The sequence below is a fragment of the Mercenaria mercenaria genome, chromosome 18 (assembly GCF_021730395.1).
Source record: "Mercenaria mercenaria strain notata chromosome 18, MADL_Memer_1, whole genome shotgun sequence".
Lineage (NCBI taxonomy): Eukaryota > Metazoa > Mollusca > Bivalvia > Venerida > Veneridae > Mercenaria > Mercenaria mercenaria.
This window is the reverse complement of record NC_069378.1, coordinates 45,897,651-46,115,216: the sequence shown is the minus strand read 5'-3', so window position 1 is coordinate 46,115,216 and position 217,566 is coordinate 45,897,651. Positions and strand designations below refer to the sequence as shown.

General features: G+C 33.8%; 7 protein-coding genes across 11 annotated transcripts; all 7 read left to right on the top strand.

Moving 5' to 3' along the window:
* The first annotated feature begins 5,465 nt into the window (after positions 1 to 5,465).
* On the top strand, positions 5,466 to 9,083 carry LOC128550566 (acetylcholine receptor subunit beta-like). The gene is made up of 3 exons (XM_053529818.1): positions 5,466 to 5,492; positions 7,489 to 7,624; positions 8,641 to 9,083. Exons 1-3 carry the CDS (start codon positions 5,466 to 5,468, stop codon positions 9,081 to 9,083), a joined length of 606 nt encoding a protein of 201 aa, XP_053385793.1.
* A 479-nt stretch (positions 9,084 to 9,562) lies between these two features.
* On the top strand, positions 9,563 to 10,063 carry LOC123538175 (protein GVQW3-like). The gene has a single exon (XM_045322142.2). It carries the CDS (start codon positions 9,563 to 9,565, stop codon positions 10,061 to 10,063), a length of 501 nt encoding a protein of 166 aa, XP_045178077.2.
* A 7,107-nt stretch (positions 10,064 to 17,170) lies between these two features.
* On the top strand, positions 17,171 to 29,177 carry LOC123539195 (neuronal acetylcholine receptor subunit alpha-3-like). Its single transcript, XM_045323710.2, has 9 exons — positions 17,171 to 17,399; positions 18,510 to 18,685; positions 19,288 to 19,332; positions 20,430 to 20,542; positions 23,998 to 24,077; positions 26,027 to 26,179; positions 26,529 to 26,692; positions 27,301 to 27,436; positions 27,943 to 29,177. The coding sequence occupies exons 1-9, from the start codon at positions 17,360 to 17,362 to the stop codon at positions 28,362 to 28,364; spliced, it is 1,329 nt and encodes a 442-aa protein (XP_045179645.2). The 5' UTR covers positions 17,171 to 17,359; the 3' UTR covers positions 28,365 to 29,177.
* A 2,196-nt stretch (positions 29,178 to 31,373) lies between these two features.
* On the top strand, positions 31,374 to 43,570 carry LOC123538174 (neuronal acetylcholine receptor subunit alpha-3-like). The gene is made up of 9 exons (XM_053529817.1): positions 31,374 to 31,416; positions 33,586 to 33,791; positions 35,740 to 35,852; positions 37,146 to 37,225; positions 37,751 to 37,909; positions 39,261 to 39,424; positions 41,899 to 42,034; positions 42,844 to 43,131; positions 43,557 to 43,570. Exons 1-9 carry the CDS (start codon positions 31,374 to 31,376, stop codon positions 43,568 to 43,570), a joined length of 1,203 nt encoding a protein of 400 aa, XP_053385792.1.
* Positions 43,571 to 47,159: 3,589 nt separating this feature from the next.
* LOC128550862 (uncharacterized) lies at positions 47,160 to 84,954 on the top strand. 2 transcript variants are annotated; one of them, XM_053530796.1, is made up of 12 exons: positions 47,160 to 47,369; positions 63,256 to 63,351; positions 63,702 to 63,873; positions 64,067 to 64,227; positions 68,310 to 68,344; positions 69,394 to 69,436; positions 69,984 to 70,053; positions 71,883 to 71,931; positions 72,189 to 72,233; positions 72,972 to 73,080; positions 77,646 to 78,692; positions 82,633 to 84,954. In XM_053530796.1, the coding sequence occupies exons 1-12, from the start codon at positions 47,357 to 47,359 to the stop codon at positions 83,112 to 83,114; spliced, it is 2,322 nt and encodes a 773-aa protein (XP_053386771.1). In that variant the 5' UTR covers positions 47,160 to 47,356; the 3' UTR covers positions 83,115 to 84,954. The 2 variants fall into 2 exon arrangements, with proteins under 2 accessions (XP_053386771.1, XP_053386770.1); XM_053530795.1 differs by lacking the exon at positions 47,160 to 47,369 and adding an exon at positions 59,259 to 59,496.
* Positions 84,955 to 91,358: 6,404 nt separating this feature from the next.
* On the top strand, positions 91,359 to 160,518 carry LOC123538533 (neuronal acetylcholine receptor subunit alpha-3-like). 2 transcript variants are annotated; one of them, XM_053529445.1, is made up of 10 exons: positions 143,828 to 145,584; positions 146,247 to 146,443; positions 146,839 to 147,008; positions 149,174 to 149,218; positions 149,947 to 150,059; positions 151,161 to 151,240; positions 151,571 to 151,723; positions 152,773 to 152,936; positions 153,657 to 153,792; positions 156,870 to 160,517. In XM_053529445.1, the coding sequence occupies exons 2-10, from the start codon at positions 146,410 to 146,412 to the stop codon at positions 157,298 to 157,300; spliced, it is 1,326 nt and encodes a 441-aa protein (XP_053385420.1). In that variant the 5' UTR covers positions 143,828 to 145,584; positions 146,247 to 146,409; the 3' UTR covers positions 157,301 to 160,517. The 2 variants fall into 2 exon arrangements, with proteins under 2 accessions (XP_045178628.2, XP_053385420.1); XM_045322693.2 differs by lacking the exons at positions 143,828 to 145,584; positions 146,247 to 146,443; positions 146,839 to 147,008 and adding exons at positions 91,359 to 91,474; positions 91,878 to 92,047 and having other exon boundaries at positions 156,870 to 160,518.
* Positions 160,519 to 164,736: 4,218 nt separating this feature from the next.
* Positions 164,737 to 202,203, top strand: LOC123538338 (acetylcholine receptor subunit beta-like). 3 transcript variants are annotated; one of them, XM_045322361.2, is made up of 12 exons: positions 164,737 to 165,174; positions 168,903 to 168,983; positions 182,774 to 182,937; positions 183,705 to 183,749; positions 186,670 to 186,782; positions 195,358 to 195,504; positions 196,030 to 196,114; positions 196,528 to 196,613; positions 197,004 to 197,149; positions 197,472 to 197,549; positions 198,621 to 198,779; positions 199,629 to 202,203. In XM_045322361.2, exons 2-12 carry the CDS (start codon positions 168,938 to 168,940, stop codon positions 199,931 to 199,933), a joined length of 1,374 nt encoding a protein of 457 aa, XP_045178296.2. In that variant the 5' UTR covers positions 164,737 to 165,174; positions 168,903 to 168,937; the 3' UTR covers positions 199,934 to 202,203. The 3 variants fall into 3 exon arrangements, with proteins under 3 accessions (XP_045178296.2, XP_045178295.2, XP_045178294.2); XM_045322360.2 differs by lacking the exon at positions 186,670 to 186,782 and adding an exon at positions 193,298 to 193,410 and having other exon boundaries at positions 164,740 to 165,174; XM_045322359.2 differs by lacking the exon at positions 186,670 to 186,782 and adding an exon at positions 185,489 to 185,601 and having other exon boundaries at positions 164,742 to 165,174.
* The last annotated feature ends 15,363 nt before the right edge of the window (positions 202,204 to 217,566 follow it).

Here is a 217,566-nt window from a genome sequence, read left to right as displayed (position 1 = left end):
TGAACTTCTTTAGCCAACAGGTTAGAAACCTGACATGTACAAATTTAACACCATGAGCGAGACTCGAACCTAAAACAGCGAGGCGCAAGTGACCTGAACTCATCTTGTTGGATCTGTTGCTGGAGAGTCTGTCTTAGAGCAATTATTTAATGGAAGACGCACACCATTAATATACTAGTTAGTATAATGAAAGTTTATAGTAATTCCCGGTTATTAATTAAATTTGGATGTATTTTGTGTATGTATTTTGTTTCAACCGCCTCGATAGCCTAGTGGTAGAGCGTTCGCTTCGAGTGTGGGAGGCCGTGGGTTCGATCCCAGGCCGCGTAATACAAAAGAAGTGAAAATTGTACCAGTAGCTTCCTTGCTTGGCGCTCAGCATTAAAAGGGAAATTGGCCTTTTCTCTCATACCCTAGTGTAGGGAATGAGGTGTCGAGAGTGATTAATATAAGTTGTAGAACTTCCTTCACAATCGACCTAAAATGAATTATATCCTAATCCCCAACGATAACGTGGTTCCCGCCGAAACGCGAGGACGAGTCTAATTCATGATAACGGATGAAATAACCATTCATAATGCTTGCACATTACTTGACAAGTAAATATTAGTATTTCTTTCATTTCAAATACCCACTAAGTATATGGCAACATAGCTCAATTGGGCGAAAGGCAGATAATAACTGGATACAAGCAGATCGTTTTGTGGGTTCGAATCCTCACGAGTGTTTTTTTTTTTTTTAGATTTTTTTTCCTTTTTGTTTTCCGTATTTTTGTTTCTTTCTTTGATGGACTCCACTTTCGGTGTATGTGCGTGCGTCCGTACGATTTTGCCCGGACCATAACTTTGACATCTTGTTTATATTTCGCATTAATATTCAATGAGAAGGGTGTCATGCGCAAACCCCATGTTCCTATCTCAAAGGTCAAATTAAAGTTTGTCCGGAGCATTTTTTCTTCGCGCATGGTAGGATTTTGATGTAACTTGGCATCAATGTTCACCATTATAAGACGGAGTGTCATGCGTAAGAAGCAGGTCCCAAGGTCAAGGTCACACTTAGAGGTCAAAAGTGCTGGTGGGCTCGACATTCTGCCCGTGGGCATACTTGTATTTGTATATATGTCTTTATATAAGACACTGGTATGTTCATTATTTGCATGGCTTAGTGCATTTAATAATATCATTTTTGTTATGTAATACACCTTCCGATCTGTCATCTCGCCTTTAGATACCTCTGTCGTGTTGTCACAGAGCTCATGAAGGAATCTTAATTTTTATTCAAAAGTGAAAAAAAAAAATAAATGTTGATGCTGAGTTTCGAACCCACACGGCAAAACATCTGTTGAACATGGACTGTATGCTTTACCACTGAGCTTATTCTTAACTGGTACAAAACCTCCAAATATTTAGATTGTAACATGTTAGTAAAATGTTGAATTCTCTATGTTCCATTTTAATCTATTTATAGTCATGTTTGTAAATATCAAGTTATCGTTGGGGCATAGTATAAAAGTAATATTTTGTTTGTCATTCCATGAATATGTATTGTCAGTTTATGCACTACATACATGTCGATAACCTATTATATGCTTAAGTCTAATAAATATATATTCTGTTCTGTTGTATTCTGATGAAAGCTTTTTGTAACTGTCCGTGAGTTATGCATTTTTACCTGTATTACTTATTATACCTAATTATTATAACGATGTGGAAAAAAAGATGCTAAGGTTTGTAAATATATTAAATTATGTCGTACGCTTTTCTTAAAAGTTTAATTTGTAATTGACAGACTGAAATGTTAAACTGTATGCATAGAACACCTCTCTTAAATTCGAAATAACAAAAATAATTAGTTTCATTGTTAATGTATAGTGCTTTTATTTGAATAGGTATTTCTGTCGATGAGGTTTAAAAAGATAAATTGCCTTTGAAAAGATTTACCTTACTCCGCGGGATTTTTATGATGAAAATCATATCATAAAAAATTCAAAATCGTGACTTTATTTTGTGCACAGAACCCACAAAGCATGTTAAAAAGGGTTTAATATAAATGCAAATAAATCTTTGTCGAATATTTTTGTCCTCTTAACGACTTGACATTCTACATTCAGATATACACGTATGAAATGCACAAGAGTTTAATCACATACATGTAGATCTACTAGTAATAACTCCCATTTAATAACTTTACAAAAATTAGAAATCAAACGTTGTGGTACACGAACGGTTGTCTGAACATACTGAAACAGGGTCTTAGTAGTCGGAAATAGAAACCATAAATCCGTACATACTATTTATCAAATAATTCTTTTTTCTTGAATTCATTTCATCTGGGGAGAAATCAGTTGTTAATTTTGTACGAAAGTTCATAATAATTGGGTTTGAAATTTTGCCTGAATGCTGCATAGTTTATGTTGTACACGAAGTTGATACTGGTCAACTGCATATTTTAAATAACATACTTTGAAAACATATTCACGAATTTAAAAATATGTTTGGTTAATGAATACTTTCGTATATAAATTCTATAGAGACGAAAACTTAGATTCCTTCCGTTATCAAAACATTTCTTTCGTATTTTTATATAAAACATTGTTCAATATCTAATGCCTTTTCAGCTGACGTAATTTTCCTGATGTTTGGTATAAACGTGATTTATAATTTATATATTTACATTTAATCTAATATTAAGTAAATCTATACGTTATAATTAATTTCTTATTATTTTAGCGTTAGTATTGATGCTGATGGTTCTCTATATATGTGTATTTAACTGAGATCTTATAGGCCTGTGACCTTGCCCAAGCCCGTCCAAATAGTGCGTTTGATTGCATTTAGGGGTCGCAAGAGTTAAAATAGAAAAACAAGACATTTAAATAACTTTATTTATGAAACGTTAGATAGATGTTCACTGAACTTGGCCTGTAGCATATTTGGATTGGCCCTGCCCAAGGTTGTTTATATATTTCTACTTGACAGCATTAAGGTTTTTCCAAAGCGAAATTGATTAAATAGAAGCAACTTCTTCTGGTGAACCATTTGATGAATCTTCATCAATTAGATGTGTAACATAATTGGTTGGACTTTCCTCAAGCATGTCCGAATTGTTTCACTTTATTGCATCTAGGGTCCACCAGAGCTAAAAATGGGGAAAAAAGCAATAACATTTAAACGACTTCTCATGAACGGTTTGACAGGTCTTCACCAAACTTCGTCTGTAGCATCTTTGGATGAAATTTCTCAAGTTTGTTCAAATAGCTCTGCTTGGCTTGTAAGGGGTCATCAGAGCTAAAAATAGAAATGGTTTTAAACAACATCTGCTGATGTACCACTTAATAGAGCATTACCTAACTTGGTATGTTTCATTCTCGTATGGACCTTTCTTTATTCAGTTAAAATAGACCCATTTGTCAACATTACCGGGCCGGCAGAGCAAACACAGAACAGTTTCTTGTCAAGATCCGCCAGCATCATTAAGTACACTGTTCCCAAGCGTAATTAGATAGTGTTGCTTGACTGCGCTTGTGGGTTAAAAGTTACAAATAGAAGACAAAAAGCTTTTAAACAACTTGTAATGAAATGCCTGACGAATCCTCAACTTTGTATGTACCATTCTTGGTTGGAGCTTTCATAAGAGAAACATGGTTAATAAAATCATAAATAATTTTGAAAGTGGGACATCTGCAATCAAAATCTAGGATACTAGACAAATCATGATATAACTTTGTTCACATTCTAAAGGCTGAAGCTACTTACACAATCTACATGATACCTTGTCAAATCGTTTGTCTTCATAAAACCTAGGTCAGTTTTGAAACCAGGTTGTCTGGAGTAAAAAAAAAAACAACAACAAACTAGTATATAAGGTAAATCATAGAAAATACTTGTTAACGCTTCAAAGTCCTCACTTTCCACGCAAGCGTCATGAAAATTATTATCTTTACGATTCCAGTGCAATTTTTATTATTTTGTTTATGGAATTTGGAAGACAGGAATACGCTTTCAAAACAAACAAACAAAAACATATTTGTTATTTTGAGTACAAACAGTCATTCTGAATACGGATGAGCACGAACGTATTGACTTGCATTCAAGATTTATATGAATTTTGTGAGAAATTAAAATAAAAACATACCGACTGATACTTTACAAAATCGTAAATCGAGGTTTGTACATCTAAAAACCAACCTATGAAATATAAACTTTTATAGTAATCTTCATGTATATTGAATGATAATTTCGGATAACGGGAAATAAATCAAACAAGAGAAGCAGTCAGTTTTGTAAGAGTTTTGTTTCTGTCCATTACTAAAACGCAAGTTATTTACCACAACATTTTATTTTAAATGTGACACTCACCATACCTAGGTCTTGAATATTGAGATATCATTCATACAATAAGAATGGAATTCAGATTTATTGTTAATATATTTTAACGAAGTGGCAAAAAGTGGCTATGTTATAACATGTATTAAATCTAATTTTAGCTAGATTTTAGCTTAGACCTACTACAAAGCTGAGCCAAAATTTAACAAAAATAGGTCTGTTGGAATTGGCTCTGTGACATCTATCAAAATGCCGCCAATGTACCTTGTTGTTTTCCATTCGCTTCATCACCAAACAGACCAAAAAATACGTGTATGTGGAAAAGAGGGAAGTATATTAGCAATGTTTGTGTCCGTTTCGATACATCATTTTGTAATATTTTGCTTCTGTGGTTAATGGCCGGCGTTAACTATCATTCTATCAGCCGCATTGTCGAATTCTTGACGATTCCTGTTGGCAGTTGCGGAATTTGTGATTCAAATGGTGCCTCGGCACAGCATAAGTGATGGACACGAATTCAACGAGCAACATCAGAGTAACCTTCATCTCGATGATTTGCACCTAAACCTAAATGGAAATATAAAGTAACATTAAGATGTTTATGAAGAACAAACCCAATTTAGTTCAAATTAAGTTTTGCTTGGGTCGACTTGATTTGAGTGATCAAAACATGTTTATATTCTATTGAATAGAATAGCAATTGTGTATCAAGCGAATGCTGACAGAATCTGATTTTAAATTAATTTTCATAGCGAAAAAAGAAAAAAAAAAAAGATTAAAGAGAATCAACTTCTTCTGGTGAACCGCTTGATGAATCTTCACAAATTAGGTGTGTTGCATAATTGGTGGACTCTTCTCAAGTTTGTTCGAATCGTTTCGCTAAATTGCATCTAAACTTGGTATGTTTCATTCTTTTATGAACCTTTCTTCATTCAGTTCAAATAGACCCATTTGTCAGCATTACCGGGCCGGCAGAGAAAACACAGAACAATTCCTTGTCATGAACCGCCAGACGGATCTTCAACAAACATGGTCTGCTGTAGCATAAATGAGTACACTGTTCCCAGTGTTGCTTGACTGCGCTTGTAGGTTAAAAGTTACAAATAAAAGATAAAAAGCTTTAAAACAACTTCTAATGAAATGCCTGACGAATCCTCAACAATCTTGGTATGTAGCATTCTTGGTTGGAGCTTTCATGAGGGAAACGTGGTAAACAGAGGGAGAAGCGAGTAAGTACACTAAAGAAGAGACGGCAATGTGTTTTTGGTTTGGTACCATACTATGGGTTAATCTGCAACTTTTATGCTACAAAAAGAAGTAATTATGTAAGAAACAAGACAAAGATACCAGATGTCTACCAGCGCAAGAATAAATATTCGGCCTTGACATAACATATAGAAAAACGTGTAATGCATGTGGAGACTGCTGGAGACAGCACAAAGAAACGCAGAGAAAACACCAAAGGAAATACAAGGGATATAATGCTTGAATCTCCAAATCTTTTGTTATAACATTCAATATACAGAATAAAACAGTATTCCTCTACGCTTAAATAGTATACATCTAAAAATATAATATGAATATTCAATGATAATTTCTGATAACGGGAAATAACTCAGACAAGAGAAACAGTAAGTTTTGTAAGAGTTTTGTTTCTGTCTATCACTAAAACGTAGGTTATTTACCACAACATTATATCTTAAATGTGACACTTACCATACCTAGGTCTTGAATATTGGGATATCATTCATACAGTAAGAATGGAATTCAGATTTATTGTTAATATACTTTAACAACGTTGTGCAGTTTACTTGTCGTATAGCAAGATACAAGTTACAAGTGTACATGTTAACTATATGCATTGTCTTTGATTTAGTATATGACCGTGGAAATTGATATGCAATTGTTGTGATATATGACTGGCTGACTGTTACATGATACTGATTTTGTTTTGTTTTTATGCCCCAAATGTGGGCATATTAAAATCGAACTTTCCGTTCGTTCGTCCGTGTGTTCGTGCGTATTTTGTCCGGACTGTAACTGCCATCCATAAAGGGATTTTGAAACTTGGCATAAGTATTCACCATAATGAGACGACGTGTCATGCGCAAGACCCAGACCCCTAGCTCCAAGGTCAAGGTCACACTTAAATGTTAACAGAGTCTGTTTCGTGTCCGGTCCGTAAATCTGCCATCCATGAAGGGATTTTAAAATAACATGGCATAAATATTTATCATAATGAGACAATGTGTCATGTTCAAGACCAAGACCTATAGCTCCAAGGTCAAGGTCACACTTAGAATTCAAAGGTTGACAGGCGTCTGGTTCATAACTATGCCATTCATCAAGGGAGTTTGAAATTACTTGATAAAAATGTTCCCTATACTATGACAATGTGTCATGCGCAAGAGCCAGACCCCTAGCTCTAAGGTCAATGTCACACTTAGAGGTTAAAGGTTAACATGGTCTATTTCTTGTCCGGTTTATGACTCTGCCATCGATGAAGGGATTTTAAATTACTTGATAAAAATGTTCCCTATATGTGCAATTTGTAATGAAATATGACCCTTGTTATTCACAGAACATGGGGAATGGGAACTAATCGGAAAAAGCAACAAGTCTGAAACTACAACAAGGGAAAACCAGCCTTTCGACCGTCTTATATTCACGCTAAAATTTCGACGAAGACCCCTGTTCCATATCTTAAACACTCTCTTTCCTGTCGTCCTTATGGGGTTCCTTACGGTAGGAAAGTTTACATTTTTCTCGGTCGGATTAAATTCTGGTCCATACCTAGAAATATGCATATGTACTTTGACCTTTCATTAAAGATTCATCTGCATGTCTTTAATGAAGAAAATCGAAGGTTACTGTGAATCATGTATAGTAGTTTTCATCGTTTTTATTGCAAAGCAATGTTTAAATGTGGTTCAGTTTGTTGGAATATATACGTCGGTCCCAAGTTAACACATTTTAAAGAAAAGGTATATAAGATATATAATCGCTTTATTTTCTTGTAACTCCACACGTCCTTAAAACGTTTAAATCTGTTTATTTAAAAAAGAGTTGAAGTCGAAAAGTAAGGGTTTAACGTGTGTTCATTGCCAGGCGGCTAAGCAGTACTAAAATAGAACTTTTGAATGTATAATTTATTTTGGTGTAGGTGACTATATTCAAGCTTAGTCCCGAGTCTGGCGAGAGGGTTGGACTTGCGCTAACCATACTACTAGCATATGCTGTGTACCTCAGCCTGATATCTGACAGCATACCACAAACATCACTGTCTGCAAGTTTATTGTGTAAGTATTCTGAGACTATTTTTGTTGAAATCGAAATGAAAGTGTTGTCAAAAACCTATATCTTTAAAATAAACATATAACGCCGAAACGTCGATAAAATTGTACAATATCATACAACTATTAAGAATTGTATTAAGAAAAGTATTTTGATAAGGAAAACAGTGTGACCTAGCACACGTATATGTATTTTGGGCAATATATGACCAAACAGGATATTACCATCTTAAGATCTTTTTACTTACATTTACTACCATTATATTGATAATCATGTACTGTTACCAGCTGTGTGGTTCTTACGATTTATTTATACTTAGTGCAACTGCTTACCTCATACGGCTCAAGTGTGGTTATTAACTCTAGACTTGATAAAACGTAAGATGTCCATGTCTGTGCTGTTTGTTCTTTACATTTTCTATATATATATTCGTATGTTAAAAGTGCCGTTAAAACAGATGAATATGGTTAAATAATATAGTTCTTATTTTTTTAACAATTTTTTTAGTATGAAAAACATTTTGAAAAAGTCTCCTATCACAACACCGATGCAAGGTTCGAAAAACAAAACGAAAGTAATCTACCTATAAGTAAGTATACGAGACTATATTCTGGTTGACCTTCGAGTGCTAGTAGTACATCTTTGATTTTTCGCTCTTGATTACAGCCTGTATTTCACGAATGAATAAAAAACCATCGGATACGGAAAAATCTAGATGTAGATGCCACGTTCCTTGCCTCAACGTTTCAAACGAGGGTTCATTATCAGACTAAAATAATAGTCCGTTCTGCCTAATATAGTGTAAAATAAGTATATATATATATATATATATATATAAGAAAGGGTCATAAATGCAGTACATTGACCTGCAATGATGCATTCGGCTCTCGTGGATTGTTCCGGACCGGATCACACTCGGCACAAGTGCCTCGTCGGATCCAGGCTTCGCAAAACCCGCTCGAATCAAATACAATATTGCTGACCCAGGTAATGTTATAATAACACTTTTGTACATTTGCAGCAACATACCTTGCTACCATCCTACTGCTGCAGACCATCGCCGTTCTGCTGACTGTTATCTACCTGGACATTTATTTCACCGCTGATGACAAACCGGTTCCAAACTACCTATTAACCATGTCGTCATTCCTTGAGAAAATAACCAGTTTGAATCGCTGCAAGAAACGGAACAAAGTAGCGGATAATTCTGAAGGAAAGAATGACCCTCTTACCGAAGACCTTGACGATAAAACAGATGCGAACGAAAAACGTTTAGAGAAGATGAAAGAGTGGGAAGACGAGGAAGACGACGCTACTAGAAAAGAATTCACGTGGAAAGAAGTGGCGTTACTATTGGACAAAATAACTTTGTATATCTACCTCATTGTAGTCACTGTGTTGACCGTTGCTTTTGTCTCTGTGATGGTAGACCACTACAATAGCTCCTATACAAGTGATAAGTGAGGACTTGATCTAGAAATTTATATCAAGCTGTATTGAATAATGTACGTTTTATTAGACATTTAATTTTATCAATGCCGTTTTTTTCGGGTACAAAACCTTATATCTAGTACATACTATTTTTTATTCAGACAACAATAACGGATGAGCTACTTACAGGCTATGTACAGTCTGGTCTGTTACATTCTTTATATAAGTTAAAAAATTATAGTTTTCAAAGATACTTCAACAGAAATCCAGTTATTACGGTGAGCGCTTAATCATTTCGCAGTCAGAAACATGACTGTAGTACGAGGGGTGATTGAAAAGTTTTGCAACTGCCGTAAAATCTCGAAATCCACGTGAATAGATGCACCAACCTTGCGTGTATTTGAAATCCAAACATTTATCTATTGATGTGTAAAATTTTACTCATGTGTATTATACATGTTAGTACGAGAACGAGCGAATTGAAAATCCCTACTCGGTGACACTGTGTTAAAATGGCTGGATTTAGAAGTAGTAAATGGCTAGAAATTCGGACCTGCATTAAAGCAAGGAGTCATTTGGGTTTAAGTGCACGGGATCTTTTTGCTGAAATTTGTGACATATATGGACACCATGAAGTGTCTTACAGCACTGTTACCAGGTGGATATCCCATTTTAAATCGGGTCGGGAGCAGTTGCAAGATTTACCAAGGAGTGGGCGGCCAAAGTCTGTGACCACCGACAAATACGTCAAAAAAATAAAACAACTATTAGAGAAAGATGCTAGATTAACTTTGCGAGAACTAGCTCGTCTTACGGGGATATCATCGGAACGAGTTTATTCTGTTCTAAAGGAAAAGCTGAAAGTTACAAAGATTTCTGCTCGTTGGATCCGTCATTTGCTGACGCCACAGCAGAAACGGGAGCGTGTAAAGAAGGCCAAGTCACTACTGAAGTTGTACTCAGAATGTAAAGGTAACGCGTTCACTGAATTGGTAACGGGTGACGAAACATAGGTACATTATTTTGAACCTCGACGAAAGTTTTCAAATCATGTATGGGCAACAAAACATTCAAAGAGACCCGTAATTGCCAAGAAAATTGCAACAGTGCGCAAGGTTTTATAATGCGTTTTCTTTAACCATAAAGGACCTGTCATCCAAGTTCCTGTGCCTAAAGGAAGAACTGTCAATGCTAAATTCTATAGAAAAGTGGTTTTGACAATACTTGATCGTTACTTTCAAAAACGCCGACCACGAAAGGGTATGCGGAACATTTCACTGCTACATGACAATGCTTCCAGCCACAAAGCCCAACTTGTGAAGGATTTCCTAGCAGAAAGGAAGGTGCGAGTGTTGGACTATCCTGCTCATTCCCCGGACCTGGCCCCGTGTGATTATTTTTTGTTCTCCAGACTGAAATCTGTACTTGCTGGTAGACGCTATGACTCTCGAAACGGCCTAGGGGCTGCAATTTATCAGTGCCTTAAGGGTATACCTATTGAGGACTACCAAAAATGTTTTCAGAATTAGATTAAACGCTTGAAACTTTGTGTGACGGTAAAAGGGGATTACTTTGAGGGAATGAAATACTAAAGTTGTTGATTTGACTGGTAATTAAAGAAATAGAAGGTGGGTTGCAAAACTTTTCAATCACCCCTCGTAATTCGTACATACCATTATCATGGTCATCGTATGTGCTAATTCTTGTTCAGCAGACACAACTCTTTCAAATGATAAAAAAGAGTAAAAATTATCATCAGGTAGATCGAAATGGTATCTATTTGTGGATCGGATACCTTAAATTAAAGTAGTACTATAAGAAAAAAAAAACATAATTGAAATTGGCCTTTGCAATAAATCAAACGCATAAACGCTTACGAAGTAAAGTGCAGAAACATCTTTATTTATTAATGATACCTCATTCGGTTATCATAAGATTTAGGGAGATGTCAGTCCTTATTCTTGAGAGGGTTTAACGACAGTTTGATTTAACATTTACCCTGCTAAATTTCTAAAAATGTTTTTCTGTCATTCAATTTTAGCAGTACCATCAATAACTAAAGAATTTACTGACTAAATAGCGAACAGTGCAGTGCATGGGTGCTCAGGCTGACCTTGGTCTGCACTGGTCGCAAGGATCTTTTGCCTTGAGCAGGTTACCAGCTCTTTCAATAAGGCAAAACATTCATATAAACAATTTGAACATACGACGCCGACCAATTTACGTTTGAATACTCCACCTGGAAGCAGGTTCATGCGCGCGAGCCGGTACAACACTCTAAACATTTTAGTTATAGCGTACTGACAAGGCTACAGAAGATCGCGCGAACGACAACGCGGTATAACGGAATGACCTAAATCAGCCCGCATATGGTTCCGCAATTACATGTACCATAAAATAATTTTTGGTAGTATAACAATCAACTTGTCTGCTTATAATTATTTTCTGAAGGTAAGGTGAATATCTAGAACAAGCGCGTGTGTGAAAGCGTGCGCGCTGGCGCGCGCGCGTGTATTTTAGTAATTATATTCAATTTATTTTGATGAAATACAAGTATTGTATTCTTTGTGTTGTGGTTTGTTAAATCATCATTTTAATTTGTTTAAAAATTAAGTTTTATTTATATTATAAAATAATTTATTATATAGTTTATTATATAAGATGTTTTTCGTTTTACGCCGTATTTTAGTTCTGTAACGGCGGGCAGTTCACCTAACAAGTGTTCATGGATTCTGTACCAGTACAAAACTATTCTCTGGAAGTAGCTGTCAACTTCCCCGCATGAATCAGAGGTGAAGGACGAATGATTTCAGACACAATGTCTTTGATCAAATCGTGAAAGAGAACATACGCCTCGCCCATGGATAGAACTCATGACCCCGGGATCCGTATATCTGCGTTTTCCCTATTGAGCTAAGCAAGCGGGTCCAACAAACGCTTGACGGAGCTCAGAAACATTATCTAGCGGGTTAATATGTCCATCGTTGTGCCTTGTAGGGCCTTCTTGACTTTTAACTGCTCAGCTCTTAGCCGTTTTTAACTGTCTTGTGAGCCTAAAAGGTAGCTGAGAGTATAAAACGTACCAACGGATACACAAAGTGTATCTGGCGAATATTGTTGCTGGAATCGGTGACGAAGAAGCGAGATCTACTAATGCACATCCTATCTCGGCGTTGCTACAGATGCCCTGCCAGGTCGAGGTCGTTACAGCGCAGTTCCAGTGTGCTGGTACCGAGCCACAAGCCGAGACATTTTTGAATGGTGACATTAAAGCTGTCTGGTTATAGCATTCATTTATCTAAATTTCTGGCTACATACATTTAATCAGATTGATCTATGTCATTATCACTTATACATGACATGATGATGAATGGACAAAATCAAGTTTCCTTGTGTTTTAACAGTATATCGGTCCACTGCCTTTCAATATAGTGCGACACTATATCCGATTAACCCAATCACGAAGTTACCACGCGCACACATTTGTGAAAGGTCAAATGTTGTAAGCTTTATTTCACTGTATTGTCAAAAAAATTATCTCGAAATCTTGAGGATTTTGGCCATAAATGACACGGCGTTAGCTAGTTTAAGGGAGACAATCCAATCAGAGGTAATTGCTTTTCCAAAAGTCGGCATTGATTTTACCACATTGAACGTATACACGCATTGAATAGTACACTATAAACATAGGTTTAGCCTAGCCTTAACCTTTAAGCAATATATTGTACACAAAATGCTTTCAAATTAATAATCCAAACATCGTTCGTTCAACTTTAGGTCGTTCTTTATGTAGAAATTATACACTTAACAACTTTCTAACGCTTCCAGTACCTTTTCGCTATAATTATAAAACGTCCGCAGATAATTTCTTGAAAATTACAGGACAATTCAAGGAATATCAGACAATGTTAAATTAAAATTTTACAACAAACATTTCCGTAAATTTGAAGTCCTTGTAATTTGTTTGGTGTAGCCCTAATGATTTGCAAAGCCGCAAAATTTATCCAATAAATACAATTAGTAATGACATGAAAGTCAACTTTTCGAATCTTGGTAAACTCCATTTATTTCTAACAATATAATTCCAGTCAATTTAATAGACATGTAAAATGATATCATCAACTTTGTACAATGTAACTGTAAAATTTTCAACCAAATGAAGGATGATATTCTGACGCATGAGATGAAACAACACACCGCCTATCATGTAGTACACAATAAACTAAATTTAGTACGTATATTAAAATTATGTTTCAAATTCTTGACACATACAAAGCCATGCACAAAGAATATCCCAAGTACCTTGTCGATTTGCTTGACATGTACAAGCCTCGTAGAGACTTAAGGTCGGCAAATGGCCCAATGTCTTTGGTTGTACCGAAGAGTCGAACAGTTAAGTTTGGTGAAAGAAGTTTCAAGACTTGGAATGCCCTCCCAGCAAGCATCAGAGATTCAAGCTCACTGCCCACATTTAAAAAGCCTTTGAAAACGCATCTCTTTCACACATGTTATACAAAATCTGAAATACTGTTGAAAATGGCGTTAAATCCAAAACAAACAAACAAAAACAGGTTTGTTTCGTGTTGAGAATGGGATTGCTCTCCTTTAATAGTGTATGTAATGTAATTTAACGTTGACCATAATTTATGGATGATCTTGTTTTAATTACTATTCCTTTTAATCTTTTACCAATTTGTTTACATTTATATATATGTATGTATGTATGTATGTGTTCTTTATGTCTTTGTAAAGCACTTTTGAACGCACATATTTTGTATGAAAAGAGTGCTATATAAATATGGTATAATAATGTTTTAAGCTCTACTCTGCATCATTGAATACTTAAATATATCCAGTGTTTCAGTCACGTACTATCAGGATAAATTCAACTTTAATACTTGGTATGGCACCATATACTTGTATGGCCGCCCTGTATCTGCTGTGCACGGACAGTGAAAAGTTTCGACACATGACCTGAGAAACAAGGTTCCACTCATCCAAGACAAACAGTTGCAGTTTCCTCAGATTCTGTTGAGATCTTCTTCTGTCAGCCTTACCGACTACATCACAGATATGCTAAATCGGATTTAGGTCCGGTGAGCGGGATGGCTCTAGCACAGGTTTGACATGCACCGCGCCTCATCTAAAAACGATTTTTCGGAAAGAATAAAACAATGTTTATTGAGCACATAAACAGTTATCTATCGTTTATTTTTGAAGCATGCATATTAACTCATATTAAGATATAATAATGACAGCAATTATAAATAAAAATACGAAATTCAAATTAATATATTGTAAATTTGCAAGAATATTTCTAATAAAAACAGGTAACTTTCGCGTTAGTTACTTCTGTAGCATAATTATTGCCTAAATTTGAGTCTATGAAAAACAGGGGTTTTGTCGGATTAGTAATAAAATGTTATTTTTAGACTTATTTCATCGTTCATTTTATATCAAACAATGTCTTCTATAAAGGATATTACATGAGTGTCTTTTCATATTGAATTTATTAAACGAGTTGAATAAAATGCGAGGCTCTGCCGAGCATTTTATCAATTTTTTCAACTTGTTTAATAAATTCAAGGCGGAAAAGCACAAAATGTAATATTTTATTTATATCACATGTCAGCCTTTTTTGTCGAAACATCAACAAATTCTACTTTCTTTTACTATATAAACAAGTCAATTTGACCAACGTCTCCTACACTATAAACGACGTCGACGTCAAAGCTTTATTACACTAGTGTATTATCATTTTTATTCAATGGCTTTATTACATTCCCGCGACGCCAAACATGGGATAAATAGTGTTCTAAATTTCCTGAAAAAAAAATCAGTTCTCTTTGGTAGTTTTAAAGTTATTGCGTAAAGGCTGCTGGTAGAGTTAGAAAAGTTGTGAAGTGTATATTATTAAACTCTTGATAGGCTATTGCCAAAGTGGAATTATAACCTTAAAACTGTAAACAGTAGATAAAGTGCGCCAAACCAATATCTCAATCCAATGAAAATAAGAATGGCTCTAGCTTTGCCTTACATCGGATATGTAATCCATATACCTTTAAATTTGCAATTATATTAAAACATTTTGAGTGTTTTGATTAAAAAGAAAACAAGTGTCTTTCAATACATAGTTCAAATAAATACCTGTATTTGTTCTCGTTCTCATTCGGTTTAGTTTTTCATACAGATAAAAACTACGCTCGGTACTAACATTTGTATTTTCAAGTTTTGGTTAGATCTTTATAACTTATAAAAATATTGTTCATTTGAAATTTGAAAAGTAACTTAACTTTTCTGCTCAAGTGGTTGTTGAAACAAACTTTATACTGTTTGTACAACCCGCTTAGATTGTTTAGAGTGTGGCTTAAACTGCACAGTGTTTACTGTTAATAAAGGCAGACGTCTTCGTTAATAGTGTACATCAACGTATATACGGCAATCTGTGTATTTTAATGACGTCATTTTTTGGTCAATCACATTGAGTTAAATTATATAGCTACATTTTGTGTATAACTCTTTGCATACTACGTGATATTCGTTACAGAACTAAAAACAATACGGTCTTAATCTGAATTATTTCGACCTCATCACACAGATATTTAGTTATGAGAATAATGTGAGCATAATTTAAATAAAATGACCAAAGAAATAATAGTCTAATAAAGACAGCAAACAGTTACGAAAGAAATTCTATCTTGTAATCGTGGTAAATGATACTTCTAATATCTAAAATGGATGAACGTACCGTCCCATATGATTGCATTGTACACTGTCCCCAAGCCGACAAAAAAACCCCTTTATAAATATTTATCGCTAGGCAAACCGTCATTCCTTTTACGTAAAAGGAGGAAGTAAATGCCGGAACGATAATAATTTGCAATCGCATTCAGGTCCGCTACATTTACATTAACAACTTCTTTGGATCACAACAGTGACATCAGTTTTATATGTGATACCTTTCGTTATTAGAATCTACCTTATATTATGTCATATCTATAACCGAACCAAACAAAAACAAAAACAAAAGTTAAGACATCAAACTACAAGGTATCTCACTACTAACCACTACAAGTGTTTGGATAATACTTTTGATAAATAACCAGACAGTTACTTGGTTCATTAACACACTAATAATGTTTCATTTTAGGTTCTGTCAACATGAGCGTTTATCGAAACAAAAAAATGATATAACATTAGGCTATACATTGGACTAGAATAATTTAGTCCAATTAATTGTCAAATTAACAGAGCTTAGAAGGCAGTACTAGTAATTGTTTAAGACTTAAAGGTTACTTGAGGAAAAAAGAGATATCACGTCCAAACATTTTAAGATTTTTATTTCTTAAATTGTGTATGGCGTCACATAACCATGACGTCAAAACAGTATGATGTCATTCTTTAGGTCAGTATACAGTTACTATCATCAGTCGTCTGACTTTGTTTAGACAAATAGTTATGTTAATGAATTAGATTACGCTATGACTGTGACTAAAAAAAGGACCTAGAGATCCTGTGATAAATTACAGACTCCTGAATATACCGGGTTCATGCGATTTGACTGATAAGTAACTTTAATGTATATAGATCTACCTTGTAACAATGGCGATCCTTACCCTACCCTTTAGTAAGTATTTATATACACTAAATGCGTACGGACATGCAATATTTTGCGTATTTTCTGCCGTGCGCTCCGATTGATAATCACTTCCGGATAGAAGACAGCTGAGCAACATCGCACGATGATTTTCATAAACTAACATTTTGTTAAAAATCATGTTAATGAATTGTGCTCCTTGCTGTTTATGACGTTATAGTTCTGTTCCAAGTTTTGACTACCATATCTGTTTTGCAATGCAGGATATTTACCTTATAAATACAATTCATGCTGAGAAAATCGAAAACCGTTTTGAAGTTTCTGAAGCATTGTTAAAATGAATTGAATCAATAATATTTCACAATTATTAAAACTAATTAATCGTTCTTTCGGGAGCAAATCGTTCAGATGTATTTGTTTTTTTTTCCAGCAATTTTTAAAGGCTATCTGTAATTAGAGGCGTTATTGAACTGGCGGTGCATTGCGATAATTAATTGTTCGATAGTTTCTATGTTTGTGTCAATATTTGGTTTGGTGATTATTTGTGTAAAGTTTCATATAATAACAATTATTTTTTTTGTTATCGTATTAGTTTCTTAACCTTACTGAATTAAAAAGAAACATCAATATATTAGAATTTAAATATTTGGCATGTGCCATTCGTTATCTATCGTATCATTCAGAAAAGCTTTCAGTATTTAGGTTCATCAAGATGGGAATTCGCATATATGGACTACAAGTATATATTATGCGTAAGTTACTTTTTCCAACTTTACGTAACTTCAGTTTTAGAGCATTTCTTTCTAATAAACGTAATAGAGGAGCATGGTCGGATTTAAGGATTATGGTTTGGTGCAAGTAAACCAATTGCAGCTCCCTAGTGGCGGATTTGCCGCTAATGATTCAAAAGCGGTGCCCTACATGCACGTTTTCGTGTGTTTGTACTCCTGTATTTTAATTAGTGCAATTCTCTGTATTTATATATGCATTTGCTCAGCCAGTGACCTGGTAAATATATATTTTTTTTTCATTCTTACTTTTTTTACTGCTCATAAAATTGATGTTGATTACACAATAATTTTCAAAGAAATTGATTTTCCCATAAAATGTATTAATATGTTTGTCTCCTTAACCTAATTACACAGAAAACAGGTGAATTATATGAAAAGGTCAAAGTTTTAAGGTAGTACATTCCGCATGTTTGACAAAATGGAAATAATGGCGTAACCTTATTTATCTGGAAAACGTAGAATAACGCCTGAATTCGGTACAGTTTTATGAACTAATACAATGTAGCAACTGGTGAGTCAATTTATTACAACGCTACTGTCTTTCCAAAGTCAGAATATGATATCAATACATATGACACGCTAAGTAATTCCAAAAACATGTCCTATAGATATAGTCTGGAACGCGCGGATTTCTTTGAACATGGGCAAATATCTAAAAAAGAAGCACACGGACCTATTCATTTTATGACAATACCTTTTTATTTACCGAATTTTCTAAGTATCTTCTACAGTTTTTAAAATTCAACGTTTAATCAGATTCTACATTTTCAAAAAGGTTTTGATCCGAACGTTCAGAACTACCTAAAAGAAAGTAAACAACCTCCGGTATTCTTTAATGCAAATACGCCTTTTAATACACATGTTTTGATATATAGAAATTTAATTATGTTCATTATTTTTTTTGGTCTCAAAATGAAAATAAAGAAAAGGTTTTGATAAAAACAATCATGGAAAATTGAAAGGTTCTTCCATCGTGAACGTGCAGTCTTCTCTAAATCTTATAGATTCTTTCGATCGTAAAGTACTTTATCTGCAATGCCTTGAAATTAATGTTAAATAAAATTATTTCAGTTTTCAGTATCGGTGTTGTTGTTAGTCCACCACCGAATAAAGTACCCCCAGCATACTCTAAAGAACTGGAGACAGACCTGAGACAATGGTTGTTTGGCTCCTATGAGGTGTTGCAGAGACCACAAAAGCGGAATGACGTCAAGATATCTTTGAACCTACTTTCGCTGAATTATTTGGTAAGTTTATTAACAACTGTTTTACATTTCTAAATTAGAAAACAACTTATATTTTTGGTATTCCGTTTTGACTGGCGGCATCCTCAAAAAGAAGGTTTCAGTCAAAAACTCTAGTTAAGATTGACATATTGTCGCCAATTTTTGTGTAGAGACCTAGCTAATGATCGTATGGAAGGCTACTTTTATCAAAAACATCTGTGCTTCTAAAATAGTCTATCCAATTTTCAGTGAAATATTTGAGTTAAGAATAAGATATCGGGAAAAATTGGGGAAACAGAAACGCAAAATGCTTATATTGCAAGTAGCGACACTTGGACTGTGGGCATCGCCCTTTAGGTCAAGTAGAAGATAGTGAGTTGGGTTCTACGGCAAATACATATATCTTTTTGTTTAATCTTATATATGTATGGCGTATTTTGGCCCGCCTTGCTGTGAAAGAAAATCATGCCTCCATGGATTAATGCTATTTCAAATCGTAAATTTATCTTTCCACTAAATTACGAAGATCTTCGATATTTTAAAACGTTTAATCGCATGGGAAGAGGTATAACATTAGTGAGAAATTTATCTATGAATTTTGCAAAAACAATTTATGCTTACAGGATATAAAAGAACAGAAACTGTCTATAACGGCATATTTTACCTTTGTAAGTATCCAACACTTTCAATATAATGCGAAGACTGACCGTATATATTTCAGTTATTACATAGATTTTGTTTGGGTTTAACGTCGTTTTTCAACAGTATTTCAGTTATGTAACGGCGTGAACATTTTAATAGTATCGTTTGACGTGCAGCCTTAACATTTATACCAGAACTTGTAGAAATTGGATTACATAGTCATCAGTTCTTATTAGATAATAATTTTAATGTTATTTATATGTTTATGCCCCCGAATATTAAATTCACACTATCCGTGCGTGCGTACGTGCGTGCGTGTGTCCGTGCGTCCGTGTAAATTCTTGTCCGGGCTGTATGTGGTCGATAAAACAAATCAATCATAGGGTTTGTTAGTGACCCTCCACGGAAATATGTGGGGTCAGTACGATAAATAGAGGACTCGGTTACGCATTGCCCCCTTTAATCATACTAACAGTCGGGTCACTAACAAACCCAATAATTATTATTGTCATTACTATGGTATGTAAATAGCTAAGTAAGAACCGAAACGTGAATGATTTTTATAACGTAAAAACGATTCTTTATATCAATACATGTTTTGTGTTTTATAATGCATAAAATATGTAGCGACACGACATTTGAAGTGTTCTGTTTATTATAAAACGCAAGAACAACAATTTTCCTATTCATTTGACTTATTGATTAGATAATAGCCTTGATGTTTGTAGAGAAATTGAAGCCAAAGTTCATCTGATAATCTTTTTAAATGTCCTTATGACATTTTTAGGAATAATTGCAATAGGAATCAAAGTCATATGTAAACGTTATTGTAAAATATCTTTATAGTTTATGATTTATAGCTGGACACATTGTTAATTGAACAATTTTAACAGACCAGATAAGCGATTATCTTATGCAGAAGGTAGTAAACCATTGCAACGCTTTTGAGAAAAAATGCAGCAAAATTATATTCTTCTTGTTTTTTTTACCAGTATCTAACATTTATTTTCACACACATTATTATTTTGTCAGTGTCAAATATACATTTGATGCCATTTTATGTTTGTTTACATATATTTGCCATTATAATGAGTTTACATCTAACCTTGTTTTCTTTCCTCAGGTCTGGTTTGATTCGAGATTGACATGGTTTATGAACAGCACATACAGCAACATAAAATTCATGTTCAGTAACGAGATTCAAGTCTGGAAGCCTCCGATCATTATTGAAAACTCGTGGGTTGGAACGGCACTTTGTGATATTTTGAAATAACTTTTTAAACGCTTCTAAATTTCATAATCTTTTTTCTTCAATTAGTAAATGTTTGTGGTAAAATTGTAATTTATATTTAAATTGTAACCCATTAAAAAAGTCAAAATCCCTGATAATTTTTATTCCCTTTTTTGAATATTGAAATTAGGCTCGATGGTGTGTGTGTCGCAAAAATAACTAAACTAATCAATAGAAACCCATGTAAAAAGCTGGATTAGAGTTAATAGAGAGTTTGAGATTTCAACCTTCGCCTTCCCCTTCAACGTCTCTTGCGAAGTTAACGTATAAAGTTGAAGTTCGATTAAAATTCCTTGAGATTTCAAACATTAGAATGAACCTTACTTCTTTTAATCCGCCCATTCAATTTATCCGTAATTATGATCGTTTTTTTCGTGCATTTTGATACAAATTGTCCGAAAGGGCAGGAATTTTACATGCGGCTTTAGAATTGAAAAAAATGAAAATTAAATAAAAAAAAAACATTTTAATTAATATAATCATCGCATGGATATTAGAGCGATTACCAAAAAGAAAAAGAAATCAGACGATAAAACAATGTGAACAATGTAAAAAATCGTTAGTGTTGCTCCAAACATTTAGGTTTTATATAAAATTATGTCAGTATAGTCCGTATACAATGCACGATTGTAAATCATACATGAGAGGAAATAAAAATGATTATTACATACCTAAAATTATTTTCCATTGGGTTTCAATGGACCGCGATCGTGCAATATTTTTCCATATCATGACGTTGAACGCTTTCATATCGGACTAGTCCCAATCCGTGACTCTAGTTACCTCCCCTGACGGTGCGTCCATTGCGGATCTCGTTTCTTTAGATTTTTTGTTGCTATTGTGTGTTTGTTTAATTTGTAATTTATGCAACATTTTGTTTACTTTTACACTTTGATTAATCTGACCTATTAGATACTGGCATGCAGTAATTTATCAGACTGAAATGAAATGAAAGTTATAATTACGTCATGAGTTGGACTAATAAATATGGAATTGTTTCTTAACGTTGTAATGGAAAGAATCGCGTGACGTCCATGGCGTCCACGCGCACGTTGCGACAAAAAGTTGACGTCATTTTCGCGGAAAATATTAATGCGCGTCAGTTTGATTTGTTAATTGCGTTTTCGGAGAATTTTTTTCCGTATTTTTTCCTGTCTTTCGTGACAGAACGATAATTTAGATATAAATGAATCATTTGATAGTGGATATGTAATAAAAAGGTTATCAACTTTGTATGTGGATATATGCACTCGTTCTTTCGCAGACAATATTGCGCTCCTAAGTCGCGCAATATTACCGCTGCAGAACTCGTGCATATATCCACATACAAAGTTGATAACCTATTATGATCATATCAAAGTGATAATGACACTCTGTATGACTCTGTATAATGCCAAACTCTCAGACAGCACAATATGATTTTAATATACAATATATAATTTAATATACTATATACTAAGTAAAGCATCTGCGGATCCAGGAATTTTGGTTATTTGGTTAGAGGGACACCAACATTAAAGAGGGGGTCACCCATTTCAGTGGGGTGAGGGGGGAGGGGTAGGGTAGGGTCACCCCGAGTTTCAAGACCTACTTTCTTTGTAAAATGTAAGAAACAAAGGGGGAATTAACCCACAATGTCCCTCTGCCAGGCTCTGGTTTCGTGCATTTAAAGAATGGAGTTATCCCATACGGCTAACAGGAAACGTCTCTCATCATGATATCATTTATTTGAAATTGTCTGATACTTCAAAAGAATTTCCGTCTTACTAGTACCATTTTATGTTTATGATTAAAACGCAATTGTCGTATTAAGTGTCCGACAGAAACAGATTGATTTTATTTGGATGTGAAAATAAAATGTTCCACCAAATGATAATCGCGCGTAATTATTTATTTTTCAAGTAAAATGACTGTCATGCCATGTGCCTCCATCCAGATTTCAGTCTTTGGTGCCGATTATGTGGACAGAGTAGATGTAAAAAGAATGAAGTTTCGACTTTCGTGATATCACATCTTCGGACGTTCAAAACTTCACTTCATACGACAAAAAGGCCCATCTGGTATAATCGATACCGCCTGGGGACACAAATATGCCGTAGAAGTTAAAGTTTGAACAAAATCTCAAAGTTGCTCAAAATCAGTTGATAACTTCATACTTCCAGGTTTAATTCAATGTATTTAGTTAAAATCATTAGCCATACAAAACTTCATTATTCTTATACCTATTGATAGTGTTTCGCATCAAATTTAGTCTAATTATATATATGGATAACCAAATAACTTAATAAGCAGAAATCCTGAAACTAAGCTTTTTATTTCGCATAGTAATAAAGGGAAGTCTTAGGCTTACGTGATATTACATGGAAAACTTTAGTAGCAACGTGTGATATAAATGAAATACACGCATATCGGTGACGTTTTACCGAAAATATATATGAGAGACGTTGAAGGGGAAGGCGAAGTTTGAAATCTCAAACTCTCTAATATTTGTTTGAAATTTGACACGGCTAAATTGATCCATATGCAAAGAAACATCCTTTTGCCAAAGTAACTTTTTTTTTCTAAACAAAATGTTTCTTAACATTAGAAGTAAAACCATCACATTTGCTTTTTTTGGATAATCATATCCAAAGTGAATGTCACAAACCCTAATTTGAATAATACTAATTACTTGATTGTCATTTGTTAATACTGCGCACAGCTGTGACACTTTATAGGCTTTTATATGAGACTGAGCGATAGACTTGGTCGTGTAAACTTTGTGCGAGTTAATGTTACAGAACTTGACATTAAATAGCTTGGTTATTGGCGAACACAGCCAGCTAACGAAAACTAACCTTTATCATGTTTATCGATTATAGTAACATCGAAATACAACTAAAAGTAACACCATAGAAGATACAACGATGCATTTGACCAGACGAACAAGACTTAAAAATCATAATTAGGTGTCTGATATGACTGGCCCATGTTCAAGACGTCTGTTTGGCTAAAGTCATAATTGGAAACAAAAGATGTGAACATTATTTCTTGTGTCATATAATTAATACTAAGTCTTATTGCACGGTTTGTCAGTCAATAGTCCAACATATTTGCAGGAAGTCCGAAGCCAACCACGAATCTTGAAGACAGTTATAATATTTATAAGGACTTTTTAAATAGCTTACCAGTCAAAAGTCAAAGCTATTTACCAAAGATCCTTATTGGATGCTGTTACATACATTGCAAAACATTATGCAAATCGTTGTAATAGACTATTTCAGCGTACACGCTTAGCCTATATTTAATATCAGGTGTTTCCAACTTATTTAATACTTTTATTGTGTTACGTTCTTGTTTTAAGCGATTACAGATTGTTATGTTAAACGCTGTATTTCAATATGTTACCTTTTTGTTTCAGAGTTGACGATATCGATGTTATAACAAGGCCCAGTGTGCCTATGAGAATCATTAGTAACGGAAGAATAATTTGGTTACCGGGTAAAGTAACCATTTTGATAGTTACTCCACTCTCAACTAATTCATTTTAGGTTTTTAACCAATACCCTGCTAAATTTCTAAAATTGACTTGTTCATCTTTCACATATCATTTAAAGGGATGTTCACTGAAATTGTACTGACGGAAGTGCAGGCTGATCTTATTCTGCACTGGTCGCAAAGGCAAAATCACTTTCCGCCAGCACGCTAAGTGTTAAACAAAGAAAACATTTATAATGATTCTTGTTTCCCCTTACTTGTTTCAGAGAATGTATTTGCATCCTTACTTCCGTGTCAAGTTCACATTATTATCGAACTTCTGGCTTTAAAATAGAGCTGAAAGTTTCCTGTCCCTTTTGGGCCTCGTAATATTTTATGGAAAAAAATGCCTTAAACCATTTATTAAGAGTCTTTGTCTAGAAATCAGATAGAGAAAACCCTGTTTTGTCTCATAAATGTTCACATAAAAACATGAAAACGAAAAGAATTTAATATGAATTTACGTACCATTTAATTGATGTGTTGCTTAAATGATTTAGTTATCTCATGCGAGGACTAAAACATGCTTCCCTGTGAGAGTAATGAGATATCAGAACCCGAGAAAAGCCATATTTTCGATTATACCGGCTTTAGACTTTCAAATTGTAGAGCCAGTACCTAAAAGTTCAAATTACAAAATACATTCAAAGGCTTGACTTGACTGCTTATGTATAACATAACTGAATTTTCTTAATTAAATTCCCATGTCTTTCCTCGTGCAAGTAGTTTTACCTATTATGCAATTGCTAAATATATAAACCCCAATTATAATTGGATTACTGTGGAAAGACCTTAGCTGACTCAAATACGTGCATAGTATATGACATCAGAAATTGTTTTACGTCTAGTTAAATAAATCCAGATCTACTATTTAAGCTGAAATTTAGATATACAGTGAAACACCGCTCGCTCGAGCATCGATGACTCGAGCACCTGGGCTCGCTCGAGCAACTCATGTGGTCCCGGTCGATTTCCTTCTATTTTCTATGTGATATTACCATGGCTGGGTCGAACATCGATAACTCGATCGCTCGAGCATGACATCTGGTCCCAGTGTATTAATTTACTCTTTGTTGCTTCTGGCTAACTCGAGCACAGGTGTCAAAATTTTTCACACCTTCGGCGGTCAGAATGTATCGGTTAATTAAACATTTTCACACACCGTGAGAATTGTGTAGTCTATTCCCATCTTAAATGTTTGTTTGTCGGTATATTCGATATTATGATGAGATTAATTATTGATAAAAGCTTAAAGAAAAGTTTTATTGATCAAATATCGATCAATTACTGATAACTTAAAGCATCTTTTCTGCGGGATCGAGATCTTAGTAATTTAATCAGCGGTTATTTGCATGCAAATGAAGGAAATAATATAGCCGTTTCATAAAATTGAGACGACATTATAATATGCACTTGTTGATGAATAAAAATTAAATGTTTCTTCGCATGTACAAATTACATATTGAAACGTCTATCAATAGATAACGTTTGTAATACGTTTGTTTTCGAAAATGTCACAAGTATGTTATTATTACGCATGACCGTTTACGGTCCCGATGACCGTAAACTTAAGTTTTCTTCGTATGTTGGTCAATGTTTGGGTCGCTCGAAACCATGGATAACTCGAGCATTTTGCTCATCCCCTTACGACCTCGAGCGAGCGGTGTTTTACTGTAATGTTATATGTACCATATCACACATAATATGTTAGCACAAGAAAGAAAAAACTCTTCAGTATTTCCTTGACATTTGACATTTAAATGGATAAAATATCTCCGAAGGTAGTTCAATGTTCCTTTGAAGTAGTGTCACATATGTGCATAGATAAAAACCAGATACGATTATCACTTGTTTAATTGGTTTATCTCGAATACTATACTATATCTACACTCTGCATCCAAAAAATATTGTAGCTGGAATATTCACAACCCACTGCGAAAGCTCTGTCACCTACTGGCCGTTGGACACTCAGACATGTGAAATCATTCTAAGTTCCTGGTCGTATACAGCCAAGGAAGTATTACTGAAATTTGACGACAGACAAATTGTGACGTCATTTTATCAAGGTATTGAAAACAATCAAAAATATATATCTACATACTATCTGTTTAACGTTGAATTAGTTCCTTTGTTCTCATTCTGATCTATACTTTAACTAGTCTGAACATTCAGTCAACAATCAGATATTTTCAAATTATTTACTCACTTTTCTGTACATTATACAACATATTAATATACAGACACTTAGAAAACAAGCATTTGAAAATAGTTTGTCTCGGCTTGACACAATTTCCTTAAGTTGAAGCTATTACTGCCCAGCTCAACACAATAAATGCTTATGTTATATTACCAGCAGACCATTAGAGAAGTGTAATCATTTGTTTTTAACAAATGTACTTTATATAAAAATTTCAGATAACGGCGAATGGGAATTAATAAGCACAGAATATTCTTCCATCGTGACTAAGCGAGAGTTTGAGAGTTTCAGTCGTCTGATTTTCTCATTGACATTTCGTCGACGACCACTGTTTCACATGCTAAACACACTCTTTCCAGTTGTCCTGATGGGTTTTCTTACTGTAAGAAATTTGTTACTGTTTAACATTTTCATTGCAATATCTGTGAGACTATTTGCATCGGTATGCAAATAAAAGAATGTTTTGAAAATTTTAATAAGCTATATTTTTGCTTTTTCTTTAATTTTGACATTTGCATTTAAGCTATCTAATAAATGTGTGTTTGGTAAGTAGTCCCCTGCCAGTGACTTTTATTGCTTGGAAATAGTCTTCTTTTTTTGGTCTTATGTTAATATATCGATACTGCTCTGGTCATTTGGCGATTATATATACCCTAAGCTATAAGTGTATGAGGAATACCTTACTGTTGCTCCGGTGATTATTTAAAGCGAAACAAGGCCTTTCTGTCAGCCAGTGTAGTAGCTTCCTCGCATGATGGCAAGATACAGGATCGAACCAAGAAAAATGAGGGCAAGTGATTAGAAGTCAGCAATCCTAGCCGTTCACATATGCCATATTCATTCAGATTGTTAATGAAAACAAAAGCAATAGATCATTTAAAATGAAACCTGACTTTTATTTTGTTGTATAATTTTAAGGTCTTAATCACTGGAAAAAAGTAAGGAATACACAAAAGAAACAAGTTGTACTACACAATATTGTAATTACAGGTTGCTATTTTCAAACTGAGTCCAGAGTCAGGAGAGAGGGTCGGTTTGGCTCTTACTATTCTACTAGCGTATGCTGTGTACCTCAGTCTTATTTCTGAGAGTATCCCGCAAACGTCATTATCTGCAAGCTTGCTTTGTAAGTGCACACGATATCTCTTATCAGTTATTACCCTATACCAATTATAGTATCTTACAATTGTGAAAATTACTTCATATTTCAATAACAGTGAAGTCTGTGATAAAGACCACCTCAAAATAAAGACTACTACATATAAGTCACCTTTTCCGTAAAACTACATCGTATAAATAGTGAACATTTACATGTTTTGAGAAACCACTTGTTTTTTTATTTCAATTCAATTCAATGTGGTCTTTAGTCAGGCTCGACTGTACTTTGGTGAAATTTAAAGAAAATAATATGTCTAGGCAAGACGTTCATATTGAATTAATTGCCAATTTGAGGCTTAAGTTGGTTACCTCCCTTCAGGTAATATTTTATTCTTCATGGAGCATTGCTGTTGTACAAAATAAGCATGAAGGATTTTAATACCAACATGAAATTTCCCAGATAATTATACCAAACATAGATTATGTTTGTTGATAGATATAATAATGAAATGTTTTTTTTTTAATGCATTACAGCTACCTATTTAGCATCTATTCTCTTTCTACAAACGTTGTCAGTACTGCTCACCGTCATATATATTGATGTCTACTTCACACCGGATACAACACCTGTTCCTAAGTGGGTGCAGTCGGTGACATCATCATGTTTGTCAAAGCTTGCATGTGTCGATTGCGGCCGGACAACTACAAAAGTTTTTCCGAAAAACATGGACATGAACAAGGAAAAGAAAATTGCTTCCGTGGAAGACTACGATACAGAAATAAATGAGGCATGGGCTTACGATGAAGATGAGGAGGAATTTGGCAAACAGTATTCGTGGAAAGAGATAGCGTTATTGTTAGACAGAGTTACAATGTACATTTACCTGGTCCTTGTAACTGGGTTTACTGTGGCATCAATGGGTGTTATGCTGCACCACTACCACACAGCTTATTGATGTCTTATTTGCTTCACTTTAGTTTTGATACATTAGTCTCTTACCATCGTCAAATTTGTGTTTAGTCTCGAATGCATGTGATGTCCCGTTGCATTTTCATCTTGAGACGGTCTCTTGCTCGCACTAAGCATGTTCAGAATTTATCTGTTTTACGAATCCAACGAAAACACTTAAGTCGCGTGTCGCGATCTATGCTTATCCACTGTTTCTCTTGAACATGTCCCCTACCATGATTTGATTGTTTTACATCGTGTTTATGTTTGAGCATGTGTTGTCAAAGCTATATAATATCTCTGAAATTTTTCTCTACGGCAGTGTTTGGGGTGCTCTGTGCTTCCGGTAAATCTATCTTTACCTTTTAACTTTTGCTGATAAGTATTTGAATAAAACATCTGCTAAATATAAATAATGTACACGGAACTGAATGAGTACCCAACTAAATGAATGCAAAACTAAATGAATACGAAATTTAATGACTACGAAACTGAGTGAATACGAAACTAAATTAAGCTTAAGGGTATGGATTTGGATATGTAGCGGTGGTTCATATGTGTATCATATTTCTCTATACATTCAATGCTGTAGAGATTTGCTTTGGTGGGACTGTTAGGACGTGGTTGTTTCATTTGTTTTGCGCTATGAATAGTTGATAGGGTTCTTATTAAACACCATTTAGTGTTCGGTCTATACTATGTATTATAAGGGTACCAAATATAAAAGCAGAGAGGAAGTTATTTGGTTTATTTGGTTGGATCGTTAAAGATCAACTTTATGCATCGAGGCGTGTCTGTACTTTTAGCTCATAACAATACTGCAGTAAACGCTAAGGATATCGAATAAATCACACCTTACTAATTGTCGTTGAATTATACTTATATCAGATTATGATATATTGTACATACTGTGTAACACTATGTTTTTTAATTTAAAAGTTTCAATATGAAATAAACTGAATCCCTATTGTTATCTCTTTTTCGTTTTCTCATTTCAAATGTTATTATGGAATGGAAATTTGGTTTTGATTAAGCGATGATATATTTTCTAGTCCTTTGGGATCATGGAGTCAATTCATCATAATGTGTAATAGAGTACGAAATACAATGACTGTGTAAAATATCATGTGCGATTTAAAGAAATTGTCTGTGGTTTTAATTTCTGTTTTATATCGGCACAAAAGCTATTCTTCGCAATGCTACTTAAGCCTTTTATTTGCTAATTGTACAATGAAATCAATTAAATTCCCCAGGATACGAGTTTTAATAGTCTCAAACGATTTATTCAAGCTTTGTTGACGTTTGACTTACTTCAGAGCACTTGTCTGGTCTGCACAGATTTATTGAGACAGTTCACATGGAAGTCTTGAAATTGTTAAAATTATAAACATGATAAATATAAATATAAAATCAATTTCATTTTATGCAGAATGTATTTTATACCCGTTATATATAAAATGCACAAACTGCTGTTTTTACTTTGGAAATCTTTCGACTACACTCACACAGGCATAAGCTTATAACGAATTACTGACCATATCTGTATTGTCAATAACTTGTTATTAATTCTCTTTAAGGTCAACGATCGACTTGATATGGTTTGAAATGAATTAAATTTTTTTAATGATTTCACAATAACAAGTAAAATATGATTCAGTTTAAATCAAGATTAATATTTATTCTGTCAAGATTAATTTCAATTCTGATATGAAAAATAAATGAATTTATTTACATTATAACACGGCGACATATAATTTGACGCCATAGGGTCAGAGAAAGATTGCTACCATATTTGGTCAATTATATAATATAAAGCCCAACGATATAATTAAAAAGTGTAACACTTACTTCACATACCACATTGATTTATTATGCAAGCAATATAATTCGCTAGCTAGATGTCTACATACTCCTTTATAATAACATACTCTTTTCTATTCCCCGTTGTGTAAAAGTGGTACCAGAAACGTCAACATGTTTCCATACACGTACGCCTGGATTTCATAATGGTTGCGTGAATTGAACGTGTGTTGTCGGATCAATTCTTTTCTTTAGTTCAGCATTGTCAAATTTATTCGGGTTATTGAACAAATTCATAATACAGTTATACGTTTATATACGTATGTAATAAAATTTTTTAATTATCTTTGCATCAGGAAATATGCACTCGTTCTTTAGCGGATGAATACTGCGAGCCTAAGCTCGCAAAATATTTCCGCTGCAGAATTCGCGCATATTTCCCGATCAAAATAAATAAGCTATATTTATTCCGCGGATCGCGTAAAACCCTGTCACATTGACGTCATGTCGACCTACTGTCTGATCCTTTACAAGCACCAAGAAATGGCGGAACCGAGTTTTAACACTTGTTTACCCTCAGAATCGGTTAAAGCTGTGTAGAATAATTAAGACTGGCTACGCGAAGGAAAAGAATCAGTTCATTTTCATTTAAAGAAATTCTAGACATTGATTACTTACATCTGACTGAAGCAAACTGGTTACTGCTTAGAACACGGCAGTTATGCGACATTTTAAAGTTTGATAAGTAGTCACCAGGTCTGAGTAATTCGTATACTTAACAAGATCAGATGAAAGTAAGCGATCAAATCTCCCTAGTTCGTCTTTCCACGGCTGTATGTCTTTATAATTTCGTTTGTCTCTTTATCTTTTGTTTTGCATAGCTTTTTTTCCCACTTCATGTGTACATGGCATATCTTTTTCCTTTACTAACTTAGGTAAAGACCAACTGTAGTAGGGACATTGAACATTATAACATTAAGTATATGACAAGCATTTTCTAATCCGTATGCATTGGGATTAAAAGATATTTTTCACCTGTTACAATTGATTACACTATGATGTAATGAAAATGACGTTTAAGAAGTTATTACTCGTAACTTAATACGCTTATTTACAAGTAGTTTTAAAAACTACTACATTTTTAATAAGCTTACAAGCTAGACAGTGCACATATTTCGCGTTTGCCCTCTGCTAGATTATTTAGCAAGGCGCCATCATGTGTGGTATTTATAGAGAATCAGTGAGAACGCTCTGTTTACGTAAGTTTCTTTTCTTTATTATTTTGCGTTACATCTTCTATTCAACCTCCCTAGCTCATGGAGTCAAGAGTCAGTTTTAGATTGTCAGAAATTGACGTTATTTAATTTCGGGGGTATAAATTTCGATGTTTTGCCCCAAAACTTGTATTTCGTTGGGTTGTGATTCGTGGATTTATTCTGATGAAAATAATAGAACATGATTGGATTGTTCGTTTGAAACATAAAAGGAGAATACGTTTCCTTTGTGAAGAGCTATTGTTTTATCACATTATCACAGCAAAAGAAAAACACTTGTAGTGATACGAGTATTGGAAACCTTCTGTTTTCATCAGTTTAAGCACTTGGGATATACCTTTCGGCCATAACCAAAAAGACCAAACCCTCCATGAAAGGAGTTTGACATATGGTCAATATTGTGTGTGTTTTTGTTATGTCACTACTTAATTTCATATGACAAATACGGTAGATGCATACAATTCAGAAATATTCGTAGCATTTTGGAGCAAAGAAAAAATTTCAAATAGATAACTTTTCAGTCATTAAGGCTTAAGATAATTGACCATAATAATTTTATTTTATCTTAATTACTTGAGATGTGCGTTTGAAAAAAAAACTCAGCGTGGAACAGTACGTCGAACGACATAGTTCAACGTTGGGGTTAGAAACGCACCAACATATAATTCCGTTTGATTTTAATTTCTTGCTGCATTAGTTATGAATTCTCAAAACAATTATTAAATCGAGATATAGATAAAAAAAGTGCAACACAATTTTCAATCCTGTTTTAAGCAAATAACTTAAAATTATACATATGCACAGCAGATCGCATACTTTCATTACATGATGATTCAGTGAATGAATGAATTAATTCACTGAAAAACAAGTATTTTATCACTAGATAAAATAATTAGGATATTGTTGTTTAGAGTAATATGATATATATCACACGAGTGAGAAAATGTCAAATATTTAACGAATGGAAATTGAACATTTTCTCACTTTGAGTGAAATATATTTTATATTCACGAAAAAAACAAATTTCTTATTTATGCTGAAATTACGTTGAGAATGCATTGCAACAAATTTTATCCAGCCGGAACATCTCGGCGTGTACAACATGACAGATTTTTCTCAAACGCATACGACATAAGTTCTATTTTATTTTATTTTTGCTGCAAACTTTATGAATTGTCATTATGTAAAATAATTTGAATCGAGAAATATACTATAAAGAACAAAGTGCGACTACAATTTTCATCTTGCTTTAAGGGAAAGAAAATGAAATTTATACACAAAGTCCAAGTAGATTGGCAAAGTTATAGCATTTACAGTGAGTGATATGCAGTGAGTATGGTGTGTATCTTACTGATCGAATAAAATAAAAGTATTTCCAAGCCGTTATGATTTTTTTTTTATTTTCGTCCGAAGGTTTCCGGAATAGCAGACATGAAAAATATTTACCTACGGGAATAGCCGACAGTCATTACTGGTTTTTAAAACAAATATAGACGATCGTTGTTTTACAAATGAACAACCTTATTAAAAAGTGTTTTATAGTACGTATCTAGAGACAAAGAGTACTCTATATCTTTATTAATCCAGCTAATGTAGTATTAGAGATTTAAAAGTTTAAACGCATTAAGTAAACATCTACGCCAGGCTTAGGCCACTGCGACAGATTTCGATATTTACGTATTTTGTGAACACTCTACTATATAGTATTAAATTTTGTTATTTACTTATGCAAATATTGAATCTATTTTAAAGCCATGCTCCGCTGCTATTCAAATTCTTTTGTGTGTATGCAACCCATGATTACAATAGGAAACAGTTAAAAGCCATGTGCCAAATTTTAGCACGCATAACCACAGGTATTTCATATAGAATTTTATATAAGATAGACTCTATTTTGACTGGCGTTACTGTTCATAGTCAGGATTTTCATGCTTTTTCAGTGACAATTCAAGGTTAAAAGGTAGGACGGGAGCAGGGCTTTAAATCAATTTGGCTCTCTGCAAGTAGTTAACCTAAACCCACGGTTCATTTGTAAGCAGTTTAAGTATGAATGATATCTAAACATTAAGGAATGTACGTTTCCTTTTCTTCAAAATACGTTAGGAAATAAACCTCCTTATCTATTGTCATTGTGTATTTGTTTTTGAATTTCAGTGATAGGAATAAGTGCTGTTGTAAGATCTCAGATAAGTATCACCCCTGGTGTAACACTACCTAATTTTGGTTCACCACCAACATATTCAAACGAACTAGAAACTGATTTGAGAGATTGGTTGTTTAAATCGTACCATGTAAGGCAAAGACCAAAAGAGTTCAGCATCGTGAGGATAGCGCTGAATCTCCTCTCACTGAATTATTTAGTAAGTAGTGTCCAGAGTTGTTCATGTTTCAATTAGGTTTGCTTGTGAGTTTGCTATTATGTTGTTTGGTTGTCTTCTATGCTTTCAAATGATCTTGTGGCGGCAAAAAGGCTCCCCGTACTATGATTTATTGTTGTCATATTTCTGTTTCTTTGGGGAAATGGGATACATTCATTTGTACTGTAATAGAACTATACTAGAGGGGTGTGGCTGCTGTAGCACATTTATTACCAGCCAGCAATAGACTAAGTCAAACCGAGTCTGCTATTATGTTGTTTGGTTGTCATGTATGCTTCCAAGGGATCTCCTTCACAGATTTTATTATGTTTTTTTTTAAATTTTTATATGAATAATGATGCCGTTTGCTTATACATACAAGTGTCTGTCGAATGAATAAACTGAACGCATTTTAATACACTGATTCTGTTTCGTTTAAAAATGATTCTCTAAATAGTTAATGTTTAATACATGTAGTTTGTTGTTGTTAACTGAATACCATACTAGTCTAAGAAAAAACTGTGTTTCATTTCTATGCTGCGTAATCTTTGTACATATGAGCCGTGCCATGAGAAAAACAACATAGTGGGTTTGCGACCAGCATGGATCCAGACCAGCCTGCGCATCCGCGCAGTCTGGTCAGGATCCATGCTGTTCGCTTTCAAAGCCTATTGGAATTGGAGAAACTGTTAACGAAAAGCATGGATTCTGACCAGACTGCGCGGATGCGCAGGCTGGTCTGGATCCATGCTGGTCGAAAAGCCCACTATGTTGGTTTTCCCATGGCACGGCTCATATGTTATCTTCATTGAGTAAACATGTTATTATTATTATTATTATTGTAATCATTATCATTTTATAATACATGTACATTGAAACGTTAAGAAATTGCACAGTTTTTGAGGTTCTGCCAAAAACATACTGACAATATTTCTCAAAAAGATACTATTTCTAATGTTTAAATTTGAAATCATTAGGCACGAAACTCATGATTTTCGATCTACGATCAATTCTGTGCGATATTTGAAGTAAAAACAATAAAAATAATAAAAAAAAATATCTTCGTATACATCTACATGTCGGAAAAAAAAAAACACAACTTATTTATATACAGATATACACTCTGATTTTCGTATAGTGGCTTTTAAGAGACCTTTAAAATACTTTTACAGAGCCCTTAAAATCAAAGTAGTTTATTCGAAATTGTTGATTTTTAGACATTTACCGGTACTAAAACGATACGGTATAGTATTTTCTCGTAGCATGTCATTCAAGTCCCATTCTCAAAAAGGATACCATAACATGCCAGCTCTTCATCGATAATGTGCACAAATATAGGCTGTCTACTTTTAATCAACATGCACAGGAAAAGTTATCTTGACTATATGATCTTGTTAATCTGTCCCGCGTATCAGATGAAACCTATGGCAGCATACATTTTGTCATAATGAGCCTTCTATCTTCGACATAATTCTCTCCTGAGTCCGCAGTCATTAATATATTCAATTCGAAACTGAGTCTTTGAAATGCTAGACTAATCTACGTAGGAATACACAGATTGTCACCGCCTTCTCCTTCATCATCTTCTTCTACTGCTTCTTTTTCTTCTTTTATAATGACTGCATGGAATGTTTAAAAAGTGAAAGACTGCCAGGGTTGCTATGGCGGACTAATATTAAGAATAAAGTTTTGCAATATGTACATGGCAGAACACGTGCAATAACCTTTCACTGTCAAAATGAACACAAAGTAATTATTTTTACTTTAATTTCAGGACATAAAAGAACAGAAGCTTTCTATAACAGCGTACTTTACTTTTGTAAGTATAATTCTGTATATATTGAGTATTGAGAGAGATGTCCATTTTGCATTTTAAACATTCTTTGTTACCAAAAATTTCAATTTAGATTTGATTTCATTTGTTATACATGCGTTTTATTTCATATTTCAGACCTGGTTCGACACTAGATTGGTGTGGATAAATAACAGCACATATGACAACATAAACTTTCTGTTTAGCGATGAAAAGAGTGTTTGGAAGCCACCTATTATCGTTGAAAATTCGTACGTGAATAAAATTGAGCCGCATCATGAGAAAACCAACATCGTACATTTGCGACTATCATGGATCCAGACCAGTCTGCGCATCCGCGCAGTCTAATTAGGACCCATGCTGTTCGCTTACGGCTTCTTTAATTGCAATAGGTTTTGAAAGCGAACAGCATGGATCCTGACCAGACTGCACGGATGCGTAGGCTCGTCTGGATCCATGCTGGTCGCAAATGCACCATGTTGGTTTTCTCATGGAACGGCTCATATAATAATTTGGTGCTGCAGCTTTTATCATTTAAAAGTTACAATTAAGGTGGTTGACTGAAATGACAATCGGGAATTTACATATTCTCCGTATGCAAATTCGGCATTCTCCGGCCTTTACGGAAAGCAGTGTGCGTGTTGAGTAATGTATACATCCAAAGATTACCAAATGGCTTAACAAAAATACGTAAATACGTTTATCATCATACAAAACAGACCAATACACTATCATATAGGCAATAAATTTGCCCTTACTTAGAAAATTCATTTTACTAGCCGTTCAAGATTAAATTCTATTTGAGACTGACCATCAATTATCAATAGTCATTGTAAAAATAATAGTGATTGATATTAAAAATGTTATTCATATATAAATGACATTCATTTTCAAATTCATCTGAGACAAATTGTTTCGGAAACATCAGGCAAGATTTGCAAAACGATGTGATATGGATGAAAAAGCAATACTGACCGAAGCTACAGTCAAGCTCAATATTTCTAGTTATATGGTGTAGATGGCATCTTATTGTCGAATTAATTTATCTATACATGTTTTTACATATTGAAGAACATGTAAATAAATGAATTTGAGCTTGCCAGGCTATCGATAGTAACTGTGCCGAGTATTTCAATAACGCTTAATGTCATGTATGCACCCACAATCAATGGTTTAATGAATTTTATTTATGCAATATTTTAATTAAATTTTATGCTCCGGAGAACAAACGTTCATTAAATTTGAAACATTTGATAAATGCTGAGTCATTTTTGGTCAGTCAGAGATCATTTATTTAAAGTTAAGTGATATATTGTTTTAATTGTTTAATAAATCAAAATTATTATCTTTGAAGACGTGTAGGATAATAATACATTTTACATTATTTTTCTTTTAAATAGGTTTTGCCAAGTATCCCAAGTCTCTTATTGTATTTTAAAACGCTTAAGCAATTAACACCCTTAACTGTGTTTTGTTTTAGTAATTAAGAACTTCTAGGTGAACCTTTTTAGAAGACCAGGACAACATGACGTTTTTTTTTTCAGTGTGGATGACATTGACGTCATATCAAGACCTAATGTTCCGATGAGGATTAGTGCCAATGGGAAAATACTCTGGGTACCAGGTATGAATTTAAATGTCATATAGCATTATATTGATCCGTTCATGATTGGAACCAGCGCAAAGAGTATGTCACTATATACGAAAATATGGTTAATGATTTAGCAGCTTCTATTTATATATGTCACAAGTACATGTTACCATGGTGCATATGAGCTGGAATGGTGTGCATTATTAAAACTATACCAATACATGTGTAAGAACCACTATATGTATATTTTGCAAAGCACAATATAGACGCAACATGCCTCGAGTTAACTACATGTAACTGGAAATTTTGAGTCCACCGCTGCTGTAGTAAACTTGAGCAAAGACAATTTCATAGTCTTTTACAAATCGTGACATTATGAACTAGTTCAATACTCATTCATTAATGATCATACAATTATGAACTGTACATCAATTTGTTTAAATAGTTCTTGTAATCCAAATGGTTATACTTGAAACCTAAGTTTTGAACGTGTGAACTTATACATGTATAACCTAAAAATGCAATAAAAAGTTAAAAAAAAACGTTTTGTCGTTTTAGCTGGAATATTTACAACTCATTGTGAAAGTCATGTGACGTACTGGCCTCTTGATACGCAGACATGTGACGTAATTCTTAGCTCATGGTCCTACACAGTCAATGAAGTTGCACTTGACTTTGAACTCCTGCATTCAAAAATTCTGACGTCATTTTATCAAGGTAATTATTAGCATTGTTAGTAGTATATAAAACTGACATATACAACCAGGTCGCGGCCATCTCGGGTTAGCTGTTAAAGAAGGTTTATATAGAATTGCCGACTGCAGAATGAATTGTTTTGATAACTGAATCAAATCGTAGATAAGAAAAGCGGATAGAAACAATTGAGGCAGTGGACCCATGGTGTCAATCAGCAGTTTCCGTTTGTTTGTGTATTTTCTGAATTGATATCACCATTTCCTGACACGTACGGAAATTTTTGTGCTTGTGATTGCCGGAAAATGCCGAAGTGGTATATGAAGAATATGTAATCGCATGGAAATTGCCGTTTGTCAAGACCGGTCCACTACCTTAATTGAAAACATTTGACCTAAATTAACTACTCATATAGAATTTTCAAAATATATAATAATATTTATATTCGTTCTATTCTTTTCTGTTGAAAATTATGACGTTCATTTCGTATGAACAGCAAAAGGAAAGGCGCGAACGTTACGTCATTGCTGCCTAGTGATAACCGACCGTTGTTTTGACGACGTCCGCGTATAGTCAGGGAGAACGTTCCTTAGATGACATCGCAGTTGTTCCGTCTGGTGAAAAGAATGACCGAGAAGCTGATTTTAATGTTAAATGCCACAAAATATGTGCACTTTATAATATTATTTTGTTTACAAATGGAAAGGGAATAAAATGTAAATATAAGAAATGAAAATATTTTTTTTCGGTGTTCATGCTAAATAAACGACAGAAAAGGAACGACAAATTAAACATGACTCACTAGCGCGAGTCATGGATTTTCCGATCCTATTCTGTCGTTCATTTCGCACCAACACCGAAAAAAATCATTTCATTTCTAAAATCTATGTACGTTTAAACAGCTTGTATTTTTTTTATCTTTATACATGTACATTCTTAAGCTGCCTTGAAAAGCTCTTTCGTTATTAATGTAACATTCACCGCATTTGCACGTTTGACTTAATAGAAATATATTTAGACTTTGTTTCAAACGAATCTTGCTAAATCGGTGTTAAAATGTTCATATATACCACATGCAATTGATACTCATCTGTCTAAAGTATATTAAGTGGAGAGTATCAAAATAATAGTTTCAATAATTCAAGTAAATAATTGTATACGGTTCATCGTAAATGCAAATTATGAAAGCTTAGAATTAAAACAATTATCATTATAAATGAAAATAAAAGTGTTTGTAAACTTACTTTGCCTTTATCCATTACTACTTCGTTGAATCAGATCGCATTTACTGGCATCAATATCTATGTTCATGTTGAAATAATTCTTAGTCTTCTTTTCTTACAATACACCATTTGGCTATCATTGCTTATTTCAGAAAATGGAGAGTGGGAACTAATAAGCAAGGAACACACTTCTCGCGAGACTCGAAGAGAATCCGAGAGTTTCAGTCGACTGATCTTCACATTGACATTTCGTCGCCGACCTCTTTTTCATATGTTGAACACACTTTTCCCCGTAGTGCTTATGGGCTTTCTGACAGTGAGTTCTTTTATACGACTTGTCTAACTTGGTAGTATTGTCTCTAATCGTATCCCCGTGAAGAACTTTAAGGTTTAGGAGTATACCACCAAAACACAGAAATGTTTGATAAACGAACAACATCGTTACCAATATTTTAACTGACCATTACATGTTCTGCCGTACTGTCCCGTACTTAAAATATTCTGAAAAAGTTGTCCCCCTTTGAAAATGAATGCCATTTGTAAAGAAATAAAAATAAACAATTACTGAAAACTGTGTTCCACCTAGTTATGAGAAAACATTGAATTCCGGAAAATGACTGCCTAAAGGGGCCCCACTTCCGGACAGGTAAACGCCTTTAAAAACTCACCATTTTCAAGGAACTGTTACACATGTTCGTTTTGATGCATTTGAAATAGCGTGCGAGTGTTGAAATTTCACATAACTAGGTGGAACACAGTTTTCAGTAATTGTTTATTTTTATACTTTTACAAATGGCATTCATTTTCAAAGGGGGACAACTTTTTCAGAATATTTTAAGTACGGGACAGTACGGCAGAACATGTAATGGTCGGTAAAAAGATTGGTAACGATGTTGTTCGTTTATAGAATATTTCTGTGTTTTGGCGATATACTCCTAAACCTTAACAGAACTGAGGTCTATTCTTGCATACCATGCGGGGATTGTCGGTATTTTTAGCGGTGCTGGAAAAATCCATCTTACACCCCGGGGTGTAAGATGACTCTCGTAATGTAACGGACTACATACATGTATATTATGTAGAAGATTTTTGTAGTAATTTATATTTCATTAAAAAAAAACGGAATAAAAAGCCAATACCTTGACAATTTCCCTTGTTCTTGATAGTATATTTCTCGATTCAAAAAACGTTATTCAATAAAAAATTCATAACATTACGCTGCAACTGATAAAACAAAACCGGAATTAAACATTGTTATTTGTCTTTGAAACGTCATGACGTCTTTCCTGTTTATGGACGTTGGTTTCCCGCGCTTTGTTTAAATACGTTGCTATAAGAAATAGTTCTAAAAAGAAAGCCGTTCGATTGATTTTATTTTTAATATTATTTCTTGAAATCGGTAAGCGAGAAAAAGTTTGTGTCACTGGTTATAGGTGCAGTTGAGAATATCCGGCTCTCGGGTAACTGTTTAGGCGGTAACTCGGCAGGAGCATCGTGACCGCCTAAACAGTTACCCTCGAGCGGCCGGAAATTCCCATCTGCACCTACAACCAGTGAAAGAATCTTATAGTGTTATGATACTTATTTGGGAGACACATGACTACCAGACTGAATTATACACTTTTCTTAAGAATATCTTAACTCGTTGGAATTTGTTTTGAGAATATACATGAAACGGCGATTAAAATGACACTAGTTTTTAAATTGTTTAAAAAAATCAGATATCTACTTTATTAATAAAAAGTTGTGTTTGCTATTTTAATATAAATTTGATAATTCCTTTATACTAAACATTCAAGTTCATAAAGACCAAATGATATATCCTTTCCGCAGCCTTAACGTATTTAAACGTGTTAGCGTCTGACGGCCCTTTCACGCTTCCGTAGAAACAACATTTATAACACGAAATTTATTTTGAAAATATTTCTGAAATGCCTAGGTCTGCAGCTCTCAAATACGGTTATATCTTACATCTGACGCATATACTGACACTGTCAGACAACATAAAAAATGACATTTTGATCGATTTGATGAAGTTCCAAAATTATCAATGTAGCCTTGGTCCGATACGGACCCCTGTCGGATTTGTGTTTATTCCGAGCTCAAATATCTTTTCGTAGATGCAAAGCTGACATGCCATGCTAAAGCCCAGGTAATTTCAATTCGTGAAAGTGCTGAAAATTGACTTCCCAATAGAAAAAAAAATAAAATAAAAAGAAGTCCACGCACATACATTTAGACGGGATGACCCCTGCGCGTGACCACTGACTGTCTACGAATCAAAATATGGCTTTCGTTTTCAAGTTTAGCATTTCTACTTTCATTTCTTTACTTCCGGAAATAGCTGAAGGTCGTGTGACGTCATTTTCTGTGTTGTCAAAAACATACATATGCCTGGCGAGATTGCATAAATATGTGCTGGCCGTCCTAAGGTTATAGACAAGGGTAATATTTTGTCGGACTCTTTGTTATACAGTTCAAAATAGTATTTTCACTTCTTTTGTCACTTATCTTTGTCAACAGATTCATTTCAAGGCACTTGTTTTTTTATATATACTATACGTATTAAGGTTGTAGAGCCATAATGACACTCGGCAATTATCGCGTGATGACGTTCCGTTATTTTCGTTAGGCATTTCGGCATTATTCTGACGTTAAAGCAGCTCAACGTGCTGACGGCCTTCCATAAAACGAGAAAAATATCGAATATATATATCGATATCGTTTAAGGCGAATACGTTAATTGCTTATAGTCATTACGGATGCACTACCTTAAATCTTCCATTACAGGTGGCTGTATTCAAATTAAGTCCGGAGTCCGGAGAGAGGGTTGGTCTGGCACTTACTATATTACTAGCATACGCCGTGTATCTTAGCGTAATGGCTGAGAGCATCCCACAAACCTCTTTGTCTGCAAGCTTGCTTTGTGAGTTATTACCAGTCATTTAATATTATGTTCTCATGTCTATTCACTGATAATCAGATGATATATTTTATCCATTGTTAAACATATTTGTAGAAACAAAATTCAAATTCTACTATTTTTAACATGATTTAAAAGTTTAGATACATGTACAATTATATTTTGTTTTAATTGTATTTTAAACATGTTAAACAGATTTTAAGAGTTTTACAATATAGACAGTCTTTGTGGTATCAAAATCTAACATTTTAATACATTCAAACCTTTGTCGTATTTACAAACATGAACAATTGGTGCATAGGGATAAGTGTTGAAAAAACGCTATATGAATTTCTACCTCGAAATTTCTACACAACAGTCTGATAAATTTGACAATTATTCGGTATTCGGAACAGATTATTGTTACAAATCACGCGTAATATTTATGAAAGCCAATGTGAACCAATCTATTATCGCCAGAATTTTCCAAAATTCAAACTCTACAGTTAGAGTCTTTATAATGTTTCAATTCAAATAAATGGTTTCGTTTATAAACCGCTGTCAGGTCTACTTTCGTTACACAAAGCGGCCACAACAGTTAAACATGACAAACCAATATACCTTTGCAACAAAAATGACGGTATCCTTAAACTGTGTATGTATTACTTTTAACACGGAACATAATAATTTTTTAGTCTTAAAAATACCTTCGTCAGCACACACAAGAACAATTAAGCTTTTCAAATCCAAGCTTCATTAATTTTTCAAATATGACTATCGCTATAGTATTTTTACTTTGAAAATAAATCTATTTGATCTTATCTATGTTGCAGCTTCTTACATAGCGTCTATCCTATTCCTGCAAACGTTGGCGGTACTCCTAACAGTGTTTTATCTTGATACATATTTCACACCAGAAGATAAACCTGTTCCAAAATGGCTGCAGTCAGTTACGTCATCATTTTTGTCGAAGCTCGCGTGTGTGGATTGTCATACGACAACGATGAAAGTTTCTCCGGATATGACGGAAGTCAGTGGAGATAAGAGAGATGTTTCAATTGAAGATTACAAAGAAGACAAGAAAGAAGTGTGGGTAAACGAAGTTGATGAAGAAAATTCTTGTAGACAATATTCATGGAAGGAAATAGCCTTGCTCCTGGACAAAGTTACAATGTATATATATTTATTTCTTGTTACAGGCCTTACTGTTGGGGTCATGAGTGTAATGTTTTACCACTTCCATACTGCTTATTCTTTTATTTAGTTATAGTTTTTGTTTTCCCTTCAAATGTTCTAATATGCAGTGTGTATGTCCATTCATTAAGGATTATAACTCTTTGTGAAATTCTATCTTTACCTTTACAAAAAGGCTTACAACTAGGAGTAACACCATATACTCAAATGGCTTACTGTTCTTATACAGGACTCCCTGCTTAAGGGAAGATTTTCATGGTTTAAGGATATAACTCTCTGTCAATGCACATATAAAGCAAAAAAGTGTATTAAAGAAAGTTGTTAAACTATATGACACTGTACTCTCATGCAGGGAATATTGCATAATATGCAATAAAGCTATATGGTAAAGTGGTTTAAACCCACCTGTTAGGTTTGTTAAACTTATATTCTTTCTACATACGCCGTTAAAACTGTTTCATCCGGAACGTATATGAGTGACTGGTCGTTTAAAGGAAGTTGCTGGTTAAGGCAGGTTTACTATTACACATGGTATTGTGTACTGTGTGCTTTAAGTAAAGTATAGGTATAATGTTTAAGGCTTTAGATTTTACCTATGTCCCATATTTAGCTCACCTGAACTTCAGGTGGTCAGGATAAGCGATTAGTATAGGTGGATAAACTAGCGTTTGTCGTCAGTCGTACATTGTACTGCGTCAATATTTCAACATAAACATCTTAATGGTCAGTATTTGGCTGATAGCATCCTGGCATGTCCCGCTTTCAAGTGGGTACAAATCGGTTAGCTTGGTCCCTTTAAGGGGCACCTAGAGCAAAACATGAAAATCTTTTAAACGACTTCTTCTAATGAGCCTCACCAAACTTGAGCTTTAGCATCCTTGTATATTCCTTCTCATTTTCTTTTAAATTGTTCAGCGTGGCCCCTTTCAGGGGTCACTAGATCCAAAAATAGAATACTTTTAAACGACTTCCCACGTGAAGGATCTTCACCAAAATTGGTCTGTAGCATCCTTGTAAGATTCTGTCTGAAATTTGTAAAAACGCTTTCGATTAGCACTATTTAGGGGCTGTCATAGCAAAAAAGAATAACCTTTAAACATCTTCCACATGGTCTTAGTCTACATAACAAAACGTCTGATACAGCCTTGTAAGATCATCTATTAGATTTTTTTTTCAAATATTCCTACTAGGCACGTTTCAGGAGCCAGAAGATCTAAAAATAGAAGAACCTTTAAAATGACTTATTCTCAAGAACGGGCGGGGTATTTGATCTTCACCAAACTTGGCTTGGCTTGATCTGTAGCGTCGTTGTATAATTCTTTCTCAGTTTCCTTTTCAAACGGTTCAGCTTTACCCCTTTTAGGGGCCGATGTTGCTAAAATAGCAAACCGTTTAACGACTTCTTCTCATGAACCATTTGATAAATACATACCAAAATGGCGCACATAGCAAAAAAGTGAAAATCTTAAATAGCTTCCACATGAACCAGTAATGGATCTTCATCTAACTCGATCTATAGCATCCTTGTAAGGTCCTATCTCAGTCTTGTTCAAATGTATTTACCTGGCCCCGTTTTGGGACTTGAATTGCAAAAAATAGAAAAAATCTTGAAACAACTCTTCATGAAACACTAGATGGAATTTCACTAAACTTCGCCTGAAGCGTCCTTATAAGGTATTCTCTCAAATTTATTCCAAAGGGTCCACCTGACATCTTCTAGAGACCTGCAGAGCGAAAATTAGAAACAAACCTTTAAATGATTTTTTTTTTAGAACCAGATGATGGATCTTTATCAAACCTAATCTGTGGCATTCTCAGTCTTTACCTGCACCGAAGTTGATCATGGTAAGCTTTTAGTATAGATGGATGGTCCGGATTCCGTCGTCTATCATACATCGTCCGATGTCCTGCCTCAAAACCTTTACTTAAATATCTTCTACTCTGAACCAACTCATTATAAGGTACCCCAGCAGCTTGTTTCAGTTTGAGGACCACTGGTATCTTTCAGGGTCTGCCCCAGCTAAAAAAACACACAACATTTAAACGACTTCTACTCATGAACCACTGAATGGTTCTTCTTCAAACTTGGTCTATAGCCTCATTGTAATGTTTCTCTCAATGTTTTGCAAATAAGGGCTGTCGGGCCCTTTAAGGAGCCGTTATGGCTAAAAATATATATAAAAAGATCTTTGAATCGACTTCTTCTCATGAACCAACTGATAGATTTTCATCAAACACAGTTCTTAGCATGTTTATAAGTTCCTCTCATTTTTATCGATTCCGCTTGCGAAGATATAGTCGTCCAAATAACTGTTAGCTACAGTTAAAATTAGAAATGCCTTTAAATGACTTCTTTTCATGGACCACTTGATAGATCTTCATCAAACTTGACTTGTAGCATCATTACAAGGTCCTTTACCAACTTATTCTATTTGGGGAACTTGGTTCAGTTTAGACACACTTGTCTGTAGCATCTGATGAGGTACTCTCCCAAATTCGTTCAAAAAGAGTAGCTTTGCCTCTTTAAGGGGCCGCTAGAACCGAATATAGAAATAACTTTAAAGGAATTTTCTCATGAACTGCTTAATGAAACTTGTCTTCTTCAAACTTTTTTTGTAGAATCATCTTAAGGTCTCTAACTAACTCAGTTCAATCGGTGGCACTTGGCTTTTTCTAGGGGCTGCTACAGCTAAAAATAGAAATATCTTTAAACGATTTTTTCACATGAACTTCTGGATGCATTTTCAACAAACAGAGTCTTGCGCATCACTTTAAGGTCCTCAGCGGGGACACTTGGCACCTTTTAGGGACTACTATAGTTAAACTAGAAATACCTTTGAATCAGTTGATGGATTTTCATAAAACATGATGAGTATCATAAGGTCTCCTGTTAAATTAGATTTTGTTAAATGTTTACGCTTTGCCCCAGGTAGGGGCAACTTTAGCTCAACTCACTTCACCAGTCTTGATCTGTATCCTCCTTGTAAGGTCTTCTCTAAGTTGTGTTCAAGCGGTTCCATTTTGGGGCCACAAAAGCTAAAATTAGAAAGAATTTTTAACAACCCTCATGCAATACTAAATGGATCTTTACTAAATTTGGTCTGAAACATCCTTGTAAGGTCGTCTCTTAAATTTATTTAAACCCTTTTAGGGGCCTCCAGAGTCAAAAATAGAAAACAATTTAAATGATTATTTTCAAGAACCAGATGATGGATCTTAACCAGACTTGATCTGAAGCATTCTTGTATAGTCATTTCTATTAGGTTAAGCTATTAGTAAAAGATAATGACCGGAAGTCCGTCTCCTGTCGTCTATTGCACACCATCTATCGTCTTGCGTCAATATCTTTACTTAAACATCTTCTTGCCAATGGTCAGTACTTAACATTCTGGTATTGCCTTCCTTCAAGTTTGTTCGAGCGGTTGACTTAGGCCCATTTTAGCCTCTTGTTTAATTCAACTTAGGTAGATTATATACACACTTTTAGGTGGATATTTGTTGTAATTAATTTTGTAAGGACTCTTGCATGTTTAATGACGGTCGACATTCGAAAAGAACGAGACGGTCATCAGTTCTGCATTTTGCTAACATTTTCGAAACATTCCGATTTATGAGACACTAGTCTCATAGCATTGAGATATTCTTTTACGAGGTTAGTCATTTGCAATAAATATCTTATAGATGTCCATAGGTTTGGCCATTTATTTCATGACGCTTGGTGTCCTGATGTTTATGACAATATTAATACTACTTAGGCATGTGTTGCATAAGCATTGCCATAAAATTAAACATGGCTTATTTCATCAAAATGTCTAAAAACTCATTCTTCAGTTTTGAAAATGGATTTTACAGTATAAACCATAGTTAACTTATGTCACGTGAGTTTTATTTATAGAAACACGTAAATTGAGTGCACATCAGAAACTTTCGTAATAAAGTAAGATAAAACGTTAAACTGGATATATGTCACTCGACTAGCAGACAATAAAAAATAATCTAATATATATAGCATTTAAGTTTAAAAGTTTATACATAAAACATTAGATGTGTCGTTTATTAACATATAGAATCTAACTGCCAAAAGAAATAACAAGGTGTTATAAATAGGATTCATGGAGATAGCTTAATATCGCAAAACGATTACATTATAAAATGGAAGTTAAAGGTAAGTTTATATTCATTTTATATGAAACGAGATGATGCACAAAGAGTGAACACTAAATTTTATAGATTCAATGTACATTTGCTGGGACTGTATCTTTTTTTGAATAATGTGAATCGGATTTCCTTTAATTTCTTTTGATCTTGAGTTATCGGACAAAATTATTTTGAAAGCACTTTTTGCTTTATCTAACATGATTTGGTAAAACTAGGTTATAAATGTAATCAAAAATGCTCAGCAAGTGTTATGAGTAAACATTTAACTGAAATGTATAAATGTTTCACAAATAAGAATTTGACACGAATGATTAGAATTTGGAAGTTAAAAAGCAACTAAGAGAATCATTCATTAATTATATGACTCTCTCCGTACTTTTTAATTCAATACGTGTGATTCAAATACAATGGTCCTTGAACATTTTGTCATGGTGTGCTACCCGTTGTAAAGCGGTCACTGTTTTCCTTGAAGTATTTGTACATTTGTTTTACTTGTAGTAGTGTTTCTGGATTCTGTAGTCAATATTATCATGTTCTCCACAAATAACTGCTATCTTCTCCACATGAATCTGTTGTGGAGGACAAATGATTTCTGGTCAAATCATCATTGAGAACATATGCCTCCCATAGGGATGGACCTCTCACCCCCGTGATCCGTAAATCTGCGTTCACCCTATTAAATTCTGCGGACGGACACTGTAATGATTAATGAGATATGATGACAATTATTATTGTGAATTTCGTTACACGTATATTTTTACACATTGATAACTTCAATTTTAAATTTACAGGCACAACATGTTGAAAATATATGGATAAATTCTGAATTTTGAAACATACGATATTGATTGTTATGAGAAATAAAATCCTACCTAAAATGTCTAATTATCATCATTTTAAAGACCAAGCTGGGGTAATAGTGGCAGACGGGTGTTTTCCCCTGTTTAATGAAAGCCATTCAAGTCAAAGAGGCATTTTGTCAAATTCAACGCACCAAATCAGTACGTTTTTCTTCCAAAAAATTATGAATGAAGGCTTTTAGGTAAACTATCAGTCCTTGGTATGATTTTACATTTTTATATGAAATAATGATTTAAGCTAATAGTTTATATATTTATAGTTTTTATAAACAGATGAATTTTCTAGGAAGAGCTTGCATACTGGTTTTATCTATTCATTTATCTATAATATTGTACAATGAAAATCGCTAAAAGGTCCGCTGAACTGATCTGAACTAATTAAATAGGTGATGATGAGTGAAAAACTGAAGATAAAGTTGCGAATAATTATAGTTGTAATTGTCGTAATAAAGGCTCATTTGTTAACATGGTGAATGTCCAATAACCTTTTAACAAAAACAATTGAACGCGATAGCCATTCATTTTATTTATCTAAAGACGACTCACCTTTATCTCAAATAAACCTCTGATTTATTTGTTTCATTATTTTTTATTAATCAAGGATGATTTTTTTTAATGAATTATGGTTTATTATAGTTTAATATGCCGTATCTAAAATACCCGCCCCCCCCCCCACCCCCCTTATTTCTTCAGTTGCAGTTGAAGTGCACATAAATCTTAAAAATAAGGCAACTGAAAATATACCAAACAAACGGGATGAACAACTAACAATACTTTTTCTAGTCCTAAAGATGTACACATGTTCATCATTATGTTATGTAAACCACTATGGCCCGTTGTTTCTGTTTACATTTGTGATCTCTTGGTCTGATAAGCACCGCTACCTGTAAGGTAATTTACACCAGGAAGTTGGGTGTTTATGTAAATACAATTGTATACATTTTACGATACGTTAGAATATTTTACAGACTAAATATGAAATTTAACTCTACATACATGAATATGGGTAGACCAAAAATTATATATGAGCCGTGCCATGATAAAACCATCATACTTCTTAAACACGACTGAGAATAAAAAGTATTTTGTGAACATGTGTCCAGGATCCTGAAGTATCTGTTGAATGACTAAGGTAACAAAGCCAAAAATATATCCCTCCACTTTTCAAAAAAACGGTTGCCAAATATTATCCGTATCTATAGATAAAACCACGTTATAGTCTTTAGTAAGGTAAAAAAATATATGAGCTAAGTCAGGATCCATGCTGTTCGCTAACGGTTTCTCTAATCGCAATAGACTTTGACAGCGAACAGCATGGATCCTGACCAGACTGCGCGGATGCGCAGCCTGGTGCGGATCCATGCTGGTTTCAAACGCACTATGTTGGTTTTCTCATGGCACAGCTCATATATTTTTTTACCGTACTATAGACTATAACGTGGTTTTATCTATAGATACGGATAATATTTGGCAACCGTTTTTTTGAAAAGTGGAGGGATATATTTTTGGCTTTGTTACCTTAGTCATTCAACAGATACTTCAGGATCCTGGACACATGTTCACAAAATACTTTTTATTCTCAGTCGTGTTTAAGAAGTAAATTCAACTAGAAGTTCAAGATTAAATTCCAGTGATACTGATCATCAGCACTGAATAGTCATTTGAAATATTCATTAACGGAAGCTTTCATTTTAAACACGCAATCAAGATATAATTCAAAAATCAATTTTCGTTATCAAACTCAGTTGACACGGAAATTGTTTTGTGAACATGGGGCCTGTTTACTTTCATATGTTTCTTTCATAAAACAATCAGTAATGTTGATTCAAAATTAATAGTAATTCAACTTCATGCAGACAAGATCTCTTCACGGAATCATTTTTTGCTCTATATCCTTTCCGCAGCCTTAACGTATTAAAACGTATTAGCGTCTGATGGCCCTTTCACGCTTCCGTAGAATCAACATTTTTACACGAAATTTTTTTTTGAAAATATTTCTGAAATGTCTAGTCTATGTCAAATACGGGTTATATCGTACATCCCGAGGGATTAGACACTCTCAAACAATAAAAAAACGACTTTGAGCGATTTGATGAGTTCCAAAATTATCAATGTACACTTTCCGTTACGAAACCCCTGTGGGATTTGGTTTAATTCCATGCATGCTCAAATTTTTTTGTAGGTGAAAATTTTTGAAACATGCAGTACTAATGCCAGGTAATTTCAATTCGTTTGAAAGTGCTGAAAATTGACTCCCCAATAGCAAAAAAAAAAAAAAAAAAAAAAAAAAAAAAAAAAAAAAAAAAGAAAAAGAAGTCCACGCGCATACATTTAGACGGGGTGACCCCTGCGCGTGACCCCTGACTATCTACGAATCAAAATACGGTTTTCGGTTTCAAGTTAAGCATTTCTACTTTCATTTTGCTTTCAGTGTGCTATGTGCTATATATTCGTATCTTATCAGCAAGATCTTGCATAAGAGTCTCTATCTCCAGATACATTAGTCATTTATGTAGTCATCTAAAGATATGGGAAAAATCAGTTATGAGACATGTGCATATCCTTTATATGTGTTCCCCTTAATCCCAAATTCTTGGAACGTGTGTTTTGTGTTGTCTGTCAGGCAATCCACCTGTAACAATTTCTGTCCGCTACACAGCCTTTCTTTACCCGCCCGATTAGCTCAATATGGGGAGCGTTGGTCTACGGATCACGGGGTCGTGAGTTCGATCCTCGGGCGGGGTGTATGTTCTCATTGACGATTTGATAAAAGGCATTGTGTCTGAAATCATTCGTCCTCCACCTCTGATTCATGTGCGGAGAACAGTTTTGTACTGGACCAATAAATCAACAAACGTACACGCTGTCTAATGAATGAACACTGCTTAGCTCAGTAGGTAGAGCGTCGGTCTACGGATCGCGGGGTCGTGAGTTCGATCCACGGGCTGGGCGTATGTTCTCCTTGACTATTTGATAAACGACATTGTGTCTGAAATCATTAGTCCTCCACCTCTGATTCATGTGGGGAAGTTAGCAGTTACTTGCGGAGAACAGGTCTGTACTGGTACAGAATCCAGGAACACTGGTTAGGTTAACTGCCCGCCGTTACATGACTGAAATACTGTTAAAAAACGGCATTAAACCCAAACAAACAAAAATGACTCTGTTTTTCTATATTAACCATCGTGAGACAGCTTGAAAAAGAAATAAAACTTTTCGGAAATTTAAAAAGTAATACATTTGCTAAATGTTTATTTGCCTGATAATATATTTGATGGAAGTCACAGTAAATAGTTAAACATTTGGATTATTACAGGAGTTTATTTTCTGTTAATGAATATATTAAATCACTCAGCCGAAGCCTCGTTACCGCCTAAACAGTTACCTGAGAGCTGGATATTCCCATCTGCACCTATAACCAGTGACAGAATCTTTTTCTTGCATACCGATGAAAAGATATACCGATTTAAAAAAAGAAAACAAATCAATCGGACGGCTTTCTATTTAGAACTTTTTTCTTATAGCAGCTTATTTAAACAAAGCGCGGGAAACCAACGTCCATAAACAGGAAAGACGCCATGACGTTTCAATGACAAATAACAATGTTTAGTTCCGGTTTTATTTATCAGTTGCAGCGTAACGTTATGAATTTTTAATAAAATAACGTGTTTTGAATCGAGAAATATACTATCAGGAACAAAGGGGAACTGTCAAGGTATTGGACTTTTATCCTGTTTTTTTTTAAAGAAAATATAAATAACTAAATAATCTTCTACATGTATGTAGTTCGTAATACGTCATTTACAGCACGAGGGACATCTTAGGGGTGTAAGATGGATTTTTCCAGCACCGGTAAGAATACCGAAAATCCCCCGTCTGGTATGCAAGAAAATTTACTTTATTCTTATGGGAGAAAATAATAACAGTTTGAAGGGTATCTGGCTGTAAGTTCAAACCATATTGTTTGCTAGACAAATCTGTTTAAGTATATTTGAAAGCAGAAATGTTGCTTCAGAGAAAATTACCATTTTTCATTAAAATCAGAGTGAAATGTTATGAAATGGATTATTTTATTTGATAGATGCAATTGTGGTGACACACACACACACACACACACACACACACACACACACGCACACACACACACACATACACAACTAACCATAGATTTTAGTATAATATCACAGCATCACCTAGTTTTTCTGCATAGAGTCCAAATAGTGACCTGATGTTGATTTTATTTTGTCTCTTTCATACCTGTAGCTGTCTTCTGATGTTTTCTTTGACTGCAAAGTTGCTATTGTGGATTTTAAGTACGGTAACACACAGAACCCACAGAATGTATGACCATGAGTAAACCTAGGAAACCTGTCACTAGATTCATATGTACTCATTTCCTTCAAAACCTGTAGAACACAAGGTCCTAAGTCTTCTGTGTCAGTGTTTGTACAGACTTCATGATGATGTATCATAAGTATTTTAATACGATATGAGGAAAAATAACAAAACACTTGTGTAATTCAAGTTTCTTCATAACCTCTTAGAACACTAGTGTCTTTTAATGCATTTTGCGACAGAGTTGGCCCACTTTGGGGATGTTTCTCCTTCATACTCCTTCAATTCGTTATTGTGGATGACTTTTGTGGATCCCTCCTTATCCTTCTGGACTTTGACATTCAGTTCTAAGATCCTCCACTTGACAAATGGCCTGTCGTATCTTTTTTTTTGCGCTTCGGGCACACTCCTACACTTATCGTCTCATGAGGACACTTCGATCGAGAAGTACTCTGCGCAAGCTTGTCCGAAGAGAGTTCTGAAGTAGCTCTAATGGGGAAAGTTCCACCGACTATCGGCATTGGTGCACCTGGCTCCTCCTCAACAGGATTGGCGGTTTCTTCACCAGGTGCTTGTTGTTGTATGGTCATGGTCTGAGCTCGCCTTGTGCCTCTTTCACATGGTCCGCACTCAAGTGGCTCATTCATGTCCATCGCACAGCATGCGCGATCCATAGGAGCTGGGCACTAGAATAAAGCTTCACGATGGGCCATCTTACAGCCTGGACGGTACTTTGTTTCGAAGCCGAAATGAGCTTCATCGCTGGCTTTGTCTTTAGCATGCTTGCGGTAGAAACTTGCTGAATTTGGCATGCCGTCCTCTGTAGCGGTTTTCCCCTGTAACCCAGCAATGCCATCATTTGCAGCCTTTACTGTATGGAGCCTCCTGGCGCTCTGGAAATTGTATGATTTTTCAGCATTCTCAGTTTCTGCTAAGTGCTCACAATTTCATCTATCTTTTCAGCTCTTCCAATTTCCGCTTTCTGTCGTATTGCCACTTCACAGGGGAATGGGTTTAAAATACAAACCTTACACGTCGGATCCTGATTTAATTTTACCGATGTACTTGCCATTCGCAGTGGGTAGCTTTCCTTAAAACTTTCGGTCGGCTCAACAAAGTAATCTGCATTGTAATGGTCGTCTCCTTTAACACGCTCTATCAGGACGTCCACAACAGCTTCAGTTTACCTGGTAAACTCACGTCATCTGCCACAACAACACGTCTAGCTTCTTTCTCATTTCGAATTTGGATCAATGCAATCTCTATTCCATCTAAGACCATCTTATTAATTGATAGTAATATGTCGGCTGACTTGCCGTTACTGCCTCTAAGGATGTCGTACCCTAGCAGAGCATCATCCTCAATCTCTGCAACTAACACACTCTGCCGTAACTCAAGTGGACCGAGAGCAAGTTCAAATTCAGCTTTACCAAGGCCTTTAATAGATGCACCCCTGCACCCATAACCCGAGTAGAGTGATCTAATTTTGGACTTATTACTTCAGGAATTCCCTTATCTGTTCTTGCGGAGATAATAGTGCAGGAAGCTCCAGTATCCACCGTGTATATCACCGGCTCACCATTTACAGTACCCCGCAAATAAACCCCATCTGTAAGACCCTTTCTTTCAGGGTTTACTTTGTTCGTTTGTTGTGGCTGCTCTGTGGACATGACGTATCCTATCTCAGGTGACCAGCCGATTTCGCTTACTGGGACCTCCCTTTGGCCGCAAGGGCAGGTCCTGTAAAGTTTAAAGCTTGTGTCCCATTACTGGCTTCTACCTTATTGGCAACACTGCTGTTCCCTTCTCTCCTACTTTTCTGTGGACACTCTCTCGCAAAATGTCCAAGAATGTGACAGTTGTAGCATTCAACTTCCTTCTTGCTGTTGGTGCTCTTGTTGCTTTGTTGTCTACTTTCCAGCTTGTCCAGTCTCGTGATAATTTCTTGCAGAAGTTTGTTTTCGGATCCTTCTTTGGGTTGCCACTGTCTGTCTCTGTAAGTCAGGTCATCTGTATTAACTTCTGGCTTGTTTCTATGATATGTGCTAGACTCTACTGTCCTACGCGTTTGGAATCTGCCTCTGCGTTCTCCTCTACTTTGCCATGAGTCATCTTCAGTACCCTGTCTCATACCCCTAAGGTTTCGTCTATCCCCACTAAGCCATTCTTAGTCTGAATGAAATCTACTGTATAAAACACCGCTTCGTCAATAGTCTCAGGTTCTTTATGGAAGGTTCTTTATGGAACTCGATTTCAAACCTTGCTTTTTCATCCCTCAACCCGTCGAGAAACCTCCTAACAAGATCTTCCTCTCTGGTCTTCCTGTCTCTATAAATATGGGCTTTATCATATAACATCTTTAGATCTGCCGCATACTCTTCCACAGTTTCGCCAGCCCTTTGACCTCTTCTACTGAACTTTACAGGAAATGAACGGCCTGTCTCTATGATCCTAAACCTGCTATTCATTTCTCGTATCAGCTCCCTACAGTTAAACAGCATCTCGGGCAGTAATTGGCCAAAGACGAACTGGGCTGCCTGTCTTTCGATACGCGGAAGTAAGTGGTCAAGCATTTCCTCTTCAGACCAGGCAAACCGCTTTGCTAAGGCTTCAAAGCGAGCAATCCACACCTGCCACTCCTCTCTGCCTGTAAATACAGGAATCTTAACATGATCGGCTGTTGGGACACGCCACGGCCTTGTTGGCGGACTAGTCACATGTTGGTAGGGCCTTATATCTTGCTGGAAAACTCTGCTGAGATTTGAAGTAACATATCGTTCTTGCTTAAATGAGTGCTGCCTATTACTGGAATTGTAGTTTTCATCATGTATTATTGTTCGCCTAGGGTATGTAGGATGTCCAAGTTCAGGGTCAATACCCTGTTCATATACTTCAGTTGTCCTGCAGTTTAATGTTCTTGGGTCAGAACCTGGTATCCTACCACAGTTTCTGTTTCCTACATCAGCAATATTTGTCTGAGAGGGCAAAGTTTGTTTTAGAGTCTAAGTTCTGTAACGACATCTTTCAGCACCTTTGTGATATCTGAGAGTACATTATGAGGTCCACTAGCATCTCTGTTCATACCTGGGTCTTGGCGATCTGAAGCATTGACGCCATTTAAGGATCTGAATGAAGACTCGGAGAGAGCATCAACATCTTGTTCATGTTGGAGCCTCTCTGCCGCTGCATTAACTAGAAGGGAGTCTCTTTCATTTTTCCTGTTGGGAACGTCTCTGGTCTTCAGCAGAATCGTGTGTGTTTTGCGTCTCGATAAATGGTAGCGTCTCTTAAATGCCTATTCAAACCTCACAAATGCATATGGTCCGTATCACGAGATCCTCCCTGCAATAGATGAAGGATCCCGCCGCTGCCACCAAAAATTGTGTTACGGTCCAATGGGTAGGGGGTCACTAACTTATGAGTTAAACAGCCCTTCGTTAGAAACTACCTTACTCGAACTGCTCTCCTTTCACACATTGCCCTGTATTTTAGAGTAAGTACGGTAATTGCTTACTAGATAAGATACCGTAACGCTGTTCTACATGTAAGGGTAAGTACGGTAGTTTTATACCAGTGGAAGTTTAAAACACTGCTCTGTATGTAAGGTAAGTATGGTAGTTGTATGCCAGACGAGACGAAACTGTATATTTGGATAAGTACGGTAGTTGTATACCAATCGAAGTAAAACACTGCTCTGTATATAAGGTAAGTATGGTAGTTGTATACCAGACAAGACAAAACCGTATATTTGGATAAGTACGGTAGTTGTATACCAATCGAAGTAAAACACTACTCTGTATGTAAGGTAAGTATGGTAGTTGTATATCAGACAAGACAAAACTGTATATTTGGATAAGTACGGTAGTTGTATATACCAGAAAAGATTAAGCTCTTCGTATTAGGATATGTACGGTAGTTGTATACCAGATAAGATGAAACACTGCTTCTTATGTTAGGATAAATACGGTAGTTGTATGCACCAGATGTATTAGGATATGTACTGTAGTTACATACCAGATTAGATGAAGCTCTGCATATTAGGATAAATTCGGTAGTTGTCTTAATCAATACAATTATAGGCTTGCTGTATTAATATACTTGTAGATGGTATGGAAACACAGATAAATAAATACACTAAATATTAAGTCTCCAATTCAATTAATTGGTGCTTCTATTAAATATCGCGTTCAAGGTCTCGGTATACTGACAAAATATAAAATATACACGGTACAATGCGCGTAAATTACTCTCACAGTGACAAGAGGTGTTATTGATGTTTCTGTGTGAAATATATTTAACAAATATTTTTAAGCACGTTATTTGTATTTTTCACCAAAGGAAGGACAATAGTTCTGGTCTACCTGAGTGAAATTACAAAGGGAACACCAAGTGCACGACTGCACATGATATGTTGACTTTGTAACGTTTTACGGCTCTAGGCTTAGTACATTGTAAATTTAGATATACATGGGACACAAACATTTTGAGTAAGTCAAGAGCCGTAACGTTGGTCTTGCAAAGTCTTATTAAAAGTAAAACTCAGGTACACATATTGATATGCTTGATAATATTCTTACATGGTTTCATAATCCTAGGTGATAAACTTCTTGTTGTGCCCGCTTGCGGTGAGCTCGATATAGTCGCCACCTTTGGCGATTCGGCGTATGTGCATGCGTCCTTCCGATTTTCTCCGGACCATAACTTTGACATGCAAGGACCAATTTTGTGATTATTTGGCATGAATGTTTACCTCATTGAGAATGCGTCATGCGCAAACCCCATGTTCCTATTTCAAATTTAAAGGTCAAAGTTGGAGGTCAAATGTCAAATTGAAGTTTGTCCGGAGCATTTCTTCTTCATGCGTGGTGGGATTTTGATTTAACTTGGCATGAATTGGTGAAATGACCATTTAGAAATCATCAAGGAATACGAAATGACCAAAATGGGGACAAGTTGACTTTGGGACAAGTAGATCACTCCATATCAGAATGGCAGATTCAAGTTTATGTCTTTTTACAAGCTATTTCCAAGAAGCTTTGCAACGTGTTATACTTCTAACAATACATCTGATAGTACCTGTATATCCTTTGCGCACCTGGACAATCTTTACAGCGATTGCCTGTAGCATATTGAAACGGGTACAAATTTGGTTGCCTCAAAAACGGACAATCTTTACAACGATTGCCTGTTATAAGACGGGTGCCTTTTATTGAGGTTTTAAAACCAGACCGTGGATTTGGCGTATTTTAAATGAAGATACGTTTAATAAGGCTAAAATGAACCTGAATCCGTTTTTTCTCGGTTGTAGCTGTTTCTTCAGCTAAAGCGGAGAATTTCATTATAACGACTTCATTTACCGTTTAAATCATATAAAATAGCCAAATATACGTTCTTCAACGATACAGTGCTCTTTCGGGTAAGAACCAAATATACGTTCTTCAACGATACAGTGCTCATTTGGGTAAGAACCAAATATACGTTCTTCAACGATACAGTGTTCTTTCTGGTAACAACAAAATATACGTTATTCAACGATAGTGCTCTTTCGGGTATGCAAAACGAGTCCTCACTTTTGCCAACATGCCCACAACGTTCGAATACGTATTTTATAAATAACCAATAATGATCGATATTACCAGTCAGACCGATTTTATTGGTCGCTTTTATAATTCTATCGAGATAACCCATAATTATATTGTTTTCAAATTTACATAAGTCTTATGTTTGTCTTATAAGGCTTTGTTATGCGTGATTTGAATTTAAGTAAGTCAGGATTTTCTCAAGAATGCTTAAATTACGCAAATTTAACAATTTATTGATATTTATCGATAAAAATAGGTATTTCAAATAAAGATATTCCTAACAAAATTTATTTATCATGAATTTTACAGGTGAAATATTCAAAAACAATTTAAGTCCGCCTTTCAGAACCATTAGTAATAAACGTTTCAATTTAAGGAATTAAAAGTGAAAAAGTAAAAGTTTCAGGGTTCCTACGCTAAAATATAGCGTCAGGTTTAGATAAAGTTACTCCGTATAAAAACGTTATAGGTTTTCACTGTAAAGACTGGTAGGTTTTTGAGGATTTGAATCGTTTCACCACATTACCGGTGCGTAAAGGATATGCCGAATCAAACGTTGCTAAATAATGTATGTTATTAGTATCCCTTGTTTGTTAATGTTTTTCAATGTCTTGTCACTTATATGCAAAAATTTGCTATTGTTACTGTATATGTTGTTATTCTCATTTACAAGTTCGATATTCTTATGGTGAAAGTCATTTTTTGTTACTCTATATATCGATATTGTTATTGCATCTCTGATACTTTTATTCAATGTCTTGTCATTTATTTTAATTATCACCTACTACGAATATCGAACATACAATAAGAATTATGACATAAAATACCAAATTACCAAATTTTAGAATGACACGACATTGAATAACAATAGCAGATCATACAATGATAATAACATACATATAGAATTTAGCAACTTTTGACATGCCAAACTGTTTATCCCTTAAACATTTTTTTTATTAAATTATTTTTTCCATTCGGAAACCTGTGGAAGTTTTCAGTCACCAGTCTAAATGTACAGTTTTAATCCGATGTCAAGGCAGATACAAACAGGAAGTATAGTTGAAATCAATACCGGCCTGAAATATACCGTATAAGTGTATTATTTATAGAAACAAGTAATAAATATTTAGGAGAATGCGTTTAGTTTACAGCGGGTTACATTTTAACCATTTAAGGTTAACGTACGAAACGGTTGATAAATATATTTTGTAGTGTAAACATTTCAGTTGGGAGCATTTTGTCTACAGTTTTTAATATGTACGGTAAAGATCAATCGATATGATACAACCAAGCATTATGAAGATAATCTCTCGCCTTTAATACCAAGAACGAGTGAAGTTTAACATGGATGACAAAGGTAAGTGTATTTGTTCCTTGATTAACCCATTATGCGTTCTACAGTAAGTGTCTTAAAATATGTCTGCCAAGATTCAACATATAGATTGTTTATATGTAGTTGAATGAAGTTAATCTTCTTTTGACGAGATCAGTGAAACTGCAGTTGTCAGTCAGAACAATTTTGCACGCGTATTGCATATAAATATGAATCATGTACTTTTTTCATAAGGTGAGAAAGGTTATATAAAATACTCAGTGCTAATTTGGTTGGATTATTTTCATCACACATTCAATGAAGCATGAATATATTGCTTTGCTTCTTAATTGTTTAAAAAGTTACCCCGTACTATATCTAAGTATATGTACGTATTTACTAATTCCTTGAACTCATTGAGCATGTTTGTACGTAGATGGTTATGTTTGTTTGTTTGGTTTGGGTTTACCGCCGTTTTTTAACAGTATTTAAGTCATGTACGGCGGGCAGTTAACCTAACCAGTGTTCTGGATTCTGTGCCAGTACAAACCTGTTCTCCGCAAGTAACTGCCAACTTCCCCACATGAATGATCAGAGGTAGAAGACAAATGATTTCAGACACAATGTCTTTTATCAAATGGGCTGATAGTCGCAAACAAAGGATTGTGCATGTTTTGTGGTTTTACTTCTGATGATGTGGAGACTACTCAAGAGTGAGCATTATTTCGTGAATTCCGACCACTACTGAATACGGACAGGTGCATTTCGACAACTTCTGCATACACACACGAGCATTTCAGATACTTTCATTTCAACAACTACTCGAAGCAAACGTAACACCAAAGTAGCAATCATATAGCCAAAAATTTAGAGGGTACACAGGTTACGCCAAGTACCATAACTATGCGATCGAAATCTCTAGCCCCTAAATTGCGTTTTCATGAATTTGAATTTTGAAAAGCACCAGTTATAATTTCTTTCTTTTTGTAAAGGATAATGTTACAGACTATTTGGTAATCTAATTGCAACTAATGTATGCACGTATGCATTCGATATTAAGAGAATAAGGCAGATTCTGTGTATATAACTTAACGATCCCTTACCTAGGTCTCCAGTAACTCAGGACTTTCTTAATGAGAGGAGCAATTAGTGGAAGGACCGAACTCCCAGACCGGTAGAATTTCCGCCACAATAAATTCACATGCATGAAATTCATCCGCCAAATTCTAGCCCATGTAATTAATAAAGCCGCCCCGTAGAGAATCTCAAACATTTCCAACCCGACTTCTGATAAATGTACCCCGTCTCTCCGCAAAAAAACCCGCTGTAGCAAAATCAATTTGTTTGTCTAATGTTCTACCAAGGGATCTTGCCGTTACGACTACACGGCCAAAATAATTAACCCGCCGGCACTTCTTTTCCATGTCAACATTCTTCCAATTATGACGCTGTAATATGTCATACCAGATAACTATTGTAACGGGGAAACAGTCATACAAGTACTTTATTTCCTTTTTTTAAGTTAATACCTCTTCTAATTTTATATCAACTTGAAGTGCGTAAGTCGTTCCCACCTAGATTGAGTACACTTGCTTTCGGTGGAGTACAGAATAGTCTTTCTGTGTATTACATGTTGGAAATCCTGCCACTTCATTCTCCGAATAGTGAGCCACCTAACCGTCCTGTCACCAGGAAGCCGCTAGTTCTCCCGGCCTCTCTGCTTGCCCCATTCACCTGCCCAGTGTATGATGGAACTCCAATCATCCATACGTCTGCCGAGAATACAGACGGCACGCATTCGATCTCCATCTACCGAAACGTTTTATAGTATCCATTGATATTCCGTCTAAAGCAAGTTGGTGACAATTTTCAAAACCAAACATGCGGACTGCCTTAGACAATATAATTATATGAAAATTGTGATCGCGTAATAGGCTTACCATTTGTATGAATAAATAGAAAACTTCGAATCTTATGACGAACTATAAGATAACTTTTAAGAGCACACAATGGACACAAGTCCGACTCAATCTCGCATGGCAATCGTAACACAACCGATGGGCCAGTTCGGCTAGTTTTTGAGTGCCTTATAGTTATCCTTACTATTGAATTAATATTTAAGAACGACACATCTGCATCTTGTAATGGCCTCAATGGCTGCGTCACAGTTGTTAAAACTAACTCTCTTACTCGAAAAAGTCCGAGATAAGCTAAACTAAAGGCTGCGCTGAAAAGAGAAGCCTCACACAAAGCGTGCTATATACCAAGCTGGTTGCATATGGGGACAGGCACTATTTTGTTAAATGGATGTCGAGAACCCTGCTGAATAGGGATGGGAGAAACAAAGTGACCTTTGGCAGATACACTGAACAACGATTCCACCAATTGAAGGTAGCTGATAAGAACTAACCAAATGTTCATGTAAAACAGAATGTTGTTGCGGGTATAAATGCTATCATTTTGGACTCCCGTGTACATATCTATACAGCTGCAAATGTGACAACTAAAATACTAAGACATGCCTTCCAGAGGAAACAGTACAGTGGCTCTGCATTCGTTTACCTATGACACAAGCAGGCCTTTTGTTTATCAAAACTGATGTGCCTGCGTTATTGTTAAAAATTTCCGTGTTAAGTTTGACCACAAGTTCCAATCAAGCAGTGATGGCCATGAAGGGACATAATTAATAATATTCCATGTGGAGACATGAAAACCTTAAGTTGTAATTTCTGATTTAAAAAGGGGGATAATTTTGTTACAACTCATGTCAGAGTTATGTAACTTGGCTTCGTACAGTGCCTAATGACCGTAAAGGCATGTGTAAAGTTTCAACCAAATAAACCTTGTAATTAGTTTTGGAGAAAAAAGAACTTAAAACAAAGACTTCAGTTAAAAAGTGGGATAAATTTATTAAAATGTATCTCAGATTAATTGAACTTGACCTGGTACGGCGACAAATGACCTCAAAGGCATATGTAAAGTTTCAACCCAATAAACATAGTAGTTTCTGAGAAAAACACTTAACAAATAAACTTAACTTTGACGCCACCGGTGTCGTCATTGCCGTCAACGCCGAAAAAGCTAAGTCTTAATCCACCGTCAGTTCCTAATGTCGCAGGCGAGACAAAAACTGTCCTTCAACACTTTAAATATGTTTTTAACAATAACAGTAATTTTAATTTAACTAGAAAATCAGTGTTTACAGCAAATTAGTACTTTTTTTCATAAAACAGCGTCCATCTTGAAAAAATTACGCCATATTAGATTTTGAAACCAATCTTTTGTATACTAAGAATAGGTTTTTTACGCTCAAAACATCTCAAAAGATATCCTTTCCTCCAATTTACAAAAAGAACTTGGTATAGGTCTGTTCAAGTCAAATATCAACTTCCTATGGCAGCCATCTTGAAAAAAAATGGCCGCCAGTTTGAATTTTGAGCGGCTAACGGATTTTGTGAAAAAGAAAGAAGGCTCAGACAAGTACTCATGCAAAATTTCATGCTTGCATCACCAAATGCAGTATTTTCCCGAATAAATGACTTAATCTGCCCAGCTATAAATTTGTGGTATGGTAAATCTGTTGGCATGCTTCGCTGCCCACTAAAAATGCGATCTTACACTGACAATAAATAAATATCATTGATTAATAACATTTTTATAAATTGTACACCAAGGAGATTGCTTCTGTGCCGTTATAAATGTGTTTACAGAATAGGTCTATGGTTCATTAGGACAAATACGTTCTTTAGATTTTTCACAAGATACTAAACGAACGAGTAGAATAGTTTCGTTGTTCTTTTACAGGCATGTGTCTCTTCTTCCATGTTAGCCTGTTGGCAATGTGTAGTTGTGGTTTTGGTGCGACAGAAAGGACACATGAGACTAACTACCAAAGAGATAGTACGTGCTGTGTTCATTTAATCATGTTTTCACAGATTACTCCCATGATAATAACTTTGTATTTTGCATACATACAAATACAGTCATTCGCTTGATGTTATTGAAGCATCTGTAAAACGCCAATTAGAAATTTATACAATTACTGTAAAAAGTTGAGAATCTATTAAAAGGGGAAAAGGATTCTATAAAGTATAAAATTCAAACAACTGAAAAAATCACTTTCATAGAAATATCCAATTGTTATGATATGCAAATGATAACGTCAAAAAGGAATATACCTTGGACAAAAAACCGGACTGCAAAAGAAAATAATACTTAAACAGTTTTCACGTTATATATCGTTATTGCAGATGACGCACTGAAGCCAACCGCTATAACTTGCTTGCTTTTCGACCGTGTGGTGACTTGTACCTGGCTATTAGGAATTCAGCACAACAAGAGCATTGCTGTAGATACCTCATGCGATAACATAAGAAGTGATGTATCTGTGCAGATGTATTTCGCCACATATATCGCGTCGGGGTAAGAAAAAATAAAACATTGAGAATTTTCAAAAGTTCAATCCGGCCCTTTAATCTAATTTGCGAATTTTTAAACTTGAATAATTAGACACAGCACATGGTGAATCTAAGTAATGTCTTATATCCAAAATTCCAGGCTTGCATACTCTCCATTACAACGATATATCTAATAGATTTGTAAACTTACATTTCAGGAGCAACGATTATGAATCCTGGAAGCCATGTCCAAATCAAAGACCTACATCGTGTACTTGGACTTATACGCACGATTCAGAATTTTACGTTATGGTGATAGTTAATAACAATAGATTAAAAACATGTACAGGATTCAGCATTGAAAAGATAAAATTAATAGGTAAGTAACTGTTAATGGAAAGCGCCTGTATAACTACGATGAGTAAAACACGATTAATGGTTAGTGTTTATACTTCTTTAGGATTTAAGTAACTCTGGTAGCAGACAAGATCAAAAGCCGACACTTCAGATTTAATGTTATAGCGGTAGTATTGTAGGAATGATATCTTAGTAGAGCTACTAACTAAAGATGAAATGCATTTGGTTCTAATAAAGCTTAACCCATACATAATCACTTTGAACTCCCAACATAGGTATCCTTGTACAGTTAGATTAACTGCGTCGTCAGTATATTAACGTACATATTATTCGGTCGACCTATATAGACCAGATAAAACTATTTATAACACATAAAACGTATACTGATTTCAAGAAGTGTTCGCTTTTTTGAAGATGTCTATAAATACTATAATTAAGGATATAAGTATATTATTTTGAACAACAGTATGTAATCAAGCAAAATAAAAGCAGACTCGGTTTAGCTGAGTCTGTTTATGAGTTTAAAGATGAAGTTGTAAAAGCACAGTAATTTAGGGAGGATCTAAATTGACCATCTGTCATATTGTATATAGCTGTTGTTACGTTTGAGGATAACAATGTCTTGTTATCTTTAAAATGCCAAAGAGCCATAAAATCAAATCTTATATGTAAAAATAGCACAAATCCTGTCCAGGACAATTAAAATTCAATCAGAATAAATTCCACAATGTTTCAAACAGTTCAAAAGAAACTTTAGAATATCCAAAAATTATAATTCCTCTCTTAAATCCACAAATTTCAGTAAATCCTTCAAATAATCCTTCAAAATATTAAATATCCAAACTTGAAATAATTACTTATGAAGAAATACAGGACAGTTTCATCAATTATCTGTTATCTTAGTTTTAAACTGTAGGTTCTGTTTTAATTCAAGACATCTGGATATATCGTATCATGGAAGGTTCCTGAATTTTAATGTTACAGTAAAAATAAAAAGAACATTCTGGGAAAATCAAGGACAATCTTTTCTAAAAGTAACTGCCATACACTGTTTATCAATTTTTTTAAAGAATACAATTAGAAAATATGCTGGATTAGAATTTACATGATGTCTTAAAACTAGGTCAGGGGCAAATGTCATACATGTGTATATATTGCACTGTAATAAACCAGTAATATCAGAATGATAATCAAGTGGGCGGAAAAAGTTGGTCAGTAAGTTTTGCTAGTTTTTTAATCCGGTATAAGAGGGTTAAAGGCCGAGACTGGTAGCCCTGAGGAACTTTCTTTGAGTGACATCTACCATCAACTCCTGTAAGTTCGCGTCATAAAATTCTCATCCTGCAGCATTTCAATCCTTATAATTTGCTCTGACGTGCTGAACTGTGTAATAGCACCTGTACAGATTCTCTATTGAATTCACAGATTTATCTTTTTGAAAATCAGTATACTTTCTAGGAACCTAACTGGGTAACCATGCATATACTGTATAGTATTGAATACATATATGATTAAAACATTAATAATCCTAGTGCATTTCTACATTGGATCCAATATTACATAATGTTACATGTGATTTATGCATATTGTCTACATGTATGCATCTTCAAAGGATATTTTTTGACTCAGTGTTTTGTCTCAAACATTTTAAACCAAGACTAGCTCCTAGACTATAATACATTTTGAGTACAAAGTAACCATCACACTATTTCTTTGAGATAATAGCCAAGATAGACTGACATTTGTCTATAGTGAAAAGGATTCGTTTTTTAAAATATTATTTTATTATCCATTTAGTAGCAAGTCTACTTCTTGCATACCAGACGGGGATTTCTGGTATTTCTACCAGTGCTATAAAACTCCGCTCTCGTGCTTTAAATGGCGTATCACAAACTACATATATGTACAAGATTTAGATTTTATTTCGAAAAGCGGAATAAAAATCCAATACCTTGACAGTTCCTCTTTGTTCCTGATAGTATTTTTTTCTCGACTAAAAACACGTTTACTTACATTATCAAAAATTCATAACGTTACGCTGGAACTGATAAAACAAAACCGAAACTAAACATTTATTATTTGTCTTTGAAACGTTATGACGTGTTTCCTGCTTCCCGCGCTTTGTTTAAATACGCTGCTTTAAGACATAGTTCTAAAAAGAAAGCCGTTCAACTGATTTTATTTTTATTATTATATCTTGATATTGGTATGCAGGAAAAAGATTCTGTCACTGGTAGGAACCTTGTTACCGCCTAAACAGTTACCATCGAGGCCGGAAATTCCCATCTGCACCTATAAACAGTGAAAGAATCTTATATTTTTAGCCATCTGGCGAAGATAAGAATTCACAATATGTAAAAAGACAGTTACCAGTTTAATCTAATTATTAAAGTCCATGTAAACTCTGCATAAGCCACTTATAAAAGAAGAAGAACAAATTGTCATGGATCGTTCACCTAAGGGGTTGAGGAAAGGGTAAAATATATGTCATTTCCGGAGCCATAGTTCTAGCGGTCACGGTCCGATATAACTGCTTCAAGGACCTAAACAGATCTTGGTCAATGGCAATGAAGAAAAGACTGACTAAAAGCTTCACCTTTGGTCTGGGGAGCTATAAACATCTTCCAATCACTGACAAGATAGTGGTTCAAAACTGTACTATTAATCTCTTGGATTGACCTTCATTTGATAAACATCAACTTAATATCCATGATAATATCAACACTGCAAATTATGTGTGAAACGTAAATTCATGTACAAATGTACGTGACAGTATAAAACATTCTGAAATTTGTTTATTTTGTACTTTTTATCCAGTTTAACTTTCTGTACCTGGAAACATAGATTCAAGAAACATCTTTGAGGTAATAAAACCATTAAAACTGTTTTACAGCATGATGTCATGCTGTGGCCAGTTGAGGTCAGCAGATAATTTCATTACAAATAATGTCAATCACAGAAAAGTTCTCCAGGGCTACCAATCTCGGCCTTTAAGGTATTGCACATTCAGTTTGCGGCCATTAAAACATAAATGAAGAATAATCGTACCCTATAGAAGCGAAGTGTTGTATAAACTCAATTTAATGTCTAAGATACTGTGTATACTGCTTCATTCATTTAATAAAATGTTTAGACATTAAAACATTGTGCTTGGCCTAATATATGTCATAGTGAATTTATTGCTAGAGGCATTTTTGCGCAAATCATGAATTATTACCATCATGGAAATACAAAAGAATTCAATTATTTTTTGGCGCGTGGTTAAGTAGCATTTGATAAAACAAATATTGAATGGACTCACAGAGAAGAAATATAACAACATTGAGGCCACACTACTTAATATACAATAAGGTAAAAAAGCTGATATGAATGTGTCAAAAAAAAACGTTTAACAAGGCAATTGAATTAATTCTGGTTTATTCGTATATCATAAATATTTAGCTGAAAATGAACCGCATAGGCTTCTTGCAATATATTTAGAGACTTACCTTAAGCTCTCTTTACACAAGGAAAACAGTTTGTTAATAGAGTGAAATTGTTGAAATTCAGTCCATGTTATATCAATGCAATGAAAAAGTAAACTGTCCAACCGGGTCATGCGTCTAACAGTCTTGAAAATGTTTTTTTTTTTTTTAATTTTCTCATATTTCTAAATATTTCCCCATACTTTGACGCATATATATTGGTATCAGAGATTGTTGTCTTTCAACCCATAGCTTTCTCAATATATTTTACTTTGTGAAATTCCGTTGGTTTTCACTTAAAAAACGCGTTTGTTGACAAATTTCATTATAGAAATATCATACCTTCAATATGGCATCAAATTATTTGATTTCTATAATTATGTTCTAAACAATGATCGTTACAGTAATTATGCATGATCTTTTTTTGTGCCAGAAGGTAAAAAAGACGTGGTTTGCATGAGATACAATGTACACGGTTACCGAATTGTCTTCAACTTTTCCAAATATTTTAACCAGGATCATTTTTATCATCTCAAATAACTTACAATTTTCAGACTGTGTGCTTAGATGTAGTTAGCTACACACGTTTCTAAATTCTAAAATAAAAGTGCTTACTTGAAGTTTTTATTTCTTGTTCCAGTGCCTAAATATATGGACCATGGATTCGCCGTTCAGGTAAATTTTCAAATTATAACAAACAATAAAATATTTAACAGACTATATGTTGGATTAAGAATTTTAATGTAATTGTTACCTAGATGGTAGCCTAGATGTTAAAATTTATAATCACTATATATTGGATTTTGCAGAGGATACCAAATAAATTACAATATAAAATTATTTTCCTTCTATTGTCGATAGATAAGCAACACGTCATTTTGTTGAAAGTTAATCTCGTTAATAAGTGACAAAACTGCATTTTTTATATTGAATTTCGACAGAATTATGCTTTAAGTTATCGAAACAGTTTGGATAGTACATAGGTGCAGCCTGTCCGTCCTTCTGGCCGACCTGAACTCCTCACACAGTTTGCAACTATACAGAATTGTATTACTAGAAGATCATAACGTAAATTTACCATTTTAGGTCTAAGAGTTATGACCCTTTGAATTCTTCAAATTTACAATGTTGTGTATTGCTCAGTTTCATTTTGCTTATTCGATATAATTTTTACAACTTTTCAAACGTTACCAGTAGCCTTTCCGTAATGACTTTAAACTACCACAAAGAGCCACGTAAATTTTTCAGGAATTTTAGAGCTATATATGAGACAATGTTTAGTATAAAATGAACAATGAAATAAATCTACAAATAACATATTTTATTACTTATCCGACGGAAACCCTGATATTTTTTTTTATTTCAAATCAACAGTTATGCTAAAGTAATACTAACACAAAAGTTAACGGTTTTCTTTAGAAATATTTTTGCAAATTAATAATGAATTCAATTTCTTTTATTTAAATCTCTATCAGTATTATACTTGAATGTGAGTTTACATATATGCTTCAAAATATCGATAAACAACTGTGTATTTGTAACCACTGCTTTATTTTTCCGAGAAATTGTTTTTGGATGAGGCGCGGTGCACGTTTAACTTGTGCTGATTGGTAATGCCTTGGCCACACGTCCGTTCGGTTTATAAAAATCGTACGAGCCCACCAGTTTTAGAACCCTTAAAAACCATACTGCTAAACATGTATATCGTTTTCAAATGTTTTCAGACACTCGTGTATATAGAAAATTCACTTCTATTAGTCTGCACAGGTTTGTATTTTGTATTTTATAAAAAAAAGATCACTAATGAGAATCTTATACAATATGTCAGTTTATTACAGAGCTTAAAGAGTGAGGGTATTCATGTCGGCGTTCCGCCTTGAAATAACCATGTAACATTCTTTTAAATAATCTAAGCCCTTATGGTTTGTTTACTTTTATATTGATAGTGGTAGAGAAGTATACTCCATTAACCAAATGGAAATATCAGGAAGTGGTCTTATATGTATGACATAGCTTTCTCCGTAACGAATAGTGCCTGAAATAAATAAAACTTTTGGTATCCGGATAATACTATAGTTACACAGAATACGAAATTCAATGTTAGTAGTTTTAATTCGAACAGCGGTGAGTGAAAGCAACGTTAAATGTTGAATAGACACATAGATTTTAGAGAACTGCTGATTTGTAAAAGTTTTCACACGCACACACACACGCGCACACACACACACACACAAAACAGCAACAAATAAATTAATGCTCTATGATAAGTTGCCATTACTTGTTTGATATTATCTTTTTGTGCAAATATTTACAGCATTCCTTCTTGTTACATTGGCGGTAACAGTAGTTCTTGTGCTCGAACCGACAATTAGACGTAGACGCAGGTAGGTTTAAAAACTAGCCTTGAGTATCTATTAATATACCAAGATAATATGCCAATAATCATTGTAAGTTTGCAGAACTTCGGGTAAGACGTTATTAATCGGACAAAGACTGGAAAGTCATTTCTGACACTGATTGCCAGTTCTTCAAATAATTCTTTGGCTGGTCAATATCAAACTCCTTCTATTACGTAAATGGCAACCTGCGGGCGAGGCTAAATTTCTTTATATGGATATCCTATTAGCATTTACAAGACTTTTCTCCTCGCGGACACAACTTTAAAATAGGATAACTGAAGTTAGAGACAGAAGATAATATTTTCAAAGACAGAAACACTTTGAATAAAGTGTAGAAAGTGATTCCTAAGACTTTCAAATAACAAAGATCATCTTACAAACGTAAGTTTCCCTAAAGTATTCTCTATATCATTGACTGAAGTGATATTTAATTTAGTGATTGTAAAGAACGATAACTCTTGCAGTAAAACAAAGATGTCTATCAAAAACACGATAGAGTGAAAAGCGGAAAAGGCTGCACACACTTAGGGGATATTTGTTTGTTTCAGTGTATTCGCCGAGTGAATACTATAATGCAATAGTTATACATTTATGAAAATATGAAATATAATTTATTGTGTTCACGAGTGAAAATTATTTTAATTTCACGCTTGAACGAACGAATTTTATGTACTTTTAACGGTTTTAACCAGATTATATCCAGTTTGTCCACGCAACGTCATGTACATGACTACATGTCGTCAGGACATCTTTGTAGAAAAACTGTTAATAGTTATATTATGTTTCTTGATTTTTTACTGTATTATTTTGTTATGATAAAATGTATATTTTTATAATCCTGTTTGTATTTTATACCTCTATATCTTTCACTGTTTGGAACAGAGAAAATATCAATTTTTATCGCTGATAAATTTTAGTATTTCACTGAATAACACAAAATGAAATGTCATAAATGCCCCAACAAAGATAATCTGACATAATCGTTTTTCCAAGGTTTACCAGCTGTATCTTCCTTTTTTCTCATTAGGCTACCGGAGTGGCCTGTGCTCGTGTAGTGTTACGGCTAATTGTCAGTGTTCATGAGGCCTGCATTGTTTTTAAAATATCCGCCTTGTGTAGTCGTTGTGTTCTGTTTTGCCGTCGTTTGTAACCGCCTTCACTGGTTTTCCGTCGTTGAAGCTACCGTAGTCGGTTTATCCTTTTTACTACGGACTTGCGCCTAATGAAAACAAAACTGTTATCGCGAAAACAGTTATTTTTATAACTGTTGTTTCTTTCATTTAACAGTATTTCAATAGTAGTGTACACGGGTTGTTTACAAATGAAAGTTTCATGGCAAATCATAAAGGTATTATATGGTAACGTTACGTAATTGAAAAGGAAATAATGTCGGCTTGATCATCCTATCTGTCATTCCCGATAATTCTATTAATATAGTTCCATTTGGTGCTATAACATCTTCAAAATCACTGGTCTGAAAGCATCCTTATATCATTAAGTATATATGCGGTCAGGTGCGCGTCTTTTGGGCCATCGTAGTCCTGTCTATTTCATTGGAAGATTTTTTCAGGGGTCTCAAATAATGTTGTTTAAAGGTTATAATTCTTGACCAAACCCAAATTGCTTTTGTATATATATTATATATATATATATATATATATATATATATATATATATATATATTCTTTATACATATATATATATATGTGTGTATGTACGTGTGTGCGTGTGTGTGTGTGTGTGTGAATATAAACGGCATTAATGAATCTTGATGAGTCAATTCGCTTTTAAACTAAAACAATATTAAATTGCAGTATCAGTCTAGATCGATCAATGGAAAGAATATACGAAAGGGATATTACGGTTTGTTGATTTTGTATGTATTCAGTAAAGGAACAGAAAGGTCGGCATTGAATTTTATAGCTGAGATTAAAAGTAAATTAATAAGCAGTTTTAATTAATTACTGTATTGTACTGCATTTTTGTGTGTGAAATATTACGGTTTTATTGTTGTATTTGTAATTAGAAGATACTCAGCAGGCTAAATTTTTGTTTGATCTTGATACTATGTGATTAAAATTGCATTTTTAATATCATTTATTATGCTATTTTTCATATAGATGCCTTCAAGTAGGATACTGGTTGGGAACACTTTTTCGGACAGGGTAAGTTTCCGGGTACATGTAATATCCGCTTTATTTCGTTGTTATTCATGTTATTTTTCATCTAGATCATTTATATGTTTGTTCTTCATGTCTACAACAAACCACTATTTTATAAGGCTATATTATGTTTGGGTTTTTGATGATAAATTAACTCACCTGTGTTTACAAAACAACTTTCTGTCTTAACGGGGCATGAAGATAGCATTGCGCATGCGCAGTAGTTAACACATGCCGAGGTATAAAGTGGGGAAGAAATAATCAAACTACATAATGATTGTCTGTTGATAACATGTTCTACCGTTAATTTCATGCTAAAGGTTACGTAAGATGCAGGGCTGTCGATGTTTTCACTAATTTTATTCTATATCTATTGGAATTATCAAGAATTCTTATAAGACGAAATTCGAGTTGTTTTTTTATAATAGTCAACCTCGGTTTGCTTTCGTAGCTGCTATTGAACGTCGGGTTATGTTACATGTGCAATTTTGAAGAGATGAATGATAAAGAAATGTGTAGAAATAGTTTAATTACTTACTTTGATATCAAATTAATCAGAAAACACTGTCAATATATTTGTCCGAATACTGGTTTACCTGACGGGAAAAATAACTTATTTTAGTGACCCCATTTGTGGCCCCAAGGAACCAATATTTTACGTCACAACGCGATGCTGATTACAACATCGGATGTGGAAAGTTTGTTCAGTGTGGGCTTCATTTATGTCATATATTCATTTAGGGAAAAATAGAGCCGAAATATAAAAATGTGTCCGAAAAATGGTTCCTAACAGTACGTGCTTTCCGACAAGTTGAACACGAATACTTACTTCCAAGGAGTAATTACACAGGTAAATCAATTTGTTGCTTATGTTTGTATAATCTGGCCACAAAACAATTTCAATGTCTTAGAGATAGATAATGACATTTGTTATTTATTTCCAATCCTTTAATACATTTATTGCCTTTCCCGTTTTGTGAATATTGGGTTGTTTTTGCTGCCGTTATTACGTTTTGTGTCACACTTGCATAGTTTAGGTTATTTTAAACTGAAGTGTCAAGGTAGACCCTCAGGGTACATCAGTGGGTATTATTTTAGTCAAGGCTTTGATCCTTGGTATACACGAATACTTTACTTAAGCTTGATTACGTAAAAACAGTTTAATATCCTTTGCGTGATTCAAACAAAAATCGTTGACTTATAACGATCCCAAATCAATATTCTAAACACTCTGCAATGGAGGCTCCCAGTACATTTTGAAAGACCACAATTATTCAGCAGATTGCTGCAGAGAACTTGTTGCGCTTATTTTATGTGCTTCACGGTTGAAAGGTTTTTACTGAGTTCTGGCCATCATATTCAGATACATAAATCTAACGATCAATTCATAGTTTCCGGTGTATATTTATAATGGTAACCGGTGACTAACAATATAATTCTCTGAAGACTCCTTTTTTTACGTTTCCAGTTAAACTTTAGACTTTAGTGTGAACATGATAAAAAAGAAAACAGTATAAAAACCATTGCTTCATTTGGAAACGATGGTGAAAAGAAGCAGAAACTGAATTTAATTAGGCAATCCTTTATTTTGAATTCATCAATAGAAATATTACCTACACAGTTAAATACTAAGTATATTAAAATACAAAAGAAAACATTATTTTTTTCACGTCAAGTCAGTTACAAAATAAAGCTTATAACAATATCAGCAAAGTTTGAGAAACTAGGTGAGTGAACATTTGAAAATTACAAATTTCTCGTACATAAGCAATAAACACAGGTTTACATATTGTCAATATGGTATAGGCTATGAATATTTAAATAAACTGGAAAAAAATACTATTACTTTGCACGGCATAGACTACTGACACAAAGCTTAATATCACACTTTAGGTTTTAAATTTTACGTCTCCTTGTTGGTAAAATCATGTATTGTCAAGATATCTGTCGTGTATGGTGAAAAAGCATACTTATACAAGATGTCGTGACGCGTGCCAGAAGCATATTACCAGCTGAATTATAAATACGGCCTTGATATTTCAGCATGTTTTAGTTTGCTAAATAGTAAATTTAGTGTTTTAGTATCACTTTGCTTTCTTTACATATAGACACACAAGAATATTTCTGTGTTCAATATTTCTCTATTTCAGATTTATAAGGCTAATAAGTAATAACCTGTATATGATATATTGCCTGTTACGAATCGTGATGAGACTAGGGTTTCGATCAGATAGTTCATAGTTTTACTGCCCTACACGAGAGTAGTCGAATGTTTCTACACGAGAGTAGTCGAATGTTTCTAATCTTTATTCGATCCAAGTGTGTACGATTTCAACTGAAAATACACTTAAAAAGATCTTGTAATACAATAGTCAAGTATTGAGAAAACATGACGTTTTCACAAGAATAAGGTCTACTGTTTTGCAGTACGGCAATATTCTAAAATACTATGAAGTGAGATATTTATATAATACGAGCTTTTATAAGCTATTAATGCGAGCTAATAATCGTATAAGCTATTACGAGCTCGAAAACTTGAATACGAACTTTTTGGGTACGAAACCATATAAAATGTTTGATAAGGATTTCTACTCCAAAATTACAATAAATGTTACTAGAGAATAACAGGCCAGGTATGTTGGGAATAAATACATGTACTGTTGTGGTGTACAACAGCCTGAAAGGACTGAAACACGTGAACGTTGAAAAACGTGACTCGGACTGGAAGAATAACCGGTAACATACCGCTAAAACTGAACGGTCATAAACACCTAAATTAGATATTCCGCACAATAGTCATTGAAAACATCGTCTCTAAAAATAATATAATTAAAGTAAATATATATAAAACTGTACACCGATTTTACGTTAATTCGTTTAATTCAGAATTAAAAGTAGTTGAAAAATACCAATCTTCAAATGATCTACTCTAGAAAAGTTTATCAACCTACATTTTATAAATGTGAAATTATAGATTACATGTATAAAAAATGTGCTAATCTTTTATGATATACGTTATAAAGTATAAGATACATTACATAACAGACAATATTTTTCAGTTTCCTGACCGACCGCCTTTTGCTAAATAAACCGTGAAATTTAATTCCACAGTGAAACTAATGTATAGCCTGTAATAATATTGCCAAAAATAATGTCCAATACAACACATACTTAATAAATAATCACTTGTTCGAATACTATACTGTATTCATTTTTCTAACGCGACCACTCTGTAAGAATTATGTGTAAACAAACATGTTCGCGATGTACTTTGCTTCCACTAGATCTTGTTAAAGTACCTAATTGCGCATTCTTCGAATAACGTGATCTGTCGTTGAGGATTAATAAATTAAATTACCAGCATAACTGGCTTATTGATAATACGGTTTGTGGTCACCATTTCCTAAAGTTATTTTCATTTTTTTGCAAACTCTGTATAACGTGTCTTATGTTTCTATTTAAGAATTCCAGTCGCAGTTGATCAACTTGCTTGGGTCTTAAAAGTGTGTATGATACTATGAAAATACTTGCAAATTTTATACAGCTAAGCAGTGTGTTCCGTTTAAAACTAGTATGAATTTCATAAAACTTAAATCATTGGATATTTTGATAGTTAAATTCGCATAACCTATATCTTACTTGAAAATGGTCAAAACTTGGCTATATATGGAGCAGTTGTTGATAAATGACTGTATTATTTAAATATTAGCACCAATACCAATGACTCACATTTTAATATATAAGCTTAGGACAGGTAAAAAACGTAATGTGTTGAGTTAACGTAGAATCAATGAGTGGTCTCTGCTGAAATCGTTCAAGCCGAATCTCTAGGACTACATACAGAGCTATCACAGATGTCCACGATTTGCATAAGGTCACTCAAGTATAAGGAAAACTACCATTCTATGGTCACATTTTTAAGGTTGAGGTCCTGATATTTTGAACTAAGCCACATTTTATTTAGTTCTGGTGACTTTTTTATAGTTAGCAGTGTTCATTTATTAGACAGCATGTACGTTTGTTGGTTTATTCTATTTGCAATGAATTAAAAGCCGTTCATCTAATTAGTTCTTTCAATTGTTTCATATACAATGTACATTGAATTCTAGCTTTGTTAAATCTTTACATGCTAAAAAAAGGCAATGCATTTACAGAAAAGCCGATTTATTATTGTTTAGGCTTTTTAGTTTCATATTTTGTTTGCATGTATCATTATATATTATTTACACACTATACCAGTAAAGTATGTAAGAAGTAGGGAATTTTTTCATTGAAATGCTAAAGCACTGATATTTAAATTGAATACTTTTCTTCTGTCATTTAAAACAACATGCACTGCTAAACTGATTTTTTTTATACAAACTGCTATTTTGAAGACGAATAAATGTCAATTAATTGATAAAATGATAATTCCTAATGATATCGGGAATATGACGTGTATAGAGCTGGTGACGAGATTTAAATTTCAATTTGTAAGACTTTATTTACAAGTTCATTTGAAAGGAATTGACAAAAAAGTGGTAAGCAATCGAAAGAGATGAGTTAAGCTAGTGATCAATTCCTTCTTAATTACTGTTCAGTTTCGTTCTGTCAAATGCAATTCTAGTTAAGCTTTAGTTTATCTCCTTCCTCGCGAATTATCAGTTTCTTTTTTGCGAACGTTAAGTTTCTTTTAAGCGAATGTTTAGCTACTTTTCAGCAAATCTTTGGCTGCTTTGTAACAAATAATAAGCTGCTTTCTGGAGAATGTACAACTCCTTTCTGAATAATGCTTATTTTCTATCAGGCGAATGTTCAGCTTCTTTTTAGCGAATGTTTATCTTGCTCTCTGACGAATACTCAGCTGCTTACGGACGAATGTCAAGCTGCTTCATGTTGAATGTAAAGCTCCCTTTTAAATGAACGTTTAACTTTTTAGCAAATGATCTGCTGCTTACTGACCAATGATCAGTTCCATTTTAACGAATGTTCAACTCCTTTCCAGCGTATGCTCAGCTGCTTTCTGACGAATGTTCAACTTCTTCCTGACGAATGTTTAGCACTTTCCTAGTCAATGATAAGCTCTTTCTAATCAGTGTTCAACTACCTTCTAACAGTCACTTTCTGTCGAAAATTAAATTCGTTTTTTTGCAAAGGAACTGGTGTTTCTTGCAGATGTTTAGCTCCTGTCTGGTTATGTCTTTTTCAGGATATGTCGTGTGATTTTTTCAGTTGCTTTCTGACTAATGGTTAGTTCCTTTCTTGAGAATACATTTCCCAATTCTGGTGAATCTGACAAATTGCTCATCCCTCATAAATAAAATGCTAGGAAAACACACTTGAATATGTACTTAATTAAGAATATAGAATTTATGTCTGTAGTTTTTCTTAAGTGATACGTTTTAAATATATCTTCTTATTCTTAAATTCTATTAGTTAAAGACTCTTGGACAGAAAACATTTATCGGAGGAGTGTTGGTTTACCTTGGAAGTATGTATTCGACGATGCACTTCCGACAGATAGTGAATTACAATCTGTTTGCAGCCTCTTTGGTAAACGTTCTAAACGATTAAGGAATGTTTGTGCAAAAATTTGTGACACTATTCAAGTGAAATTGACAAACGGTAGCAAAGTGTGGCCAGCATACACGCTTTCAAGTGACAAAATTGTTTTTGTCGTAGAGAGCGATATGATATCGTCTGATATCAGAGTCAATGACTTCAGAATTCATTTGATTAATTCTCATATCACATTGCAAAAAGAAAGTCAGATAGTAATGTTAAGAGAAAAGGAAATACTAGCTCTATGTTACGATAAGTATGGAATTGAGACATTCGAAAAACTCAAACAAATCATATCGAAGAACGCAGAACAGTTAATGGATAAACACAAATTTATCAATGCAATAACTCCAGGTATTGCTAAATCCATTGGTTATTTAACACCTAGACAGCACAAGCTTATTGAAACACCATGCATTTCAATATACGTTAAAAGAAAAGTAAGGAACTTAATTCCACTAGGTGAGGAGCCTATACCAGGTACAATTGATAATTTCCCAACCGATGTTATAGAAGGGAAATTCGATTTCTTTTGCAACGGACCAAATGACTATCATAAAGTTATAAAAATAGGATGCGGGATCCATGCTGGTGTGAGGACCGATAACGGTGATATATTAGGAGGAACACTAGGAGCGTTTGTTAAACACAAAACCTTTGACCTATGTTGCATTACAAGTGCCCATGTCGTTTTGTCACATGAAGAACTGCAGTGGACAAAGAGGTACAGTTATTCAGACTTCGGGAATAATGAAACAAAAATGGTTTTCCAGCCGGCATGTCAACAGTCGGAATCCTTTGGTAGAGTTGTTGCTGCGTCATATAAAGAAGGAGGACACCGCTCTCCAGGTGTTGAAGTGGCTTTAATACAAGTTCAGCGTAGGAAACCGATCTCCGGGTCCTTCCCCCATGCCAACACAGGTACATTTATCTAATGTCATTTCTACTTTTAAAAAATTAACAAAAGCTGTCCGTAAGACAGCGCGCTCGACTTCCTCAGAGTTTGACTCTGAATTAAAACTTTGCCAGTAGAAAAAGTTATAAAACTCTAACCAAACAAATCTAAGTTAAAAAAGGGCATATATCTGTCAAAATTCAAAACAGAGTTATGGGATTTAATTCTCCTTGTGTAGACGTTGATAGTAAATACATATTTTAAGTTTCAAGTCAAAAGCCTTGATAGTAACAGAGATATTTCAAAAACTTTTACCAAACATTTTAGTTAAAAAGGGATATAAGACTGCCAATATTCAATAAGAGTTTTTGGGATTGTTTCTCCCGGTGAAGACTTTGATAGTAAATAACTATTTTAAGTTTTAAATCAATAGCTTTGACAATAACGAAAGATATTTGATGTTATAAAAAAGATTAACAGAAAGTTCTAGGTTAAAAGGGGCATAGCTCTGTCAAAAACCAATGAGAGTTATTGGGATAATTTTCTCCTGGTGTAGACTTCAAAAGTAAATAAATATTTTAAGTTTCAAGTCCATAGCCTTGATAGTAGCGGAGATATGTGACTTTATCAAAACTTTACCAAAAAAACAAAAAAAACAAAAAAAGATCTAAGTAAAAAAGGGGCACCACTACATCAAAGTTCAACTAAGAGATAAGGGGATTGTATCTCCTGGTGTAGACTTGATAGTTTATGAATATTTTAAGTTTCAAGTTAATAACTTTGATAGTAACAGAGATATTTGACTTAATCAAAAACTTTAACCAACGGCGACGCCGACGCCGGGCTTGTGCAATAACTCTTCTTCTTCTTCGTCGAGCTAAAAGATTTCTTCCATTGTTCCATACAATCACGCAGGTTTTTTACGGTCAAAATATTTGGTTTCAATATAATATACATGTACAACACTAAGAAATGGAGACATCACAGAAATGTCAAACAACGCTTATGGATATTCCAGGTCTGTTGTATTAGTTATTTAGTTTAATATTTTATTTTTACCAAGATATTAATATACCAGTATGATACTCGGCGCGAATTAAGACATGTGATATGTTAATGTATTTTGCCAATTTCCTTACGTTAATATCAAATTCATAAAAATGATCTATCGGGGATGAAGAAATTTGGATTTAAATTACTTTTTATGAAACTATTGAATACTTTTCAACAAAATGAGGCTGGACAAAGGGTCAATGTTTTATTTAACCGTGTTTTTGTTAGCAATCACTGCTTTATAATCTTTTAAAGTGAATACGTTTCAGCACGTTCGGTAACCCTTACTTCTATGGACCATCGTCATGCTGGCGTTATTTGTTTTCAAGAGACGATATCTTATCAATCGCGGGATGAACTTGCTTGTAGCTTCTCTGTTGTGTTCCACTCCGATGAACAAATACTGCATTTACTAGACTTAGTAAAAGACATTTGCGAACTAGGACGAAGTGGAGTGTGAACACCAAAGACGATCGATTTTTTACGGGATCAGCTCAACATAATTTGATAACGTTATGTTTGGTATAAACAAGAGCTATCCGTAAGACAGCCAATGCTCGACTATTCGCTATAGTCTATTAACTATTTGTTCCAGAAGCAGGAGTATTACCCCGAATGTCAAAAGAGTTTCTATCCAGTATCTGCATTAGTTTTTGAGATAGTCACCTGCATGTAAAACTTTAACCAGGATTATCTAAGTCAAACCGAGGGCATAATTTGGCCAATATGTATGTTTTTGGACTTGATGCTATTACATAGTTCTTCATCCAAAAGGACACATAATGAAGTTTCAATTCAATTTCTGCATTAGTTTCGGAATTAGTTACTTGCATGCACAGCTTTAATCAGAATTTTCTTAGACCAAAAGGGGCCTTAATGTGTTCAAAATCCAAGTAAAAATTATGGATCTTGACCCAGTGAGGTTGGAAATCGACCTAGAAAGGGAAAAACAAGTTTCAGACCTATATGTCTTTAAGTAACGGCTCTATGTACTTGCGCGCAAAACTTTAACCAGGTTTTTGAGTCCAAAATAGGGCAACTTTGGCCAAAATGCACGTCAGAGTTATTTGACTTAATGCTATCACCTAGTTTTATAACCCCGAAGACACATGTGAAGTTTCAATTCATCATCTGCATTAGTGTTTGAGATTGTTACTTGCACGCTAAACTTTTACCAAGATCTTTTAAGTTCAAAAAGGGGAATAATTTGACCAAAATCCACGTTCCACGTCAAAGTTAAGGGACTTGATGCTATCACACAGTGTTACAAGCGAGAATACAATTGTGGAGTTTTCAACCCAATATCTACATTCGTTATTGAGGTTGTAACTTGCATGTTAATCTTTAACCAGAATTTTCTAAAACCTTGCTTTAGTCTTAATCATGATATAAACTTGAGCAACTTTTTTTTTGTCTGGCTCCGCCCCCTATTTTCTGAGTTATGACTCCTTAAATAGTCAAAAATACACATTTTCACCTTGTGACACGCCTAACTCACAAAGTATTTGATTAGATTCATGAAACCTTGCAAGAATCTTAATCATGATATGAACTTGTGCACTACCTAATTTTCGTCTGGCTCCGCCTATTTTGTCAGAGTTATTGCCCCTGAAATAGTCAAAAATGCACATTTTTCACCTTGTGACGCGCCTAGCTCAAAACGTTTTTGATATAAATTGATAAAACCTTGCACGAGTCTTAATCATGATATGAACTTGAGCACCGCCTTCTTTTCGACTGGCTCCGCCCCCTTTTGTCAGAGTTATGGCCCCTGAAATAGTAAAACATGCACATTTTCACCTTGTGAAACGCCTAGCTTAAAAATTGTTTGATATAGATTCATGAAACCTTGCATGAATCTTAATCATGATATGAACTTGCGCGCCTCTTATTTTGCATTTTGGTCAGCACCCTATTTTCAGAGTTATGTCCCCTGAAATGGTAAAAATATGCACATTTTCACCTTGTGATGCACATAGTTAAAAAGTATTTAATATGAATGATTCTAAACTTGCATAAGTATTTATTATGATATAATCTTGCACACGTTTTATTTTGGCTTGTCCACCATCTATTTTCAAAGTTATGGCCCCTGAAATAATACAAATATGCACATTTTCACCTTTTTATGTGCTTAGCTCAAAAAGTATTTGATATAATTGATGAAACTTGCTTGTGTCTTTATCATGATGAGTCCTTGCACACTTGGCATTCATTCTTCCTTAGACTCTTGGCATTTATTACAATATAATCACCCTTGAAATAGCCAAAGTAATGACATTTTTGTTTGTGATGCTCATAGCTCAAAAAGTATATGGCCTAGAATAATGAATCCTTTTCATAAAATGTTTGATGATACCCCATTATGACTGCAAACATTTGAATTATTTCCCCTTATTTGTGCCAAATGTACCGGTGGGGGTACACCCTGTATCTTACAGACACATTCTAGTTAAACAATACATTTTTAAGGCGCTTGATGCTTTTGCACAAAGTTTAGCAAATTCTACCCCATTACCAACCAAATACAGCTTCAGATTAAGCTAATAATATAACACATTACCTTTTGTTTGTACGCTAAACGTAGATCTAAAATTTGCACTGTTCCTATGTATTGATTAAATGTATGGATCGTAAACGGAAATAGTGTAAGTTAAGCGGTTGATTAAACTGTTAATCAAACAGTGTTTTTATGTCAGTTCGTAAATGAAAACAAAGTTCATAACGTCGCATGTAAATCTGATATAAGGAGTAGTTTTAGATGTTCATTCTACTCCATGTGCGTTATGCAGTGCAAAGTAATCGGTAAAATGTAATATGTTGCCACACAGACCCGGGGATCTATGTCATTATTGACATTTCTTACAATTCTACACAATATGCCACTGATTAGTTCTTGTTTACATTCAACAGGTTCTGGACCAGACGTATCATTTGTCTTCGATTCCGGTAATGTAATTGACGCAACTCTATTACGGCCTATGACGGAAGTTTACAAATTTGGTATGGCCACTGGACCAACTACAGGTTACCTTGGACTACAAGGTGCTGCAGTTCGCGTGGGATCCAATCATTTGGATGATTCGAACTTTGGAGTTCGGTTGTATAACCAATTAGAAATATTACCGAAACATAATTCATCCTTTGCAAAGATTGGTGATTCTGGAGCACTTGTTTTCATCGGACACCCGCACTGTCCAGCTGCTATAGGGATCTTAGAGGGTGGTTTGCCCAATGGTAAAATATTAGTTACTCCTATAATTGATGTTTTAGAAGCCTTGAAGTGCCCAAATTACTTACATAGATTTGAGCAGGACTCGGACTCTGGTATAAATTTAAAATTCCCAGGGAGCGCAGAGGGTGAAAATATCGAGGAAGATATGGATTATAATTAAACATTAGTCGTTTTAGGAATGAATGCTATCATGTGACAAGGGCTGAAATATACAACTAAAACTGGCATTTATTGCAATGGTGTACTTTATTTGCTTTATTGAAAAAGTAACACAAGAATTCAATCAGAACTGATTTTAATGCCTGGTCAAAATATTTAAAAATAACTTATTTTGTGTGTAGTTGAAATTACATTTGTACCTTTATATCATATATCAAGTCTAATATCAAAATTTGCTTCTGTATCCGTTGTTTTACACTCATGTAAAACATTCTTGTACCATTTCGTATAACGCGAGAGTATGCATTACACCAACCTACAGTATCAATTGTAACGCCAAATTGATTATAAGTCATTCCGTTAGTATGAGAAAATTACATGTAATGTGGGAAAGACTCGGGAATGTTTACAGTGCGTTAACCTGTATACATCACGTCTACCATTTCAGATTCCTTTGTTTGAATGAATAAAATGTTCTTATGTATGAACGTGATTAACGGATGATAACAGAGGTTATGTATGTGTATAATGCTTAAATAAAACACATCTCTCATTGTGTCAGTTTTAGTTTTAGCTAAACTGTATTGATAAATGTGTTGTTTATGATATATATTTATAGGTTATTGGCTTTGTATTGTCCAATTTATTTGACCTGTCAAAAATGGACCCGGTTTTCTCTATATTCTTTTCGAGCCTATATGAAGATTAACATGAAAGCCGGGAACATGTTTTGACAGGTCAATTAAATTGGACAATACCGGGACAAATGCATGAGTTCTGCAGCGGAAATATTGCGCGACTTTAGGAGCGCAGAATTATTCCGCCGAAGAAAGAGTATTCCTCGATGCAAAGATAGTAAACTTTCTTATTACAAACATATCTATCTATACTTATAAATGTAATGTAAAAAGATTGAATTAGTTCAATAGCCTGGATTTTACTGACGAAACTAAAATTCAAAACATAATAAATGCAATGATGCAAATTAAGTTACGTCACTCGCCCGATGTTGATTCAGGCGTCAGCTTATGAATAAATATTGAAGTTTCTGGTTCCATTGTAACTTAACGGGGAATAGGAAACATTATGTAATAAGAATGTATACACTTTATGTGCAATGGTAACAATCGTTGATGCATTTTAGATCAAATAACTACTATTTTGCTCATATTTTCATTGGTTCAAGTGATTTCATAATATGTTTTGGAACAATAATTATTAGTTTGTAATTAGACCTTTTAATTTTTTATATTGAGTGCATAATCTAAAATATAACAACTTCTTCCTTGCTTCCCGTATCTGCTTCTTAATATAACTGTTCAGCGAAATAACAATGTCACTTTTTTGTTAAGGGCGGCGGCATTAATTTTTAAGGCATGTTTATTTTTCAGAATATTCTTACATTTCCCTAGCAAAAACATACAACAAACATAATTTTGTATCGTATATAATAACAGTTTTGGTCTGTCGTAAACGTTTAAGGATTTAGCCGGTGTACTGAAGTTAAGTTTGGTGAATAAATATACAAACAGAAAGAAGACGTAAGAAAAAGAGACTACCTTGGCATAAGATATAGAGTATATTATTGCATCAAAGAAGAATTCGGCTAAATCACGATTTATTAAGACATAAAGATATACTTTTAATATACGACCAGTAAAGATTCCAAGGTCATGTTATTTTGTGCTTATCTCATATGAAAAACTTATACCTCAATCAAATTTTAATAATGGCAATGTTGATGAATTGTTTTCGTACAAATTTGTTAGTTGAATAAAATGTAAAGGGTTCTATTCTTATTTGTTTGCGATATGTACGCATGATTAAAGAGATCAAACATATTTAAGGGCCAAATTTGGACTTTCTCACGTGTCAGATGTTTTGTTGATATATCAATCTCAAGTAATGTTATCGGTTTTAATATAACTAAATACTTTAGTCATCATTTGATTGTCTTTTTTGTATGCAGACACGGTCTATATATTCTTTGTTTAACTGAGAGATGACTTTAATATGCAATTTCTACTGGAATTTCAAACGTACGGAAGTGCCTTAAAGTATTGGGTGGAAACACTTCGAAATGCCATTCATTTTAACTCATCATAGCACAAAGTGCTCAAGGTAAGCTATTATGATCGTACTGTGTCCGTCGTCAGTCGTCGAATGTCGATCATCGTCAACACGTCAACAATGTTTCTGTTAACACTCTAGAAGTCACGGTTTTAGTTCATTCAGAATAAAAATGTAATATCTCAGATGAGTTCGACACTGTCTGTGGGTCAATTACTGGCTGCGTTTTGCCGAGTCAATCCCCACGGACCCGACCTGGTGAACGTTGGAGAATGTTCGATCTCTCGTTGAATGAAGTCGTTCCCTCGGGGATACTCCGGTAAGGCGACGGCGGATGTCCGACATTGGAACTGGACAATATAAGGTGACAACAATCAGCCGGAACTGGGCGAACGTATAGGTGACATTTCAGGCCTCTTATTTCCATCATACCAATGTATTCCCGACGAAACGACTCATACCAACTGACTGGGGGCCCATCCCACTCCAACTCACATTAGGTCTTATGCGGGTAGATTAACAACAAAGGCGACACAAACCAGCCGGCGATTGGCCTACATGCAGTGTCAGGGGTATATGGGGCCTCTACCGTCGGCATACCCAAACAAGCCCTTATACGGCAACATACCAACTGACTTGGGGTCCAACCCCACCAGGTCAAGTTCGGGGAAATTGAATCTGAAGCCGACAAAACCCAGCCGGATATTGGCCGACATACAGTGTCACTGGCATACAGAAAGGGCTTCTACCACTCAATAGGTAGTCCAACACACTGGAGCTAATGCGGACTGACTCAGAAAGCGAAACTTAGCAGCAATATCTGTGACCAAAGACAGTGTGCAAGTTTGTTCTTCGGTCGTCCATGATGATGACAGGTATAATAAATATAACAAATAATTTGATTGGCTATCTAACTCGTTGGAACGAGACAGCTATATCGTTAACGAGTTAGCTATGTCGTTCCCACGACTTAGTAACTTGTTACCATAACATACTAAGTCGTTCCCTCGGGTTATTATCTCGTGGGAACGACATATAAAAAAGAGAAGAGCAATTGAAAAAAAGAATAGTGTATGTCACCTCTGTGCCACCGTAAGTAACTGATGAGTATAAATACGACAAGTGAAGCTTGACAAAATCGAGGAGTGTTACTAGGACTAGGGATTTGTTAATATAGCAAGGTTTTCTAATATTTTCAACTTCAGCTTATCACTGCAGAGCCCTACAATATTTTATTCTACATGCCCGGAACACAATGTAAGCTGACAGTTTAAACTATTATGCGGAATCTTGATATTTCTTAATGTGAATGAGTGTCATTCCAGTGTTTCAGACGGCGGTTTAGAGTCAGACGGATTTGGCCTTAGACGAGGGCTAAAGTTTGCAGAAAGGTTAATTCTGGATAGGAGAGTATCTCATGGCTAGCATATGACTATTGTTTAAGACAGCCTTGATATATGAACTTTTGACTGAACGTAATGTTTAAAAGGCTCGTAAGATGTATAAAATGCATCGCATGGTGTGGAACTGTGACAAAACATGTCAAGTTCTACTATTATAATTTCATTTCTTGAGTCGGGAAAGAGCTGTATTAAGAACATTATCTAAGTATTCAATCATAGAAAATCTGATATTCTGATAAATAATTCATATATAAACAAGAAACGCTATAGACTAGCCACTAGACTGATAATAATATATTTCTACATTTTTCCTTTTTTGACGAATTTAATTTCATAGAGACAACAGCCAGTCTATTTTAGAGATTTTCACAGAGGACTGATGTTGAAATTATCATGATATTGGACATAGAATATAGACTGGCTCAGTTCACTACATTTAATCATAAAAATGTAAAAAAGATATATCATAGTCTAGGAGCTAGTCTAGAAACGCTATTACAGAGAACAAAAAACTTATAGAATCAAATACTTAAGCAATTCGTCTTTAATGGAAATCACACCACAGCCATAAAATACAAAGACTCCGATGCTTATACCAATCTATATTACGTGTCTATTAAAGTGATACATTTTTTTTATCATTCCACATAAATCATATTAAATCATACCGATTTGTAACAGTTATCTAAACAACGGACTGTTCCGTTATCAAAATTATAAAAACACCGCTGATCTCAAAAACGAACTATACTTTGCTATATCTAGTATAAAACAATGTTTCCTTGTTTCAAAGGACAATTTACCTACTACACGTATATAATAAGATACAGTTATGAACAGTTTCTTAGGCCTGCATATGAATATTTTTTGGCCGCAATTAGCAATTGTAAGTTAGAAAAAATTGTTTCACTATCAATGTGAAATAAATATTCATTAATCTTAATTGAAATGTAGTTACTGCTTAATATCGGACGGATATTGCAATGTATGTTGTCACTGATTTATTGCAAAAGAATGCAGAGATATGCAGATACAGAAAAACATACTCAGCACGTAATAATCTATCAATCAAGGCCTCAAAAGTGTACGATGTGTATACCCAATGTTAATCAGTGTACACGTCGGTGTTGTTTCCAATTGAAATGTGTTTCCAGTTCTGCTTCTCGATGAATTTTTTGTTATTAACAAGAGTACAATTTAAATAGGCTGCAGTGGGTAGATCTCTTTTTGTGTATTAGTTTACTACAATGATGACCGTTAAGACACACAACGATTACTGTAACCATTTAGTATCATAAAAACAACATTAAAATACAATAAAGTAATCAACCTATTTAAAATACCAGAATATCAGAATGAAGTGATAGCCTTTGTTAACATAAACCTTTGTACAGGATAGATGTTCTTACAAAATTACACAAAAATATTAGATAATGTCATTATGTATGAGCACAACACCGGTTTGACAACTTGATTTTCAGTTAATGCTTTAGCAACTGGCTATGGCTCTAAATCAACTATCAAGTTTCAACCTTACTTCGTTTGAGTTTTCTTTCTATTTCTGTGCGACCGCATCATACAAATATTCTGGACGTTTAAAAATAAAACCATATCTACATTTTTGATAATTTTTATATTGTGTGACTGTGTGAGAAACGGAGGACAATTGTGTAAAAGAATAAAATCAACAGTAACGGATTCTAGAATGATTATGAACTTTATGTTCACATTTGAAATATTCGGAATCACTCCGCTCTAGGGTTAGGGTAGGCTTGAAATTGGCCCCACGCTGGGGCAAACTTAGTTTTACATAGAGTTGTATAGGGAAAACTTTTAAAAATATTATTGTCTTGAACCACAATGCACAGTGCGTAGATATTTGGCGTGTAGCATTGTCTAGTGGACCTCTACCAACATTGTTCAAATCATGACCGGTCTATGCACAATGAAATGTTGATTCTCCAGGTGTATCGGGTGAAAAAACTCCTTTCAGGGCTTTGTTTTATATAGTAGAACTTTAACTTGTAATCATCCTTACAGAGTAGAGTGTCACCGAAGATATATCTATGAAAATTAAAAAGAAAACTAGCCAGTAGTTAGCTATTTGCAATATTTTCAGTGATTCTGTTTTTTTTTGTTGTTTAATGGGTGCACGTGTTTACATGTACGAGAGATATTGACATTTTGCCAAATGAATAAAATTCTACAAATGAATGCAGACTTATAGGTTCATATGATAATTTTAAGATTTTAACATACGGTTAAAGAGAAAACGAAATTCCAAAATGAATTTTGGAATTGTGGAATTGTGTGTATTTTAATTTTTTAATTGCAAAAAATTGTTACTATAAAATACTCCCCCTGGAAATTTTTGAAATAAAGGTGTGGAATGGTGGCTTATGGTGCGTTTCTTGATCTAAATTTTGAGAAAATATTATTCCTTTTCCCTTTGCCAAAATAGTAGGATGCATCTTTGATGAGTATAGGTCACCTCTCAGCCAAATGTGTGTTTTGTGGGGGTGGGTGGGGGGGGGGGGGGGGGGAGGGGATGCGGGCCTTGTTTTATTGTTTGAAACGTGTAAACAGTTATCTAAGGATTCTAGTATTATGTATTTATGTCATTATTCCCTTAGTTTATTCGTTTATGCGTTAAAACGTGCAGAACAACCTTACGTTTTATTGTTATCATTATTAAACTACTGCTTGTTAGTCCACATATTTTATCGTCTGTAACGTGTAAACGGTTATCTAAGCTTATTTGTATCTTCACTCGTTTAAACTTGATTCCCCTTCTAGTTGTTTGATTTTGACCCTACATAATACCAAAGCAAATCTTCCTTGTACATCAAACGAACTTCAGAAATGTCATTGTCATTACCTTTAATTACGTTTCAAATTGTAATCAGATATTTAATCAGCGGCATGAATTAAATGAAGTGTTAAAATAATAGCCTGTTAAAGCATATGTTTCACAGTGCTGATAATACACTGAAAAGGGATATTTGGATTAAAAAAAGTAAGTGAATACTGAACTCGATACCATCAAACTGTCAGTAAAGCCCAGCCTTTGGAAATGAGGAGAACGTTGTTTTATTGAGAGCGGATGTCTCAACTGAAGTAGATATAAACTATATGGTTAAACGTGGTGTGACAGTTCTGGCCTTTATAAGCAGGTATTGTAGTAGTAGTAGTTTTTTTACAGTTTTGACTGTTTTTGTGAACAATTGTACAAGAACCATCATTACAACAGCGTTTCAAACGTTTTAGTCAATTTCTAAGAAATGGGTTAACTTTTTAGACTGCAGTATATTTTTAAGAAAAGTTTTGTTGGGGCGATTGTGGCCAAAATAAGCCTTCAAAATGCTGACAAATTCTTTTTGTTACCATATAAATGGTACAAAAAAGCAGCGAACAAATAGCTTTTGTATTGTATTTTTGGGCGAAAAATAACAAAAAGGCGACGACACGTACAAATAATATTTTCAATCCATCTTACAGAAAGTTTTCTTCAAAACTCCAATATCTGGAAAGTTAAATTACCTCTTTTTATGTATTTTCAAAGGGGATTATTTGTTAAAAGTTCAAATATCTTGTTTCACTGTTGTTTTGTTGTTGTTGATTTTTCTATAAAGGAGAATAATAGTGGAGACGTTGCTTAATTTTGTTTTGTATGCAATTTAATATTGTTTCGCCTTGTTATATACTTTTTATTTACTTGGTTTTTAAAATAAAGGCCGATTTCGGCCAAAGACGCACATATTCACTTGTTCCTTTTAAAACAACTTCGTTTTAACCAAACTTCGAACAACCCGCTTTAATCATAAACGAACACCTGATTAATCAAAAGAATAATGATAATAATCAGTAACACTACTACCCTGACTAAGTTTATTAAAAAAGGTAGTTAATCTGACTTCGGTCATATTTTGGTTTTGTTTCATTTTTTTCACGACTGATCATGGTGGCGCGGCGGTTGCAGGTAAGCCTACAGAACTAGCGAAAGTGTTCCATTTGAGATGGTGGATGGGTGCCGGTGATGACTTAATTACAGGTAAAGTTTTCATGTAAGTACAGGTAAAGTTTCCATCAATTTTGTCCTAGACCAGATGCTGGCAAGATATTTATGACACCTGCAGTGTGCTCTACTGGAAATAACGAGTTCCTTGTGCTTCAGATGAGTACAATTGCTGAATGAGTGTTAAATATAAGACGTTTACTTTCACACTTGCACTTATTCATATTCACTCAGCATTTGGTATTGTCTATTTTGTGAAGTATTCACGTGAAGTATTTTCAAAATTCATTATTTTTCAAGTTCGAGGATATTAGCATAAGGATGATATGTTGTGTGAAAATAAACGAGAAAAGGAATATTAGGAATGTAACAGCACTTTTACTGCATTAGTATACATCATGCTTCGAAAATGATATGTTACAATAGCAATTCGGTTAAAATACAAAATTTGAGATTATGGAATATCTCCTTTGTCCGCGGAAGCTACGACAGATTGAATATAAATTAAATTTTTACGCTGTGTGAAATCTGGCATATTGATTGTTCAAATATGTAGCTTTCATTGTAATTGGAGGTAACTGAAAAAATGTTTTGAAAAAAGTAAAACCATCATTTTTGTCAGGCACTTTGTGCTTTATGATATAGTAGTGTACTGTTTTATTTATTGTATTTCAGTATACAAGTGAACCAAAACTAGAAAATATCATTAAAGGTTTACGAACATGCGACTGAGCACCTTTATAATGCTATATGTGAATCACAATTCACCAGCCAGTTGTCACATATTGTTTGAACTGTGAAATCAAATAAAGTTTTAAATTTTCAGACATAAAAAGGAAATGTATGAGAATACTTTATATTTTCTCTCGACTCGTAAGTGTTTAATTACATTTGTTTCACTAAACTTGAAATTTTAAATCTTTATTGAGAGCTTTACGTAGTAACATACAAAGTTAAACGTTTCACTTTTCCTGTTTATTCTTAAATCACAGAAAGTTTATTGGCATAGTTTGTCTCTTTTTACTTTTCTGCATAAACAGATATTGAAACAGTTATTTTTTTTTTAATTTATATAAAAATCTAATCATTTGGTTATTTTTAATCTTTGAACTGTTCAGCGTAATCATGGTAAGAAAGAAATATTAATTTATAAATGTACATTTTCATTTTAATCAACATAACTGTCGAGTGTGCTGGTGGTTATATTATAAATCATACATACCAGTGTAATCTTGCAAAATGTATGCCGTGTATACTTTAACCCTCGATTTTTCAGTGCTAGTTATTTTAGTGGGATATGGTCAATGCAGATTTATTCCGAGTTATTCTAAAGAACTAGAGATTGAACTAAAACGCATGGTTTTCGAGGACTACGAGGTATGGCAGAGACCGAAGGAGCTGAATACAGTAAGAACATCAATGAACCTTCTCGCACTGAACTATCTGGTGAGGACATACATGCTTTTAATTATAAATTGGTGTTACATGTTTGCATTTGACCACTTAGTACTCGATGTTAGACACATAATTGACTTAATGTTTCCCAGTGTGTTTATCAAAGTACTTATAACACAGAGGTCACGATATATAGAGATAGACCCTAAAATGTTGCATTAAATAAAGTCTAGAATAGTTCAACACTAAAGGGGCTGGGGGGGGGGGGGGGGGGGGTCCCAGTTAGGTGTCTGCGCAAAATGTTTAAAATAAAAAATCATTTTGCGCAGACACCTAACTGGGACCCCCCTTTGCAGTCAAAACTTAAAGAAACAAAACTAATTTTGATCTCATGTAATAAAACACTCATGGAATGGGCTTGCCAGTTAATAGTTAAAAGTATTATTCCTCGGTCCTCGGGCAATTATTTAGATTACTGACCGGCAAGCCAGTCAATACATGAATACTGTTATATTCTGATCAAAACTATTGGGATGTACACATTTACTATAGAAATATTCTACCCTTAAATAAATTGTAAATGCAAATTAAATCTATTAATGTTTTGTAACTGTTGTGTGTCTCTTTCTCCAATTTTATATAACATTGTGGCGTGATAATGGTATGTTTGACCTTCCGTGAGCGCAGTTAAATAGTCCAGACTGCATGTTGTTCTGCGTGCTATTTAATTCTATTTTTATTTCACAGTTATAATATAGTATTAAAATATAAATGTTGAGTCTTAGGAAAAAGAAAGATCATTCTTTGGCATAATGGCGTATTTTGTGGTCTATAAAAATGGCGCTTAATTACAAATTATTCATGGAAGACCGATGTACAGAAAGGAGGATGGGGGCGTGGGGGTAGGGGTGGAGGTGGGGGGAGTGCAGCCTAACTCTGTATTAGAGTTATAAGTAAACTGTTGAAAATCATGGAATCCTTATAACAGTCTTAAACAAACAAAAGTGTAAGCTCATGGAAGTGAATCCGAAATGATTATCGAAAAACAACTTAATCTATTCTCTGTATGCATTTTTCGTATTTTTCGATTAGGACGAAAAGTCACGTGCGCGTTCAGTTACATTTACGTCCGAGGCATGCCGAATTGCTTGAAAAGTACGTAATTATATAGAAAGTGTCATTACCATTGAAGGCTGTGTTACCTTTTTTTCCATTTCATAAAATGTTATATTTCACTCGTACTTGGACTCAGTGCTATTTTTTCTAGACCTTTCAATTCATGGAGTAAAATTCAATTAACCATGAAAGAATTCCTCTTAATTTTGACCGTTTCATTACCTTTTATGAACAGACTCAATCAAACCGAGTCTGCTATTACATTATTTAGTTGCTATGCTTCTAAAGGATCTTTTCACAGATTATATTCACATTCTGTTGAGCCTCTTCTACGAAATAATGGGTAACGGCAAACTTAATAAAACATATTAATAATTGGATACATATATCATTGTACTCATTTATGTAAAATAACGGTATCTCTTATTAAAATTCTTACTTGTAATACATGCGAACGACTGTAAAGTGTAACTGTTGTTTAAGTTACCGACACGATTCAAGCTAGGTCCATCAGCATTCAATTTGATAGATTTCAATCAACCTAAGTAATGTTATTTTCCTTTACTATATATGCTGGCCTGTTTGAAATCTTCAACATACAGTTAAGGTTATTTATTCCTTAACTGTTAGTTAGCATACATGATGTTTCTTTATCATGATATAGCTGAAATCACGATGCTATAGTTAAAGGAAATTGCTGTTTTTACAGAATCAGTGAAAGTTTGGTACAAATTACTGTTACAAATCACACGTAATATTTATGAAAGTGAGTCCTTCTATTATCGCCAGAATTTTCCAAAATTCAAAACATACATTTTAAAGTCTTTATAAGGTTTCAATACGAACAATTGGTGTCGTTTATTGATTGCTGTCAGGTCTACTTTCGTTACACATAGCGGTCACAACAGCTAAACATGACATAACAGTACAGATACCTTGCAACAAAAATGACGGTATCCTTTAACGGTGTAAGTGTTACTTTTAACACAAAACATAATACTTGTTTAGTCTTCAAAATACCTGCTTCATCACTCAAAAGGAAGGTTAAGCTTTTCAAATAAAATCTTTATTATTTTTTTAAATATGTCTATCGCTATAATATTTTAACTTTAAAAATAAATTTATTTCATTTTATCTATGTTGCAGCTTCTTACATAGCGTCTATCCTGTTTCTGCAAACGTTGGCAGTACTCATAACAGTATTTTATCTTGATACCTATTTTACACCAGAAGATAAACCAGTTCCAAAATGGCTGCAGTCAGTGACGTCATCATTTTTGTCGAAGCTCGCGTGTGTGGATTGTCATACGACAACTTTGAAAGTTTCTCCAAATTTGACGGAAGTCAGCGGAGATAAGAGTGATGTTTCAATTGAAGATTACAAAGAGGACAACAAAGAAGTTTGGGTAGACGGAGTCAGAAGAAGGGTCATGTAGACAATATTCATGGAAGGAAATAGCCTTACTCCTGGACAAAGTTACAATGTATATTTATTTGTTTCTTGTTACAGGCCTTACTGTTGTTTCATGAGTGTAATGTTTTACCACTTTCATACTGCTTATTCATTTATATAGCTGTAGCAGTTACATTGTCATATTATGTTTTAAACTTTCTTACATTAGTCTATGATTAGACAAATTTATTATGTGTTGTTGTATAACGTTTGTTGCCATCTATTGTCTTTCATAGAGACAAATAAGATTATTTTTAACGAAACTGTACTAAAAAGGTCACTAAAGAATCATCTTTCATGATTTATACTATGAGCACTATAGCTGGTGCTAAGAACACATTAAATACAGTCTACAAATACTTTTACATATCATATTCATAATATTGCGTTTAGTAGATGGCAAAGGTAGCATAAATCCTGTTCTTTTCCTTTTGAACAAGCGCAGTGTCATTTATGGCATTATTTAGCTAAACAAACATAATAGCTAAATATTTTATTTAATTGTGATATCTTAATTATTTCGACAGTGATGTCATCCATCATAGGGCAAAGTTGTAACGAATTTGTGTACCCCGAAAAAATAACAGAAGGAAGATTTAGTAAATTGTCTGTAGCTTGTGTGTTTTAATTCAATTATCATTATTAACTATCATTATTTTTATTAGAGTGAAATAGGTCTGTTTTCTCTCAAGAGAAAATTGTGAAACAAACACTTTATTTTGAAAATAAAAAAATAAAACAAATTGTAAAATTAACTCACAATTTCTGAGCAAATGTGTTTGGTTTACATGTAAGATTAATAAAATGTCTTCTATTTTCACTCGTGGCTAAAGACTCATTGTGGAAATATTGCATATCTATTTGGGTGGTGAGATTTATTTTAGTCTTACACTAAAAGTTTAAATATCCTTTATGCTTTGTTAGATTATTATTTTCCAATTTCATACTCGAATACAATAATTTCACATTGAGTTTATTTAGGTAGGTTCTTGCAATTTGGTGGCACCCATATATATCAATATTGAAATAGCTCTTTAATACGATGCATAAAATATGACACCTATCTGTAAATGCATAAATAGATAGGAAAGATGTTTCTTTAAATCTGTTTTGATTAAACATTCGGAATAATGACGTAATTTTTTTTATCTTATAAGGACATTTATAAGTGCCCTCCCCTTCTTTCTACACCCCACATCACCGAAAAGAATGGCACAAAAACGAACAATAGCTTTTTTATATTTTAACTAAAGTATCAAATTACTTAAGACTATTGCAAATGATATACCGTGAAAGTTTTATCTATAGAAATAAACAATATATATTCTTATAGATTTAAGTCAATGCGTTTAGTTTAGTGTATTATATTTTGATATATAAGCTATTTAAGGCTAACGGAAGAAACGTTCAAAAATATATTTTGTACTGAAAACATTTCAACTGGAAAAAGTTTCTCTACAGTTTTTAATATTTACGGTACAGTTCAATGGATATTACCACTTATCATGCGTAATTTATAAAGATCATTTCTCAACTTAAATACGAGGGAAATTTAACATGAATGTCAAAGGTAGGTGTTAATCTTCCTTGATTATACAGTAAATGTCTAAAAACATAACTATCAAAATTATAACATATAGATTCCATAAATGAGTGAAGTTATTCTTCATTTGACCTGATTAGTTGGTATTAATGTGTTATTCAAAAGAGTATAGGTAAGGGTAGATTTGGCAGATTATCTGCAAAACTATCTGCAAGCAATTCGCAGATTAAAAATGCATCACGTATAAGTTTTCTGTAGGCGGTAAAATATATGTACACATGTCTATTTGGTTGTCTTTTTTCAACATCCAATCGAAGAAACGTTGGTACGTATATTGATTTGCTCATTAAACATTTGTGTTTGTGGTGGCAGTCATTAGTAATAATCTGTTAGAAAACGTATTAAAAGAGACCAAAAAAAGACAAATGTTTTGTCATTTAGCCATCTAAAGTGAGCCGCTACGCTTTCCTATTTGATGGTGCCATAATTACTTAAGTTTGAAACTCCATGATTATTTCTTCTAGATCGGAGTTATTGGTATTTTTCTTAGTCGTGGCCAAAAATATTAGTCTCTTTGTGCTCGGACTTCATACACTGTGTCAAGTTGTTGAGTACATTTGTGTATACCATATTGTTATGTTTAAATCTATACAGTTTGCTTTTTTGCCACTTGGTAGGTTAAAGGTTCGGGTCACCCGACCTTTAGAACAAAGACAATTTGCTCGTAGAAACAAAGGAACACTTGTGTCTAATTTTATAGAATAACTGGTCGACATATCACTTCTAATGTTTAACGGTTTGAATGCCGACAGGGTCACAACATGCAAAATTACATACCAAGCTGCCACTGGCAGACCATCATTTGGGACATATGTGTTATAAAGACAGCTCTTGTTTTAATAAATTGTGTTTCTCAAAAGTTCAGTATCACACAAAATTCTGCACTCTGGTTCGTATTTAAGATAACCGAGCATCTGATTAATAAAGGGCTCTTAGGTTTTAAGGATTTCACACAAAATGTCACAGAATTATTGTTAATGTATAAAAGCAGACACAAGGCTAAGTAACTTTATAAGAGTTTAGAGAATGCATTTTTAAAAGATGCGGAATTAAGCCAAAAAGAGTAAATTAGTAATTTCCCAACCAATTTAAAATGTACCATACTGGTAGTATTCAGTTACATTATGTACATATTTACCGATAAGCACGATTGTCTAAATGCAATTGTTGAATGAATACAAAATAATCTTTAAAACTCATTTCAAAACTACACTATCTTTATAATCATTCGATCAGTGAAAACTATTGCGGAAGCTACATATGCTTTTATTGTAATGTTTATGGTAAACTGTAAAGTAACTGACACCATAAAACCAATGTTGCGTGTTAAGGTGGAATAGCACTTTGTAATTTTTTTACAACCCGCATATGATTTCGATATCATATTAAAGTAGAAGTTATCCCCGGCATGAATGTGTAACTGTTTTCTTAGTTATTAGTGAAACTTTTTAGCTATGACGTCGCAAACATTACCATGAACGTCTGTTTTGGCGCCACGTTAAAAAGCGATAAAAAATCGGTTTATTTTCTCTCATTTGTTTATTTTTCAATTTACGGCAATGAAATTTATATCTTTATGTGTGTTATACAAAGGTCTACGGCGCTGGATAGTATTTGTCACTTTTGTTTTCAAAACGATGGATAAAATAAAGAAAAACGACATTCTCAAAATTTTAGTTTTATTGAAAAAATCGCACACTCGTTTAATTAACGGGAAAACGGCTCGAAATATTTTTGCCAATATTTTATATATTCAAGATAAAATTAGGTTTAATAAAATGTCAAAAAATGAGAACTTTTACCGTCTAGTATTCTTTTTAATCACTGATTTTGTTCCCTATCCGACGAACAAAAAGTGACGTCAAAGTGCGTTCTGTCATACAAAGCGGATATGGTTTCATAAGAATATTCTATATACTTAAAAAGGCATGTATGCACTGAATATTCCCCTATAAAATTTAATTAATGTACTTTTTTTTTCTCAATTCTTAATTGTTTTATAATAAAACAATTCTGTTTCCAGATCTTGTTTAATCTTGCAAAAATGTGCCGTCATGTAGGCAATCAAAGTCATTCAAAAATATACCATTTTTTTTCATTTTTTTATGAAAGAAAAATTGTTTGAAAATTTTAATAGCTGAAGAATGTAAAAGCTGAAGAACGTAAAAGAAGGATCTCGAGCCCACCCGCTTCACTCAGTAGTGAGAGCGCAGATCTGCGGATCGCGGGTTCGTGAGTTCGAGCCCTGAGCGAGGCGTACGTTCTCCGTGACGATATGATAAAAAACAGTGTCTGAAATCATTCGTCCTCCACCTTTGATCCATGAGGGGGAAGTTGAAAAACTCAAGACAAACAAACAAAAGAAGAACCTCATGACTACAGTGAGGTCACACGAACATGTGACATAACAGATTCAATCAAGTGTAGTGATAAAGACAATGTCTTACAGGAAGACTTTTCCGCAGGTAACATATCTTTTTTTCCTCAGTCTCATTACTATACTACTATAAACGAAACCCGCTTCCAAAATGATAAAAATGGAATTACTTAATAATAAATTACAATATATAAAAAATTAGCCGCTGTGCCATTCAGTTATTTCGCCTATCTGAACATTACCACCACTCCTACCCCTCCACCAACAAAAACATATCTAAAGCAAAAGAAACGTCGTATCAAGTTTGGTCTTCCGGAATAACGAAATACGATTGTATTAATCAAATATGCGATAAAAAGTGATGAAAGTAACGAATAGTTTGTGATAATTATATTTGTCTGTCACCAACGAAAATATTGCTACTCTATCCCTACTTACCTGACCCCCATCCACCCCACATCCTGAACAGTCCGTCGGTGAGTCCAACAGTGACACGATGTGACTGTTAAATAAGACAATGTTTCATGTCATATAGATACAGGAAAATATTCATGCGTGAGTGCATGCAAGCGTGCGTTCGTGCGTGCGTCCGTCCATCTGTCCGGTTAATTTTTGTCCAGATCATTACTTCGTCGTATATTTTGAAAATACTTTATGCTTTACTCAGTGAGATCGATTCTCGCGAGCAAACATAAGACCTCTATCTGTAAGGTAAATGTCACACTTGACTGAGGGGGTTAGATAAAGGTTGTGCTCACAAAAGTCATCAAACTGAATGTAGCATTTTTCCAATGTGGAGCAACAAAGATTAAACAGACGGATGTTGGGAATGAAGTCGTACTGACACAATTTTAATCATATAGCGGTTTTCCAGCTTTTGATGATGGCGGAGACCCTATGTTCCCGTCTGTGCATTATTCAAGTGAAGAGATAAATTGTTATGCGCAGATTATATGCGCACACGAGATAAAATGTCGAACACACAGGACAAAAAGACAATATATCATGCGTTCGAAATAAGACGTCGTGGGCTCGAGATAAGATGATTTAATCTGAAATAAATATCTTTTTCCTAAACATAACATCGCATAATACAGTGCTGGTATCCTTAAAATATTAATACTGTGAAGTTCGATCTTGTTTGTAGACAGGGATTTTTCCATAAAGAATAAAACCATTAAAAGTATGTCAACATTCAAATTATTTGCAACAATTATTTGCAACTTTTTTCCAACAGGATGAAATGCATAAATTTGCACATTGTCATGACCTTGAGCAGGGCATACGCGCAATATTAAGTGAGATGGACGGAAAAAGTGCTGGTGTAACTAACAGGTCAAAAATAATGAACACATTGTCATCATATTTTGATAGTAAATGAAAATGTACTGTAGCAAATGCAGTTTTAATGTACGTTTCAGCGCTGTTGTAAGTGCGCATATACGAGTAGCATTTCATTTCTAAATTTCGCATTTTTTTAACTCCCGAGTTTTTGAAATTCAGAGTACGACAGCTTGTGCAGTTTCATTGTACACGCTTAAAATGCACATGTAAAACATAAATCTGATAAGTTACATTTTTAGCTATGTGTAGCGGGCAAAACGATGGAATTTATTTGTAAAAACTATGCAAGTTTTTTTTTAACATCCATAGAGTTCATTGCACGTACGTGTAACAGTTTGGGATCGCATCGATATTGCGCGGAACAACCTATATCGAATGTTTAATCAAATGCAATAATTCTATAAGACTACGTGTCTTTCATTCTTATCCTTTCCTACTTATCTTGCTCAAACTATGATGTATGTATTTAACTGAATTTGTATATGTATGACTGGGAATAAAATATGTTTAAACTAAATGCAATAATACATTTTTCCCAACTGTTATGACAATGAATTAAATTAAAATGCAGATACTGCTTGTGGTTTTTCATTCAATGGCCATTTTTGATTTATTCTAAAAACAAAGTTGTCATATGCAAGACATTTTTCATTTATGTTCATAAGATGTTTTTTTTTCAGTAAAAATGTTCTGAATAGAAAATAGAATCGAATTCTTTTATTATCTCCACACAGGAAGAGTACGTAATATGTTATACATGCAAATACACATTTAACATAAAGTAATTTTTTCTAAAGAAAAATACATAATGCAAAAATACTTAAAGCTTGATACTTTGCTATTTCTGTCATATGCACATACAAAGCGTGAGTGAAAACGTATTGTATTTGTTTATCCATATTATTCTACTGACGCAAGATTAATTAGGTAGAGTTTATGCGTTATATTTTGACGTCACATTTTACTGACGGGTATGTTTAATAAACCATGAATTAAAAAAAATACTGGGTGGTAAGAGTACTTAATTTTTTAATATTCTATCAAACATAAGTTAATCTTGAAAATATAAAAAATTGGCAAAAAAAAAAAAAAATCGAGCCGTTTTTCCCGTTAAACAGACAAGTGTGCCATTTTTTTCTTAAAATCTAAAAAATTGAGAATGTCGTTTTTCTTCATTTTTTTCCAAATTGTGAAAATAAAAGTGACAAATACTGTCTAGCGCCGTAGACCTTCGAATAACAAACATAAAGATGTAAGTTTCATTGCTGTAAATAGAAAAAATAAACAAATGAGAGAAAATAAACCTATTTTTTATCAATTTTTAACGTGGCGCCACAACAGACGTGCATTGTAATGTTTGCGACGTCATAGCCAAAAAGTTTCACTGGTTACCAAGAAAACAGTTACACATTCATGCCGGGGATATCTTTTACTTTAATATGATATCAAAATCATATGCGGGTTGTAAAAAAAATACAAAGTGCTATTTCACCTTAAATCAAAATGTTAAGGGCAGGTCGTCTGATCTTATCGATCTTACATTCAATAACGGGGAGAGCGATTACTAACTTTAACAAAAGAGTGTCGTTAGACAGAATATTAGAATCCGCAAAATCAATACACTTGTCAAAAACAAATTGGTTAGCCTATATTACACGGCCTGTAAACACTGGCTCGTCCTCTTTGAGGAGATGAGTTGAAAAAAGAGCCAACGATACTTCCGAGGCGGCGCTAATGACCGGAACTTTAAGCAGAATGTAAACAAAGAAGAAGGGTGAGTTGATTGTTTCCTTTCTCAGTTAAATGTAAGGCCCTATTTCAAAAAATAGCCAATGTAGTTCCACTCAGAAATGATTATACTTTTTATATATGCAGGCCATTTTGCAAGGTCAATGCATTCCTTGACGTGAGAACTTTTGAAAATTGGAAAATGGGGCAAGTTCGAACCAAAAGTGGAGATTTACCAATATATTTCGCCCTAATTTACACAAATAAGGGTAGACATACATTGTACCAATTTTTCTCATAATAGTATGTTAAATCTGAATTATTTATGTGTTTTAACGGCGGGTTTTATCCCTCTATGCTCAAGTTTGGCTAAGAGGAGGAGCCAAAGCCTTGGAGGAGGCGCAAAAGGCCAGAGTGGGAGCCATTGACCAGTTCTTTCTCTGGGTGATTAACACTCGTATAAAGCGTTTTCGTTCTCGCTTTGTTATAATTATCTATTCCGTTTTAATGTTTGTAATTTGTTGCTTGAAATTGTATTATACTACCCAAATGCACATACTCTACCTAAATAACAAGTCTTAGGGCTGTCCGTAAGACAGCGCATTCGACTTTTCTCAGTGCTTGACTTTGAATTAGAGCTTTGCCAGTAAAATTTTATAAGACTTTAAACAAAAAAATCTAAGTTAGAAAGGGCATAACTGTCAAAATTCAAATCAGATTTATGAGGTTAATTTCTCCTGGGGCAGACTTTGATAGTAATTAACTATTTTAAGTTTCAAGTCAATAGCTTTGATAGTTACAGAGCTATCTGACTTAATTAAAAACTTTTACCAAAAATTCTAAGTTAAAAAAGGGGCATAACTCTGTCAAAATTCAAATCAGAGTTATAGGGATTGTTTCTCCTGGTGTAGACTTCGAAAGTAAACTATTTTAATTTCAAGTCAATAGCTTTGATGGTAACAAAGATATTTGATGCTATCAAAAGGGTTAACCAAAAATTAAGTTAAAAAGGGGCATAACTCCATTAAATTCAAATCAGTGTTATAGGGATTGATTCTCCTGGTGTAGACTTTGATAGTAAATACCTATTTTAAGTTTTAAGTCAATAGCTTTGATAGTAACAGAGATAACTGACTTTATAAAAAACAACAACGCCGACGTCAACGCCGGTGCGAGTGCAATGGCTCTACTTTTTCTTCGAAAAATCGAGCTAAAATATATGCGTATATATCAATGCAACGGCTACACAGTTTTATGACAAATGGTCAATTTTAATGTAAATGTTTGAAAGGAATCGCAAAGATAGGATTATCAATTCTGTATGATATTATTACTTTTGTTCGTTCCAGATGGGTCTGGTTAAAGGCAAACGTAGGAAAGTGTTATCACTGACAAAGAAAAAGAACGACGTAACATACAATTGTAAAAGAAGTGAAAGTAAAACACAGCAAAGCACATCAAATTTACACGAACACTTTAGAAATGTAACCACGAGCACCCAAAATAAAAAGAAGCGCAAGGGAACGGCTGTCACCAGCAATAAAGTGAATACATTCAGATCTCCTTTGCACCAAAAAAAATGCAAAGTATTATCGCCGATTGTTCGCTTGTACAATACACACCAGGACGGAAATGGTAATACTTCTTGCGGAAATGATTTATTCTGCAAGGCCATTAATCAGCTTAGTATGTGTGTAAATTAAGCAAAACAGTTGTGCTAATTGACATTTGGTTTTACACTTGCTACTTAGTAAAATGTTTGATTAAACTTTGAACAGCTATTTCTGGGTGCATACATGGCGCTAAATACAACGTCCACGTGACGTAAACATAATATCGTTTTGACGATTTAAGCATTGCTAGTCATGTTAGAATGTACACTTTATTTATAAAACTCCCTCGATATTTTTGCTAATATGTTGTTGTTTTTTTTCTTTTTTTTTCAGTATATTTATGTCTTTTCTAATTCATTGAGAAACAAATGTTTTTAAGAGTTTATTTGAAAGCATAGATAAAATCGAGTAAGGCTGTGATACTATATGATGTAAATATAAGAAATGATATTTTTCGGTATTCCTCAGAATAGGATCGGCAAATCAATGAATCGCGCTAGCTGGAAATTAAGTATCAACATACATGTTTCCTTATAAACGTTATTTAAGTAAAATTAGAAAACTGTATCTATAATTCTGTAACTGTAAGCTCAGTAACGATCAATACCCATTCTTACTGTGTAGCATTAATTAACAACAAAGTCTGACAGCAAATATTGCCTCAACAGATGCCACCCTATTTACAAACTCCCAGTACCAAATTATAACTCAATATGACTTTGACTGCAGAACGACTGACAAACGGGCAAGGATAAGACAAAGCCTAAATAAAACGTGCGGTTCGACCGGGGAATAAATATCTAACGTTTTCAGTTTCATTGTTATCGTTAGAATATCTGGGAGAAATATTTTGAGTGTTAGCATTTTCATATATATGTAATCGAATTAAGCAATTTACAAGTAAACAAAAATATTTATTTAGCATTTGTAAGTACCCAGTGAAGCACATATTGCAATTGCATTTTAAGACTACTAAAAAGTTAACACTAACTATTAAAAATTTCAAAATGCGTTGGACACGAAAACCGCTGTGCATTAGGAAATGTCCCTTTCATAAAAATATCATAATTATACAACTTCATACGCCATGATAGCCCATTATTAGACAAGTGAAAAAGAAAAAAAAGAAGTGCAAATATCTCAAAATACATTCTAAGAAAATGAATAGGATGTTGTTACAATATCATCCATCAGATGTTTGTCACAATCAAAGGGAACCATGATAAAGCTCTGGTATGTGAGAATTAGTGATACATTAAAAAAATCTCAATTTCATAGTGCTTTGGCTCCCACTCCGGTTCTTAGCGCCTCCTCTGCGTCAATGGCTCCTCCACATGGTGATAAATGGACATGTACGGGATAAACACGCTAGTTAACCACATGAATCATGCAGAACCAATATATGCTTTTCAGCAAGATTGATGCAAACCTTCAATTTGTGTAAATTAGGGCGAAATATATGGGAAAATGTCTACTTTTGGTTTGGACATGCTCTATTTTCTAACTTTCAAAGTTCTCACGTCAAGGAATGCATTTACCTTGCAACATGACCTGCATATATAAAATGTATAATCATTTCTGAGTGGAACTACATTGGCTGTTTTTTGAAATAGGGCCTTACATTTATCTGAGAAAGGAAATAATCAACTCACCCTTCTTTTTTGTTTACATTCTGCAAAAAGTTCCGGTCATTAGCGCCGCCTCGGAAGTATCACTGGCTCTTTTTTCAACTCATCTCCTTAAAGAGGACGAGCCAGTGTTTACAGGCCGTGTATTAATGAACATATTTAATTTCGTGGGCTGAGCGCGAATTTAACTGTATATAAATAAAGAACAAGAAACAATAGTTTCACGCTCAACCCTCGATTTGGTTTTCCATTTCTTCATCTCTCTAATCTAACAGTCTAATTGGCGCCACTCTACCTCTAAATTCAATAAAAGAAGCTATAAAGGCATATGCACGCTTTCAATTTTAGAAAAAGTAGCATTATTGTGTTCATTGTAAACATCACTGAAAACATACTTTTTCATTCAAGAATACCTGAGATAGTTTTTGAGATGACTGGACTCACATTTGTAAAATGGAACTGTGATATTGAAGTGTGTGGTCTTTCTTTCTAATACAGTATATGAAGGCACCATTAACCAGGGGGTTTGAACCTCAATATGCTGCTCGTCTGGGAGTACCAGGTGCTTTAAGCACTGGTATTGGCAATAGGGGTAAAAAAAACTCAAGGGGAGGAGTGCACTCATGACTGTTTGTTACAGTAAGGCTGTAATTATTATCATTGTCATTATCAATATTGATATAATAACTATTATTGTTATTGTGTACAACGTCATTGAATATTGAATATATCATTTATAAAAATAGGCGTTTAATCAAATTATTCAGTTTCAGTTTCAGTTTTATGATTGCATATGTCATGTTTTGTGATTTGCCTATATATCTGCGATATGTCACATGTTTAACAGTAACGCGCCTTTGAACGTATATTTTGTACGAAAAGGCGCTCAACAAAATTGGTACAATAATAATAATGATAATAATGATAATAATAATAATAAGAAGAAGAACATATTGAAAGTATAGCTCGACAGGACGCGTCATAGGGTCTTGAGTCAGATATTATCAGGATGAGGCCTTTGCTCTCCGTGACGATTCAATAAAGATATCGTGTCTGAAGTCAATAGACTTACACCTGTACAATACGGAGAATTTAGCACCTGCCTGTAGAGAACTTCTGGTACAGAATCTTGTTAGGTTAGCTGCTCAATATCACATGGCTACATTTCTGTTGCAAAGAAGTGCTAAACCAAAACTAACAAATAAAAGAAAATATGCAGGTACATTTGTATTCAAGTAATGATGGTTGTGGAAGTGTTTAATTTTATGCAACTTATCTAAATATACCTCTTTTGAAGTAAAGAAAATACCATAAGTGTAACAAAATACTATCTGAAAACACTTACAGACTTTTAGAACAGATCAAAACTGTTTGGTACATTTAAATTGATTTAAAACTTATTAAAACTTATATAGAAATATTTTCTAATGAAATTTTGTCATTTTGTAACATTCTCTATAATATACATGAATATGCAAATAAGTTAATTAACATAAAAGATATGATATTTAAAGGGCAATGCCTTAGCTCCATTTTGATACAACTTTTATTGCTTTATCACCAAAACTGACCAAGATATGACGGGTTATCATCTTTATGGTTGTCCTTTCCAAAAATGAACGGTTGCCATGGAAACAGTGAAATCATGTAATCATCAAGTTCACAAAATGTTTTTTCATGTGAACATGTTTTATTTTGAAAGTGTTGGTCCTGCCGAACAATTTGGTACCGCATAGATGTGTTCATGTGAATTTGGTACCTATGAAAAAAGTATAGGCAATAGGGACGTCATTGTACACTGCTTCTTCATGAAAGTTTGTTACAATCGCCTAGATGAAGTCTTGTCAAGTTTGAATATGGGTTATCTGGGGTTAAAAACGTAGTCACCAGGCCAGCATAAAGAAAATTCCTGTGTAAGCAATAGGGACTGCATTTGACACCAGATCTTCATGGAATTTGATCAAAATGTTTGTCTGAATAACGTCTACATGAAATGTAGATATTGGTTATTTAGTTGCCTTGTTATGCCTTGTTAAAATCTAGGTCAAATTCTAATAAGGGTAATTGCGGACAAGAACCTAGTTCAAACTCAAGAAAAAACATTGTCTATGCAATAGGGACTGTATTTTACACAGAACCTTTATAAAATTCGGTCAGAATAGTTACCTTCAAGTTGATGAAATTTAGATCAAGTCTGAATATGGAAAATCTTATGTCAAAATCTTGGTCGCCAAGTCAAATCAAAGAAAAATGTTGTGTATGCAATAGAGACTGCATTTACGCTGAATCTTTATAAAACTTGACAGACTGTTTGTGTGGATAAAATCTAGGTAAAGTTCTAAAATGGTTTATCTGAAGTAAAAAAACTAGGTCACCCGGTTAAATCAAAGCAAATCATTGTGTATGCAATAGTGGCTGCATTTTACACTGGATAATCGTGAATATGATCAGAATGTTTGTCTTGATAAATGGTCGAGTTAATATATGGGTTATGTTGGGTCAAAAACTAGGTCGTCATGTCAAATCGACGAATAACCGTTTGTTTGAATTTTTCAGTGGATGTTTATGTCTTAGTGAAAGCAAGGTGAAGTTTTACATATGGATCATGTTGAATTAAAAGTTAGGTCACCAGGTCAAATGAAAAAAATACATTGCCTATGCAAAAGGAGTCGCTGGATATTCATTAAATTCGATCAAAATGTTTCTTTTGATGCAATTCAGGGCAGGCTCAGATATGGGTCATCTAAGAAATAGCTTGTGTATGCAGTGAAGGCTGCATTTAATACTGGATATTCATTAGATTTTATCAGGCTGTTTCCCTATGCGAAATCTATAATAGATTTAAATATTGGTCATCCTGGGTCAAAAACTAGGTCATCCGGTCAAATGAAAGAAATACCTCGTGTAAGCGTTTAGGACTGCTCGTTAGACTGGAAATTCATGAAATTTGTTACTGATAATAGTTTTGATGAAATCTAGGCCAGGTTCAAATATGGGTCAATTTGGGTAAAAATAAATAGGCTTACTGGTCACATCAAAGATAATGGCGGCCCTTGGTTCAGTTATGATAATGTAGTGATGCATCAGTTTATAAGATTATAGGGACTCAGAGATAATCATTGCAACAAAAATATTATTATGGAACCCACGCATCACCAATTTTCGGAGCCCGTGACTTGTCTTTATGTCTCCTAGCAAAGGTAACCACCTCATATTGCTATTTCATAAATTAAGGACGCAAAACGACCTATTTTTCGGCGCCGCTGTTTGTTTTCATTAAATATGCAAAGCTTGTCTCCCTGGACAAATGAAAACACTCCTTATCGTCACCGGAAAAAAAAGAAACGCACAGGAAAGGTAGTAAAATCGCATGTTTTGTCTAAATGCGCCGATAAGTCGAAACCAGGGATTCCATAGGATTTCGGGTTTATATTCTTTTTGTAATTGCACATGTAAAATATTGCTATATGTAAAATATTCTATGATTCACATGCAATCTATTTCTTTCTTTTTAAAGTTCCGAATTAACACATTTACAACTGATACATGAGATTAAAGGTGGGTGTTGCTCTTTTTTTGTTAGTATTCTGCCACAACTGATCCGAGAAAATATATTTTTAGTTTTTATAATCATATCTTAATACATATGTTGTTGAATCGATTCCGCGAAGCAGTGAAGCAAAAGCACAAACTTACTTGGCCTAGGTCGAAACACTAAAACCTTGTGACCACAACAATAAAACATTTTTAAAGACGGTTGCAATATGAGGCCCGTCTGCTAAAATAACATTAAACGCATCATTGTATTGTGTTGTTGCTGTTCATCTGCGTAGAAAATCAAAGCTTTATTGTAAAAATACAACTTAAGGAGTAGGCCTCAAATACAATGGTTTAAATTCACAGTTTTAAGCATGCCTGCACAGGGCAGGAAATAAAAGCATGTATAAGTACCACTACTGTATAGCATGTTAATTCTTTGGGCAAAAAATTCTGCGGTTTTGTCCTTAAATCGGCCTGTATTATTTCTGCGATTTTTTTGTTTTTGTTTTTTTTGTGTTTTTTTTTTTTTGCAACCTTCGAGAAAAGCATGATTTTTTGCGATTTGCATAAACCGGAAGTAAATTATTTGCATGGGAATTAGCTATTGCATTTACAATGTCATAATTAACGACTCGAATGCATATCGTTCTCGTCAGTTATGTCTTGATGGCATTATTTAGGTCGGAATGTAGGACAGTGAAGTTGGCGTAGCTGTTTTTTGTTTAAATCTGATTTTATTTCAGTACCGTACATGATAAAAAATCAGAGTTATAAATAAATACTGTTGGTCTAGTACCAGTAATTCATTTTGAAAGATATTTTCATAAAATGTAATACTGCTGGTAGAAATAAAAAACGATTTATTTACAAATATATACAAATGCAAAATGTAGCACGTAGTCCGTTCACAGTCCATTCAGTTAAAACAGTTACAACACATATTAATTAGCTTGTTTAACTTTTCATCAACCTAGAGTGTTTTTTGATATATGTTTAAACAGAACATGTTTTAATTGTCATGATATTATAGAAGATGAAAAATACGTACCTTTTTATTGCCCAGTATATAATGATATAAGGAAAGTTTTAGTCACTGCAATTAAAAATTTGTCAGAAAATAATCAGAATATATGTATATGTCTGATGATGAGAAATGATTATCATTTTCAGTGTTGAAAACTTTGTATAAATATCTGCCAAAACCTGCTTCCATATTTTACTTGAAAGGAAAAAGAAACAGTTCTGTAGAACATGAATTTTAGTATTTCTTAAAGCATGAATGTAAATAAGTGGCAGTAGTACTTTTTAGCTAACATATTGTCTTACTTTGATCTAAGGAGTGGTAGCTAATCAGTTCATATACAAGATGATTTTCTACTTTTAACAGACAGGGGATTTCCAATTTCAAAATAAAAGAAATAGCATTCTTATTAATGCGCAAGTTATATAATTAATGCGCATGTTATATTTTATGTGTTCATTTTTTTTTTGTATTTTGTTTTGTTTTAGATGCATTCTTTTAATCTAATTTTGAGTGGTTGGCAACTGTTCCTTAGTCTTACTAGCCTTACTATGCGAATAGATAGTAGTAAATATGAGATTACCCATACTTCATAGTTATCAATATTTTTATTTTACCGTTTGTCAGGTAAGCATTTAAGCAGAACCATAATGCTTAATTCACACACACACACACACACACACACACACACACACACGCACGCAGACACACACGCACACATACATGTAAACGCAAACAATCGGGGATTTAAGTTATAAACCTACCAACTGGGAACTTCTTTATTACTGTAGCTACAGTCATCATATTTCTATCAACTCTTATTCTTGTCATTTTTAAATTATCCATGGCTTAAGATTAAGGCTATCTTCAATTGTTAATCAATGAGATTTTTCACATTCAAAACGGGGAATGTTGTGTTTAAACCAACTGAGGTAAATGTGTAACAAACCGGGTGTTTGTGTATCGGCGAAATGTGGAACTGTGTGTTTCAACAAAACGGGGAATTAGTGTAAAGACTAAATGAGGTACAAGTGTATAACTAAACGGGTGCATGTGTATAGTTGAAACGAGGAACTAGCTATTAATCTGGTGTATGCGGAAGCACCATTATATATGAGTAAGTCAGTCGAGGGATGTTATGGGTTTAACGCCATTTTTAAACAGTATTTCTGTTATGTCAAGCGGGCAGTTTACCCAACAATTGTTCCTGGAAAGATCCACCACTAGTACCCATCCTCCTTAAGAAACTGTCATGTTCTTACATGAAGTGATACGGTCGGTTGCAGGGATCGATCCCATGCCCCTTAATCAATAAGAGATTACAGTGATTTTAAGTCAGCGACTCTAACCACCCGAACACAGCGGCGGTCAGTCAATAGAGGAAACTCTGTATTCTATTTGTAAGTACATGTAGTACGTCAATCCTTCGACATTCAATTGAAAATGTCAGATTACATTAAATCAACTGTTATGAAAAGACATAGAACAATCAAAGAACGAACTAGATGCATGATGCAGAGTTATGATATAGCACAAAACAGTATTAGGTATTGTAGTTCCTTCTCCATGTTTTAACTAAAATTTTCCATAAGGCATTCACAAAGCTGTGCTAAGCAGACAATCTTTCCTTCAATTCTGTCTAAATAAATATACTGATTTACAGACACAATATTGTAGACATGCTACCATTTGCAGTTGTATTCTACTCGTTCCAAAGACAGCATTAACAGTCCTGTCAAAACATATTAGTGGTTCCTATAAAAATCACTCGGATTAAGGAAATCATGTATATTCGAGTACAACAAAGATAACAGGCAACTTACCACTGAGATTATCTCCCAATCGGGGTAATATTAAACATATTTCTTTTTTCAGTGGTTGTGTTCCTACCTTTGAAATATTGTACTATTATAGAACTGTATATACATGTACATTGTATACATTATATGGATTTAAACTCTAGTGCCGTTTGCTATTTAATCATGATAAGTTTCAAAAAGTAAGGTATTACAAAATAGTAGGATATGAACCCATGACCCCCGCTGAGAGTGACGGCAAATTTGTGTTAAAATTAAGACGAAAAGAGTTATCGAGGTAATTAATTTTAATAAGATAGCACATAACCTTAAATCAGGAAGACAAAGCATTTATTTTTATCCGTTAACAGGCTAAGGAAAAGTTGATTTTCTTAGAAAAAGACTTTTGCGCATATTTGCAAAGTAAAATTTCAGGTTGATATGTGGAAACAAGAATCAAATATCGGGAAATCGTTCATTCAACCTCAAATGATATGCAGTCTCTAATATTTGCATGAAAATCGTTATTTCTTGCCTGACAAAATCGCAATTAATATTAACAAAGAATTAAACAAACAGCATTTTTGGTTACCAATATATTTTCGTATAAGAAGGTTTGTTTCTATCTTATTTTTAGAAAACCAGGCTTCACTAGTACGTTTACTTTACACAGTTAATCTTTCAGAATTTGTGAGGGTCATAGGTTCGTATCCCACGCTGAGAAAATCTTTTTCCTAATTTTGTGACGATTTTCCTTTTTGAAACTCAACATGATTTAATTGCAAGCAATACTTACTAGAGTTTCAATCATTAAAACGAAATTGAGCTTTTGCTCTTCAGTCATATGAATGAGATTTCATACTTTACACATAAACGAGACCGTCAATGATAACACTTGATATATCAATGGCCTCGACAAACAGAAACTTTCGTTTTTGTGTTACACCATGGAAACCATCTGTTTTGCTCGACGATCCAATTACTGAATTATTTTTTTTCTATTTTTAGTATTATATTTTGACCTTGGCAGTATTTACCCTAATGCCATCAACACTGCTAAAACAAAGTAAAGTTCCGATCGAGATTTTAACCACAAATCTTCAAAATTCCTAAATGTGAAATGTACTCTGGACCAGCGCCTAAGATCGCTGCACACACTGGAGTCTTTCAAGTACAGCACATTTAGACTGAACCTTCTGGCTGCAAACACAATTCGAGTCTTGGTTTTTCTTGAAGCAACCTGTAGGCAAGGTTTAATATAAATTCATTGAAAGGACACATTAAAAAAATGTTTTTAGCAATATTGATCTTGACATTGAATCAAGCGCCCCAAACACTATCCCAAGCTAGGTCTCCAAATACATTTGCTATATACTATTTATCATGGAAATTTGCCAGTCTGAAAAGTTGTTGACCAGAACTAACTTACCCCAATGTAGTTATAACCAGGCAATTTCTATTTTGGAACTTTTTCTGAATTCTTGTACGACATGCAACTTTACTTGGATAGACGTAGTTTCATTTAAGTGTTTTTAATGCGTTATTATATAAAAGGGCTTATTGGAATGCAGGAAAGAGGATTAAATCAAAATTGAGATATTTGTACCATTTTATAACTAAGACTATCAGTAATAACGTCACAAGATTTTATAAAAAGTGAATTGTTCATAGAACACATATACATGTAGTACTGTTTTCCTAAACTAAACGGATTAGAGCCACAAACACACGCTGAAATTTATGAAATCTTTGGACTTGTTTGCTAAAACGTTATGATTTCTAATAATATTTTGTTAATTATAAGAACGAGGAAGAAACACTTGCCTTATTTATGTAAAGATAAAATGCTTGTCACGAGCCTCGCGTTTTATTATGTTAATTAACTAGTTGAATAAATTCAGTAAAAGAACTCATTTATGTAAGATCATCTATTTATTTCGCCAACATCCGTAAAATTCACGTATTAAGATTAATAATTCACTCAAATGAATATTTATTAAAATTATGTAAATCTGTATTACGCTGAAAGAATGTATAGAATTTGAAATTTCCACCGTTTCATTGAAATCAATGTCAACTCGGATGAAAAGTTGATTGCTTAGATGCATTCTTAAAAGTTTGAGATTTTAAGCATGCAGTGTAGTTTATAAAACTTCTATAGAGTGTATGTTTCATTAGATTTGGTAATGCATGACACATCGCTGTAGCTATCAAACTACGGAGACCCACGCATATATTTTCTAATTAATGTTAATCTGAAGGCGACACATGATAAGTGCAGTACATCAGTTCTTACAACATTTTTCATTTATGACTAAGTTACGTTCAAAATGTTGAATGATATTTTACTCGTCCAAAATACCTCTTACCGCCAAACTGTGTAGATCTAATCATATTACGAATCTTCAGGGACTATATCTACCGGATAGACTCTCGTCTCTTATTAAAATTCAATAAAGAAATTGTCAATATAGTTTTCATATTTCCAAACTTCCAAGTGTTGTTGTTTAAAAAAAACTTAAATAAATAGAAAATCATTTTAGTAAGATATTTAGTTTCTTTAAAAAAAAAGGAATGCTGACAAAATGTCAGACCTCCGAAAAATACTCACTATTCGCGAGCGGTGAACTTTACAAATTTTGTTATGTGACAGAGATAACTCTTCCTTCCACTCGGCCATGTAAATAATGGAAAGATTTTCCATTGCAGATTTCTTTCCTTTCTAGTTGTTATTGTTATAACAGCATTCGCTGAGTTATCTTCCCAAATGATTTGACATGTGTCGCTATGGGCGAATAGGTCCTTTCATGCTGTGTACTCTCGGCTTTTATCATAGTGTTAAACTTTTTTTCTTAACCTTTCATGCATTTGATAGCTGAATAAAAAAATAATTAAAGCATTTAAAAAAAATAATTCTAATCATGTAATTTATCAATATAATTTATTTGGATAGCTGTTTCTTCTGTTTTTAACATACAATTTAAAGCCTTGTAAAATTTTCATCATTTCAAAATGCTGGCTAGTAATATATAACTTAAATTATTATTGTAGCATTAATTTAAGCGAGGCACATTTCCGTATAATTTATAAGCAAAGTGGGGCTAGCTAGTAGCTAGTTGAAAATATTGTTAAATTTTACCCCTGAATGGAAGCTTTGCTTCAAATAGACAATGGTTAATCTGGAAACATTTAGTTTGCATAAAATTTCCTATCCACTGGATGCATACTGATTGTTATCATAAAAATGTGCATGCCATGTGTCCATGTAACTCTAGGGGGCTAAATTCAAGAACATGTCCTTGAAGCAGACTTAACACTTTCTGCTCCCACTTAGGTGTTACATATCGGTCAGATGTTAATGTAATGTGTATAATAAGTTTTCTTAATACATTGCAGTTTGAAATAATGTCTAAAAGGTCTGACATTTGTTTTTTTTTTTATAAAGCTTCACAAATTTGTGGTCTGTGTATTAAAAATCCTACGGGTGTTTTTATTAAATGTAAAGATTTTATATTTCAATTTTATGTGGGCATGTTGACTGAAAATTAAAGTGGCAGCAACATAAAATTAAATTAACACGTGGTATCTTGTCAATAGAGATTATTTATGCCTCATGGATGATATTTTCATGATATATATGAGAAAACACCTATAATAAATTTATTGGGCTGATGGAAAATTGAAGGGACATCTTATCACAAAGGCATATATTCTGACATTTTACAGTAATTATTATTATAATTTCTATATTATTCAAGATCTCATTGCATTAAGCTGTGTATGCAAATCTTTCCGATTAATTTGTAACTTTAGGAATATAATATTATACTGTCTAGTATATTGATCCTTATTCTAAGAATATAGCCTGAATACTTGCACAATGATAAAATGATTTTCCAAGGAGGCATTTCAATATTGAAAAATACTTTAAAGCTAAATAAAAGCATTTATTGTCACAATTAACAAACATAACAATGATACAGTCCATATATAAACTGACACACAGAAAATGCACTTTAAAACAGTCCTTACAGCTAGCATCATATTTCTTAAGGCACAAAGTATCAATAAATATAAATAAAGCTCTTTCCTCAATTGCTCAAGGGATAAAAAGCTGAATTTTGATTACATAATCGGATATTTTCCAGATCTATAGTTTGAAGTGACAGCGACTGAATAATAATGCAAATAATGTAAACAAACTTTTCTAGGACCTATTCGCATGCAGCGCCACCTATATCAGGGAAATTAACTGACCGATATCGCCTATTGTTTTCTTTTTCATTATTATTATTCTTTAATAGCAAAAAGACGTTTTTTAGCGTTATACAGTATTTCACATATAAATGGCGTCATCAGTGACATCACAATTAGAAACGCTATTAATGTTATTTCCACCATGACGTTAAAATACTTGTTTGTAGACGTAACAGCATTATTTATCCATCTTATTATTTAATTACAGAAAACCATAGTCCATTGAGAGAAATGTAGAGCATTCCTAACGATAATCTGCACATTTTGCTAGAGAAAAAAAAAATGAAGATACGAAATACTAGTAATTTCTTTTTGCACAAAGCCCTCAATATATCCTTAATATACACGCACGTTCAACAACTTGAACAAGTAATTTACAGTGTTGAGATGACCCCTCAAATTTGACAGAAGTACAGAATACATGTACAGTAAGTTTACATTTCCTCCTCCGTTTCCGTGATTAAAGTCTATTAGTCAGCTGATTATATAAGCATCGTATGAGGTAATGAACATAAAAAATGCAGCCGTTTTGCAAATGCAGGACAGTACTGTGAGAGGTATTAGTATCCACTTTACTTTTGGGCGACCAAAAACTCTGTATTTTATTGTTAAACTGTTGGAGTGAAGTTAGAGGTATGCAACTTATTTCGTTCCCTTAACCAAAAGGAAGCCTTGAGAGACAAGCAAACTTTGGCCTTTTAACAATAATAAGCACCTATGTCGGCTGAAGATTAATAAACCTGAGACCCTAATTTAAAAGTTATTAAAAATGCAACAGATGCAATGTAAAAATCAACTTTGTACTCGAAGTAACCGTTTTTTGGCGGAGACAAATATAAATTTATAAGTTAGTGCGCATATTCACAGAATGCATGAATAAAACATAGCTGAAAAATATAATTATTGCATTTCAAAAAAAAGTAAGGTATTGGCTGTGTGAATGAACAAGTATCGTTCAATCAGTAGTGTTATATGGCCAAATAAAAAGAACTGATTTGGCCGACAACCTTTTTTATCGCCAGAAATTTAGTGTAAAGTTTATTTTCTATCGAAAAATACGGCTGTACCTATATAGGAAATAATTAAGATTATTCGAAAGCTTTTATTGATATGATAAATATCACTCAATTGTTTTATATAGATGAAGGTTTGAAATGTTAAATAATTTAAAAAGAATTGGCTTAATTATTAAATCGCACATAATCCCCAAACAGGGCACTGGAACCGTGTGAATCCCGCTGAAATACCAGTGACTGTTCGGGTGCCCATACCTGCACCCTATAGATAATGCTTAGCAAGTTCATTAAAAATAAGTATTCATGCCGGATTGAATTTGCAAGTTGCAAGTCGTAAATTTCAGTTTAACGGTAATAGGCCGTTTGTATACCGAATGAATTACCATAAGTAAATTTAAAATGAAGAAATAAATGATATCAATAATTTAGAAGAATTAACGAAATGTAAATAAAAATATATATTATATCAAGACTTTTGAAGAGTTAACGAAATGCAAATAAGGTGGGAAAAGTATATTAATTCGAACAAAATTTGTTCAATACGTTCATATTGCTTTTCCTGGAGCTGGTTCAAACGATATTTTTAACAACTATAGACTTTGAAATATAGTTGTAGTGGTGTCATCTGTTAACATTTTGCATTAACCGTTGTGAATTCTTTATAGATCTAATACTGACAGATATTTCCGGAAAAAGCGATGCATATATCAGCGTCGCTTGAACTTGAAAGTTTGTAAAATGAAAATATATTGATAGATCATAAATAAACTGTATATTTTGAGTGATGCTCCTGAATATTACAATATTTTTAATTCAATATTTCTATTATCAAACATTTTATTAACATGGCAATAACAGCAAAATGGTAAAACGATAAGCCGGACAAAATATTCGGAAACATAGATATATAATATCGTCTTGTGAAGGTGAAAACATATATAATTGGTAATTAATTAAAGATTAACGTATTATTTCACCCATGACCTTAAAATGACGAAAACATGTGTTAAATCAGTGATAATGATTTAAACCTTGGTGTGTATTTACTACGGGTTGTAAACAGGTTAACTGGGGAACTGCGAAGGATACAAACTCTGGTAAAATTCCAATTGTGTGTGAGATATGTGTATGACTAGAACCTGCAAACCGGGGAATAATTTTTTACCACTCAGAATAGGCTCAAATTTCGAGAGATGACTAATTTCAAGGTCAGGATTAACGTGGCATTGTTAGATTGAACTGGGGAATTCCCCGGTTCGTGGCGTATCCCCGGTTTGTTGGTGTGTATTCATACGAAATTACCCAGTTGGCTATGTTTACAAACACACACACACACACCCACCCACGCACGCACGCACGCACACACACACACACACACACACACACATGTAAGTTATAAACCTACCAACGGGGAACTTCTTTATTACTGTAGCTACAGTTATCATATTTCTATCAACTCTTATTCTTATGATCTTAAAATTATCCGAGGCTTTAGATTAAAGCTATCTTCAGTTGTTAACAAATGAGATTTTTCCCATTCAGAGCGGGGAATTTTGTGTTTAAACCAACTGAGGTGAGTGTATAACAAAGTTGGTGTTTGTGTATAGACGAAATGCGGAATTGTGTGTTTCAACAAAACGGGGAATTAGTGTAAAGACTAAATGAGGTACAAATGTGTAACTAAATGGGTGCGTGTGTATAGTCGAAACGAGGAACTAGATATTAAAATAATATATGCGGAATCACTTGTTGCATAACGTGTATATGAATAAAGTCAATCGAGGAATTTGGTTTGATTTGACGGGTTTAACGCTCGTTTTCAACAGTATTCAGTTATGTCAGGCGGGCAGTTTACTCAACAATTATTCCTGGGAAGATCCAGTAATAGTCTCCCATCCTCCGTAAGAAACTGACAGTTTTCTTACGAAAAGAGACATGGTCGGAGGCAGGACTCGAACCAACGCCCCTCAATCAGTGAGAGCTTACGGTGATTACAAATCAGCGACCCTACTCACCCAAGCACAAAGGCGGTCAGTCAATTGAAGAAATTCTAAATTCTGTTTGTAAGCGGTACGTCAATTTTTTCAAAATTCAATCAAAGTTGCCTATGTCAAAGGTTAACATTAAAATTGCTGTTTAAAGTAGACAAAAAGCGATCGAAGAACAGGCCAGATAGATGATGCAGAAACACAATATATCGCACAAAAATATCTAGTTATATCAACTTTATATTTCAATCAAAAGCATTACGAAAGCGGCTGAACTTCGATATTAAGTGAATATTGTTTACTGTAGTCCCCACTTATGTTTTAACTAAATTGCTACGCAGACAATTTCTCCTTCAATTCCGTCTAAATCAAAGAACTGATTTACAGACGCAATATTGTAAACGAACATTCTACCCTTTGCAGAAGAATACTATTCGTTCAAAAGACAGTTATTACTGAATGTGATTGTAAGTACAATAAAAATAATATTAAGAATCAAAACATATAAGTGGTTCCTATAAGAATGATTCTGATTAAGGAAATCATCAGTATCCGAGTACACTAAAAATAAACAGACAAAGTCCCGATCGGAGTTAAGTTCATATGTGTTTTACTTTTTTTTTCGTTCCTACATTTGAAATGTCATATTGTTATAATGAATACATTGTATAAATTATAATGATTAAAACTTTAGATAGCACCAGTTGCTATTTAAGGTGGAATGCGCCTAATTTGGAGTTATCGGGTTTCGTTTCGAAAATTTGATTAATATAAAATTCAGCATATTCCTCATAGACTGCTTATTTTACTTTTTGGATATTTCCGTAACTTTTTTCTCTGCAGAGCTTCCAAAACGACAATTTACGTCCATTTTTGACGAACCGCGATTTCATGTCCATCAGACGATTTTTGTAAATCGTTCTGTTCATTCTAAAGAAATCGATTTGCTTTCTACTCATCGCATTTTCATTTAAAAATGTCTTTAAAATGGTGTATAGTTTATGGTGATCATTTTAACGTTAAAGTCGATATTTACGTTAAAGTGACGTCAGGGCGACAAATACGACGTTGAGTTTCGGATAAAAAATTTGCTTTAATCTTGTCTCATGTAAAACCCAAACGATAGAATTTGACAAAAAACTAACATAATGATGAAAATTTTATTTTCTGTCGATTTATGGAATAAAATTATGGGGCCACCGAATTCATTTTCGCGTAAAATTACATTACGCTACCCCTACACCCAAATCACATATAGCTTAGTTTACGTGTTTTTCTGATATACCTTTTTTCAAATCTTAGTATTTTACACTCTCATTCATCAGAAGCTCACTACAGACGTGAAACAAATCTTGGAACGTGAGAGAGGGTTTTCTTTTCAAAAGAGGTCTTTATAACTGTAAAACTGGCGACCGGTGCGAAATGGTTTCAATGCAAAATTTTTTACATACGCCAATGCGACAACTTTGCGTAAATACTGATATGTTATTTTTTAAAATCGCTTTAAATATATTTCTTTATAATAATGATTATTTTTTCATCTTTTTCTTATTAGAAATACCAATAAACAAGTTTTCCGTTGTAATACACTGCTAAAATGAAAAGTAATATGCATATGCAATTGTATACTACGTATACTAGTATATAGTTCGGAGTTTTCACACTTGAAACATAATTGTAAAATATCATAGTTCAATATTATACAAGTTCAAATATTTTAAAGTTTGTTATTTCAGACGTATGACCATTGACATAGCCGCCCCGCCACGGGAGTAAATGTTGTTTGAATCTTGTTTTTCTTTTTATTATTGCTAACACTCCCTAAGCACACACGCAAGCACGCACGCACACACATCCCATAAGATGACCATAAGATTAGTTGCCACGGTAAATTACCTGCTCTACGCAAATGTTCATATATATTGACGGCAGAATTCGGTTTTAAAGGTCAAAGTTTATTTTTCTTTCTTTTGATATTTTATACCAGAGGCGCTATTTGAAATAAATCATAACTTCTATAATTTCCGTAATCATGATGTAAGAGATACTATCCCTAGGTTACATATACGCGTTAGCGTATCCTTATTAACTTTCGATGACTGTTGATAATTATTGTTACGTTCTGAATTTTGCCACCTAAGATGCTTATTAAAATGAAAGTAAAGTGAAACCTTACACATATACACGTGCCCGTACAAATCCTAATATATCTCGTAAATACGAAAGCAGGGGTTGCAAGTTTGAGCCTCCAGTCCTCCGTACAAAGTTACGATTCTTGAGTCGCACAGTCATGTAGATAATGACAACATAGAATTACACATGTTTAACAATCAGCCACTGTTGAATTACAAAGAGTCTCAGTTACAATCGCTATTTTCTTTCTGTCTTTTACCCCACCCGTTGAGCTGATCAGAGGGAACGCAGACCTATGAATCGTGAGTTCGATCCCCGGGTAGGGCATGACGGCTTGATAAGAGCCACGTGTCCGAAATCATTCGTCCTCCAACTCTGATTTATGTGATGAAATTGGAAGTTACTTGTTGAGAATACAGAATTCAGGAACACTGGCTAGGTAAGCTTCCCACCGTAACATAGAAAACAGCGCTAAACCCGAAACAAACATTTTTTTTTATTTCGTGGAATATTTAACAGTTTTAGCAGAATGTTTACTCATATTTGTGGTGTTTGATAGGTTTCTACTGTTAGGAAAAAGAATTACATATGGAATATGTTTCTATTACGTGCCTATGAATACAAGGATAACCTTCCTTACACACATATCTGGAGAGCTAAAACCTCTTTGCAAAGGATGGTGTTTCTGTTCTAGCCAAGTTACTAAATAAATTAACCTTTTCAGAGCAACAACCTCCGTATAACAAATATACTTTGTTTCTCCGCGGGTATTCATAGAGGATGCACTTTATTCGAAATCGGGGTGTCCGACTACTCTCCAAACAATCGGAATATTTCCCAAACGTAAAGTTTGTAGTAAAGTTCAATAAGTTAATAAAGTTTATTCAAACACGATGATGTAAGTTACCTTTAATAGGGCTTTTTAAATTTTCTAAAGTTGTGTTCTCTTTGTTTGTCTTTATGCTATTACATGCAGAAAATTTCATTACTTTATGTATCCAGGTTTACGCTCAGATAATACGTCTCGGAAATAGCGGCCTGTGATGGAATTCTGTACAGGTAATTGTTAAAATTAAAAGGTTGAGATAATTCAAATAAAAGATTTTATTTATATTCTGTCGTTTTCTTAGTAAACAAATGACGAGCGCAGAGAATGACATAAACCCATGACCTTCACGGATATTTTTTCACTACCTGCTTACGAATGAAGGCAAAATCTCATAAACTTAAGACGAAAAAATATAGAGGTGATTAATATGAATAACATAGATTTGAGGCAAACACATGACATAGCATTTATTTTTATTTGCACGTTTTCCCTGTAATAGGCTAGCTGTTTTTTTTTTTTCAGAAAAGAAAAAGACATTTACAGATATATTCAAAGTAATATTTCAGGTTTTATTAGCATTCTCGACTTGCACACAAATCGTTGTGTCCTGCCCGAGACAAGTCGCAAATAATATAAACAAAAAGATGAACAAACATCACTTCAAGGCCTACATATTTGTTTAGCGATGGATTTTCGTGTTTCTTTTTTCTTCTGTCATGTTTGTAGAAAACCAGGTTGCTTTACACGTTGTCAGGTAATCTGTCAGATTTCTTGGAGGTTATGGGTTCGAATCCCACACTGGGAAAGACTTTTTTCCAGTTTTCCGACACTTTTCTTTTTTGAAACTGACAATTATTTAATAGCACACAATACTACGAAGAGTTCCAAATCACGAACATTTACAATATATGCTATAACGTAAGGTAGAAGCATGGAAACTGATACACAAAACTGCTTCATTTACCGCAGTATACTATTTTCTACCAAAAGCAAACGTACATGGCTCTTTCAAACAAAGGACGTGCTGTGTCTGAATGCTCGTGTAAAAATCATTTCGATCAAAAACAAGTGAAATAAAAGCAGTCATAGATATTTTAAATGCATTTGGTATTCTTGCTGTTTTAATATATACTTTCATATCCTAATGATTATATATATATTACATATGGTCATATATATTTTTCCGAGAAAAAACACGAGTATATTTCTTATTGTATATGATTAACATGGAAACCAGTGGCTTCGACTTAATATAAGTATTCTTTACCATTTGTTTTCTGTAAGTGCTAGCGAATGTTTTCCACGTTACTTCTATGTTATTTTAAAAGTTTCTAACATGTGCTGTTTTAAGAGTACATTTGTAATTGTGTTTGGGTGCACTTATCACAGCATCTTGTATCTATTTTATAACATGCGGCTATAAACTGTGTTTTAGGTATGCTATTACTGTATTGTATTATGATTTGTACTTAAATAGAAGAGACGGAAAGAAACATAGTATATATATAGTAACAAATATTTAACAGAAATCAAAGAAATTATGTATGCATAAAACAAGAGATATGAAATGGAGTTAGCATTAAAATCCATTCATCCATCGATCAATTTTATACAGTTAAATTTAAAGCATGGTAGTGAAAATTAGGTTTTGAAATATTTAATTTATCTAAGTATATAAACCAGTTGACACTTTAAACAGAAAACATGCCTTCTGGAAAAAAGATGCTTATCAAAACTTAGGTTATCATTAATTTCAAATGTTGATCAAAACCTTAAAATTCATTACCAAAACAGTGCTACAGACCCGTTTTGTAGTAATATAATTTTGTTTGTGTTAATTATAGACGTTTTTCCAGTAATCCAGGTTCGTTTGAATATAATAATGCTACTTTTTGCAAACTTGTTTTATATCAGTATCCCGCTTAAGATTATATTGAAAGTATATGCCAAGATTTTTTTGCCTGAACCTTGTCCAAGTAACTGAAAAATCATTATGAAAAACTGAATAATATCGTTATCTGTGTGTGTGTGTGTGTTCGGTTTAACATCATTTTCAACAATTTTTCAGTCATATAAACGACGGTGTCTACTTGTAGCAGTGAGCACAATGCCTATTTTTATAGTGCTGCCTCACTGGAATATCAAGCCGTAGACACGTGACATGATACCCCACCCATTCGCATTATACTGACACCGGGCTGACCAGTCCTAGCACTACCCTCTTAATTCTGAGCGCCAAGCGAGGAAGCTGCTAGTAACATTTTTTACGTTTTTGGTATGACGCGGCCGGGGATCGAACCCACGACCTCCCGCACTCGAAGCGGACGCTCTACCACTAGGCTACCGAGGCGGTTCAATAAAAATATTTTACATTTTTTCACGGGCCCGGCAATAAAATGTCGCTGTTTTCATGTTCCCATTAACGACTGTACTTTCGTAGTGAGAAATAAAGATATCGGCATTCATTCAATTCATTACATTTTGCATTTTCTGACACCTAGGGAACTCATCTGTGTATTGTTCTGTTTTCGATTTCATCGTCCTTGTCAGTTCAATCAAGAATGTTTTATTGTTTTCTTTCCCCCAAACTACCAAAATTTAGTGCTACCACAATACACATACGATGTGATATTATTTTTGAATAAACAGATTATGAACTGATTAGCAATTGAGTGAGGTCGTCCACTTCAGTCAAACAAAAATTCTTAAAACGCAGTTTTGATCAAATTTAACTTTTACGGCCCTGAAGTTAAAAAAGAAAAACACAACATAACTGTATGCCATATCCATACTTATACATATCTAGAATCGTCGTACAATACAATAATTTCTGACATGTATATGCGCCTATATGCTTTGTTGAAACATGTTTACATCATAGATTTCAACACATTGCGATTGTTGAACAAAATCAGCGCGAAAATAGCATGAAAATCCTGTGTTAAGATAATTGCATGAGTTAGCTACTGTATGATATAGGTTTTATTATTTTCACGTGTTCTTAATCAGTACTTTAAACGTACTGGAGTCAGATCCTCTTATGCATTTCTTTGATGTGTAGTAAATAATATCAATCGGATGAGTTAAACAACAAAGGTTGTTGTTCTTTTTTTACAAATAACGAAACTGTATTAAAATTCTCTGGCTTTGCTGTATTAATTACTGTTGAATTTACATAGGTAATTGCATTATGAGCCGAATATATGAACATCTTTGGAGGTAATACTACATTTATTTTTTCAAATGCAGCACGGTTATTCAAAAGGAATTAGTATATTTCAGCACCGCGCCTGAAGATGCGATGAAAATATATAGAATCTTTGTTTTGAGTAGTGTTCCTGTGTATTACAATATTCTCAGTTTAAGATTAGTATTGTCAAATCAAGTCTTAGAAATAAAAGCGCATAACACAATAAGCCGGAAAAGATATGTGGTAACATAAATATATAATACTGTCTTGTGAACGTAAAAAGTAGACTAGCTCCTAGACTATGATATATCTTTTTACATTTTTATGATTGAATGTAGTGAACTGAGCCAGTCTATATCCTATGTCCAATATCATATGATAATTTCAACATTAGTCCTGTGTGAAAATCTCTAAAATAGACTGGCTTTTGTCCCTATGAAACTGAATTCGTCAAAAAAGGAAAAATTTAGAAATACAGTTATTATCAGTCTAGTGGCTAGTCTACGTAAAAAGATATTTAATTGGTATTTGATGAATTAATCAACATAATCTTTTAACTCATAAGCTTATAATGATGAAAGCATATGTTTAATAGTGAAAATAATTTAAACCTTTGTGTGTATGTACTACGAGTTGTATACAGGTAAACTGGGGAACTGTAGTAAATGGCGAAAGATACCCACTGTTGTAAAATTCTGATTGTGTATGAGATATGTGTATGATCAGAACTGGCGTACCGGGGAATAATTTTCTATCGCTCAGAATAAGCTCAAATTTCGAGGTATGACTAATTTGAAGGTCAGGAATAACGTTGCATGTTAAAATGAACTGGGGAATTCCCCAGTTCGAGGCGTATCCCCAGTACGTTGGTGCGTATTCATACGAAATTACCCAGTTGGCAGCGAAATAAAATGACTTCACATGCCTTTCCAACAGTAAATTATAAAGAATAGTTATATTCTGAATAATTAAATATAACAACGTTTATTACGCACCTTTGAGAAAATAACGTCAGAATTACGTCTCTTTATATTGACGTCGCGTCATTACCATAGTAACGTCACGTTACATTGTATATACACTGATGAGCCAATAGGCGAAACTAGATTGTATCTTTATAATTAAATACTGTTGGAAAGGCATGTGAAGTCATTTTATTTAATTGATTTATAGACATCCATCTTGTGCCGAGTCTTTTCATTGTCAAGTTATACACACATCCACCCACTCGTACAACAATTGTAATTTACTAATGATAACTCTAGTCATATATTCCTATGGTTAAAAATTGTCTTAACCGGGGCCTTCGTGGCCGAGTTGTTAAGATCGCTGACTTTACTTGCCCCTCATCGATGTGGGTTCGAGCCTCACTCGGAGCGTTGAATTCTTCATGTGAGGAAGCCATCCAACTGGCTTACGGAAAGTCGGTGGTTCTACCCAGGTGTCTGCTCGTCATAAAATAATGCACGGAGGGGGCACCTGGGATCTTCCTCCACCATTAAAGATGGCAAGTCGCCATATCATGTATCATATGTCGATGCGACTTTAGATAAAAATGTCTAAAAGGCTTATCTCTCTCTCTCTCTCCCTTATATTAACTCAAATGAGTGGCATCTGTGTACTGTGTTATATAATGTGTATGTAAATATATACATGTATGTTTTTGTTTTATGCAGTTATCTTATCTTATCTAATCGTATATACTTGTAAGGCTTACACGCCCGAAACGGTAACCTTTCATTCGTGGACAATAGACTGATGACAGAAGCAATCAACCACAATCGATACGGTGTGAATAATTTGATAGCAGACGAAAAACACGTGAGATAAAGATAACGGGTCATTATATTATGTGAAATATCAAAGTTTATTTTTGCGGCAAAAATCTGTTTATTATTTAAATGTGCGTGACAGCCTCTATCCGCAGATTTTTCAGAAATAAAAACCAGCAGAATTACATTGTGTAATCTGCTATACGATATGTTTTATAATATACTAAATTTAATCTATAATGTAAATGCGTCGTTTATCTTTCTTTAAGATATTTCGTGTTCATCTAGTATTTGAATGCCATATGAAAACAGTGCCTTCGAGTGGTAATAACCCTAGCAAGAGATGATAGCCACATAAATCTTTCGGCACTTATAGGCTAGCAGGGCCGAGTATTCTAAGTTTGTATTTTAAGCTTTTACATGCAATAGGACAAACCTTCGGATTAAAATTAGTTTGCTGGCTTTCTTTTTTTTTGTATGTGGCTATCTCTAAAGACTGTTCACTCTATGAATTATTCAACTGTGTGCTCTTTAACATTTAAAATCTATGACCTTTGTTTCTAATATATGATATAATTTTTTAATAAAAGAGAAACTAGAAATAACATGACAAACTCTTTTTCAGACCACTGAAAGGAAATTGATAGGTGTTAAATGACACGTTTCAAAGATATATACGATATGATAATGTTCCATTTCCTATATCTTTTGTAACATAACATATGAAATTCATGTTATTATAATAATTGAACTTTATTGAGTCGAGAAATTTACAGTAAAGAATAAAGCATGACTATAATTCTCCGACATTTATGGATAATATACAAGTAGATCGGCAAAGGTATATTACAGTATTACTCAAATGGATTTTATTCAATGAAAATTCGCAATATTTCACTAAATGATAAATCAAAACACTTAGAGGCATAGGTTGACAGTTTCTGGTAATGGGCATGAACAGTTAGCATAAGTTTGGTGATTCCATTTAACTTAATTTTGATTAATAAGGAAAACAACTAAATTTTGATTAATAAGAAAAGCAACTTAATTTTGATTAATAAGCATTTTCAACCTTTTTTACCAGATCAAGGGGGGAAACTCTGCTTTTACTGTCAAAGATAATAAAATATTATATGAGCAAAGCTGATGTGCTTATTAATTATTTTGTGAGATTTAACTATTCTTGATTAATATTTTTTTTTAATTATAAGCATTTTTATTTTTTAACAAATCAATAGGAAAGCACTCTGCTTTTACTGGAACAAGGGGGATATATACAATATACCCTTCCTTCTTCGAAGGGTGGGGGTGGGGGCAATTAATTTTCAAACTAGATGATGTTTTTGTAGAAAAGCCCATGTCCACCTCCCCAAATGCATACTCGTAGTATGGAAGAAGTCAATAGGGGATAAGAGCGAAAATGAAAGAGACACTAATAGTAGGCTGCAATAGGGATAATTTATTTGGCATGTCCAATCACCCATGAAGTTTCAACATTCTGGGTCAAGTGGTTCTGAAGTAAACAGTTTTCCATGATTCGGCCCCTGTGACAATGACCTTTGATTGAGTGACCATTTTGGGTCAGGTGGTTCTCAAGTTATTGATCAGAAAGAGGTTTTCCATTTCAGGGAAACGGTTGCGAATTTTTCGCCCCCTCCGTTACGACCGTAATTATTTTCCTAAGTCGTGCAAATAAAAACGATTTACGTAAATAGAACGCATGGTTTTACTATTCTCGAAACGGTTACATTTGGCGATCTCCCACAGTCGTCGAATAACGATTCCCACCGAATTAAACAAATTGAGTTTTTCACAAAATGTGCACGCACACATTGGGTGTATAAAATGTATATAAGACTTTGTTTGGTCACGTGAAAAAAACTTTGTCACGTTACAAAATGTTTTCTGACCATGTGACAAAAACAAGGGCTTTGGTGTTGTTTCAAATAACATTTCTAGCAGGAACTGAGTTTTAATTCAAAATGATAACAAAAGACGCAACTTGGTTTTAATATCGGTTACAGATCTACGCCGATAGTGTTTGAGGTTTTTTTTGGTCACGTTATTAACACTTGCTTTTCATTATGTGACCAAAGCAAGCGTGTGCTCATTTTCATACGCTTTGTATTTGTTATGAAATATAGTATAATACGGCAAATATGTACTTAAGAAATGTATTCTTTGATAAAATTGAATCTCAGAAGCGTTTTTAAAGTTAAACAGCCTTGAATTACGTAAAGTTATGGAGGACATGGAACAAGTTGTTGTTCGGTCGGTTTCAAATAAGACGTATCGTCCGTAAATATGTGGTATGGTAAATCTGTTGGCATGCTTCAATGCCCACAAAAAATGCGATCTTACACTGACAACAAATAAATATCATTTATTGTTAACAATGTTACAAATTGTACACATAGAAGATAGCATCTGTGCCGTGTTTACAGTGTAGTTCTATGGTTCATCAAGATGAATACGTTCTTTAAATTTTCACAAGATACTAAACAAACGAGTAGAATAGTTGCGTTGTTTTTTTACAGGTATGTGTCTATTCTTCCATGTTAGCATGTTGGCAATGTGTAGTTGTGGTTTTGATGCGACAGAAAGGACACATGTGATTAACTGCCAAAGAGGAAGTACGTGCTGTGTTCATCTAATCATGTTTTTACAGGTCACACACATAATAATAACTTTGTATTTTTGCATACAAAGAATGCACATCTGTGTCTGATGTTATCGAAGCATCTGTAAAATGCCAATTAAAATTATATATAATTGCTGTAAAAAGCTATGAGTCTATTAACACTGAGGAATCACGTGACCAAAATAATCTCTAAAACAAAATAAATTTATGAACAATATGGAATAATATTGAAGCAACTTTTGCTGTATATCTGAAATATAGCCTATCATATGGAAACATAGATGTATCCTAAAACTACATAGATTTCAATTAAAATCACCTTCTGATTATCTGGAACACTTCAAGAAACTGAGACTTCTTGTTTTCCTTAGTGTTTGTAATCGCAAGGTATCTATCATTATTGACAACTACATAATAATTTAACACTTTTCATTAGACATATGCTAGGTTATGTTTAAATTTCATATCTTACCATGATAAGAAATTTATTAATGTTCTTCATAATATAACTTCTGTTTAGAGATTATTTTGATCATGTGATTTCCCACAGTGATTAAAAGGAAAAAACAATCCTATCAAGTATAAATTCAAACAAAAGAAAATTTTTCACTTACATGGAAATATCCAATTGTTGTGATATACAAATGATAACGTTCATTTTACCGGGCTGCAAAAGAAAACAATACTTTAACAGTTTTCAAGTTATGTATCATTATTGCAGGCGACGCACTAAAGCCAACCAATATAACTTGCTTTTACAACTACCCTGTGATAACTTGTACCTGGTTATTAGGAATACAGTATGACAACAACAGTGCTATAGATACCACATGTAATTACATTAGAAGTGATGAATCTGTGCAGATGTATTTCGCCACACACATGTATATCGGGTCGGGGTAAGAAAAACTAAAATATTGTGAATTGTCAAAAGTTCAATCCGGCCGTTTAATCTAATTTGCAAACTTTGAAACTTGAATAATTAGACACAGCACATGGTGAATCTAAGTAATGTCTTATATCCAAAATTCTAGGCTTGCATACTCTCCATTACAACGATATATCTAATAGACTTGTAAACTTACATTTCAGGAGTAATGATTATGAATCCTGGAATCCTTGTCCAAATCAAAGACTTACGTCGTGTACTTGGACTTATACGCACGATTCAGATGAGATTTACGTTATTGTGATAGTTAGTAACAATAAATTAAAAACATGTACAGGATTCAGCATTGAAAGGATAAAATTAATAGGTAAGTAACTTTTAAGGGAAAGCGCCTGTATTACTACGATGAATAAAACACGATTAATGGTTAGTGTTTATACTTTGTAGGGTTTAGGTAACTCTGGTAGCAGACAAGATCAAAAGCCGACACATCAGATTTAATGTTTTAGCGGTATTATTGTAGGAATGATAACTTAGTAGAGCTACTAAGATGAAATGCATTTGCTTCTAATAAAGCTTAACCCATACATAATCACTTTGAGCTCCCAACATAGGTACCCTTGTACATTTAAATTAACTGCGTCGTCTGTATATTAACGTAAACGTTACTCGGTTGACCTAAATAGACCAGATAAAAATATTTATAACACATAAAACGTATACTTATTTAAAGAAGTGTTCGTGTTTTTGATGATGTCTATAAATACTATATTAAAGGATATAAGTATATTATTTTGAGCAACAGTGTGTAATCAAGCAAAATAAAAGCAGTCTCGGTTTAGCTGAGTCTGTTTATAAGTTTTAAGATAAAGTGGTAAAAACACAGTAATTTAGGGAGGACCTAAACTGACCACCTGTCATCTTGTATATATGTTACGTCTGAGGATAACAATGTCTTGTTATCTTTAAAATGCCAAAGAGCCATAAAATCCAATCTTATATGTAAAATAGCCCAAATCCTGTCCAGGACAATAAAAATTCAATCAGAATAAATTCCACAATGTTTCAAACAGTTCAAAAGAAACTTTAGAATATCCAAAAATTATAATTCCTCTCTTAAATCCACAAATTTTAGTAAATCCTTCAAATAATCCTTCGAAATATTAAATATCCAAACTGGTAATAATTAATTATGAAGAAATACAAGACAGTTTCATCAGTTATCTGTTATCTTAGTTTTAGGTTCTGTTTTAATTCAAGACATCTGGATATATCGTATCATGGAAGGTTCCTGAATTTTAATGTTACAGTAAAAATAAAAAGAACATTCTGGGAAAATCAAGGGCAATCTTTTCTAAAAATAACTGTTATACACTACCAATTTTGTTAAAGAACACATTTAGAAAATATTCTGGATTAGAATTTACATGATGTCTTAAAACTAGGTCGGTAAAAATGCATTAGGGGCAAATGTCATATATATAACACTGTAATAAACCAGTAATATCAGAATGATAATCAAGTGGGCGGAAAAGTTGGTCAGTAAGTTTTGCTAGGTTTTTAAATTTTTAATCCGGTATAAGAGGCGTTAAAGGCCGAGACTGGTAGCCATGGAGAACTTTCTTTTGAGTGACATCTACCATTAACTCCTGTAATAAGCTTGCAGCATTTCAATCTTTATAATTTGCTCTGAAGTGCTGGACAGTGTAATAGCACCTGTACAGAGTCTCGATTTCTACTTTCTAGGAACCTAACTGGGTAACCATGTATATACTGTATAGAATTGAATACATATATGATTAAGGTATTAATAATCCTAATGCATTTTTACATTGGATCCAATATTACATAATGTTACCTGTAACTAATGCATATTGTCTACATGTATGCATCTTCAAAGGATATTTTTGACTCGGTGTTTAGTCTCAAACATTTTTAAACAAGACTAGCTCCTAGGCTATAATATAACTATTGCGCTATTTCTTTGAGATAAAAGCCAAAATAGACTGACATTTGTCTATAGTGAAAATAAGTTGTTTTTTAAAAGAATATTTATTATCCATTTAGTAGCAAGTCTACTCCTTGCATACCATATTTTTACCGGTGCTGGAAAAATCCACTCCCACTCTCGTGCTTTAAATGACGTATCACAAACTACATATATGTACAAGATTTATATTTTATTTCGAAAAAAACGGGATAAAACTCCAATACCTTGACAGTTCCTCTTTGTTCCTGGTAGTATTTTTCTCGAATAAAAAACACGTTATATTGTCAAAAATTCATAACATTACGCTGGAACTGATAAAACAAAACCAGAACTAAACATTGTTATTTGTCTTTGAAACGTCATGACGTGTTTCCCGTTTCCTGCGCTTTGTTTAAATACGCTGCTTTAAGATATAGTTCTTAAAAGAAAGCCGTTCGACTGATTTTATTTTTATTATTACATCTTGATATCGGTATGCAAGAAAAAGATTCTGTCACTAGTAGGAACCTCGTTACCGCCTAAACAGTTACCATTGAGACCGGAAATTCCCATCTGCACATATAAGCAGTGAAAGAATCTTATATTCTTACCCATCTGTCACAGATAAGAATTCACAATATGTAATAAGACAGTTACCAGTTTAATATAATTATTGAAGTCCATGTAAACTCTGCATAAACCATTTATAAAAGAAGAAGAACAAGTTGTCATAGATCGTTCACCTAAGGGGTGGAGGAAAGGGGGAAATATATGTCATTTCAGGAGCCATAGTTCTAGCGGCCACGGTCCGATATAACTGCTTCAAGGACCTAAACAGATGTTGGTCAATGGCAATGGAAAAAAGATTGACTAAAAGCTTCACCTTTACTCTGGGGAGCTATAAACATCTTGCAAACACTGACAGGATAGTGGTTCCAAACTGTACTATTAATCTCTTGGATTGACCTTCGTTATATAAACATCTCCTTATAATATTAAATTATGTGTGAAACGTAAATGCATGTACAAATGTACGTGACTGTATAGAGCATTCTGAAATTTGTTTATTTGTTCGTTTCGTCTAGTTTATCTCTCTGTACCTAGAAACAAAGATTCAAGAAAAATCTTTGAAGTAATAAAACTATTAATTCCCTGAGAAACTGTGTTATAGCATGAAGTCATGCTGTGGTCAGTTGAGGTCAGCAGGTAATTCCTTACAAATAAATGTCAATCACAGAAAAGTTCTCCAGGGCTACCAATCTCGGCCCTTAAGGTATTGCACATTCAGTTTGAGGTCATTAAAACATAAATGAAGAATTATCCCACCCTATAGACGCGAAGGATTAAACTGACTTTAATGCTTAAGATACTGTGTATACTGCTTGATTCATTCAATAAAATGTTTAGACATTAAAGCATTGTGCTTGGTTTAATATATGTCGTAGTGAATTTGTTGCTAGATGCATGTAATTATTTTTGTTTGTGCAAATCATGTATTATTACCATCATGGAAATACTAACGAATACAGTTATTTTTAGCGTGTCGTTAAGTATCATTTGATAATACAAATATTGAATGGACTCTCAAAGAAGAATTGTATCATAGCCTAGGGACTTTTCAGTATAAAACTTTCAGAGGTTAAATCGTATACCAAAATATCATACGATTTCAAGCACGGTTAACTAAGAGGCGTGGTTTCAGTTTTCAATGGAAGAGAGTGCGGTAACTAACAGTGCGGGTATCAGATACCTGCACTCTAGTTATTGCACAGCTTCACTGGCAAAGACTAAAAAGGCTGAAAATAATGAAATACTTTTATTACAAATAATGAAATACTTTTATTTCAACACATCAAATTTCAACATGTTAAAAAAGTGCATCCACTTAAATTAACTACTCCACATTTGGTTGTAATTTCAGACAGTACATTTCGAACTTTTCGTCTCTTATGGCACGGTGAGTTTTTAAGATTAAAAATTTATTTCAACACATCAAGCATGTTAAAAATTAAAATTGCATCCACTAAAATTTACTACTCCAGATTTCGTTGTAATTTCAGACAGTGCATTTCGAACTTTTCGTCTCTTATGGCACGGCGAGTTTTTAAGATTAAAAATTCATTTCAACACATCAAGCATGTTAAAAATTAAAAGTGCAACCACTAAAATTAACTACTCCAGATTTCGTTGTAATTTCCGACAGAGCATTTCGAACTTTTTGTTTCTTATGGCACGGCGAGTTTTTAAGATTAATTTCTTTGTCATCGTCACTTTGCTCGTTCCTTTTCGACATGGATAAGCTGACGTCAGAATTTGGGTCCAGTACATTGAACACCTTTTTACGGATTTTATCGTTCAAGCGTTTATACTTTCTGACAGCAGTAACAGATCTATGACCTGTCCTGTCCATAATATCCTGCTCGTCTATACCAGCTTCGTACATGCTGGTTGCACATGTTCGTTTCCCACTATGATTGGAATATACACCTTTCAAAGATCCCCTCTGACTTATTTCTTTCATGAATTTAGTGAGAGTGTTCACACCGACTGGCTGATGTCCATACCGGATCGAGTTTCCAGGCATAGCAGGAAGAGGCCTCTTGTAGAAATCACCGTCGTTACCTACGGCATTTATATACGTTTCAAAATGTGTGGCCATGCAGCGTGGACCTGTGAATTAAAAACAAAATTAGCCTAGAGAGTGACATTTTATAGTTTATGGTCAATGAATTACTGGGGTTGCAATAATTAAATTCCTATTACTAGTCTGGTCCAACCAACTTCCAGACTCTGGCGGTTCCAGGGGGTTCAGAGGGATCCACGCAGGTAGAATTTTGTAGGAATCCCCTTCCCAAGGAGAACTTTCCTGGATCCGCCCCTGCCCACCACGTCGAAGTGTTATTTACATCCCTAGGTCTTAAAATGGTAAAATGGGGCGCGCCATGTGAAAACCGCGCAGTCTGGCCAGGATCCACACTGTTCGCGTTCAAAGCTTATTGCAATTAATGAAACCGTTAGCGAACAGCATGGATCCGCGTATGCGCAGGCTGGTCTGGATCCATCCTGGTCGCAAAACAACTATGTTGGTTTTCTCATGACGCGGCTCAAAAATGCTTTTAAATGTGCATAAATGACAAGGAATTGAACGGTAATGCAAGAAGTAGGCTGACTTAATAAATTAACATAAAAAAATTCAGCCGAGTGTTTAAGCAATGCGTAAAATTGTTTAAATACTGTAGAAGGCTCAATAAAAATTTGCATACCTGGTGTACAGTAGTGTTTTACATCTTTGTTATTTATAGACATCTGGCCTAGTCCACCATGGTAGGGTTTAGATCATCGGCCAAAGAATCGAATGAATCGTCCTTCACTATCTTCACCAATTTCAAACTGGTCAAATTGCAGACCACGGTGTTCATCACGACCTCTAATACAAAACAACTTGCATGCATAAAAAAAACACAGTCAGCTGCAAAGTTTTAGAGTCTTTCATGCCAAAAACACCGGACTCCCATAATTTGTTTTCGTCATCACTAGAAATTGGATCGGCTTGTTTTGTGTCAGTGCTAAGGCCTTGATCTAGCAGATTTTTCATTTTACTATCCAGTACAGAATAAAATTCAGCAAATGCAGGATTGTTTTTATCAAGAAAGTTCATGTCGTGCACTCCATGCTCACGTAAATGCCTTAAAAGTCCACACATGACAAGGTACAAAGATTTCGTGGGAGGGGGGGGGGGGGTAATCCTCTCCTTTTTGGTTTTTTATTTCCATTACGAAACGTATTAACCAATATGACAACACTGATTTGTCCATAGAATGAAGTTCTGGTATGTTATTCGAATCACAGTGTTGTACGCCAGGTTTCGAAAACTTTATACGCCCACCGAGGGTTTTTGGCGGTGTTTTTGTTTCGTTTCGAGGATTTAAGCTCTTCAATTTCCTTGTCCGTGACCGGTTTGCCGAAACGGTCATCACCTTCGCATTTCATTTCCAAACTCTGTGGTTTTAGCAACGCGCTGTCGTCAGATACTGCATTTTGTTCAGTTTCAAACAGAAAGTCTAATCCAAGATCAAAGGAAGCTTCAGCAATGTTATTATCCTGTTTAATATCGTAACAATCCAGAGGTACTTGAGATAAAAATAAATTGTCACTACTTTCATTTAGAAACTCATAGTAGTTTTTTTCCGCGGTTTCTGCCACCTGACTCAAAATTGCATCGAGTCCGTCGTCAGATAGCTCCATTTTGTCATAAGTAAATATTCACAATCACCTTTACTGATCAAGTGCATAACTCTATATGCCGGTGTGACTGACCATGAGACAACAAACTGTATCGTATTAATTTTCTGCTCTCGTATTGGTTTAATTTACCTGGGGTTTACAAATTTGTAAAACAAGGATTATAAACACTCATTGAACTACTGTATATGGCAAGGAAAACGCCTACTGGACTACCCTATTGGCTATGATACAAAACAGAAAGAACATCAAAACTCTCGGGTAAACGATTTATACTCGGGGGCTACGCCCCCTCGTACAAACCGTTTACCCTCGAGTTTCAATGCTCTTTCTATTACATATAACAACATTGAGGCCACACTACTTATATACAGTAAGATCAAAAAGCTGATATGAATGTGTCAAAGACGTTTAACATGGCAGTTGAATTAATACTGGTTTATTATATCATATATATACAGTAACAGAGATGAGTCTAACAGCCTTGAAAATGATTTCTTTAATTATTTCATATTTCGAAATATTTTTCCCATACTTTGACGAAGGTATATTTGTAAGAGAGATTGTTCTCTTTCAAACCATAGCTTTTACAATATATTTTACTTCGTGAAATTCCGTTGGTTTTTACATAAAAAACGCCTGTTTGTTGGCAAATTTCATCACAGAAATATCATACCTCCGATATGGCATCAAATTATTTGATCTCTATAATTATGTTCTATACAATGACCGTTACAGTAATTATGCACGATTTTTGTGCCTTGAGGTAAAAAGGACATGGTTTGCATGAGATATAATGTACACGGTTACCAGGTGTCTTCAATTTTTCCAAATATTTTGACCAGGATCCAGTGCCAAGGTAGAAAACACAGACCCAGCAATCCACGTGTCCTTTCAATCCATTCAGAACGGTCTTCGACACATTAGGAGAACTCGCAGACTTTCAAGAACTGGTGCCAGGAATGATAACACTAACCAAGTACATGTTGTGTAGTTCCTGTTTCTTTTTAAATCATTTTAAGTGGTCTGTGACACTTTCAGGAGCACTCACAGACTTTCAGGAATCGGTGCTAACTGACACTTATAATGTCGTTTTGGATTCGAATGTCCAATGTCGTTCTTGGTTCGTACGTCTAATGTCGTTCTGGATTCGAATGTCCAATGTCATTCTAAGTTCGAATGTCCAATGTCGATTTGGATTCGAATGTCCAATGTCGTTCTGGGTTCGTATGTCTAATGTCGTTCTGGATTCGAATGTCCAATGTCGTTCTGGTATCAAATGTCCAATCTCGTTCTGAAATCGAATGTCGAATGTCGTTCTGAAATCGAATGTTCAATGTCGATCTGAAATCGAATGTCGTTCTGGTATCAAATGTCCAATTCGATCTGGTATCGAATGTCGAATGTAGTTCTGAAATCGAATGTCGAATGTCGTTCTGGTATGAAATGTCCAATGTCGTTCTGAAATCGAATGTCCAATGTCGTTCTGGTATCAAATGTCCAATGTCGTTCTGAAATCGAATGTCGAAAGTCATTCTGAAATCGAATGTCCAATGTCGTTATGGTATCGAATGTCCAATGTCGTTCTGAAATCGAATGTTCAATGTCGATCTGAAATCGAATGTCCAATGTCGATCTGGTATCAAATGTCCAATGTCGTTCTGAAATCGAATGTCCAATGTCGTTCTGAAATCGAATGTCCAATGTCGTTCTGGTATTAAATGTCCAATGTCGTTCTGAAATCGAATGTCCAATGTCGTTCTGGTATTAAATGTCCAATGTCGTTCTGAAATCGAATGTCCAATGTCGTTCTGAAATCGAATGTCCAATGTCGATCTGGTATCAAATGTCGAATGCCGTTCTGGTATCGAATGTCGAATGTCGTTCTGAAATCGAATGTTCAATGTCGATCTGAAATCGAATGTCCAATGTCGATCTGGTATCAAATGTCCAATGTCGTTCTGAAATCGAATGTCCAATGTCGTTCTGAAATCGAATGTCCAATGTCGTTCTGGTATCAAATGTCCAATGTCGTTCTGAAATCGAATGTCCAATGTCGTTCTGAAATCGAATGTCAAATGTCGTTCTGAAATCGAATGTCCAATGTCGTTCTGGTATCGAATGTCTAATGTCGTTATGGATTCGAATGTCCAATGTCGTTCTGGATTCGAATGTCCAATGTCGTTTTAAAATTGAATGTCCAATGTCGTTCTGGATTCGAATGTCTAATGTCGTTCTAAAATTGAATGTCCAATGTCGTTCTGGATTCGAATGTCTAATGTCGTTTTAAAATTGAATGTCCAATGTCGTTCTGGTATCGAATGTCCAATGTCGTTCTGAGATCGAATGTTCAATGTCGAAAGTTTAACTTATTGTCAACTTCACGCTTCAAATGTCCAATGTCGTTCTGAGATCGAATGTTCAATGTCGAATGTCGAACTTCTCGCCAACTTCACACACTTGTAATATTAAGGTTTCCGGTTTCATTGTAACTTAACGGGGAATAGAAACGATTATTAATAAGAATGTATAAACGGCATATGCAACGGAAACTAATCATTGATGTATTTTAGATAAAATATAACTACTATTCGCTCATATTTTCATTGGTTCAAGTAATTTTATCAATAAAACAATATTAGTTCGTAATAAGACCTTTTACCTTTTACATTTAATGCATAATGTAAAAATAACTATCTCTCACTTGCATTGTATCTGCCACTTAATATAAATGTTCAGCGAATTTTCTGTTTAATTTCATAAAACATTGTCAGACTTTTTGTATCTATAAAACCTCGGTCATATTCAAATCTGGGTTACCTGAGGTCTAAAACTGGGTCTCTAGGCAAAATCATAGACAATCTTTGTTTACGCTTTAAATGCCACAGTTTCTATTTGATCTTCTTATAACTTTGTCAGAGTGTTTGTCTCTATGAAATCTAGATTAAGTTTATAACTGAGTTACATGAAAGACATTGTTAACATTCAACATGCTACATTTTCTACCTAATACTCACGAGACTTGGTCTTAATGTTTGTCTGTTTACAAACAGGGATAAATTTGTAACTTGGTCGCTTGGGGGAAAATCATAGAAAAACTTTGTGAAAACTTCAGAGGCCACTTTTTTCAAGTTGATTATTATAAATCTTTTTCAGAATGTTTCTCCTTATGAAATCTATAACAAGTTCAAATATTGGGTATCTGAATCTAAAAGTCATACCACTAGGTCAATTCATTGAAAACATGGTTAATGATCTACCTGATGTACATGAAACATGGTCGAAATGTTTGTCTATGAAGCCTAGGTCAAATTATATATTACATTGTTTGGGGTAGGAACTAGATCACGTGAGCGATGCAGGGGCTTTTGTTGTAGTTTTAATATGCTTATCAATTTTTGTTTGAAACCAATTATTTCTGGTGTTATTTTATTATTTTTCATTTGTATATAAACTATTTTCAAAACATGTGTATGTAAGAAAAAAATATGCGCTTAAAATGATTCATATTTTGTTCTACTTTGATATCACAAATGTTCAGCTTTTAAAAATGATTGCTAGTTTTTTTAATCAGGCCAGAACATATCCTCAATACCCTCAACTTCAATACTTTACACAAGTCACCTTGACCCGAATCTGTTAAACTACATTTAGATAGGTATTTGTTTGTTGCAAAATTTGTTTGAAGAAAACGGAAAATGTTTTATAGATTGTTATTATTTACTATTAATTCGTTGACTAATACGTTTAATTTTATTGTTTCCTAAACTGCCTGCTTTCAACTCTTTTGCAATTGATAAATCCTTCTATGAAAGTTTATATTTGTTAAAGATGAAAACTTATAGAATGAAACACTAAAGAAATGCAACTCTAATGGAATTCAAACCAAATGAACAAAATACAAAAAGTTCAATGCTTATACGTATCTGTAGTATACGACTATTAAAGTGAAACATTTTTTAATTCCCCGGTGGGGTTTTTAGGAATGGTCTCCGTCCGACCGTCCTTCCGTCCATCCGTAACACTTTCGTGTCCGCTAAATACATCCTAAACCCCTTGAAGGATTTTCATGAAACTTGGGTCAAATGATCACCTCATCAAGACATGTGCAGACCTTATGAGTCAGCTATGTCCGTTCAAGGTCACGGCCACAACTCATGGTCAAATTTTTAGCCTTCCATTTCGTGTCCGCTCTGTATCTCCTAAACCCCTTGAAGGAATTTGATAAAACTTAGGTCAAATGATCACCTCATCAAGACGATGTGTAGAACTTATGAGTCAGTCATGCTGGCTCGAGGTCAACGTCACAACTTAGGGTTAAAGGTTTGCGCCTTCAATTTTGTGTCCGCTTTGTATCCCCTAAACCCCATTGAAGTATTTTCATGAAATTTTGGTCAAATGATCACCTCGACAAGACCATGTGCAAAATTTATAAGTCAGCCAAGTTGGCTCAAGGTCAAGGTCACAACTCAGGGTCAAACGTTTGGGCCTTCTATTTAGTGTCCGCTCTGTATCTCCTAATCCCATTGAAGGATTCATATGAAACCTGGGTCAAATGATCACCTCATAAAGGCGATGTACAAAACTTATGAGTCAGCCATGCCAGCTCAAGGTCAAGGTCACAAAGGTTTGAGCCTTCCATTTTGTGTCCACTCTGTATCTTCTACATCCCTTGAATGAGTTTCATTAAATCTGGGTTAAATGATCACCTTATCAAGAACTCATGATTAAACTTTGTCAACACAAGGTCAAGGTCACAACTCAATGTCAAAGTTTTGAGCTCTGTATCTCCTAAACACCTTGAAGGATTTTCATGAAACTTGGGTCAAATGATCACCCCCATCAAGATAATGTGCATAATTTATGAGTCAGTCATGTCAGTTCAAGGTCAAGGTCACAGCTCAAGGTCAAAATTTTACCCTTTCACTATCCATAACAGTGGCGGGGTCTTTCAGACTGCCTTGTTTGTATTATTCAGCACAAATCATATTGTATTTAAAGACTTAATACAAAAACATCGCTGACCTCTAAACCGAACTATATTTTGCGATACCTAGTATAAAACAATACTTCCTTGTTTTCAAATCAAAAACTTACATCACTTGACTTGACGCGTTTACTCAAATATATTGCGTTTTCAAGATGTGTAAAATATTGCCTTAATCAGCTAAGTGGGGTAAAAAGGAAACAGTCGCAAAACAAGTAAACAGGTTTACAAGGTTTCTGTGATAGAGCTTCTTCAGTCGAGCAGAATAACACTACCAATGTACCCTGTGTCCCCTGGACTACGTACTTGAATAAATGTGTACATATCAGCAAGATGAACAGACTTACATTGGTAACCTTCAAAGAAGACAAATGGTATGTAATCATTATGAAAATTAAACAATGACAAGTGTTCCGGTTAAACGACGAAGTTACTAGTAAAAAATTAAAAACATTTTGTCCAGCCTGTTTCAGTTACCATGTTGTGAAAAAGAAAAGCACAACAATTTACCTACTACACGTATATAGTGAGATACAGTTATAAACAATTTCTTAGGCCTACATAGAAATATATGTTTGCCGCCATTAGCAGTTGCGAGTTAGAAAACTTGTTCCGCTATCAATGTGAAATTAATATGCATTAATCAGAAGTGATATGAAGTTACTGCTTAAATAACGGACATATATTGCCATGTACATTGTACGTTGTCATGATTATCACTGTTTTATTGCAAAAGAATGCAGAAATATGCAGGTGTAGAAAAACATACTCAGCACGTAGTAATCTATCATGTAGGGCCTCAAAATTGTATGTTTTGTATACCCAATGTTAATCAGTGTACACCCTTGCAAAGCATTTGTTATCAACAAAAGTACAATTTAAATAGGCTGGGTAGATCTCTTTACTACAATAATGACCGTTAAGACACACAACTATTACTTTGACAATTTAGTAGCATGAAAACAACATTAAAATACAATAAATGAAATCAAACTATTTCACTCAAAGTATTTTATTTTAAAGAAAACTTTAACTTTCACGTGATATTAAAAATTGAAAGAGGAAATACATATCATTAATGAGAAAGTTTCATATTATACAATGCCCCTTTTTGTTTGTACCGTTTTATATGTTATATTCGTTGACTCCTACGTGAATAGAGTTTTTGATACCCCTTTTGCATTAGTTACATTACAATACCGAGGGGACAATGACCTTTGACAGCTCAGTTGAAATAGGTACAATTGTCCTTGCTTGTCATTTCTAGGATATCACCTAATTGGACCAGATCATAAAACATCTAAAAATATTTTAGAAATTGGGTCAGTAAGTTCAAATATGTTCAAACTACCCCATAGAGGCAGAAAGGGGAAACTAGACCAGTTCACGACAGCCATAATGTTTTATAAAATCAACCATGACTTGAACAAAATTTGTTATTAGGTTACCAAAGGAAAAATTGCGTTTAAAAATGTTTCTTTTTTATATCTTACTGCCTTATTTCACGACTTATCAGAATAAAGCTAACAATAACTCCAAAAATATTTGTGACATTCTTTAAAAATCAGACTAACGAGAGACGTTTTACTGTTTTTAGCTCTAGTATAAAACAGTTCAAAACAATACAAACAGTTTTGATAAACAGTTTCACACGAAGCGCAGTAAATTAGTAGATAAAGGTTCACCCAAAAATATTTGTTTAGAAATTATTTCAAAACCCAAGGTCTGAAAAAGTATCTTCACTATATTCATAGTAAGTGACCAAACCCCATCGAGACCATTTTTCACGAGTCAGAATCATTTCAACACTTCTAGCACAAAGTCATCCAATTAACATTTCCATGAAAAAAAATTTGGCCAGCAGTAGAGCCCCGTCTTTAGATTACGTCTACGGATCGCGGGGTCGCGTGTTCGATCCCCGAGCGGGGCGTATGTTCTCTGTGAAGATTTGATAAAAGACATTGTGTCTGAAATCATTCGTCCTCCACCTCTGATAGTTCATGTGGGGAAGTAGGCAGTTACTTGTGGAGCAGGTTTGTACTGGTACAGAGTTCAGAAACACTGGTTAGGTTAACTGCCCGCCGTTACATGACTGAAATACTGTTGAAAAACGGTGTTAAACCCAAAACAAACAAACAAAGTTAAGACAACTTCACTATTGAACCTTTTATTTCTCTATTTCTTCCATATTACAATGGTTGCAAACACCTGTAACCTAAGTTTTTTTACAATAGAATTTTTAAAATTTCAACTATATAGGTACATGTGTACAGAAGGCAAATTTACCCGTGTGACCATTTTTTTTGACGAATCAATTAATTAATTCTTAAGATGAGTTATTTTGTAGAGTGTCAGCGAAGATATGTCTTTGAAAATTAAACAAACAAAAAATAACAAATCAAAACAAACAATACAAAACAAGACAAAACAAAAAACACACACACACAAAAAAAAAAAACACAAAAAAACTAGCCAGTAGTTAGCTGTTCGCAATATTTTCAGTGATTTTGTTGTTTTTCTATAATGGGTGCACGTGTTTATGAGAGATTATTGACATTTTGCCAGATAAATAACAATATGTTTTATTGGTATCATTTACCTACTAGTTGTCAGTTCAAATGTTTTATCAAGGTCCGGTTCCAGAAATATTTGACTGGGGGGACCGGTCTAGAACAAAGACGTCTTCACTGAGGCATATAGCGCCGAGAATGGGTAGGTATTGGAGGGGAGCCTCTGCCCTTGTAAGGGGGTCAGGGTCACCCCTTTGACATTTTTGAAATACCGGTATAAAATGCTGGCCTCTGCTGCATTTACTGGTGGAAGTAGTCCAATTATTAAAAGAGGGTCAGCGGGCTCTGCCCCTGGACAGTTTTGAAATATAGGTGTGAAATGGTGGCCTCTGGTGCGTTTCCTGGTCTAAATTTTAAGAAAATATTATTCATTTGCCAAAATAGTAGAATGCATCTTTGATGAGCATAGGTCACTTCTCAGCCAACTGGGGGTGGGGGTGTAAACAGTTATCTAAGGATTCCAGGATAATTCATTCGTTTATTCGTTACAAGCGTGCAGAACAACCTTACGTTTTATTTTTATCATAAAACTACTGGCTGTCTTCACATGTTTTATCGTCTGTAACGTGTAAACAGTTATTTAAGTTGATTTGTATCTTCACTAGTTTAAACTTGATTCTCCTTCTAGTTGTTTGATTTTGACCCTACATAATATCAAAGCAAATCTTCCTTGTACATTAAATGAACTTCAAAAATGCCATTGTCATTACATTTTATTACGTTTCAAATTGTAATCAGATATTTAATCAGCGGCATGAATTAAATGAAGTGTTAAAATAATAGCATGTTAAAGCTTATGTTTCACAGTCTTGATAATACACTGAAAAAAGATATTTGGATTAAAAAATATAAGTGAAAACTGAACTCGATACGGTCAAACCTGTCAGTAAAGCCCAGCCTTTGGAAATGAGGCGAACGTTGTTTTTATTGAGAGCGGATGTCTCAACTGAAGTAGATATAAACTATATGGTTAAACGTGGTGTGACAGTTCTGGCCTTTATAGGCAGGTATTGTGTAGTATTTTCTTTTACAGTTTTGACTGTATTTGTTAACGATTGTACTAGAGTCATCATTACAACAGTGTTTCAAACGTTTTAGTCCATTTCTAAGAAATGGGTTAACTTTGTAGGCTGCAGTATATTTTTTAAGAAAAGTTTTGTTGAGGTGATTGTGGCCAAAATAAGCCTTCAAAACGCCGACAAATTCTTTTTGTTACCATATATCAAATGGTACAAAAAACAACGAACAAATAGCTTTTGCATTGTATTTTCGGCCAAAAATAACAAAAAGGCGACGTCACGTAAAAATACGATTTTTTTTTCAATCCATCTTACAGAAAGTTTTCTTCAAAACTCCAACATCTGGAAAGTTAAATTACCTCTTTTTTATGTATTTTCAAAGGGGATTATTTGTTAAAAGTTCAAATATCTTGTTAGACTGTTGTTTTGTTGTTGTTGATTTTTCTATAAAGGAGAATAATAGTGGCGACGTTGCTTAATTTTGTTTTGTATGCAATTTAATATTGTTTCGCCTTGTTATATACTTTTTATTTACTTGTTATTTAAAATAAAGGCCGATTTCGGCCAAAGACGCACATATTCACTTGTTCCTTTTGAAACAACTTCGTTTTAACCAAACTTTGAACAACCCGCTTTAATCATAAATGAACACCTGATTAATCAAAAGAATAATGATAACAATCAGTAACACTACTACCCTGACTAAGTTTATTAAAGGTAGTTAATCTGATTTCGGTCATATTTTGGTTTTGTTTCATTTTTTCACGACTGATCATGGTGGCGCGGCGGTTGCAGGTAAGACTATAGAATTAGCGAACGTGTTCCATTTGAGATGGTGGATGAGTGCCGGTGATGACTTAATTACAGGTAAAGTTTTCATCTAAGTACATGTAAAGTTTCCATCTAATTACAGGTAAAGTTTCAATTAGTTTTGTTCTAGACCAGATGCTGGAAAGATATTTATGACACCTGCAGTGTGCTCTACTGGAAATAACGAGTTCCTTGTGCTCAAGATGAGTACAGTTGCTGAATGAGTGTTAAATATAAGACGTTTACTTTCACACTTCCACTTATTCATATTCACTCGCATTTGGTATTGCCTATTTCGTTAAGTATTCACGTGAAGTATTTTCAAAATTCATTATTTTTCAAGTTCGAGGATATTAGCCTAAGGATGATATGTTCTGTGAAAATAAATGGGAAAAGGAAAAATAGGAATGTAACAACACTTTTACTGCATTAGTATACATCATGCTTCGAAAATGATATGTTACCGTAGCAATTCGGTTAAAAAACAAAATTTGAGATTATGGAATCTCTCTTTTGTCCACGGAAGCTACGACAGATTGAATATAAATTAAATTTTTACGCTGTGTGAAATCTGGCATATTGGGTGTTCAAATATCCAGATTTCACTGTAATTGGAGGTAACTGAAAACATGTTTTGAAAAAAAGTAAAACGATCATTTTTGTCAGGCATTTTGTGCTTTATGATATAGTAGTGTACTGTTTTATTTATTGTATTTCAGTATACAAGTAAACCAAAACTAGAAAATATCATAAAAGGTTTACGATCATGCGACTGAGCACCTTTAGATGCTATATGTGAATCACAATTCACCAGCCAATTGTCACATATTGTTTGAACTGTGAAATCAAATAAAGTTTTAAATTTTCAGACATAAAAAGGAAATGTATGAGAAAACTTTGTATTTTCTATCGACTCGTAAGTGTTTTATTACATTTGTTTCACTAAACTTGAGAAACTTAATTGGGATTTTTACGTTGTAACATAGAAAGTTAAACGTTTCATTTTTTCTGTTTATCCTTAAATCACAGAAAGTTTATTGGCATAGTTTGTCTCTTTTTACTTTTCTCCATAAACAGATATTGAAACAGTTACTTCTTTTAACTTATTTCAAAATCTAACCATTTGGTTATTTTTAATTATTGAACTGTTCAGCGTAACCATGTTAAGAAAGAAATATTAATTTATAATTCTGTATTTTCATTTTAATCAACATAATTTTCGAATGTGCTGGTTGTTATATTATAAATCACACATAACAATGTAATCTTGCAAAATGTATGCCGTGTATACTTTAACCCTCGATTTTTCAGTGCTAGTTATTTTAATGGGATATGGACAATGCAGATTTATTCCCAGTTATTCTAAAGAACTAGAGATGGAATTAAGACGCACGGTTTTCGAGGACTACGAGGTGTGGCAGAGACCGAGGGAGCTGAATAAAGTGAGAACATCAATGAACCTTCTCGCACTGAACTATCTGGTGAGGATATACGTGCTTTTAATTATAAATTGGTGTTATTTGACCACCTAGTACTGAGTGTTTGTCGCATATTTGATTACATATTTCCCAGGGTGTTTATGGAAGTAGTTATTGAACAAAGGTGTTGATGGACTATTTCCCATATCCCAATATCTTCGGTGATCCCTAAATTCAGCAATGATAGAAACACATTAAAGAAAGTCTAGAAATTGATTTCTCAGTCCTTGAAATAACTGAAAATGGTTTCACGAATGCGAAATGTATGATAGGGTTGTTCATATCATACAATATCATATTTTTTACATAACAAATTAACTTTAAAACATTTAGGATTTATTTATATATGTTTGATTTACACCTCACAACTGCTTCATATGATTTTGTCAACTTACTTATGGTAACATAAAATAAGTTTTAACAAGCTGATGATAAAATGAAAGTATTATATAGTGCACACAGTTTTATTGATCTTTATTTCATATGCCTAGATAATAAAAAATATAATGTGTCTGGTATAAAACTGCACACCAAAGTGATATACTATGTTTTAATACATGAACCCGTATATAAATCGGCGGACCATAGATTGTGTTATTGACAAGTCTATAGTTTAACACTAAATTTTGCAGTTAAAACTTGAAGAAAAAAAAATAGAAAAAAAATATTTCTGACCTCATTTTATAAAACACTTATGGAATAGGCTTGCCAGTCAATAGTCAACACTATTATTCCTTGTTCATTCAGACCATGGGCAATTATTATTACTACTGACCAGCAAGTCAGTCAATACATGTAAACTTTAATATTCTGATCAAAACTATTAGGATGTACACAAAAACCATAAAGTATTCTTCCCTTAAATAAAATGTAAATGGAAATTGAATCTATTAATCTTTTGTAAGTGTTGTGTGTCTCTTTCTCCAATGTTAAATAATATTATGGCGTGACAATGGTATGCGTGACATTCCACGAGCACATTTAAATACTAGTAGCCCAGACTGCATGTTATTTGGCGAGTTATTTAAATCTATTGTCAGTGCACACTTATAGTTTAGTATGAAAATATAAACGTTTAGTCTCAGGAAAAAGAAAGGTAATTCCTTGGCAAAATGGCGTTTTTTTTCATAGTCTATAAAAAATGGCACTAAATTACAAATAATCCATGGAAGGCCGATGTACAGAACATAGGATGGGGGAGGCGGATGTGCAGATCAACTGTCAATTAGAATTATAAGTTACCTGTTGAAAATCATGGAATCCTTATAATAGTCTTAAACAAACAAAAGGGTAAGCTCATGCGCTACAGAAAACAGTTCCACAAATGAACATTGTGTATTAATCATCATTTAACTTAAACAAATAGATCTGGACTTTTACGGCAGATGGTTTATACCAAGCGTGTGTATTAATCAACTCAAAATGTTGACGTACTAACTCAAAAATTTGAGAAACGAAATTCGACATTTAACATCTCATACTTAACTTGAACATTTGTCTTACTCACTAACAATTACGTAACTCGAAACTTCGGCTTATTAATTATGGAGGTATAATTCCGTATATTAATGTGTAGGTAGACGGATTCACTTTACATTACATAAAAATATCAATTCTTAAGTCAGATTATAAGGAGAAGTAACCATACCAAACTTGATCATTAATATTCCTTAAATTTGATAGACGGACGGACATTCAAATTTGAGGATAATAAGAGGAAATACTAGGCTGAGTTGCCGAAATTCCGATTGAATAAATTGCATACATCCTATAACTAATGTTCCTCTGTATACTAGTGTATATTTCATTGTAATGCTGTTTTGCGTCAAGACTTTCAGTTAGGTTGCTTCTATTCTGTGTCCTCTGAAACATTTTATGTGATTTCTTTTGTACAAGTGGCATGGTATATGCAAAGGTAAGCGTAAATGTCTGTATTGCCGTTTAAACTATTCGAGAAACAATTCACTAATTTACCGATAAACCTACCTATTTACTTTTGCGAATTCACATACTTATAAAAAATGAATAGTAGATATTCCGTTACGCATAAGCGTGTGTGCTCTTGCAACATCTGTTCTGAAAACTGTTTGGAGATGAATTAAAAATTAAAAGTCTCTGAAACATTGGCATCAGGTCATTATGATAGTAAATAACTACATCTTTTTCAGGATATAAAAGAACAGAAACTGTCAGTGAAAGCATACTTTCACTTCGTAAGTCAACTCTTTTCCTCTAATTGTTCTTATAATTGCAAACAGGTGTTTTACTGATTAGCCGAAATATGCTTTTATTTTCAAAATAAACATTTGTGTCACATGAGTAAGGCGGTGCTTGTTTACAATGTTAAAATTTATAGAAAGATCGTTTGAAAGCTTGGGTCAATACAAAGTAGAATATTAGCGGACTTGGTTCGATCTTGTCTATTCATGAGATGTATTGGAATGTGCAACACTTCTAACTTAAAATGTCGCCCGCTTAAGTAGTAATCTATTACAAAATAAGGTTGAAAGGAGAACAAAAGAAAAAAATACATTAGTTAGACGTTAACAGCTGCTTTTGTAAATGTTGTTAAGCGGTCTTTTTGCCACACGTAGAGCGCATGCGCATTAAAAAACATCCCGTAAATCATCAGGATAACTAACAGCGTTGTAAAATCGTCTATAAAAATATTTGGATGAAACGTACGCAACACAGTAAAATAATAGAAAACTCAGTTTAATTGAGATTGTTCATGAGAGGTAAAGAAATTTGCAACAACCCTCGCTTTTCTACTGATGCAGCAATATATCCCCACATTACAAACAGGCATAATAACGCTCGATTGCTTGTGTTTATATACCACAGAAATTATCGTATTCATATGAGATGCGCGTTCTCAAATAGACTTTGCCCAAGCAATTTATTTTATAAATAAATTAAGAAATGAACATTACTTTGATAGGTATGGTGGGATCCAAGGCTTAGCTGGAACACTGATGACAATTATACAAACATTCGATTTCTCTTCAGCAACGAACAACGCGTATGGAAGCCGGCGATGATCGTCGAAAATTCGTAAGTTTGCAGCCTTTAAGTAGTATTATTAATAATATTTGCTTGCACTGTTCTATTTTTTGGACACGAATTTACAAGAAAATTTTAATATAGTTCTTAACTTAGGGTTACATTCTATCCCAAGTTGTTTTAAATGGATTTAGGATTGCAGTTATTATGCACAATTCTTTTACATAAATAGCGAACAGCCTTTACTTTCATGATTCTAAATATTTACAGAAGTTTATATAATTAGAGGAAACGTGCATTATATTATTGTCTTTTAAAGGCACAAAATTACTCACAACATCATAGGAACCTTCATGTTTGTATAAAGTAAAAGACGGTATCGCAGAGTTTTTTTCGGCGCAGCCGTGTTAAGCCCGTTTTATCCGAAGTCGACAAGTTCTCGACAGCCAATAAAACGTTGTTTGAGTGTTATGTTATTTTTAGACTGGGAAATGAGCTTTGTAAGGCAACGTTTTGATTGGATAATATGGCATTAGCAATTTCAATTAGATACTGTTGCGTTTTCAAACGTTCATGAAAAATGCTATTTTCCCACAAAAAAGTTCTTGTTTTTGTGTAATTTAGGGCCGAACATGTTGACATTTGTAGGTACTCTCCCATGCATCGGTCGAATATTACAATACATCGTGTGAAGGTACTCAACGTTGGTAAAGGAGCGTGATTTGTAGGAAGAAAATGTATATTTAATGGTGAATGATAAAGACATTTGTAGGCCATAATGATGGTTAAATATCTAAGGGTGGACGATTCAATTATTTGTAGAGGAAAATTATATTTTCCGCATTACTGACAATTACAGGAAGAAAATGTTAATTTGTACTATCATTCAAAGGTAGACGATATTGGCGTTGGTAGAAACAATATGCTGTATATTTCATGGAGCACGATATTGACATTTATAGGAAGAAAATGACGGATCGCATCCAACCCAATCCGTGAATCTGTGACAGGGGCATAGAGGAAGAACTTCTTATTTAGATTATTTTAGAGTTCTCGATATTCACATTTTTAGGAAGAAAACGTTACTTTGCAGATATTCAAGTGGAATTAATTGACTTTTATATGTAGTTAATAATATTTTTTATATTTTAGGGTGGACGATATTGATGTTCTTTCGAAACCGAACATACCTATGAGGATTATAAGCAATGGTTTTGTAGCATGGATGCCAGGTATTATACAAAAATGTATACAAGGGTACCACTTTAACTAAGATGTTGTTTCCGGTTCGAGCGGGTTTATATCACATGCGCGTAATATGATTCGGTGTATCGAAATCCATCAGAGCGGAATACGGCCAATGACGAATTTATGTTATACTGATCCTTCTTTTTTATAATATTATGTTTAAATCCGAAATAATCTAATAATCTTTATAAATAGAAAGGTTTTCTTCAGCAAGAGATGGGTAAAATTATATCAGCTATCGTATTATATAATACGTGAACTAGTTAAATCACCCAGGCCGGTGACTAAAATCAAGATTTGCAAATCCATTTCAGCTGGAATTTTCACGACCTACTGCGAGAGTGATGTAACTTATTGGCCTTTAGACACACAAAAATGTGACATCATCCTTAGTTCCTGGGGATATACAGCTCGTGAAGTAGAACTAGTATTTGATGACGACGTAATAGTGACGTCATTTTATCAAGGTATAGTCAGAACGTTTTAATCCACTTATATTTATTAAAAGTGATTTGCCTTAGGGTGGAAGTCAATTTAATGATTTTCAAAACAAATGAATCTTCTCTGCCTTAACAGTACATGAAATTCAAAATATTCTTCAGAGTATTTGCGTTATGATCAAGTTTACTCAGTTACTAATTTTAGCTGTGGTGATGAAATGCATTGCGATATAATTCCAAGAGTATTATTAAAGATATATTATGTCCAAATCTCATATTTGAAAATGTAAGAACAAAATATTAGATAATTATGTAAACACAAAATAAACATATTTGTATTCATAAATAGTAATATGTCAGGTTAAAAACTACGAACAAATGTACAATTAGACCAGGTAATTCCATTATACTGTTTAAACAAATGATTATCACTATAGTATGACATGACATTTATTGATGACTGTAACTCTACATAAAAAGTTTGTTTGTAGACAAATAATTAACCAAAGGTTACAAACCCATATGTTAATACAGTAATACTATGCAGTCATGCAAAATTTGAATAGTACAGTCTTGTGCAGTACATATAGTATTAATGAATAAATGATTCATATATTTACATGTAAACTGAAATGTATATCTTTTCGAGAAAATTGTGAGCTGTGACATGTAAACTGTTAACATGCATTAAATATAGTACATGTATATGCATTTGCCAAACGCTGTTGATCAAAATCATTGTATACTTCGTAGAAAGTTATTCAACTGTCAAAGATTTTTCAGTTGATAACAACATATTTAGCCAGGTTAAATATATTTTCGAGATTTATATGGATTTTTGACCTTTAGCCTGCTGGCAATAAAGTGATTCTGCCTTCGCGACATGTGCAGACAACGATCAGCCTGCACGTCCGTGTATATTCAGTCTGTAAATTTTCAGTGAACGACCCTTTGGATGATAAGTGGTGCTAACTAAGATAAATGATGGACTAGTCCATTTTAGAAGTTTATCAGGGTGAAGGTTAATGATAATATAAGTAGCTAAAAGATGAGACTATTGCATCCTTTTGTTTCAGAGAATGGTGAATGGGAATTTATAGGTAACACGTCATCAAGTGTCGTCATAAGGAGAGAATTACAAAGCTTCAGTCGTCTGATATTCACGCTGTCTTTCAGGAGAAGACCACTCTTCCACCTATTGAATACTCTCTTCCCAGTAGTACTAATGGGATTCCTAACGGTATGATGTTTTCAAGTCGCACTTTATGTCATCAAGGCGAACATCGGCAAATTACGTAATCTCCATATGCGATTCGGCATTTTCCGGAAAGTCCCGTGCGCGTTCAGCTACTTTTACATGCGAGGAATGTCGAACTGCATAACGAGAGCACGGAAATTGCCAATTGTCATTACGGATCCACTACCTTTAAATGTTGCCATTTCATGTTTTGATACCTCTACATTCTAATAAAATCTTATATGTTCCACTGTGCTCCTTTGCGTGCTACGCACTAAAACTTTTCAGAAATTACAGACAGTTGAAAAACGTCATTGCAATTGAATACATGTATCATTACGTAAACACCAGTATCTCCTATCAATATTGTTAATAAAAGCCTCGTGTCAGAGCAGCATACCTGAAACTAAAATGCGGAAGACTGTTAAAATTTGTTTATATAACGGTACTATATTGACAAGCTTTAATCAGTTTGATAAAAAATATTGTCATGCTTCTTTTACTACATACTTTGGCGGTTTGGGGAAATATAAGCCTTTTGTCGTCATTTTTGAAATTCTTCGTAACATAACTTAGGCTATTCCCTGTCTGGTTATTAATAGATATATTCATAATTTCTGTCATATCTATTATTAAGATGTTATCAATACAAAATGAAATGACTGTACAGATGTAATTAACAGGACCTGTGACAGTCATAATAATGTTTCTGTTTATTTACAGGTAGCAATATTCAAGCTAAGCCCGGAGTCAGGGGAGCGGGTTGGACTGGCACTGACTATATTACTGGCATATGCTGTTTATCTGGGTCTTATATCTGAGAGCATACCACAGACGTCATTGACAGCAAGTTTACTGTGTGAGTTGTATATTTGTAAAGACAGTAATTATCATTACATTGTTCAGACCACCAACTTTGAATCACTTGTTATCGAAATTTAAAATGCTTTCCTTACAGGAAACAAAGAGATGACTCACTATGTCCATGCGGAGCGCTTTATAGAAGGTTGCGTTCTTTGAAAGTGGTTTTTCCTAGTTGTCATTTGTCCTTGCCTTCTAAGTAAAGTGGATTTTCCTTGGAGTCCACTCAGAACCTAAATATTGGGTGAAGATATATGCATGGGTTTCCTAACATATTGTCGCTGGGAAATTGCAATAATTATGACCTACACTGTGTCAGCGTTACTTAAACCCATGGAAATGAGGTATTTGTAAAAGATTATTAGACCCCTACTGGCCCTACTGGTTGAAAACCAGTTTCGGGGACTATAGGAATGCGATTTTCCGTCATTCCGTCATTCCGTCCGTCCTTCCGTCCGTCCGTCCGCAATTTCGTGACTGGTCCATAACTCTATCATCCATGAAGGAATTTTAATATTACTTGACACAAATGTTCCCCATGATGAGTCGACGTATCAAGCGCAAAAGTAGGACCCCTAGCTCAAAGGTCAAGGTCACAATTTGAGGTCAAAGGTCAACATGGCTTTTTTTCCTGTCCGGTCCATAACTCTGCCATCCATGAAGGGATTTTAATATTACTTGGCACAAATGTTCCCCATGATGAGACAACTTGTCATGCGCAAAACACGGACCCCTAGCTCAAAGGTCAAGGTCGCACTTGGCAGTCAAATGTTAACATGGCTTGAATGGGGTCTGTTTCGTGTCCGGTCCATAACTCTGTCATTAATGAAGGAATTTTAATATTACTTGGCACAAATGTTCGCCATGATGAGACGACTTGTCATGCGCAAAGCCTGGACCCCAAGGTCAAGGTCACAATGGGGGGGGGGGGGGGGGCAAATGTCAACAGGATCCTGTCCGGTCCATAACGCTGCCATCCGTGAAGGGATTTCAATATTACTTGGCACAAATGTTTCCCATGATGAGACAATGTGTCATACGCAAATTCCAGACTGCTAGCTCAAAGGTCAAGGTCACAATTGGAGGTCAAATGTCAATTTTTTTTTCCTGTTCGGTCCAGAACTCTGTCATCCATCCAAGTGATTTTAATATTTCTTGGCATAAATATTTCCCATGATAGGATGACCTGTCATGCGCAACACCCAGAACCCTAGCTTAAAGGTAAAGGTCACACTTGGAGGTCAAAGATCAATAGGATTTTTTTCCTGTCAATAACTCAACAATCCTTAAAGGGATTTTAATATTACTTGGCACAAATGTTCACCACTATGAGACGGAGTGTCTTGTGCAAGAACCAGGTCCCTTGGTCTAAGGTTAAGGTCACACTTAGAGGCCAAAGGTCAGATACAAGAATGCCTTTGTCTGGAGCATTTCTTCTTCTTGCATGGAGGGATTTTGATGTAACATGGCACAAATGTTCACTACTATGAGGCGGATTGTCACGCGCAAGAACCAGGTCCCTATATCTAAAGTCAAGGTCACACTTAGAGGTCAAAGATCAAATTCAAGAATGACGTTGTCCAGAGCATTTCGTCTTTTTGCATGGAGGGATTTTGATGTAACTTGGCACAAATTTCACCAACATGAGGCACACTTGTTTTTAGAATTACGTCCCTTTGTTGTTACTATAAATAGATTATATTTTAACTTCTTTATTACTGGCCGTAGGGGAAAATCAAGACCATTTTTCTTTGGTACAACATGCATGTTACATCCATTTTTTTTTGTTTAGGATTAATTTCCCTTTGTTGTTACTATAAATAACTTATATGATAACTTTTTTATAATCGGCCAAAAAATCCATATGAAAACAACTGTAGATTTTTATATATGCAAAATTTTAATCCAAGTGTTTTGTTAAAACATATTGTATATATAGTACAATATTGTTTATACATCTTTGACAGATATCAGTTCATTATGTTACACTGCAGTAGAGAAAATTAGGTGCCTTCCAGAAGGGAAGTTTGTATTGCATGGCAATACTTCATTCACTTGTTTATATAAGGAATAACAGTAGTAAGTTAACTGCACCGATACCAGCAGTCTCCACTGTTCAGTTACACTTTCTCCACATTAATCATACGTGAAGATTCAGATTTACTGTTCATCTGTCAAATCGTCCTGAAGAACTTTTCTTTCCCTTGGAGACGTAGAGAAAGTATGATATCAAGATAGAGTAATGTAAATTAATCCTGCAAAGAATCACTTCAGACGTCAGATACATATCATGATGATATAATAGTCTTTTATTTTAGAATTCATTTGTAATTTGGTTTTAGAGTAACACATTTCATATATGTACATTCCATATTCTTCAATGAACTAAATTGCAGCAGTAAGTACTTCCCCTGACCTTGATTATATACATGTGTAACTGATCCATAGGGACCTACACTTTGTCAGGGTCAATCAATTGATTCACCTGGATGGAGCAAACTGATCGTTTCTTGATCTGACTCATTTACTTATTTCAGTTCACGACGATGATGAAAAGTCGAAAGTACGATGTTGAAAAGGCGAAACAACGAAACCAGGATGGTGAAATGTCGAAAGTACGATGCTGAAAGTACGAAAGAATTTCGACTTTTCACCATCGTAGTCTCGTTGTTTCGACTTGTCAACATCGTACTTTCGACTTTTTAATTTTTCACCATCTTTGTTTCGTTATTACGAGTTTTCATTTTTTCCAGCTCACAGAAAAGGGCGATGGCCCTAACGGGACATCGTAAAAATACATATGATATTGCCACTGTGAAATATCAGACATATTTCACTCTTATTATTCAATGCCACACTATAAAAGCATGTTCTCTTAAATGTCATTAGCGAAATACAGCAAAATTTATACGTAACTGTATCGTGGTAATTTAAATTTGTCATACTGTGACACTCAATCGTACTTTTATATTGTTCATTTCATGTGCAGTTGCATATATAGCGTGGTTTAGGCTGGTTTTTAGTATGCTTCATTCATTTCTATAATTCCTGTTATTTTTTATTTTTCATATGAAGCCACATACCTAGCATCAATACTTCTTCTGCAGACGTTAGCAGTCCTGCTCACAGTCATTTACCTTGATATCTACTTTACACCGGAAGAACATCCAGTCCCTCGATGGTTACAGTTTATGACGTCATCATGTCTCGCGAAAGTCATTTGCAAAGAATGTTGCTGCCGCAAAAGCAGTACAACTATTGTACTGCCTCGGAAGATGGAAGCTAAAAATAGCAAAACTGATGACCAAACTAAAGGTGACATAAAAGAAGCTTGGACAAACGAGGAGGAAACTAAAGTTTACAAAAGGAGATACTCTTGGAAGGAAATCGCCCTGATGCTGGACAAATGTACTATGTATATCTATTTAATATGTGTTACCGGATTCACAATAACTTGTTTTACTCTCATGGTTCGTCATTACAATTCGTCATATATGACGATGTAATAGATGAAAGAAAAATATCGTCACTTCAGTGCCAAAAGTGCGTTTTAGCTTTCTTTATAAATATCAATGCAGTTATCAAGATCGATGAATCATTTGCCCCTCATCGATATAAGTTAAAAACCTTACATGGGTGTAGAATTCGTCATGAGAGGAACCTATCCAGCCGGGTCACGGTCGGTTGGTGGTTCTACCAAGGTGCCTGCCGTTGCCTGAAGTAATTTCCAGAGTGACACATGGGGTCTTACTACGCCATCAAAAGCTGGAATGATCCCCATATGACCTACATTTGTCAGTGAAACTTAAACCCAGCAAAAATGTCATTAGCCACATTTTAAGCTTATGTGGCTTATATGTTTCACTTTGGGTTTAAATTATTGCTTGTCCTCCGTTTAGTAAAACAACTAAACTCCGTTGAGATTTATTTGTTATCAGATCAACGTTTGCCACTTTCAGTAGAAATTATGCATGTTCTTGAATATCACAAGTCTTTAGATCAAAATATCTCACATGATGAATGATTTTGATAAATTATTGAATGTTGTCTTTAATTTCTTGCTGATGCGGGAATATTCAATGTCCATGTCAATTTAGCAAGAACAGTGTGTGTCTGATGTCTTCTTTAAGATGATCATGATTTATGTATTTTTGATGAATTGATAAATCTTTATTGCAACAACATATCCTAAGTGTCAAGCTCAAGTTATCTTAATGATAAAAGGTTAATGAAACTGTTGCAGACTGAGCCGGGTCTAAATTATATTTAGTAAAATATTTTTTTGCATCAATCCCACGTTTGATAACCGCTCTCAATATTCATGTACGTTAATAACGGTTAAAGTCTACTTCCTCGCTTACTTCTCGCCGCTTCGGATTCACAATCCCGGGTAGGATGTAGACCTGTTTAATATTGCAATATAGGACTGCACGATGGCTAACTGGAACACATTTTAAAAGACAAAATTAAAGTGTGAAGCTTAGATTTATATACGGTAATCAATCGAGTTGCTATAATTTCATTTATAGTTAATTTAAGAATGTACGAGCGAATTTTTTCTAACGTTAAGAATTTTTTCATACCCTGTGAGCTTGAAGAACATTAGTTTCTAAGACAAACAAGAGCAGAAAAAACATAGGTCACCGAACTCGTTTTAATTTTATAGGGTACTTTCTTCACCCACTGTTTACGCATTTCTGAAATTTTGTAAATTTGAAAAAATATTGGTACTTTATAAAACATATAATATCCTACTTAATCTTATAGGGATTTCAGGTCTTACAGGTTAATATGAATATATGGTGATGCCAGTATAATATAAGCATAAATGTCACTAACAATTCTCTTTAATTTTTACATGTTGACATAATTACCCCACCCACTTTATTTTCAATGGAAAAAACGTATTTAGATCTACAAAAAAAATTCTGACGTTAAGATTTTCAAAATATTTTGCAGCATTAATGGCACACAAAAATGCTTCAAAATGGAAAGAAAAAAAGTTGGGGTCACCGTGCATCTAAGAGATTTATTAAGAAACAGCTGTTAAAAAATGGTGAATTTTGACATTTTTTGTTCTTTTTGTTTTTATTTATATTTTCTAGATAATATAAAGTGCTATCTTGAAAACTTTTGTTTTATTTAAAGCTTAACATTATATGTATCGGTCAGAAAAATATCAAAACCAAACTTGATCTACTTTAATAGATATTTGAAATTACCTACCCCTACCCCATTGTAAATCTTGAATCAATTTTTGGCAAATGCAAGCCAAAAATAAGGGTGAAAAATTTTTTTTCGCAAAAAGCATAATATATTTGGTTAAATGGTACATTATTAGCCATATTTTAATTACTTAGCATTAATTTTTGGCAAAACTTTTGTTAGAAAGCAATATTCGAAGAAACATTTTTCAAAATGGCGGATATCCTGAAAAAAAACGCTCGTACATCCTTAAGCTGATGAAATTGTTTAGAGCTGTTGCACATTCATTGGTAAAAAAATTATACCAAATTTATGCTTTTATAAATTTTAAATAAAATTTAAAAACAATAATGTATTCCTCATTTCATGGCAATTAGAGATGTCCTTTCATGATTTTATAGTGAAAAATAGCGAATAGCTAAGTTTTAGTTTACTCGAACAAACACAAAAAAATGCGTGTTATCTCATTCCCTATTCTATTAAAACATTTACGCGTCTTTTTCGAAAAGAAATTTCTAATTGTTTATATTAAGTGATACTGTTTTATTTTCATCCCTGGTGGCACGGTAATTCATATATTATTCATTATAATCTTTGATTGCATGTACGATAGTAATACTGTTGATAATTACAATCCTTTTTGATGAATGTTGAAACATGAAAACAGTATCTGAAAGGCAATTAATGAGGCCAGATGAAGAGAAACAAATCAGTCACAGTTAAAATCAAAGCGTGCTTATATTGCATTTACTCTAAATATTGACAATGTATGAACCTTAGATGTGACATTATTTACAAAAACGTTTACTAAACGATCACATCATTAATTGACGAAAGCAGCCGTGCCGATAGCAAAAATACGATGGACCAGGTATAAGTTTGCTTTACTTTGTCATGAACACAAGGATACATGTTAGACATACCGCTTTAATGTCCGATTTCAAAATGGCTGATGGTCGTTGTAACAGCTTTGTTTAAAACAATTGAAAGTGATTGTGCAATCCATGCATTTATATGTGCAAGGAAAAAACTTTTATTATGTGTACTGGGGTATAAGGTAGTATATGCATATATCGACAATAAGAAAAATACTGATTTTTTTTGCAAAGGGAGGTAGCTTTTAAACGGGGGGTATACGGTAATATTTATAAAACTTTAAAATGTACCGGTATGTAAGCATCATGAATAATGTCTTGCTGTATTGTTTGGGCCAGACCCATTGAAGGCTTATATTACATTTGCACAATAAATAGCATTCTGTAAAATTTCAAAGGTCCGCAACTTCTAAAGCGGGCAAGGTACATTCATTTCCTGGCAATATGTGCAAGTCATTTCATAGTGATACATTTATAAGTTTGGGCAAAATCCCTTGAAAACTGTAAGAGGAATTTTTCGGAGAGATATTTCGGGACGGACGGACAGACAACAATAAACCCAACACCCACCCAAAATTTATCGTGTAACATAATAAATAAATACTGTTCATAGTATACTTCATTCTAGGAGACTAAAAGAATTTGGATTTTTTTTCGAATGAATCTTGCTATAAATTCAGATGTTGTTTCTGAATAGCAATTTTCATTTGGGAATCCGTAGATTCAATGAAAATGTAAAGTTTACAATCATGACTTTTTGTTGTTGAAATAAAAGCTTTACAAAAAAAAATCTGTGAAATTTTGAATATGCCAAGTTAAATGCATGAATTTAAATTTTCACTTTAAAATAATATGTATATATGGGCATTCAGCTTCAAAATGCCATTCAACAAAAGTGGGTAGGTCCATTAGAAGAAAATGGATAAAAAAACTGAAATCATGATGCCTTTATAAAACATTTATTGTTGATGTTCAAATTGACATGCTGGTGAAATAACTACCGTTGCGCTATTCGGGTCAAAACAGTTATGAAGTCATTCCTTACAATGCAAGTCTATATAAAATATAATAGCAGTGTTTGATCTACTACGATAGTCGCTTAATGATTTTATTATAAGTCGCGAAAACATGCAACAATATGTAAAGTTTAAAGAGGGAAGTGGAATATGATATCGTACAACAATTTTCAGGCGTTATCCTAACACGTCATACGAGGGTCTGGTAAGCAAAGATATGAACACTTCGTATAAACGACGTCAAAGCAAAGCACTATACAATATGACTATATATTTTAGTTCCTTGGTCGAAGTAAGAAATAATCTATATCTTTTAATTGACAAAGCTGATAAAATATGAGAAATAGTGATTTGTTGAATAGTTTAAAGGGTATTATTTCTTCGTCCAAGATTTTCATTTGTTTCCATTTAGATTACGGTCAGGTTGGATACCATAGAATTTTTTTCAATTATCTTTTGGCATATTTATTATTTGATTGTCATTATTTAAAATATAATGATGACAATGTTTTCTTGAAAATAAGAGGTTGTAGAACTTACATCAGAAAAATACATGTGCCAGAATTTTGCACAGGGGAACATGTTTTGATACAAAATTTACAGAATTGTAGAAATTTATAAAACTCAAACTACCATGTCCAGAAAATTATCGGTTATTGAAGGTAAAGTATACAGTTAAAAATGTAAGTGTGGACACCATGTCTTATTTGCTATCATAACTCGTTGTGATGTATTAAAGTTACACATTATTTGAAAACAGTATTAATTCGTTTTAATAACATCGTAAAATCTCTTCTCTAAATAATGAAATAATTGAATATCATGTTTAAATATTCTATCGTAATATGCTTTCAATATCTCATGGAGAGGCGTATCAGGTATTAAATAAATAATTCGAATCATTACGAAGTACACTACTACAAACATTTTAGGAAAATGTAAATACCAGCCAACGTCATTAATGGTAAGTGTAAGAAAACACTGGCTGGTAAGTATCAAGTTAAACGGTAGAAAAGATTTATCTTATGGTCTCTAACAAATTTTTACAATATCAAAGATTGTTTCGCAGACATTTTAGCAAATAAATTGTTTGCATATTAGTGACCCGAACCCTTGCATTACATAAAAGGGCACCACTTGACCGTAAAGAATTAAAGAGGAATTGAAACTCCTGCCAATTCGAACCATACTGCAGACCCACTGAAGTATGGTTCAAAGTATGGCTGAGACTACTGTTTAAACATTTAGTGGAGCGAACACACAGAGGGACACCGGTAATATATATCAATAGTATATAATGGACATTTCGCTTCAATACGACCAAATTACTATAACATCTAATCGATCGAACTCGATCCTTTTATTAAAATAATGTGTTACATATTAATCATGTTGCGGAAATGGTAAAATTATGGAGTATGAAAAAAAGAGATTAACGTTTCTTTTTATATTATCTATCCCATTAGCCTCGTTCGGCATAAAATGTAAACCTCTCACGCATAATGTAGAAAAAGTATATATGAATTATAACCGAAACTGTAAAGATTTAGAAAATCAATGAATATCAAAACTTTATCAAAATTTATCAGTCAGATGACCATGCCTACACATCAGATATTGGATGTACAGATCATTTAAAACAATGTGGAAGTTGAGCAGATTGATAGGAACTTGTAGCGCCTCCGTGGTTGAATGGTTCAGGTCGCTGACTTTAAATCACTTGTCGGTTCGAGCGTCGCTCGGGGCGTTGAATTCTTCATGTGAGGAAGCCATCCAACTGACTTACGAAAGGTCGTGGGTCTACTCGGGTGCCCGCTCGTGATGAAATAATGCACGGTGGGACACTTAAGGTCTTCCCCCACTGCCAAAAGATGGAAAGTCGCCGTATAACCTAAAGTTGAATCGGTGCGATTTTAAACTCAACAAAAACAAAATAGTTTGAGCATGTGAATTATTTGATATGAACGGATCAATTAGTAATCAAGAAAATAGTGACATTGCACTTAACTGTCATGCCATAGTAAAACGATAAATCTGTTTACCAATATCAAATATGATATTCGTAAAACGTGTTATTGCCTGACTAACGCATTTATTCAGATTGCTTTTACCATTAATTTAATCGACTTTGGTAAATTTTACTATTTGTCTTCTGTATCAATAATTCCATGACTTTTTTTTATAAAAACCAGAAATAAAGTAAATTGAGTATAAAAATTATCGTTAAAGCCCTTCACTGAATTGATAGATCTAATTATGTGATCTAATTATGTACGCATTCTTACGGAGGCTAACATATATCAGTGCCGATGCGTTAAGGCTTAGTTTCAGTCTTTGCGTACATACCGCATATTTATGCAATTCAATGACGCGATAAACGCGGAGGTTTTGCGCTATATTCACATTTCATATGGCAAATCATTTTTTTTACATTTGCCGTTTGCAATTGCTGCTCGGTAAAATATATCTGTTATAGTCTGCTTTTATTCAAGCAAGAAATATCCTTTTTATTTTTTATTTTGTTGCTCGCTATGCTTGCTAAAATTATTCAGACATTTTTGATGAGAACTATCAAACAAGGTCAGTTAATTTAACTAATTACGGTTAATTGATCTGTTCTTCGCAAGTAAGTGACAACTGTTGGTGAAGGACGAATAACTTTAAATGCTATGGCTACGGAGAACACGTGCCTTGCCCGGGGGCAAAACATAGGTTATCTTATTTTTATCAATGCACGAGTGCAACTTGGTATTCAAATACCTAACCGACTCTGTACTATTAGATTTTTGTTATCAACCTGCGCTAGTGCTCTTTACGGTTCATACACTAAATACTAACCTCAAAACAAAGGAGATATGCGGTAAGGTAATGATATATAAGGCGATTTTAATTACCGCTGTATAAAAGAATAGCGTTCCCTATTGACTATCTTAATGTTCTTTTTACAAAAAATGTAAGCAATAAATTTAAACAATAACAATGAAATGTCGTGGTAGAATTTCAAATTTGAAAGTAAATCTTAATAATGGGCTATAGTCGAAATGTATATCGGATCATTTCAGAAGTTTAAAACTATTAATTCACTAACTGGAGGATTGTGCTATCCTTTCGTCTTTGAAAACCAGTAAAGCATACAAATTTTAGCAGTTCAAATTCCTTCTAGGGCTTGTCTAATATAAACTGAAGTTTACTTTCCTAAATCAGTGGAATAAATAATATGAGCCGCACCATGAGAAAACCAACACAGTACATTTGCGTCTAGCATGGATCCAGACCAGCCTGCGCATAAATGCCCTATGTTGATTTTTCATGGCGCGGATCATATTTTTGAAAAAGTGTTGTCAAGGTCATTGCATTCCTTTCCGCGGATATTCACCTTTTTGTTCTATGCTTAAAGGTCAACATTCGGTACATTTCGTGTGAGAGGGTACGCAAAAAGTGTGCGGTAGCACTTTAGTTAGCAGACAAAAGATTGAACACTGTTTCGAGCCGTGTAAAACCGTGCCTGTTCCCTGTGGTCGTCTTTTTTCACTCCATTTTGTTAATTGTAACTCTGAAATAATTTTGTCTGCGATGAATGTTGTCAGTATGAAACGGTCATGGAGGGAAACGTACGTCAAAAATATGAAGATATGTCTATTAATTATCGGTCATGTGGACGGCGAGTAAACATTTATGAATAATTGATTACTCAAATTTTTCTTGGTTTATATTATCATACAGAAATATTGTTTACAATCCACTTCGTAACAAATATATCAATATTGTCATGAGTTGCGTAAAATAATTGTATATATATGTACCTGTTATTAGCTATCGGATATTTCAGTCGCATTTTGTTTTCCGATAATACTTTAGAAGAACAGGATTGGAAGAACTAGATACTACAAACATCAGTGTTTGAAAAAGAAATTGGTCTACACTTATTAGAAGCAAAATGAATTGTGTGGACTATCTATCTGTCATACTTCGTTTACTAACTCTGATCTTATTTCATGCGTGTCTTTGCACTTAGTTAATTTATTCCCACGTGAAAGCAACTGGATGCTTTTTTAAGACACTAAATAATATATTGAATGAAAATCGTGATCTGTGTACAAAAAGTATTCAGGCGTATTCTTTTAAACTATTGATTTTCATTTTTATAATCGCTGACAATAAATATCGGACGATTAGATCTTCCGAAGTATTTAAAAATGATAATACGTGTTTATAGTTATGAAACTGATATAAGAGAGGATATATATTGAGTCATTGTTTGTGATTTTTTTTTATCTGGAAAAGGTAAGATTTTTAGTTAAAAAATCATGAATATTTTCTATATTAAATTTAACTGAGGTATCGTTATTTTTATGAAATGCAGATTTAATATTTTTTTAAATGTTTATTTCATAATTTGTGCATTGAATTTTTGATATTTTTTTTTAAGAAGCTTATTTATATCTATCTATCTAGCTATCTATCAAACTATTTACTTGTTTATTTACAAACATCATTATGTCTTGATAATTGACTGCCTCTGTACGTGTATGCATTTAAGATCACATAAAGGAAAGGTCCGATATTCTATTTTTCTCTTGAATTTTGTACAAATTTAAATCATTAAAGAAAGAAACTTAACACTTAATCTTATTTTACCACATAAGTAATATTTTTAATTTTTTTTGCACTATGCTTCGTTAGTTTAAATACAATAAACCTTGTAAGTTCGGCTAATTTTATAAAATATTTTCGTCAGGAAAAGAAGATCCTCTCACTTTTGTCCCATTTCTGTCATTTAATCTTTGACCATGATACAAATATCGATACAAAAACTCTACTTTATTTAATATAACTATAACGACTCCTTAGACGCCATCCTGTACGAAATTTACGTACGCTGTAAAATACCTGTATTTGTATTCAAAATAACGGTCATGATTATTTCAAATTTGCACCCGTAGATTTTATATAACAAGACTGAATTTACAGCACTAGATATCAACTTACAGCTGTAAAACGACTGTATAATAGTTCGAGATATGCAAATGAGCTTCAGCTGTAAAAACAGTTACAGCTGTAAAAATGCCTAAAACAGTTACAGCTGTAAAAATGGAAAGGTTACAGCTGTAAAAATGCCTAAAAGTTACAACTGTAGAACTATTATATGTGTGAGCATTATTTAAATGGACGAAAGCAGAGATACAAAAAGTTTTAAGATGAATTGCAATTATTTAGATAGAGTAGCAATTATTATAGAAATGGCAAAATAAATGATCTAGTAAGTAAAGAACAATATGTACTACGTTTAAGTTATAGCAATTGCAAAATTGAAGTGTAGGATAGAATTTAAAAGTAGAAACTATGTAGATCTTGTTTATAAAACTTTCTCTGACATGATAACACATGACGATCTTGTAACTATTTCTTCTAAAGTTATCGTCTTTTTTTAAATATATTGTAAATAGTTGATGCATGTACTTATACATGTCCTTTTACAACTACAATTGATAACTAAACATTTGTTCTTACTCTATACCGCTTTAAATTTCAATACTTTAGAAGATGAGATGTTTGTGTGAATTTAAGTTATATCTCGCTAAAATGCATTAAAGACGGCTGACAATATTCATGTTTCCCTCCAAAAATGTAACAGCTGTAACTTTAAGACGTGACCATTTTACAGCTGTAACTTTCAACAGTAAAATTTTTACAATTTTTGAGACCTTCATATTTTGCACATCTCGTTTCAACTACTTTTCTCATCATTTTTACAGAAGTTTTAAAAGCTGCAAAACAGGTTCTAATTTCGCACAGGATGTCATAGTTTGTACCATTTATCAGTCAATATTTCAACAGGAAATTTTGCTTGTTTTAAAACAAAACATGAAGCAAACATTTCTTTCTGATTTTATGTAATAAACAATTTATTGAATGGCAACCTGCATCATTAAACAAAGATATTCGCCATCTATCTTTTGGACATCCGATAAAAGTTTTAACTATTGATGGTGAGTCAAGAACTGTGGCCAACTACTTTTGACTCTTAACCGTAACGCATATATTGTTACATGACGTCTTTTATCTATCAACGGTCCTTAGTTTGTACTATTGGCCTGTCTTTAGTTCAAATTTGGTTTTGGAGCATCAAATGCTTTGAAGTTCATTTCCGGTTTTTGTCCTTTTACCATACATATCTCGAATTTTAGTTACACCAGTTTCTCAATGCCCCAACTATATTCATGAAATTGAAGTTTTGACCTAATTATCAAAACTCCGTTTTGATCGAGACACTTTCCAAACTGGTTGTAAATTTCATTTTGCCATTTAATCTAAGTTGTAATTAAAGTTGACAAGTGCATTCAAGATCTCATAGAAATTTACGTATCTTTACAATGTAAAGAATATGACATAAATTGTCAAAAAATATTATATCATTTTTTGCATCAAGTTTCAATATAATTGAAATATCTTGATTTATCAAAAGATCTCAACTTCAACAACTGGAGAAAGATCTAGAACACTAAGATTCACTAAGATTTCCACTTCAGCCACTAGAGAAACTTTTTCAGAACACAGTGAAATCATTAATATTCTTTTGAGACGAAATTTCGTTGACATAATGCTTTTGTCAATCAGCGAAATAAAATTCCAACGAAAAATAAAGTGTCCATACATTTTCTCTTCAAAGTTAGAATTGATCAAATGATATCAGCGTCAAACAGCCATTTTGTCAAAAACAATGGCGTTTAATGAACATGGAATTACTTTTTAACCATTTCACATAACACTTTCATTGTTTTTTTTTTTGTTTTTTTTTTAAAGAAAAAAACATCAATCAAACAAAAAATATTAATAACATGTATTAAAGTCATTCTAAAACTGATTGTAAAATGTTCATTTGTTAAATTTTCAATGTGCAGGCGAAGCTGATATTGACTATACTTTGTTTTCAAGAATTATTCTGTATTCAATATGCACACAGAAATAATTCAAACAACATTAAATCGTCGAAATAATATTCACTTTAAATTTCCTCAAACAAAAAAGAGAATTTTTTTTTTGGATTTAACGTCTCACCGACACATGATAGGTCATATGGCGACTTTCCAGCTTTAATGGTGGAGGAGGACCCCGAGCGGGCACCTGGGTAGAACCACCGACCTTCCGTAAGCCAGCTGGATGGCTTCCTCACTTGAAGAATTCAACGCCCCGAATGAGGCTTGAACCCACATCGATGAGGGGCAAGTGATTTGAAGTCAGTGACATTAACCACTCGGCCACGGAGGCCCCCCAAGAGAAATGTTAAGAAGTTTTAAATTATATACAATATATTACGTAAGGAGAGAATGGAAGACCTAAACTTTATTCTGTTAGTTTGAATAATTAAGAATCATTAGAATGGTAAATTTACATAAACGTGACAAATTGTCAAATAAAATACGTAAGCGTAACAGTTTACCAAATTCCTCTAAACTCCGTACCAAACACGGTATAATTTTACCTAGATTTGAATTGTAGTGCACACTGTCTTTAACAGAGCATGATATGGTGGAATTCGTCACGTAGGGTGACAATTAATATGCATGCCAAGTTGAAAATTGAATATTGTTCATAATAAAGATTATCAGTTCAGATTCCTAATATTTGATATTAAATTTTATATTTCAGGCTATAAATACCGACTACGTCTGGTCAATTAACATTTTTGTAACTATAAAGCAATCATAACGCGCTACAGGACTAACTTTTTCCCGGGATGGAGCATTCAATTTCGACGCTTTTGTCAAAACGATTTTTCATGGGGGTATGAATTCACAGTAGATCGAATGTGGCCGGTTAAGCACCCTGGTTATGTAGCAATTATACCTTAAAGATTCAGTCTGTTTAATAAATGTCGCTGCTTCAATAGCCGCTAATAATTGCACACAATACGAGCCACACTGTGAATTAATTACTGATAGTTCTGTTTAAGGGTAATTGATAAATTCACATGTACACGTAAGCATCATTGCATTTTATCTACATTTTAGGACCAACAGCGTAGAATTGTGACAAACAGGAAGATATGACAACGTCAAATTTGTGGTTCACCCTTCATCTTCTACTCATTGGTAAGTATGTATTCTAGCTTCGCAATGAATTTATTAAGTATGTTGTGCACTAATTTGAAAAGTTTTCCTTTCGGCTTGCAAATTGCTAGTTGTCTTAAGTAATTTCCTACATATACTTAAGATAATGCTTTTGCATGTGTCAGCATATTTTTTAAAAAAAAAAAAAAAAAAAAAAAAAAAAAAAACACATATTAGACGTTAAAAAAATTGTTTTTTATTTATAAAATAAGTGTTTAATATCAGCACTTTTGATACGTTTTTGACGTTTGTATATGTCTTTTATTAAAACATTTTAGTTGTAAAGTAGCATGGTATTAATAATTTTAGTCAAATTCCGCTCGGACGCTTGAATTACCCCTAAAATGAGTTTCTTTTTAAGCACATGTGTTTCATATTGATACTACAATTACGATTTTTGTATCCTACAGTGAATACGTATCCAACTAGATCTTTCAATTACATTAATTACAAATTGAACAGAACATTGATTTCTGTAGAACACAAATTTGAAATTAATTAAATACATTAATTTGATTTCCATTCCTGTTATTTTGAGATTGGAAATTGATATGTATCGATATTACTGTGACAAATAAAGGTTGCCTTGTTTACGACTGTCTACGCTCGAGTCTTATTTTAATTATGCTATAAAAGTGGAGTTTGAGTATCTATGAATAACTTTATATGAAACATGATTGGAAATGTATGTAGAGATAAATAAAAGATTCTGATTGTATAATCTGTAGAACATGCGTGGTATATTCAGTGAGGCGACTGTGATTGTAATAATTGTATTGTGTTTCTCAAACAAAACATGTTAAATTTCTTAATGATGTATCTGAACAATATTTAAGTAGCTCTAAACTTGCACTAACATTTTTGAAAGAAACTTGATGTCAACCAAAACATAGGACAACATGGTCTATTATCTTTCTTGACTTGTCTCAGTCAAACTGGGACTTAGTTGTGACACTGATTGCTTGTAAAGGATCTTACCATGAATTTGAACTGATAAGAGAATAATGATGGAATTTGCATTATATCTGGAAGTATGCAAACGCTGTTATAATTTGAGCCGCGCCATGAGAAAGCCAACATAGTGGCTTTACGACCAGCATGTATCCAGACCAGCCTGCGTATCCGCGCAGTCTGGTCAGGATCAATGCTGTTCGCTTTCAAAGCCTATTGCAATTAGAGAAACCATTAGCGAACAGCATGGATCCTGACCAGACTGGATCCATGCTGGTTTTTACATGGCGCGGCTCATTTATTTGTTTCATAATCAATGTAAAAAACTTAACAGAGATAGAAAAATCTTCGATTGTAAGTAATTAAAAGCGGATGACTTAGTTTCAAAAACTCAAATGTGTGTTCTGTAATCCTTAATTGTTGACAGATTGTAACACTTTGTAAATGATAAAGGAAATTTAAAACTGGCACTGAAGGGAACTTGAGCAATACAATCATATTTCAAGAACATTATTAACATACATTCGGAAATGCACGTTTCGAGGTTTGACCTAATATCATATAATCATAATTTATGTCTTAGATATTCACACTGAAAAGAGTTTAACGTGGAAATATAGACGGAACGTGTTTCATACAATATTGATTTAATAATCAGTATTAGAATTACAAAATGATTACCACGCATCACTTGAACAAAAATTGTTAATCAAACATCATGATCATGCATAAGGCTAGATACGAGCTATTTTCTTATCACTAAACATATTGATTTCATAATTCACGATTTGTTATTCAGACAACGCTTACAACCTAAGTAAACAACTCTTAAAGTCTCATAAATCAATTTTTGGCAGCAGTTAAAGAATCTTGAATAAAGAGGCGCATTCCTGTAAATATTGTTCAGCATCAGTTGCAAGAAAACACGTTTATTTGTATGACACGTAAAAGTAACGACATTTCTAAGTTTGTAAAATTGTTTATTTCAACTGATGACAAATTGCTGACAACTATTGTCATGGCATGTGAGAAGTGGTCTCCGAAATTAGACACTCGCGCCGGTTCATACCATACGGTCAGTACTACAAAATATTTACATTTGCCCTATTCTTTTCCATTGAAAATTGTGACGTTCATTTCGTATGAACAGCTAAAGGAAAGGCGTAAAAGTTACGTCAACGCTTCTTAGAGATAACGGGCCGCTGTTTTGACGACGTCCGCGCCGTATAGTCCGGGAGAACGTTTCTTAGATGACGTCGCAGTACTTCCGTCTGTTGAACAGAACAGAATGGCCGGGAAGCTAATTTTAATGTTGAATGCAACAAAATGCGTGTAATTTATAATTTAATCTTTTTTACAAATAGAAAGGAAATATAATGTAAATATAGGAAATGAAACATTTTTTTCGGTGTTTATGCGAAATGAACGACAGAATATGATCGGCAAATCCATGAATCGGGCTAAATCATTTTAAATGTTTTTGCACTATATTAATAGTTAATATCTTTGACATATTTGCTAAAAGAATGTAACACATTATAAACAATACAAAAATATATACATGTTATTTTGAAATTAAACAAAAATACAACAGCATAATCAAAAATGAAATACCTAAATATAGAGCAACTTGCACACTACAACATTTACACATTATATAAGACTCCACATATAAATCGCCAGTCTACAGTTCGTGTATTTTGTACTTTATACCCGGTCTGTATCAATACATGATAACTAGGCTAATACATGTAACAAAAAAAAACAACAAAAAAAACCCCAAAAACAAGCAAATAAAGTTAATTACATAAAGCAATTCTTGAATGCATTTTTGGTCAATTGTCAAAACTAATAGTTTAGAATATTAACTAATGACCGGCACGTCTTTGAATGAATATATCATATTTTACTTTGTAGAAATTGCCTTCACTAAGAGAATCAATTCTTTAACATACGTTCCAGACCAATACTTTAAACTAATGTCAAATAGAACAAATTAGCAGTTAATTAGAAATATAAACATCTGTTAAATGTAACGTTTGCACAGTTCTTTCAGTGTTTGCAAATTATTCAAAATTGGGGGAGTATGATGAATTTATGTTATTTTGTGACTGCAAATCAAGGGATACTTTGCGAAAGACGTCTAAGTGTCACTTATACGCACTTAGAACTCTTTCGCATTAACTCATCAGTTTAATGTTTATAAAGGTAAAATAGAGACACAGTCGACAGCAAGACGGCCATTGAACGTAGTACTCTAATCTTACGTTTCCGTTAGATCCTAAAATTATAATGATCGTGTATGTGTAAGTGTATGTGTGTGCGCGCGTGTGTGTTTGTGTTTTCGGGGTTAACGTCTTTTTATACAATTTCTTTCATTCATATTTGTAAATGAAGGTATCGTCTTGTTGCTGTAAGCATATTTCCCAAACTTATAGTGTTGCATGGCTGGAGAATAACGCCATAAACAGATACACCACCGTGTTACACTATACTAACACTGGACTGACTAGTCCTAGCACTATCCTCCTAATGCTAAGGGCCAAGCGAGGAAGCTACTAGTACCATTTTACGTCTCTTGTAACATGCGGCTAGATAGAACCCACGTCCTCTTGCAGCCGAAGCGGGCACTCTACCGAAGTTGTTCTTAATACATGGAATACACGATTCATCGTACATGCATATAAAACCTTTACTTACCCGGTCAGCTATCCATGATATTTGTTAAAAAATAGATGCATCTATATTTTTATTATTATGTACCATCCATTATATATGTTCATTGTTATACGTGATATAAAAGCTACAAAACGGTGATAAACCTTTAGCTTGTTGAATTTCTAAAATGGTTTGGTCCATTATTGAATCTGGGTAATTACCATTTATAATTCGAAGGGTTAAAGGTTACGAGTATATGTACAAAACACTAGCTATTTATACCGTCCTATTCCGAGACAAGCCCACAAATAAACCTGCGTTCACTTTGTAAACATAAAAGTCACAGAGTGTGTTTAAAGTAAGTAATTCATGAAGAACGCCTCAATTTTATCCATCACTTGTCAGAAAGATTGGCAGCTTCATGGAATCAACCGGAAAATGAATTTAAAACTTTAAAGTGAGAAAAGTGATCACTTTAGTTTAAAGAAAAATCGTTTCCTCGATCCGAGGTGTATACGATGCATTCAATGCATTCAAAATACGCACTGGATTAAGTTATGGATATATACTATTAGTAAATTAATTAGGCTCGACTTCGGTGAAAACTCAAAGCGTATTTGAACCACTCTTGATTCTATTTCCTGGAAAGACATGTACTGTTGTCTTATAAAAGGACTGTAGGACCCCCAAATGTAAAAATGGTCACATATGTAAAAATGGTAACAAATGTAAAATAATTTTACCGTATATGTAAAAACTTTCTACAAATGTAAAACCGAGTTGTTTTAAATGTAAAAACGTTGCTGGTGACATATGTAATAAAAAAGCGTCACAAATGTAAAAACAAAATTATGGTCACATATGTAAAATCAGTTTCCTACAAATGTAAAACCCAATTTTTGCAGTCACCCTGTGATGTCTTCTGTATGAAAAAAATGCGCTTTTTATTTTCTAAAACAATAAATTTAGTAATATTTCTATTATCTGAAAAAAAAAATATATATATATATATATATAACATGAAATGTTAACGATTCTGAGGTGAGGCTTACCCTGAAAGAGAAACAGGAAAAATAGAAAAAAGACAAAAAAAAAAAAAAAAAAAAAAAGCATTTGCTTCAACATTTCAAGATATCGATGCTTACCACTGAGCTATCAAGACTGACAAAATCATTGTTATGTATTTACATGATTTATAGTACTTCTTATATGTCGAGTAAAGATTAAAAAATATGTGCATCACTACGAAGTTAAGAGACTTTGGCAGTAATCCCTAGGTGAAATGACAGGCACCGTGCCGCTCATTGTTTTAAAGCGAAAATCTGTTATATGTCACATATTTGATATAAGTCAAAACTAAGACAAGACTGCCTAAGATATTTCTATTTTTATTTGATGAACATGCAAAGACAGAAACTTAAGTCGGTTAAGTCGGGTCCTAAGTCCAAGACTAAGTCAAAACTAAGATTTGTTGACGAATACGGCCAGAAAATGTATATATAAGGATTGTCAAAATACGATAGCGATTGCTTTGAATACCAACATAATAATGTCTTATTTTCACTGTCTTTCAACAGATTTCCTCACTATATCATACAGGTTGTTGTCAACTGTACCTTAAAGCAATTGTATGTTAATCTGATACCCCACAACCCATTAGATCTTCATGTACATTTTACGGATGTCTTTAACTCAATCTACTGTGACTAAATTATGAAGACTTGGCGTTGGCGTCACAATTATTTTGTTTATACCTTTGCTTGTTTGCCTTTTTTCAGCAGTATTTCAGTCATGTAACGGCGGGCAGTTAACCTAACCAGTGTTCCTGGATTCTTACCAGTACAAACCTGTTCTCCGAAGGTAACTACCATCTTCCCCAAATGAATCAGAGGTAGAGGACGAATGGTTTCAGTTACAATGTCTTTTATCAAATCGTCACGGAGAACATACGCCACGCCCTACATATCGCACCTGTCTCCACGTTGGAATACCACGCCCTACATATCGCACCTGTCTCCACGTTGGAATAATAGTCATTTACCGATTCCCCAGATCGGTTTTCTCACTTGTGAAGAATAGGGTCTTGCTCAGAACTGACAATTTCATATGAAAGATATAGCCAGGACAATGTCTGTTTTGACCTTCAGTGTGATATTGACCTCTGACCTGCCTCTTGCGCACGACACACCTACTCATCATTGTGAACACCTGTTTTTTTTAATCTTTCAAAGAAGCTATGTCCCGGACAAGTCAGACGAACAGACACTTGCGCGGATGGGTGCACATACTAAAACCGAACCGCCATTATGACAACTAAGTTGAGCTACCGCAAGCAGGCTCGACAAAAATGTAAATACGTTTTGTCCACCTATAATACATAACAACTATTAAGTGATACAATACAAGTTATGACTGTAAAGAATAATGAAGGGAGACGTCCGCATAGCTATATTTTTGACGTCTCACGAAGTTCTAGTTGCCCATGATCATTGCGTAACATCTAACGAAAACTAAATTCATAATTATGCAAAGGGCCTGCCCCATGATCGAAAAGACATACATACCTTTAATATACACTTTCCAACTGCATGTGCACGAATATGACGCGAAAATTGCTTTTCGCTTCCTTTCAAGTGCTTCCTAAAGGGAAACGGTGTACACAGATCCATAACAAACACAGGCTCAATGTAAACATAAGCTGTATTTCACACCAAAGAAGTAGCATGATCCTTGTGGTGCTATTTTTCGAAAAAAAAAAACAAACAAAAAACACATCTATAACCACACTCCACCCCAACCCCACCACCTTCCCCCGTCTATGCAATTTACCTGTATTCGCCACTAGGAGCATTGTCTTCTATATTTTATGCAGAATGAACATACAAACTGAGGAACGGGCAAGCCCGTTATTAACCGACACGCGCGCACACTACACATATCACTACGTAGACCACTCCGGCTATTATAGTTTTTGTTATATAAAATAAAAGGCGTGCTTTTTCATACAGAAGAAATCACAGGGTGACTGCAAAAATTGGGTTTTACATTTTAAGGAAACTGATTTTACATATGTGACCATAATTTTGTTTTTACATTTGTGACGCTTTTTTATTACATATGTCACCAGCAACGTTTTTACATTTGGAACAACTCGGTTTTACATTTGTAGGAAGTTTTTACATATACGGCAAAATTATTTTACATTTGTTACCATTTTTACATATGTGACAATTTTTACATTTGGGGGTCCTACAAGGACGTTGACATTCCTCCGTTAGCTTCGTATCCGCAAGCAGTGGTTTGAGCGTCCTACACTATAAACACTAGACCAACACTCCCCTTTCAGCAATAGTTAGAATTCAATATCGCAAATAATCGAAAACAAAAGATAATCCACGACCATTAAACTATGCGAGCGTAAAAGACCTAGAATGATATCATCTTGCACACTTTTATTAGTCCTAGTCCATAATGCAGTATTCACTTTTGAAAGTTAGCGAATCGTTTTAAACGGTTTAATTATCATTATAATGATTGTAATTCGATAGAACTCTTGCTCCATCGGGCATACTAGATAAAAGATCAATTAAAATTTCTATACTAGATTAATGCTCACTTTGACTGGATGTCTCTTACATAAGCACAATATCAAACACGGTAATTAGTTTTGATCAAGTTTATTCATTTTACATTTGTTATTGAGAACTTCAAATCTATTTCAGGTATTTAGTTGAACAATGAAGCAGTTAAATCTATTCTTCAAGTATTTTAAACCACCATGCATTTTATCGTACGTTTTGGTATGATCCATATAAGCGAGTTTAAAGTACATGGTCGCCAAAGTCAGAATCAACATTTTAATGCAACAGTAAAGAATAATGTCGTTCGTCGACTATCGTCACCGGATTTAAATGTCGCGCGTCGTTTCATTCCTACGCGCTTCACGGTACAAAATGTCGCATGTCGGTTTAATAACATTAGGAGTCGCGACAAAATTTTCTAGTTTGAACCTACAGTGTGCCGCTATTATGCCACTAACATAAAAAATATTACTTTTATATTAAAAGCTATTTTTGAGCGTTTAGGCCTTCCTGTAAAGTCATAAATTCTACCAGTGAGTTTTGGAGATTGGCCAGAAACGTGATTTGTGTCCATAAATCCATCCGAGCCTTTTATTAACATTTTACAATGACTTAAAGTTACTTTTTATATATTTTGTTGCAAAAAAAAACAACATGATAAATTTTGACTACCGTGTAATGTTTTCCACATCATTCCTGATCTTGATTTAGAATACCCTTAAAACAATCGAAAATTTGCATAATCATGTCGACTCAGTTTTATTCTTTACTGCGTTGAAAATGAACTTAAGCAATTATCATCATTCTTTATGAAATTTTGACTGCCGATTTTCAAAAACTTTTCCAATTGATGCCACTTTCCCTACGCATTTTGTGAACGACTTATGTAAAGTGATTGTATATAATATTTTAAAAGATCTAATATATATTTCGTTTAATGCGTCTTTAATCACTAAACTGGAAAACAAGCTTTTTTCTAAAACAAAATATGTTAACGTTCTTCTAAATAAATTGTAATTGATTCCTGTTCTATATTCGATAAATGTTGAGATTTTTTACTGCGCATTATCATTCATTTAAGGGTATGGTTGAACAATAGTTTGCACTTAATTTGCTACCGTTCACACACATTTATAAATAGGTTATACATTTAACAAAGGGTCTTGTATTTAACAAAAGAATCTATCTATAATTAAAGATTAGTGTCCCATGTTTTATAGTCTGTGCTTGAACGGGTGTTTATTTAAATCGGAATACTGGATTGAATGTAAAATCGTGAGAATAGTTTGGGTTTAACAATGGAAGTTCAGTTAAAAGTAAAAGATTTATTGACATAAGTGATAGTATTAAAAATGTCACTGTTGAAAAGAAAGAAAGGAAGGTAGCTAATAATAAAAGGAAATATTGTATCAACGCTTTGTTAATTATTGTAAGAATGTAAATAGTGCCATCTTTGTAGGTGCTGTAATTACTTTAACATTTCTTTTTTAAATCTAGGTCCGTGCTTACTTGCTAATTATCTACCAGAATTATCTGGGTTAATGTCTCAGCAAACCAAGATAAAGAGAGCCCTAATGACAATATTTTTATTTTGTTAATTGTTAAATATCACGTAAATACCCGCACAGATGTGGAAATGGCTGTTTTGTCTTGCTTTTTATTTTGATATCCTACTATTACTACCTAAATTGAACGAAGTTTCAACACGTACATTTCTACCAAGTTTGGCATAGAATGTAAATATGACACCGAGATATGATAAAATGGATGACAATAAAAATATTATCAAAATGCTAGAATAGTGTATTTACTTGTATTGACAAGTATGTATCACTAGCCACTTATAAAGAACTGTTTGTCGGCTGTTCTTTTGAGAAAAAAAGTACATTACTTGTCAAATCAAATTAAGATATTACTTAAAACAGAAAACCATTTACTTGTATTCTAACAATAACTACAGTCAGTTTCCTTTTCCACGAACAGTCATTTATTAGGTTATGTGCTTTTAGAGATAAGCGAGAACAATTAAAATTATAAGAATACTCATCTTTAAATGTGATGATACGATGCAAACCGAAGAATGGTATTCTCTGTTGACATTGAAGGGACAGTTTTGTCCAAGTCCAAACATAACATTTCCGACAAAGATGATTTACATACACATCAGTGAGATACTCATTGAAACAATATTTGTCTAATGTCTAAATAAAGCATGACTCTACAAAGGTAGCGACTTTATGACGACAATCGGCCTTCGCACTTTAAGTTCTTTGTTGCAAGCAGTGTACATAAATGGCCATTGGTATCGAGTGAAATTTTAACGTTTTATGGTAGGGGATTCGTCATTACACTCTTACGTATTCCCCTTACGCGATTTCAGTTTTTACGGGAAGTCATGTGCTAAAGCTGGTACCTTCACCAAGAAGATCTAAGGGGAACAACTCTAATTGGACCAATAAACTAAAGCCAACATAACAAGAAATATCTTTAAAAATGATGGTCGGCGAATTGTAATAAGGAAAGAAGTTTATGAATTTTTCATCTAACATTCATCTTTCATCTAACATTTTTCAAATTGCAAAACTAAACACCGCACTTAACAATTTAAATGGTTGTCTTTTAATTTTTCGCAAAGGTTTCGTAGGGTTGCAATTTTGTTCCGTTTGTCCTTAGACGAATAATTACAGCAGTAGTTTGATGAAGATTCATGAAGCTGTTCATGAGAAGAGGTCATTAAACGTGTATATATATTTAGCTAAATTGGTCCCTATCCCAATTTGTAACAAAATAGCAGGAGACCTTACGATATTGTTACACAATGAGTTTGATAAAAATCCATTACATTTTAGTGGTTAAATAATGTGAAGAAAGGCATATCTACTTTTAGCTATAGTGGTCCCTAATAGGGCCCAAGTTCCTATATAAAGCCCCTAAAAGGGGTCAAATGTCCCAGCTGAACAAAGTTGGCTGCGGGCCTAATAAAGATGCTACAAATCAAGTTTGGTTAGAATACATGAGAAAATATCAATTAAAGGATTTTTTTATTTATTATTTTTATTTATTTTTTAAAATAGGCAAACTGATCCCGCTTTAACAAATGCATATTCGCTATTCATGAATCTTTGGACAATGACGTCACACCTATAAAAAAGTGAAGGTCAAGTAAAACATACAATTGTAATTATTTCAATATTTCTGTTTCATAAGCAAAGTTTGACCGTAGTCATATCACATAGATAAACTGTATGCAGAGTACCATTATTTCAGTGTAATGAGATTCAATCATTATATAGCATATATATAATAAAACAGATTTCAACTGAGTTCAATATTTGCATACCATACTAAAGAAAAATATTCATATATAATAAATCAGTTAAATAATTTATAACAAATATATCAAAGCAAACAAGTACTCATTTTAATATGCAATCTGAATAAGTCACAAAAGCAAGAAACCTTTTCATATACAGACGACAATTGTAACAAGGAAAATCTTTTAAAAAGCACTTCTCTACATAAAGACGCTTATCACACCCTTATTCATGTGATACGCAGACCGTATTCAGCTCTTTCTTTAATTTGATATATGTTGGTAATTGAACAGGTTTTTATCATATTTATTATACTTACTTATCATTTTGAGATATATCAATATTCTTGCTAAATATACTGAGCCAAAGTTAGCTTTAAAACTGTGAACAGCGTCGTTTAGGATAAACGCTTTGTCTACATTTCACTCAGCGTAGCACAATCAACAGAGTGAAAGAAATTGACACTCTCGTCCAATCAGGCAGAGTGTTGCATAAATCTTCCATTTTGATAAATTATCTATAATGCGTTATCAAGTAGTTTGATTTGCAAACTGAAGTCACGTGGCATAGGTGACGAAAACGAATTTAGACGCCGTTCGCCGAAAAACAGTTGACAAGTGTTTGATAGTGAAAGAAATATTAAATAGGCCCTTTTTCCAGCATGTGATCAGGCAGATAAAATATGACCTACAATTGTTTGAAACACTTTGTATGCACAATTTTCTAAAGGCTTTCTCATGGACGACTGTTAATTTATATGTAGTGCTGAGGCCCTGTTAGAAAGAGTAGTAGTGTTTCATAATAAAATAAATTCCATTCAAAAAATTTTACGACCTAAAAAACGTCACCTGAGCTTTGGGATTTAAGCTAAAGTTATTTTTGTACTCAGTGATGATATCTTGGTATCACAAAGTTTGATATAAAATGTATATCCAACAATGAGAAAATTTAGAAAAAATATTAATTTGGTATTACATATACGCAGCAAGATAGGTTGTGCGTAATAATATTCATTATTTCCAATCGCCCTGAAAATGTTTCATATGCTGTTCATTTTGAAGCATTTCTCTGATTGTTCAGACGTACTTTGTTGAAAATAGTGTAACACAAAGGTTTAATGTCATCGAGTGAAATTTGAACATTTCATTGTGACACTTAGGTATCGCGACCATGGATTTCTCTCTGTATCGCGACCATTGACGAAAACGGACAAATCACGTATTGTCCGTATGCTATTTCGGCATTTTACGTGTTTTACGAAAATCCATGGTCGCGACCATGGATTTCTCTCTGTATCACGACCATAGATTTCTCTCTGAATCGCGACCATGGATTTGCGTAAAACACGTAAAATGCCGAAATAGCATACGGACAATACGTGATTTGTCCGTTTTCTTCATGGGTCCAAAACATTAAAACTTTGTAAGAAATTTTATTTATTGTTGCAAACAATGTAAGAGGGTAACTTAAGATATTCACACCAATTTACAAATTGGTATATATCGGTGTATACAACTGAAAATAAATTGCGGAGGCCTGTTAATTACAATTAAATAAAAAAATATCACCTACATTGAGTACATTCATAAGTGGATAATAATGATTTTAAAATGTTGTACAAGTTTATTTACTTTGCAAAATCTTTAATACCTTCTTATAGGCCATTTTTGTATTACATCTGTTAACTAAGCCATTTTTCATAATTTTAGACTCACGACTAGTCTTCGATTTTGAATTTACTAGAAAACAAGAGAAAGTTCAGTGTAGGCTCTTTCAAGATGTTGAAAGTAGATTAATCTTACACTATACTCTTTTGAAAGTTGTGGAAAATCTGTCAATGCAGGAGTTGCCCCTTTTGCTTCAGATATTTCTAGAAGGCCATTTTTTAAATATCGTGCATTTCTGTTTCTACATGGACATGAATTTGATTTTTGGGTTCTATCTACACATGTGCGCGTGAGCTATATTTATGCCCGAAGAATGCCGATTTGCACATCAAGAATACATTATGACATGGATATTTAAAGATTCAATATTCTTTATTAAGTGACGTAACCATATAAACGTTTCTTGTTACATGACACAATAATCTGATAAACTTAACATACAGACATGACAAGTACATACAAGGACTTGAAATGTAAAACTACATATACCATCTATATTAATTTGCATAAACTTGCACATGTGGAAGTACTGAGAACATCTCATATATTATCATATGAAAAGAAACAATAGTGCATACAAAACATAATCCATTAAAGCAGAGTTTTAGTTATAGCTATGAAAATATGCATGGGCCTGTATTTGGAGAAGTAAAAGGCATCATTTGGATTTTAAGACTTGTATCAAGCTTACTTACTTGATAGATATGTTTTAGTCGTATACTCTATAAAGTCTATAATTGAACCATGCCATGAGAAAACCAACATAGTAGGTTTGACATCAGCATGGATCCAGACCAGCCTGCGCATCCGCGTAGTCTGGTCAGGATCCATGCTGTTCGCTAACGGTTTCTATAATTTCAGGAGGCTTTAAAAGCGAACAACATGTATCCTGACCAGACTGCGCTGATGCGCAGGCTGGTCTGGATCCATGCTGGTCGCAAACCCACTGTGTTGGTTTTCTCATGACACGGCTCATATAAAGATATTTTAGAAGCATAAGACGCTGATAAAGTATGTTCATGAGAGGATTTTAAATGTTCAACACCTCTAACACCATTGTCATTGCGGAAATATATTACGCAGATATTATTTGAAAGGAAGTGAATAATTTTACACAACTCTGAGTTCAAATGCGGAGACACTTTATATAGACGTCACTTACAGGCTGCTGCAGTGATAGTCAATAAAATGTAAAAGAATATCCAGGAAATATAGAAAGCAGACAGACTGGGTGATTGAGTTTGTACAGACAGGTAATGACATGTGCAACACCCCTCAGGGCCCCAGCACAAGATTATACGCTATTATATCAAGCAGATATTGGATTGAGTCTATGACCCAAAAAGGGTCTGTGAATATAACCAGATCAAGATTACTAACACACGAAAACATTGAGCTCGCATGAATACTAAGGCATATGTACGATTTGCTGTTGTTCCAAACAATATTTTCAGAATATCACTACAAACCAGACAGGACATTTAAAAGAGAAATATTTCCTATCGATGTCGACAGTCATTTTGAAAAGTTTGGATATACAAGATTGAGAGCTGTTATAACATTGTTCAAACCCATTATATTACTAACTGCATCTATTTCAGCTTTTCCTAAAGTTTTGGTTCACGGCGCCGGAATACCATCTTATTCTAAAGAACTGGAATCTGAATTGAGGTCAAACCTTTTCACTGGCTATGAAGTTTTACAGAGGCCAGAAAAGACAGTCAGTGTGTCGGTTGGCCTTAACTTGGTGACAATCAACTCTCTGGTAATACTATGTCATTTATATATTATCGTTGTATTTCTATTAATATACACTTACATGGCTGATAAGCAAAGGAAACGTCAGGAACGTAAATTTAAAGTTGTTCTGTTACTATTTAATAGTAAACATAATTACTTTATGGACATTTCGGAGCATGGTCAAATGATTACTTCAGAATGGAAACCTGTATAGTCAGCTCTGCGAAAAGACAATTGATAAGTGCTTCTAAACGTCAATGCAGTTATTCACTTGGCACTGAAGGGACCATATATGAAAGAAGAATACATCTATAAAATCTGAAACTTTGGACTGGTTATCTTTACTAAACCAATTGCCTTTAAACTATATAATAAGTATATATATAATAGAAGCAACTTTGGGATGCAGTTAAATCATGATCAGTCGTATTCTCCATTTCAATATGTCCGAAATATAATGGAATGATACCGAATTTAAATTGGTAATAATCGCATTTTACTCGGGCTTTATCATAGACTTCCTGTGTAACATTTCAAACTTTAAACTTAAATAAATTTATTAAATTCATATATGATATTTCAATGAAACTTCAAAATTGTGTTGTCTGTAGCATCATCCTGGTCATAATTGTAAAGTCACTATATGTTTATTGTAAAAAACACTTCGTTTTACCCAAGTGAAAGCAGGCAGGTACACGAAAATGCAGCTCCCTGATTGCTCAGGTAGAACCACTGATATCATGATAAAGTTATTTATAGTTTATACAACTACAAATCACATATTGTTTTCAGGACATAAAAGACCAGATTTTGTCAACATCAGGATTTTTCACAATGGTAAATAATATTGTTTTCATATTATATTTCAATATACATTTTGTTGACCTGATATTTCGTTTTTCATAAAGTGTTGTTAAACAACAGCTATGGAATTGTTTTGCAGTGTTTGTACCAGTGTATTGCTTTGAATTTTACAAATAATTTCGAAACAAATTAAAATGAACTACTAGTAAATATACTTAAAACTTAAAACAAATGTAGAATATTCAATATTGATCTGTTGAATACGTAGATGATATTTGAATGAATACACAGCTAAGAAAGCATGTTAGACAGACGGTGTGCTTACAATTATTGATGCACGCGAGTGTTTCCAACCTTATATACAATATTGTTTATTTGCCTAGATGAGAAAGATAAGAAAACTTCTTGTGGGTGCGACATATATCAGATGCAGGTGATTGAAATAATAAATAACGTTGTCGTATGTGAATTCAACAATTTCTTCGCGTTAATGTATGCTTCGTTTACGCTTTGTTAACATAAGAATTCGTGCCAAATTTTAATCTGTCTAATATCAAACAGTATCGAATAACAATAGTATACTACAACATCGTGCACCTGTGAATTACGAATGAAACAGAAAAAAAAAAAACAACAACAGTGGGTGTTAGATTACCGGTAAATCGTGATACCCACTTTGTTGAAGCTGCAATACCGCAGTACGATTACACGAGAGAGCGGGTGCTTATTTCGTGACGCACAGCTAATAATAAATTTAAATACAAACACATCATTAAGAACTGATAAAAACTCCTTTGTTGGGGGTGTGGTGTGGTGGGGGGAACAAAGTCATCGTAATAATTTTTAACGCCACGACATATACTCTGTATGAAAAAAGACAAAATAGTGACGCCACATGAATCAGATAGAGCATGTCTCCTCTCCTCTTTTAGGATATGGGATACCTTCAAGTAATATCATGCACATTTTGGCATGTTTGTTCCATATCTTTTTTTTGCTTTAAGGTGATTGATAGTACGTATGACTAATTACGTTGTGTGTTTTCGACCGCCATCAATTTTGCATCGTGTTCAGTTGTCATTCTATTGCCTTTAAATGAATATTAATAAATTTCTCTTTATAACACTACTACAATGTCATGGTTTCCTTGTCATATAAGTAAGATAAATAAAAGCCAGTCAAATTAATAATCATTCAATTCTTATTTTAATAGAGGAAAATGGTTTAAAAACGATAATGGACTGAGCTTACTGTATGTGTAAGCAGAGAGTAAATTGAATGTGTTTATTAAAATAGGAAGCTTCTCCCGGTATACACTGTACAACAGACATTCAAATGTATGATTCATGATTCAAATTTATGATTCAAAATGTTGATAATAGCTGTTGATTTGGCTGATAAGAAATGCGTTGAGTTCAATACATATTTATCATTGAAAATATCTCTTACGCCTTTGGGAAGCCCTTTATTTTAGCGTAAAACTACTGTTATCGAAGTTTTCAAAGGTGTTTCTTTTCTTTACCTGTTTTATCGCTTTTATATCTTAAAAATTGTTACTTACTCTCTTATTTTCAAATATCTTTATTCCCAATTTATTATCAAAAAATGTTTGCTAGATCTTAAGACAACAAACTTTATCTCAAAATTATTTAAAATTTATTTAATTTTGCCTTTCGGGCTCCGTCATCAGCTAATCCGTCGGAATTTTGCAGATGTTTTACGAAGAAAATTATTTTTGCCATAAAGTTCATTGAAATATAACTTGATTTTAGAAATGGGTTGACGGTAGACTTGACTGGAGCTCAGAATCAAATTACTCCAGTGTTACATTTCTTTTCTCTAATGAGAAGAATATGTGGCGTCCGACACTTGTAATAGAAAATAGGTGAGCTAAAGAATGTTGTAGTGTGCAAAGCTTGACACTTTACATCGCCTCTAGAGTCTGGAATTTTCACGATTTTTGGAACTCTTTGTTTTTATAATTATACTTCTACGAAAAGAAAGAGACCCTCACTTCACACGAAGTATAACGAATATCATGGATAAGATCTAATATATACCGGTCAAAAAGTACATAATTATTAAAATAAACATGTTTTGGGGTTCTTTTAGATAGAACAGTAAATAGTTTAAAAATATTGATAATAATGGTAAAATGATTTTAAAGTCCAGACTTGTAGAGGCTGTGTTTTTCTATTTCTCGCATGCGCCCAGTCGTCTCAGTATTGCTTAAACACACCTTTAATGATTCTGTGTATATCTACGTTGCTGTATGTATTTATCCTGTATATTAATACATCAAAATATCAAATATTTTCAAAATTAACAGTTTCCTTCTTTAATCATGTCTTTGAAGCGAGCTGTACTGTAAGGAAGCGTCACGTAAATTACATTTTTAAAATGCTACGGATATTGCATATAAATGCCAATTTGTAGCGTTCGAAGTACATCTTTAAATGTTAAGCAATAGTTATCGTGTACATGTAAAATTTCAGTGACATTATAAACACAATTAAACACATAGTTCCATCATTTAACATTTTCAAAGATCAATGTTTATTGTACAGGAATTTAGAGACCATATACGGAATTGCCAAATAGCGGTATCACAATATCATAGTCTCTTAGTAGGTTATGTATATCTAAACAGATGAATATATATTGATCTGTCGAATATGTCCTTGTAACGGACATCACATATTTATGTCACGTGCATTATAATATGTGTACCATTATAATATTTATTTATATATATTAATAACAAAATTGTTCAAAAATGACATAGTGTTTACTTAACTATTGGAAAGGGTTAATTGCAAACTCATAGATAAGATGGACGTGGAAATGACCAATTGAGACGTACATGCACGGTCGTTTTCACAAATATTTCCTTTACGTAAGAATTATTTTTAAATAATACTTACAATGATGTAAAAATGTTAATCAATTGTAGGCATGGAGTGACCAAAGGCTTGACTGGTCTTACAATAGCAACTATTCAAGTATTAATTTTCTTTTTTCTAATGAAAATTATATGTGGCGACCGGCTATTGTCATTGAGAATAGGTGAGCAACAAATGATGATAAGTTTACATGTACTCTTGAACCGACTTAGGTGCTTTTAGTGTTTTATTTCTTAACATTTTGCTTTAAGAAAATAATTTTTACTACAGTTTGCTGTAAAAATGTAGTCAGTATGTAAATGGTTCGTACAGTGGTGACTTGCTACTAATGATTTTAACATTTTGCTATTTTCCTAGTGATAATATTTTAGCAATACATTTTGCTATGACGTAGTTGTTACATAGATGGTCCATTGAATGTGTTACTAGTAGTATGTGTTTCTAGTAATTTTAACATTTATGCAAGCATCTAGTGATCAGTTTCAATTCCCGGGGTCTAAAAATGTTTTATAACTAGTAATAGATCTGTTAGCGGTCATATAGGTTTCATATAGTAAAATTATAAAGCTAATAAATTTTGCGTACTTTGTTTAAAATCTAAAACGAATATCACTCGGAAGCACAGAGAACAAGGCAAACAGTGAAAAGTGTAGATTTTTGAGTCTGTTCATGAGCTGTTACAGTAATGGAAGCTTCAACGCTGCCTACGCCCCCAAGCAACGGCTTAAATAGTATTCAATATTAAAATCTAAATGAACTGAAATCAATAATCCCGAAGGACCTGTAAATATAACAACACTGAAATGAAATCGTGCGCCTTTACACGGCCAACATACAGCACTAAACATCCGCTGTTGTGAAGAAGATCAAATATGAAAAGTAGATCCATCAGAAGCACTAAGAACAAGGCAAATAATGAAATATGCAGACTAGGTTTGATCGAGTCTGATCAAGAGATTGAAGTAATGAGAAATGCAACAATGCTCACGCCCCTAGCACCGGCGTATAATAAGCAATATTTAATCTTCAAATCTAAATGAATTGAAATCAATGCTCCAAAAGGACAGAAAAATTATGCTAATGATGTGTTATGTATTAAACCTGCTATGGTAAATACAACCATAAAAATTTTGATAAGTACCGACATAACATATACTGTTTATCACTGAATTGGCCCAACCAAACTTTTCGAGGTTTTTGCAAACCATATTGTTGGCAAAATTTTATTTTCACGCAGTTTTGAATCACCGTCAAGAACTTTGCGACTTCAAGGACATATGTACTAAATCCTAGCGCCACCACTGGCTGCTGGTAATGAGGAAAAGAGCTATTGACATTTCCGTGGCGCAGCTATCACCAATATCAAACTGTAAATGTTTACATTCTGTCTTATACTTTTATTGACTATATTCATTTAAAAAATGCGGAGAATGTAGTTCCGTGTAAGAACACATGTATTTCCACAAGATGACTGTAATTCCATCAAAATATCATACAGATTGTGGCGTCAAGAGATTTTCTCCTCATTCGCGAAATTGTACATTTTCTATCTGTCTGTATTTGATGCATAGACACACTATAAGAACATTAAATGCTTGCAAATGGACTAAATATGTAAAAAGGCAAACATTAGCAGAGCAGTAATGAAATCTCCCTTGAAATAAGAATGCCAGTAATTTTTTAAAAGTGGTGGCGCTATATATCGCATCAGTGATGACACTATACAACTGTGGTAGCGCTGTGACTGTGGTATGCGTTTTCAGTTTAATTGTGGCTACCAACGTACACAAATACCTTGTTTAAAATCTGAATAAATTAAACAGTTTTATTTCTCATATAACCAAAACATCTCCAATCAACAGCTTAGCACGCAATACTTTCAATGATGCAAACTTTTCAATATCAGAACTATAAAGGGAGGTAAATAAAAAAAATGTTTTCAATAACACTATATTTTATGTTTTCTTCATTTCCATTGATTCTTGTAAAACACACATGTTTATCATATTAAAAGTATAGGGGCCCATACGGAGACAAAGACTCTCACCACGAGTAAATGGCTTTCAGTAATTACTTCATTATCATGTCCATCTGTCATGTTCCAACAAGCCTGCCAGCTCAGGTCCCTAACCCACCAACCCAAACTACATAGAATCCTCTTTCCCACCATAGCTGAAGCAAGACCATAAAGGTGCGTGGCTAAGACTATGACACCGTTGCTCTGGTGTGACTGAAAGTAATAATTCATAAGACATTCTCACTTAACCTCTGAACTTTATATCTATCTAATTATTCTCTTTTTGTGACTTTAATACTAATGTGTCAACTCAAATCATGACACAATATCTAAAGTAACATTTCATGAACGAATCCAATCTATTTTTATCGAACTTCTCATACCATACTGGGCACATTATTATAAGAAAGTGAAAGCACCAAGAAGCCTATATATCTAAGTAGCACATTTTTTGTTGAATAAAACTACTCCAAATGTTAATAAAATTAGCAGAGAGGGATGCATTCGGAGGTATTGCATGCTCCATCACCTGCCTTGGGTGAGCTATGGTAGCTTTTCAAAACTGCTTGAAATCAGATTACTTTTCAAAAGCTAAAAGTGTGCATTTGTGTTATATATTTCACTCAAGAAATATATCGTTATACATATCTCATCCGCTGAAGTCCATATCTGCATTGAATCATTATATCGCATACATGTAAGTATAATCAGCATGTGGAGTTTTCCTGACCGCAACTCTGAAACCCAATGTATACATTTTGTTTTTCAAGTATTTCCAGAACATTTATTAATATTTCTGAAATTGTTTCTCTTTGTGAAAAAGGCAGGAATTAGCCGATTTATCTGCCTAATAAATGACAGAGTCCTCACGTGCACCAACCACTCCTCCTTTTTGCTAATATTTCCAAGTACTTCATCATATTCATTGTCATGGTTTGAATCTTCTCATATCTTTTTGAAAAACGGCGTTAAACCTACAACGAACAAAAGGAACAAGCATATCTTTTTAAAGCATTTCTTGATATGAAAGAGACGGACTTGTCAAATTTTTTTTACATGAAATGTGATTTCAGTTTTATGCCATTTTTATCAGTGAAGAAATAAGCCCTTATAGACTGTATTTTGGAGGAGTATGTGTTTGTGTTGTAGAACTTGCCATCAGTGTTCATCTGAATTAATTCATTCGGATTAGCTTGGCAAGATATTTTTCTTCTTTAAACCTGTTAAGAGAGGTCTTCTTTTCCGTTTCCGCTGGAGAGGTCCCTTCGCAACGAACGAACAGAATGTGCATGATACTTTAATATATAAAAAGTTTCATAATGTTATTAAAAATTAATCGTTCAATTAGTAATATTCAGACACATGTTTCTCTAAATTCTAAAATCACTATAAGCATAAAAAGAATAAAAAACTTAATGACAATCCCTGTAATCATACCTTATTTTTCAAGAATAGAACAACTTATTTGTAGTCAGACCGTCCGCCACAGCGCCGCCACTATTTATTAGCACCATCACTAGTGCGAAAGCGCTACAACTCTTAAAAATGCTGGTGTATTTTCTTTATGGGAAACTTTATTAAAACCCTTTGTATGCCATTTGAAATGCGCTACAATGTTCATATAGTGTGTCTATGCATCAAGACTTAGTTAAAATGCATACACATGTCAACATTTGCAAATTTTGGAATCAGGAGAAAAGCCCTTGACGCCACAATTTGTATACTTTCTTAACGAAATTGCTATCAACTTAAAGTAAAAATGTTCCTACGCGGCACTACATTCTCCTATTTTTGAAATAGGTTATATCAATGAAAATGTAACGTATAATATGAATTGAACTAACCTGTTTACGTTGGAAACCGAAGATAGCTGCACCACAGAAATGTCGATTACTCTTTTCCTTATCGCCACCTTTTGGTGGTGGCTCAAGGGTTTAGTAGCCGTGAAGGGAAAATATCAAAAGTCAACTCAATTTTAAATCAATTTGAATCACTTGAGTATATTGAATATGAGCAACAAATGATTTACATATATTTATATACTAGGATGATAAAATGTAGGTATTATTTGTTTCGAAGGTAGTTCTGCACGTTTGGATCGAAAAAAATTTCTAGAATGTAGAATTTATTAAAGTCTGATTTTTCAAAACGTAATAATATACCTAGTTATTTCAACGAATAAGAGAAGTAGGATCGAGTGCTTGATTTTTTTTTTTGCTATACTGATTTGAAAAATTTGGACCTCACGCGAAAACAATCATAATGGGAGTCTTTGGGAACGTCATTACTTTCATAACGCTTTCGCGAATAGAAATATTTACAATGTCGATTTTATCACAGTTGTAAATAAACGCATGATCTATAATTTGATGAAATAAAATGTATAGATCTGTGTGTTTATAATTGATATATCTGACTATGATAAAAGTGAACCGGACATTTCACACTAGTTTTAACACAGTATTTTGATTTTGTTAACGTGTCATATGTTTTAATATCATATTGCGACTATAGAAATATAGCAACAGTGCTACAATTATAAAGTTACTCACGGATGTCAGTTAACTGATGTAGTGATTTTCATTTCCGTCGGCCGAATCCAGGCTTTATTCTACTTTTTACGCATAAATGACGTTACGCCATCATTTCTGGTTTATCAAACGTGCAGAACTAGCTTTATAGCACACGTGCTAGCACACGTGCTATATTCGACTTAAAATTGTGTTTTATGAAAAATTAGATTACGTTAATTATAAACGCTACCCTCCGTCTGAAGTAACGTTATCATGGGAATGACATATTGTTTTGACGTGTCAATGTTCAAAAATGAATGACAGGACAATATTTACTGAGGTCGATTATAAACCTACATGCTGTATAAGAAAGGAAGGCCAACGGCTATCAATTTGTTTCCGAATGAAACAATTTACAAAATGACATGCATTTTAAAAATGATATTGATATTATTGTCATGAACCTGTAACCTTATTTTAGAGTTGGGAAGATCCTAGACTGGGCTGGTCCAATGATACTAAGTTTTCAAATATACAATCACTCTTTTCAAATGAAAACTATATGTGGCGACCAGCTATTATTATTGAGAATAGGTGAGCTAGTTAAGTGTATATAATACTAATGTCTAGTATATTACTAATTCATTAATTGAGTAGGTGCTTACTGGTTAATTACAGGTAGCGTAGTTATTCCGTATATTGGGTTAATAACTAACGAATACATAGTTTCTTTATCCGGTTAAACACTCCTAAAAGTATAAATAACAATAATTAAATCGAATATCGATTACTTTAGATATTCAGTATCTTGAAATTAAACTGATAAACAAGTATTCTTAGATATGTTGCAGGTTAAAGATAGATATATATTCTAAGCAAATTATAAACTTATTTACATGTAGGTAATAATAGAAGTGGATTATAAGGCTGGCCTAATAGTGATGAAATGTGTACTAACATACTAGAAAATGCATGATTTAATGTGAAATTGATGTAATGTTACTATGAATTGTAGCCTTTCTTCTTTGATACTGCCGTTCTCAAATGTCACTGACATCACTAATCACTGTCTCGCAACCGACATCATGAAAATGTACAAACCCATATACTAATTTGGCAGAAATAGAACGTTGGTCCCCTTTTATTAGTTTGTTTTTGAAATGTTTGCATATGTTACCGTAAAATACTTTAACATGTTTATTTCTTTTGACTGAAAATATATTAAAACTAGCACAAATACTCGCGCTGACAATATTGCGTGACAAAAGCTACTAATAATACTTTTTCATTCACATTTAGATCAGCTATTGGTGATCAAAATTGACATACATTGGAATGGAACAAACAGAACATTTAATCATTTATGTTGTTTCTTTTCCATGTTCTCTCGATGGTATAATTAGAATAAAACACGGGAAATTAATAGATGTAACAAGAGCATTAAAAATTAGCACGCATCGTTTTTATAGTTGTTTTAAAGGCTCTTACTATCATGACAATGTTATCGAAATAACGAACTATATTGTGATCACTATGTTCTGGTCAGAGAGTTTAAACCCCTACCATGGCAATGCAAGGACTTACAATTAATTTTGGATTATTAAACACGGTTTCTTCTGGCAGAGACAACATGTACTGTATTAAATACACTAAAGCATTTGAGCATATCCGGTTCCCCATAGCTATGATTCAGACGCTGGATTTTCCCTTTTCTGCAGGCATGGTCTTCATGATGAGTTTTGTTTAATATGTTTAGATATTTATAGAAGGGGCCTGTTTTCTGATATAAAGTTTTACACCACACCTATCGTGCATTTTGTGACAGTTGTACTTGTAAGTGGTTCACTTTGCGGACGCGTATCATAGATATTGTGATTTTGTGGTTTCGAATTAGGTGAATTGCGCTCCATCAAACTCACATGTTGATTTTAACACTGATAGTGCAAAGGCAATGTCCAGTTGTGTTCCCTTAATTGTTTTGCATTCTTGTCTACACATTTTACTTTTGATTTAAAAATATGTAATGTTTGTGACAATATTGAATACTTTACATATAGATAGTGGCTAGTTTAGAAATGTTGCTCTCATGTAAAGTGGCCAATTTATTGACCTGAAATAATGTATAATAATTATGTATATTACAAGCAGCAATGGACAGATTCGAGACTTAGCTGGGCCGGTATAGCAAACTATACCCAAATCAGATTCTTATTTTCAACTGAAAAATATATGTGGCGCCCGGCTTCCTTTATAGCGAACAGGTGAGACGGTCACTATGCTTTGGTTATTTACACATGCAAATCAACCATAGGCTACATGCAAAGTGTGTTTTTAGAATAAGTTTGTTCAACCTTAAAGTTTTCATTTAAGTTACAATATTTCTTTAGTAAAGAGTCACACGTTCTACTCTAAGTTGACGTAATTTTCTTGAATCATGACATCATGTTTCATCATTTCATACAACTTAGCACTGTTTAGAATTGTACTGTTCTTTTTTCTTTTTAGTTCCGTTCAGTTTTCTATAGAATGCGTAATTAACCTTAAAATGTTTACTCAAGATTATTCTCTTGATCCATTTTTGTTTCTTTAAATTACTTGCACATTGCACATAAAGTCTTTTTCACGTTTGGTTTTTCTCGTCCGCAAATTGGTTTCGCACGTATACACATGTAACACAGTTAAAGCAGGACCAAAGTCTTAACTTTATTAGCGTCAAACTCTTATTCTCTAACTAAAACTATATGTGCCAATTTAAAATATGTGAGAAGACAAGATTTCTATACTCTGTGACGATTGTAATTAAAAGAACATAATATCTGATTTCATTCGTCGGCAGCCTCTGATTAATTTGGATAATTTTGATATTACATGTGAAAAACTGGTTTGTAATGATTCGAAATCAATGAGCACTGGTTAGGCCATTGCATAATGAAAACATGTAAACAAAAGGCGCTAAACCACACGAAAACAAAAGAACAAATTATACATAATACATTAAATGTCATTGTTAATGTTACCGCAAGTGTTATTCACATTTTATCTTTTGAAAATTTTATATAATAATCAGTAGTACACCGCTGCACAGTACTAACCTTTAGCCTGCTAAATATCTATAATAGACTGGTCCATCATATCATTCAATTTGTGCAATACAGTTCATCATTTCGTGGGTTGTTTACAGATAATTTACTGACTGAATAGCGAACAGTGCAGACCAAGATCAGACTGCACAGATGTACAGGCTTATCTTGGTCTGCACTGGTCGCAAACTTAAGGCAGAATCACTTACAACAAGCAGGCTAAAGATTAACACCTTATCAATAAAATCTGTAAAAAGATCCTTTGGAAGCAAAGAATGCAACCAAGAATAAGAATAGCAGACTCGGTTTAATTTAGTCTGTTGACGAAAGGTACTGAAATGTGCAACCTCTCACACCCCCTATATATTATTATTTTATAAGATATTGTTACCTCAGACCCATAGTGACCAATTTTATCAGATAGAATATAATACATACTGTTAGATATAGTTTTATATTCTAATAGTTTTATACCCTAGTTATTTAACTATTGTATTTAGTCACTCTATTGGAACAACATTATGTTATATGCACATTATAACGATGTTGCTAACGTTTTACATGAAATAAATGTTGCCTTTACTAATTTATAATGTAGTATTATCAACCATGTTTTGTATCTATTCATATAAAACGTTTAGAATGTATTCTAGATTGATATAAAAATTCCAAATTATTGCGTTTAACGTTTAGAATTTTAAGTTTACCGATTAGAGATTAAAATATATTTGGATATATATATATATGATATAAGGTGTATATATTTTACTGCTGAAGATACTACTTAAGCATTTGTCACTTCGAGATGATTTTCCAGTAGCGTTTTCAAGGCTGTTTTTTTTTAAACAAAAATGATAATGTGGACACAAGTCCGTTGACAAACTAGGCAGTTGTGTCAGATGGTCTGAAACTTACGAAAGTCAGATCGTTGGCATGCACTTTATTCAGAGCTGCTGAATTTATGGGTTACTCACAGAAGTGTAAATTTCAAAGTTTCGATCTGTTGAATAATAAAATGTTCACCAAAATAATTATTGTATATAAAATCAAACAGTAAGTGACGATTATTTCGTTATACTGCTTTGCTTGCTATTGACAAGTGATAATGATATATTCTTATGAACTTAGTGTTAACGAACTAGAGGTATTTAGCGACGAGAACTGGTTGATAAGAATAAATTCGGCTGGCAACGCATACTGGACACCTGGTGGAATATTTGAAACCAACTGCGATGTTGACATTACATACTACCCGCTTGATACACAGACATGCAGGTGAGTCCTCCATTATGATAAACAGACTTGCATGTGAGACCTTCATGTAGACAATTGAGTCCTTCATTTAGATAAACAGACATGCAGATGAGTCCTCCACCTAGATAAACAGACATACAGGTGAGATCTTCATTTGGATAAACAGACATGCAGGTGTGTCCTTCCTTTAGATAAACATACATGCAGGTGAGACCTTCATTTAGATACTATCAAATTCTAGTAAATACAAACGTATCATTTAAAAACAAGTTCAATATTTTTTCTTCCGACGCTTACACTTATACTTAATGATTACAAACTAGAGTAAGTAAATTTGAATCATTATGTTTGGAAGCAAACAGATTTAGTAATGTTCAACAGAAGTCAAATTTCCAATGTTCACTTTGCTTTGTTGAATGAATTCTATTGTTTCTACTAATTACGACTTGTCATCAAGATATCTTTCATAACAAATGTCACATCAATCAGATTCGTCTCTTACATTTCTTGATGTCTTAATTAATTGCTTAATATATTGCTTCCTAGCATCGTGCTGACAACTTGGGCATACACTTCAAATGAGATTTCGTTACATTTTGCATCTGATCCTGTCACAACCGACAACTTTAGCGTAAGTAAAAAGATCTTCTTGTAATTGTGTATCATAGTTTTTGATGTGGCTGATAAATATATTCATATGATTGCGTTATCATGTGTTGCTCTTAGTTTTATATAATTGTCATAAATACTAAACGTGTGTAAAAAGTGTTAGTAACGGAGTATTTTTGAAGTGGTTTAAAATGATTTCTTGAATGTATATACCAATCCAGCCAGTCCGTACATAGATAAGGGAGAAGTTTTTGTCAAGAAACTGAACCAACGGTACTGTAGATCGGGCGCCCGTTTGTTTTTTTTTTCTCAACATGCTTTGTGATTTTCAGAGTATAAATTCATGCAGTATTGATGTCATAATTTATATAATTTAACTGTTCTATGCAGTAAGTCCGATTAAAAATAGACTCATTTATTTTTACAACGTAATAGCCCAATGGTGAATGGGATTTGATTGAAACCACAACATCCTCCGAAACAGCTACCAAATCGCCACAGGATACAAATAACTACGATAGGTAAGTGCTGTCACACTCAACGCACATCACAAAAACCTAACTTGATCATGACTTCCGCTTATAGGAGATAACAATACATGCATTCATTTGAAGATATCGAACAATGTTCAAGTATAATTTACATATCGTTTAGATAGATCACCGGGAATAAAAAATATAACGAGTAGCAAGGTTATTAACAACTACACAGGCAACCTAATAACGGTACCAACAAAAGAACATAATATAGAAATATTTTGATCAAGTCGTTTTTAACAAATTTGAACATCTCATTAAAGTGTTATTTAATGTGGACCTTATGATATCAATTTGATTCCTGACTTTCAAAACTATCCGAAAACATGCAACTGTCTTAAATGTTTATGTTCTAAGCCTTTATTGTTTTTGCAGATTGTATTTCACGTTAAAAATGAAGAGACGTCCATTGTTTCATATTTTGAACACTATATTTCCTGTGCTACTGATGGCGTCCCTGATTGTGTTTGTATTCAAACTGCCTCCAGAATCTGGAGAACGAGTAGGCATGTCGCTGACAGGTGTTGTATAACATGAATTTCCGTTACTGTAAAATTAATTTATAGGTCTGGATTTTCATGGAAAATGACCTTCTCATGGTAATATCAATTCATGGATTTTGACTCTGTAAAATAAAGCAAATGGTGAATTTTATTCGTTAGCTTGGGCTTGAACTCATGTATGGACGAAATTCTATAATCCATAAAAAATTATTCCCTAATGTAAACTTAGTAATTTTATAGTTAATACCTTAGTAATGTCAGGTTAACCCGTCAAATTTTGTCAAAAGTTTGTCTTTTTTATCACACATTTTTGCACATGTTGTTTTATATTTTTATACAGTTCTTCTCGCATATGCTGTTTATTTGACGCTGATTGCCGATAACATTCCCAAAACTTCTTTGAGTACCAGCATACTTTGTAAGTACCAGTCTCGAGCATATCAGTATACACAACTAGGTTGTTTTATAACCTGGATTTTAAAGATATATAACTGCTGTAATTTGTTGTTGTTTCCCCATGGGTGCTTCAGCAGGAGAGTTAAGGTGTGTTTACATAGACATCACGTGATGTTGGAACATACTTTTGTTTATTCGCGTTCCAAAGTCAATGCACAACGGTCCCTTAAATCAATGCATTTTCCTTAGCTTTAAACACGTGTTATGCTTCAAAAAGCGTTAACATATATTTTTTCGTGCCAAAGCATCTTCTTGAAGATTTTCGTTATAATACGAGCTGACTTTAGAACCAACCATTCCCTCAGGATTTTACAGATGTCATATCGCGATAAAGAACATTTATTATCTGCACATACTTTATTAGTACAAATACTGAAAATTAATCATTTTGTTATAGCATCTCCTCATTTACATATTTGCCCAAAGAATTTATTAATGTGACGTTTTAGAAAATACACAATAGTTTAAGTTGATTGTTTAGTATTAATGAATTAATTGATAACTATTAACCGAAATGCTAAATGACAATTATTACGTTTTTAACATTGATCTATGTTATAATGGTCTTACGTAGTTATTCTATCATTTATTTGTGTACAGCATTATTATATACATAGCTTGTTTATTCCATCGATTACTTTTTACGCTGATATTACATTGGTTTGCTTAGTTAATCATTTACTCTTGTACAGTATTGTATTATTTTTCTATTTCATCATTTACTGGTATTACAATTATATAGCTTCCTTCTTCAACCATGTACTTGAGTATACTATTATTACATGTTTTCTGTTTCATGATTTATTTGCAAACATTGTTATTACATAGTTTGTTTATTTCATTCTTTACTTGTGTACATTATAATTGCATAGTTGATTATTCTATATCTTTTTATGTACAAAGGGTAATTATTTCAATTATAAGCATAAAAATGTTTTCAAACTCTTACGTGTTATGCTTCAAAATGATTTTCTGGTCGATTGTATTTACAGTATTTATCATGTCAAGATTTTATTGCTATATGTATTTACAGCCACATATCTTACAATTATTCTGATGCTGAGTACATTATCTGTTGTTTTCACCATTGTGGTGCTGGACATTTATTTCAACCATGATGATGACGAGGAACCGCCGCGCTGGGTGCAAACATTGACTAGAGTATTCCTCGTGAAAATGTCTATGTGGAAAGGTGAGAATAACATCATACATAATGTTATAATAACATAACAAGGTGATACAAAAAGAAAACAAAAAACAAGCTAGTTACCAAATAACATATGAATTTAAAGGCAATGGATATTGAACTGAAACTTGTATAATACATTTTAAAATGAATATGTAAAACATTTTTTGCAGCATTAGGTCAGGAACGAGCCATTCGTTCTCATTGTTATTAATTTAAAATTTTGATGAATTAAGAAAAAACATGATATTTTCAGCAGCATAAGAGGCAGATATTCAAGTTATATCATAAATATGGTTTGAAGGTTCTGCGACTGGTATGAAAGTAATATATATATTTCCGTAGTCGCGTATCTTTTCACAATCATTTAGTAGTCCGAGTTGTGAAATTATTGTAAACTGTCACAAAAGCATCATCATAGTATCCCTGTATCACAATTTCAAACATGACGTATTGCATACATTCCGCAAATTATAACATTTTAAAAAGATTTTAGTCGCGTTATTTTATTTCTTTATATTTTGTTAGCCACATTCTAGCTTTAAACGTACAAAATAGCATAAAATGTGACACTCTGTACTGCTTTTGAATAATATTCTTACACTGTGTATGCTTTTATACTTCTATTTTAAAGCGTTTAAGTAATTATTTAGCTATTTTGAAATAGAATGAAAGAAATTAAGCAGTTCTATATTTCAGAATGGATCGGAAAATTTAGTGTGCATTGCAATGAATGCACCATTATCTTAAAAACAAAACATGCAAACCAAATTTGTCGTGTCTTTACCTGTATCTTATTGAATCTGTGTGACTACAAATGTACTATTGTTAACATAGTGTATCTATTTCTTACAGGTGAAAAATGTTGTAGAAGGCTAAAGGTCAATCCTAAGGAAAGGTCTACATTGACGGCCTCCACCGTAAAACTCCCTTTAGATGACATGGCACATGATACTAATGCAAAAACACGCTTTAGAGGTACACATATGGAGTTGGTTGACGTAGATCAGTCTGAACCTGACCAACAGGATGAGGACGATGTTAAACTGTATTCGTGGAAAGAAGTCGCTCTCATACTGGACAGATGTTTCATGTATTTGTTCATATTTCTTGTTCTTGTCACAACTGTTGTTTGTTTAGGAATACTTGCTTCAAAATAAGTTTTTTTTTGTATTTTAAATAATTCTTGTTTGCCTCACAACAAGAAAATTAGATGTTAAAAAACAAATCACAGTTGTCATTTGTGTAGGGTTACTTACTTAAAAACAGGGCTTTGTTTTATAAGAAAATGATTATTGTTTATTGTCTGTTAAGGTGTACCTCCTTCAAATACATTTTGTTAACAAAATAACCGTTTATGTGGTTTAACTGTATGTTGAATATTTTGTTAAAGCATGTTAAGGAACGTTTTATTTCATGTTGATTAATTATGATGCGAATTTGTGTTTAGTTCATGTTAAGACGTGTTGCTATTGTAAATATTTGTTCACCTGCTTATAGAAATCTGATTGATTTTTCATTTTTGTTCCAAGTTTTGACATGTTTCTTATTTGTTGTTATTGCAATTTTGTGTCAATTTGTTTCGCTATTTTTATTAAGTTTTTACTTGAGCAATTTTGTGTCAGTTTGTTCCCCCATAATTATAACCTTATAACTGAAGTAGTAATTATGTGTCAATTTATGGCCCCATATTTACTTACTTATTACTGAAGTAATTTTGTGTCATTTTTATCTTCTTATCGTTATAACCTTATCTGCTGTTAGTTTACTTTTATCATGTTTATTTACGCAATGCTGTTGTAATTTTGCGTGAGATTTGTTTCTATATTTAATTTTTGAAGTGTAGTGCCCCAAGATGTATGCCAAAATTAAGCAAATCAAACTTTTTCTAAATAATTGTATGTAAGCAAATACGTGTCATTGAGTGAGGTTCTTAGCAGAAATCGTTAACAATCATAACTTGAAAGATTAATATAAAGTTAAAATATTTGTGATTTGAAGTTGAATGAGCTAAGGTTTTACTTTATATTACACTTTCAAAATATGCCCTTAAAATACTTGATATCTTAAAGATATTGCTGCCTGTTGTAAAAAAAATACAAACTCTAAGGTTTGCTGGTGTGTTGCCATAACACATGTAAATCGTTGACGTTCTAAATGTCGTATCTCTGGACATAGTTTTGTTTTGCTTTCCTTTTTATATGTGTATAATAAGTCTTTGTAAACGGCAAAATCCACTCGAGTTGCACTTAACACACACCACCGCTGAAACGCAAAGTGATAGATGGTAATGGTCTCCGTCCGTCCTAGCGTGCATCCGTAACATTTTTGTCAGGTGGATAACTCAAAATCTACCGAAAGGAACTTTGTTAAACCTTCATACAATAACAGAGAGTATTGGTAGAAAAAGTAAAGTGCATGAAACAACTCATTCTTCGTAGCTTTTTTGGTTATCCTCCCTTTTGATATAACAGTATTGTCCGGAACGTAACCGTATAACTGTGAAAGGGATTTTATTAAAGTCTTTGTTTGTTTGTTTTTGGGTTTAACGCCGTTTTTCAACAGTATTTCAGTCATGTAACGGCGGGCAGTTAACCTAACCAGTATTCCTGAATTCTGTACCAGTACAAACCTGTTCTCCGCAAGTAACTGCCAACTTCCCCACATGAATCAGAAGTGGAGGACTAATGTCACATACTGACAGATGAAATTGTGACAAGTGCAGGGTACAACAACCATAGCTCTACCTTGATTAGTTTGTATTTATCTCCTCTGATTTACCTCTATTTGACTAAATCGATGTCCCTAAAAGCTGAATTTGATGACAGCATTTTGTAATTCAAATTTCTGTCAAATCGGATTTCCAATATTGCTATTTTTATTTCCATCAATCGATTTTTATTTGAACCAATTAGACGAATCATTTCAACAAACGTTTGGTTAAAAGGGACTAGACTCAGATTTTGCCTGAAATATTTTTTTCTTTCGAATGAAATTTTCATTATATTATGAACAGAAAAAAACATGATTTTTAAAAGATGTTAAATCAAAGGAAGATCACACCAAAGTCGGTAATTGAACCCAAGCCAACGCGGCAATATTTTCTTGACTTCTCCACCAATGCACCGCAGAGGAACACGTACTTATCGATGGTTAAATATAAAGCTTTATATTTCAGGCAGTTTACCTCCGATACACCTAACAAACACTTTTTAACTTTAAATGGATAAAAAGCAACTAAATCAGTAATTCCTTTTCTATAAACTTTCTTATTTGAATTATAAATCCGTAGGTGATAATCACATATCTAAAACAGGAATCCAAAGTTAAATACATATTTTTTTAATTGCTACTTTCACTTTCAAAATGTTGAAAGCAAGGCTCTGATTGGTCAACATGAGTCTCGTTAATTAAAATGATTTAAATCAGACTGTGCCTTACTTTTTACTCCAAACTATTTACAGGATTTTGTTACACACTGACCATGGGCATTAAGCGAACCGTAATTCTACCTTATTTACCTTTTGAATTATCTTCCTTTATTCAGTATACTTATCTATTACTCTTAAAATGCTGAAGATATTTAATTCAGTCTATATTCAAAGACGGAGTGATTTGGGGAATGTGCAATGCACGAGATCGATAAATATATTATACTTACTTTCTGAATTATATCCCTCTGTTAAATTGACTTTTTATCCAAAGATTTACTCTTTAAGTGCTGAATGGAATTCATTCAAATCGCAACCACAGATAGAGGACATTAAAGAGAAGGATAGTTTGAAAGAACTATAACTCAAACTTGCTACATTCTTGGATTACCTCTCTTTATCTAATTTGCTGGTAATAGTACTCTTAAGAGAAGAACTTTGAAACAACAAACGGGATTCTGTAATAACTTCACAAATTCACAGAGAGTGTAATGAAGAAGTGCTGTGTACAGAGAGTGTAACTCTGCAATGCTTATTTTTTGATTATCTACCTAATTTAATTTATTTGTATGAGGATAAAGTGCTGATGTATGTGCAACTGTAGCCATTACATACATATTGGACACAGTAGTGCTTCCTAACACCCTTTTTCGTCTAGGAAAGATGCATCATACGACTTATTATTTCAAAATATCACCTGTTTTGGCCACCTTTTACACGAAACATTTTCTTCGTCGGAGATGTCCATGTTCAACATGGCTCTTGTTACGCGATAGTTCTATTGTTTTCTTGATTAACTTTTATGTTGGTTAGAAGGCCAAAATATGCCACTTACAATGTTAACAATGGCGCAATGAAATATTGGAAACTATCATAATGTTTTCTGCTTTGATGTTTGTCGTTAGTTGAAATTATTCTTTCATACAATGGCAATTGTGTTACTAGACCCGTATTTAATATTTTCATAGGATATTATCCAAAGTGCTCATTAATCATCTTGTTCTAAGAGAACTCTAGATACTCTGCAATAAACAGACATAAGTCATACTATAATCAGAATTTCCTCATCGAGTTGTATAATCAGTTTGGAACAAAACTGAAACCTTTAAAAGGAAGTAAAATTTATAGTATTTTGACACAGGCATTCGGGATGCCAGTAGATAAATTTAAAGGATAATCCATGTATTGTATTTTCAAAAATTATTTCAGTAGAAACCCTTATATGTCGTGCGTTTTGAAAAGTAGAACAAACATTCAAACTCGTGCCAGGTCTGTACATGTAAACTTATTGTTTTTACAAAACCATAAGAGAATTTTTGTTAGAAAGTGATCAGTGCTAGATACATAACTACGGCAATATTGTCAGATCGGTTAAACACCAACACCAGTGAACCACTCATACCCTCAGTCTGTAGTGATAAAAAAGTAAAACAGTCTTGCTCATCAACAGACTCAATCAAACCGAGTCTGCAATTTTCACTGTTTGCCTTGTTCTCGGTACTTCCGAGGGATATACTTTCCAGATTTTATTTACTTCACAACAGCAGGTGTTCAGTGTTGTGTGTCGGCCGTAAAAAAATTGCCCCGACTTCATCTCAGTGTTGTTATATTTTCAGGTCCTTTGGGATCATTAATTTCAATTCATTTAGATTTGAAGACTGAATACTGCTTAAGCCAGTGCTAGTGTTGCATTTTCCATTACTGCTCATAAACAGACTCAATCAAACCGAGTCTGCAATTTTCACTGCTTGCCTTGTTCTCGGTGCTTCCGAGGAATCTACTTTCCAGATTTTATTTTGGACGTATTGAAGGTACTTATGGCCCTATAAGATATAGAAAGATCATCTGTTTTCGTTTTCTTTTTCATGTGGTAACATATGCAAATATGCAATTTCCTTCGTTCCGTCACAATGATTTCCATGCCCAAACTTTGCTTCCTAAAATGTTTCAAGCATAATTGTGTATTCAGTGCTAAAATGCAAAAGGATTATCATATGTATTTAGAAGGTATAATATCCTAATATTTCTCCTGTCTTCATAACAATGTTTTAAAACATGTGGCAAGACAGAGAAGTGTTGTTAATATCTATGTCTTTTGTGGATGGGTCTTTTAAATATTTCAAAATCAGTATAAATTTTGACACTGTCCTCTCCATTTTATGTTGACATGCGTTTGCTCGAATAAGTCCAAACTAAATATTAACTCGAATGAATGTGTCCAAAACACTATCTTTTTAATGAATAAGTCAAAACGGAATATCTCTAAAGTAAACAATCGCTTGAACGAATAATGTCCAAAGTAAACATTCGTTAGAACGAAGATATCAGAAAACAAGAATGGCTTGAATGAATGTGTCTGAAGCAAGCTATCTTTTGAATGAATATTACGTAAGTAAACAATTGCTTGAACGAATATTCCGAAGTAATCAATCGCTTGAACGAATATTTTCAAAGTAAACAATAGATTGAACGAATATGCCTAAAGTAAACAATTGCTTGTAAGATTATGTTCGAAGTAAATAATCGCTAGATCGAGTATTTCCAAGATAAACAATAGCTTGAACGAATATTTCCAAAGTAATCAATGAATTGAACGAAAATGTCCGAAATAAAGTATCGCTTGAACAAATATGTCTGAAGTATGCCATCGTATTAACGAGAATGTTTGAAGTAGAATATTGCATTAAAGAATATGTCCGAAGAGAACCATCGCATTTACGACGATGAGCTTAGTTAGCAATCTATTGAACGAATCTATCCCTTTAATAAAAATGTCCAAAACAATGGACAAAGAAGTTTCTTATGCTGGTGATTACTTGCTGACTCGCGCAAACGTCTTCCAAACAATCTGCATTGTCCGGGGATATCCGAAAGAAACAAAAAGAAAAGGTAATGGTAGATTTCCCGAAAGCACAACCGACAGGACATCTTAATCATAATGGAGTAGTAAACGTTAAATCGCTTAAAGCACTGAGCATTTCAAACGTATATTAATGCAACTAGAGCCTCACACTGAAAACAGTGCCGCTGAGTGCGACAGAATTAGTCCATGACAGCTTCGCCTAAATTTTAAGCAGCAGGGTAATGAAGACTTTGGTCAGTTATCTTCTTTTCATACTCTATTAAAGTAAGGAGGTCCTTTCATTTAGATTACTCTGTTAATATCGCTGTGTTTATTGTAACATTATGATGTTAATGAAGCCAAGTTATTGATCATGATGACTGTTGATTAAAAAAATGCCCTCAACGACCTCTTCTGTAAACACTCAAGTGTCTAATTTTGACATTCCAGACATTCAGTTAAACAGAAATAAAGATATCTCATACCTTAGAACTGAGATATCTCACAGGAAAAGCAGCGATAAAGTCAGAGGATTCCAAATGATGAGACCTACTCACAATTTTATTATCTTGGACATAATCAAATAAGGAAGACAATTTGAAACTCACCAAAGTCCCTCATTTAGGTTGAAAAATATATAAACGCTAACTTTCGTAAAATTATTCGCTATGCATGTTGTTGAACATTTCCTTTTAAATTTAATGAGAAAAAATGACTTTGAATGGAAAATATAACAGCTTTAGGAGAAATATAGCATTTTTTCATACGGAAACAGCCTGTTTACTGAATAATGAACACATAAGGTAACATGTGCGTATATTATGTATATTACGTATGTTTTCACAATTCAGATTCAAAAGGTTACTTCTTTCTAATATGCATATTTAATACCAGCATTTGTCTTCCGTATATTAAACAAGAACCTTTACTTTTTATATCTTTTTAACGGTGACATACTGTTATAAGACCATTTCTACTATTGTATACAACTGTTGTAAAACGAATGAGATTAAGATATAAAGTCATATTTGATTTCACAAAATACATGTATTAGAACTTCTTTGATTTCAAAATGAATCTTAAAATCATTCCTCATCCTTCACAGTTCGACAGTCTGGATACGAAAGTTGACCTATGGTATGCCACACAAGATTCTTGTTTGAGATAAAAATTAATGCGCTAAGCAGACCGCGTTTCTACGATTCCTGATTAAAGGGAAATAAACATCAGAAGTATGAAGATATTTTTATCATATTATCGATAAGGCAGACAGTATGTATAACATTTTTGAATAAATGACTATCTAATTATTTCTCTTTATCGGATAAGGGGTTATATTATCATGTAGAAATATTGTTTATAGTTAGTTGCAATTAACATAGTTCGTTAGAAATTTTCAATATTGGCATGAGTGAAAGTACCTGTTATTGAATATATGAATCAGCTAATAACTATCGGATCCATCACTCTTTCCGTCGTCTATATTTTGTTTTTGTTTTTCGATAATACTTTAGAAAAAAACGGACACTCCGATTTGCTACTTTGAAGAACTGGACACTTTAAACATCAGCGTTGGAAAGAGAAATTGGTCTACTAATAGTAGAAGCATATATATTTATTTATTTGTCTTATATTTATTTGTCTTATATCGGATATTATCTTAATCGTATTACCTGTGCACGATAACACCAACTTAATCTGTTTACAGATGAACGTTGTTGCTTTATATAGTAATTACGCACTAAAAAAATATATATTAAATAAAGATCGTGATCTTTGTATTATAAATATTAAGGCGCTTTCTTTCAACTATTGAATTTATTTCTTCTGCTCGCCAACAATTAAGGTCGAAAGATTATATACTCCAAAGAGTTCACAAATTATATTAAATAGTTTTAGTTAAGAATTTGATATAATATTGAAGGATATGTATTCAGTTATTGTTGGTTATTTTTGATTTGCAAAAGGTAAGCTTCCTCTTTAAGTTTAAGTGTAAGGAAAATGTCCTTTGCATTTCTCAAATTATTCTTCGTTTCAAGAAAATCTGTATAAAATCTGTCGTTAATATTACTCTAGGAAGGTTCAAAACTGTTAATTTATATCTTGTACGTTGAATAACTGACAAACAATTTCTTGGAGAGCATTTCGTTTTATTTTTGAAAAAAAAATCATAATGTGTCGTTAATTACTGACTTTGTATTTTTAAGATCTCTTTTCATTTGAAATAAAAATTTAAAGTGAAATAGTGTTATTATTCTACATTCACACTCTGCGTTTTATTGTTAATTTTGCACAAGTATGAAACCCTACAGGGATCAACTTCAAATGCAAACTTTTTACTATACACCTATTCCTTGAATGTATGTATATTATGCTTAATAAGACTGCAAATGATAAACATAAGAATTCCGCTACTTTGCTAATATATTTCCGTCAAAGAAAATATTTTCTCTTCCTTGTTGGCTCCATTTTTGTCATTAAACTGTTGGTCATAGTCGAATTATCAATACAATAAATGGTTTTTACAGCAAAAACTGAGTTATCGATATGAAACAACATATTTCTACCAATACATTCGTTTGGAAATAGTTAAAATCACTTTTTAAGAAAAATGAAAAATAATTGCCATGGCAATTTGGCAAAATCATGAACTTTCTTGCCAATTTATTATAACTCACCTATTGACGAGTCTATAGTTCAAAAATTTTTTAAATGAATTTTTTCTGCGCTAAAATCAGAACATGAAGCAAATAGTATGAACATACATTTCTGATTGCTTGTAATAAAACATTAATTAAATGGTGGCCTGCCGGTCAACGGTCAAACGTATTAATCCCCTGTTCTTCAGACATTGGACAAATGTTTTTAAGTAAAGAACTGATGCCAAATACTTTTTTGACTGTTGACGTGCAAGCGTAATGCGCGTATTGTCAGAATAATTTGTAGATTTGATATGTTGATAACGTTACACATAAGCACAGATATTGCTTGACTCCTTTTTCATGCTACCATTGCTGAAGTTATGCTTGAAGTGCTGTAAATAATAGGATATGGGTAATTTATGTACGATTTAGGTTAATTACAGTGTTAGCTGGATCCTAGTATCACACATTATATTATATACAATAGTTACAGGGAGCCAAATATCTATTAAAGCATGTACCCGTTATATATACTATGTACTAATTTTAACCAGTCAGAAACTAGTTTTATAAATAGCACCAATCAAAACTCACTTTTGCTGAGGTATAAATAAGTAGATGAATCACAGAGAGCTCATTCTGTATCCAGCGATTGATGTAGACACAACATCAACAGTATTGAGGATTCAACAGTACCTTGATGAGGAAGTTATGGCAACTACACTGTCAGGGCGGATAAGTTATTAAAAATATGTTTGAAGTTAATAGACTAAAGAAGATTTGCAGAATTTTAACAAGGTTTGGAGCTATATGGCCAGCGAATAGGAATTTTACCTTAACGGTAGCTGAATGTTATAAACGATAGCAAATATAGGCTGAGCATTGGAAAGCTGAGACAGAGACATAGTGTTTAGTAATCTACGTAGACAGTAGGAGAGTTCCAGCTTATCTACGATGTTCAGCGTTATAGGCGAGGTACAGCCAAGACATAGGAATTGTATCTATATGATAGTTGAATGCTATATATGATAGCATATAGGTATTGAGCATCCAGAAGTCAGGGCAAATATATTGAGTTACAGCTTTAATTAAGACGATATAGGGTGACCATGAATATTATTACCTAAACATGTATTGTCAAATCAAATACGTAAGCGTAACAGGTTGTCAAATTCCTCTAAACAGGGTACCAAACACGGCATGATTCAACTCTATATTTGAAGTATAGTACACACTTCGTTTTTTACCAGACTATAATATGATGAAATTTGTCTAGTAAAACGACAATAATATGCATGTCACATTTGTTGAGTTTCAAAGCGTATCCTGCGTTTTTCCTAAAATCTTATAAATTAATTTGTCATCTTAAAGATTTTTTTCTTCAATTTTCTAACTATATAAATAATATTGGCAATTTTGAATATTGTTCATGATTAAGATTGATAATTAAGATTCCTAATATTTGATATTAAACTTGATGATTCAGGCCACAGATACAGATAGGACTGGTCAATTAACATTTCTAACATTAAAGTAAAATCATTCTATAAATCATAAATTTATGATGTACATATAAATCACTACATTCTATAGGACTCACTGTTTTCCCGGAGTGACTATCATTCATTGACTGTTCGTTAGATACAGTGCTTTGTCAAAACGGCCTTTTTTGTGGAGATTTGAATTCACAACTGTCTGAATGTGGCCGATTATATTGTGATTATACTTGGCTTGTCAAAACGACCTTTTTTCGTGGATATATGAATTCACTACTGTCTGAATGTGGCCGATTATATTGTGATTATACTTGTTTTGTCAAAACGGCCTTTTTCGTGGAGATTTTAATTCACAACTGTCTGAATGTGGCCGATTATATTGTGATTATATTTGTTTTGTCAAAACGGCCTTTTTCGTGGAGATTTGAATTCACAACTGTTGAATGTGGCCGATTATATTGTGATTATATTTGCTTTGTCAAAACGGCCTTTTTCGTGGAGATTTGAATTCACAACTGTTGAATGTGGCCGATTATATTGTGATTATATTTGTTTTGTCAAAACGGCCTTTTTCGTGGAGATATGCATTCACAACTGTCTGAATGTGGCCGATTATATTGTGATTATACTTGATAGGTTGAGGCTGTTCAATAAATGTGCACTGTTGCAATAGCCGCTAATCCCACTCAAACCAATATCCAATACAAAGGACACTGTAAATTAATAGCTGATAGTTCAGTTTTAGGTCAGTTGATAAATGCACAACGTGAACGTAAGCACAAAAATGATTAAACAAAATAGTTATTAGTGCATCCTTTTACTATTTTAAACACAAATGTGTAACTAAAAGTTAAAAGGAATTCCCGACCTGGATTCAAACCTACGTTATCCCGTTTGGAAGGTTACTCCTTTACCAAATGAGAGTACGTGACTAGCTTCAGAATTACAGATTGTAGAATATCTTATACATTCTATCTAAATGTTAAACGAAGGACTAAACTACATTTCGACTCCGCCTGATAGATAACCGCTGCATTTTGTCTACATTTTAGGACCAACAACATAGACTGGAAGATATGGCAACGTTCAACTTCTGGTTCACCCTTCATCTCCTCCTTATTGGTGAGTATGTTCCTAGCTTCACATTGAATTTATCAAGTACATGTAATATATTGTGAAATTGTTTGAAAAAGTTTCCTTTCGGCTTGCAATTGGTTAGTTCCTACATATACTTAGGATAATGCTTTCGCGTGTGTCAGCACATACCTGAAAAGCACTTTTGTGTGTGTGTGTGCGTGTGTGCGTGCGTGCGTGCGTGTGTGCGTGCGTGTGTGTGTGTGTGCTTGTTTAACGTCTTTTTCAACATTTTATCAGTCATTCGACTTAAAGAAATACAGTGCGTTATATATTAAGTATTGAATATAAGCTCTTTTTGTACTTTTTTGGCGTTTATGTTTGCGTCTTTGGTTTACATTTTTTTTGCTTAATTGTAACCGAGCGTGAATCAATTCTTTGAGTAATTACTATTTAAAGTCCTTCGGGACATTTTTGAAGCACAGAACTTTCATTTATCCTGCAATTAAGATTGTTGTACCTGACATGTGAATACAAATGACACCCATCTATTAATTATATTAATTAGAAATACAAGTATAAAAATTTGATTTCTGTAGGACATCAAATTTGAAATCAATCAAAGACATGAATTTGATTTCCATTCGGTATAATTTGAGAAGGGAAATTGCTCTGTATTGAAATTACTTTCACTGTGTCAAAGAAAAAGTGCCTTGTTTGCGACTCTGGTGTTATAGAATATACACTGGTAAAAGTGCATTTTAGCATTTATGAACAATTTTATACGAACCATAACTAGAAATGAATGTAGATATAAAAAACTCTGAATTTATGGGTAGAAAATGCATGATTTATTTAATGAGGCGATTGTGATAGCAATAATTGTATTGTCTTTATCCGTAAGCATGTTTTAATGTGTTACATTTACGTCAAAGGATAACAATTGCTTCATATGATAAGTAAAAGCAACAGAAAATACAGCAACCATTATAACAACATTTTATTCATAAAGGTAACCTAAACAATGTCAAATGGCCGTAAAATACAATCTTTCTTGTAGATATAGTCCAAATCCTGTCCTGTTCAAATTAAAACCAAGGAGTAGAGTAATAAATTAAATTCTAAATATATTTCAAAACAGTTAAAAAACTAAATATAGGACATCCAAATAATATAATATTGAGCCATGCCATGGGAAAATCAACATAGTGGGTTTGCGACCAGCATGGATCCAGACCAGCCTGCGCATCCGCGCAGTCTGGTCAGGATCCGTGCTGTTCGCTAACAGTTTCTCCAATTCCAATAGGCTTTAAAAGCGAACAGCATGGATCCTGACCAGACCCACTATGTTGGTTTTCTCATGGCACGGCTCATATGAACAATCTCTCATTATTAACTTTATAAATCCACACCTTTAATGTAAATCCTTTAAATATTAATATTGGACAATATGGCAATTAATTAAACTATTAAATGTAACATTTGTTCGGTAAATTCAGCATTTGTACCTACAGGAAGAGTAAGAAACATTCAGCATTAATTTCTATCATTTAAAGACTAGCAATTTAAGGGATAAATAAGTGTTTCCTTACTTGTATGAACTAATATGACCTCTTCAGCATTCACACCTCGGAATGTTCATGAATAAAATGTGGACAAAGTCAGTGACAAGACGGACATTGAACGTAATATTTTAAAATTGATGTTGATAATAAGACATGGAATAAACAATAATCAACACGGGAAAAATATCATAGATGGTACAAATAAAACAATAGAGGAAGTATAACAGTTGCAGAGAAAAATGACATGTTTACACCATCCTTTACCTTTACAACCTCACAAATAAACTAACATCCACCTTGTAACAAAATAGGCGAAGAGGCATAATGTAGGAATGTTTAATAAGATTAATTCAGGTCAAACGCCAAACTTTTAACCAAATGGCCTTTTAAAATTGCGAAAATGACCAACTCTTTCCTGTTAAGCCCAAGCAGTCTGTGCAATCTAGAGAAAGTCATTTTAATATAGGTACTGGGTTAAAGAATAATTGAATACACTAATTTATTTTGGCTTGTGATGAAAGCTTCAAACTTATTTGAACCATTTCTCGAGCTCGCTTTCTGGAAAAATCTGAAGTGATGTCATACAAAACAGCTTTCTCGTGACCATTAGATTGAACTGAAAACACATTTACCATAAACCACTACTCTCCTTTTCAGTACTTGTTGGAATATGACTTTGTGATTTATCGCAAAAGACAAAGTCCAAGACAGTTAAACCATACGAGTGTGAAAAGCTTCAATGAGATGGTCTTGCATACAATTAGTAGTGCATTACAATATATCAATCCAAACGAACGACATGAGCAAGTTTCTAGGTATTTGTTGAAAGAAGAACAAATGAATTGATAAGCAGTTATAATTTTTTATTTATAATTGATTAGAGTTTGTATATTTAATCAACGATAGACTAGAAGTTTTTCAGTTTTGATTAAACATATTCGTTTCACATTTGTTGTTTTCCCAATTAAGTAAATAGAAATTAACGCTTTTTACGCATTTGACGAAGCCGAAGCCGCCGCATCTGGTGCTGCAGTCTATCCGTATAATTACACACACAGATGCCCTTTTTTATAGCGAATTGATTAAAAAAAAAAGGAGAATATCGTTCATAAGAGATGAGTTAATACTTTATTCTTGCATAAAACCTTTGTTATTTGCCGATTTCGGGCATGCACAAACAGGGAAAAAACGTGTACAAACAAGGAGATTCTCGTGAGCACGCGCTGTTGGTGAACGTTTTGAATATGCTTTTGCGGGTCCAGCGTAAGCAAATTATGGATCCCGAATCAATTTTGGCCGAAGTCGAAAGGTCCGAGATTTATGAAATCTTTTCATCTGTATTTTTATTAAAAATATCATTTTTCAATCTAACTTTACTTTAACTTGTAATAAGCGCTACCTCTCTTGATACGCGACTGCATTGACGTTCCTTATTATTGTATTATTACGCGTATTTGACTCAAAGTAAGTTTACACGCCGCGATTTAATCCCTGAAAATGATAGGCAAACAACATTTACAAAAATACAATTTCGTTTTCCAAATTAATTTGAGTCGAGAAAGTTGACATGCTAACTTTAAATCTTACACTTAAACTTTTAAAAAATGTTTGTGTCTACTTTACACATCTATGCAGTCTACTGATGTAGTGATGGTGTGTAATGTAAGGCATAAACATGACGAAGCGTAAAGTTTGAAGGATTTTTCCATAGTTAATGAACATTTGACGAACAGAAGGTATTTATTATATATTTTTCAATTTATTTGTAGATCTCACCAACCATGTTTGAGTTTATAAATCCAATCTAAGTTGATTATATGATTATCGATGTTGGAAAAATTAATATTTTTGTGTTTATCAAACTTTGATCGCGATGGGGTGGGGTGCAAAGCAAAATTTTCTAGTTATAGGCCTAGAGATTTCATTTTTAACGACATGAAGAATATAGGTATCGATACTAGTTTCTATTAAACGATAATATTTACATTTAAAAAGCGTAAGGGACAGATTATTAATTTAAACCAAGCAGAATTGTGTTCTGTCGGCACCTCACCTGCAAATTGTGTAAAGACAGGATGCCGTGTATGCCCTTTTCTCATAATTCCGAGCTTCTAAAGCTAAAGTTCATACCGATATATCGGAAAAAGGGGGAGTCATGCTTATTTTACATATATTTAATATTACCACAACAAGAATGTCCGTTCGACATGTATAAAATATACACTGTTTCTGTATGGCCTGGAAATGCATAAATAAAACATGTGTCCGTAACAACCTGAAACGGCCGACTTCGATCGGCTAATGTCAGCTGAATAGTCTTGTTTTTTCGATATTTCCAGCATTATAGTTGTGTTTTATGCAAGAATAGCGATAACATACGTTTGTTTCGTGAAACAACATCTGCAGAATCCCTCGGGCTATGTTGGTGCACTCGCCCTACGGGCTCGTGCACCAACCAATCCCTTGGGATTCTGCAGTTGTTGTTACACAAAAAACGTGTGTTAACCCTACATTAGAATGACATTTTCGTAAATTTGCAGGTATCAATTTTACAAATCGTCCGCCTGTTTTCTCAGCTTCTAAGAGAGGTTTCTTCAAATTCGAACATGCGCCAATCCTTGCCTGCAATATTCTTCAAATATGATGTAAGGTATTCGAAAATCCGGTGTAGAGTTTATCATCTTTCAGTCGTATTATTTGACACAGGCACTGAATCAATACAATTAAGTATTCCTAGAAATTCTAACAGAGACAGGTCAGTTATAAACTAGGACATAATAAATGTTAAATGTATTGTTTACGCAATCAGTTGAATTGTTTGTGTGTTTGAAAGCATTTATATCGGTATTAACAGGTAAAGGCATTCAGTTTAAACATATTTTATATTAAGTATTATGAGAATATTTGTCTATTACAACGATGAAAGCAAAGCCGGCGGAAACCTTGAATAAACAGCAATTAGATGTAATACACCTACTGGAAATCCAATTTGTGCAAAAACATCTAAACGAAAATCATCTGGAAGGAGCAAAGGTTTAATTGAGTCTGTAAATTTTAGGTAATTAACTTTAGTCTGCTAAACTTCTGAAATGGACTGGTCTATCATTCAGTTTGGGCAATAACATTTAAATTTTCGAAGGGGTGTACTCTGAAGATTTACTTACTGAATAGCGAACATTGCAGACCATGATTAGACTGCAAGGACGTGCAGGCTGATTGTGGTCTGCACTGGTCGCAAAGGCAGAGTCACACCGCCAGCAGGCTAAAGGTTAAATGAACAAAAACTCTAAGCTCAGCATCCGCATAAGCTAAAGTCTGCTTTACTTAAACTGTAACATTGTATCATCAAATAATCCCAAACCACTAGAAATGAAACCTATAATGATAATTAAACAAAAAATATAAAAGCGATAATCAACCAAAGAAATAACATACATGTATGAAATAAATCTATGACAAATATTCGGGAAAATACATGCATTAGAGGTAAGAAGTCGGAAGTGTAGGGACAGGAAAACCTTCGTCTAGATCTTAGCATTAACATTATAAGACTAAACGTTCTAAGGGGTAAATCAGTTAATTACACTGAATTGAATGGAAATTAAAAGGCATATTACTCTCTCCTTCTGTTGAGAGTAAATCAATTATTCTCTAAACTCTCATTACTGGATAAAAGACAACAAACACAAACCATTTAGGAACGAGAATCATATTTGGCAGTATATATCTATACAAATAAATTTCACTGAGCGGGACATCGAGCCCAGACCTCTCCTCTTCTCTTGCTTGACTGTCTGTATTGACTTGTATGGTCTGTATTGTTCTGTATCTTATCCGATGGATAAATCTGAAAAGCTAAAAGGACTTGAATAACTATGTTCGATTATACATTTAATCAAGTGTTGCGTAAAATATTTCTGTCAATCCGCTAGGACAAGGAATCTACAAAAAAGACTATATTTAAATGGAGTTCACTCCAAACATATTTATAAACTGTGAATCGCGCTCTATTCAGAGTACTCCCTTGATTTGAGAAAACCTAAAGAAAAGTAAGCTATTATCATATATAAAACATTATACACATTCATACAAACATCTTCCTTAAAAAATATATATTAAAATACTGTCCCATTTTCTTCGACTGCGTATAGATATCTACTTAAAATTATTTCACAATTGAAATTTAAAGTTTAAAAACCGATTCCAGGGAGGGAAGGGTGGGCATGAGAAATAAATGTGTACTGCCAAATAGTCTTCTCTAGATGGTGAAAAACAAGTTACACTCGGTATATATACCCCACTACACAAACGCATGAAATACACGAGCAAATTACTGAACTAAAACCAATACCGTAAACCCAGTCATTTTCGTAACGAGAATAATTTTATTTACTCTCTCCTTCTGTTGAGAGTAAATCAATTATTCTCTAAACTCTCATTACTGGATAAAAGACAACAAACACAAACCATTTAGGAACGAGAATCATATTTGGCAGTATATATCTAGACAAAACAAAGAGAGAGAAAATATAACCTGTTTGATACATTTTACCTTCAATCAGCAGCTCTGTAGATTGATTCTAATCAAACAAGTCATGAACTCCTCATAAAATCCTCGAAATGAACTTCTGAAAAGATCGGCTACTCTACTGTCTTAATAACGGCTGATACCTATAAACAACAAGCAGCTTTCTTCATATGTATTATCCCTTGATGCTTGAGAGAACACTAAACCCCGTCATTCTATCGTCTATGGATACATCGTGATCGCCTGAAACTCGAAACATTTAAATGAGTTACAACAATCCTTAATTCAAACACGTGCACATCTCTACCGGACGGCACATTCCCGATATCTCAACACATTCGGAGTTGTCAAACGGCACTTGCCTGATATCAACACATCCAGATTTGTCAAACGACACATGTCTGATATCTCATCACATTCAGACTGTCAAACGGCGCTTGTCTGATATCTCAACACATCCAGACTTGTCAAACGACACATGTCTGATATCTCAACACTTTCGGACTTGCCAAACGGCACTTGTCTGATATCTCGTCACATCCAGACTTGTCAAACGACACATGTCTGATATCTCAACACTTTCAGACTTGCCAAACGGCACTTGTCTGATATCTCATCACATCCAGACTTGTCAAACGACACTTGTCTGATATCTCAATACATCCAGACTTGTCAAACGACACTTGTCTGATATCTCAACCGATACAAACTTGCCAAAGGGCACATGTCTAATATCTCAACAAACATCAATTAACATACAAAATTAACAGTTTATATCGCTCGAATATTAACATTACTTCAATTATAAATGAAAACTAATCTGAACGAACTCCGTTAGTACGATGATATACATACAAAAGAATCACAATCGACCAAATAGTTTAAGTTCAGCAAGAAAATAGATATATAATTATATATACTGATACTTACTTAGTAACGGCTGATACCTATCAACAACAAGCAGTTTTCATCATATCTATTATCCCTTAATGTTAGAGAGAGCACCAAACCCCGTTATTCTATCATCCATGGATACATCGCGATCGCCTGAAACTCAAAACATTTAAATTAGATTTCGAATACACGTGTACGTCTCTACCGGACGGCACATTCCTGATATCTCAACATATCCAGACTTGCCAAACGACACTTGTCTGATATCTCAACACATTCAGACCTGTCAAACGACACTTGTCTGATATCTCAACACATTCA

What these genes read in the sequence shown, in the direction of transcription:
- LOC123538533 (XM_045322693.2), top strand. Translation starts at nt 91,441, where the DNA reads ATGTATGAGAATACTTTATATTTTCTCTCGACTC. An exon ending in TTCTCGCACTGAACTATCTG is followed by an intron (nt 92,048 to 149,173) that starts GTGAGGACATAC and finishes CATCTTTTTCAG; the next exon opens with GATATAAAAGAACAGAAACT. An exon ending in TTTTGTAGCATGGATGCCAG is followed by an intron (nt 151,241 to 151,570) that starts GTATTATACAAA and finishes AATCCATTTCAG; the next exon opens with CTGGAATTTTCACGACCTAC.
- LOC123538338 (XM_045322361.2), top strand. Translation starts at nt 168,938, where the DNA reads ATGACAACGTCAAATTTGTGGTTCACCCTTCATCTTCTACTCATTG. An exon ending in CATCAGGATTTTTCACAATG is followed by an intron (nt 183,750 to 186,669) that starts GTAAATAATATT and finishes AATCAATTGTAG; the next exon opens with GCATGGAGTGACCAAAGGCT. An exon ending in GATACAAATAACTACGATAG is followed by an intron (nt 196,614 to 197,003) that starts GTAAGTGCTGTC and finishes TTGTTTTTGCAG; the next exon opens with ATTGTATTTCACGTTAAAAA.
- LOC128550862 (XM_053530796.1), top strand. An exon ending in TATACGAAAGGGATATTACG is followed by an intron (nt 71,932 to 72,188) that starts GTTTGTTGATTT and finishes TTTTTCATATAG; the next exon opens with ATGCCTTCAAGTAGGATACT. An exon ending in GGAACACTTTTTCGGACAGG is followed by an intron (nt 72,234 to 72,971) that starts GTAAGTTTCCGG and finishes ATATTCATTTAG; the next exon opens with GGAAAAATAGAGCCGAAATA.
- LOC123538175 (XM_045322142.2), top strand. Translation starts at nt 9,563, where the DNA reads ATGGCTGGATTTAGAAGTAGTAAATGGCTAGAAATTCGGACCTGCATT.
- LOC123538174 (XM_053529817.1), top strand. Translation starts at nt 31,374, where the DNA reads ATGTGTGGTATTTATAGAGAATCAGTGAGAACGCTCTGTTTAC. An exon ending in GAAAATACTCTGGGTACCAG is followed by an intron (nt 37,226 to 37,750) that starts GTATGAATTTAA and finishes TTGTCGTTTTAG; the next exon opens with CTGGAATATTTACAACTCAT. An exon ending in TTTGTCTGCAAGCTTGCTTT is followed by an intron (nt 42,035 to 42,843) that starts GTGAGTTATTAC and finishes TCTATGTTGCAG; the next exon opens with CTTCTTACATAGCGTCTATC.
- LOC128550566 (XM_053529818.1), top strand. Translation starts at nt 5,466, where the DNA reads ATGCCTGACGAATCCTCAACAATCTTG. An exon ending in ACGAATCCTCAACAATCTTG is followed by an intron (nt 5,493 to 7,488) that starts GTATGTAGCATT and finishes ATTTTGGTGTAG; the next exon opens with GTGACTATATTCAAGCTTAG. An exon ending in ACTGTCTGCAAGTTTATTGT is followed by an intron (nt 7,625 to 8,640) that starts GTAAGTATTCTG and finishes GTACATTTGCAG; the next exon opens with CAACATACCTTGCTACCATC.
- LOC123539195 (XM_045323710.2), top strand. Translation starts at nt 17,360, where the DNA reads ATGGGAATTCGCATATATGGACTACAAGTATATATTATGC. An exon ending in ACTACAAGTATATATTATGC is followed by an intron (nt 17,400 to 18,509) that starts GTAAGTTACTTT and finishes AAATTATTTCAG; the next exon opens with TTTTCAGTATCGGTGTTGTT. An exon ending in CCGATCATTATTGAAAACTC is followed by an intron (nt 20,543 to 23,997) that starts GTGGGTTGGAAC and finishes TTTTTGTTTCAG; the next exon opens with AGTTGACGATATCGATGTTA.